The 218,938-nt window shown below is 35.0% G+C and overlaps 24 protein-coding genes and 1 non-coding gene across 32 annotated transcripts; 9 read left to right on the forward strand and 16 right to left on the reverse strand.

Moving 5' to 3' along the window:
* The first annotated feature begins 23,075 nt into the window (after positions 1–23,075).
* Positions 23,076–44,141, forward strand: LOC117903929 (DDT domain-containing protein DDR4). Its single transcript, XM_034816439.1, has 12 exons — positions 23,076–23,777; positions 23,873–23,983; positions 26,467–26,553; positions 26,663–26,700; positions 26,777–26,858; positions 29,509–29,615; positions 29,836–29,992; positions 40,827–40,919; positions 41,034–41,157; positions 42,427–42,469; positions 42,617–42,805; positions 42,884–44,141. The coding sequence occupies exons 1-12, from the start codon at positions 23,391–23,393 to the stop codon at positions 43,620–43,622; spliced, it is 2,157 nt and encodes a 718-aa protein (XP_034672330.1). The 5' UTR covers positions 23,076–23,390; the 3' UTR covers positions 43,623–44,141.
* A 150-nt stretch (positions 44,142–44,291) lies between these two features.
* On the reverse strand, positions 44,292–45,960 carry LOC117903931 (AAA-ATPase ASD, mitochondrial-like). The gene has a single exon (XM_034816440.1). The coding sequence runs from the start codon at positions 45,896–45,898 to the stop codon at positions 44,423–44,425; it is 1,476 nt and encodes a 491-aa protein (XP_034672331.1). The 5' UTR covers positions 45,899–45,960; the 3' UTR covers positions 44,292–44,422.
* A 2,001-nt stretch (positions 45,961–47,961) lies between these two features.
* On the reverse strand, positions 47,962–52,014 carry LOC117905157 (hydroxyproline O-galactosyltransferase GALT6). Its single transcript, XM_034818077.1, has 7 exons — positions 50,962–52,014; positions 50,118–50,350; positions 49,749–50,039; positions 49,513–49,641; positions 49,244–49,417; positions 48,639–48,746; positions 47,962–48,501 (listed from the first exon to the last, which is right to left on the reverse strand). The coding sequence occupies exons 1-7, from the start codon at positions 51,830–51,832 to the stop codon at positions 48,292–48,294; spliced, it is 2,016 nt and encodes a 671-aa protein (XP_034673968.1). The 5' UTR covers positions 51,833–52,014; the 3' UTR covers positions 47,962–48,291.
* A 3,481-nt stretch (positions 52,015–55,495) lies between these two features.
* LOC117904411 (transcription factor MYB35-like) lies at positions 55,496–57,639 on the forward strand. The gene is made up of 3 exons (XM_034816998.1): positions 55,496–55,752; positions 55,912–56,041; positions 56,404–57,639. Exons 1-3 carry the CDS (start codon positions 55,521–55,523, stop codon positions 57,152–57,154), a joined length of 1,113 nt encoding a protein of 370 aa, XP_034672889.1. The 5' UTR covers positions 55,496–55,520; the 3' UTR covers positions 57,155–57,639.
* A 2,831-nt stretch (positions 57,640–60,470) lies between these two features.
* Positions 60,471–68,530, forward strand: LOC117904121. Its single transcript, XM_034816638.1, has 5 exons — positions 60,471–60,488; positions 60,647–61,192; positions 63,416–63,529; positions 63,703–63,987; positions 67,889–68,530. Exons 1-5 carry the CDS (start codon positions 60,471–60,473, stop codon positions 68,075–68,077), a joined length of 1,152 nt encoding a protein of 383 aa, XP_034672529.1. The 3' UTR covers positions 68,078–68,530.
* A 644-nt stretch (positions 68,531–69,174) lies between these two features.
* LOC117904797 lies at positions 69,175–71,243 on the forward strand. The gene is made up of 2 exons (XM_034817559.1): positions 69,175–70,600; positions 70,758–71,243. Exons 1-2 carry the CDS (start codon positions 69,938–69,940, stop codon positions 70,911–70,913), a joined length of 819 nt encoding a protein of 272 aa, XP_034673450.1. The 5' UTR covers positions 69,175–69,937; the 3' UTR covers positions 70,914–71,243.
* A 4,920-nt stretch (positions 71,244–76,163) lies between these two features.
* LOC117904520 (transcription factor bHLH79) lies at positions 76,164–80,618 on the forward strand. Its single transcript, XM_034817157.1, has 6 exons — positions 76,164–76,699; positions 77,123–77,323; positions 77,563–77,628; positions 77,878–77,946; positions 78,048–78,119; positions 80,155–80,618. Exons 1-6 carry the CDS (start codon positions 76,382–76,384, stop codon positions 80,281–80,283), a joined length of 855 nt encoding a protein of 284 aa, XP_034673048.1. The 5' UTR covers positions 76,164–76,381; the 3' UTR covers positions 80,284–80,618.
* Positions 80,619–81,393: 775 nt separating this feature from the next.
* LOC117904521 (germin-like protein subfamily T member 2) lies at positions 81,394–82,903 on the reverse strand. The gene is made up of 2 exons (XM_034817158.1): positions 82,657–82,903; positions 81,394–82,473 (listed from the first exon to the last, which is right to left on the reverse strand). Exon 2 carries the CDS (start codon positions 82,300–82,302, stop codon positions 81,625–81,627), a length of 678 nt encoding a protein of 225 aa, XP_034673049.1. The 5' UTR covers positions 82,303–82,473; positions 82,657–82,903; the 3' UTR covers positions 81,394–81,624.
* An 816-nt stretch (positions 82,904–83,719) lies between these two features.
* Positions 83,720–88,807, reverse strand: LOC117904519 (5-formyltetrahydrofolate cyclo-ligase, mitochondrial). Its single transcript, XM_034817156.1, has 7 exons — positions 88,542–88,807; positions 86,807–86,947; positions 86,134–86,298; positions 84,867–84,908; positions 84,721–84,766; positions 84,254–84,324; positions 83,720–84,142 (listed from the first exon to the last, which is right to left on the reverse strand). Exons 1-7 carry the CDS (start codon positions 88,801–88,803, stop codon positions 84,006–84,008), a joined length of 864 nt encoding a protein of 287 aa, XP_034673047.1. The 5' UTR covers positions 88,804–88,807; the 3' UTR covers positions 83,720–84,005.
* Positions 88,808–97,065: 8,258 nt separating this feature from the next.
* Positions 97,066–100,958, forward strand: LOC117905190 (serine/threonine-protein phosphatase PP2A catalytic subunit-like). Its single transcript, XM_034818130.1, has 6 exons — positions 97,066–97,580; positions 98,217–98,331; positions 98,994–99,102; positions 99,176–99,253; positions 100,035–100,226; positions 100,331–100,958. The coding sequence occupies exons 1-6, from the start codon at positions 97,328–97,330 to the stop codon at positions 100,502–100,504; spliced, it is 921 nt and encodes a 306-aa protein (XP_034674021.1). The 5' UTR covers positions 97,066–97,327; the 3' UTR covers positions 100,505–100,958.
* A 1,462-nt stretch (positions 100,959–102,420) lies between these two features.
* LOC117904362 (probable myosin-binding protein 5) lies at positions 102,421–106,092 on the reverse strand. Of its 4 annotated transcripts, none has more exons than XR_004649578.1 (5): positions 105,086–106,090; positions 103,993–104,898; positions 103,665–103,896; positions 102,705–102,828; positions 102,421–102,622 (listed from the first exon to the last, which is right to left on the reverse strand). XR_004649578.1 is itself a non-coding variant. In XM_034816939.1 (4 exons), exons 1-3 carry the CDS (start codon positions 105,822–105,824, stop codon positions 103,688–103,690), a joined length of 1,866 nt encoding a protein of 621 aa, XP_034672830.1. In that variant the 5' UTR covers positions 105,825–106,092; the 3' UTR covers positions 102,852–102,978; positions 103,665–103,687. The 4 variants fall into 4 exon arrangements, 1 of the variants encoding a protein (XP_034672830.1); XR_004649577.1 differs by having other exon boundaries at positions 102,421–102,611; positions 103,981–104,898; XR_004649576.1 differs by having other exon boundaries at positions 103,981–104,898.
* Positions 106,093–106,803: 711 nt separating this feature from the next.
* On the reverse strand, positions 106,804–112,852 carry LOC117934422 (polynucleotide 5'-hydroxyl-kinase NOL9-like). Its single transcript, XM_034856098.1, has 9 exons — positions 112,480–112,852; positions 111,295–111,392; positions 111,130–111,163; positions 109,943–110,112; positions 109,613–109,796; positions 108,804–108,984; positions 108,478–108,577; positions 108,032–108,159; positions 106,804–107,175 (listed from the first exon to the last, which is right to left on the reverse strand). Exons 1-9 carry the CDS (start codon positions 112,665–112,667, stop codon positions 107,122–107,124), a joined length of 1,137 nt encoding a protein of 378 aa, XP_034711989.1. The 5' UTR covers positions 112,668–112,852; the 3' UTR covers positions 106,804–107,121.
* A 2,051-nt stretch (positions 112,853–114,903) lies between these two features.
* LOC117904122 (probable E3 ubiquitin-protein ligase ZFP1) lies at positions 114,904–115,650 on the reverse strand. Its single transcript, XM_034816639.1, has one exon. It carries the CDS (start codon positions 115,648–115,650, stop codon positions 114,904–114,906), a length of 747 nt encoding a protein of 248 aa, XP_034672530.1.
* A 1,692-nt stretch (positions 115,651–117,342) lies between these two features.
* LOC117904123 (polynucleotide 5'-hydroxyl-kinase NOL9-like) lies at positions 117,343–130,629 on the reverse strand. Its single transcript, XM_034816640.1, has 10 exons — positions 130,430–130,629; positions 129,232–129,329; positions 129,067–129,100; positions 127,907–128,076; positions 127,695–127,762; positions 119,619–119,734; positions 118,881–119,061; positions 118,539–118,638; positions 117,975–118,219; positions 117,343–117,592 (listed from the first exon to the last, which is right to left on the reverse strand). The coding sequence occupies exons 1-10, from the start codon at positions 130,627–130,629 to the stop codon at positions 117,494–117,496; spliced, it is 1,311 nt and encodes a 436-aa protein (XP_034672531.1). The 3' UTR covers positions 117,343–117,493.
* Positions 130,630–131,054: 425 nt separating this feature from the next.
* LOC117904125 (NEP1-interacting protein-like 1) lies at positions 131,055–131,807 on the reverse strand. The gene is made up of 2 exons (XM_034816641.1): positions 131,401–131,807; positions 131,055–131,310 (listed from the first exon to the last, which is right to left on the reverse strand). The coding sequence occupies exons 1-2, from the start codon at positions 131,805–131,807 to the stop codon at positions 131,055–131,057; spliced, it is 663 nt and encodes a 220-aa protein (XP_034672532.1).
* A 2,227-nt stretch (positions 131,808–134,034) lies between these two features.
* Positions 134,035–145,536, reverse strand: LOC117904397. Of its 3 annotated transcripts, XM_034816985.1 has the most exons (4): positions 145,278–145,536; positions 145,078–145,196; positions 136,136–136,191; positions 134,035–135,505 (listed from the first exon to the last, which is right to left on the reverse strand). In XM_034816985.1, the coding sequence occupies exon 4, from the start codon at positions 135,041–135,043 to the stop codon at positions 134,252–134,254; it is 792 nt and encodes a 263-aa protein (XP_034672876.1). In that variant the 5' UTR covers positions 135,044–135,505; positions 136,136–136,191; positions 145,078–145,196; positions 145,278–145,536; the 3' UTR covers positions 134,035–134,251. The 3 variants fall into 3 exon arrangements, with proteins under 3 accessions (XP_034672876.1, XP_034672874.1, XP_034672875.1); XM_034816983.1 differs by having other exon boundaries at positions 136,143–136,191; positions 145,078–145,536; XM_034816984.1 differs by lacking the exon at positions 136,136–136,191 and having other exon boundaries at positions 145,078–145,536.
* A 1,128-nt stretch (positions 145,537–146,664) lies between these two features.
* LOC117904126 (extensin-like) lies at positions 146,665–150,166 on the reverse strand. Its single transcript, XM_034816642.1, has 3 exons — positions 150,096–150,166; positions 148,672–149,675; positions 146,665–146,999 (listed from the first exon to the last, which is right to left on the reverse strand). The coding sequence occupies exons 2-3, from the start codon at positions 149,618–149,620 to the stop codon at positions 146,665–146,667; spliced, it is 1,284 nt and encodes a 427-aa protein (XP_034672533.1). The 5' UTR covers positions 149,621–149,675; positions 150,096–150,166.
* Positions 150,167–152,250: 2,084 nt separating this feature from the next.
* On the reverse strand, positions 152,251–155,925 carry LOC117905171. The gene is made up of 3 exons (XM_034818098.1): positions 155,849–155,925; positions 155,047–155,463; positions 152,251–153,279 (listed from the first exon to the last, which is right to left on the reverse strand). Exons 2-3 carry the CDS (start codon positions 155,390–155,392, stop codon positions 152,327–152,329), a joined length of 1,299 nt encoding a protein of 432 aa, XP_034673989.1. The 5' UTR covers positions 155,393–155,463; positions 155,849–155,925; the 3' UTR covers positions 152,251–152,326.
* Positions 155,926–157,843: 1,918 nt separating this feature from the next.
* Positions 157,844–162,333, reverse strand: LOC117904381 (mitochondrial import receptor subunit TOM5 homolog). Its single transcript, XM_034816965.1, has 2 exons — positions 162,112–162,333; positions 157,844–158,131 (listed from the first exon to the last, which is right to left on the reverse strand). The coding sequence occupies exons 1-2, from the start codon at positions 162,196–162,198 to the stop codon at positions 158,054–158,056; spliced, it is 165 nt and encodes a 54-aa protein (XP_034672856.1). The 5' UTR covers positions 162,199–162,333; the 3' UTR covers positions 157,844–158,053.
* A 212-nt stretch (positions 162,334–162,545) lies between these two features.
* Positions 162,546–163,464, forward strand: LOC117904380. The gene is made up of 2 exons (XM_034816963.1): positions 162,546–162,811; positions 162,965–163,464. Exons 1-2 carry the CDS (start codon positions 162,617–162,619, stop codon positions 163,388–163,390), a joined length of 621 nt encoding a protein of 206 aa, XP_034672854.1. The 5' UTR covers positions 162,546–162,616; the 3' UTR covers positions 163,391–163,464.
* Positions 163,465–163,598: 134 nt separating this feature from the next.
* On the reverse strand, positions 163,599–177,600 carry LOC117904379 (nuclear transport factor 2). Of its 2 annotated transcripts, none has more exons than XM_034816962.1 (9): positions 177,418–177,600; positions 175,437–175,622; positions 172,667–172,970; positions 172,334–172,575; positions 172,071–172,248; positions 171,708–171,823; positions 171,529–171,591; positions 164,158–164,221; positions 163,599–164,049 (listed from the first exon to the last, which is right to left on the reverse strand). In XM_034816962.1, the coding sequence occupies exons 2-9, from the start codon at positions 175,620–175,622 to the stop codon at positions 163,799–163,801; spliced, it is 1,404 nt and encodes a 467-aa protein (XP_034672853.1). In that variant the 5' UTR covers positions 177,418–177,600; the 3' UTR covers positions 163,599–163,798. The 2 variants fall into 2 exon arrangements, with proteins under 2 accessions (XP_034672853.1, XP_034672852.1); XM_034816961.1 differs by having other exon boundaries at positions 171,529–171,594.
* Positions 177,601–185,414: 7,814 nt separating this feature from the next.
* LOC117904782 lies at positions 185,415–196,310 on the forward strand. Its single transcript, XM_034817539.1, has 2 exons — positions 185,415–185,843; positions 195,943–196,310. Exon 1 carries the CDS (start codon positions 185,457–185,459, stop codon positions 185,841–185,843), a length of 387 nt encoding a protein of 128 aa, XP_034673430.1. The 5' UTR covers positions 185,415–185,456; the 3' UTR covers positions 195,943–196,310.
* LOC117904781 (transcription factor TCP5-like) lies at positions 196,283–204,544 on the forward strand. Of its 2 annotated transcripts, XM_034817537.1 has the most exons (4): positions 196,283–196,370; positions 196,492–196,560; positions 202,209–202,342; positions 202,929–204,544. In XM_034817537.1, exon 4 carries the CDS (start codon positions 202,970–202,972, stop codon positions 204,119–204,121), a length of 1,152 nt encoding a protein of 383 aa, XP_034673428.1. In that variant the 5' UTR covers positions 196,283–196,370; positions 196,492–196,560; positions 202,209–202,342; positions 202,929–202,969; the 3' UTR covers positions 204,122–204,544. The 2 variants fall into 2 exon arrangements, with proteins under 2 accessions (XP_034673428.1, XP_034673429.1); XM_034817538.1 differs by lacking the exons at positions 196,283–196,370; positions 196,492–196,560 and adding an exon at positions 200,733–200,947.
* A 4,410-nt stretch (positions 204,545–208,954) lies between these two features.
* On the reverse strand, positions 208,955–209,026 carry TRNAT-CGU. Its single transcript has one exon. It is a non-coding gene; the product is annotated as a tRNA-Thr (tRNA).
* Positions 209,027–209,475: 449 nt separating this feature from the next.
* LOC117904585 (protein LONGIFOLIA 1) lies at positions 209,476–216,786 on the reverse strand. Its single transcript, XM_034817268.1, has 6 exons — positions 216,661–216,786; positions 215,277–216,540; positions 214,283–214,350; positions 211,668–213,761; positions 211,435–211,585; positions 209,476–210,500 (listed from the first exon to the last, which is right to left on the reverse strand). The coding sequence occupies exons 2-6, from the start codon at positions 215,419–215,421 to the stop codon at positions 209,665–209,667; spliced, it is 3,294 nt and encodes a 1,097-aa protein (XP_034673159.1). The 5' UTR covers positions 215,422–216,540; positions 216,661–216,786; the 3' UTR covers positions 209,476–209,664.
* Positions 216,787–218,938: the final 2,152 nt, after the last annotated feature.

The raw sequence follows: 218,938 nt of genomic DNA on the forward strand, positions 1-218,938 counted from the left end.
ATATTAGATATATTTTTTTTGGAGAACCCCAAATCTAGATTAGGGTTAGATTATTTTTTTTAATTTGTTTTAATATCAAATAGTGAAAATTTAAGATTTTGATTTATTATTGGAATTGGGGAGATCTTAAGTTTTTTATTAGAAAAAAAAAAATTCCTGTGAAGATTTCGATTTAGATTAAGGTTAGTTTATTATTATTTTTTTTATTTTTATTTCGTTTTAATATCAAAATAGTGAAAATTTAAGATTTTGATTTATTGTTGGAAATTGGAAATTCTTAAGCTTTTAAAATAAAATAAAATAAAATTGGAAGACGCATGTGCACACTGTGGAATTGGAGAATGGCTTAAGGATAAAAAAAAAAAAAAAAATTAGAGTACGCGTGTGCACACTTGGAGAATGGAAATATATATATATATGGGGTGTGGGTGTGTGTACGGGAGGGATGAATGGTGTTTGGTAGTTAATGTATATATATGTATATATATTATTATATTGACAATAATGGATAAAGTTTATGTTTGAAAAAAAAAAATTATGAATAGATTAAATTGTCTTTCATAATTAAAAAGATTAATTTGAATGCTTAAAATTTTAGGATTGACAAACCTGTAATTTTAGATAAATAGTAATGATTATTTCTCTTATATTTGTTAGGTGAAGAGTAGATTTTCAGGATTATTTTTCTCTAAAGTTTTTGAGGACTTCTTTTGAGGTAAGAGAAGTTAATGCAATATTTATAAAATTAAATTATTTTATATGTTATTTGAATTGTGGAAAAGAAAATGATATTTTGTTACCATGCATGGATCAAACTGTTTTGCACTAAATATTATGTTGGAATATTTTGTTTTATTTATGACACAAAATATGGAGATATTATGTTGTGTAAATTTGAATACTTGAACAAAAACATCACTCTAGTTTATTTGGCCCTTGTCAACGGGATATAATAGTTGACTATTCGGCCCTGTCAACGGGATATAATAGTTGACCTTTACATTTCATGGTGGGAATGTAATTGATTTGGACCCCAACCTCTAGGGGTTTGGTTAGAGGTTACTAGTACTAGTAGTGTTTGGTTCCTTTCACCATGAACAATTTGAGGCTAGCCACCCATTTGAAAAGTCCCACCTAATTGGGCATTTGATATTTGATAACCAGAGTAATGAAAATTGAATGGATTTGATTGAATCTTATGTGAAAGTGTTTGAATTTGATATGAAAATGGTTGGTTGAATTTTGAATATATTGATATTTTTGAAACTCTGATATTTGATGAAAAAAAAGAATGATATCTCCTATTTGAAATGAAAATATTTGATCCATGAACTGCATTAATATTCCTTATTGGGCTGTGAGCTTATTCCCAATTGTTGAAAATTTTTCAGGTACTCTTAGTTCGAGTGAGGAGTGATGGCTAGGCTGAGGAATGGTCATCATTAGGATTTGACTTAGGATTTTATGTTGGATTTTGTTTTAACTATTAGTTATGTTCATTTGGATCATTTAGTATTTGGAAGTTATTTGGAAATTGAATTTTGAGGATTTTAGATTTTGTTCCGCTACTCTGAACAGGTATTTGGTAATTGGTAACATACAGTTACAATATGAAAATTTGGGTCAGATTATACTTTAAGCCTTCGGGTTTGAGGTGTGAAATGACCGTCACGCCCTTGGAGTGGGTCTTAGGGCGTGACAGAGTGGTATCAGAGCACTAGGTTTTGATCTTGATGGGAATTTGAATTGGTTTAGATTGGGGATAGATGAGTGACGCATTTGTTTAAGTTTTAGTTTCATTTAGTATAAATTCCAATTCTTTCTTTATTTGGAAATTTTCTAATTGGTTCTTTAGTGACTAATTTAGTTATGCCTTATTATTTTAGGACATCATGCCACCAAGAAGAGCAGCTTCTTCACAAAATAGTCAGGCTAATGATGATGTACCTCCAGTTGAGGGTTTGCCTCCTGTGAGTGCAGAAGGGATCTATAGGTATCTTGGGACACTAGCTGGTTTAGTTGAACGTCAAGCTCGAGCTGTTGGGACTAATGTTTAGGGACAGTCTTCATCTTCTAGGGGTAGCTCTTTTGATGACTTCAAGAAATTGGGTCCTCCTTACTTTTCTGGTGCTACAGATCCCATAGAGGCAGAGGCTTGGATCCTTAAGATGGAGAAATTCTTTGGTGTGATAGATTGCTCTAAGGAGCAAAAAGCCTCTTATGCAGCTTTTATGTTAGATAAAGAGGCAGATCATTGGTGACGTATGACTAGGAGACTTTTAGAGGATCAGGGACCCATAACATGGAGACAAGTTAGGGAGGCTTTCTACAAGAAGTATTTCCCTGACAGTGTTAGACGGTAGAAGGTGGGAGAGTTTATTCGTTTGGAACAAGAGGATATGACTGTGGCTCAGTATGAGGCCAAATTTACAGAGTTATCACGTTTTTCCCCACAGTTGATTGCTACAGATGAGGAAAAGGCATTAAAGTTTCAGGATGGATTGAAGCCTTATTTGAAGAACAAGATATCTATTCTGAAGCTTGGTGTCTATTTAGAGGTTGTTGACAGAGCCCTTATAGTAAAGAAAGATAATGAGGAGCTTCATCAGTATAGGGAACAGCAAAGGAAGCGAAATAGGAGTGATGGTGCTCATGGTAATCAAGCACAGCGAAATCTACATCAGGAAGGAATCAGAATAAAGGGAAGGCAGCGCAGAATTTAGATAGGGCTTGTTCTACTTGTGGTAAGAAGCATGGGGGTAGACCATGCTATAGAGAGATTGGAGTTTGCTTTGGTTGTAGGAAGCAAGGACATTTGATCAGAGATTGTCCAGAGAATAGGAAGTTCATCACTGGGAAGCCTAAAGAGGAAAATAAGGAGGATAAACAGAAACCCAAAGCCCAAGGACGGGTGTTTGCTATGACTCATCGAGATGCTCAGGCCACTTCTGATGTGGTGACAGGTACTCTCCGAATCCACACCTTAATTGCTAGAGTTTTGATTGATCCTGGATCAACACACTATTTTGTTTCAGTATCTTTTACTGGTTTGTTGGGTATGCCTGTTGCTAGCATGGACTTTGATTTGATTGTTGCTACTCCTGTGGGAGATTCTGTTGTGGCCAGTAGAATGCTTAGAAATTGTATTGTGATGATTGGTTATAGGGAAATGCCAGTTGACTTAGTACTCTTTGACCTTCAGGATTTTGATGTGATTTTGGGGATGGATTGGTTAGCTTCCTACCATGCCTCTGTTGACTGTTTTGAGAAAAGGGTGACGTTTAGTATTCCTGGTCAGACTAAGTTTAGTTTTGAAGGGAAGCATGTGGACAGACCACTACATATGATCTCAGCCTTGCGAGCTAGTAGCTTGCTCAAGAAGGGTTGCCAAGGATTTTTGGCTAGTGTGATGAGTAATGAAAGTGATTTGAAGTTGGAAGACATACCCATAGTAAGGGAGTATCCTGATGTCTTTCCAGAGGATTTGCCTGGCTTGCCACCAGAGCGAGAGGTGGAATTCACCATCGATCTGGTACCAGGAACAGGTCCTATGTCTAAGGCCCCATACAGGATGGCACCTGTGGAGCTTAAGGAGTTGAAAATTCAGCTTCAGGAGTTATTAGACAAGGGTTTTATCAGGCCCAGTGTTTCACCTTGGGGAGCTCCTGTTCTATTTGTGAAAAAGAAAGATGGCTCAATGAGACTTTGCATTGACTATAGGGAGTTGAATAAGGTGACAGTGAGGAACAAGTATCCCCTTCCTCGGATTGATGATTTGTTTGATTAGCTACAAGGTGCTTGTGTGTTCTCTAAGATTGATCTTCGGTCTGGTTATCATCAGTTAAGGGTTAGAAGTGAATATGTACCCAAGACTACTTTTCGAACTAGATACGGGCATTATGAGTTTTTGGTTATGCCTTTTGGTTTGACTAATGCACCTGCTGCTTTTATGGACTTAATGAATAGGGTATTCAAGCCTTATCTAGATCATTTTGTGGTGGTTTTTATAGATGACATCTTGGTATACTCAAGAAGTAGAGAGGAGCATGAGGGCCATTTAAGTATTGTATTATAGACCCTCAGAGATAAGCAGTTGTATGCTAAGCTGAAGAAGTGTGAGTTTTGGTTAGACCGAATTTCTTTCCTTGGGCATGTGGTAAGCAATGATGGCATCTCAGTTGACCCTGGAAAGGTAGATGTTGTAGCTAATTGGAGAAGACCTAGTACTGTGACTGAGATTCGAAGTTTCTTGGGACTTGTTGGTTACTATAGGCGGTTTATAGAAGGGTTCTCTAAGATTGCCCTACCTTTAACTAAGTTGACACAGAAGGGAGTTAAGTTTGAGTGGTCTGATGATTGTGAATGTAGCTTCCAAGAGTTGAAGAATAGATTAGTGTCAGCTCCTATTTTGACTATCCCTTCAGGTTCAGGAGGATTTGTGGTGTATAGTGATGTCTCTCATCAGGGTTTGGGTTGTGTTCTTATGCAGCATGGGAGAGTTGTAGCTTATGCTTCTAGACAGTTGAAGCCTTATGAAAGGAACTACCCTACTCATGATTTGGAGTTAGCTGTTGTGGTTTTTGCACTTAAGATTTGAAGACATTTTCTTTTTGGTGAAACTTGTGAGATATTCACAAATCATAAGAGTTTGAAGTATCTATTTTCCCAAAAGGAGTTGAACATGAGACAGAGAAGATGGATAGAACTACTTAAGGACTATGATTGTATTATTCAGTATCATCCTAGAAAGGCGAATGTTGTAGCTGATGCCTTGAGTAGGAAGTCAGTTGGTTCTCTAGCAGCTATTAGAGGTTGTCAAAAGCAGTTACTTGAAGAGTTGAGGAGTCTACAAGTCCACTTTCGAGTTATGGGCTTAGGAGCACTTGTAGCAAATTTCAGAGTACAACCAGACTTAGTTGGGAGAATTAAGACCCTACAAAAGAATGATTCCCGATTAGTACAAGTTATGAAGGAAGTTAAGAGGGGCAATAAGCCTGATTTTGTTTTGTCAGATGATGAGATCTTGAGATTTGGGACTAGACTTTGTGTCCCAAATGATGAAGACTTAAGGAGGGAGCTTTTAGAGGAAGCTCATTGTTCCAAGTTTGCAATCCACCCAGGAGAGACAAAGATGTACAAGGATTTGAGGCAAAACTATTGGTGGTCAGGTATGAAGCGTGATATTGCACAATTTGTGGCTCAGTGTTTATTGTGTCAACAGGTGAAGGCTAAGCATCAGCGACCAACAGGGTCTTTGCAGCCACTTGCTATTCCTGAGTGGAGTGGGAGCATATTACCATGGATTTTGTGATAGGATTGCCAAGAACCTTAGGGGGTAATAATGCTATTTGGGTGATTGTTGATCAGTTGACAAAGTCTGCTCATTTTTTGCCTATGAAAGTCAACTTTTCTTTAGATCGTTTAGCTTCTCTTTATGTGAAAGAGATTGTGAGAATGCATGGAGTACCGGTTTCTATAGTGTCTGACAGATATCCTCGTTTCACTTCTAGATTCTGGCATAGTCTACAAAAAGCTTTGGGCACTAAGTTGAGTTTTAGTACTGGTTTCCATCCTCAAACTGATGGCCAATCAAAAAGGGTAATTCAGGTTTTGGAAGACTTGTTGAGAGCTTGTATTTTGGACCTGCAAGGTAATTGGGATTATCATTTACCTTTAGTAGAGTTTGCCTATAACAATAATTTTCAAGCTAGCATTGGGATGACACCTTTTGAGGCATTGTATGGTAGAAAATGTCGATCTCCTATTTGTTGGAATGATGTTGGAGAAAGGAAACTTTTGGGGCCTGAACTTGTGTAGTTGACTGTTGAAAAAGTTGCTTTGATTAAAGAAAGATTAAAAACAACTCAAAGTAGACATAAGAGTTATGCTGATCATCGTAGGCGAGATTTGGAGTTTGAGGTGGGTGATCATGTGTTCTTGAAAGTTTCACCTATGAAGTCTGCGATGAGATTTGGGAGAAAAGGAAAACTTAGTCCTCGTTTTGTGGGTCCGTTTGAAATATTAGAAAGAGTAGGCACTTTGGCATATAAAGTAGCCTTGCCCCCAAGCTTGTCTAAGGTTCATAATGTGTTTCATGTTTCGACTCTAAGGAAGTATATTTATGATCCCTCTCATGTTGTGGAGTTGGAGCCTATTCAAATTTTTGAGGACTTGACCTATGAAATGGTACCCATTCAAATTGTGGATGTGATGGATAAGGTACTACGACATGCTGTTGTCAAGTTGGTAAAGGTTCAGTGGAGCAATTATAGTATCCGAGAGGCCACTTGGGAGTTAGAAGAAGAGATGAGAGAAAAGCATCCTCGATTATTTCAAGATTCAGGTATGTCAAGTTTAGAGGACTAAACTTTTGTCAAGGAGGAGAGGATATAACGCCCAAGTTTTCTTTTTAAAAGGTAATTTAGGAAATTCTTAATAATGATATTAAATTAATTAATTAATTAATTTAATAAAATGGAAGAGGGGTGAAAAAGTAATTTTACGAATAATACCCTAGGTATAAATAGAAAATTCTCTTCTTCCTGTTCTTTTTTTTAATCGTATTCCTGTTTGCAGAGAGTTTCCAGAGAACGTGAAGTTGATGTTAGATTTCAAGGTTTGAAGAACAAACCTCTATAGGTAAGTTTCTAACTCCTAGATTATTATTTTAGATTCATTAGTTAATTTCAAGCACATTAAATATATATTTTTTTGGAGAACCCCAAATCTAGATTAGGGTTAGATTATTTTTTTTAATTCGTTTTAATATCAAATAGTGAAAATTTAAGATTCTGATTTATTATTGGAATTGGGGAGATCTTAAGTTTTTTATTAGAAAAAAAGAAATTCCTGTGAAGATTTCGATTTAGATTAGGGTTAGTTTATTATTTTTTTATTTATTTTTATTTCGTTTTAATATCAAAATAGTGAAAATTTAAGATTTTGATTTATTGTTGGAAATTGGAAATTCTTAAGCTTTTCGAAAAAAAAATAAAATAAAATTGGAAGACGCATGTGCACACTGTGGAATTGGAGAATGGCTTAAGGATAAAAAAAAAAAAAAAAATTAGAGGACGCGTGTGCACACTTGGAGAATGGAAAAAAAAAAAATATATATATATATATATATATATATATATATATATATATATGGGGTGTGGGTGTGTGTACGGATGGAGGGATGAATGGTGTTTGGTAGTTAATGTATACATATATGTATATATACTATTATATTGACAATAATGGATAAAGTTTATGTTTGAAAAAAAAAAAATTTATGAATAGATTAAATCATCTTTCATAATTAAAAATATTAATTTGAATACTTAAAATTTTAGGATTGACAAACCTGTAATTTTAGATAAATAGTAATGGTTATTTCTCTTATATTTGTTAGGTGAAGAGTAGATTTTCAGGATTATTTTTCTCCAAAGTTTTTGAGGACTTCTTTTGAGGTAAGAGAAGTTAATGCAATATTTATAAAATTAAATTATTTTATATGTTATTTGAATTGTGGAAAAGAAAATGATATTTTGTTACCATGCATGGATCAAACTGTTTTGCACTAAATATTATGTTGGAATATTTTGTTTTATACACAAAATATGGAGATATTATGTTGTGTAAATTTGAATACTTGAACAAAAACATCACTCTGGTTTATTTGGCCCTTGTCAACGGGATATAATAGTTGACTATTCGGCCCTGTCAACGGGATATAATAGTTGACCTTTACATTTCATGGTGGGAATGTAATTGATTTGAACCCCAGCCTCTAGGGGTTTGGTTAGAGGTTACTAGTACTAGTAGTGTTTGGTTCCTTTCACCAGGAACAATTTGAGGCTAGCCACCCATTTGAAAAGTCCCACCTAATTGGGCATTTGATATTTGATAACCAGAGTAATGAAAATTGAATAAATTTGATTGAATCTTATGTGAAAGTGTTTGAATTTGATATGAAAATGGTTGGTTGAATTTTGAATATATTGATATTTTTGAAACTCTGATATTTGATAAAAAAAAAAAGAATGATATCTCCTATTTGAAATGAAAATATTTGATCCATGAACTGCATTAATATTCCTTATTGGGCTGTGAGCTTATTCCCAATTGTTGAAAATTTTTCAAGTACTCTTAGTTCGGATGAGGAGTGATGGCTAGGCTGAGGAATGGTCATCATTAGGATTTGACTTAGGATTTTATGTTGGATTTTGTTTTAACTGTTAATTATGTTTATTTGTATCATTTAGTATTTGGAAGTTATTTGGAAATTGAATTTTGAGGATTTTAGATTTTGTTCCGCTACTCTGAACAGATATTTGGTACTTGGTAACATCCAGTTACAATATGATTGTTTGGGTCAGATTATACTTTAAGCCTTCGGGTTTGAGGTGTGAAATGACCGTCACGCCCTTGGAGTGGGTCTTGGGGCGTGACATTAGATGTCCGTATTCATTATATTCATTCTCACATATATTTAAAAGAGATATATTAAGAAACATAACAAGAAGATGCACAAAATGGGAATAATAAAAAAGATACCCAAAATCATCATGGACACAATAGGTAGAAATATGCTTGCCAACATGATATCACTCAATTCATGGATGTAATCATGCAATGGTCATATTTCAAGCTCACCAATTAAATGCCGACCATCCATTTATGTCGCTTACATCTTGGTTGTATGTATTTGCAACGACTCCTTAATGTAAAATGGGAAGACAGAATACATTGGTTCACACCTCTGTGTTTACCTTCTTTAATTATGGTATCGGATCCCTCTGTTGATGCTATAATTGAGAATTATTTTTCTCTTGGTTGATTGACTTTCTTTCATGGTAGAAGCCATGTCTGAAAGCACTCAAAGCCCTGTGGTGATAAATAACTTGTTTGTTTAATACCAACAGCCTCGTCTCCTTCAACTCCTCTACCCAACCTCCCCTTAATGTCACAGACCATGTCCACCAGCTGCGTCAAGTGATTACATACCTTCATGTATCTCCCTCTCATTAGAGAAGCCATAGTGAACTTGAAGAAATTATCAAAGTCTTCATATTATATGCATGCTTCAAGGAGTCCATCTTTTTATTATTATTATTGGAAAGTATCCAAAATTCCCAATTAGTAGAAGTTATGAAATGGAGATGGACGAGAGGTGGATGGAGATATCAGGAAGAATAGAACACACCAGTTGAAGTGAATGGTTGGAGGTGTGGAATCTGTGGATACAAGGAATGGTTCGAGGTGTGGATAAAGGAGTTAGGAAATATGGGATTAATGAATTGAAGTTTACATCATCAGGTGAGATGTTAAAAAAAAGATAGAAATGAGTATGTATGTTAAGCTTCCATGGGAAGTCATGATTCCACGTGTATCATATTAAGGTTGAAAGACAAGCCAATTTTTATCAGCTACCAGTTAAGTTTTGGTGGAAGTAGGTTCAAGTGTGCCAACTGCCACTCCTGCTGACCCCTCAAAGAAAATGACTTCCTATTCGATGGTGAAAAAAAAAAAAGACAAGATGTCTCCATACCCCTCAAAGAGGTATAAATTGAGGCTAAGTTGGAAGATTGGCATGGGGATTCCTCTCTGCGGGCGCTACTTTCAAGTCCAATCTTAAATGTGGTCAGGTGATACAACAACTTGGGATACGGAAACAAGATGCAGAAATATTATTAATTTTGTGGATGATTTCAAATGGTTTCAGTATTGGGGTTTGATCAGAAGCTTGGAGCAAGCTTATAGTCTTTACCATACTTTCTAGGGAAAAAAAAATTGTCCTTCATCACCTCTTGACCTGGCCCCTGAGATTACTGCACTACTGTTGGAATGTGCAATATTGGGTTTAGTAATTACTTCTGCCATTGTTTCTTTCACGATATGTACATCAAAGCTACAGTGTCAGTTGCATCAACGCAGCATTGATATACAGGATCCAAAGTGAAAGTGTCTCAAGTCTCAGGCATGGCCGGCTTCATGTAGTACAAATTACAAGACTACTTTATATGCAGGTTACAGGACTTGGGTCTTGCTAAAAGTTTGAATTGCTGATCTGTGGACATACTGTCTCAGGTCCTGCCACACTGAATCATTTCACTAGCATCGAACGTCTTCAAACCATACAAAAGGATCCAGGCACATTGCTTTACAGACATGTACACATGGACGATTTTTTTGAGACTGGGATTTACTCTTCGACTGTCATCCTGGAGCTTTTCATAAGTCATGCCAATGCAGACACAAATTGAGAATAAGGGACTAAAAAGATCCTCATCATATTTGCACCATGCAATGCCAAACAGAAAAAGTGAACAAACTTAGGACAATAATTACAGTTTGATCAGTAGAAAGTTGTGGACGTAAAACAAGCTTGTGATTCCTGAATCACATGGAATCACATGAAACATGAGTAGTCATATCAACGAATGTTGACAAAGATCGTGAGCCGGGAATGATCAGGTGTGCCCACCATGAGGGTGAGCTCCTATTTCTGTACGTTTGTATCTTTTTTATCTTAATGGGACTGGGTGGCTCTGCATGACCGATTATCCAGCCCGAGCAGATGCACTCTAACGCCAGGGTCCGGTTAGTTATTGTGATTGATTCCCCATCATTCGAGACATCCCTGGATGGGGTTGCCATGGTTCACCATCTTCTGTTCAGGCTTGAAAGGTTGGTCATGAAACGCCAACTTCATGGTAACCAGTGAAGTGGCCACAGAAAACTCGTAAAGACGAATCTCATCTAAATACGAACCTTCTTAAAGACGTAAGTTTCAGTGTCTTTTAACAAATCTCGTCTATGGGTAATTAAAAAAATAGATTGAACCGAGGGTCTCTGTGTCCCCATTCCAAGGAACGATAAAAATCTCGTTTGCAACCAAATATGAAACCCTGATAAATATCAATCTATAAGAAAATAGGAAACCTAGTCAAATCTTGTTTACAAGCAAACCTAGTCTATGAAAAACATACAAAATCCTCTGTGAGCAATAGAGCGTGAAACTAGGGTTTTTTCAAAGACACAATAGTCAGTAGGGTTAGGTACGGTTTTGTTGACAGGCCACCCAAAATGTGAAGGACCCATCAGAATTGTATATCATACTCTTTATCACCTTCCTCAGGTCTCACACCCATATGTTGAGAGATAGGTCAATATGCATATGACAGCTTTTTAACACTCACCCTCACGTGCAATCTTAGACCCACACATGAAGAGATATGAATTATAAATTAAGGGGAAAATACTATATTAAACTATTAATTTTCTAAAAACTTGTAGGATTTAAACCCGATATGTTCCTTAACACTAACATATTTTTCATAAATTAAAATTAACAATAATTTTTTTTTTTTAGAAAAAAAAAGAAAAAATAATACCCCCAACATGAAAAAAAATACAACACAATTTTTCTAGGTGGTGTTTGGTAAAATTTAAAAATGAACTACTATCATTATTATTGACTTGTTTAATAAATATAAAAAAATTAAAATATGAAAATTATTTATTTGACAATTTTGAAAGTAATGGATAGAATTCTGAAGAGGAGTGGAGAGGCCGACACCATCTCTTTTTGATCTTTGTCTGGACCTTGAGTGGTAGTCAGTTGACTTGGTAAGATCAAGATTGATGTGAAGGAGGGTATGGATATGTAGGAATGGGGGATGACATCTCCCAAAGGGCCAAAAGGGCTCCAAGAACAGGGAAGCCAGTTGGTTGGGAATATCAAGTTGTCAAACACTCAAAAAGAGTGGGTGACATTGTGGAAAAAACTAGGGAAAAATGTTTTCAAAGGGAAATAAATTGGAAAGGAGCCACATGAAGTTCTAGAAATAATTAAATTGAACATTTATTAGTGCCATATCACTTGTAATTTGTTATAAATTGAATATTTAGTAGTACCACATGACCTATTGTAGTATAAAAGTGAGATGGTGTTGGATTTGTTACTTAAGTAAAAGGATTAATCAATTAAAATGGATGAAATTTTTAAATTTGAAGAATAATTTATTTTTGATATAAATACCCGTTAATATTTAGATTATTTATATTTACATTTAAAAAATTAAGAATATTCTTATCCAAATGATTATTTTTTAGGATAAAAAAAAAAGTGGAGTGTTGGTTTTATAAATTGGGGATGATTTCATCCCTTTTAATCAAATAACACTAAGTAAAAAAGATTAATAACACTAAATAAAAAAGATTAATTGACGATTAAGGACGAAACAAGGAAAGTGATTGAAGGAGGCATTATATGGAACTTATTCCAAGGGGTAGAATAACATCAAACTTTTAATATAACCTACAAATAAGATAGCTAATTACCATAAAAATTAAGATTATGGATTCAATTCCTATTCCTTGCCTTCACCATTTTCTACTATGTAGAGTAAAATTTAGAACATATTCATATGTCTAATTAATTTAATTATATTTTATCTAACATTTTTTATTATACAATTAAATATAAGAAAATTATTTTATTTAATATATATTTTTTTTTATAACACATTTTAAGGAACAAATAGAATGGTAAACTTTCATAAAATTTTGAGAACTTTAAGAATATCGAACATATTTTTCCTCGGAATTTTCAAATTTGGATATCAAATCTATCACTTCAATCCCAAATGAAAATCAAACAAGATCTCTCCTACAAAATAGTAATAAAAAAAATTCCCCAAAAAACTAACAAATATTAGATTTTACCCTATTGTCTGGACCTTGAGTGGTAGTCAGTTGACTTGGTAAGAGCAAGACTGATGTGGAGGGTGTGGATATGTAGGAATGGGGGATGACATATCCCAAAAGGGCTCCAAGAACATGGAAGCCAATTGGTTGGGAATATCAAGTGTTCAAACACTCAAAAAGAGTGGGTGACATTGTGGAAAAAACTAGGGAAAAATGTTTCAAAGGGAAATAAATTGGAAAGGAGCCACATGATGTTCTAGAAATAAATAAATTAAATATTTTATTAGTGCCATTTAACTTGTAATTTGTATATAAATTGAATATTTAGTAGTAATACATGACCTATTGTAGTATAAAAGTGAGATGGTGTTGGATTTGTTAAAAAATATTAATTGATTAAAAAAGGATAAAACAATGCTAAATTTGTAAAATTAACATCTGTCATTTTTAAATTTGAAGAATAATTTATTTTTGACATAAATACCCTTTAATATTTAGATTATTTACATTTGTATTTAAGAAATATTATTTTTACAAGAAAAAAGTGAGAATATTCTTGTCCAAATGAATATTTTTTAGGATAAAAAAAAAATAGTGGAGGGTTGGTTTTATAAATTGAGGATGATTTCATCTCTTTAAGTCAAATAACTCCAAGTAAAAAGATTGATTGACAATTAAGGGTGAAACTAGGAAAGTGGTTGAAAAATGTATTATATAGAACTTATTCCAACAGGTAGAATAACATCAAACTTTTAATATAACCTGAAAATAAAATAGTTCATTACCAGCAAGATTCAATTCTCACTCTTTAAACTTAACCATTTTCTACTATGTAGAGTAAAATTTACAACATATTAATATGTCTAATTAATTTAATTATATTTTATCTTATATTTCTTATGTTATAACTAAATATAAGAAAATCATTTTGTTCAATATTTTTTTTCTCTTTTCATAACACTTTCTAAGAACCAAATATAACGTTAGGCTTTTATAAGATTTTGAAAACTTTAAAAAAACTCAACATTTTTTCTTCTTTTCATAACACTTTCTAATAACCAAATACAATGTTAAGCTTTTATAAGATTTTGAAAACTTTAAGAAAACTCGACATTTTTTCTCCTCGGAATTTTCAAATTCGGATATGAAATCTATCACTCTAATCCCGAATGAAAATTAAACAAGATCTCTCCTATAAAATAATAAAAAAAAATTCCCAAAAAACTAACAAATATTAGATTTTACCTTATTGTCTTTGAATCCGAAAAGAAAATTTGATGTAGCTTGAATCACAATCTTTGCATTCGTCTTGGTTATAATCAATCTTTAATAATATTTCTTGCAATCTTTGTGTCGTTAGAAATGTAGATTCCCCAACAATAAGAACAATCTAAAAAATATAATGAAATTCCTTAAACACTAAGGGGCTAGGGTTTTTATAAGAGACATATAAGGGTTTCTTTTCAAGAAAGCATTCTTTTTCTCTTTCCCCGTACCTCGCTTGTATGGAATAAAAGAGAAAAGGGACAATTACAATAAAGTCTTCATCGTTTCTTAATTTAAAAAATGTTATAATATTAAGGTTTCTTTTAAATACATTTGTTTTCTTTTTAGTAATGATTATTTCTATAACTTAAAAATAAAAATTCTTATATAAAAAATAAAGGCTTGTTTTATATGAATTTATTTTAAAAAATAATAAAATATGAGTTAATACCTCATTTTTTAAAAAATATTTGTTTAAATCATTGCCAAGTCTATGAAAGTTATTATTATTTTTGTTTTTCAAATTAAATATTTTAATTTTTATTTATTTTAAAAATATTTACAAAACAAATTAAAGATAAAAAAAATTAAATTTATCATTTTTTTTCTTTCATTTTTAATTTTATCTTAAAAAATAATAATCCATTTTTGCATTATTGGATTTTTTAAATTTTGAAAACTAATTACAGATGAGATTATTAGTTGAAGGTTGAAGACTACTTGTAGGGTAGATATAATGGAGACTTGGATTTCATAAGATCGAAGTAGAAATCTAGAGATGAGAGAAAAAGGTGAAAAAAAGTAAAGTATTGATTGACTAAGCAAAAGATGAAATGACTAAGCTAAAGATGAAATGACATTTGATAAGGACAATTTTGTCCATCACATTTTATATTTTACAAAATACGTTACTTGCCATTATCAAGTTCATTTATTCTTAAAACATAATTGTCCTAAAAGATAACTTGTTATTAGAGAATTTAAATGTTTCATTTATTCTTTATGTGAAAATAACTTATTAAATTTCCTTCAAGTTAAAACGCTCCACAAATTAAAACCTTATTTTATGCAATAAGTGAACAATTGATCTGACTTTACATAAGTCGTGAATTAATTTCTTAATAAACCTTCTTAAGCATAAAATTATACTTAAAGAAGTTTAGGGGTAACAATTTTGACACAACATAACAACACAACTCTAAAATGGCATGAAAATTTTAGCAAGTTCAAATTAGGTGTAATAGTATATGTATTATAATAATGTCAACCTATATAACGTATTTAATAAACAAGTCATGTTTGAATTTAGTTGTTCAACCGTCTTATCATTTAATCCATTTACTTAATCATGTCAAAATAACTTATTCTTTAGCATTTAATTTGGTTGTTAAATCCAAACATTACATGTTTATTAAACAATTACAATAAATTTTCAAATAATTTTTAACATGTTTAACTATTTAATTAAGTAAATGAATTATATAAGACTAATTTGCCCCTTTAAAATAAAGCTTTGCATCCATCATCACATCAATAGCTTTTTGGTTTTTACTCCAATTGGATGGTGAAGATGAATGCAAAAGCCTAATTTTAAAAGGGAAAATTAATTACGACTTCTCTCTAATAACATCATCCCCCGTCATCAATTCTTGAATGGCCTTTGTCATAATATTTTGGGGAGTAAATGCCCTTTGTTGGGTTGAATATATTTGAATAATTTTTATAAAAGGAAAATGTTAATTATATCTATACTTTTATTATATCTAAATACTCAAATTTCACTTAGATAAAGACCATTTTTGGTGACACATGTCAATATAAAAAAATTCATATGTAACATTTCATATTTAAGTCTTAAAAGCAATTTGTTTTAATACATTTTTGAAATTATTTGTTTTCTAATTTATTACTTTTTGTAACATCTAGAATTCTTTTTTAAAAAAAAAAAAAGAAAAAAGAAAAAAGAAAAAGAAAAATTGCTTTTATCTTAATGAAAAAAGTTTTCTTTTTCTTTTTCTTTTCAATTTGAACTTTTTTACAACACTCAAACTCAATTTCTTACTCAAAACAAACTAAATCTATTTGTAAATAATATGTGATTTTTTACTTAACAATAAATCAAACTACTCAAATCTTATACAATTTGGATGAGAAATAAATCTACCATATACTAGCAAAATTGTCATTAAAAACAAAATGATTGAAACATATTTTGCAATTATCTATTTTCTCTCTTCTTTCTCTATAAAATTTAGATGTAATTTTTTTTTCATAAAATTCTTTCTCGTCAACAAAACTAATAACAATAAAATCACTTAATTTTGATATAAATGAATTCAAAATAAATCAATAAAACTCCAAAATCGACAACTACATGTCATTTTTGTTGGTACATGGCCAACAATGTCTTTTCCGACTAACTTCCTTTCAGTGAATGATGAGTATATCTGTAATAAGATGTGGTCGGATGGTTTTTCCAGGCACACCCCTCGGAAACTTAAGTTAGCTTTTGGAAGAAAAGGGTTATGGCTTTTTTAGGGAACTTTTTTCATACCTAAATTTGAAGTTTGGTGACCTTTTATTTTGATAGAGTTACAACGTTTCATGTGTCTCTTTAATGTTTTAAATGCTAGTAATTGGCCTTGCGAATAATGACCTCTAGGGTTAAAGTTAGACGTTTATGTTCATGATTGTTCTTGTCGTAACGATTTAAAACATTTATTACTTTGCACAATGAATATAGAAGTTGTCTAGATAGCCCATTTTCGTCTGACACTTGGACATGAAATAGATTTATGTCTGGACAGATGTCGGCCCCATAATGTCCCATAATTCTCTCAATCAGATTTGTCTAGAAAGTAAATGAGTGGTTCAAGGGAATTTACTATTGCTTGCTTGTTAGAAAAGTTTTCAAATTTTTGTTTTGACACCAAAGGGACACAAGGTTCGAGGTGATGCATGATTATGGCGATTAACAAGCAACATGTCTTTTCAGAAGCCTCAATCATTGTGCCCATTTTTTAACCTATGTAAATGTCATTCTTGCCATTTTGACTTCGGTCTCTTGTTTTTGGATTGAGCTTCTTTTCGTGGTTGCCTTTGGGGATTGTGTTGCTATTATTTTCACCGTCAACATTATAGCAAGTTCGTTGTCAGTGTCATTGCAACCTCGCCATTAGTGCCGGAATACCTTTACTTTTTTTTGTTAGGTTAGGTTTCTTCCTCTTTCGTTGAATACTTCCTACTTTTATCAGCATTGTGCTAAGGTTTCTACATATTATGCTAGAGTTTTTGTATAGTTTTGCCTAAGTTGTGATTTGTGAGGGTGTTTTGCTTGATTTGTGAGGGCTTTTCAAAGCCAAAGCATGGATTTTGGCCAATTAATAACTTTATAGACGACTTTGAGCTAAGGATACTTTGTAAACAACTTTGAGTTATCCATAAGGTCAAACTTCCTTAGAAACAATAGGATATCAAGTTGATGCCTTCTGTGTCTTGATCTAGAAGACATTTAGTTAATCTGTTTGCATTTTTGGTCTTTATCAAATTTCAAACTCTTTTCTTATTTGTGTCGTTTTGGCCTCACTTTTAAGCTATGGGACCAAGGCTCATGCCATTCAGTTTTGTTCATCCGTTTTTAATGATTTAGTTAAGTGCTTGTAAGCACATAATCAACTTCGATTTTGCTCTTCTACTTTTAGTAGCTTAGTTAGGTGCTTGTAAGCACGTAACTGACTTCGACTTTGTTTTTCCTCTTTTAGAGGTTTAGTTAGGTGTTTGTAAGCACATAGCTGGTTTCGACTTTGTTTTTTCGCTTTTAGTAGTTTAGTTAGGTGTTTGTAAGCACTTAGCCAATTTTGGATTTGTTTTTCCGCTTTTAGTAGATTAGTTAGGTGTTTGTAAGCATGGTACTAGATTTGGCTTTATTCTTCTGCTTTTAACGATTTAGTTAGGTGCTTGTAAGCATGTAGTCGAATTCAACTCAATTCTTATGTGTCTCACCAGTTTTGTTAACTGCTTGTAAGCATGTAGTTGTATTTGGCTTAGTTCTTCCACTCTTAGCAGTTTAGTTAAGTGTTTGTAAGCATGTAGCTATATTCGATTTTGTTTTTCTGCTTTAATGGTTTAGGTGCTTATAAGCACGTAGCTGGATTCGACTTTATTCTCTCGTTTTTAGTGATTTAGGTATTTGTTAGCACGTAGCCAGATTTGACTTTGTTCTTCTGTTTTTAGCAGTTTAGGTGTTTGTAAGGACATAATCGGATTTAGCTTTGTTCTTCCGCTTTTAGTAGTTTGGGTGCTTGTAAGCACATAGCCGAATTTAGCTTTGTTATTCCGTTTTTAATAGTTTAGTTAGGTATTTGTAAGCATGTAGTTGTATTCAACTTTGTTCTTCAATTTTAGCGATTTAGGTGTTTGTAAGCACGTAGCCAACTTCATGTTGGCTTCAAGGTTATTCGGTTGGGTGTGCGATGGCTCCTTCGGCTTGCACAATGTCCAAGGCCATCTACGTTTGTAACTTTTCATTTTCTTGTTTCAGTTGCTCAATAAGGACTACATGCACCGTTCATACTATTTCTGCCTTCTTTTCATTTCAGTTTGCCATGCATGGAATTAATCGTCCACCTCTGTCGAATGAAGATGCATTTTGGAAGGTAAGTTAGTCATCTACACTTGAGGCTTTTAGTTCATTTCCCACCGACAATGTTAATTGTTGGTGCATAGTCAATAATGTCTTTTCTAGTTAACTTCCTTCGAGCAAATGACAAGCATACTTGCAATAAAGATGGTTTTTCCAAGCATGCCCCTCTGAACCTTAAGTTAACTTTTAAAAAAAAACAAGCTATGACTTTGGGAACTTTTGCCATACTTGAATTTGATGTCTAGTGGCCTTTTATTCTAACAAAGTTGCAATATTTCATGTGCCTCTTTAATACTTTAAATATTAGTAATCGACCCTACAAATAACGACTGATGGGCTTAAAGTCAAGCATTTATGTTCATGATTGCTCCTGTTGTAACGGTTTAGAACATTTATTACTTTACATAAATAACCCTTTGTTTGTTTGATACCTAAGGAAAAGGATTTATGCCTAAATGGATGTGGGTCACATAATTTTTTCCTTATTTTTCATTTGATTATCAACAAAATCAAATTCCATAAACTTACGTAGATTTCTTATTAAAAATTAAACAATAATACCATAATCATAAATTTTGGATTAGAAATGAATTTAGTGCCATTGTTTAAATCCTAATTCATTATATATTCAATAATCATTAATTCCATTGAAAGTTCTCCGATCCAATAGAATAAGTAACTCCAATTAATTTTAAAAAGTTAAAAAAAATTAGTATAATTATTGTTCCCCAAATTAAAAATCCAAAAATGAATAAGTAAACTCGATAATTGAACATGCCTCGCAACCATAAATCCATAAATCTAAAAATACATCACATAAAAACCAATTAATGATTATAATCAATGAAGCTTAATATAGAAAATTTCTAACATCTTTTAGTAATCTAACATAATCTCCAATTACTATCTAATTATCAATTTTCTAATACAACGAAATATTTATAAATCTGGTCAATTACTATTTCTTTTCAAATATTTCTTCTTAATTATATAAAATAAGAAGAAAGACAATAATTAAAATACTTTTAGCATATAAATATAAACTATTTAACATTTAACAATATTCAAGAGATTAACAAATACAAATAACTTAACACTTTATAATATCAAACATCAATAACAAAACCAAACAAACAAATATATTAAAAACTTAATCAACTTTATTCAAATTTAATTTAAATTCAAGGCTATTTAGTTTAGAAAACAAACCAACAAACCTCACCTCACCTTGAAGAGTTTTGCTTTGAAAAAACAAAAAATTAAAAACCTTAAGATGAAAAACCAAAACTAAAAACACTAATGAAATATATAGTAGATGAGTAGATCCTATAATTATAAAGCGTTGTTTAAATTTTTGAATTTTATAGTAAAAAAATATATATAAAAGTAGTTACTACCATAATGCGAAAAAAAAAATGTTTGAAATTCATAATTTAAGCATACTCAATCTAATGTTACACTTGATTTTGATGATAATAAAATAAGGTTTAAAACTAATGGTTTATTTTAAGTGTGTTTAAGTAAGAAGATTTTTGAAGTAGCAATCACAATAATACATCAAAGGCAAAAAAAATCAAGAAAAAAAAGATTTTAAAGAGAAGATTGATCAAGATCATTTGTCTAGGATTTTTTTGTATTTGTTGGTGCATTAGGTTTATATTGCATTTCATTTTTATTTAAACACCTAAAATTATCCAAATGCTAAATTGTTTTGTAGTTTTTTTATTTATAAAGTGGATGAAATAATGATTTGAGGAAAAAACTTAAGTTTTAATATGGTTAAAATCTCTCTAAAGGATTTTGAAAGGGTAAGGAGCTATTATTTGAGGTTTTCCAACCTTAATTTGGTCTTAAAAATGTGTTTATAGTGCAACCAATGGAAGTCTAGGATAACCAATTAAGTTGATTAGGCTCAACTAGTTGAGAGAAGTAAAAACACTCAAAACTAGAAAAACCTTGTTTCAATTGATTTAGGTTAAGCCTCGATTGGTCGAGTCAGTTGGGCAATGGTAACCTCAATGACTAATAGCTAGCCAATAAATTGAAACAAAATCATGTCTAATAATTAGTTTGAGCTTTCAACTCCTGTTTAAAGACTTTACACTTCTTATATTGACGTGAGAAGAGTTCTAAATCATTCTTGAATATTATTTGAGCCTTGATGGATGGAGAGGGATTTTTTAAAGTGCACTTGTTTTCAAACTTACATTTCATTTTAGTGTACCCTTCAACCCTAATTTCTTTATATTCCATTGTAATAAATTGTAAAGTAGAAGTTATATTCTTATTAAGTATTTTTTTGTATACCTTGTAAAACGAGCTTAAATGTAGGGTAACACTTAGGGTTTCCAAGTGTGGTGTAGCACTTGAGAGTTTTATAAGTTGATATCTTATAAGGTGATTGTAAAGGGCACTTAGAAGTTAGAACCATAATCCAAGAGAGTGCTTTGAGTTACAAGTTCAAGAGCCTTGATTGAAATCATAATTTAATTGTAAAACTTAAAAGCGCATGTTGGAAGCCATGATTAGTGGAATCCTCACTTGGTTAAGAATTTAAGGAGAATGACTATAAGTTGGGTGTTATCGAACTACTGTAAAATATTGAGTCTACATTTATCTTTTCCTTATTTTCTTTATTTTATATGTGGTTGTTTTTTATTATACTTACCACATTATTACATACGATTGTAGTTTATTTTCTAAGGTTTGTAAAAAGTGACTATCACCTCCCTAGGGTGATTACCTTAAGTTGGTATAATTATGATCTTAACAATGCGCTTATGAAAAATGTGGTGAAAGAAAATAATCACCACACGTGAAGATTAGTAATTGGAAGATGACTTTATAAGCATTTTGTAAGCTTATGAAAAAATATAAGCTTGGACTTGGCCTTATATACATGTAAGCTTAAGTAGATATATACTTAAATAGTCTAACTTATAAAAACTTGCTCCCTTCTTATCGCTTAACCTATAACACCTTTCATAGATATTACACACTTTGGACCCTTACACGCATTTACATGGTTAAGGAATAACTTTTTCTTTCTTTCATTTAAACACGGAATCCTCATCCACTTTGGGTCTAACGATCCCTTTTTAACTTTAAAATACATTTACATAATTAAAAAAAGTTTACTACATATATAGTATCAAAAACTTTTTTCTCTATCTGATGTAAAATATCACAAGACTTATATGAGTTGCACCCTAATTTACACGTTAAAAGTTGTATTTGACATCAAACTTTGCTTTTAGAGTTTAAAAACTCCTCTAAGGTATCAACATATTTCATGGAAGGTCATGAGCTCAAAGAATGTTATGACTTCAAACCTCATCATTTGTTTATTTTCTTCGATGTATTGCAATCTTGAGTTCAAACCTCATTTGTAAGTGTATTAGGCTTATGCATAAGTTTAAAAGCAGATCATTAAGTTGATGCCCAAGTCCAATACAGGACTCGAAGTAAGATGAAATGTTAAGACTATATCTGAAATTAGTTTAGTATATATCATTGGTTTTTTTATAATAGTTTAAAACTTTAAATGAATTTGTCATAACTTAATCAAGATAAACATAATTAACAAATTAACTAAGAATGATATTACTTATTATAGAAACCTTCTTTCAATTTATGTCATGTTGTTTTAATATTTAAATAAAATTTCTTCTTACCAAGCCTCTCTAAAATATGGGCCTATGAATCTCATTACATTATGGGCCTAAGAATCTTATCGCATGATGCTATCATATCTAAATATGATATATTTTATTGAGAGCTATCAAAATTTAACTTTCCTTTTTATTTATTTATTTATTATTATTATTATTATTTTTATTTATTTTATAATATACTTTTAAAAATGTTGAAATCCAATGTCATATATTAATTTGAAAAAAAATTAGAAATAAATAAAAAATAAAAATCTTTTAAAAATAATTTAAGTTTCATGATCAAATGATTAAAGATAGCATATATATTATTAAAACGTAGTATGGTCAAAGGTAATACTTAAAAAAAATAAAAAAATAAAATATTAATTAATTTTAGATAATTGTTTGAAATTTATATTTTATAAATTTAGGTTTTTTTTATAATTTTTTTTTCATATGAGCGTGTAAAAACATATTTTTCCCGTAAAAAAAAAAATCATAGTAACTTCAAATATTCATAATATAATTTCATTTAGAAGTGCCAAAAAGGAAAATCAATTTTAAATTTGAAAATTAAAACCCAAATTTACACATCCCAAAAGGCTCAACAGTAAAGCCCCAGCCTCCAAATTAAAAAAAAAAAAAAAAAAGGGAAAGGAAAAAAAAAAAAAAAGGGAAAGGAAAATTATCCCACAAAAAGAAATTAAAATATTTAAATAATTTTGGATTTAACAGGGAAAATTAAAAACAAGATTTACCCGAGAAAAAGAAAAAAGGGGGAAAAAAAAAAAAAAAAAACCAGACCGAATTCCTGGTGCTGTCCCTCTTCTCTTCTTCCTTCTCTCTCCACCCTCATCTTTCTCTCTCTAGAATTTGGTTGTGTTTGGTTTCATATTTTCTCAGTCATAGAAAATAAAGAAGCAAAGAGAGAAACAGAGAGAAAGGGCAAGAAACTGAAAGAGAGATTAGCCATGCCCTTGTCGTATTGGAACCTCCACTTTGGTTTCTCTCTCTACAATCACCACTCCTCTCTCTGTATAATTCCTCTGCTCCAATGCGAAGCTGCGATCTCCTACATGTAATCCCACCATAATCCGTACAAACCCTCTTTCTCTTCCTCTGATCTCTCCATCATGTCCCAATCCTCTTCCCCTCCGATCCACAACCACCGATCTTCCCCTCAACCCCACTCCCAAAACGACACTCCCACCCCTCAAAACGACACCCAAACCACCACCACAACCGCCGCCGCAATCCCCGCCCCCGCCGTCACAAGGAAGGAGCGTCCGCCTCGCGCGTGCACGACCAGGGCTGCGGCGCGACTCTACGCGGACCCGCCGGTGATCGAGCGCCGGTCGAAGCCGGCCAAGAAGGAGCGGAACGAAGAGTCGCCGCAGCAGCAGCAGCAATGCGCCAGCAAGATCGTGACGCCGCTCGTGAACTCGCCTCCGCCCTCGCAGTTGCCGCGCTGGACCCTCCGTTCCATGTGGGAGTTGGCTTCCATACTCAATTTCTTGCATGTGAGCTTTCCCAAGTTTTGAAATTTGATTTTTTTCTATTTGGGTTTTATTTTTTGGTGTGTTAGGGTTCATGGTTTTTGCTTTCTGTGTTGTAGGTTTTTAGGCCCCTTTTGAATATTGCAGTGGAATTCTCCGCTGAAGAGTTCGAGACAGCTTTGATTACGCCCAACAACACTTTGTCTGATATACATATTCCCTTATTGAAGGTTGGTTTTGTGTTTTTGAAGTTAAAAAAATTGTGTTTTTGCTTTACCTTGTTTTGGGGATTGAGCTTCATGTATACAACTTTAGGTTTTGATAATGTTTATTGTTATTAGTATAGTTCTCATTCATGCTGTGCTTGCTTCTAAAACATGAATGTGCTTATTAGTTTTGTTTTTCATGTTTAAATGCTTGTGAAGAGTTCTGATGGCTTCACGGTATGGTGTGTGTAATTCAATTCTAGTTCTATGGTGTTTGTGTTACATTTTAACCATAGTAGAAGAAATGTTTTGGCATTAAGATAGTTTCTTTATCTTTGTTTCTTGTAGTTCTTACTATTTCTAAGCTCGGAAGTGTTTCCTCGAGGAGTTTAAATTGCCCAACAACCCATAAGCATGAATGTACCATAATTCTAAGTGAAGTGCCTTAAGATATGCACAAGTGCTACAGATTCCACAAAGTGTAGGGCTATGGGGATTCGGTGAAAGGTTTTGTTAGGTAAGGTTATTTTTGGTTCTCGGAAAGTATCAAGGAAAAGAAAATGATAAGGAAAATGATTTTCTCATGTTTGTTTGTCAAATAGAAATTATCAAAGAAAATCAAATATAATTAAAATTAATTAGAAAACTATGCGTTTAAAATTATTTAATTTTTATATTAAAGAGTTAAAATAAGTTAAATGAGTTTGAAGTAGTATATAATAATGATTTATTTTTAAATCTATTTTTTATTTTCCTTCAATTTTTCCTTCTACTTTTCCTCTCAAATTTATTTCCCTCAAATTTTCCCTCAAATTTTCCGGGAACCAAACATAGCTTAAAGAAATTGATGCTAGTTACTTTGAAATTAGCTGGAAGAAAGAAGGGTGGTAAGCTTGCTGTTTGTAGGTACTTTTAGGACCAGACATGTAGTTAGATTAGGCTTGAATACAAGATAATAAGTTTTGAGTTCTGTTGAAGCATATATACATAAATGCATGGCAGAATGGTGGGAACTTAGTGAATGTAATTAATTAAGGGGACGGACAATAGTGATTAGAACAAAAGCACCTGCCAAGTGACCTTCTCATGACAATTGCAATGTTCTTAATATTAACTCCTAAATTTTCCTTCTTGGTAGTGATTTCCATGCTAGCTAAAGAGATAGGATCCTCACAACTCTGAGGCCAATGTTTAAGCTTTTAATTTCCTCTTGAGGCTTCTCATAGGCAATGGTTTGTTTGCACGGGTATTTAATCCCACATGAAAGTGGAATAGCCTATATGAGTAATGTATGTTCTACCAGTTTCTACTACTAAACTGGAATAGTTTGTTACAATAGAAGGTAAAGAGTGAAACAAGGAGCTGTACCTTGGAGGTACTTATCAAAAAAAAAAAAAAGGAGCTGTACCTTGGAGGTGATTTATTTTTAATCTTTAATTTTATCTTTTAGTTATTTACTATTCTACTCGTTGCAATATCCAATGATGCTATGATTTCTATTATGGCCAAACTTTTCTCTGCCAAGGTTTTGTCTCATTCCTTACCTCTTTTCAAATCCCCTTTTCCCATTGCTTGAGACACACACTTTGTATCTTGAGGTCTTGCAGTGTCTGGGTTATCCTGCAGATGTAATTTTTCTGAAGAAAATATATTAACAGATTAGTTTGAGTGGGAGAGAACACCTTTTTTGGTAAGAGATCCCTCTTCCCAATTCCCCAATCTTTATGTGGTACTCTCTCAGAGAGAGTAACTATTAATTATGCGACAGAGAGAACTGTTGAGGGTTTTCCAGGACTTAATGTTTAAAACAATTGTCCAGTATTGAGAAGTCTCTTCTAAAGCTCCTTCATTACTCAGAGTCATGGCTGGGATGCTGGGCTGTGGGTTTCATTAAGTTCTCTCTGGAAAACTTTCCTTTTTCTCAACGCTTGTGATATAATTTTTTGTTTGATCAGAAACATCAGTTTTCATTGCAATGAGATGATAAATACAAAGGACCAACAAACCTTCTAAAAGGTACAAATGCTGATCAAGTATGAGAAAAGCATAATACTCCCTAAAAACCTAAACTATCTTTGCATATTGTTGGCAAAAAACCATGCTCACAAATTAAAACTGCTCTTTATACTCAGAAGGACAATGATGTTTGAAGGGAAATGTTTTTTTTTTCTAAACCCTATATCATCTCAAGACTTCATACCCCTGTAAGATTTCCTTACTCTTCTGAATGGTGCTCTGAAAAAGATATTGATAATTGATGGTTAATAGTCGAAGCTCAGAGTTTTGAATTCTGAAAAGTTACCAGTTTACATCGTTGATATGGAATATAGGCATTCTGAAATTATCCACTTATTGAAAATGATGATTAAAGATGTGATTTTCTCTCGATATAACCCTGTTATGATCTTGTTCTTGTGCTGATATGCAAAGTAATATTTTGTTTAATTATATCACAGATGTACTGCTGCAGCTGACTTTGCTTATAAATTCTGATTTGTTTTGTATAGGCAATCCCTCCTGTTACACGAATGGCACTTACACGTGGTACTTGGGTTACCGTTTTATGCAGAAAATTGAGAGACTGGTGGCATTGGGTAACAGGATCACTGTGCCTTTTCAAATTGATATTAGATATGTTTTGCCATAGGCATATCCCTTTTGTAGCTATTAGTAAGCTAACATGTGCTTGGCATCTGGTTGCAGGTTGCAGAAGGGGAGATACCCATTGTTGCTTCGCAAGGGTGAGTAACCATCTTTGGAGTACTCAATTTTATGAATATTTGTGTGTTAATGAATTTTGTTATGTTAATTTGTTAGGGCTGAGGTTGGAATGTATAATGCTCTTGATCCTGGGGTTCGTGTGGTGATCCTGAAAGCATTATGTGACATTCGGGTTGAGGTATCACTATTTCCAGTAGAGTTCTTTCTTACTTCACTCAGTTTAACTACTTGCTGCCTAACTAGTTTAGCTTTGCAATAGTATATGATAATATTTACTGTAATCTCACTGAACTTCACCTCTAATCAGTTTGGAAGTTTTGGACACAATATCAAGTCTATGCATCCTTTTTGCCACAGCCCCTTGCTCTTGATTCTTTTATGCTGATTTATACGGGTTAAGCTCAAACTTAACAAAGCCAGTATGAATCAGTTTCACCATTCAGCTCTACGTATTGCCTTGATAGACATCCTTTGGCCTTCCTCTTATGGGTGCCCTCAAACTTGAATCAATTACTCATTTGGTGATAAGAGCACCATCAAGAGTGGATCTTACTACACAAAAGTATACATGGACACCCTAAAGCAAAAATAAAGAAGCAAAGAACTTAACCACAAGGCTGGAATGGCAGCCCCCCAGTCAACTCCACCTTTTCAATAAAATAAAAAACAGATAAGCAAACCTCCACTAGAAAATCCTTAGTCCAAGAAAATGAAGACTTGATTAATCGGTTGTCCAAACTAACTCCAACAGCTCCACCTCCTAAAAGATTCCCTAGTTGCCTCCCAAATGCATGAAAATAGGTCCAGAGGAGCACTTTCCCTCAGTTCCTTTCCATCTTATCAAAGACTGACTGACTATGGCAGTGCGCTGACAATGTATTGAAGAGGGAAAACATCAAGGCCCACAGACTTTGAGGCATTGTGCATTTATTAGCTTCATTGCATTTGACTGAACCTTAAATGGTTTTCCTCATTTAATCCTCAATTGTTGTCAGTTTTCATCTCTAACTTTTCATAAAATGCTTTCACCTTGTTATTTATTTTGGCTATCACACAGCTTGTTTGGCTACACATTTGTTGAACATGTTGCCTTTTGATTGCTAAAAACATTTTTCTTGTTAAAAACACAACACTATTGAAGAACTTCTCCACATCACCCATCATGCTATATTCCATAGGGAATGTCCAACTGGAGTCATTTTGTAGTCTTGTGGACTTAAACTATCATTATGCTATCATAAGAAACAAGATATTCCTTCTTAGTGTTGCATGATGTATAGCCATCCCACTATTATTCTAATTAGAGTTAACTTTTGTACATCAGTTTTTTGAGCTAAGTACTTTACTTTTATTAGCAAAGAGCATGCGCTATTGAACATCTTATAAAGTATGGTTAGCAAGTTTATCTATACCCAATGTGAGAAGAAGTTCAATGCTAGGATACTTAAACTCCTCAACTTCATCTGGCATAACTGTGTTGACAGTTACATGATATGGGTGTGGTTATGTTGTCTTTAAGTGCCAGGAGATATAGAACATTATCCAAAAAAAAAAAAAAAATACATGATATGGGTATGGGTATGAGATCCTTCTCAGTGGTATATATGGCTGCTTGATTTTTTATTTTTTTTACTTTTTGATTCAATTTTGTGAAAGAAAAATTAACATTTTTTTTTTCAAAGGTATCTTTGCTTATGATTTATTTTTCTTCTATTGTGTCATATCTAATTACTCATACCTGTTATTGAGATCATTTTCAGCTGAGTCCCTCTGTCCTAAAATTTGGGTGTGTGAAATATCAAACACCTAAACACATACATGCACTCAACACAAAACCTGAACCCATGCAAAGTAGGTTCAATGCAAAACCTTGATGTATGGCTATTGTTTGCAACTTCGTTGATACACTTATCTCTCCCATTGTCATGCAAGTTGCTGTTCCATCTTAAGTGTACTTTATCACATTGATATTATAAGTTGATATTCTTTCTTTCCTCAGCTAACCACATAATCTATTTGAGGACTCTTTTTCTTTGTCATAAGGAACATATTAAGGTCTTTCTTCTTTTCTCTAGAACTTTTCCATGAAACTCATAGCCACTAGATAGAAAATTGCTTAATAGTTGATGTTGCTGGCATAAATCCAAAGTTCAGAACAAATTTTTTTATATGTGAATGTTACATATATGCATGCATAATTGTTGATGGAACTGAATTTTTTTTTCAAAGAAAGAATTAGGAGACAAGGAGAGGATGAATCCATAAATCACCATAAGAACAGCCACCCCCACCCCCCACCAAAAAAAAAAAAAAAAAACCAAAAACAAAATAAAGCAAAAAAAAAAAAGAAGCCCCAAATGAAAGAGCCCAAAACAAATTCTTATAGAAGCAACTTGTGCTAAGAATTAACAAAAAAAAAAGACCTGCACCCAACAGAATCTATTGAAGGAGGAAGTTAGTTTCCCGCAAAGGTTTTGCCAGTCTAGGTCCCCTCTCGCGACATGGTTCTGTTACTTTTTCAAGGCATTCTTTTTTTCACATTACATTAATTGGAAGATCAATTGCATTTCTGATATATATATTTTTTCTTTTTTGATTTTTTTATCATTTAATGATATTATAATGATTTTTTCATAGGTAATTAATGATATTATAATGATACAAAATAATATCTTATATATTCCTTTTAGGCCAAAATTTTCAAACCCAAATTACACGTTCAGATCTTGAAAATTTGTCACACGCTATATGCTTTGAAAATTTTTCTTAATGTTTTTAGTATTATGCTATTAATGAAAGGAATTGAATATGATTTTCTCATTTTGTAGCAAGAAGATATCCGGATCTTTATTGACAACTCAATTAAACATGGTGTTCAACTGTCAGCATTTCGTAAAGAACGAGTAGGGGGTGATTCACATGGAATTTCTTACTGGTAAAATAATAAGCTTGTGCTAATCAATCAGGTTAGCATAGGTTGTATCTTTGTGGTTATTATTATTCTTGTTATAGTTTTTACCAACATAAAAGGTCTGAAAACTTTCATTCTTTCTGATAAGTAGAATGACAATAATTTTCAGTGCATGGTTTTGTATTTCATGCCTTCTTCTGCGGTTTAAGTTTATGTGCTGTTGTTTCTTGTTTGTTGTTGGTAGGTATGAAGATGATCCTATTATTGGTCATCGATTATACCGGGAGATAAGGAAAGTTGAAGTGAAGAAAGCAAAGGTCAAGGGTTCCCAGTGCCTTCCCAATGCATCTTACCAGTGGGAGACGGTTGCAACTAATTTGGATGAATTTCAAGATGTGTCTGTAAGTGAGAAAAATTGTTCATTCATGTTGATGACCTATTATGAATTTTCCATATTAAACACTAGATGATTCATTTATTAGGGAGCTACCAAATTATCTGTTTTTCTTGGAAAACACCTTTTGCAATTTCTGGATCAAATTGAAAGGAGGAAACCCATACCAACAGCTATTGAATCATTTTGCATTCCTCGATTCTGTATGTATTCTGTTAGAATAATGGAAATTTGGACACATTTTTTGTGACTTAAGATGTGGCCTGAGGATTCCTCTTTTGCAGTTTTCAGCTGACATTTTCTTGTGTGATGATCTGCATTTATAACTTTTAGATGCACCATTAGTATTAGATGTTTTGAAATAGTTTCAAGATTATTCATTAAAGCTTCAAATTCTGAGAGTTGGTGTGGTTTTAAATATTGGAGGGCTTCATTTGGATTTGAGTTGTCAGGTGGGTAAATAACTTCTGCTTGTATTGCCCTTCCATTGGGTAGATCTATTTTGGCATTTCTGTTGGGAAGAAGTGAATGAATTCTCTGATTGGGTATTTCAGGTTTTTGTTTAGTGGAGGAAGGATTACTCTCATTAACAAGTTTATACCTTGTATTCCTGCTTTAGTGGTGGAATATTGGAGAAGCTGCAAAGCTTCCCCTCCCCTCCCTCGCCCCCCTTCCTCCTTTTTCTGGAGAGGCATGAGTAACAACCTTAGATATGATGTTGTAGGCTGGAGCTATGTTTCATAAGAGTAAGGACTGGTGGTTTGGACTTTGGGATCCAATGTTTACCAGATATAAATATTAGTTATGAATATAATGCAGCTATGGAAATTAATTAATGCCAACTTCCTGGATATCTGGTGCAAAATTACCATAATCTTTCCAACCAAACACTCTGTAGAGTTGCCTTGTTATGCTTTCTAGAACTCAAATCTCTGCATCTCCAACTAGAAAGCTAATCTTCATAGATGTGGGAATAATTTATGAGACCCCAAATTGCCCCAAGTAGCTTCCTCACAGAGAAGGGGTAAATGAAGAATGGGGGAGATGTTCACTGATTTGCATTGATTCCTTGCCTTGTCTTACCAACTAAATTCACATAACTTGCCAGTAACATACACCATGAAACTAGTGGAAGGACCAATATATTTAAACCATTATGTATCTTTCTTTTCAATTTAGAAGGTCCTTGAAAACAGAACTATAGGCTTTAAATTTTATAGTGCCATTATTGGTTTTATGGCACCGTTATTGGTTTTGCACAGCACCTTATCATGCACTTTCTTGGGTGGTTCGGTGCATGTGTACTTGGATTGTTTAAAAGGATCTTGTGGCATTTGTTATTCTCCCTATTTAGAGTGTAGTGGGTGTTGTCTTCTTCAGTTAGAGACATTCTAAGTTGGCATGGTAGCTTTGTGGGAAAAAGCATAGGAAGGTGTCATGGAAGCATTTCCTTTGTGCCTATTTGGAAAGAGAGCAATGATAGGGTCATTTGAAAATTTGGAATAGGATCAGGCTTTTAAAATATCAATCTTGTGTACCCTTTTGATTTGTGCTAGAAGATCCTTGGATGCGGCTCTAATGTCTATGATAGATCTAGGTGATTCATTGGGTTCTAGATAAAGGGATGATTATTATTATTATTGGTGGTGGTGGTGGTTGTTTCTTTCTCCTTTTACTACATGTCAACCCTCTTTGCATACTTTTTGTGTATTTTGGGGCATCCTCTTTTGATTGGTACTAATAATAATGTTTTAATGTGGATTTAGAGAAGGCGTATGATCATGTGGAGTGGCCTTTCTTGTTTTTGGTGTTGAAAAAAATGGGTTTTGGTGAGAAATGGATCGGGTGGATAAAATGGTGTGTGTCTACTGCTAGATTTTTAGTTTTGGTTAATGGCACACCTTTGGGCTTTTTTCAAAGCTCTAGGGGTCTAAGGCAGGGAGACCCTATTTCGCCTTATTTGTTTGTGGTAGTGATGGAAGCACTCAACTGCCTTATAAAAAGAGCTGTTAATGGAGGTTTTTTGTCACATTGCCAGGTTAGGGGTAGAGGGGGAGAAGGAGTTAAAATCTCTCATTTGCTTTTTGCTAATGATACTCTGATTTTCTGCAAGACCAACGAGGACCAAATCACGTTCTTGAGTTGGTTATTTATGTAGTTTGAGGCTATATTAGGGCTGAAAGTTAACTTGGATAAAAGTAAGTTGTTCCCAGTGGGCAATGTGGAGGAGTTGGCTTCTGATCTTGGTTGTAAGGTGGGAAGTTTACCCTCCACTTACTTGGGGATGCCGTTGGGTGCCCCCTTCAAGTCTGTGGCAATTTGGGATGGAGTGGAGGAGAGATTCCGAAAGAGACTAGCTGTATGGAAACGTCAATATATTTCTAAGGGAGGGAGAATTACCTTGATTAGGAGTACGTTGTCCAACTTGCCTATTTACCTTATGTCTATTCTTCAATTGCGAAGGAGAGTCAGGATAAGGTTGGAGCAGATTCAGAGAGATTTCCTGTGGGGAGGTGGGGCTTTAGTCCGGAGGCCTCACTTAGTAAGATGGGCAACAGTTTGTCTTGATAAGAGAAAAGGGGGTTTGGGGGTTAAGAGTCTTTCTACACTCAATAAGGCCCTCCTTTGCAAATGGAGTTGACGCTTTGCAAATGAGAGAGGGGCTTTATGGAACCAAGTAATTAGGGGGAAATTTGGGGAGGAACGAGGAGGGTGGTGTTCTCGGGATGTAAGAGAGGAGTATGGTGTAGGGTTGTGGAAAGCAATTAGGAAGTTCGAACACTTAGTTAGCAGTAAACTCTCCTTTGTGGTGGGGAATGGCCAAAAGGCGAGTTTTTGGAAGGATACTTGGTGTAGGGATGCCCCTTTGTGTGTTTCCTTCCCTCCCTTGTTCGCTTTAGCTGATCCAAAAGAAGCTTCGGTGAAGGATGTTTGGTCTGGGACAAGGGGGGTTGAGTTGGAGTCCTTGCTTTACTAGGTCCTTTAATGATTGGGAGATGGAAGAGGTGGAGGGCTTTCTGCAAGAAGCTTCAGTGAAGGATGTTTGGTATGGGCAGCGGGGGAGGGGGTTGAATTGGAGTCCTTGCTTTACTAGGTCCTTTAATGATTGGGAGATGGAAGAGGTGGAGGGCTTTCTGCTATGCCCGTGTGGTCAGAAACTGATCATGGAGGAGGAGGATAGGGTGCAATGGATTTTTTTTTTTTTTTTTTTTTTGATAAGTAAATGAATTTCATTAAAGAAAAAAGGGAGAAAGAGATGCTAAAATAGCGACTCTAAGTATACAAAACCTATACACCCGCCATCAAAGGCCAAAAGACAAAACGCCTATTGCCACAAGCCTACTTAGAGCCCAACCAATCAATAAAGTTAGCTATAGTTAGAGGGCTCTATGAACAATTTAGCCTCAGCCCATAGCGTAAGAATAAAAGATTGTTTCAATCTTTGAATTGACACCGACTCATCCTTGAAAGCCAATCGATTCCTCTCCTTCCAAACCGTCCAAAAAATATGAAGAGGAGCAGCTTTCCACACCTTCTTGCGATTTTTGCCCATGAAAAAACCATTCCAACTCAGAAGTGTCTCTTTAACTGAAAAGGGCAAAACCCAAAACACCCCAAATAAGGCAAAGAGAAGATCCCATAATACCCTCGTCCTGGGACAATGAAGAAGGAGATGGTTTATGGTCTCCTCATTCTCAAGACACATAAAACATCTATTCGCCAAGGCCCATCCTCTTTTCTGGACTAGATCCAATGTTAAAGCTTTGCCCCACGTGGCCTCCCATGCGAAGAAACTAATCTTGGGCTGCACATTCGCATTCCAAATAAAGCTTGAAGAAAACAAAGACGAACCACCCGCTTCAAGAGCTATATAAAGAGACTTGACCGAGAATTTACCGCTCTTTGTTTCAGTCCAAGATACCATATCCTCCACATCCTCAATAACTCTTTTACTCTGAATCCTCTCCATAAATCTTTCTGCCTCCTCAACCTCCCAGTCATTGAACGCTCTTAAAAAACAGGGGTTTCAACCCCCCCAACCCCCCTGAGCCAAGGGATCCCATATATCTGCCACCCACGCTTCCTTCTCAACCGTCAAAGCAAAAAGAGAAGGGAAGGTCATACATAGAGGAGACTGCCCACACCATCTATCCCTCTAGAAGCTCACCCTTCTTCCATTACCAACTGTGAAAGCCATCCTATCACTCACCAACTTCCAATCCGCCCTAATTCCTTTCCACAAACCCAAACCATGAGCCTCTCTTACTTCCCGCGAGCACCATCCCCCTCTAGCCTCTCCATACTTCCCTCTAATCACTTGATTCCACAAAGCCTCTCTCTCATTTGCGAAACGCCAGTTCCATTTAGCAAGAAGAGTCTTGTTAAGGAGGGATAGGCTTTTGACCCCCAAGCCTCCTTTCGCCTTGCTTAAACACACCAGCTCCCATCTTACTAAATGGGGCTTATGTTCCAGGTTGCCCCCACCCCAAAGGAAATCCCTTTGGATTTTCTCTAATCTTCGTCTAACTGAGCTTGGTAAGCACAACAATGACATTAGATAGATGGGTAAATTCGATAAAGTACTACGAATGAGAGTCGCCCTTCCTCCCTTAGACAAGTATTGTCTCTTCCACATAGTTAACCTTCTTCGGAAGCGCTCTTCCACTCCATCCCAAACTGTGACTGACTTAAAAGGAGCACCCAGGGGCATCCCCAAATAGGTGGTTGGAAGACTACCCATACTACATCCAAACTCCTCAGTAAGATCATCCATACACTCCACCCTCCCTACTGGAATTAATTCACTTTTTTCCAAATTTATCCTCAATCCTGAAACAGCCTCAAACGACATGAGAAGCCAACTGAGGTAAGTCAACTGATCTTGTGAAGGTTTACAGAACACCAGTGTATCATCAGCAAACAACAAGTGGGAAATTAGGACCCCTTCTTCACTCCGACCTTTAACCCTACAACCAGATAAAAAATCTCCCTCTACTGCCCTTTTAATGAAAATACTGAAGACCTCCATAGCAATGACAAAGAGATAGGGGGAAAGGGGATCGCCCTGCCTCAAACCCCTGGAGCTTTGAAAATAGCCCGTAGGGGTTCCATTGATCATCACTGAGAAACTTGCAGTGGAAATGCACCACCGAATCCACCTAATCCATTTCTCCCCAAAACCCATTTTCTTCATGATTGTGAGAATAAAATTCCAGTCCACTTTATCATACGCCTTCTCTATGTCCAATTTGCACAAGATGCCGCTCTCATTATTCTTCAGGGTCGAATCAATGGCTTCATTGGCTATCAACACTGCATCTAGGATTTGTCTACCTTCCACAAACGCCCCTTGAGCTTTGGAGACCACCTTTCCAACCACTTTTTTTAGCCTATTGGCTAAAACCTTGGCCAGCCACTTATACAAGCTTCCCACCAAACTTATAGGCCTATAATCCCCTAAATCTTCAGCCCCTACTTTTTTTGGAATTAAGACCATAAATGTTGCATTTAGGCTTTTAACGAATTTGCCATTTTCGTGAAACTCCTTAAAGAAGCTCATCACATCAGCCTTCACGAAATCCCACACAAAAAGCCAAAATGCCATAGAGAATCCATCTGGCCCCGGGGCTTTATCCCCATTACATCCCACTAGGGCGTCAAACACCTCCTCTTCCATAAAAGGAGACTCTAATGCACTGACGTCCAAAGGCTCTAACATCTCAAACTGCAGCCCAGAAACAGAAGGTCTCCAATCCCCCGGGTTAGACAACATCTTAAAAGCGTTGGCGACCCCTTCCCTAATATCATTTTCCTCCGTGAGCCACACTCCGTTGATCTTAATTCTGTCCACATTATTCCTCCTCCTATGTGCGTTGGCCATTTTGTGGAAAAAACCGGTATTTCTATCTCCCTCTTTCAGCTACACTTCCCTGGATTTTTGCCTCCACGTGATTTCTTCAAGTAAGACCCATTTTTTATACTCTTCTTTCGCTTCGTTTCTGGCTTCCAGCTCTTCCAATGATAGCCTGCTGGTTTTCTCCTTTGCATCCCAATACTCCATCTGCTCCAGTGTCGTATTCTTTCTATATTCAACCCTTCCAAAACTGTTTCTGTTCCATTCCTTCAGCTTAGCCTTCATAAATTTTAATTTTTCAGCCAAGATAAAACTTGCAGATCCACTGAATCTGCCTTCCTCCCACCATTGCTTCAATAGATCCTTTACACCTTCTGCTTTCAACCACATATTCTCGAATCTAAACGGGATAGGGCCTCTTCTCATACCCCCACCATCCATAAGAATCGGGAAGTGATCTGACACGGGTCTTGGAAGGAGAAACTGCCTCGCATCTCCAAAATGGCTATCCCACTCCTCATTAACCAGAAATCGATCCAACCTTGAACAAGACTGACTACCCGCTCCTCCAGTCCATGTAAAAGGGCCCCCCACCATGGGCAGGTCCTTTAACTCCAGCTCTTCTTTCACTTCTGCGAACCTTCTCATAATTGAGTTCAATCTCCCTCCTCTGTTGCTCTCTTCCGGTCTCAGTATGGCATTAAAGTCCCCGGCAACGCACCACGGCCCATTCCAGAGCCCCTTAATGGCCCCCAGCTCTTCCCAAAAACTCTCCCTCTCCCTCCTTAAAGTTGGCCCATAAACCCCTGTAAACATCCATATAAGACCATCCTCGCAACTCTTAAAAGTGCACGAAATGGAGAACAATCCTTTTTGCATGTCAATCAGCTCCAGCAACCTGTTGTCCCATATCACCACTATTCCTCCGGCTGCTCCCCTTGAATCTATAGCTCCCCATTCAAAGAACCTACCCACTCCTAAGCTCCGAACAATGCCCGTGGACATTTCCTGAATCTTAGTTTCCTGAAGGCAGACCACGTCCACCCTATTTTTCCTAATCAAGGCTTTGATCACCTTCCTTTTGTCACAATTATTAGCCCCTCTTACATTCCAGGTGAGCATTCGGATCTTCATTTAGACCTACTTGTGCTTCCCCCTCCTTCACCTCCTCCTCCACCTCCAATATAGTTCACAGTCCACTCCAATTTTCTCAATTCTCTTTCGAATTTTGACGTCTCTAATTTTCTCCTCTTTGTGCCATCCACCTTACCTTTTTGAATCTTCCTCTCTTTCATTCTCTTGAGCAAGAACAATATTTCCCCTTCAAATCCCTCCGTCGGCATTCCTAGATAGCGGCTAAAATTAGCCAGACTACTAGACTGCCAACACAACTCCCCCTCTTTGCCCCTTTCCTCCTTGTCCTCATGGGAGACTCTTCCCAAAGCCCCTACTGATAACTCCTCGGTATTCCCATCCTCTCTGCCCACCATTTCCGAAACCTCAGCCTCCCTTCCGTCCGCCAAAATCATCCGTAGCGGGTCCATAACTACTCCCCCTTCGTCATCTGAAGCTATTCCCCGGTCGGAATTCCTAGCCATGACTACACCTTTCCCGTCCCACCCAGAAGGAGTAGAAGAGAGAGAGATATCCCGTTTCCCCAGAGATGAGAGAGGAGAAAAGGTTTGAACGGAATACCTGGAGGCCTCCTCCAATAACGCCTCGTCAGTGATTTCTGAGGAATTGACAGCCGGACAAGACGATCCAAGCTTAGACCCAAACAAATCCCCCTCCTGCTCTCCGCCACCACTGCGACGCCCATCGGGAGCCCTAACCCCTTTTGCAATCTCCAAAATGGGTCTTACCTCCCCCACCTGGCCTTTAAAAAGCTTCAAATTGGGCCGGCCCATTATCTCTGATTTTTTAAACCCTTGGCCCTCCTCAACGGGCTCTCTTACCCAGCCCGATTCACCTTGCCGGCCCAGTGGCCTATTTTCTCCAGACCCAGAGATCAAACTCCTCCCCCCAACTGAAGATCGGTCTCCTTTTGACCCGTCAGCCTCTGATACTGCTCTCGGCACAGTACCAGAAGGCTGAACTTTCGTGTTGCAGCTTCCTTCGTCTGCTTTGTACTGCTCAGCCACTTTTGCAGGTTCCCCATACGTCTTTTCTCCCACCCTTTTGAATCCAGCACGTGTATCTCCTTCTCCGTCATCCCTAACCTCCCGCTCCTTGCCCTTTTCTTTTCTAATGGCCGGGACCACTTCCGACAAGCCTGGTTTCACCTCCCACCATAGCTGGAGAGCATAACAAAAAGATCCCACTACTACTTGCATGGTACTCGGCCAATCTACACCTGCATATCTCACTAAAATTCTGGCCCACCTTAGTTCCTTAAGATTTGCAGTATTTACATCCACTTCGGCGAACCCCCCGCAACAGTCCCCTATCTTTCTGAAGGCTTCCTGACTCCAAAGATGCAACGGCAATCCCATGACTCTTACCCAAGCATTCTCGGCTCTTTCGCCATTTTGAGAACACCCCACTTTTGGGTCCCACCTATCCAAATGCAGAGTCGATTCCTTGAACCATCTGTTCCCTCTTAAAAGCACCTTGTCTGCCTCATCTTTATTCTCAAACTCGATCAGCAAGAGAGGGCCCCCTATCCTTGCAAACTTCAGTCCTCCTTTAATATTCCAACGTAGGAAAGCGCTAACCACACCCTCCTGAATCTCATGCTCCTTTGAAAACTAGGTCTTGTTGATGTTGATGTTAGTCATACAATTCCTTCTTTTGTGAGAATTAGCCATCCTATGGAAAAAGCCCATTGTCCATCCCTTAACCATACTTATCTAGATTTTTGTCTCTAGGAAATTTCCTCCATGGGGGCCCATTTCTTGTGTTCCTCCCTTGCCTCCTTTCTAGCCTTCACCTTCTCCACTGATAAACTCTTGATTTCTCTTGTTCATCCCAGAAAGACACTTTATGCAGAGCCAAGCTCTTATTAGCCAGCCCCAACCTTCTCGAACACTTCCTTATTCTAGGTTTTTATGTTGGTCTTTAGAGCCTTCAACTTTGCTGACAAAATAAAGCTAAAGGAACCACTCAAATTAAAACCCTGCCACCAGCTTTTCAGCAACTCTTTGAAATTTGCCTTCCTCTCATTCAAATGCACACATATGCCTGCAGATTGGGTGTTTCAACCGTTTCTTTTCTAACCTGCATCTCCATTAGAATTATGCAGCATTGACATTTCAACAATATGTATAATCCACTCATTTCATTTTTTGATTTTGGCCAAAATCCTGAGCTAAAGCACGTTTTATGTTACATTTTTTCTCCTCTTGTACTGAGGTTAGATTTTTTCCATAGTTTCCAGGAAGTCTCCTACAATGCTTCTTTGTTTTAAGTAGTCCCACCAATGTATTATTATTGATCATTAATTTTCTTATATATTTGTCTTTTAAATTCAACTTGCATATCAAGATAGTTGTGAGATTAAATGCCAGAGAGCTATTAAAAGAATGAGATTACAAACCCTGGAGTCCACTGAGGAATTTAAAACCATAAGTATCTTTTCCAATGGGCCTCATATTGTTTGCAGTTAAGGGGAAGTGACTAGTTCCTGCTTTTTATGATTATTCAGGTTAGTATTCTATGTGAAACTTGTTCAAGGTACAACCCTGAAAATAGTAGTGTTTCCTGCGTTTGTTCTAAGTTGGAGAAGCACTAGGCCTACCACGCTGCAAAATAAGAAACCTTACATTGTCTGCCATGAGTTTTACCGTCGTGTAAGTGTTAAAGTTGCAGGATGTGTAATGATGGCACAACTGGCAAGTTTTATTTCCATATAACAAATAAGTTACACAAGGTGGAGCTAAGGTTATTTACCTGTTTCTCATTTTCCATTGCCTTCATCCTGGAAAGTCTACAAGATCATACCATGTTTCAATTCTAATTACATGTCATTGAGGAATTCTTTTTGGTCGTGTTGGATGTTGTTCTTGTGCGCAAACCAAACACAGTAGGCCCTCTAATCATTTTTCTATGTGTATTTTGAAGCTTGGGCATGTCTATGGGGATAAAAAACCCACTTTAGTGAGGCCTGAAAACACCTTACATTCTTAATAAAATTGATATGTGAAAAGGAAAAGAAGGCAGCATTTTACATTGGTAGACTCAAACAAACCATCTCAATATCTTCAACAGGAACTTAGTTGTAAAGCACACTTTTCAGAAGTGAGTTTTCTGGTTTTTCTTCTCAATTGGAACTAAAGCTTCTTATGCTTGAATATTGTTATGAAAAGAGGAAAGATAATATGTTCATGATGGAGGTTTTTGAATATCCAGTTTGGGTGGTCATTCTTGGTGAGGCTGGCCTTGCATCATTTATTGTAGGAAAGTTTTGTATTTTATCAACCCCCATTTTGAATATGGTGGATATCAAAAGCACACAAAATTAATTATTTATTTTTTCCCTTTGATAAAAATCTATTAAATTTTTTTCTTTTGGTTTGCATTTTAGAAAGGAGAGTGGAAAACTAGATGCTAAAAGTGGTTGCTCTCTTTGGTGAAGGAGGTAAACTTAAGCAGGATAGAATTGGAATGTGAATCTAAATAATTGGATGTGGAGCCTAATTGAGGTGTAGTTTTTTATCAAGGTTATGAAATGCTCTGTTGTTTAGAAGTTGATCTCATATGTTAGTTGGAGTTTCAGATTTGAGTAACTCCGTAGCCTTGTTAATATTCTTTGCAAATAATATTGGGTTCTTTACATTTTGATCAGCTTTTTGTACTTTTGGGGAGGATTCCTGATCTTTTTCTCGTAACTTTTATTCTAGTGTTGATGATGAAAAAATTTGTTGCTTAATGGCCCTTCATTGTGGCACTTGGATGAACTTCCAAGTTCCAAATCTGCTGCCAAACATTAGATGATGTGACGCAGTTCTGCCATTCTTCCCTTTTTAAAAATTGTTCATGCTACTCACAGGAAAAGCTTTTCTCAAGTAAAAATAGAACAGAAGCTTCACTAGGGAAGAAGTTAAAGAATGACATGCTTCCTGAGATTGAGAAGGTCCACAAGGTACTCTGTTGTTTCTTGACTAAAAAGTTTAATATTTGAATCTATATCATTTTCTTGAATTGTGTCTCATGATCAAATGATGAACTCCTTTTTTTCTGATTATTGTTTGAACAGAGGAAAGAGAGGATGCTGAAAAAACAACATAGACAAGCTCTTCTTCTTGATAACTTCTTGAGTGTGGATGGGCTTGCCCCAGGACGTTCACTCCGCGACAGAAAACCTGTCACCTATACATTTGGTAAGACTGCATCAAGTGACCTTGTCTTGTTGGCCTGTGATTCCTTGTAAAATTTTGAATTGAAACAGGTAACAAGAGGACATGAAATCTATGCAGAAATAGGCTAATGCTCATTTTGTTTAAGTTTATGTCAGTTGACTTGCATTCCCTTATCTGTTCTTCTCTCAAAGAACAGCTGCAAATAATACATGAACCACTATTTGAAGGTTGCCTAGGTGATTTGCCCACCATTTACAACCCAGTGATTGTCGACTGTTTCAAGCTCTTCTTTTCTGCCACTCTTTCTTTTTTTGTCCCCCGCATGTTTTTTCTTTTCCCTATTGCTTCTTGAATGATTGGATGGAAGTAATTGACATGTTGACCAGACACCATTCTCCTGTTGCTTACTTGATGGGGACTTATCTTATGTTCCTGGGTTGGTTATCGATGCATCAAGACCATATATTCTTATATTCTTATATTCTTAAGTCTCATAGCCTGTGAGGTGCCTAGTTCTCATGCTTTATGTACCATCACAAATTGCAAGTCTTCACCCATTACAAAAACCCCCAAGTATGCTCTTCATTTGGCTTGTGATATAAAAGTGAATTAGTAAAATGGAAATTATGGGTCTGTTTGGGAACATTTTCAAAAATAAGTCTTGGAAAACAAATTTTGAGAATAATTGTAAAAAACAATTCTTGGATGTTTTTTAAAAACAAAAACCCGTTTGGGAACTTGAAATGTTCTCAAATGATTTCTGAATTTTCAAATATTTCTTAAAAATAACATTTATATGTAGTGTTTTATTTTCAATCACTTTCTATGTTTGTATAATTATTTTTTAAAACAGCCTTAGAAAACAAATGAAAGCAACTTAAACCAATTAAAATGTGTTTAAAAAAAAACACCATGTTTTCATAAAAATTCTCAAAAATCTGACTAGCCAAACATATTTTTATGTTTTTGTATTCTCAAAAACAAAAACAAACAAACAAAAAAAATGTTGTTAAGAGCAGTTCCCAAACATAGCCTATATTGTTTCTTGAATATTAAAAAGGAGTTTATGGCTTTTCTTGGTAAAAGAAAATTCTTTCCAATGGTGACATCAAATATCTCTTTTGGTCTTGTGAGTTTCCCTTTCTAGTCTTCTACCCTGAGCTCTTAAGATGTTGGCCAATGGTGCTGCTAGATGACCCCATCATAGTGGGGAACTGTTTTTTCTCTGCTGATATTATTCACATGAGGATGGTTATTTGGATATCTGATTGTTATGTCATGATTTTGCAGATGATTATGACCGGTCAATCAATGAGGCAATCAAAATTACCAAGTATGAATTTCACCACTAGACACCACTATATGATGTTTCAATATAGGATTTGGATTTCATACCATCTGTTTATCACTTCTCTCTATCTTTTATACCAATTTGATGTACTTTTTTTCTTACTGTTGTCATTCCCTGTTTGTAAAACAGACGGAAACCACCATCCCCAGAACCTACTGTTAGAAGAGAGGGTGTTACAAAACCTGAGCCTTCTACAAATGGTAGATGGAGTGGTCCTTCACAAGCTCCTCAACATGTTAATTTCAATGCACTGTCTCCAAAATCACCTGATTATGATGAGATTGATGATGAACATAAATCTGAACCCTTGGACCGAAGGTATGTTGAACTTCTCTTTTTCTGAATTTCTTTTGGTGTCTTAAATCTCCTGATATGCTAAATCTGAGCTACATGTAGCAATCGGCGAAGACAAAGGCCTCAACGATATTCAGAGAAGGAATTTGTTGAAGCAGTTTCAGATAATGATGCTGACTTTGACAGTGATGATGATATAGTCGGAGAAGCTGTATATGATGAGGAATATTTGAGGAAACGTAAACAGCGGAAGCTGTCCAGCAGCTCTGAAGGGGATGAAGAGTACCGTTGGGATGAAGAAAATCCTGAAGATGAGGAGGAGGAAGAAGAAGAAGAGGAGTCCTTAAGTATCAGTGAGGATAGTGATGGGCCACAAAGGTTTAAGAAGTTGCCAGGCCGTACTAGGAGGGAAACAAAATTAAGGTCAGTTGATGAGCTGCAGTCAGGCCTAAGACGGAGTAAAAGGGCCACCAGAAACCGTATAAATTACCGACAATATGATTTGTCAGAATCAGAAACGGAGTCATTAAAACAGGAGAAATCAAATGCATCAGATGGGCGCTCAGATGAAAGTGATAAGGTTGAGTATTCTATGGGAAGTCAAGATTCTGATGACAATGATGATGATCAGGAACTGAAGGTTGATCAGCCTGTTGAGAATTATCCTCAAACAGTAGAAAAAGAGATAAATCAACCTTCTGAGAAATCAAATAGCCCAGTACAAGATGAAGCTGAAGGTGTACGAAAAAGGCGTTTTCTTGACCTAAATGAGCTTGCCCCTGGTTCTGGTTTTGATGATGGTCCAAACACAATACTGAAAGATGATACAAATGACTTCTAAAGCTTCCATTTCTGCCACAAAGCGAGGGTTGTAGTTTTTCTCAGGGAAGCTAAATGTATGATAGTAAATTTATAAATTTTGTGATAAGCCCATGGAGGAAGTAATGCTTAGAGAGTCCTTCCTTGGCGTAATCAAGCCACTACCTGATGTAACTCTTTCATGATTTGCAGCAGGGAGCAATATGATGCTGAGAATTATGTAGATTGGGTAGTCATTTTTTAGTATGTCTACATTCAAAGAAACCTACGACAGATGAATGGGAATTTGTTGGGAGTTCTTTAGCCTTTTCTTTATCCAGTCGATGTACAATAACCCTTTAACTGATATTGTTACTGAAAGATTTGCTTTTAGATGTTCAGGCTCCCTTGTTTTATCATTCATGATCATGACAATGGTCCGCCTCTGAGCATTTGGGTTGGTTGGGTCAGTAGACGAAATGATCAGATTAGATACTGAATTCCTTGTAACAAAACCATCCTCCCTCAAAAGGTAACCAATTTTCAATTTTTTTTGTCAATCCTTCTACTGCTATGAAGTAACCACATTTTTTGGATTGTCTAGTTTTATTTGTTCATGGACATGACCTTAATGTTCTGATGAAAATGCATGAATGAAACTGCTTGTGCTGCTAATTTGTTTTTAATATGTTGATTTAGATGTTAAACATCCTTTGGTTTTCAAACAGGTTGTTGATACACGACAGTTTTGGCATCCAAGAACATTTTATACATGAATTATTTCAGTTATAAAGTTGCATGACCATTGCATGATACATTTTTCAGTTTATTTGTTCTGCTTGATCAGTTGATCTCTTGTGACTGAATAGTCTCATCTTTTTTTGCCTGTGTGTCATTCAATTCCTCAGCTTTTTTCTTAGCTGCTTCTTCCTTTGCTTCTTCAAGAGCTCGAATTAGGTTTAAAAGACATTTCTCTGCATCTTCTGTTGGGGATTTGGGCATGAGGTTCTCTGCAACATCAGCAGGCGTGATATTGGTCTCCTCCATTGACTGTTGAATCATTTCAAACAGTGGATGTGTCTCAAGACCCAGGTAATTATTTGCTAGCACTTTGAATGCCTTGAAACTGCAGTAGGAGAACTCAATATGCTTGTCCATTCGACCCCTTCTTATTAGTGCGGGGTCCAGCTTCTCCACATAGTTTGTAGTGAAGACGATTAGCCTCTCCCCTCCACAAGCAGACCATAGCCCGTCAATGAAATTCAAAAGCCCTGAGAGGGTGACTTTGCTGCTCTCTTCCCTGTTGTCCTTCCTGGAAATTTCCTTCACCTTCTCATCCTCCTGGCTTTCAGAGGATTTCTCCTCTTTCTTCTTCCTCTGACCTGTAAGATCAAGCGAGCAATCTATATCTTCAATCACTATAATAGATTTATTGGTTGTCTCAATCAAAAGCTTCCTCAGCTCGGTGTTGTCCTTCACTGCTGTAAGCTCAAGATCATAAACATCATAGCTCAATAGATTAGCCATTGCAGCAATCATGGTGGATTTACCAGTTCCTGGTGGGCCATAAAGGAGATAACCCCGCTTCCACACCTTCCCGATCCTTGCATAATAATCCTTGCTCTTGCTAAAAGTCAAGAGATCATCAATGATATCTTGCTTCTTCTCTGGTTCCAAAGCGATTGTCTCAAATGTTGCTGGATGCTCAAATACCACATGGCTCCACATAGGCTGATTGTGGCTTGGCCATCTATGGTTGCTGCAGTTGGTGTAAAGCTTCCTTTGCCTGTTCCTTACTCCGATTTCCTTCCCCTCCTTCACTACATGCTCCAAGTAATTGTCAGTCATGATCTCCCTGTACTTCTTATGGAATGTGAGCTTGTAATATCTCTTTTCTTTTTCTGGATAAAAAGAAACTGACGACCGTGCTGGTGGAACTAATTTGCTGGCAGCCCACCAAACTTTTGCCCCACGATATTCATCAGTCACTCTCTCATGTTCATCCATGCTGAGCGCTAGACTGCTGCAATCCTTTGCTATCTCAGCCTTGAGTCTCTTTGCATTCTTGGATGAATTTGTGCTGAGGTATGCCTCAACAGCAGTGTAGGCTTCACTGCGCTTGAGCCGATCTCCAGTGAACTCATGGAAGGAAATCTGGATGTAAGGATGAAAAAGGCCCATGATTTTATGTGTCAAGTTTTCCAAGTGGAGGCGTAGTTCATACGGAATGAACTGCCTGAAGACTGCCCAGAAGAACATGAAACTGGCAACAGTCGAGCCCAGACTCGCCCATCCTGCAGCTATGTTCCCTGGCATCATCGTGGTTAGGTTAGGTAATTCTTGTTCACGGCCTTTTCTTTCTAGGAATGCAGAGTTTTTCATGGTTTTGTGGTGTCATAGCATTCTCTATTCACTTATATCTTGTGAAGAGAGAGAGTAGGTGGAGGATGAGAAAAAGACTAGTCTCCAATTATCACTACCAAATCCATAATTAATAACAAAATATCAATAAATTATAGTCTTTAACAACAGTTTACTCCATTCTCCACATCTTCAAGTTTCTTTCATTGGCTGGGTCCAGGTCATTAGTTTCGTCTTACATAGACCATCGTTATTGTTATAAATCATTAGAGCCTGGCACCTGGATTATTATAGAACAATATGATGTATAGTATGGACGGTGGGGTGGGGCACTTGATGCCTGAATCTTCTCTCTACTTTTAATCTTGTCCTAAGTTTAATAATTAAGTAATCTTGGCCTGACTCATAAAAGAACGACGGAGTTGGAAAGGGCAGGCCGAGTTACATTATATACAGAGGTAAGGTGCCCAAAATATCAATGTCTGCATCGTCAGGACTCACTTCAAAGTGAAAGTGTCTAATGGGGGGGCCTCAAAAGGCTGGGGTACAGGCCAAAACAACATCAATGGGGTCTTTAAAGAAATTTAAAATGGAAGGTGGAATGCAACAATTGAACAGTGAATTTGTGTTGGTGGTGACTCAACAGACACATAAATTCCTATTCAAATTTTAAAATTAGTACATAAACGTTTTTTAAAAAAAAATAAAAAATAAAAATTAACAAGGACACAGGGATGATATCATAGGGATGACATCATAAAATTTGAAAATAATCTCTTCTGGAATGGAGGAGCCGTGTTTGAATTGTACATGGGGTTGAGGAGGAGAGCTTTATTGGCATGCTACATGGCTTTTAGGAACATGTCAAACGTCAAAATAAGTGGATTGAAGGGAGAGTTCCAAGCAATGGTAGGTTTTTCCCAAAGGGTGGGCGTTAACGACCAAGGAAAAAGGATAATCAATTACTTAGAAAGAGAATTCTTAGAGATTGGGAAGAAAATTCTCCTTTCCATATTAGCCTTTTGAATTCTTCATGGAAGAGCTGAGGGAAATGATTATAGTTTTTTGGGTCAAGCTTTCCGACCATTTTGCCAAACATGGAAAAAGGAAAGACTTTCAAAGCCTAGGTCAAAAGTTCAAAAGCTCAAAACCCAAAACCCACTCTCTCCATGGGGGGTTTTCCTATCAACCTTTACCAATTTCATTTTGCCTGACATGTTCATCATTCATCTATTCATGTAGCAGAGAGTAAAGGATTACCAACTTTTTTTTTGCCCCTGCAGTTAGCATAATTAACCAAATTGAAAATTTTTCCCATTTTCTTTGAGATATTCTCTCTTATCCCTTTTAAATTTTTTTTTTTTTTTTGCATGCATTTAAAAAAAATGATATAATGATAACTCTGAATCAAAATTTATTTTTTATTAAGAAGAAAGAATTAAAGTTGAAGAAGAGAGGAGAAAAAATAAAAATCAGCTTTAACCTTTTTTTTCACTTTGAATTGGCAGATGAGATGAGTTCAATTGAAAAATTATCTTAATAAATTTCCCATTTCCCATTTCCCATTCCAACGTTCTAAATCCACCTTTAATGTCATGGGATGCTCCATGGATATCTACTGTACTTTGTTAATAGTTCAAAACTGAGATGTCACAGGGTTAGGTTGGCAAAAAGAGCCTAGTATATTAGTTAACTCTATTCCATCCACTTGGTGATCTAGCCTCACTTTTTCAAGTCATATCACTTTTAGTCCCTGTCCTTGTCCTTATCCTCTGTTACTGCTCCCTCTAATTTCATCATAATAATCAATGTTGATGCCATTGTCCATCTCATGTCCTCTGTCAAGTGACTCCTCAACGGTTCTCCATGGTTTTGCCTCCAATTTCAGTAAATGAAAGAAATCTTGCCACTGAGAAAAATGAGGGTTTCCCCATAAGCAGACAAAATCACCACCTCTATGCAATCATGACTTTATGAGGACCAATAAAGGGGAGGGGAATTGGGAGAGAAGTAAAAGAAGATAATAAACATGAATGTAATTAGAAAATTTCATATTTGGGTGTGGTTCTATGGTAGATAACAGAAGTAGGATTTGTGTGGAAATGTTTATCCTGCATCATATGAGCCACCCTTCTTCACTATCTTCCCAAAAATAACAAATGAATGGAAAGGTCAAGGAGAAAGAAATAATGAATGAATTTGAAAGGCCCTTGAAAAGTCCCTCTATATATATATATATCACTAGCCCCAACCCTCTGAATGTACAATATATATTTGCTACGACTGCAAAAAGCTTCTTTGTTGTCTTTCGGATTCTTCACCAGATTTTCTACCACCAGACTTCACAATTATCATCTCATGTTGCAGCACTGTGGCCTTCCATTTTGTTGTAATTTTTCCCACAAGCAGATCATCTGCCTTGGAGACTGGTAATGTGCTGTATAATACTCTTCTATGCATCCAAACTGACAGAATTTCAAGCTATGTCGATATTCCACTGATCTTGAGCTGTTGAACTGCCCTACCCACATCCCCATGCTCACATCCTCCATCTTAAACAGCTGTTTAACAAGGAAATTAGTTAGTCATCCCCAAATAACTCCTACTCTTTACCTTATTCAAATGTGTGTGTGCACACATGCATGAGTGAGTGAGTGAGAGAGAGAGAGAGAGCTGAAAATGCAAATTTGCTACTCACCCTTAATTTGTGTTTCTCAAACTCATTTACAATGAAGCGTGCAACATCATACGATAAAATGTAGCCTGGCCCATTTGCATAGGGCGGATAATCTTCTTCAGGCCACTCCTGAAACCACAGCCAAAAAGCAAAGTAAGGTAAACTATATAGGAAATGCTTCACGAGCATCCTAAATTAAGAAAAATGAAACAAAATAATCTATGACATTGGGACTGCTTGATTTCAGGCTGAAGGGAAAAACAAAACAAAATAAGAGTAGCACTTTTATATGTAGCTCAAAAATATATATATATATATATATATATATCACACCCTCCCAGAGTCACCTGTAGCCCAAAATCACAATAGGCAGGAATCTGAAAACCATCAGTACTTATATGATATAAATCAAACTGATGCCAGGGACAATCACTAGAATAAGCAAAATGAGGAAAAGAACTTGGCTAGAATTGGTAAAATCCATTTAAAATCAAAATTATACTAAGTTGAAGATACCTATAAAAAATCATTACGTTGGAGATTCAAAGTTATCATATCTACATGAACAAACAAATAAAGACAATTTGTGAAATCAAAGGTAGCAGGATTAATGAGACCATCCACACCTCATATGTCACCGCCCATTTACCATAGCGCAAGGGCTTATGGTAGTAATTCATGTTTCCGACATACAAGCTACTACCATCAGGTACTTTCCTTGCTTCATCAAGTACCGCATCCACTCTAACAAATGTGTCATCGTCACATTTCATTATATACTTTGCAGATACTGTGCGAACCTGTGAACAGCCAAACCCATCAAACATGATTATGTCTTGGGAGGGAAAAAAATCAATATCAGCATTTCCAACTTTGTAATTATTCCTCTACTTACCCCATATTCACTAATCGCAAGTGTTTTCAGAACAACAAGGTCATAATTATCCATGTAAGGCACCATAACTATATCACCAAAATATTCTGCTTCTTTCTTTAACTCCACATTCACTTCTTTTCTTGCATTCTGCCCAAACATCAATTCAGAAAGAAATTTAGATAATCTCTAACTCGTAGTGTGTACACAAACAAGTCACAGTTGAAACTACATGTGCCTTAAGTACCTTGACTTACCAGTGCTACAAAGAAACGAGTGACAACATTTGAAGATCTAATGAACTTGTGTTGCATCCAAGACTTCCTCACAGCCATCCGTTCGGCAAAATGGTTGCCTGCAGAAAGAATACCAATGAAAAGTTCTACAGGTCCATTAGGAAGTGATGGTGCCTTCCATATACTTGACATCTCAAGATGCCTCTGTGGTGCATAATTTGGATGTGATGTGGGCAAAGAAGCAGCAAATATGGCATGTACATCAATGTCCCCAGTCAAAGATAACCCGGTGGCATCCTCAAGAGCAAAACCCTATAAAAAAAATATCAAACAATCTTAAGAAAAATCCACAATCATCGTGAGATCAGTAGGCTTCAGGATGTTACTCACTGTGCGATAAGGAAAAGAAGTGATATGCCTCCCATCGACACTTATGTGATATCCCTCCAAGCCAGCACTAAGAGTTAGCACAAATAGTTTTTCCTCTTCAAAAGGGAATGACCAGTCAACTGTCACTTTCTTTGTTCGGCCTATCAGCCTGTTCAACCACCATGTAGACTTGGACGACTCTGAGTGATCATCATCATCACGGATCCACTTCTCACATTTCGCCAGACCATCAACTGCAGACAGTCCAAAGAATTCCCACAAATGTTTTATACAAAAGGAGAAACCAACAATAAGTTTTCAAAATGTAGAATTATTCCGTCAGTACTGTTCACTAAAATCGATTGGCATCTTTTGAAAGAATGAAAGAAATAATTCAAATCTAAGCAGTATGACCAACAATAAAAACAAAACAGAAAGATGGAGCGGGGAAAACCACCGCTCCTTATGGTTGACAAGGAGATGAAAGAAAAGAAAATTTGAAATCTTACAACCATGATTCCAACCCCAAATACTTGCAAGATTCCAAATTTCCTTTCCTTTTCCTCATCTCTGTAATCAACAGGGGCAAAAAATTTCAGAGATCATGACATCTTCTCATGTTACAGGTCCTCCACACCTAAAAGTCCTATCTCTTACCAGTCAATCATGCAAGTACAACAAACCAGAAAACCAAGTTGCTTGCTATAAAGAGGATCAATCATCCAAAACTCCCAACTTCATACTAAATTTATGCCTTTTTCCCAAGGTAAAACTCCAATGTGCTAATTCAGATTCAGCAATTAAAATCAAACAAAAGCAACGATTTTTCAGACAAAATCACAAAAGCTCAATTAAATTCACTCACCAGTTTCCTCGTCAGCCTTAGATTTCCACCCTTCGCATCGAAGGGCCGTTCCCCACTGCATCCTATAACAAGTATTTTGCTCTATAACAGGCTTCCCACTCCAATCCCCCTTTATCCTTGGATTCAAATGCAAGATCCTCGGTGGGTCCTCACCGTCCACCGTCTTCAACCCCTGCAACTCCAAGATAAACTGCGAAACCATCACCGATTCATCCCCATCCCTCAGCAGAGATATCTTTGGGTCGTGTTCTGGGTGTGCCGACCTCGGTTTTCCCACAACGGTAAGGTGCGATCCCAACGTTAACCCACACGGCAGCACCATGATATTTCCTCGTTTTAAGAATTCAGGCCCTGAGAGTGCAACCGAGTGCGCACACGACTCCGGTCGAGCATCCCCATTCTTGTTGATGTCGGTTTGAATTTTCCCCGATTGGAGGTCGGCCCAGAGTTTCTTTCCTATGTCCCACGCCACCTTGGCTGTCTTCTCCAGCTCTGAAAATCCATCCTTTCCACTGGCATTCACGTCCAAATGGCGAAATTTCAAGCCCGAGACCCCACTGTACTCGGTGAGTTGCCTTGTGCCCTGTGGGGCTAAACCCTGAGAAACCCTAAACGGGACTTGGAGTGGGCGGGTTGGGGCGGCCCTTTCTTCCATATCCTCTTCGCTCGCAAGCTGAAACGAGCGAGGCAATGCGTCGCCCATCAAGCCATTGAGGCCCTCATGAGAAACAGCGCCGAACCCAGTTCTGAACACGAATGGAATCTCCAAACCTACCAAGATCACGTACAAAAGCCCCACACCCACCAACAGTTGAACCGCCCTCTTCCTGCTGACAGACACGAACACGTCCAATTCGCCTCTCTTCTTCATCCTCAATCTTCCACACAACAACAACAACAACTTCAAAGCATCAACACACCCCAATACAGAGACAGAGAAACTCGAACAGAGAGACAGAGAATTGGAAAGAGAGAGAGAGGTTCCCAAAGCTGAGCGGTTCGGTGAACGCCCCCCTATATCACAGAATTTTCTCTCTCTCTCCCTCTTGTCTCCTTTTGCTTTTTCAAATAAACAAATCACACTTTGAAACGGAATCGGAATATGGGAAATAGTCCTGAACGAGTAAATGGACCTACTCAGCCTCCCACCACCCATCAAGACCCATTCCTTTTCATATTATTTATTTATTTATTTATATATCTTAAAATATAAATTTCACATAAATGGTAAAAAAAACAAGAAATTTAAGAGAGTTCCATCACCAATCTTGGCATTAACAATTTTGTAACAAAATCATTAAATTATACATTGTTATATAAGGAAAATATAATTATTTTTTAATCCATTTTTTGAAAACTTGTTTTAAATAAATGTTTTTTAAGAATATATTTTTCTATTGTAATTTACTTTAAAAAATAATTGTATAAATACCAAGAATAATTAAAATATAGTACCATAAATAAAATCTGTTTTTTAAAAATTATTTAAAATATCTAGAAAATAGGTCTATAATATTTAAATTTTGGAGCATACTTTTATTAATATATATATATATATATATATATATATATATATATATATATATATATATATATATATATATATATATATATGAAAGAATTAGGGCCAAATTGGCCATGTTTTATGAAACTTATTTTCAAAAACTATTTTTAAGTTAAAGAATAAAAAACGGTTTTTAAAAGCAAGTTTAAAAAACATGATGATCCATATTTTCCTTTTGTTTCTAAAAAGCGGTGAAAACAATTCTTATTTGTTCCCTAAAAATTATTTTTTATTTCAATTTATTTTTAGTGTTTGTTAGAAAATGTTAAAAAATAGACAATTATTTTTAAAAATAAAAAATTATTTTTAAATCACACGGCTAAACGAGCTCTTATTTAAAAAAAAAAAATGTTTTCAAATATTTGATTAAAAATGATGAAATAATCCCAAAATCGGAAATCCCACCCATCCCATGTTGTTTTTGGAAAAATAACCAATTTTTGACATAAATGTCATTTTTTATTTTAAGTATTTACATGCAGGTTCTTTTAATAAGATAACCCTTCAATTTAATGTAATTTTATGGTAAATTTGAGATGATTTCTCTTAGTAATTTTTAGCCATTATGAATTTTTGGGACTGATTGTTTATAGATATTATTTTTATTAAAAAAACTATTATAAAAAAATATTAAAAACACTTTTAACCATTTCTCGTCTCTTAAATCTAAGTAAATTAAACAAAAAAAAAAAGACATATGCAAGTGAATTGTTAACCTCATTAATGGTTAAAATTTATTACTATTAAGTCAAAGAATTTTGGTGCAAATATGTTACAAAATCTTGACCCTATTTATTAATTAATATTGGTATGTTTTTTTTCAAAATATTAATAGTATCTTAAATGACATTTAAAATGTTAGATTGTTAATTAAGGCACTTATTTAATTGGTTATCTTAATAGCAAATATGCAACCGCAAAGGTAGAGAAGGTTACCACTTTTACTAAGCATTAACAAATTAAATTAAGATACAATTCAACCTTAAATTAATGAAATTAACATATAAGTTTATGCTGTCATATAGCCCATTTAAAGACTAAGTCCAACTACAATTCCTTCAAATTTAAGGCTTTCATTCTTCATGGGTGGACAGTTACTTCTTCCTATGCATTTATGGATTACTCATAGATTAAAAATTATATAATTTATATACAATATAATAAATAAAAAATAATGGGTTTATTTTTATTTTAAGTATGAGAATTTGTATGTGAATTTATTTATTTGTTATATAAAATAAATAATTTTAACTTTTATTTTTTTTAAACATATATAAAATAAAATACTAATGATGATTAAAAAAAACTTCATTTATTATGTAAATAATTGAAAAAATTTCGAAGGATTTTTTGCAACAAGCATATCGATTATCTGAAATGAAATAAAAAACAATTCTATGAAAAATAAATTCTAAAATATGGTGTTTCAGATTACATTTTTAAAAAATAATTATACAAATATTAAAAATGATTAAAAATAAAGTGATGAATAAAAAAATTTTAAAATATATTTAAAAATATTAAAAATTAGTTAAAAATATTTCAGATTCCAGAACAAATGTTTATTGTACAAAACATAAAACAACAATTTTCAAAAACAGTTTTTAAAAACTAATTTTTAAAACTACTTTTGAAAACAATTATAAAACACGTCAAACATTCTCCTCATTCCAAGCATAACCCTTATTTGTATTATTACTTTAACTAATCACCTTTTCTTCTCTCTTAAGTTCCAACTTTTGATCATGTATCTTTATAACACATCATATTCATTTCTACAATATTAATTCAAAAAAACCTCAAATTTTCTCTTTTTAGTGTCCTCCCCCCCCTCCCCCCCCCCCAATTTTTTTTTCTTTTTTCTCTTTTTTGTATCCATAAATTAATTTAAAAATAAAAGCAACAAAACACCCAACTTTTCTCAACTATTTTAATTTGTAATTCCTAAGTAATGTGCTTAAATGAGAAGTAAAGGTGGCAGAGAGAAAGGAGGCATTGGAAGTGTCATGAGATGAGCCAGTTTGTTGGGCATACCTGTCTGTTCCCTGTGTAAAGTTAAAATTTTAATATGTGAGGATACAAGCTTCCCTGAGCTGTGTGCCACATGTTATAATTATACCATCTTCTCTCCCTTTCATTACTATACAAACAAAAACCCTAAGTAGAAGCTTTGTACATGCTCACAGCTGATATCCTTGTAATAGTTGGCATGTTCACATGCTACTGAGTCTTCACTTGTCTTATGCTGAATTTGGGTTGGAGTGTTTCTTGTTTTTCTTTGTTTTTATATACGACACCATGGAATTATTTATTAACATTTTATTTATGAAAATGTTGAAATATCGTAATAATACTTGTCAAAGTCCAAATCTAGATCATTAAATTATGTATAATGAGATTTAGATCGTTGAATGATGGAATAAATAAATGGAAGTAAACACGAAATTAAAAATACACGTAGAATTGATTGATGATGACTTTTTGGTACTACTAGGAAAAAAGTACCGTTGGGTGCTCCATGGCCCCTTTTATTTATACCTCATGCCTGGGGGCCTACCTGCATTTTTGTTTGTGCAGCTTCCACTTTGCTGCACTTCCATTGCCCATTGGTGGCTTCCTTTTTTCCTGAGGGGAGCTCTCTATTATGTATACCTAGGCCAATCCTTGGTGTGAATCATGTCACTATGATGATTTACAGTATCAGATGAGTTCTAATCCCCATAATGTTTCTGCCACCATTAGTTGAATCTCTAATTTAAAATTGGTACCCACCCTCGTCAAACTTGTGATTACCAGAAACTAATACAAAACTCTTTTTTTCTTTCACACAAGGAGGCAATTCATCTAAACAATCAATAATTTAAGCTATTTTTACTTGGTTTTAATCTACATTTAACCAAATAATTCACCCGAATTGAACCTGACTCCAATGCAAGCTCTTGGAGCCAAAGCATATGAGGCATAGTGGGACTTGAGAGAGATTAATTTCTGCTTCATGTTTCATCTCCTTCCTCCCACCCTTCCCCCCCTTCCCCTTGGTTCATCAACTTCCCCTCCTCTTCCCATTTTTCTACCTTTTTTTTTATCTTCTAAGATGGTGAGACCACCATGTTGTGATAAACTGAATGTGAAGAGGGGTCTTTGGACAGCAGAGGAGGATGCAAAGATACTTGCCCATGTATCAAAACATGGGACGGGCAACTGGACAGCAGTTCCCAAAAAAGCAGGTATGAATAGGTTGTATTATCCTGATTCAGGTTGGATTAAATTTTCAGAGTTCTGCAATTCTAATTCTAACACTAATCTGATTCTTCTTTGTGTCTTTTTTTTTTTTCCCCTGGTTTCTTATGAATATTGATACTTGAATACTTGAGGGTGTTATACAGGACTGAGAAGATGCGGGAAGAGTTGCAGGCTAAGGTGGACTAATTATTTGAGGCCTGATCTGAAGCATGAGAGCTTTACACCCCAAGAAGAGGAGTTGATTGTTAGACTTCATGCAACCATAGGCAGCAGGTTGGTGGGTTTTTGGTTTGTTAACTTCTATATGAGTTTTTTTAGGAGGGCCAAACTGCACATTTTTCTTTTTCCCATGACCCAAACATCTGATTTCCTATTGATTTCCCTGTTTTCATTCTTTCTCTGACACATAAATCTTTTTGTTTTAGATGGGCTGTTTCTCAATTTTCCCCTAGGCACATCTGTAGTCCTATTTGCCAAAGCCATTTGCAGTAAAGTAACAAGAAAATTGGAAAGAAAAGATTCAAAATTCTTCCTGTTACAGCTCGATCTGTTTGTAACAATTTGTCTAGTGACACCCAATTTGGGTTAATGTGCAAAGACGATGAATCCTTCTCTTATGGTTTTATGTGGTTCAGGTGGTCTATAATAGCCCAACAGCTTCCTGGGAGAACAGATAATGACGTAAAGAACTACTGGAACTCCAAGCTGAGAAAGAAGCTCTCTGAAATGGGGATTGATCCCATTACCCATAAACCCTTCTCTCAGATCCTTGCTGATTATGGAAACATTGGAGGCCTCCCAAAGAATGGAACCCGAATTGGGTCTCTCACCAGAGACTTGAAGAATGCTCTCATGTTGAAATCAGACCAATCATCAGCAATCACTTCAGAAGAATTCTCAAAACCAGAAGCAGCTCAAGAAATCTTCTTGACCAACAATCGTAACAGCCACGATAACCCGTCAATGAATCTTCTCACTCAGCTTAAAGCCATAAAACTGGTCACAGAAGCCTCAAGTTGCATCCACCATGGAAACATCTCTTCATTGTCGTCACCAACATCATCTTCTACATGCTTGACCCCAAAAGCAAAGTCACTCCATACATTTAGCTGGAGCGACTTCCTTCTAGAGGATGCATTTTTACCATCTGATCCGCAAGAGCAAGAAAACATGTCAAAGGGTAACTTGGACCTGCAGAGTGAGCCGAATGCAGATGGACAACGGCAAGTTGACCCAATTGAAGAGATGACCGACACAGTCCTTAGCAATGGCGCCTCTGAAGCTTCATCATCCTATGATAGTTCATTTCTGGAAGCCATGCTAGACCGAGAAAACGATATGTTCTTGGAGTTCCCTAGCCTTCTGGAGGAACCTTTCTACTACTGAATTCACACCAATTAAGTTAATTTGATAGAACTATAATGTTAGCCCTTCAAGGAATCACACATTAGAATTTGTCTGCTCAATGGTTTAAGGTAAGTGAACAATCCGAATCATTAATGTTTCTCTAGATCAGATTGTTAAAAATCAACCCACAATGCAATTTGCCTGCATCATTACGTTGCGGCTCCGCCAGTTGCCATGTCTCATGCGATATAGGGGCTGAACTAGCCAAGGGCGCTTTAAGTAAAGTGGTCGGCCGGTTCCAGGAAACGACTAATTGTGCCTAACCATATAGTAAGCTTGGAACGACCCAATTATTTACTCAAAGCGGAATAGAGCATAAAGCTCACTACAGCTGTTTCAATCTTATGATGTAGATGCGTAAGGTTGTGAATCCAACCCCAATCATGGGTTAATTCTCTCAACCATGGTTGTATGAGACTCCAGTCATACTATCAAATATGAATGACAATCCTAATTTTGAACAAGAATGAAATTTCATTATGAATTTTCTGGTTGTCATACAATTTTTGCAAGATGGGAAGAAATTGTGGGACGACTTTATGAAAACTTGGAAATGTAAGGGAAGGGTAACTGGGATTTTATCATGAAAATATAAGTTAGATAATACAAAACTTGATGTATGATAATATGATGTACTAAGAATATACCATGAGAAGATAAATTAGATAGCATATAACTTAAGATACGATAACATGATATAATACGAGAATGAATTGAGAGAGGTAGGCTTGATATTAATGAATGGTTGGTGTTGAAGAGTTTGATAATTTGACGATGAAAATGTTTTTTCTATTACTTATGATGAGTTATATTAAAATTAAGGGAATCAAATATTAATGTTTGATTGTTTTTTATGAAATTGTTGATTAGAGCGGTTTTGTGCCTACTATGGGGCTCATTTTTTGTTTTTGTTTCATTATTTCTCTTTTGTATATCTTCTTGATTATTTTCATTTATATATATATATATATACACTTATTTTTTCCTTTATATGCTCCTTAAATTGGAGTAAGAATGAATATGAATGCACAATAACATGGTGAAATTATCATTTAGCAAATATTTGGTAAAAATATCAATAAACTGAGAATGCATGGTAACATATTTAGCCACAAGAGTGCTCATAGTTGCCTTCTTTTAGACAAAGTAATAATCAAGTTTAATATGATGAGTATAAAACATAGGATTTTGATATCGTTTTGCCCAATATTGTTCTCACAATTTTGAGTTTTAATTTGAGCGTTGTAATATTTGGTAAGGGTGAAGTCTCTTCCTTTTGAGTTGAAATTTCCTTTGTCATCTTTGACCATGATCACATTGTTCTAAGAAAAGTTTGTGTATGCTTCAAGAATATTTTCTTCTTTTTTTGGGTACGATTGATTGCTCATGTTCTTGAAGAGCTTATATGAATTGACTAAAGAAAGAATAAGATGGTTTAATGAGCATAGCAAGTGTAAATTTTTCATACCTTTGTCATAAGTCATTAGTGAATTGAAAAACATTCTTGGCCAAAAACTGGCTTTTTGACTAAGGCAAGATTGTCACATATCCTTAAAGTCTCTATTCTTTAAAAGACCATGACCTCTTTCTTTTAGAGAGAGTCATCAACATATTTTTCAAAATTCTTTTTTTTTCAACTATAAGAGGAGGAATTACTCTTCAAGAGAAGTTCATGCCTCATATACTAATTCAACACTAAAGATCAAGCTTAAAATATATTTTTTCATGTCTTCAAAAAGATGACAAGTGAAAAGTTTGTTGTTATTGGTCTATAGTTGATATTGTGTGATAGAACTTTTCATTTTCTTCATTATCATTAATTTCTTCAACACATTTTCTGCTTAAGATGACGGAAAAACATCAAGGCCATGAATTGAAAGGGTGATTTAGTTTCATCATAGTAGAAAAGTTGTACTATTTATCTTAATTGAGATTAAACTAGAATAGCGATGGAAGACTTAGATATTAAGATTAGGTTTCTTTTGGGTTTGAAGAGGAAGATATGGTTTGTGAACAAACTCAAGCCTTTTTATATCATTCGAATATCATCATTTGGATGATCCATCATTTCGTTTGGTGGTAATCGTACCTTTTGAACAAGACCCAGACTTGATCCTATCCCTTTTTCTCTTATTCGATGTTGCACAATCAAACTTTTAGGAAAATTGATTGTTTAGTATATATTATTTGGATCTCTATAAATTTTGAAAGAAACCATAAATAAGAATCATACCTCAAGTGAGAGAGAAATAATATATTTTCTCAAATTATAGATGTTTGGTTGAAGAGAAGTGAGAGAAAGTGAAGGAAAGATACAGCGTAAAGAAGGCCTTGTTCAAGAGATAAAGATAAGAACTTTTAAGTAAGCGCCTAACCCTTTAATAGTAATCTCATGAAGAAATGTCTCCTTGTCATTCTTATGAATCTTTGCATATAACATATGTATGTTTAATAGATTTAAGCTCATAAATGATTCCCCGCTTTTTGACATTTAATTGTTTGACTTCTTTATTTTAATCTAAAGGCCTTAAAATAATTTCAAAATCTTCATGTTTGACCAAAAAGATGTTTTATGGCATGGTTGAATCATATCAATCTCGATGTTGATTTTGCTAATCAATGGTATGGAGAAAAACATTTAATTGAAGTGGTTAATTTCAAAGTTTTTATGAAACCTTATGTTTACTCTATTCTTGTATGAGTTAACTTTATTTTTAATTTGTCTAAGAATTTTAGGTGTTGGAAAGGAAGAAAAATGATAGGAGGCTTGGGAAGAAGTCAACAAAATTGAACTTTGACAAGTTTCAAATATATATTTAATACCCGTTTGACAATGATTTTTGAAAGTGCTTCTAACATTTTTAATACTTGAAAATTTTTATCATTCAAATGTTAGAAAAACTAGAAATGTTTTTTTGAATCACTGATAAATACACTCTTAATTTAGGGTGTTATGAGCCTTTATGTTGTTAGGATTCCAATTTTAGCATGAAGTAGACTTGATAAAGGATGATTACGGAGATTTCATGTATTTTAGAAGTTGTTTGGTTGATGAGAAAATAAGAGTTGTAGGAAAGGAGACAAAAAAAGATTCTACCTTGGATTTCAATCTATTAAGGATTTCATTGAATAAAAAAATAGTTGTCAATTAATTGAATATAATAGTTTTACTTATATCAAAACTTTGAGTGTTGGATACGTGAGTTATGTTCGGACTTTTAGGACTAAATACAATAGATTTTAATTTTTTGAGATTTCATCGAAGGGCGTTTATATCTTAAAAAATTTCAATAAAATGACGGATATTAAGAAAGTTTAGAGGATGCAATTTTAAAAATATTTATTTATTTATCATGTAATTAGAAAAATAAACCAATTTTTTAAAAGGAAATTTCCAATAATAAAAAAAGAGAAAAAAAAAAAGAAAAAAGAAAAAAAGGTGGGGTTGAGTTTGATTGAAAAAAATGAGAGGCAACTCGAAGAGGAGAATTGGTGTGGGAGGAGCGAAGACAGATAGAAATGGTGGCAATCTCACTCTACCGAGGAAACCTTCACAGAGTGCCCGACGTTACTCGCCGATGGCTAATGCCAACCAATGGTATTTCCCTTAAAGATTTCCGTTCTCTCCTCTCCCGCCGTTCCGCCGCCTTATCTCGCCTCCGCTCTGCCGCCGGAACTTCCTCCAACCCTAACCCCATTCTTCACAAAGTGAAGCTGGAGAAAGAAGAAGAACCCACCAACGCCATTGGCTGTCCCGCTCGGCCTCAAGAGGAGCAGCCACCGAAGGTGATCAATCCTGAAGAGGAGGAGGAAGAGGAGAAGCCTGCTCTGAATGGGAAGGGCAAAGAAGGAAAAGGGTCGGATGGTGATGACTGTGTTGCGAAATCGGTGGGTGTGTCTGGATCTTCGCCTGGTTCTAACCCTATCGTGCCGGAGAATGCTTCTGATCCCGCGGATGGCCATGGCAATTCCCAGGGTGAAAAGGCCGTGGCGGTTTCGCAAAACCCTAATTTGGAGGTATGAAATTTTCGTAGCTTTTATCAGATTTTTTTCTTGTTTAATTTGATGTTGCTCAGGCTTAAATATTGATCTTATGCGTAGCTTTTTACGTGTGAAGAACTTTGAAATAACAGTGAATTATTGTTGAATTTGATAGTTTGCGAATGTTATGGTTAGGTTTTTGTTGGCAATGTGTTGAAAATTGCGTGAAAAATCCGAGTTGGAATGTAGTATTAGGTGTGATAAATCCATGTAATAAACTTGAAAGGATCCAAAGGCTTATCTTTTGGGGAGGGGATTCTTCAAATAGAAAGATTCATCTCGTGAAGTTGGGGACTATGTTGGGAGAAATTAGATGGTTGTGGAGGTTTGCAGAAGAAAGGAACAACTTGTGCTGAAAGGTTATCATGGGAAAGTATTTATGGCAAAAAAAAAAAAGTTATCATGGGAAAGTATGGTGATCGGAAGGAGGATGGTATTTCAATAACATCAAGGAGTCTTATGATTTGAGCTGTTGTTTAGACTTAGAAAGGGATTGGAAGACCTTATAACCAGAATGCGGGCGGTTTTGGGGAATGTTCACTCCACCATATTTTGATGGGAGGTTTTGGTGTTCCAAGAACTCTTTGAAAGACAGATCCCCATCTGCATTTAATCTGGCTACTTAGATTTAAGGATAGTTTCAATTCTTTTGGATTTTTAATTGATAGGCTTTGGTATGCTTTGGTGTATATTTTATGAGTGTTGAGTGTTGTATCCAATTCTTAGGTTAAATTTTCTACAAATAAGGGATTTATTGGCTTCCTTTAATCCTTTTAAAAGATGAGAGAAGGGGAAAAGAAAGAAAGAAAGAAAAAGACTGAGAAGAAGAGATAAGATTTATGTGCCACTATAATGGTTAGGTGTCACATGCACAAAGTTTCCAGCATTTTTTTTTTGTTTTTGATAAGTGCACAAAGTTTCCTGCATTGGGACAACAAAAGTTTCAGCCTTGTAAAATCATCATCCTTGTCTATGGTTTTACCATTGACTGGCTCATTGTGTATAGGTGGTTTTCCTAGGGGTGTAGGTGGCAATCCTTCTTGAGAATCTCTAAGTACTGACTAGGGTTTCATTCTAGTGTAGATTCATATATTGTTTCCTCCTCATGATGCTTTCCAAGATTTTTCAACAAATGACCTAGGTTCATAGCCAGTTTGGTCATGATATCTTTCATCTCTTTTAGATTGGCTTGTAGGGTTTTCACAGTGATTATAAGGTTTTGTATACCCATTTGAAGGGCGAAATGGGATTGTTCTAATTCAGCGACCTTCATGTTTAGTAAGAACAAAGGTCTAGAAAAAAATGGAAATGAGGACAAATTATTAGAAACGAGTTAATGTTGAGATAAAATGGAATTACTTCAATTAATACCAAATTTCTTCTAGAATGGATGCACATGATAGAAATAAAAACTCAAATAATGGACTATGTAATGGCTCTAAAGAAAGGCACAAGAGACGAAATATTTATGAAATAAGTAAGGCTAAATAAAAGGTTTTATTTCTTTTTATAAGAAGGGAATATGAAAATAAAGGCAAGTATCCTAACACATTACTTATTAAACCAAAGAATTAACATAAAAGCACAAATTTTCAAGTAGTAGAAGAATTACCTTTGAGACTTACTAGAGGAATTGAGCCCTAAGATTGGCGCAAGGATTCCAACAATGGAATACATGTCCAAAAACCGTCCTTGGCTGTACTTTAGTACCTGTAGTTTAATGGGAGGAATGCCAAATTGTTCTCATTCAGATCTAGAAGCATTTGTGAAAATACTTTCTGTTGTGTTTATTGTATAGGATTACATATGAAAAAATATATAGAGAGAGAATGATTGTATAAAGATAGCTTAGGAAATAAGGCCTATGATTATGCTATCAAAGATAAATAAAATAAGTGAAGAATGCCAAGAAAGAAAAAAATCCTAGGAGATTCTATGTACAACTATACCATTCTTACATCTCATATGGGTGGGAAAAATCTTCAATAATCTGCCACCCAAGTTGGAAGATTTTTCCAACTGACAGATTTTCCGACACAAATCATTGTAGTATAAATGGTAGGAGTGCCATTTTGTACTGTTCAATTTGAAAGATTTGTGTGATATCTTGAATATGCTTTCAAACCACCTTTTTCTTTTATCCTTCCTTTTCATTTATGACAATATTCTTATTGGTTTGGGTATATTTTTACTTGCTAGGCAAACAAAAATGTGGATGCAGTAAATGATCAGGAGAAAAGGAAAAGGGAGATTGAAGAGAAGTTGCAAATTTTGAATGCAAAGAAGCATAATTTAGTACAAGTGCTGAAGCAGGTCAGCTTTTGTCCTTTTTTTTCCCCAGTCTTTCTCCAAAATCAATGCTGGAGTAGAGATCTCAGGTGCTATGACATCAACTCCTGGCTTTGGAGTTTATTTTTGAATTTTAGGATTACATTTTTTTCAAACCATGATTGATAACTGGGAAACTAATTATTGGTGGTTCACAGATCTTGAATGCAGAAGAGGAATTGAAGAGACGGAATAATATGCAAGGAATGACAATTCGCCCATCTGGTCCACTTCATATTGATACTACAAATGACTCTGGATCATTGACTCGTCAAGTTACTCCCAGGTTGGGTTCAGATGCAAACCTTGGTGGTGAGATGGAAGGTGGTGAACCTGATGATAGTTCAAACCATAATATGCATTCTCGCCATTTGCTTCGAATGAGCAGTACATCACCGTCTTCAGATTCTCCTCTTAGAAGGCCTTACATTCAACATAATGCAGTAAGTTCTTTCAGTATCATATCATTGAGGTTGCAAAACATGCTGCAGTTCATCTTAGACATCTTTACGTCTCTTCTTATATCTATTTCATATTTGCCAAATGCTGATCCTGGCATTAGTTTTATGGTAGGATTTTTTATTTATTTATTTTTTGTTTGGGGGGAGGACAATTCATCTATTTTATGTGATCATGTGAAGAATTTATTATACTTCTGAATTTATATGCTTGTATGTGTGTGTGTGTGTGTATTAAGAGTAATTAAAATATTGTTATGGCTGAATCTTGCAAATATTAGTATATGAAGCAAACAAAGGGATCTTGAATAGTATGACTATAATAACTACTCCAAATACTTTTGTCAATTGTTAGAACTACTTGGAACTTTTTAATTTTTTGATTTGTAAAACATAGTGTAGAATGGTGGTGGAAGATTTCAAAAAGTGAGCAGATTTGGAGGAAATCTCCTGGAGATAGAAATCTAGAGAATTATGGCTAAAAGAGGGGGATAAGAGTACAAAGTTTTTTCACAAAATGGCCAATGCTAGAAGAAGAATTTTTTTTTTTTTGGACAAGTTAAGGATGGATAGGGAACTGTTAACTGAGGAGGAAAGCATTAATGAAGGTGTAGTAAATGATTTTAGTAGAATCCTAGCAAAGCTGAGGGAATGGAGACTGAGCATTAGCGGGTTGTAGTTTGATTCCTTGTCTAGTGTTGAATCTGAAGCATTGGAGACCTCCTTCTTGGAGGAAGAGGTCCTAGCTGCCTTGTCTAGCTTAAGTGGGGATAAAGCCCTTGGACCGGATGGTTTCACCATAGCTTTCTAGCAGTGTTGTTGGGATTTTGTGAAAAGAGAGGTAATGAGTTCCTTCAAAGAATTTGTTTGCTTGGAAAAACAAAATGGGGGTTTAGGCATCAAAAACCTTTCAGTGCTTAATAAAGCTCTCTTGGGAAAGTGGTCTTGGAGATTTGTGTGTGAAAGGAACCCTCTTTGGAAACGAGTAATTGTAGGGAAGTACGGCAACAAGAAGGGGAGTGGTGCTCTAAAGAAGCAAGAGAGGGGTATGAAGTGGGGATGTAGAAGGCAATTAGAAGTGGTTAGGAGGCGCTTAAAGAAAAAATAGGTTTTGAGGTTGGGTCTGGCAACAAGGTGAAGTTCTATATAGATAAGTGGTGTAGAGACACAACCTTGAGGGACTTATTCTCGACCTTTTATTCCATAGCCTCCTCAAAAGATGCTTGGGTGAAGGATGTTTGGGACAATAGTAATTGGAGCCCAAGGATTATTATACAGTTGCATGATTAGGAATTGGAGGAGGTTGTTACTTTTTCTGAGAGATTTTTATGACCATTCCATTAGATTGGGCTCTAAGGATACTATGGTGTGGCTAGGGTCAAAGAATGGTAACTTTTCTGTTAAATTTAATACTCCTTGGTGAATGGGGGAATGAAGCCTTTCCCTCATGACATTGTTTGGCATTCTTGGGTCCCAGTGAAGGTTAGCTTTTTTGCTTAGGAGGCAACCTGGGGCAGGATTTTGACCTTGGATTAGCTTAGGAGGGGTTGGAGGATTCCCAACAAATGCTACATGTGCAAAGAAGAAGAAGAAACGTGTGATCACATTCTTCTTCATTGAACAAAAACAAGTGTTTTGTGGTAGTTGATTTTTGCTCTGTTTAGTGTACAATGGGTAATACACTCTTTTGTTAGAGGGTTTCTTCTTAGTTGGCATGTTCTTCTGTTGGGAAAAAAATAAAAAAGGTTTGGAAGATTGCTCCATTATGCGTGTTCTGGACCTTATGGAGGGAAAGAAATAGGAGAGTTTTTGATAACTATGAATGTGTGGATCAAACAATTATGAGTTCTTTCTTGTATTTGTTTTGGGAGTGGATAAGAATGTATATTCGGGGCGGATCTTTATCATTGTTAGAGTTTGTGGACTGGATAGGCTCTTTGTAGGGCATGACTAATGTTTTTTGTATTCTCGTGCTTTTTTTGGGTTTTTTGGTTCCTTTATATACATCATGTATACTTCTTTTTATTCTAATACATTTACACTTATCAAAAAAAAAAAAACAAAAAAAAAAAAACCAATGACCTCCATTGTCTCCCCTTTCCCATAGGTTTGCCACTATGGCATTCTTATGTGAAGCTAAACTAAGCAGAAGAGGAAAGGCTTCTTTAGACTGATCTCCCCCACCCAATTGTCCCTCCAAAATTTTGTTCTTCTACCATTTTTTACCCAGATGATTGTCCTATGGCTAAAATCCTACTAACCTTTTCTAATGTTGTTCCATAGACTCGTATCAAAAGACTCCCTCACCTCACAAGAGATCCACCTCCCTTCCATCTTCCCGAATTTCCTTTCAATGATTTTCTTTCATAAGCTTTCTCTCTGAAGAGCAAACCACAACAACCATTTGTTAAGTGAGGCCCGATGGAGTATCTCTAATCTTCTAATACCCAAACCTTGAAACTCCTTGCAAACCTTAGACCAACTCACTAAGTGCATCTTGTTGCCTTCCCAAAGATTTCCCCACAAAAAATTTCTTTGAATATTTTCTAATTTGTTTATTATCTTCTTAGGAATAGCAAAGAGGGACATAAAGTGGATTGGTAAGCTTGAGAGGATGCTCTTAATAAGAACTAATCTACTACCATTAGACAATTACTGCTTCTTTCAAGAGGCCAATCTTCTATTAAACCTTTCCTCAACAGAATCCCACACAATAGAAGACTTGTGAGGTGCTCCCAAGGGCAAACCGAAATAAGTAGAGAACCACCCAACCTTGCATCCCAGCAAAGATGCCAAACTGTCCACTTCCTCCACATCCCCCACTGGAAAGAGCTCACTCTTTTGATGATTAATTTTTAAGCCTGACACAACATCAAAGCCAATAACAATACACCTCCAATATCTAAGTTGATCCAAATTTATCTCTCAAAAAAGAGGAGTATCATCTGCAAACAGGAGGTGGGAGATTTGGTAACCTTCTTCCCATCTATCCCTGACTTTGAAGCGATGAACTCAAGATTAGACAACTCAAAGCTTCCATAACTAATACAGAAAAATAAGGTGAGAGAGGGTCAACCTGCTGCAAACCTCCTGGAGTCTGGAAGAATTTTGATAAGGAACCATTTCATTCTGAGCAGGCATGACATGTTTGGGGAGTGTCCAGAGTATTGGCATAAGTTACGGTGGACAGGCGATTTAGTGGACATGATTAATGCGTATGCTTGATTCTATTGACTAAGGAGCGGTACTCTCAGAAAATGAAATGATTGAGGCAAGGGAGAGAGAAATAAGATAGGAATAAAAAAAATCAAGATCAAGCACATGTAGTGCCCTAGTTAGATATATGGAGAACTTCTGGATAACTGATTTCAGGGTTAGCCATGGGCAGCACAAAGGGACCTTCAACAATTGCCAGGTCATTGCAGCTAAGCAAGTTTGATATTTGGGTTGTTAAATGGAGATAGAAAATGTACCACTAGCTGCAGACCATGAACTTCAATTTGCTTAGCAGTGCTTTGAACTGAAATGTGAACTTTTGAGGATCGAAGTTGAACAAATATATCTTAATTAAGCAGAGCTTCAGCTAACTCATTGCAACTTGAATATCTATCACTTTAAAGATGCAAAAAATGGAAAAGCACAAATATGCATGCATGAACACATTCACGCCATGAATAATCTATTATTAGGATGCAGATATGTAATAAGTAACATATTGTGATTCTGATAAAAATATAATAATATATATATATTATTATATTTTAATTTATGATATATTAAATTGATCAGAATCCATAAACTCTTGCTAGGCCACATTTTAGTGTGAAGATTTTGCTTTGATTATCTTATGATGATATTCATTTTCAGTTGTTGCATTTTTATTCAGGTTCCACATCCATCACGGGCAACTGGTAGTCCATCGCGCTTTGCACCCATAGGACACCAAAGTCATCCTGCAAATCTGCCTACTGTATCTGTATCAGGGACAAATTACATTGCCTCCTCTCCTTCCCCTGCAGCATCTGGTGGTACTTCAGTTTTTCGAGATGCTCGGCTGCCAAGTCCATGGAATTAGAAGCTATTCTGCATGCAGTCTGGAGGTTTCATGCAAGCATTATCTTTGGTACCTCTGATTTAGCATGAAATCTTTGTTGAACACTGTTGCTACCTTTTCGTAGTTTTTTATGTAGTGGGACAAGAAAACCTCTTTCTAGTGTCAAGTTCTTGGCTCATTAGGTCTTAAAAGAATTGAAACTGGATGTAATCTGCTAATTGTTTTTTTGTTTTTATTTTATTTATTAAATTTAATTTTGAATAGAAGCAGCTCAAAGGTAAACTAGTTCATGAATCATCAGTTCCAATGTTGTAAAAATCCCCAAATTTGAAGATTCATACAAATTTTAAGCTGTAAATATTGTCCAAAGAAATAATGTCTTGAGTGGGTTGTAGATCTTCTATTCTCTAGAATTTTATGAATTTTGATCACTGTAAATGCTACTTTTTAATGATATCATTCTTTGCTCCCTAACTTCTTCTGCTTCAAGCTTTGTCTGAAAGGTACTTGATGAGACTGTTTCATAGATTACATTGTGTCATACTTTGTTTTCTTAGAAGTTTCTGAACCATGTTCCTTTACTAAAAACATGAAGCAATTTACAAGTAATTCTTCTAAAGTGCAGGTATTCACCAATAATTTGAGGGGGAATTAAGGTTGGTTCCTTTATGATACAGTTGAAAGTAACTCTCATGCATTATATATTGTTTAAAGCAATGTTCCTTGTCTCTTTAGATTGTTTAAAGTAACGTAAAGTAACCTTTGGTTGTGATAGAATGGCATGTGAAGGTGGTAAATCTGACACCACATGTGTTCTGATTTAAATATGAGTAGAAGATGAGTATTGGTTTTGTTTTTGCTGTTGCGTATGCTTTTGGTTGTATTTGCTTCTCAGTTTTGTTTAATGTTCTCTCTGCAACTTCATGAATGGTTGTTACTGGTAAGGCTTCTATTCCAAATTGGTATTGAAGGACACAAAGTGGTAAAATATATGCAAGACCAAGGGAGCTATATTCTTCTCTATGAAACATATAGTTATGGTCATTTGATCCTGCCTTTTCGGCGTGTCAGTGGTGTGCATTGACCCCATTCCTATGCATGTTAGCTCTGTCCTTTATTTATTTATTTAATTATATGTATATAATTCGATGGATCAATTTCTGGTATCAGTATCTTCAACTTTGGATCTTAACGTCAAGCTTTTAAATCCGGATTATTTCGTCATGATTATTGGATTGTTGATTGATTGAAGGCCCCAATTGTCTTGCCTACAATAGAAACTAGCCATGAATTCCCCCAACCCAAGAGGAGTACCTCCCAGGCATACATAATTTTGATGACTTCCCTTTTCTCTGGGCTTCCACAGTCGATCTCCTTAGCTATGATGAGGAAATCCTGCAAAATTTCAATGTACTTGTGCCCCCCATAAATAAAAGCCCCAACTAAGCAAATTTCAAACTTTTTCTCTGTGCTTGAGCCATGTACCCCGTAAGTGTTTTAATTCATAAATCAGGTTACACGTGAATGCGATTGGAGATGGGGCAGGGCTCCTGTGCTGGAAATTTGTATTTGGTCTGGATGTATTAAAAATGAATAAATAAAATCCCAATTCTTGTTGGAGAAAAGGTAAGTAGATAACAGTCAACTGACCGCAAAACAGACCTCTCCTCCTCTTCCGTCGCTGCAGCAGCATATGGTAGACCGTAGACCAAACAAGAAAGCCGTGACTCATCACATAAGTCCAAATCCATTGAACCCCACCACCCCCTAACCACACCTCCCAGGCAGCCAGGCTTCCACCATTTCCCCTCATTTATCCACAAAATCCCACGCCACCCCACCCACAGGTGCATCTTAGAAGCTTCAGATCCCAAGACATCCATGGATCCCACACGCAAAAAGCACCCCAAATCCTCCTCCACCCCCTCCTCCACCTCTGCTCTCTCAGATCCCTCTGCCCACAAAATCTCAAACCACTTCTCCCGGCACAAACTCCACACTACCCTCAATGCCAAGAATCCGCCGCCTCGTGTGGACACCCGTTTGCAGGCTAAGGCCATGACAGTTTCCCTCATAGGTGCTGACTCCTCCAATGCTTTTATCATCAAGCCAAACCGCAAGCACGCAGCGCCTGCAGCAAAAATGGATGCACCACCCCCAGCTGAAAGCAAGGAGAGGCTGAAGAAGTCTCCAGTGAAGAAGGAAAAGGAGAAGAAAGAATCTCAGGACAGGCGCGATATCAAGAAACTGTCCTCTAAAGAAGTCAATGATATCAACAAAGTATTGAAAGTAGCCAAAGAAAAAGAATCTCTACAGGGACATGGACATGATATCATGAGGCGGCCTTCTTTTTCGCTTGGCAGGAGAAGATCTTTCTGCAGCTCACAAGTTGAGTTAGCTGGTTTCTTGGCCAGCACTGGGGTGAAAGTTGTGTCTGTTGACATGCCACCCTTTATGCAGATCCATGCTGTGGATTGTGCAAGGAATGCTTATGACAGCTTGGAGAAGTTCACTTCCAAGACCCTTGCCATGACTCTAAAGAAGGTACCTAATGGCACTTCAAATTGATCATTCTTGGGATTTTGATTACATGGGTGTTTCAAATTTTCAAGTTTTCCATTTCTTGGGTCTAGTTTTTGAATTGTGGGTCAGTGATTGACTAAAGGGTATATGGTATGGTGGGGGTTATGATTTTTTGCAGGAATTTGATGGGGTATATGGACCAGCATGGCATTGTATTGTTGGGACAAGCTTTGGGTCCTTTGTAACACATTCAGTTGGAGGGTTTATGTATTTCGCAATGGATCACAAGTTGTATATCCTCTTGTTTAAGACCGCTGTACAGAGAGCAGATTGAGGTGGACAACTTGGAAGCTAAGATCTCACAGCTTTCTGGTATAGAAAAATTTTGACAACCAAGAGCCAAGCAAGCGCTAGTGCTGTCTCCTCTGCAGCTTGTACATGGTTTTTCTCAGGAATGCATAGGAGACTTCTTTCTTTCCATTGTTCTCTTGTCATCAAAAGAAACCTTTTTGAGTTGTATACTTTCAGGGTTTAGATATATAATATAATAACCCATTTACTACCAGCCCCTATGCATTATGCAATTAGATCATCTTTCAACTTTCTAGTTTTTTTTTCCTCTTTACTTGATTGAAATATATGCACTGTACAACTTGAATGCTCAGTCCATGAAGTGACTTCTTACATTGGTGATGTGGTGGAGTAACGATAAAGCAAACCTAGGGTGGTCCAATGCCTGAGGAATGGTCCTAACAAGAAAAAGGAAGCATGGCTCGTGAATCCATGAATACCAGGGTGGTAAATCCCAAATTTTCAGACTCCATGTCCTCATGAAACCATGTGAGCCATTTTCATTGGAAAGTCCTCTGGTTTGTCTCCTCCATGGAGTAGATAATATGAGTGATCAATATTCTCAGCATTGAATCACAGGTAAGGTTATATGGCAATCCTACAATGGCCACTAAAATAAAAATAAAAATAAAACCTTGGAGGGAAGAGTTTTCAGTTTTTGACAACCGAAAGGATGAGCTTTCATGTGAAAATGCAACTTCTGGTCCAATTTTTCCTGTACTAATCCCAAACTGTTCACTTGCAAATTTTACAAATGTAAAATTTTCACATCGCCTTACCAATTCCATCACTGGTGAGTTTCCTTTTTAATGGGGTGATGATCGATTGCAGTGTCACTCCTTAATAGACATGGCATGCTTGGTGTTATTACTCATTAAAACAGCCCAGGTCTGGTTACCCAGAGAAAGGGCAATGCCCTAATACTCAATAACTTCACAGGCAGCTCAGTCTGAGAATGATAAAGGAGTCATGTCCCTACACATGATTATTGTATACCATATCCAATGGTCAATTAATGTGATACTTGAATGCACATTCTTTCTTTGACTTGTCATAAGAAAATGTTTATTATAGTTGTATTGATCCAAGAAAGCAGTTGCCTGGACTTACTTCAATCTCCAGAAGCCTCCAGCTTCTCTTATAGTTTGTTTCTTCCACAATTTTCAGCTTCGCTTCTGGTGGACTTCTCTGAATGACTAGTCCACCAAAAATCATAGCACCCAGACACGCTAGTGTGATTAGGTTTCCTGTTTCTTTCTTCATTTTTTTTTTCAATTTTACAGTGTTGATCATTGTTGGGTGCCGCAAAGGACATTCATTATCTGACCTTTTGAGGGTTGTATGGGGACCCAATGAGTTTATGCAGCTTGGGCATAGGGGGCCTTTGTACCAGCCAATCAAGAAGTGGGGCATCATGGCTCTGTTAGTGAGGGCCCTCAAGGGGTAGCCAAGGTCTCAAATGTTAGGAAGAGTCTTATCCCTCAAGCTCAACCGATAAAAACTAAGCAACTACTCTCACATCTGCTTCAAAACAAATAGAGGAGGCACTGAACCCATAACTTAAAGCATGCAAGTAATCAAACTTCAAACCCCATTTCCCAGAAGTTTAAGCTTGTGACTTGTGAGAAGTTAGCTAATAGTATCCATTAGCCTTGCTACCACATATAGTCCTGCAGGGGAAAAATTGACTAGCTCAATGGTATGTACAGAGGCGACAATTTTCATGAAAAAGGCATTGGCATACTATTTTTCTTAAATTCTATAGGACAATCCTTGGACACAAATGGGTAAACAGCCTTCCTTGTAACTTGCTTTTACACCACATTTTACCTGGACCCTTTCCACATAAAAACTTGGTTTCTTCCTTGTTTATCTTTCTTGTGGCTAAGACATTGGAAAATAGTACCAATTCCCATAAGAATCCAAACCCAAACCTACCAACCAGACCCCATCATAATCCCAATTGAACTAATGTCTTGGTGAAAGGAACTTGTTGAATTCCGGGTATAGACAAGTTCTGGGTTAGGGTCACTTCATGGGCATCTCCTCCTCTCAGCCATTTGCCATTAAGCACCGCTGGTAACAAACCTTCTCTTATGGTCTTGGAGGTGATGGCATGGTGCCATACTTGATGTAACAGTGGGCATTTTTCCCATTAGTAGCATGACTCTTTGTGGGTATTTTGATTATGTATTTTATGCGATGTGGACAACAGATGACCATGAAAATGATACTCTCACTGCTTTTTACACCAAATTGCTTTTTGGGCATGTGCTGAAAACCCACATTGAGAGAGTTGTGGGAAGGTGTTAGTCATCTCAATAGCCATCACTAACACAAAATATACCAGTCAATGTTTGTAGTGAAAACAAGCAGAGCCACACATTGGTGATGCCACGTTAAGCATGGCTAGAAGACCCTTTCTAGTGACACTATGTGCTTAACTAAATCTTATACTTTTGCTAGCCAAGTTAGGCACTAGTTTTTTACAAAAGCAAATGCAAAGATTTTATCTTCTACGTCTCTGAAATTGTCAATCCTTTGCTTACCGGCAATCTCCCTCCTTAGAATGAGATTGGAAACCAACTCCTCTCGTTTCATGTCCATGATTTCTTATTTTCATTCCTTAATGTGTTTGGATTGTTTCTTAAAACAAGAATAGGAACAAAAAAAAAAAAATTCATTAGTAGGAGAACTAAATCCTAATCCTTTGAGATTTTGATTCCGATTCTATTCATGGTATCATGATTCACTTTCTTACTTCCGTTCTTTTTCTCATAAATCAAATACCATATTCTTATTCTCCTATACCAAGGTTTGGCACAGGAGAATCCGAATAGAGATAAAAGATGTGTTTTGATAAATGAGAATAGGAATAAAAAAAAATTAAGAATAAAAGTATTTACCATGCATAAGAGAAAAATCAAAATCTTAATATGAACGAGATTTGTTTTTCAAAATAATGAAGTTTTTACTTCTATTTTTACTTTAAAAGATAATCTAAATATGTTAATAATTCTTATTTTCTATTCCGATATCATTTACACCATCTTAAGAATCTTGACTATATTTTTCTTGCAAACTCTTTGCTCTCGCTTTACATAAATAAAAAGCACGATTAAGTGTATTTACGAAGTTTGATGAAGTTGACATTTAAAAAAACCCGATTCTTCATTTATTATTATATCAAATTGTCGGTTTCAAAAAATATATATACAAGCTAAAACAAATTCATGAACACACTTTGTTTGTTATGTGTAATTATTTAGACTATGTAAGGTGCAACATATCATGAGGCTTAATCCAAAGGTTCATCACAATCAATTTTAGGACTATCTTAATCATTTAATTCCTAGTCCCATCATAAAACAATACAAATTAATTAGGTACATGTCTAAAGAAAATTTTGCAAACAAGATATTTCATAACTTTGCCCCTCACATTGTGCTTATTTACATAAAATTTGGCATTGGACCCACATTGGTTTGAATATGAAATTAAACCATTTGATTTCATAAAATAAAAAGGAAATTTTCATAAATTTGCCACTCATGTTGTGTTTATTTTACATATTTGGCATTGGACCCATAAATGATTTGAATATGAAATTTAGCTATTTTGAACGACAATTTTTTATTTTTCATAACAAAAACTATAAAAATATGTTTGATAATTAAAAAATATTTTCTGTTTCAATAAAGTATTTTCAGATAACATATTTTAATTATTTTTTATTTATTTTTACTTGATTTTTAAAAACTAATTATAAAAATATATATAATGATTAAAAATAAAATACTAGATATAAAAATTATTTTTAAAATATATTTAAAAATATTAACAACATGTTAAAAATATTTTAGATTTTTAAACAGATTTTTTTTTTTACACTACATCAAAAAACAATTTTTCAAAATTTGTTCTTAAAAATTGTTATTGAGAATTATTTTTAAAAACTGTTTTTGAAAATTATTTTTAAAAATGGTTGCCAAATAGACCCTAAATTTATTAGTTTTTTTTTTAAAAAAAAATTTAGAGAATTTTGTTTCTTTTATTTTTCAAAAAAATTAGAATTTTGCAATCAAACCCAACTTGGCTATATCAAATTAGATTATCTATCATTCAATTTAGGAAGTGATTCTGCCAGGGCATTTTTAAAATCTCGGTAAAAATACCTTAACAATCCTAGCACAAGCGTGCGAGTATGAAACAGAGGATGATACTCGCCACATCCAGTATGATTTTGGTCTTGATATTTTCGTAATTAGGTCAAATACATTGGGCAATTAAAAAGTAGAAAGAAAACATATGAAGCGTGTACATACATATATCTACGGCCGCGACTGGAGCTCTAGGAAAGCCTAACTCTCATCAGACTAGAGAACGCAGCGGGTGCAGTGCGCACTACTCCGAAATCCCAACAAATCTATTACATTTTGAATTTAGTTCCCAAAATTGTCTTTTTGTATGAGTTGTTCATTTATTTATTTATTTATTTTTCAAATTAAGACTTCTTATGAGTTGTTTTAAAAAATTAATTTTATTTATTTATTTTAATAAAAATTAATAAATAAAAAGTATGAAATAATTATAAAAATTTATAATATTTAAAAATTATTTGAATTTTCTTTTAATAAATTGGATATTAAACATGTTTTTAACGTTATTATTATCTTTCATATGCCTAAAGTATTTTAATAATGATATTTTTTGAAAATTATAATTTGAATGTTAGCTTTTATTTAAAGCTGAAAATTAAAAAAAAAAAACAAAGAAAAATTTTCATTCACCCTTCTAATTTTGTTAAACAAATAAAAGATTATTCAAATTTTAAATACATATTTATTAAATTTAGCTTTATCTTATTTTTACAATTTATATGTATTCTTTTTTTTCGGTCTTTTTTATTTAATTTTAATTATTTTTTAATGAAAAAATGTTTTCAAATAATTTATTTTAAGTAAATGTGATATTTATTTATTTATTTTAATTTATTTGATAATAATTTTAGAAAATATTTTTTAAAAAATTAAAAACATTTTTAGAATCAAATTGACATAAAAAAAAAAAATGATTCGGATAAGAATTTCTTTTATTATTCTATATTAACCAACATAAAGGAATTAAAATTATTTTTCTTCGGATGTGGTTAACCCAGTGTATGATGACCCTGTCCTGATCGGAGGCATCACAACCCCTATAACCAAACACCCCATCTGTATCTCCTTATTGTGGGTTCTTCACTCTCTCTACTTTCTCTCTCTAATGTCTGTCTCACTCTCTTTCATTATCATCAATTTTCTCTGGACTCACCCCCAATTCTCTTCTTAAATACAACGACACACCCAGTTATTCACTTCGAAATTCCTAGAATCAAACTCAGTCTTTCACCCAGTTCTCAGACTCGGGTTTGGAATTGGAAGCCCCTTTTATGAATTCTGGGTTGTTCAAATGGATCCTCCACTCATCAATGAGTCTTCCTTCTCTGCGGCCAATCCCTCCGCCTACTCACTAGCTGAGATTTGGCCTTTTCCCGTCAACTCCGCCTCTGCAATTGGGGAACCCACTGCCGGGTTGGGTCTCAGGATCGCTAATTTTGGCCAAATTATGGGTCAATTTGCAGATAGCTCTGCAAATCGTGACGTGTCTGTTGATGAATCGACTGTGACGGAGCAGAGTGGGAGTCGTGGCGGTGGAAGGAAGAGGAGGGATGTGAGTTCGGAGGATGAGTCTTCCAAGATTGTTTCTACTAGTAGTGGCAGTGGCATGGTTGGTATTCACTTCTCTATTTCAATTCTAACGGGAGTCTCCTTTTTCATTTTTCTATGTAGGGAGGGAAAATGAAAAAAACTTTTTAAACTTGTATTTAATTTTTTATTTTCTGGGTTGTAAATAACAAGGATCTTAAGACTAGAAATTTCGATTCCTTATCTTTTCCTACATTTTCTCAGCAACCAAAATTGACATTTTGGTAATTAGTACGTGGGAAATTTTGACGAACCATAACCATTGATCTGGGAATAATTTCTTGCAATTCAATTTTGTATTGTGATTTGCCTTTGACAATGGGAATTTTGATGGTCAATTAATGGTGCGGAATTTATGATTTTCTAGAACTGAGATGTATGATACTGAATGGTTTGTTTTTTTAATTTGGTAGTAATGATTTTCCCCCTTTTCATGTCAAAACAGAATGCATCGAATGGTAAACGTATGAAAATATCAAGAACTCCTGATGAAAATGGTGGTTCAAAAGCAGAATTAGAAGCTAGTTCAGTGGCTGGTGAAAAGCCCGCTGAAGAATCTAAACCTGCTGAGCAGTCTAAGCAAGACTATATCCATGTGAGAGCAAGAAGGGGTCAAGCTACTGATAGCCATAGTCTAGCAGAGCGAGTAATGCAGTTCTATACGCTCTTGATCTTCTGCTTTTTGGTTGTTCCTCAAATGCCTAAATTAAAGCGAATAGGACTTTCATGGAACTCTAGATCCAGGTGCCGATGCATAGGAGTATCGGTTTATATTAATGTTAACATCATATTCCAATTGTATTTGATATGTGTGATGAAGTATAACATAGATTATCAATGGGATCTGGGAAGATGTTGCTTACATAAATAGTTTATACTTGGCAGGCTAGGAGAGAAAAGATCAGTGAGAGGATGAAGATGCTTCAAGATTTGGTTCCTGGATGTAATAAGGTGTTTGTTATTACTTGATTTGTTTTGCTAGTCCTATATCTTAAGAATATTGGCATAGGAAGAGATTTTTTATCAAGGTGGAGACTTGGTTCTGTTCTATTTCCCCCTTTTATAATTTTATGGTTAGGGTTATTTTAAATATGTTTTAGTAAATACTCCAAGGTTTTAATGAGAGTTATAATTTCAATTTCTTTTGAACTAAATACTCTTCTTATCGACTATATGTCGGGGCATTTTTCATTTGATTAGGTTATTGGAAAAGCACTTGTCCTTGATGAGATAATCAACTACATCCAGTCACTACAGCGTCAAGTTGAGGTATCTATCGTTATTTCCTGTGAATACTTAGGCTTGTTTTATGTTGTTGTCCTTCAACTCTTCTGGACCTGAATTTTTGCTTTATAAATTGGTTGCTGTAGTTCCTGTCAATGAAGCTTGAAGCAGTTAATTCAAGGATGAGCCATACTGTTGAAGGATTTCCTATGAAAGATGTAAGTGCTAATATATTGAATGATCACTTATCATATCATTAAATAAAAAGCTACTGATACAAATGGCATGGGACTATTTTCTTGTATTTAACTTTGGGAAATGCTTATAGGCCTTAACTTATTATTGTGAAAACAGTTGCTTCTCATTGAGAAAATAAAAGATTGCACATTGTCTATGAACCCCACAAGATGGGTACGTTGTTTATGAATCCCACACGATGGGTTATAATGGTCATCAACCTGAAAATTCAGTTGGTTGATTTCCTTCCTCCTGCCCCCCTCCTCTCCCCTCTTTCTGGAAATGGGTTATTTCTAATAGAGAAGACCAAGAGGAAATTCTAATTGCTTGATTTGTTAAATATTTTATAAATGCCAACCCGATTCCTATGTATTAATTGTTTGCCTATAATACATAAAAAAAAAAAAAAAAAAAAAAAAGGAAAAAGAAAGAAAAAAACCAACCTAATTCCATTGCAAGATTTGAAAGGAAAAGGCAAACTGCTTTCTACATGTAACATTTTGCAAGATTTAAAGGTTCGGAAAATGAAGTAGATCATTGTTGATTTTCAAATTTCAGAACTTTTGCTGAACTATTTTTGTTGAGCCTCTTATTGAAACAAAAGATTGACATCTTATTTTTGTGATTATGGTTTAAATGCTATTTTGCATTATGCTCAACTTAATAGTCGTATGGAATCATAACTATGAATCCCTTATTCATGTTTTATAATATCATTTTAACTTCCCACAAGCAATTTATGATCTAAGGTTGTCTTATTGCAGATAATTAATGTAATGTTTGTTTAGAGATTATCAATATTTCATCATTGACAGGATTTGAAGCATTTCCTCCAATTTTCCCCCAAATGCAAAGTAAAATTCTTAATCATAATTTCCTATGATATTCAGTTCCATGTTCACCATTCGAAATGATGGTTTTTCCACAAATGTGGTATTTGGATCCTTTTTTGGAAAATGATGGACCACAGCTTTGCCATATTTGTTGTATTGTCTCTTTTTGTAGATTTTTGTCATCAGCAAAGCCGTGTCCATGTCCTTTCATCTTTTTTATTCTAGTTCACTGACTACAATCTTGTCTCCACCGTAGCATGTGATTATGAATGTTTGTGGTCCAGCCACTTGAATCTTTTTCTTGATAAGTAAATTGGTAGATTTTATAAATATAAAAAAACGATGCTATACACTAAGGTACACAAGATGGCATATACAATCGGGTACCAAAAAGCGCTGCCATAAAAGGTAGCCACTTGAATCATGTTTTGCCATTTCTCTCTATGTGGCATCGTATTCTGTTTTAAATAATAGTTCATTCAGATCCTTCTTGCTTCCTCTTAACACTTCATTTTCAGCCTTCCAATTATTTTTCAAGAACTTTGAACCTGAACAGTAAACTACTTACCCATGCAGCATGGCCATGCCATATGATCACATCACCTGTTGGTGCAATCAGTTATTCTCAAGAAAGCATTATTCTATTCTAACCTTGTCATGTGTCATCCCTGAACATCCTGCTTCCAGTTGCCCTCACTCTGCAGCCATGTTAAACATATTGGTTTTTTCAAGTTCAGTATTACCATTTTGATTGTATATTATTCCTAAATGAAACTTAAAATAATGGATTTGGGTAGAGAACATCCTGCTTCCAGTTGCCTTCACTCTTGAATGTGTTGGGGTAAGTTTAGGAAAAGAGCTTATGGTTTAAAAAGGAGCTTAATGCCAAGATACTGTTGTTTCTTGTAGAAGTTCTCTTTTAACTTATATAGGAAGTTATTTCATGTTCATTGAACTCCAATCATACTATGGTTGCCTCTTTAACATTATGGCTTCTATTTCTTATTAAAGCTAAAAGTAAGCTTTCCCAAAGGAGGCATGAACCAAGAGAGAAATATATAGGAAGACAATATTTTGATAGAGGGTTTATATTTGCCATAAACATTGTTGGTATAATGGTTTTAATAGAGGCTGTATACTGCATTATTCTTCAAAGTTCTAACTAGTCAATATGGTGCATCAGCTTGGGGCACAGACATTTGATGCTGCTGCAATGATATATGGATCACAAGCAACCAGGGAATATGCTCAAGGATCGCAACCTGAATGGCTACATATGCAGGTTGGTGGCAGTATTGAAAGAGCATCCTAGTGTTATAGAGAATTGTCATCAATGGGCAATAAGGGAACCGAGCAGCAAAATTAATTCTTCAACATGTTTCCTGAAGTCTAGGACCACTTTGTTATTGGCTTCTACATGTTATCCAGAGTCATGGTTCCTAAATATGTGTCAGTCCTTGCATTTGTAATCAGAACCCTAAATCTTCCATCGAAAAATGCATTCCATCTCAGTATGTGTCATCTAACTCAAATTTACTGTACTTAATATTGTATCAGTCACCAAATGGTGAATGTAGTATCTAAACATTAATATATGTAACCAAGGATGTGCCTTAAAAGAATTTCTGGTTCTCTTTCAGGTGTTAAGTTTCGTTCCAGTTGGTAATAAGAAAATTGAAATGTCATTATTCCTAGAATCATAGCATCATAGAAACGACACAGGCGATGGGCACAAAAATCCTAAAATTGATACTGCACCTACATAATACTAAATTCTGAAGCCACTGAAAACATAGTGAATTTGTACCTTTTGCCCACTTATAGTTTACTTTTGTGTAGACCCTGAAATCTGGTCCTCTGGATCTTACTAGGGTACAAAGGCCTGTGCCATGTCAATAATTCTGGTATGATCCCTAGGCATTTTTACTTTAAAATTCCAGACACTTGGTAGAACTTTCTTGATTATAGTACCAACAAGGGAGTTTTGGACTGTGGTGCTCTCTTCTTTTGGGGTGGTGTGCGTGTTTTCGAACTCAGTGAGAAATTTGCTTCTTGAATGGAAAATTAAGGGTCTAGAAAAGAAGAGGAGTGTAGTTTGGAAAATGGCGCCTATTTGTTTGTTTTGGTGTATTTGGGGAGAGCGGAATAGAAGAGTGTTCCAAGAAAAAGAGAAGTCAGATACGAGCTTGAAGAATCTCTTCCTTTGGTCTCTTTTTGAATAGTCTCAACAGTTCATGGACGTGGACTATTTCTCTTTTATGAATGTGTTGGGTGGTTGATTTGTGGGTTATCTTTGGCATTTCTAGGTTTTTGTTTCTCCTTTGTTGCCTTGGGTGAGGCTTTCTTTGTATACTGCCGGTATACATAGGGAGCGCCCCTGTTTTGGCGTGTTTTAATATGATTTCTTCTCTTGGTTTATTAAAAAAAAAAAAAGACAATCCCTCTAGTGATTATTATTGATAGCCAATGGAGGCCAACATAAAAATGATTACAATACATGGAGCTGTGTGTAGGAGAAGAGCCAACGGAAGCCAACATAAAAATGATTACAATACATGGAGCTGTGTCTGTAACCTATCAAAAAAAAAAAAAAAGATGGAGCTGTGTGTGTAGGAGAAGAGGGGATAGAGAGAGGGAGAGAGGGAGAGACTGCTTAAGAACCAAACTTGGATTTAATGCCATTGACAACATTAGCATCTACCTGGAAGGCCTTGGTCAACACATCATTAGGAATGGAAGGTGTTGATCCGAATAGATTCACAGAGGCAACCACAGATCCAGGATTTTGACTGTTGAAAGCTGTAAAAAGAAGGGCTTTCTCCTCTCCAATGTTCTGCTGAAAGTGCACAAGCCCTCTTGGAATCACAAACATCTGCCCAACAGTCAAATTTTTCGAGTAAAACACATTCCCAGTTGTCACAAATCCTACCAGGACTCTCCCGTGAATGACCACCCCAGACTCGCTTGAGCGAGGATGCGAGTGGGGTGCGTTCATTCCACCTGGAGCAATGTCCACCCGGTTCATTGAGATCCCGAGAGTGTTGACCCCTGGAAACGAGAGAACATTCCCTGTAGTCACACTAGATCCAAAGATATTGGTCGTGCTCCCCTCTTTGCTTAGCCCATCAAAGAAGAAATCATCTGAAGTCACTGCAGATGCAGGTTTGCATGGAAAGCCATTAACAATTACTGTGGCATTCAAATCTGCAATACAAAAGTCCTGCAGTGGATCAGAGTCTGCAGACCTGCAAACCAAGGGGAGAACCACATAAACCAGTAAGCTGAATATTAGAGACGAGGGTGAGGTTGAAGAAGTCATCCTGGAAACCATAAGCCCTCTGAATTCAAGACTCTTGTTATCTTTTTTTTCTTTGATAGATAAAAGTTAAAACACAGAAAGACTCTTGTTATCTTTGACAGACTCTGTTGGGATTCCTCAATTTGGTGGAAGCTCTTCTTTATACACTTCTTCTGCAGTGTAGCCCAAGGATAAAATCAACTCCTGGAAGTAAATTATGGAGGTTAGTTGGTCTTTTGACAAAGATAGCTAGATATTTTTTTTTAAAGTTTATTTTATTAAGACCGCTACATAGGAAACCAGCGTAGACTAAGTCGACGACAACAATATTTCAAAAGCAGACAACTAGTCATTTTTCCTCATTAATGTGAGTGAAGAAAGCCATACCCGACATTAAAGCCGTGATCAGTTGAGCCTTAAGTCTGATCGAAAGACAAGAAGACGGGATCCTGGCAATTTTGGTAGTAGTTGCAAATTGACTTCTGGAACATTATGAACTTTTGATTTGGTCTTTGAGACGGTGGGCAGAGTAGTTAAACATATGGCCATAAGTAAATGCAAGACGCCAGTCTCCTCCAATTATCCATTCCCAAATGATTCAGTAATCAAATGGGTAATCTCTTGGAAAGAGTAAATGTTCTTAGAACAAGACTTCTGGGACAAGGCTGGGGTGGCCTACCATTTGACGGGGTCTCGCCTACTTTCATATCTAATCAAAGTTGGGGTTTTCCCACCTATGCGACTAATGGGTCAGTTTCCGCGTAGTGTCTCAGATTGTGCCAAGGGCAGCTGCTGGGTATTCCTACATCAGATTTTGGAAAAGTCAGCCAGGCCATGTCAAGTAAAGGCCATAACCAGCATCATAGCTAACATCATCAACAGAGTAATAATGTTAGTTTTGTAATAATGTTCTATCTTTCATCATCTTCTGGACAGTGATTTTTGATGGCCTGAAAGTTTCAACTATGCTTTGACTATATCTTCAAGAAGTGAAGCATCCACCTGAAGGTTCCTATGGTGCTTCTTTCTTCACCTCTTTACGCAAACCATTACAGGAGTATATTGCATGTTACTACTTTTCTATACTGTAGTTCTTCTCAAGCAATTTAAAGGTCTAGCCCTAGTTTGGCAGGTCAAGTCCTTCAGAATGCCTTGGTTTATAAGAGTTATGTCAATGAATTTATGGCATGGGTTGAAATGTCTCCTCCTTTGTGTTCACATGGAGGATGACTAGGTCAATCTAAGAATTAGGAACCCTACACTTGGGTGTTCTGAAAAGACAATTGACTTGAAAGAATATTGAAATTTTCCAATATCATATGGGATCTCAACATTATGGCTGATCTCTGCATTTTGCTATTCAAAAAGGGAGAAGGGGGGACATTTGTTTGATTTGTTATCTCAACTAGAAGTTGCTGCTTTACCTGCATTGCCATTAATTTTAACGATATTCAAGTTTGTCAACCCTGCTGGATAGAATGCAATTTGAAAAAGGCATAATGTCAAGTCTAGTTCTTTCTTTATTACACAAAGCAGGGGAATAATCAACCATGACACCTTAACAATCAGAATGGACCAAAACAACTGATTTTTTGGGAATCCTCTTGTAATAAGAATGGCCTTTTTTCTTTTTGCTTTGGTGAAGTTTCATTTGGAAGGTCGTTCTACAAGTCTGTTGGTTAAATGAAAGGAATGGAATCAGCACACTTGGTAGAACAGTTAACAAGGATGTTTGCTCAATGACACCTCTCCTCTGCAGCTGTGGTGATGGGGATCACACCTGCTGGGGATACAAGAGCATCCACAGGAACATCATTTGGAGTGACTGGTATAACTCCCTCATCCATTATCTGCACAGAATACGCCAATGCAACTGCAAAACAAAGGGCTCTACACATAAGACCAGAGAAAACATAAACTTTCTATATTGAGCCTTCAGCATGTATTTCACAATAGCAAGAAGCAACTAGATTTATTTATATACCAAGGAGGGGTTGCTTCCAATTCCGCTCCTTCACAAGCTCTAGGTAGTTCTTCAGGAAGGCATCATAGTAACTTGAGTTTTTCACCAGATATGTCAACAGGTACAACACCATAAACAAATAAAGGTATCTCATCAGAAAAACATAAACAAATAAAGGTGTAAAGTTAAAGACATGACATGTCAAACTTAAAATGTTTATTATTTTTTTCACATTACACATACAAGTTTGTACATGATCACTACTCTTAACAGTTGGGAGATTCATATGAAAAGGTTGTTTTATATCCATGTTAATATCTAAATTCCAAAAGCAGCACAACTGTTCGTTGGTGAAGACATTTTGAAGTTGAGATAGGTTTAGGGAAAATTTCTTACTGAAAACCCAGAAATGGAGCAAACTTGTTTACTTCTTATCCTACTTGAGAAACCAATCCAAATTTTAGCTAGGCCAAGATGCATTAACCTACCCTCCACCACGGCCCAAGCGTCTTCCAGATTTGTCAAAAGCAAGTCCTGAAGATACAAATAAGGAGACAAATGGATTGACTTCATCTTGGTTTCCCATCTTGGAAGCATCCTGCAGATAATCATGAAACTAGGAAGGAAAACATACCAGGTAATAGGAGCAAGTCAACTGGGTCAGTCGCCTGCATAACTGCACAAAGATGAATTTGAGATTCATGAAAATATTGAATTGTAGCATCCTCAAAATTCATATACGTGCAGATATGAAGCATAAAGCCAATCCTAACAAAAAAAAAAATGTGGACAAATGAGAATAAGCAATTATTTTACCTAAATCTTCAGTGCAAAAAGCTAGAGTTGGTTTAGATGAAGGAAGCATTGGAAGTTTGTCTCATGAGGTTTCAGCTACTGAAGGGGGCCAAGGGAAAGACAGAGACAAACAAATTTTTAAGGTTAATGTAGCTTATCAAGAATTTTCCTGGCAAATTATCAAATTGAAAATGCCAAATGTATTTCTCCTTCAGCCACATGTGTTTCCTTTCTTTAATGAATAGAGAACAACCTCTGTTAACATTTTGATGCCAAAAATTTCAACTCTTCAGCATGCTATATTATTCAACTTAGGTATGTAATTTTCCTTTTAAAAAGAGAGAGAGAGAGAGAGAGAGAGAGATTTATGTAGTTTAAACCTATTTTTTTCATTTTCCTTCTATTTTTTACGTTTCTAATTTCCTTCACTTTTTCTTTCCTTTTATTTTTACCTCTATTTTCTTTCCTTTGTACTTTTCCCTGAAACTTTCCAAGATCCAGAGGGGCCTAAGTGTGAGATTGTCAAATGATATCCACCTTCTGCATTACATGTTAAGAAATAAACTTTATATCCTTGACAAAAACTCCTTTTAAATTTTTAACAGGATTCAATTAAACTAGATCTCATGTCAAAGCATGAAATGGAGGTTCTGAAAAGCATAACTCCTCTGGTTATAAACTCGTAACCAGTGAGAGAAAAGTAGAAATCTCCAAAGAAGAAATATAAGCAGAGGGAAACTGTTAAATAAATATAAACAACTCTTAACAGTGCAACCCACCTCAAAACCCACAATAGCAAATTTATCAAGTGCAAGTCATGCCATGTTAACAATAAAAAGCTTCTGAGCTTCTATTAGATGAGTCTTACTTAATAGCCAGGTGTGAAAAACACCTTATTTGAGCAAATTGATGTGAATTGCATGGGTGGATACTAAGACCCATCAGATAGAGTCCTGATTTTTTTTTCCTCTTTTTGTTGCTAGTTTGGCATGACTTCAATGCAAAACTCAAAGGAAAATCAAGGTCATAAGGCCAGCAAGCCACAAACACACACACACACACACAGGGAGAGAGAGATTAAAAATAGAATATAAGAAAATATTTACCATCTTCACGTTCATTGCCATCACCATCTACTGGAGCTGGTTCTAAAATGTTCATTGAATTTGAAATTAGATCATCCATATGTGTAATATTCAGCATCCGCATGTAACTATTTTTGTCCTCCACACGTGGGACATAAAGCCTTTTCCCCATCTGTGTATGACCATCTTGAGTAAACAATGAATTGTATAACCATCCAGAAGTGTAACAAGTACATGGTCAGCAAGTAATTTGGTGGTGAAACATATTACACAAAATGCATAATAGAGTTCCAAATATTCCTACTAAAGGGACATATTTACAAAAATTAAATAGAGGAAGAAATGATGCCCATCTGGAGCAATTTAACAATGGATCTGATTTGTAGTCTTCTTAAAGTGGTCCCCACTAGGATGATGTGAACCATCCTTTCTACATACATCGTTCTTACAACCACCGTCTTTCCATAAATAAATCTAACTATGGAGCATCAAACCCAGAATCATTTTCTCTAAGAAATTTCCTTCAATACCCATGGGGTGGTTAAAGCCACCATCTACATGTTTAAATTTACAACCACTTGTAGGCCTCCATGAGGATCAGTCCATTCCTCACACAAATAGAATTTGCAATTATCTAGTTTCAGATTCATAGATCATGTCAAAAATAAGAGCTGAACTGGGAAACTGAACATACCTTTGGCTGGATTCTGTAGAATTTCTGACAGAACTTTTGATGTATCAACTTCTCGCAAAGAACTGCAACTTATATAAGCGCATAATCTCTGACTAGATCTAAACCATGGAGCTTCCAGGATGATATTCTGAACTGCATTATCTGAAGAGACACAATTTTAAAAATGGTACTGTCCAGGTATGAAATTATGAAAGCAAAGGCATAGGATCAGCAAGGTTTAAACATGGTTATGAAGAAGCTTGATATTTAAAGTCCTAAGGCTGTTATTTCTGAGTATAGGATATATACGAATGGATGGATATCTCTAGCAGTTGACAGATAAAAGAAATTTACAGGTGGGTACACAAATGCTAAAGAGTGAAACAAGCTTTAACAGAAACAATGAGAATATCACCTCAACAATTACAACCAACTATGATTTCCTATCAGAAATATCAGCTATGGAACCCAGTTCCTTTGATTCTTTAAGGATGAGTCACATGTAGACAATCAAAATTCTAATCCAATCTATCACTATTTACTAAAAAGCACTACATATATTTCCAACAACATGATTATTTCCTTCTTTCTAAACCCTCAATGATAATGAAGGAAAAAACCATCAAATAACAATTCCTTAAACACTGAAAAACTTTTAGACTTCCACCCTTGAGCATGTTCAAGAAAGCATACTTGATCAACAAGGGCCAACTAACACAAAGGGAGCAACACATTTTTAGCAATTGGACATAAAAGATAGGATGTATTCCATGATTTACCTCCTAGTAGATAAATGAATTATAAGAAGATATTCTATAACTTCAAAAGAAGAACCCAACATTTGAAAACATCAGGTACCACCAAATAAAAATCATTGCAAATAAGTTCTTGCTTTTAAAAGGAGAAGAAAAGCAAAGAATGCCTAAGTGCACCATTTTCTGCAAACATCGCAAGCATCGACTTAACTAATATAGCCTGATTTCCAAGCATTATACAAGCTCAGCCAAAATTATAAATTCCACTACGTCCAACCTGTTTGACACCCTTCAAAATCTTACACTCCAACTCATTTTCTCCCTGTAAGTCCCAAATCAATTGGGACCAGTACATCCCTCCTGTCTGCTAATGAAACAGAAAGGGAGGCATGACAAAGAATGCTCCTGCACTCATCCCGTAGTTTTTAAATTTGAGCATATTGCCCAACCCAACAATATAAGCAATTTTACAAAGTTGCAACACAGTCACTGAAGTCTCTTATACAAACCCATAACTACAGCTAGCATTGTTTCTTTCCAATCCATCAATTCCAACTCTCAAACTTCAAGTTAGTCATTCTCTTTCTTTGCTCCTTCCATCCCACCTTCTACTCTCCAACCAATCAAAGTGCATATCTTCCATCAAAATCCTAATGTAATGACATATTGCCTCATCAGTCAGCAATAAAAACCCTCATCTCTAACCACAATACCTTGTGCACATTACCCAACCAACTTATTGGAATGTAATCATCTCGTGCATGGTTGTATCAACGTCTCCCATCCCATTATTCCCAATGTTCAATTTCTTCAAATTCACAAACTACCCATCACCCAAAACAAGTTTTCCGATAGGACATCATAATCATTCATTCATTAATATCAGAATCCATCATCAAATTCATCATTATTTCAAAAACACCACAATCACTTGAGACATCGAATTAGAAATTAGAAATTAGAAAGAAAAAGTAAAGGATTGGATAGAAACGAGATGGTACCCTCTTGAGATCTGGAAGAGGGGTCCATGCCCTTGAGTGCTTTGCGGACGCTGGATCGGAGGATCTTCTTCTGCTTGAAGACGGCTTCGAGGTGGGTATTACTGGATTGATGGGTATTGTTGGTCATTGTGACGATGGAGCGAGGAGCTGGTAGTGGGTTGAAGAGGGAGCAGAAGGGTGCCTGAGTAAGTACTGTTGCTATGGAGTCTGGCTGGGTCATCAGCACCAACTTGGCCTTTTGCCTCAACCCAGTTCTACTCATTCTAAGTTTTCCTTTTCCTTTTTCTTTTTTAGTAGGATTTATTTAATATTTATTGTCCACCAAACCCCCACCACCATTTTGTGGATTAAATTTCCCATTTTGTGATGAAATTTTAATTATTGAATTAAGATATAAATAAATACCATCAATGTATGATATGATCAAATTAATATAAACATATTGGGGTGGTTGATAAAACTTAATATTTATTAGTTAATTTTTAAGTTAAATTATACTAGGTTGTGATTTAAAATTTATTATTTAATTTTTATTTTTAAGTATTATAATTATTTGATAAAATTAACTTAAAATTTATTTTAAGTAATCAAATTAACATATTTTTAGTCTTATAAATTATAATTAGGGCAAAGGAAGTCAAGTAACAAAAGATATCATTAAAATAATTATGGTAAATATAGATTAAAAAAAAATGAAAATATGGACTTAAGAATAAATTATTTTTACTTATTGCTAAAGTTATTTTTGACTTTAAGTCAATCATTAAATTATTTTACTAAACATACTTTAGGAGGTGTTTCATAAAACTTAATATTTATTATTTAATGACTTAAGTTGACTTTAAGTTAAATTACACTTAAATTATTGACTTAAAATTTATTACTTAATTCTTACTTTAAGTATTAAGGTTGTTATTAACTTAAAATTTATTACTTAATTCTTACTTTAAGTATTAAGGTTGTTATTGACTTAAAATTTATTATTTAATTTTTTACTTTAAGTATTAAAGTTGCTTGATAAAATTAACTTAAAAATTATTTTAAATCATCAAATTGATATACTTATCATCATAAATTTTAAATAGGACAAATGAAGTCAGCGGTTCCAAAGTAGTTATGGAGATTGTAGAGGTAATTAGGACAAATGAGGATAAAATGATAAAATAAAGATGCGGACTTATTAAAAAATTAACTGTTTTTACTTATTATTTAAGTTTTTTTTACTTTAAATCATATTATTAAGTTATTTTTATCAAATATCCTTAATTTATTTAATAATTTAAATTGAGTTATTAGGTCATTTTAAGTTATTAATTTCGTTTACTAAATACCCACTTAAGATGATGTTTGTTTTTTCGTTAAATAGAAAAAAAAAATCAAAATATTTAACTTTTTCTCTTCAAATAAAAATAATATGTTAATATTAACTAATAAAATTAAAGTGAACTTGTTATCAATAGATTTAATTTAGTTATATTAGTTTATATGAGCAAATTATTTTTTGTTGAATATAAAAATAAAATATTTTGATTTTTTTTTTTTTTGACTTTAAGTTATTAAATTAATTTATCAAACACCCCACATGATATTGTTGGAATTTTTATGTGTAGACTTACATAATCAATGTAATAATGTCATAAATCAATGTTATTTTATTTTTGCATTGTGGTCCATAATGGGACTGGACACATATTATTGCTTGATTTTTTATGGGCTCACCCTAATTCACTTGACTGACCCATTAAGTCAAGTGGTTCAAATAATGTGTATAATGCGTTATATATATATATATATAAGTGAAAAGAGAAAGATCTCTTGCTCCATCTCTCTGCTTCTTTTTCGTTGGGCTGGAGAGGGCACACACAACACATTTGGACTGAATCTTGGGTGTAAGAAAGATAAGAGTTCATTGAACCCGAATTCACATACCATCACGGACTGAGCTTCGTCTTGGAGGCAGTGAAGCACGAAAATGGCTTTTCACGGCATTAATCAAGGTGAGTGTTTCGTTTATTCTCGTTTAATGCATACTTTAATGTCTACATGTGATCTTATGTTGTTTAAATTTTCATCAATTGGTATCAGAGCAAGGTTGCATTAAGTTAGTGGGAGCCATTTTTGGTATTGTAATATTATGCTATTGTTGGAAGGATTACTATTATTGTATATTCCCCTGTGAATCAAGCAATGAAGCATGTATGATTGCTTTTGATTATTTGTTTTAATAAGATTCTATGGGACGTTGATTTATGATTATGTATATGTTGTGATGTTTGATTATGTAGTCCACACATTAAAATTCCAACAATTTTTCCCACTTGGACTACATAATCAAACATCACAACATATACATAATCATAAATCAACGTCCCATAGAATCTTATTAAAACAAATAATCAAAAGCAATCATACATGCTTCATTGCTTGATTCACAGGGGAATATACAATAATAGCAATCCTTCCAACAATAGCATAATATTACAATACCAAAAATGGCTCCCACTAACTTAATGCAACCTAGGCTCCCAACAACCCCATTTGAGATACATGTTCATGAAACACAACTATAGGTAAGCCTTTTGTTAGTGGATCTGCCAACATACCTTTTGTGGACATGTGCTCAATATCAATAAGAGACTCTGCCACTTTCTCCTTAACAAAATAGAACTTTACCTCAATTTGCTTGGAGCGAGAAATACTCATAGTGTTCTTAGAAAAAGCAACAGCTGCGGAATTATCACAAAATAATTTCAGCGGTCTAGAAATAGAGTCAACTACTCCCAAAGTTGAAATAAAATTCCGCATCCATATAGCATGACAACAAGCCTCATAACATGCCACATACTCTGCCTCCATAGTTGAGGATGTTGTAAGTGTCTGCTTGACACTTTTCCAAGATACAACTTCTCCTGCCATCATAAAAATATAGCCCGTAGTGGATTTCTTATCATTTATGCAGCCAGCAAAATCAACATCACAAAACCCAACTACATCAAGTATGTTGGTGGGCTGATATGTCAACATTAAGTCCTTAGTTCCTCGCAAATACTTAAGGACCTTCTTAGCAGCTTTCCAATGTTGACTCCCAAGATTGCTCAAGTACCTTCCCAACATGCCCACAACAAAAGTAATATCAGGGCGTGTGCATACTTGAGCATACATAAGGCTGCCAACCAAAGATGAATAAGGAATGGTTCTCATTTCCTCTCTCTCATCATCATTTTGAGGACATTGAGCCTTTGAAAACTTATCACCATTCACAATTGTCACTCTAGTAGAACTACAGTTCTGCATATTGAACATCTTCAATATCTTATCAATATAGGTTCTCTAAGACAATTTAAGCATCCCATTAGCCCTATCACGAAGAATCTTTATGCCCAAAACATAAGAAGCCTCACCAAGATCCTTCATGTCAAAATAGGTTGACAACATGTGCTTTGTCTCAATCAACAAGTCAGAATCATTTGATGCAAGTAGTATATCATCAACATATAAAACAAGAAATATGTAACTACTCCCACTCACCCTCAAATATATGCATCTGTCAATTGCATTCTTTTTAAACCATTTTGGGTGATAATCCTATTAAACTTCAGATACCACTGTCTCGAAGCCTATTTAAGACCATAAATTGACTTATTGAGCTTGCAAACTAAATCTTCCTTTCCAACTTCTACAAAACCAGTAGGTTGCTCCATATACACATCCTCATCCATATCACCATTTAAGAAAGTTGTCTTGACATCCATCTGATATAGCTCCAAATCAAAATGGGCTACTATAGCCATAATCACTCTAAAAGAGTCCTTGGTCGATATAGGTGAGAATGTTTCTTTAAAATCAATTCTTTCTCTTTGACTATAACCTTTAACCACAAGTCTAGCTTTATATCTCTCTATTTGCCCGCTAGAATCACATTTAGTCTTAAAGACCCACTTGCATCCAACTGGTTTACAACCATGTGGCAATTTGACCAAATCTTAAACACCATTCATACACATAGAGTTCATTTCATCATCCATGGCTTTTTCCAAGAAGTGAATTGAGGACAATGAATTGCTTCTTGATAAGTGACTAGATCAGAAGCATCATAACCATCATACTCAAGCTCCTACAAATAAACCATATAATCATCTGAAATAGCCGGCCTACAAACCCTTTGTGATATTTTCAAAAGAATCCCATCAACAACAGTACCATCAACAGGAATATCAGGTTCCACTTGATCACCATACTCTCCTTGATTAGTGGTCAGTTGTTGGACAATAGGAACATCCACATCTGGAACATAAGATGTAGGAAAAGAGATTATAACATGCTCTTCTCCAAAAGGTATCTCACGAGGCATAAAATTGAGATCAACATTAACTTCATCTTCAAAGTATACAACCTTGTCTGACACAATGATCCTGGTGGTATGAAATGGACAATAAAATCTGGAACCCCTTGATCCAATACAATAACCAACGAATAAACCACTAATGATTTTAGGATCAAGTTTCTTTGACTATGGGTTATATGGCCTAACCTTAGTCTTACATCCCCAAACATGAAAATGGTGATGACTCGGTTTTTTCCCTGACCATAGCTCATAAGGTGTCTTAGGCACGGACTTACTGGGTACTTGATTCAAAATATATGTCGCAGTCTTTAAGGCTTCACCCCATAGAAATTCTGGTAAGGAGGAATTAGACAACATACACCTCGCCATATCCAACAATGTTCGATTCCTCATTTCTGCAACCCCATTCTATTAAGGAGTGTCTGGCATTGTATATCTAGCATCAATGTCGCATTCCAATAGAAACTTAACGAATGTCAAGGATTTCGTCCAATCTCATCATATCTCCCATAATACTCACCACCTCTATCAAACTTCACATCTTTAATGGGTTTTCCCAACTACAACTCCACCTTAGCCTTAAAGGCCTTAAACACATTTAAGGAGTAAGATTTCTCATGGATTAGTTCAATATAACCATATCTAGAGAAATCATCAATAAAAGTTATGAAATATTTATAATCCCCTAAAGCAGTTGGTGTCATGGGACCACATATTTCTGTGTGGATCAAGTCTAAATTACTTCCACACTTATCAATCTTCTCCTTTCTGGTCTTAGTTGTCATCTTCCTCTTTAAGCAAACAACACAAGTCTCGAAGTCCGAGAAATCAAGATTAGAAAGCATACCATCTCTAACCAATCTGTCTAATCTTTGCCTAGAAATATGACCTAGGTGTTTGTGCCACAACATGGAAGAACTTAGATTCATTCTAACACACTTGCAACCAATAACAAAATTGACAGAAGAGGAATCACATAAAGGACCATGATGCAAACTAAAACTATAAAGATTGTCAAACAAAACAACATTACCAATTAGAACTGAGTTGCTAAATATATCCATTTTTCCTCCTCTAAAGTGGAAAGTGTAACCTTGTCTATCCAAAATAGGTACAGAAATCAGATTCCTCCTAAGTGAGGATATGTAAGCAACATTGTGTAACAACAAAAAACTTTATGTGATCAACTTTAGCTTTATCATGCCAAAAAATTTTACTCACTTTGCTTCCATCACCTATATACACACATTCTTCATGCTTTGACGACCTCCGTTTGTTTGTCATCTCCTGCAAAGAATTAGTGGCATGAATAGTGGCACCAATATCTAACCACCAAGAATTGGCATGAACATCAACCATATTAGTCTCAATCATGTTTACATTCAAATTAACCACAACCACAATTTCACATTTTCACATTTCTTCTTCTTCTCCAGCCAATTTTTAAACTTGAAGCAATCAGCCTGCTTGTGCCCAATCTTGTGGCAAAAGTTGCACTTCCCCTTGAATTTCTCACTCTTTGTAGCATTAGAAGAAGCAGATGCATTGGAGGTTCCTTGACTCGAATTCCTTTTCCTCTTGAATTGCTTAGAGTCTCCAAAATTCTTGTGTAGAGGTTTTTTCTTCATATTACTCACTTAGTCAGTAACAAGAGCAAGTGAGTGAGTCTCATTTTTCTTCAATGAGACTTCATGTTGCACCACAATGGACATCAACTCCTCTAGAGTCCATTCTTCCTTCAAGGCATTACGAGTCAACTTCACCGCATCAAAGGAAGTAGGAAGAGACTCAAGTATCAACCATTTCAAGAATTTCTCACTCAACTCCACTTTCGTCTCATTTGCCTTGTTGAAGTAGTGTTTTAGCTTGATGATGTGATCTTTAACCTCACCTACTCCATCATACATAGTGGTTGTGAGAAGCTTCAAATAAGTTTCTATTTCTGCCTTATCAATCTTGGTATAATTGGCCTTCACATATTCCAAAAAGTCTTTGGCCCTTTCCGTTTTTGGGACACATTCTTTAATAGATTTATCCATATTATACTTCATCACCATCAAACAACTCCTATTGGAGTGCTCCTATATCTCATAAAAGGATCTTTCATCAACAGAGCTCACATCAGTGAGCTTACTTGGCTCATCAACTCTCAAAGCCAAGTCTAAATTGTGTAAAGTCATATGCACATTGAAAGACTCATACCATTCCTCAAAATTATTTCCAATAAGGGGCTTAATGGCAAATAATTGCAGAGTAATTCCAGGATTGCTAGTAGCTAAAAAATAGCAAAATTAAACAATATGCATATTACTACAATATCATGCTCTTTGCTAGTTTCCATAATTTTTCAATTTAGCAATAGATTGGAATTTTGAAATTTCACAGCGGTAAGGACAACTAATTAAATATCACAACCAAGATGCACTAATTTTATTACCGAAATGACAAAAGAAAATTAGTACAGTTCATAATATATAATTAATTTCCTTCACCAATCTAAGCATCCTACCAAGTATTATAATCATCGATAGGACAATTACAATTACTCGCATGGACCTTAGTAATCACAATAATAAAGCAACCAAAAATGGGAGATAAAATATCTCAACAAAGACAATTTGACACATATAAGATTACGATAGGCAACCGCATATTTGTTCACTATTGTCATGATAAACTCAAATATTTAATTTGCACAACTTGACACATTTGGAATTGCAATAGGCAATCACACAAGTGTTCTTCATTGCCATAATAAATTTAAATATTTAACAAAAATGGCCTAGGACAACATTATTGGTATAAGATAAAAAATTATACCATAAAGAACAATAATAATAATAATTGTCCCAATAAAACCAAATTTAACAAATACATAATAATTCCAAGAATATGCATAATCATTCCAAGAATACCAAGACAACCAAAACCAAAAAAAAAAAAGTTTTTTTAATGATGTCATGATGACGTCATCTCATTTTCTCCACTAGAACACGACCTGGTTATGGTTCTTCTAAAGATTTTTTTTTAGGCCAAAATTTTGTGCATTTTCCGACGAAAACACTTAGGTTTTCACCCTCAAACATCAATCCTTCAATCTAAACCCAAAAATTGCACAAAAAACACATAAAAGGAAGAACCAAAATAAGCCCTAATTTATGAAATTCCATCAAATAGGCTCCAAAAACCATTAAAAAAAAAAAAAGGGTTTTGCTCCAAACAATATTCTCTACAAGTCTCCAACATCAATTGGGCTTGAAAACCGAGAAACAACACCAAACGAAAGAAAAAAAAAACTAAAAAAAAAATGGCTTCCAAAACCAGAAAACGGGAAACCTAAAATAACCCAAATATGCAGCTCAAATGTCATTCATGTTGTGCTCTGATACCAATTGATGAAAATTTAAACAACATAGCATCACATGTAGACATTAAAACAAGTGGAAGAATTGTTGGAATTTTTTATGTGTGAACTTACATAATCAATGTAATAATGTCATAAATCAATGTTATTTTATTTTTGCATTGTGGTCCATAATGGGACTGGACACATATTGTTACTTGATTTTTTATGGGCTCACCCTAATTCACTTGACTAATCCATTAAGTCAAGTGGTCCAAATAATGTGTATAATGCGTGATATATATATATAAATGAAAAGAGAAAGATCTCTTTCTCCATCTCTCTACTTCTTCTTTTTGGGCTGGAGAGGGCACGCACAACACATTTAGACTGAATCTTGGGTATAGGAAATGGAAGAGCTCATTGAACCCATATTCACATACCATCACGGACTGAGCTTTGTCTTGGAAGCGGTGGAGCACGAAAATGGCTTTCCACGACATTAATCAAGGTGAACGTTTCGTTTATTCTCGTTTAATACATGTTTTAATATCTACATGTGATCTATGTTGTTTAAATTTTCATCAGATATAAGACATAAAAATGTATATATATAATTTGTATATGATTTCATATATTTATTTTCATACATCCAATATATGGTTTCTGAATTTCAAATGACTCATTTTTTTGGGACTTACATATGATATGAATATGATATGCCACGTTTGAAGGAGAAAATCAAAAACCACAAAAACACCGAGGACCAATATATAAATAGATAAAAGAACAGGGACCAGAACTGCAATTAAGCCTAAATTTCAAAACAATCATGGCTCTCTCTAGAGCCTCTTCCCTGCTTTCAAAACCAAATCTCCGTTTCTGTTGTTCTTGATTTGCTCTTCTCCAATTTCCTTCTCAAAACCCTAACTTTAACCCTAACCCTAGCCCTCTTGCTATAACTCCAATATCCCATATCTTATCTTTGTACCTCTCCACCTCCGGTCCTTATGACCGGGATATAATACTTTTCCGGCGAGTACAGCTCTCATTCCGGCGATCCGGGTGTACGGATAAGATTCGTGAGGGAAGCGAAGGATGCCGTCCCAGGCGGATCTGGACCGTCAGATCGAGCACTTGATGGAGTGCAAGCCGTTGCCGGAGGCGGAGGTCAAGGCTTTATGCGAGCAGGCTAAGTCAGTTTTGGTCGAGGAATGGAATGTGCAGCCGGTGAAGTGTCCGGTCACGGTGTGCGGAGATATTCATGGGCAGTTCCACGATCTCATCGAGCTGTTCCGGATCGGAGGGAAAGCTCCCGAAACCAATTATCTCTTTATGGGAGATTATGTGGGTGAGTTTGATAATTGTGTGCTTAATCCGTTGCAGTTTTTTGTTTTGTGCTTTTGTGTTTCAAATTGGTTGTTTTGGGTCTTTGGGTGCAGTCATGGTTCTTTTGGCACACACGATCGGAGCTTAATAGGAATTATTTGATTTAGGTGGTTGAATGTAATGGGATCTACAGGTTGAGTGTAGAATCTCATTCAACGTTTGTGCATGATTTTTGTATTATGAAAACTTTACTATGGTATATGTAGTTAACATAAGGATGGACGAGTGGGTTCTTTGCGTTCTGTCCTGAACGAGTGATGGAACTTAAGCAAGATTGGACACAAATATTTGTGGGAAAGGAATTTAATGAATGGAGATGGAAAGAAAGGAGTTGGGTATCATTTAATTTCATGTTTTACTCTTAGTTTGTCAAAAAGGGTGAATCTAATAGGAAGGAATTCAATCTTGTACTATAAAGCTCTCCAAATCATATTCTAATTCCAATTTTAAGGGATTGGTTTCGTTGCACTGTTGTATCTCATTCAACTATTGGTGTGAACTTTGTCTGCTAATCTTTTATTTTATCTTCTTTATTATTTTTTGGAAATTTTTTCTGAGGTAGATTGGCATTTTTCATAATTCTGTTTGGTTCATGCAGATCGAGGATACTACTCAGTGGAGACTGTTTCGCTTTTAGTATCCCTGAAAGTTCGATATAGAGATAGAATTACAATTCTGAGAGGAAATCATGAGAGCCGGCAAATAACTCAAGTGTAAGAACTTTGTGTTCTTTTCTTATCTCCCCATTGGGCCCAGTCTACAATAGTAGTAGACTATCTTTGACTTATAAAACAATTCCTTTTCTTGCTCATTAAAGTCAACAAATTCCCTGAGTTCCAATCAACATTTTGTCAAGTAACTTTAGAAATTTTGCACAATTTTCTTGACTTTTATGATTCCTGTTATCTTTAAAGTTTTGAGTGGTGGAAATATCCTCAAGGACAATAGTAAGGAATAACTGAGCAGTCAACTAGATTTGCACGAGTGTTTCAACAACTATGATATGCTCCCCTAGCTACTCCCGAGTTTACTTGGTTGTTTCCCTTGTTTTTAATGGTTATATTCTTCTTTTAATATGAAAACTACTGCTCTTACTGAGAAATAAAATTTGTTTGGGCCATGTAGTGAGGAGCTACCTTAATTATATGGTAATACTGGCGCTCTCTTCATTTTATCAAGGGGTGCAAGCCTCATTGTTGTGTGTATCGAAGAAACAAAATGGAGAGGGAGATGCAGGCCAAGCTTGAACTTGCTAAACATTTAAAGAGAAATGTAAACATGTAACATGCTGATCGATTAGTTCTAAAGTTGCTTGTTCATGGATTAATACTGTGTTTTTTATTTATATCAATAACTTTATGATTTCTCTTTTCAGGTATGGTTTTTATGATGAATGCTTGAGAAAATATGGGAATGCAAATGTCTGGAAATATTTCACCGACCTTTTTGATTATCTACCTCTTACAGCTCTTATTGAGAGCCAGGTTTGAATTATATAATGCTTCCTTATTTGGTTTCCTTAATATCTTATTGACAACCTTTATTGTGTCTTTTTAGGTCTTCTGCTTGCATGGTGGACTCTCCCCATCATTGGATACATTAGATAATATACGTGCATTGGACCGGATACAGGAGGTGCACTCATAGTCCTCTTATTATTGTCTCACTTCTGAATGTGATGCCAGCACATCTAAAAATGAAGGTTACTTGTAGTAACAGACAACCAAAAGAATTTATATTGACATAATCTCTTCTGATGTGGTTCAGTCTAAATGTTCAAATTACCTTTTCTTTGTTGTTGGGAAATCAAGTATGAGCCTAAATAACCATCAAGAAAATGAAATAGCACTGAATTGCTTTACTTAAAGATTACTTTCTTCTCGTTGATGCCTTATGTACAGTTCTCTTTCGAGGCCTTTCTTTTTGGTGCCCTGTGTGTATGTCCTATATACTTTGGTGTACTATTTTCGGTTGTTATTAATTTTCACATACCTATCTTTGCCTATAAAAAATAAATAAATAAATCGATGCCTTGTGTCCATATGTAACTGGGAAGGGCATATTGGTTCATTTGTCCTGGTGTTTCTATGTCTTTCAATTTTGAAGTTTCATGTATTGAAATTCAATGGAAACATCTTTACTGGCAAGATATCTTGAAAGATCTAATGACAATATGACATCACTTTATTTTGGGGGTTCTTGCATTTGCCATTAAAGTGATAATTGAATCAGTTGTAGTACTTTTTCTAGGAAATGACTGAAGCCATTTCTGTATGCTGCTGTGGTACTTCTATTTCATGGTGTTATGGCTGACCTGTCTATGTAACCTATCCAATTTAACATCCCCTTATAAATTTAATGCCTTTTTCAAATTATGTTAAATCTCATGTCCTTCCCTTGCTTTGTGGGAAACCAGGTTCCTCATGAGGGCCCAATGTGTGATCTTTTGTGGTCTGATCCTGATGACCGATGTGGGTGGGGAATTTCCCCTAGGGGAGCTGGATACACCTTTGGCCAGGATATAGCTTCACAGTTTAACCACACGAATGGGCTTACTCTTATTTCTAGAGCTCACCAGCTTGTTATGGAAGGTTACAATTGGTGTCAGGTTTGTGACATTGAATGAAAAGCAAAATCAGTTTATCATCAAATCATATTCCAAGTTCAATTTCTTGTACCTTTTTTATAATTTATTATTATTATTATTTGTAGGAGAAGAATGTCGTGACAGTGTTCAGTGCACCGAATTACTGCTATCGATGTGGAAATATGGCAGCAATTCTTGAGATTGGCGAGAATATGGATCAGAATTTCCTTCAATTTGACCCAGCACCTCGACAGATTGAACCTGACACCACACGCAAAACTCCTGACTATTTTTTGTAATCTCCATGAACTTACCACGAATCAATTATTCTTATTTCATGTTGTGTTTTTGTAGATGTGTCTTAGAAAAAGAACAATTTTCGTGTTTTAATTGAGGGAGAGAACGAAGGTTAATATTATCTATTATCATCATTCTTTTGTTTGGAATCAACCTACTGCTGCATCCAAGCAAGTTTCAGGAATCAAATGCAGAAGTTTTTGGCAGGTTTTGATACTGTATTCTAGAGATTGAGGGGAACAGCAACTGGATATTTTTTGTGTTATCCTTGGGCAAACAAACCTGTGGAGGTTGTCTCTTCATCTTTTTCTCACATTTTGTCAAATTAAAGTGGGATCCACTGATTGAGTATTTTTCTCTTGGTCAACTTCTTTTTCTTTGTATATTTAGACTCAGCATTTTGGTTGTTGAACTTAAATTTAATTGACTAGGTCAGCTATTAATGCTGTCTTCAGCTGGTGATAAGTGCTTGAAATGAAAATTACGAATTGTTGATTGCATGCAGTAATTTGATCTGCCATTAGGTTTATACAGTTAAGAGTGTTTTGATTAGGAGAGAGTTTTCATGGTTTTTGACTGCACAAAATCTCGGTGGCCATGCCCTTGATTCAATCTGTTTTGCCCAATGTTGTTGCCAAAGTGGGCTTGAGAAGGCAGTTAGACAATGATCATGATCCCATCTGTTTTATTTGATATATGATATGATACTGAGATACGTAACCGTGTTGGTAAGCAGGCCAAGTTCCTTGTTCTTTGCCCTAACATTTAGAGTGTCTATGACAATGTTTCTCTCTTGGAGTGTTTTCATTGGAAGTGTTTTTCAAGTGATTTGGAAGAATACTCTTTCAAAAGTATTTCTCCAAAAAGCAATATAAGTGATTTTTCAATTTTTTTTCTTAACTTTTGATTGTTCTTTAAAAACATTGTAAAACAAATTCTTATATTATTAGGAGTGATTCTGGAAGTGTTTCTAACATTTGATAAAAAATTTTAAGTATTAGAAATATTAAAAATGTTTTCTAAAATCACTATCGAATGGACTCTAATTTTAAAGTCAAAGGGTTGAGTGAGATGAATCGCATTGAGAGAACGTTTGATGAAACTTAATGTATATTACTTAATGATTTAAATTGATTTTAAATTAAATTGTTTTAAGTTATTGACTTAAAAAAACTTATTATTATTAATTTTTTTTTAAGTCTTAAGATTATTTAGTAAAATTGGGTGAGGAGGTTATTGGTTTTGGAAAATATTAATTAAAGAAAATTAAATATAATTAAAATTAATTAAAATTTTATATATTTTAAAATTATTTAGTATTTATAATAAATGAGTTTGAAAAAATATATAAAAATAATTTATTAGTTTTAAATATATATTTTTATTTTTCTTCATTTGTTTTTTTTTTTTTTTCTTTTCCTCATTTTTTTAAAAAACCAAACATAGTTAAAATTTATTCAATCATCGAATTCACATATTTATAATATAATCTTAAACAATAAATTTATTTGTTAAAGATTCACGTTTAAAGTATTATAGATACATAAGATAACTACGACAATATGAATATAAGATTATAGTTGTAAAATATACTCTCATTAAACATGGATAAATGATGTTAAAAAGATTTGTAATTAAGAATAAGTTAATTATTTTAATTTAATACTAAAAGTTATTTTTTTTTATTTTAAGTTATAATATTAAATTATTTTATTAAACATGCGTAATTTATTTAATAACTTAAGTTGAAGCATTAAGTCATATTAAGTCATTAATCGATCTATCAAAAAGAAAATTGGAATAGGATTTTCATATCCCATGTTAGGTAACAGGCCCACGATATTTATGACCAGTAGATTCAGTGGAACCTGTTGGATTCATGGAAGATTGGGCGCTTGCAAGCATAAAACTGAGCATATAGTCTCAACTTGTGGGAGAAATTTTAATGATTAATATAACTCAAAATTTGGATTCATACAAGAAGCAGCAGTTCCAATAGAAGCAGCAACTAATATTCACTCTCTGAGGTTCTGAGGTTTTACCCCAATCGCTATGAAGTTGTACACTTGTATGTGCCTCCCTTTCTGCCTTCCCCGACCTTGCAACAATCTGCTGGCGCCCTTGTAATAATGTAAAGGAATATCAATCAAGCACAAGGGCATTTTTAACTATCAAACACAAAGCAGGCATATCAAATATTACCTTCAAGCGCTGTCCCCATGTCTATCATCAATCATTTTCTGCTAAACTTAGATGTTTGGATGGTTTGCAGGTGAAAAATGTTTCTGGGGACATACCCGGTTGCTCGATCTTAATGCTACTTTGCCTGCACATCAATTGGCTGTGGTTACATGGACCATATATCATCAACATTTGCCAGCCACAGATAAATTAGCATTGTAATGTTCTGCTCCCAAGTTCTATTTTTTCTTTCTGAAACCATCCTCAATTTGCAGCATTGGATGCTTATGGTCATCTGATAGAAATAGATTGCAGTGTGTATTATGGTGTCAGGATTGTGCTTTCTATAATGACCAATTTTCACCTTAAAACGATATGGAAAACAAAATTAAACCATGGGACAACACATGATACATACAAATGGCTAAATGCAGTTCCCCATTTTAGTATTCTCTACCTTCTGAACACAAGTCAGTTCACCTAAGATCATCATTGTTCTTGTATTTGTCACTGAGCAAGTATGTTTGAATTTCTTGAGGTTGTGAATTGTGATAGCTAATCCTTATATTTGTTACTGAAATAAAGAACATCAAAATAAAAGCATTTGAAGGAACATATCATCTTGAGGGGAAAACAATGTGAGAACCAGGAGCCCCACTAAGCTATAGTTATGCAAACTATATAAAACTAAAAATGATAATTGCAGATATAGTTATGAAGCCAACAAGAGATGAATTTCTAGATGCTAAAGTAAATGGGATTTGTCATAATAAATAAGTTTCAATATAGCAACTACTTAATGTGAAAGAATAAGGCCAGTTTGTCAGGGACCTAGGTTAGTGCCATATCATGTAGATTAGTATTTGGCAGAACTTTCATGAAACTATTTGTTTTTTTCTTTTTGATGCATAATCTCCTAGGTGACCTGCAATGTGATAAAATAAAGACAATCAAAGAGTGACAATTTTAGAAGGCAATTACCATCAAAATGGTTATTGTGAAAATCATTCGCAATCATCCTCCAAGGGAATTTTCACCAGGTCTTGAAGCTTATGCAGATGGTGAGCTATCTGTGTCAAAATGTTTCTTCCTTCACTTCCCTTCTCAAGTGCCCGAGCAGCATGATTCAAGAATCCACCATCTTCTTCAAGAGCTTTTAATTTCTCATGGAGATGAGGCACTTCTCTTGATATTATATCATTGCATGCATCCCCTGCCACCCCAGAAAGTGTATTGAAGTCTTTGATTGTGATTGTGTGTGTACACATATATGCATCTATATATATATATATATTACCTGTGTCGTTACCTGTGCCTTCCTCTGTATCGTTAACCATGTCAAAGCTCAGCTGCAAGGAATGCCTCCCACTGTGTGCAGATGAGTGAAACTTCTTCATATTTTTCAACCGATTTAGAAGATTGGATCTCTCGCCCTCAAAATCCCCTGATGATTTGTCAATGGTCTCCCCTCCATTCTCTTCTTGCAATGACCTCGTTTGATCATATTTATGCTGGTGTTCTCCATTATTCTCCACTTCATTGAAGCAAAAAGCAGGGCTGCTGCATTCAGATTTTTCACTTAAGGACTCAGATTTCAACTGTTGGTCATATTCATCACCCTGTATTTCAATTGAATCACATCCCTCAACAGTGAATTTCTTGCTGCTTTCATTTTTCGGTTGATACATCTCAAGTTCAGCCTCTAAAGCTTTGATTTCGTCCTCTCTCTTGCCAAGCAAATCCCTCATTGCTTGCAAATCTTCTTGGTCATATTCAGCCTGCTCGTCCATCATCCTCTGATACTGTAAGGCTTCCATCTGAACTGATGCTTTCTCTGCTTGCAACCTTGTGATCATGGCCATTGCATTATTTGCTGCAATAGCAGAAGCGCTTCTTTCTTCATCCAGTTCCATGTACAAAGCTATTAATGACTTGCGATCCAGACGTGCTTGCCTCTTCAAACGTTGCATGGTGGAATCAGAATCTGCTTCATTTGCAGCATTTCCCTCAAGAGGCTCCAAGACAAACTCCGCCTTCTCAAGCACCGGTTTCCTTGGCAACCTGGTAGCCCACCTAGGACTGGATGTGGCTGAATCTGTCAGAGAGATTCCAAAAAACCTATTTCCTCTAGAAAACCCCATAGGGGTTCTTTCTTCATTTGAATCCTCAGATTCTGTTAGCAAGGGCACAGTACAAGCTTTAACATCTTCCCTACCTAGTCCACAAGACCATCAACTAATCAGTGAAACAGAGCAAAAGTATTATCAGAAAGTTAGACAGGATATTAAAAAAAAGAATAAATTAGAATGCAAATGAATTAATATGGATTAAAATGAGCATTGAGGAAGGCAAAAACGAGCAAAGCTGTAAAACAACTTACATTATTAACTTGCATTGATTACCTTGAATTGATGCATATGAGCTATACTCATCCTCTAGAAGCTCTGATTCATTATCCGACGAGAATTTGAGATCCATGTGCCGAATTTGGGGTAATTCCAAGTGACGAAAATCCTCATTTCTCGTTGCAAAAAATGGAGCTCGAGGAGAAGGTGTAGGAGCTTGTGAAAGAAGGTTCCCATGGCTTGCAGAGCGGGGAACATGACCCTTGGCCATGGAGGCTCTCATCTTCAAAGGCCCCCCACAGCAAGAACACTGGTGAACACCACTCTTGTCAACTTGTCCCACAGGCAATTTCACTTGCATTTTGTGGTCATTATCAACAAAGGGCTCAACATTGTTATGCAAATTCCCAACCAAAGATCTGTGTGTCTCACAATCATCTCCTCTCTCAGTGGCAAAAGAAATGAGGCATCCCTCACACATCCTCCGGATATCAGATAACTTCCTGTGAGCGTGACAGTAGGCAAGAGAGGAAACATCCTTCTTGTGATCTTCACATATGGAATCGTTGTAGTAAAAGCTGGGATTCCTATGAACGAGAACATGATCAATCCTAGTGCAAAGCAAACATGGTGTCTTCAATTCAAAAAACTTTGCAAACTCATTGGCAACAAATCCAATAAACCCATCAAGAAAAAGCAAAATTATCACCACCCATTCCAGGATTGCATAGATCACAAACTGGGGCAAGTATCCAAGCTCCTGCTCCACAATCCGCTTGAATGATCGCCAGGCCATAATTTTCCCAATAACCCAGAAAATGGAATAGAAAAAAAATTAACCTTATCCGTATATACTCCTATGCTTGTGAAAAATCAAGGGGTGATGAGATAGAAGATCATGACCTTGGTGGGGAAAACCGAACCGAGATCATGACCTCTTTCTCTATCTCTATCTCTCTCTATCTCTGCTTTGTGCCTTTGTTTTGTGCATGGTTGAGTGAGGAGGGAGGGAGAGAGAGCTGAGAAATTGGGTGGTGGTGTGAGTTTGGCTATAAATGGAAAACCTCCATCTTGTGGTGAATATCATGGGGTGGTTTCTGGGATCCTTGACCTGAAATAACGGTCTATCATGCACACCTCAACCAACCCAAGACAATGCAAAACGCTGTCGTTTTATAATCATAGTCTTCCAGGCTTCTTTCCTCCTGTACATGGTTTGGCCATGCTGCTGTGTGTTGCTGGTTTGGCCACACTCAATGGAATGTGCCATTCAATCAAGTACTTGGTTCTAAAGCTCATGAAGAATGTTTTTAAAAAGCACTTTTGGCTAAAAAAGTATTTTTGAAAAATAATAAGAGTGTGTTTCACCATAATTCTAAAAAATGTTTCTACCTTTCTAATACTTAAAATTTTTATTTTTCAAATATTGAAAAGATTACAAACATTCTTTAAAATTACTATCAAATACACTCTAAGACGCATAACAAAATTTAGAAAACACTTTTAAAAAATAAAAATAAAAAATTGTTTACAATACTTCTTGAGATAAAGTTGATAAATGATTCTCTCAAATACGCTTATAGAGAAAATGTTTCTACTAGAAATACTGCGATAAAAAGCATTATCAACTGCACTCTAAATGGTTCCATGAATATAAATGGTCCAAGAAAATTTTTTTGTTCTCTAGAAGTACCCATTGGATATCCAGTTAAACCAAGTCTTACACCTAATCCGGAATGAAATTCAAAACAGAAGAAATGAAAAGAGAAATCATGTAATAATAAATATAGCTAGCTCTCGTATTGCAAGTATTTCCAAATGATTGTCTGAAACCTTTTTCAACCAAGTACATGAAGCCTAATAACAACAGTGTATGTGTATGTTTCTTTGATAAATTAAGGGGAAAAGAGTCCCTCAAATCAACATCCAAGGGGAGGGAGAAATTTACAACGTAGATTTTGACTATGAAAGCCGGCTGTCATTCTGTCTCTATAATGTCGCATCTCTTGCAAGCTGAGGAAACTACTTATTAGCTAAATATCTGTAAATGGATTCTATGGAAAAGTTCTTGGCCATGAACGACAGTATATCTGCTAGCCTGTGGGCAGAACATTTGTCGACATGTAAGGAGAAACGCAGCCCTGGACCTGCAAAGAATTTGACAGTTTCATCAGAGGAGTGTTTTTTTCAATATTTAACCCATGTTTGGGCTGAGAGAGAATAAAATCAGCAACAGAAGTGTTTTCATCCCCATCAATTAGACAAGAATGATAATGAAGACAAGGTCGTGCTTCTATTTCTCCTTCTTCAGATGCATGATGAAATGAACTGAAGTATGTACAGCTTAATTATCTTGCCGAAATGGCCTGTCATAAAAAAACAAAGCCGCATCCTTTCTGTTGGAAAACAAAAAAATTTGCTTTGCAACAATGAACCAATTTTCTTGTTTTCTAAATATAGAAGTAGTTTTCTGGAATCATGTTTAGGATCCACTTTTCTGTTGTACCAACCGCATAATGAAAAGAGTGCAAACCAAGCAGAAGAAGTAAGCTCCTGAGTGAATATCCTCATAAATAATTTGCTAACAGTTATATGAACTCAACATTATAAATATTAAGTACTGACTCCCTTCTGATTTCCACTCCAGCAGATTTCTCAAGGCAAGACATTAAGGGGCAGCTTATTAATGTGTCTTATATAACTCTAAAAACTATGGTTACACATAGAAAATGAGGCTAATTTGGACTGTGCACTTGTGAAATAACAAAACACCTTTTTTACTTGAAGTGCAATATAGGAAAAAAAAGGGGCATATTTTCGTGTCATGTCACGAGTATCTTAATCTCAAGAAATATCTAAAATTTTATTTTATTTTTCCATATGCACACAGATATTAAAGGAGATCGAACAGATACTACAAAAGCATTAATATCATTGGCGGTTATCAGAAAAATAAATAAACTTCATAGAAACAGATGCAGCAGTTGGAAGAGGACCACTTACCTGTAGCAAACAAGTAGGAATTTGTACAAACCCTTGTAATAAAAGATCAACCTTTTCCAGAGTGCTTTGTGGAACAGGTGTAAGCACATAGAGTAAACGTTTGAATGTGTCAATGCCTCTTACAATTCCTGGATCACAAAAGCAGCAGGCAAAAGAAAAATATAAGAACATATCTTTCTGCAAAATTTCTATATGCAATTCATTGTGCTAATGCATCTACATCATTATCTATATTTCTCAAAATACTACCAAGAAATCTCTTATGAGTTATACTATTGTCACCCGATAAGCACTTGGCTTTCAATGGTCAAAATCTCTAAATTTCTTTGAAAGACTCAAAATAACAATCAACAAAATCATTGCTTCTGCAAAATAGTACAAGAATTATATGGCAAAGCAGAAACAATGAATTGAACATAGGTCAGACATTGTAGAAAAAAACTTACCAAGGCCAATGCATGGAGATAAATTTTCAGAATCTTCAGAACTAACTGCCAAGCCAACAATGGTTGCATTCAAACTGTATAGAATTTCAGTACTTGGGACCTAGCATATAATTTTTGCGCCATAAAAGAAAGGTGTTATATCACTGAAAGGGGATGGAAACGTAAAAATAATGCTGCAGAAAAAAAAAATAATAAGCAGAGTATTATACTGATTGACTTCTGCCTCTGAAATGTCAATAGGAATGGAGTAAAATATGCAATATGTGCTGAAAAGATTGCCTTTTAAAAACTATGTTACAAACTTCATGTCAATGTATCATACCAACCTGGCAATGGAGATGCTTAATCTTGATACTTGATATAGGAATTTCATAAGGAGGGTGAGAGGCCAATGCATGTGCAAGTTCTTTGATTGTTGTGATATTCAAGTTACTTGGAAAACACTGCCTGAAATAAGCCATTATTCGTAAATCCCGTAAAAGGCCTGCATCTTTTTGTACTAAGACCCTGGAAAACATAATGGAGAAGAGCTGTAAGAAATAACAATTAAATCTTTCATAAAATTCCATTTCTTCTGGTTCTAGCTAATTAAAATATATGCTGCTTATGAAATTAACTTTCACTCAATACCAAATTCTGAAATGACTTTAATCAGAAAAAAGATTAAAATTGGGATTGAGAAGCAACAATCCCTAGATACAAGCTTCAATAAAATTTTCTGGCTTTATCGCAAAACCAGATTAAACTCATTAAGAATATATTCTTCAAGCAGCTAATAAGTAGCTACAGTTCCTTACCAAAATGTAGGAGATGGTAAATTGATTAATTGCTTGTCTTTTAAATTAATGCCCTCAGTATAAGTTGCTTCTTGATGTAGGTGATCATTTTTCCCAATATTAATAAATTAGAACTCTAGAAATGGACAAATAGAATTTGACATTCAACTAAGAGATTGTCAAGTAAAGAGAAGAAATGCCAAAATATCTGAAGCAGTTCATGTTCACCACCTATAGTGATCTAGAATTCTATGCAGTAAAAATAAAAAGGAAAATCATCAAAGACTATAAAAAGGGAGGAAAACTGCTTTCATAATTATATAGTTTCAGAGCAAAAAAGGAGAAAGATAAGAACTTACGATCTCTTAAAAGAGTCCTGACGAGCTGAACTGACCTCAATTAGATTCACTGACTCTTTATGATCCCCATCCAACCAGAATGCTCCATATGGAAGATTCTTACCCTCAGCAGAAATGTTTATCTTAACTACATGGGTAGGAGCAATATATTTTAACACATCCACCAGTATGTCATAACCAATACCTGGGCAAGAGGAACAATGGAGCATAAAATTGAATCAAATGACACTCACACAAAGACAGTAGTTTCCAGCAAAGAACTAATATAAGTTTGAAGTAAACTAGCCCATATTATATGGTAGAAAAGGGAAATAGAAAAAGTAGGCTCACCTTTTACCCATCCAGGTGTATTAACAACAAGAGGCAACTCTGTTTTAACAGGCTTTTTGCTGCCCTTGAGCATGCAGTACTCCCTTCGATAGTAATCATACAGTGCAAATATATAATTCAAGTACGCTGTTGGGTCCCTTTTCGAAGAAATGTCACCAAAAAAATAGCATCTAAGAGAAGCAAAGATTGAACTGTCAGAGATCACATTAGATACAACTATACAAGAGTCCACCTTTTGTAGACAGAGCATGTAATAGGTCACAAGCAACATTTAGAGATCACAATACACGTATCTATATTTGATGTGGCTGCATCCCATGTCATATTCAGCGGAACACATCTTTCTGAGTTAAGATTCATTACTAAAACTTTGAAGGAAAATTCCATCTGTGCATCTGAAGTTCAGACTAAAACCTAATTTAAAAATAAAAAATAAAAATCATACACATCAAAAGTGGTGATTCTATAATTCCTAAAATCACCTTCAATTAAAAACCACATTCTAAAAAAATTACCATATCCCAGCAAGCTAAAGTAAAATCTTCTTGCCTGGCAAGCTAAAGTAAAATCTTTATGCCTGGCAAGTTCTTCCAATTATTCATCCCATATCATCTTCTTGCACTGGAACCATGGTTTTGCATCCAGCAGTGATGGATTCATTTGATAAAAATCCCCATAGACCAACAGACTATAACAAGCTAGCAATTGTAGGAAATATAAATCACAATCCACTGAATAACCATATTTTATTGCTGTAAATTTGCTATAACATTAGACTACTTCAACCAGAAATTTTCAAACTTATCATCATCCATTCTCTGCTAGAACGGTTCCTTAGTTCACATGAGCCCCTCATCCAGAATGGTTCATTAAACCACGTGATTCCCTTTTTCCCACTCTGAAAAGCCTTGAAATCCATTTTATCCCACTCCTCATCAGTCATCACAGAGTGTCCATTTAGTATTGATAATGTTGAAGCAAACAATGTTTTCCATTTAGATACATTTTTAAGATCAAACTGTAAGTCTTGTAATATAACAAAGTTCATGAAGTCAGTCCCCTAAAGTAATTTCCAATCAAAAAATGCATTTTTCGTTTCTGATAAGAAAAAAAAATACAATTTCACAAATTCTTCAAATATAGAGTAGAATCCATAACTAGCAATATCAGAGTTTAGGATTGCATACCTCTCTGGCGTCTTGAGGCATGGGATTGTCAAATCTAATAATTAAAGAATTATTAGAAAACAGAACAAAGAAAACCAAGCCACTGTAAAGAGAAACTCAGGAAATTTTTTAATTGAAGCAGTATGTTGACCAGATTGTTGAGAAGGTTGAATCATAAATGAGTACCTGGAGTAAGTTGGTCAATTACAGTGAGGGATAGAAATCCAGGAGGAGTAAACTCAGTCTGGCCAACATCTGTATCCAAATAAGCTACTTTTTGATATCTGCAAACCAAAGAGAAAAAGAGATTTTAAAGGGTCTAGTCTATGAAAACATGTTGCTATCACACACAAAATCAGAACCAAACCAGAAACATTATCCATAAAATACATGTAAAAACAAACCAAATCACCCACTGATTTATCCCTTTGATCTATGGACAGGCTCAGATAAAAAAGTGATTTTATATTATTCCAACAGGCCAATAGAGGAAATTAAGGGAATATTAAATGTACAAACATCACTGCATATGCAAAACAAATTCAAGTCCAATTACAGAATAGCCACATGTAAAATTACATATAAAGATCAAATTTTGTGCTGTCACATATATTTTTGCATTAGTTTAAACCCACCACCCACCTAAAAAAAAAAAAATACAAACAAACAAACAAATCAATGCTCCATTTGCTTATCAAGAAAAAGTAGAAACAAAATAAAGCAAAACTTTGAGCATCATTTATCTGAAAAAGGTTCAGGGTTGGATATCTTATAATTTGGGATCCGAGGAAACAAGAATCTCCAATAAACCAAGTTTGGTACAACTATTTGCTCAATTGAGGTGATATTTTCTTTCTCTTTTGGAGGTAAAAAAAATTAAACTTCATTCTGCGATAAAGCGTGTTGCCATACATAAGCACATTTCCATGTAATAGCATAAGCCTAGTTAATCATTCGGGTCCATAAAGACACAACTGATGAATCTTCAAATTCAATACATTCCCATTCAATAATGGCAAATATCTTACATATAAAGACCAAATTTAAGTGTATTTACAGTTTATTCATAAAAATTTACAAAAACCCAACTCTCATTGGACACAAGAAAGAACATTTAGAAAGAAACAATTCGTCAAACATCATCCAGGCATACAAATTTCAGAAGCAAATTCCTATAGTTCATACTAACATACAGAATTTGATACCTACTTGTGTAATTTCTTCATTTGAATATGTACTTACTCAATTTTCATACAACTTTAATTAAAAAAAAAAAACCCATCTTCCCATCAACACTACTGTTAAACACCAAAGAAATACAACGGCGTTTCAGAAAATTTGAGGTATAAAAGAAGAGACTTTGCATCAGACCTCTGAAGGAGAATATTGAGAAGGTGGCGAGAAAAGGTGGTCTTGCCACAGTTCTTGGCGCCGCAGACGAGAGCAACAGGAGGCGGCGAAGTGACTGAATCGTAAGCTATGGTTTCGGCAGCTTCGGACCATTCCTCTGGTATGTATATGTCGGGCGATGGAGCTTCGGCTTCAGAAAAAGCAGCCATCTCTCTTCTCCAACCCTCTACCCTATCACACTATATTTAATAAGCAGGAACAAATGGGATTGCAAGGCACATAGAAAGCGTGAAGGAAAGATTCGAAAAATGCAGTCTTGGCATATGGAAAGAGGGAATCGGACAACGCAAACGTGCCCACACTCTCCTCAGACCTTTCGCTTACGGCAAGAAACGGCGCCGTTTAGGGTTTCATTGCTCCTTTACCCTGAGTGTCCTTAGCTAAGATTCCCACCCAAGAAGGTTTAACTTTTCTAATTAAAAATAATAATAATAATAATAATAAAATTACCATCTACTTATAAGATAATTGTTTAAAATGTGAAAGGATCGTCATGCCTTTTTGGAGTTGGAGTGGATAATGAGATACGACAATAAATTTATAGAAATTTAAGTTATTTAATTTTATAGAGAATTAGATAAATTATGAAGTAAAAATAGTGGTTATATGCTATTGTGAATTTAATTTAAATTGATTTCTTATCTAAATTAAATGATTTTATTTTGTTATTTTTTATTGATTAATAATTTATATAAAAGAAATAGATCAAAATTTTCCCTGAAAACAAAAGGAAAAAAATAGATGAAAATAGAATCTATTTTAACTATATTCAATTTTTTTCTTGTTGACAATTTTATGAATTTATAATAAACTTATTTTGCATTCAAATTGCACAAAATTGAGATAGTATAATTGTTTTTAAAATAAGACTTATAAAAAAATTAAAATAAATTTTATTTTATTTTATATGATAAAGTGAGTTTAAGTATCATAACAAAGTTAAATGTGGAAAAAAGAATAGGAAAAATATGACATCTTTCATTAAAATAGAAGTTAAAAAAGAAAAAATCACTTTTTTTTGTTAAGACAAAATTGACTAAACAAAGCCCTTTACAAAATCATAAAAAGATTGCATACATAAAACTAAACACCATCTTAACTTTTGAAAATATTATTAAAGTATAAAACAATTATTAAATACCTAAATAAAAATTATTATCTAGATAAATTAAATTTATCTTTAACTATATAATATTAAATTTATTATTAATACAGGTGGAAAATAATGTTTTTGGGTTATCTTTTCAAATGTCCAAAAATATTGATTTATTGTTTCACGCATCGATTTTCTCGTGCTAAGTCATGAATGGAATTATGAAATAAGAAACCATTCTTTTTCATATTACAAGAGTCTTCATCTTTGTTTTCACGAATAAAATAGGAAAGATTCAAGAAATGACTTTATTCCATGAAGTATCCTATATATATTATTTTATTTTCTCAAAAATAGAGAAATAAAAAAATATATTCATTCTAATCTTTTCTAAGAAATATGTAATCTAAGAGAGAGTGTGTATTTTATTTATTTATAATAGTGATAATTTTTGGATAGTTTTAAAACTCTCAAAATGTCTCCAAACCAACTCTAATAAATACCAATTAATTGAAGCAAATATATAAGTAATAAAAAAAATATTATTTTAGTTATTAATTTAAATTAAAAAGAATAATGGTCCTTCATAGAATAATTCACACAAGAGCCTATTAGACGTGTTAGTTAAGGATATGAAAACGTAAGAGATAAAAATGCAAAAAGTTATCTAAAAGATCATGAGTCATAACTTCCTTTGATGACTTCTCAGTGGATAAGATTTGTTAAGAAGTACGTAGAAGATAACATCTATACCCATGGATGAAAATATCTATATATATATTGGTAACTCGATTTTACAGATTTATCAGGATATATTGATAAATATTTTGACACAAAATATGGTAAAACAAAAATTAATTAAAACTCATGAAACTATTGAGAAAAACTTTAAAAATAATATAATAAACAATAATAAATGTTTTAAATTATATATATATATATATATATATATATATATATATATATATATGATATCATTTATCATATTTGATAATAATACTATGTGTGGATATAAAATATGAATTTTATAATTATATATTTATTATTAAATTACATAAAATGTTATTCAATAATAATATTGTAACATTTGATTATAATACGTCTAATTTTAAAATATATTTAATATTAAAATTATGATTCATTTAATTTATTGAATAATATAAAATAAATGATGATATAACAAATTGACTCAAAAAAATTCTCATCTCATTATAACAAAATACAAGAAGAAATTGTTCAAAGTATTGTACAAGATATGTGGTGACATATGTTGTTATCTTGCATAAAAATCCTCAACTTGAGATGGCAGGCATCTTGAAGCGGCACAAGGGACACATCTGACTCCTCTCCAACCATTCTATAATGCAATCTTCGTGATAAACATGCGAACATGGCATCCGACTAACTTTCGATTCCGTTGCGAACTCTTCTAGGCATATTATACACTTGTCTGTGGAATGTACATCCTCAAACTTGATCTTCTCAAGTGCCTCAATGGAAGCTCTAGTCGCAGGCACAGACAAGTCGATCACATCATTCAATGAAGACCTCATAACCTCAGCCATAATCTCATCTAATTCATCTTCATCTTCTTCCTCTTCTTCCTCTTCTTCCTCTTCCTCGCCCATAAACCAGAGATCAATGTCCACCACCATAGGAATTATGCGACGACCAATGTTGGTGGTTTCATTCGCCAACAAAACAGCACCTGAGCGTATCTCTTGCACGAATGATGCATGCAAGATTGAAGGGATACCCATAAGAAAAAGCAGGAGAGATACATGTTCGAATGCAAGACTTTGGCTTCTTAATAACTGATCACGCCTAACCACAAACAACCTCCTTCTCATAGGACCGATCGTGTTCACATCACGTAGTCTTATAGGACTATCATCTTCCAGCCAGTAGTTTAAGACCGCATCTCTAACATGAAATTCCATGAAGAACACATCCCACAGCAGCCCTTCATCATCCGCACCATCGGCAACAAGATCAGGCTGCCGCCGAATACTACATCCAGGACCAACCAAGATCGCCATAACTAACTAGGAATCAAGACCAGGTACGGGACACAATTATAACGACTTGAAGTTGAGTCTTGTTTTCCACACTTAAGTCTTATTTATAGGATTTTAGAGTCCAATTAAAATTATTATTGCTATATATTATTATTATATTTTTCATTTTGAAGTTTCTTTTAATAAATTACGTCTCATTTTAGTTTAATTGAAATAATAATTTATTTTATTTAGAATAAAATTAAATTTCTTGAAAAATTGAATCATTAATTAATTTAAATTAATTACTGATTAGGCTTAATGAATTATGTTTTTTCATTAATACGGTTTTATTTTCTTAATACTTTTAAAGGTATATTTAATGACTAATTTCATATGTTAATCTAATTAAAATGACCTGAATTACCTAAATATGTTTTTGAAAGAAAAAAAAATAGTTTTATGAAAATAGATAATTAGAAAATTTGTTTGACTATTTTTATAAAATTAGTTTCAATTGTTTTTCTTGTTATTATTTAAAAAAAATTGATGTATGTATGTAAATTTGATTAAAAGTATGGAAATTATGGAAAAAATAAAAGAAAACTTCAAAATACTTAAAAAATTAAGGAAGGCACGAAAAATATAAAGAATCCTTATATTTTTCGAACCCTTCAAAATTTCCACTTTTTTGAATTTTGAATTTTTTTTTCTTACTTTCAATAGTTATAATATTGTTTCAAATGTATTAACTACACTTAGAATTGATGGAAATTATGCATAAAAAATTAAAACTTGGAAATACTTAAAAATTATGGAGGGTACAAAGAATGTGAGGATCTTTCGTATCCTCCAAATTTTGTATTTTTCGAAATTTATTTTATTTTTTTCATTTCAAATAGTTATAATATTGTTCATGTATACTAAGATTGATGGAATTTATGAAAAATAAATTAAAATACTAAAAAATTCTGGAGGTATGAAGAATATGGGGAATTGTCTTTTAATTTTAATTTCCAATTTTTTTTTAAAAAAATTCTACTTCCATTAGTGTTGATATTACTTAGGCATATTAATCACATTGTTCACAATTTCCACACATTTTTTATATTCTTAAAATTTTATATATTTATCTTATTTTAAATTTTTTTTCAAAAAATACTTTCAAAGTTTCATCTAATATTCTCCATACAAAATGGAAATTATAATAAAATTTAATAATACAATTTTTAGTTATTAGTTGATAGATTATTAATTTAATTTTTAACAATAAATATTTATTTTAATTTATTTATAACGGATTGTTTTCATAAGGTCTTAGTGTTATAACTTTTATAACAACGATATGTTGGTAATTTTGTTTTGTTTTATTTTTTATCTAAAATTATTTTTAGATAGTAACTTAGGTGATGTTTGTTTTTTTTACTCTTAGCTGAAAGCAATTTGTTTTCATAATTTAGGTTGTTTATTTTTTTACTTTTTAATGACTTATTATAAACTTTTTACTAAATGGAAGAAGCCAATATATAGTTTTTTTTCTAAATAGAAAAAATAACATATTGATTTTTCTTTACTTTTTAATACTTAATAGAAATAAAATACTACAAAAACAAACAACTTAATATTTAATACTATTAAGCATTAATGTTTTATTTAGAATTAAGTAAAAAAACAAACACCACCTATTCTTCGTTAAAAATCCAAAATTGTTATTCATGCCACTGCACAAAATCATAAAAAATAAAATAAAAATAAAAATCTAATACAATGAAAGTTAGTTCTGCCAACAGCAATTTCCAAAGTAATTATTCCCTTCGATTTTTTTTAATAAAAAAATAAAAAAAACAGTCCCAGAAGATGCTTTCCTTGATGTTCCAACTTCCAACTAAGGTCGTCCTGGACCAGTTCCAAATCTTAGGCGTTGGTTGTCAAAAGCCCGAGAAACTAGTAAGAGTCTTGCATCATCTTCAGGTATTTCACGTTCCTGGAAAAAAGGAATTGTGAGAAATGCAGATAAGTAGAAAATTAAAAAATCTGAATACAGGCATTTAGTAAGACAAAAAATCCAAGCACATTAAGGAACCACTGGAAAGATCGATCACTTGATGAATGTTTTCTAACTGTGTAAGTCATTTCAGTTTCTAGTATTGTGGTGCTGCTATTCACTATAACATAATCCAGGGCCATTTTTGTAGGATTCATTAGCTTCTATCAGGAATTTTCAATGCACAAAGCCTGAGTCCAGTTCCCTGACTTGAGCTGAATTATTTCAGGGTCACCCTTGATATCAAACTAGAAATGAAAAAGAAAAAATACAAAAGAAGTGAAATTTTTTTTTGATGGATTATCAGGGCAGGAAGACTCACTTTTAGGCCACCGTAGTATGCTTCCACAGCTGGAAACGAAGGGATAATTTTGCGAGCTTGCATCAGGTCCCATATATAATTTGCAGTGGTAAATCCACCAGTCTGCAAAGAAATAATTTTAACCAAAATAAGTAAAGTTATGAGGAGAATTTGATGGAAAATAATTAGCATTTCCAGAGCGCTTTGTGGAACGGGTGTAAGCACATAGAGTAAACGTTTGAATGTGTCGATGCCTCTTACAATTCCTGGATCACAAAAGCAGCAGGCAAAAGAAAAATATAAGAACATATCTTTCTGAAAAAATTTCTATATGCAATTCATTGTGCTAATGCATCTACATCATTATCTATATTTCTCAAATTACTACCAAGAAATCTCTTATGACTTATACTATTGTCACCCGATAAGCACTTGGCTTTCAATGGTCAAAATCTCTCAATTTCTTTGAAAGACTCAAAATAACAATCAACAAAATCATTGCTTCTGCAAAATAGTACAAGAATTATATGGCAAAGCAGAAACAATGAATTGAACATAGGTCAGACATTGTAGCAAAAAACTTACCAAGGTCAATGCATGGAGATAAATTTTCAGAATCTTCAGAACTAACTGCCAAGCCAACAATGGTTGCATTCAAACTGTATAGAATTTCAGTACTTGGGACCTAGCATATAATTTTTGTGCCATAAAAGAAAGGTGTTATATTACTGAAAGGGGATGGAAACGTAAAAATAATGCTGCAGAAAAAAAAAATAATGAGCAGAGTATTATACTGATTCACTTCTGCCTCTGAAATGTCAACAGGAATGGAGTATAATATCAAAAAGGGTATTGATGCAACATGTGCTGAAAAGATTGCCTTTTAAAAACTATGTTACAAACTTCATGTCAATGTATCATACCAACCTGGCAATGGAGATGCTTAATCTTGATACTTGATATGGGAATTTCATAAGGAGGGTGAGAGGCCAATGCATGTGCAAGTTCTTTGATTGTTGTGATATTCAAGTTACTTGGAAAACACTGCCTGAAATAAGCCATTATTCGTAAATCCCGTAAAAGGCCTGCATCTTTTTGTACTAAGACCCTGGAAAACATAATGGAGAAGAGCTGTAAGAAATAACAATTAAATCTTTCAGAAAATTCCATTTCTTCTGGTTCTAGCAAATTAAAATATATGCTGCTTATGAAATTAACTTTCACTCAATACCAAATATTGAAATGACTTTAATCAGAAAAAAGATTAAAATTGGGATTCAGAAGCAACAATTCTTCAAGCAGCTAATACGTAGCTACAGTTCCTTACCAAAATGTAGGAGATGATAAATTGATTAATTGCTTGTCTTTTAAATTAATGCCCTCAGTATAAGTTGCTTCTTGATGTAGGTGATCATTTTTCCCAATATTAATAAATTAGAACTCTAGAAATGGACAAATAGAATTTGACATTCAACTAAGAGATTGTCAAGTAAAGAGAAGAAATGCCAAAATATCTGAAGCAGTTCATGTTCACCACCTATAGTGATCTAGAATTCTATGCAGTAAAAATAAAAAGGAAAATCATGAAAGACTATAAAAAGGGAGGAAAACTGCTTTCGTAGTTCAATAGTTTCAGAGCAAAAAAGGAGAAAGATAAGAACTTATGATCTCTTAAAAGAGTCCTGACGAGCTGAACTGACCTCAATTCGATTCACTGACTCTTTATGATCCTCATCCAACCAGAATGCTCCAGATGGAAGATTCTTACCCTCAGCAGAAATGTTTATCTTAACTACATGGGCAAGAGGAACAGGGGAGCATAAAATTGAATCAAATGACACTCACACAAAGAGAGTAGTATCCAGCAAAGAACTAATATAAGTTTGAAGTAAACTAGCCCATATTATATGGTAGAAAAGGGAAATAGAAAAAGTAAGCTCACCTTTTACCCATCCAGGTGTATTAACAACAAGGGGCAACTCTGTTTTAACTTTTAACAGGCTTTTTGCTGCCCTTGAGCATGCAGTACTCCCTTCGATAGTAATCATACAGTGCAAATATATTATTCAAGTACGCTGTTGGGTCCCTTTTTGAAGAAATGTCACCAAAAAAATAGCATCTAAGAGAAGTAAAGATTGAACTGTCAGAGATCACATTAGATACAACTATACAAGAGTCCACCTTTTGTAGACAGAGCATGTAATAGGTCAAAGGCAACATTTAGAGATCACAATACACGTATCTACATTTGATGTGGCTGCATCCCATGTCATAATCAGCGGAACAAATCTTTCTGGGTTAAGATTCATTACTAAAACTTTGAAGTAAAATTCCATATGTGCATCTTAAGTTCAGACTAAAACCTAATTTAAAAATAAAAAATAAAAATCATCCACATCAAAAGCGGTGATTCTATAATTCCTAAAAACCTTCAATTAAAAACCACATTCTAAAAAAATTACCTTATCCCAGCAAGCTAAAGTAAAATCTTTATGTCTGGCAAGTTCTTGCAATTATTCATCACATATCATCTTCTTGCACTGGAACCATGGTTTTGCATCCAGCAGTGATGGATTCATTTCATAAAAATCCCCATAGACCAACAGACTATAACAAGCTAGCAATTGTAGGCAATATAAATCACAATCCACTGAATAACCATATTTTATTGCTGTAAATTTGCTATAACATTAGACTACTTCAACCAGAAATTTTCAAACTTATCATCATCCATTCTCTGCTAGAATGGTTCATTAGTTCACATGAGCCCCTGATCCAGAACGGTTCATTAAACCACATGATTCCCTTTTTCCCACTCCAAAAAGCCTTGAAATCCATTTTATCCCACTCCTCATCACTCATCACAGTGTCCATGTAGTCTTGATAATGTTGAAACAAACAATATTTTCCATTTAGATACATTTTAAGATCAAATTGTAAGTCTTGTAATATAACAAAGTTCATGAAGTCGGACTCCCTAAAGCAATTTCCAATCAAAAAATGCATTTTTCGTTTCTAATAAAAAAAAAAAAATACATTTTCACGGATTCTTCAAATATAGAGTAGAATCCATAACGAGCAATATCAGAGTTTAGGATTGCATACCTCTCTGGCGTCTTGAGGCATGGGATTGTCAAATCTAATAATTAAAGAATTATTAGAAAACAGAACAAAGAAAACCAAGCCACTGTAAAGAGAAACTCAGGAAATTTTTTAACTAAAGCAGTATGTTGACCAGATTGTTTGAGCATCATTTATCTGAAAAAGGTTCAGGGTTGGATATCTTATAATTTGGGATCCGAGGAAACAAGAATCTCCAATAAACCAAGTTTGGTACAACTATTTGCACAATTGAGGTGATATTTTCTTTCTCTTTTTGAGGTCAAAAAAATTAAATTTCATTCTATTTTCCTACTTCATTCTGCGATAAAAGGATGTTGCCATACAGAACACATATCCATGTAATAGCATAAGCCTAGTTAATCATTCGGGTCCATAAAGACACACAACTGATGAACCTTCAAATTTAATACATTCCCATTCAATAATGGCGAATATTTGACACATAAAGATCAAATTTATGTGTATTTACAGTTTATTCATAAAAATTTACAAAATTCCAACTCCCATTGCACACAAGAAAGAACATTTAGAAACAAACAATTCGTCAAACATTATCCAGGCATACAAACATACAGAATTTGATACCTATTTGTGTTATTTCTTCATTTGAATATGTACTTACTCAATTTTCATACAACTTTGATTAAAAAGAAAAAAAAAAGAAAAAAAAGAAAAAACCCATCTTCCCATCAACACGAAAAGGCAACACTAGTGTCAAACACCAAAGAAACACAACGGCGTTTCAGAAAATTCGAGGTATAAAAGAAGAGACTTTGCATCAGACCTCTGAAGGAGAATATTGAGAAGGTGGCGAGAAAAGGTGGTCTTGCCACAGTTCTTGGCGCCGCAGACGAGAGCAACAGAAGGCGGCGAAGTGACCGAATCGTAAGCTATGGTTTCGGCACCTTCGGACCATTCCTCTGTTATATTTATATAAATATATATATTGTTGGTTAAAAATAAAGTGTAAGAAGAGTTACACTTTTGAAAAATAACCTTTGAAAATAAAGTGTAAGAAGGGTTACACTTTTAAAGTGTAAATTAAACACATGATTAAGTTTTGAAATGTTACAAAACTTGAAAGGTTAATGAAGACAATGAGTCTTCTCATCTTTGTAACTTTACAAAACTTAAGAGGTATTTACACATATGATTAAGTTTTGAAATGTTACAAAACTTGAAAGGTTAAGGAAGACAATGAGTCTTCTCATCTTTGTAACTTTACAAAACTTAAGAGGTTAAGTGTAAGAGAGTTACACATTTGAGATTAAATCATGTTTAATGTGTGAATTAAACATATGATTTAATTTTTGAATGTTACAAAGATGAAGAGATTGAGGAAGACAATGGGTTTTTTCTCATCCTTGTAACCTTTTTTCAACCCTAAGAGTGCTATATATATGACTTTTCTTCTTTTGAAATCTTATGCAGAAAAGTGAAAAGGCTTGATCAATCCCAAAACTATTTCCATTAGTTCCCTAAAGATTTCTAGAAGTGGGAGGAAATAAAGTCTTTGGACAAAGTTCCAAGAACTTGTTTGAGTCTTTCTTGTGTTCTTCTTCTTCTTGTTCTTATTTTGCAACTTTGAGAGTTTTATTGTATCAAAGTGAGTGTTTGAGAGTATTTCTTTTCTCCATTGTATCCAATTTTCGTCAACATCCTCTGGTATGCATATGTCGGGCGATGGAGCTTCAACTTCAGAAAGTGCGTAGAAGATAACATGCATACTCGGATGAAAATATAGGAATACATCGGTAACTCTATTTTACAGATTGATAGATATTTTGATAAAAATACGAGAGAACAAAAATTAATAAAAACTCATAAAATTATTGGGAAAAACTCTAAAAAATAATATAATAAAAATAATTTACATATGATATAATTTATCATATTTGATAATAATATTATGTGTAAATATAAAATATGAATTTTATAAGTACATATTTATTATTAAGTCACATAAAATATTATTCAATAATAATATTGTGACATTTGAATATAATATATCTAATTTTAAAATATATTTAATATTAAAATTATAATTCATTTAATTTATTGAATAACATAAAATAAATGATGATATAACAAATCGACTCAAAAAAATTCTCATTTCATTCTAACAAAATACAAGAAGGAATTGTTCAAAGTATTATATAAGTATCTTGCGTAAAAATCCTCAACTTGAGATGGCAGGCATCTTGAAGCGGCACAAGGGACACATCTGACTCCTCTCCAACCATTCTATAATGCAATCTTCGTGATAAACATGCGAACATGGCATCCGACTAACTTCCGATTCCGTCGCAAACTCTTCTAGGCATATTATACACTTGTCTGTCGAATTTACATCCTCAAACTTGATCTTCTCAAGTGCCTCAATGGAAGCTCTAGTTGCAGGCATAGACAAGTCGATCACATCATTCAATGAAGACGTCATAACCTCAGCCATAATCTCATCTAATTCATCTTCATCTTCTTCCTCTTCCTCTTCCTCTTCCTCGCCCATATACCACATATCAATGTCCACCACCATAGGAATTATGCGACGACCGATGTTGGTGGTTTCATTCGCCAACAAAACAGCACCGGAGCGTATCTCTTGCACGAATGATGCATGCAAGATTGAAGGTATACCCATAAGAAAAAGCAGGAGAGATACCTGTTCGAAGGCAAGACTATGGCTTCTTAATAACTGATCACGCCTAACCACAAACAACCTCCTTCTCATAGGACCGATCGTGTTCACATCACGTAGTCTTATAGGACTATCATCTTCCAGCCAGTAGTTTAAGACCGCATCTCTAACATGAAACTCCATGAAGAACACATCCCACAGCAGCCCTTCATCATCCTCACCATCGGCAACAAGATCAGGCTGCCGCAGAATACTACATCTAGGACCAACCAAGATCGGCATAACTAACTAGGAATCAAGACCAGGTACGGGACACAACTATAATGACTTGAAATTGAGTCTAGTTTTCCACACCTACTCTTATTTATAGGATTTTAGAGTCCTATTAAAATTATTATTATATTTTTCATTTTGAAGTTACTTTTAATAAATTACGTCTCATTTTAGTTTAATTGAAATAATAATTTATTTTATTTAGAATAAAATTTAATTTCTTGAAAATGTGAATCATTAATTAATTTAAATTAATTACTGATTAAGCTTAATGAATAATGTTTTTTCATTAATACGGTTTTATTTTCTTAATACTTTTAAAGGTATATTTAATGGTTAATTTCACATGTTAATCTAATTAAAATGACCTGAATTACCTGAATATGTTTTTGAAAGAAAAAATAAAGAATAGTTTTAGGAAAATAGAAAATTAGAAAATTTGTTTGAGTATTTTTATAAAATTAGTTTCAATTGTTTTTCTTGTTATTATTTTTAAAAAAATTGACGTATGTATGTAAATTTGATTAAAAATATGGAAATTATGGAAAAAATAAAAATAAAATTTCAAAATACTTAAAAATCAGGGAAGATACGAAAAATATAAAGAATCCTTATATTTTTAGCATCCTCCAAAATTTTCACTTTTTTGAAAATTTAATTTTTTTTTTCTTACTTTTAATAATTATGATATTGTTTAAAATGTACTAATTACACTAGAATAGATTGAAATTATGCATAAAAAATTAAAACTTGGAAATACTTAAAAATTATGAAGGGTACGAGTTATTTTATTTTTTTCACTTCAAATAGTTATGATATTGTTTATATACACTAAGATTGATGGAATTTATGAAAAATAAATTAAAATACTTAAATATTCGGGAGGTACGAGGAATGTGGGGAATTGTCTTTTAATTTTAATTTCCAATTTTTTTTTAAAAAAATTTCCACTTCCAATAGTGTTGATATTACTTAGGCATATTAATCCGTTAACAATTTCTTCACATTTTTTATACTCTTAAATTTTATATATTTATCTTCTTTTAATTTTTTTTTCAAAAAATACTTTCAAAGTTTCATCTAATATTCTCCATACAAAATGGAAATTATAATAAAATTTAATAATACAATTTTTAGTTATTATTTGATAGATTATTAATTTAATTTTTAACAATAAATATTTATTTTAATTTATTTATAAATGATTTTTTTTATAAGGTCTTAGTATAACTTTTATAATAACAATGAGTATGTTGGTAATTTTGTTTTGTTCTATTTTTGGTCTAAAATTCTTTTTAGATAGTAACTTATTATTCGATTAAAAATCCAAGATCGTTATTCAAGTCACTACACAAAATCATAAAAAATATATATAAATAAAAAATAAAAAATAAAAAATAAAAATAAAAATCTAATACAATGAAAGTTAGTTCTTCCAACAGCAATTTCCAAAGTAATTATTCCCTTCGAATTTTTTAATAAAAAAATAAAAAACAACATTCCCAGAAGATGCTTTCCTTGATGTTCCAACTTCCAACTAAGGTCGTCCTGGACCAGTTCCAAATCTTAGGCGTTGGTTGTCATAAGCCCGAGAAACTAGTAAGAGTCTTGCATCATCTTCAGGTATTTCACGTTCCTGGAAAAAATGAATTGTGAGAAATGCAGATAATTAGAAAATTAAAAAATCCAAGCACATTAAGGAACCACTGGAAAGATCACTTGATGAATGTTTTCTAACCCTGTCAGTCATTTCAGTTTCTAGCATTGTGATGCTGCTATTCACTATAACACAATCCAGGGCCATTTTTGTAGGATTCATTAGCTTCTATCAGGAAATTTCAATGCACAAAGCCCGAGTCCAGTTCCCTGACTTGAGCTGAATTATTTCAGGGTCACAAGTGAAATTTTTTTTTCATGGATTATCAGGGCAGGAAGACTCGCTTTCAGGCCATTGTAGTATGCTTCCACGGCTGGAAATGAAGGGATAATTTTGCGAGCTTGCATCAGGTCCCACATATAATTTGCAGTGGTACATCCACCAGTCTGCAAAGAAATAATTTTAACCAAAATATGTAAAGTTATGAAGAGAATTTGATGGAAAATAATTAGCATTTCCAGAGCGCTTTTGTGGAACAGGTGTAAGCACATGGAGTAAACGTTTGAATGTGTCGATGCCTCTTACAATTCCTGGATCTCAAAAGCAGCAGGCAAAAGAAAAATATAAGAACATATCTTTCAGAAAAAAATTCTATATGCAATTCATTGTGCTAATGATCCACATCATTATCTATATTTCTCAAATTACTACCAAGAAATCTCTTATGACTTATACTATAGTCACCCGATAAGCACTTGGCTTTCAATGGTCAAAATCTTTAAATTTCTTTGAAAGACTCAAAAAATTTAAAAACTGGAATAATAATCAAAACAATCATTGCTTCTGCAAAATAGTACAAGAATTATATGGCAAAGCAGAAACAATGAATTGAACACAGGTTAGATATTGTAGCAAAAAACTTACCAAGGCCAATGCATGGAGATAAATTTTCAGAATCTTCAGAACTAACTGCCAAGCCAACAATGGTTGCATTCAAACTGTACAGAATTTCAGTACTTGGGACCAAGCATATAATTTTTGAAAAGGTGTTATATTACTAAAAGGGGATGGAAACGTAAAAATAATGCTGCAGAAAAAAAAAATAATGAGCAGAGTATTATACTGATTGACTTCTGCCTCTGAAATGTCAACAGGAATGGAGTATAATATCAAAGAGGGTATTGATGCAATATGTGCTGAAAAGATTGCCTTTTGAAAACTATGTTAGAAACTTCATGTCGATGTATCACACCAACCTGGCAATGGAGATGCTTAATCTTGATACTCGATATGGGAATTTCATAAGGAGGGTGAGAGGCCAATGCATGTGCAAGTTCTTTGATTGTTGTGATATTCAAGTTACTTGGAAAACACTGCCTGAAATAAGCCATTATTCGTAAATCCCGTAAAAGGCCTGCATCTTTTTGTACTAAGACCCTGGAAAACATAATGGAGAAGAGCTGTAAGAAATAACAATTAAATCTTTCAGAAAATTCCATTTCTTCTGGTTCTAGCAAATTAAAATATATGCTGCTTATGAAATTAACTTTCACTCAATACCAAATATTGAAATGACTTTAATCAGAAAAAAGATTAAAATTGGGATTCAGAAGCAACAATTCTTCAAGCAGCTAATACGTAGCTACAGTTCCTTACTAAAATGTAGGAGATGATAAATTGATTAATTGCTTGTCTTTTAAATTAATGCCCTCAGTATAAGTTGCTTCTTGATGTAGGTGATCATTTTTCCCAATATTAATAAATTAGAACTCTAGAAATGGACAAATAGAATTTGACATTGAACTAAGAGATTGTCAAGTAAAGAGAAGAAATGCCAAAATATCTGAAGCAGTTCATGTTCACCACCTATAGTGATCTAGAATTCTATGCAGTAAAAATAAAAAGGAAAATCATGAAAGACTATAAAAAGGGAGGAAAACTGCTTTCGTAGTTCAATAGTTTCAGAGCAAAAAAGGAGAAAGATAAGAACTTATGATCTCTTAAAAGAGTCCTGATGAGCTGAACTGACCTCAATTAGATTCACTGACTCTTTATGATCCTCATCCAACCAGAATGCTCCAGATGGAAGATTCTTACCCTCAGCAGAAATGTTTATCTTAACTACATGGGTAGGAGCAATATATTTTAACACATCCACCAGTATGTCCTGACCAATACCTGGGCAAGAGGAACAGGGGAGCATAAAATTGAATCAAATGACACACACAAAGAGAGTAGTATCCAGCAAAGAACTAATATAAGTTTGAAGTAAACTAGCCCATATTATATGGTAGAAAAGGGATATAGAAAAAGTAAGCTCACCTTTTACCCATCCAGGTGTATTAACAACAAGGGGCAACTCTGTTTTAACAGGCTTTTTGCTGCCCTTGAGCATGCAGTACTCCCTTCGATAGTAATCATACAGTGCAAATATATAATTCAAGTACGCTGTTGGGTCCCTTTTTGAAGAAATGTCACCAAAAAAATAGCATCTAAGAGAAGTAAAGATTGAACTGTCAGAGATCACATTAGATACAACTATACAAGAGTCCACCTTTTGTAGACAGAGCATGTAATAGGTCACAAGTAACATTTAGAGATCAAAATTCACGTATCTATATTTGATGTGGCTGCATCCCATGTCATATTCAGCAGAACAAATCTTTCTGGGTTAAGATTCATTACTAAAACTTTGAAGTAAAATTCCATCTGTGCATCTGAAGTTCAGACTAAAACCTAATTTAAAAATAAAAAATAAAAATCATCCACATCAAAAGTGGCGATTCTATAATTCCTAAAATCACCTTCAATTAAAAACCACATTCTAAAAAAATTACCTTATCCCAGCAAGCTGAAGTAAAATCTTCTTGCCGGGCAAGTTCTTGCAATTATTCATCACATATCATCTTCTTGCACTGGAACCATGGTTTTGCATCCAGCAGTGATGGATTCATTTCATAAAAATCCCCATAGACCAACAGACTATAACAAGCTAGCAACTGTAGGCAATATAAATCACAATCCACTGAATAACCATATTTTATTGCTGTAAATTTGCTATAACATTAGACTACTTCAACCAGAAATTTTCAAACTTATCATCATCCATTCTCATCCAGAATGGTTCATAAGTTCACATGAGCCCCTCATCCAGAATGGTTCATTAAACCACGTGATTCCCTTTTTCCCACTCTGAAAAGCCTTGAAATCCATTTTATCCCACTCCTCATCACTCATCACAGAGTGTCCATTTAGTCTTGATAATGTTGAAGCAAACAATATTTTCCATTTAGATACAGTTTTAAGATCAAACCGTAAGTCTTTTAATATAACAAAGTTCTTGAAATCAGTCCCCTAAAGCAATTTCCAATCAAAAAATGCATTTGTTGTTTCTGATAAAAAAACAAAAATACAATTTCATGAATTCTTCAAATATAGAGTAGAATCCATAACTAGCAAGATCAGAGTTTAGGATTGCATGCCTCTCTGGCGTCTTGAGGCATGGGATTGTCAAATCTAATAGTTAAAGAATTATTAGAAAACAGAACAAAGAAAACCAAGCCACTGTAAAGAGAAACTCAGGAAATTTTTTAACTAAAGCAGTATGTTGACCAGATTGTTGCGAAGGTAGAATCATAAATGAGTACCTGGAGTAAGTTGGTCAATTACAGTGAGGGATAGAAATCCAGGAGGAGTAAACTCAGTCTGGCCAACATCTGTATCCAAATAAGCTACTTTTTGATATCTGCAAACCAAAGAGAAAAAGACATTTTAAAGGGTCTAGTCTATGAAAACATGTTGCTATCACACACAAAATCAGACCCAAACCAGAAACATTATCTATAAAATACATGTAAAAACAAACCAAATCACCCACTGATTTATCCCTTTGATCTATGCACAGGCTCAGATAAAAAAAAGTTATTTTATATTTACCGAGAGACCAATAGAGGAAATTAAGGGAATATTAAATGTACAAGCATCACTGCATATGCAAAACAAATTGAAGTCCAATTACAGAATAGCCACATGTAAAATTACACATAAAGATCAAATTTTGTGCTGTCACATATATTTTGCATTAGTTTAAACCCACCACCCACCAAAAAAAGAAAAGAAAAAACAAACAAACAAACAAATAAATGCTCCATTTGCTTATCAAGAAAAGTAGAAACAAAATAAAGCAAAACTTTGAGCATCATTTATCTGAAAAAGGTTCAGGGTTGGATATCTTATAATTTGGGATCCGAGGAAACAAGAATCTCCAATAAACCAAGTTTGGTACAACCATTTGCACAATTGAGGTGATATTTTCTTTCTCTTTTGGAGGTCAAAAAAATTAAATTTCATTCTATTTTCCTACTTCATTCTGCGATAAAAGGATGTTGCCATACAGAACACATATCCATGTAATAGCATAAGCCTAGTTAATCATTCGGGTCCATAAAGACACACAACTGATGAACCTTCAAATTTAAAACATTCCCATTCAATAATGGCGAATATTTAATACATAAAGATCATATTTAAGTGTATTTACAGTTTATTCATAAAAATTTACAAAATTCCAACTCCCATTGAACACAAGAAAGAACATTTAGAAACAAACAATTCGTCAAACATTATCCAGGCATACAAACATACAGAATTTGATACCTATTTGTGTTATTTCTTCATTTGAATATGTACTTACTCAATTTTCATACAACTTTGATTAAAATGAAAAAAAAAGAAAAAACCCATCTTCCCATCAACACGAAAAGGCAACACTACTGTTAAACACCAAAGAAACACAACGGCGTTTCAGAAAATTCGAGGTATAAAAGAAGAGACTTTGCATCAGACCTCTGAAGGAGAATATTGAGAAGGTGGAGAGAAAAGGTGGTCTTGCCACAGTTCTTGGCGCCGCAGACGAGAGCAACAGAAGGCGGCGAAGTGACCGAATCGTAAGCTATGGTTTCGGCACCTTCGGACCATTCCTCTGGTATGTATATGTCGGGCGATGGAGCTTCAACTTCAGAAAGCGCGTCGAAGATAACATGCATACTCGGATGAAAATATAGGAATACATTGGTAACTCTATTTTACAGATTGATAGATATTTTGATAAAAATACGAGAGAACAAAAATTAAATAAAAACTCTAAAAAATAATATAATAAATAATAATTTACATATAATATTTGATAATAATATTACGTGTGAATATAAAATATGAATTTTATAAATATATATTTATTATTAAGTTACATATTATTCAATAATAATATTGTTACGTTTTATTATAATATATCTAATTTTAAAATATATTTCATATTAAAATTATAATTCATTTAATTTATTGAATAACATAAAATAAATGATGATATAACAAATCGACTCAAAAAAATTCTCATTTCATTCTAACAAAATACAAGAAGGAATTGTTCAAAGTATTATATAAGATATGTTGTTATCTTGCGTAAAAATCCTCAACTTGAGATGGCAGGCATCTTGAAGCGGCACAAGGGACACATCTGACTCCTCTCCAACCATTCTATAATGCAATCTTCGTGATAAACATGCGAACATGGCATCCGACTAACTTCCGATTCCGTCGCAAACTCTTCTAGGCATATTATACACTTGTCTGTCGAATTTACATCCTCAAACTTGATCTTCTCAAGTGCCTCAATGGAAGCTCTAGTTGCAGGCACAGACAAGCCGGTCACATCATTCAATGAAGACCTCATAACCTCGGCCATAATCTCATCTAATTCATCTTCATCTTCTTCCTCTTCTTCCTCTTCTTCCTCTTCCTCTTCCTCGCCCATATACCACATATCAATGTCCACCACCATAGGAATTATGCGACGACCGATGTTGGTGGTTTCATTCGCCAACAAAACAGCACCGGAGCGTATCTCTTGCACGAATGATGCATGCAAGATTGAAGGTATACCCATAAGAAAAAGCAGGAGAGATACATGTTCGAATGCAAGACTATGGCTTCTTAATAACTGATCACGCCTAACCACAAACAACCTCCTTCTCATAGGACCGATCGTGTTCACATCACGTAGTCTTATAGGACTATCATCTTCCAGCCAGTAGTTTAAGACCGCATCTCTAACATGAAACTCCATGAAGAACACATCCCACAGCAGCCCTTCATCATCCTCACCATCGGCAACAAGATCAGGCTGCCGCAGAATACTACATCTAGGACCAACCAAGATCGGCATAACTAACTAGGAATCAAGACCAGGTACGGGACACAACTATAATGACTTGAAATTGAGTCTAGTTTTCCGCACCTACTCTTATTTATAGGATTTTAGAGTCCTATTAAAATTATTATTATATTTTTCATTTTGAAGTTACTTTTAATAAATTACGTCTCATTTTAGTTTAATTGAAATAATAATTTATTTTATTTAGAATAAAATTTAATTTCTTGAAAATGTGAATCATTAATTAATTTAAATTAATTACTGATTAGGCTTAATGAATAATGTTTTTTCATTAATACGGTTTTATTTTCTTAATACTTTTAAAGGTACATTAAATGGCTAATTTCACATGTTAATCTAATTAAAATGACCTGAATTACTTGAATATGTTTTTGAAAGAAAAAATAAAGAATAGTTTTACGAAAATAGATAATTAGAAAATTTGTTGGACTATTTTTATAAAATTAGTTTCAATTTTTTTTCTTGTTATTACTTTTTTAAAAAAAAAAAAATTGATGTATGTATGTAAATTTTATTAAAAATATGGAAATTATGGAAAAAAATAAAAATAAAATTTCAAAATACTTAAAAATTAGGGAAGATACGAAAAATGTAAAGAATCCTTGTACTTTTCGTACCCTTCAAAATTTCCACTTTTTTGAATTTTGAATTTTTTTTTTTTTTTTTTTACTTTGACTTGTTATGATATTGTTTCAAATGTACTAACTACATTTAGGATTGATGAAAATTATGCATAAAAAAATTAAAACTTGGAAATACTTAAAAATTATAGAGGGTACAAAGAATGTGAGGATCCTCATATTCTTCGTACCCTCCGAATTTTGTATTTTTTAAAATTTTATTTTATTTTTTTTACTTCAAATAGCTATGATAATGTTGATATACACTAAGATTGATAGAATTTATGAAAAATAAATTAAAATACTAAAAAATTTGGGAAGTATGAAGAATGTGGGGAATTGTCTTTTAATTATAATTTTCAATTATATTATTTTTTTTTCCACTTCCAATAGTATTGATATTACTTAGGCATATTTAATCACATTGTTCACAATTTCCTCACATTTTTTATACTCTTAAAATTTTATATATTTGTCTTATTTTAATTTTTTTTTTCAAAAAATACTTTCAAAGTTTCATATAATATTCTCCATAAAAAATGGAAATTATAATAAAATTTAATAATACAATTTTTAGTTATTATTTGATAGATTATTAATTTAATTTTTAACAATAAATATTTATTTCAATTTATTTATAAATGAGTTTTTTCATAAGGTCTTAGTGTTATAACTTTATAATAACAATAAGTATATCGGTAATTTTGTTTCATTCTATTTTTGGTCTAAAATTCTTTTAGACAGTGACTTATTCTTCTTTAAAAATCCAAGATTGTTATTTATTCAATTGAAAAGTCATACATATATTTAAAAATGTTTGACTTGTGACAAATTAGGTGGAAATAAATTCATGTAAATTGATCTCATATAGTAGATTTATATTAAATGTATTAAACCTTGTGATTTTTTATCTTTATAGTTAGTATAAGGGTTTTCGACATAATAATTCTTACATCCTTTGTATGCTTATTTACCTTTCTTTTATTTTTTTCAATATTTTGGATGTTTTGTTAATTTATGATATGTTGCAGGTTTAATTAAGTTAAAAACTTTATTCTCTATTTAAATTAAATTATTAATTCTTAATCCTTACATTATAATTTTTAATTACACTCACTCACCTTATTAGATCGTGGTTTTTCAATTTTATATCATAAAATTAATAACAACTTTAATTTTTTTTTTACAAAATTTTAATTATTTTACAACTTTTATAAAACTATTTCTTAAATAATATAATTGGATGTTGTAAACATATCTTAAATGTTAGGTGCATGGGATTCCTACCCCAAGATAACTTTACAGATATCGTTTTAAAAAATGGAGATATGATTTCGAAAAGTACTTTGTGATACCATGAAATGACCCTAAAATTTTAAAATATTCCAACATATGATGTGACATTTCTAGAAAGTAAATTATGAGCTAATCATTTTTCTAAAGCCAATCCTCACGGGCGTACTATTTAATTTTGTCATTTTATGTGGATTTTCAAGTTTGATGCTTCAGCCCAAACCAACTACAAAGTGAGTGTGATTGAAAAATGTGCAACACATCTGAAAGAGAAAGAAAGATGTCATGTTCAAAAGAATCACAGAGAAGAGAAAAATAGGCACCTTCCCCTTGAAAGGAAAAGATAATATTGCTCTAACAATAGAAAGATGAAAAAGTGAAATGAACTTCTTGTACACAAGATTTTCTTTCGGCCATGGCCTAGCTAGAAGACCTCAAATCATTCTAAGAGAAAAATATGAAATTGTTTCAAAATAATTTTATAGATATTAACTTTCATATGAATGCATGGCATTGAGAGCTTCAACTTGGGTCGACAGGCATCTTGAAGCGGCACAAGGGACACATGTGACTCTTCTTCAACCATTGTATGATACAGTCTCCATGATAAACATGCGAGCATGGCATCCTACTAACTTCATCTTCCAATGAAAGCTGCTCCAAGCATATCATACACTTGCCCATTGAATTTAAACCCTCCAGCTTCTCAAGCGCCTCAATGGAAGCTTTGGTTGCAGGTACAACCATGTCCACGTCCACGTCCATCCCATCCTCCAATGAATAGCTCACAACCTCATCCATAGTCTCATTCTCATCGAATTCATCTGCGTCATCTTCATCATCGTCTTCGTCTTCATCTTCATCTTCATCCTCGTTTTCATCATCCTCGTCCTGATTCTGCCGGACCTCCTGTGGGGGACAAAACCACCGGAATGGAATCTCCGCAACCATGGCAATTACGTTATGGCCATTGTCGGTAGTCTCATAGGCCATGGCCACAGCATTAGAGTGTATCACTTGTACGACTGACGCCAGATAAAACGAATGTACCCCCACAAGAGAAAGCAAGCGAGATAGGTCGGCGAATTCAGAATTCTCACTAGGTAACAATTCGTCACCTTCAACTGCAAACGTCTCAATTCTTACGGGAACATATAGTAGTACTGTTACCGGTTGCTTTCCGTCTAGCCAGTGGTTTTGTACTACATTCCGATCTCGAAATCCAATGAAAAATGCATGCGAGGGTGGTGGTTCATCAGGAACAGAATCAGGGGGCTGCCACATGATACATATAGGGCCAAAACAGGTGGCCATAACTAAGAAGAAAGAACAGTAGAAAGACGGGTATGGGGATGTGAACTTGAGTTTCGTTTTCAAACAACTGGTGCTATTTATAGGAAGTGAGGGGTGTCTGATGATTAGGTTTCCATTGGGGTTTATGCTAGAAAGTGTGAGTAATTTTAGATAGAGAGTAGGAAGAAGACGATGCTGCGTGGCACCTGCGGTTTTTGTAGTTGAGTGATAGTACAGTGGCGCCTGATATCTGTTTGGATGAAGTTTCCTCTTCAAGTGGTTTTTGTTTTATAATTCCAGGACACCTCTCCTTTTCCTCCTGCAAATCGACGTCGTCGTGATTCTCATTTCTCCACAAGCTCCAGCCTCCAGCAGTGTGTCTGTTATGATGGGCTGAATCCCACACCCTTTGATCAGTCATGTCCCAGGCAAGCAAATTGTGAGCATAGCCTACACCTACACCTGCTCTTGTCGCTGCTGCACCTGCCCAATTACCAGTTTCACCCAAACAATGAAAATTTGTTGCAAGAGAGATGATACCAACCAATAACCATTACAGAATATTCATATTCTGGAATTAAGTAATCAAAACCCGAAGCAAGAACTTAATGCATCCAGCTAACTATGATGTATAAAAATAGTTAAATGTTTTATCTATAATCCAAGATCATGCCCTAATTACCCGTTAAAGATTAAGAGTGCATTTGACACGAAGTGTTTCTAACATTTTTAATATTTGAAGAATGAAAATTTCTAAGTGTTATAAATATTGAAAACACTTTTTAAAATCAGTATCAAACGCACTCTAAGAATGTATTTAATAATAATTTTAGAAAACGTTTCTAATTCTTCTAACATTTAAATGATAAAACCTTTTAAATATTAAAAATATCATAAGTATTTCCTAAGAGCTCTAAATATGATATAATCAGAACCTCTAGGCAGTCACATCTGCATGCAGCTAGCTAGCCATGCGAACAATGTGAACTGCCTTAACGTCCATAGAAATTATTACAGAAACTGTAGGAATCCTAGGAGGGGTATTTATGTACCAAAGCAAATTATTGGGAACCACTTTTTCATAATTTGATGAAGGTAAACACAAAAGTGTACCCTGTACCAAAATGTGGCCATCTGCACTTTGCAGCATTCAGCTGACACCTCCATGCCTGCAACCAGAGAGTATATATAATCCATGACTGAGAAATTTAAACAAAGATTCTTTTCGAGGAAGAGACACTTAAGTGTAGACATTGCCATCAAAGATGCCTTGCATGAATATTGAGTTTATCATGAACATACAAACCATCCAATTTCCAACTGCTACTAATAGCAAACAAAAAAGTAAGATAAAGATCTATTGAGATATGAGTGTCTCCTGCGATGGCACAAGAAAGTTTGCGTAGAAGTGTCATGATTGCAATGTGTGAAGAGATGGTGCGAGGATGGTGCTCGGAGGAAATGAGAGGCTCGCAGTGCGCAGAGGAAGTGAGGGGTCCGTACTGGAAATGGGTTTGGAAAAGAAGACATGGTGGGAGGATGCTCATGGGAAGCGAGGAGTCCGTACTAGAGAAGTGTTTGGATAAGAATTTGGCGGGTGTGATATAACGACCTATGTACAAGTATCTTCACTCAACAAATAAACTTTAAATTAAACAATTATCGACCATTCTAGTACTTTTTAAAAAATAATTTGAAATTTAAAGAGTAATTAATTAATACAAAAAATTTATGGATAAAAATTGGTATATGATTACACACATAAGAATATTTTTATAAATTTCTTTAATAAAAAAATTAACTTCAAATCAAATCACACTTGTATTAAAAGTATTAATGAATATAATAATTTTTAAAAATAATTTAAAACTCAAAAAGTAAATCTACAACTAGATTTTATTAATTTTCTCATTAGGTAAAATAGATTCTAAATTAAATGAGATAAAATTAATAATTTAACTTATTTACGAATTTTTTAATTTTTAAAATTAATTTGAAAAAAAGAATCGATCCAATTAATTACAAATTAAATTAAAACATTCCAAAATGTTGCATCCATAACTAAGTGCTAAATGTGAGTATGTTATATAAAAAAACTTAACTTATTTATATGTTAAAAAAAGTTCAAAATTATTTAGTTTTAAATAAAATATTATTACAATTTTCTAAAAGTATTATTATTTATTTTTAACAAAAAAAACATCAATTATGCCTTAAAGAAGATATTATTATCCATATATTTCTAACATGTACTGAGGTAATATATTTTCTTATAAAAAATATAATATATAATTTTATTATTACATTATTATTCATTTTTTATTAAAAACTATTTATTTTTAATATATTTATAATTACAAAACTATTTTCATTTCTAATAGCACTTGAATGAAATTAAATTTATTATGATTTTATAAAATCAAAATAGAAAAATTATTTTTAAAATATTTTGTTTTTTGAAAAAAAAATATATATTTTTTTAAAAACAACTAATCAAACATCCTTATTTGTATAAAATATTAAAAATTTATGTTTATATTTTAATTTAAAAATAATTTTAAAAACAACCATAAAAAACATGACCAAACCCAAACTGGCCTTAGCTTTCTTCAATTAGATGGCATCACAGGGGAGGATTTTGACAATCCTCCAACCTAAGAGGAGAGGCTGCATCTTTATCAATTGATGATTTCTTTGCAAATCAGAGGAGATTTCTTCTATACCTCCTCTGTATGAGTTTTGCCCCATTAGACATTCCATATTGCCTAAGAACTAAACAATTGAACATTGCTTGAGAGAAGTAAAGACAATTTCTTTGATTCTCAACAGGTTCCTTGAATTCATAATGTCATCAGAATCTAAAACTTTAGCATGGAAATTTTTGTAAGAAAATCTGGAGGAAGAAAAACATCAAGCACACCTCAAGCACCAACTCAGAACCTCATGCAGAGCTGATGAAATCCTCATTAGGAAACAAGAGAACAATTTTCCAGTTGCATCAAACTCCAAAAGAGGAATAACATTGAATAAACTGATGATACAGCTTCTTCCCAATAAAAGATTCTCAAATAAAATGATGTGCAGCACTTTGCACTTCCTAGCTTGAACTTCTTCCCCATCTATGAGTGTCTTTCCTTTTTTAGGTTTAATTCTTCAGAATGTTTTATTGACTTTATGCCACCAAACAAAAAAAAGGGCAGATGCAATTTGTTTTCCACAGACCTTGCACTGAATGTCCTTGCGAGTAACAAAAACCGACACCCATTGGGAACTGAAACTCGAATATTTTCATTCACTGATTCATCATTATCGACATTGAAATTCTCTCCTTGTTTGTAACAGAAACCAAGTTCATCAAGACCAACTTCGGTGTCTTTGAAAAACTTGTCAAGAACTTACCATTAAGTTCTCAATGATCTTTGATCCTGAATCTTCATTTGGTAAGTCCAATAGACAATGTACTCATAGGGTATCCAAAAACCCTGTCTGGGGTATAATGGGAGGTTGCCAAATCACATGAAAAAAATTCTCATTCAAAAGGTTCAGTGTTGGCTCTATAGGAAATAACAAAATGCTGCTAGTGTTATCTAATTAAGGAATATCTATCACATGAAAGGATACAAGACCAATGATGATGACCCGTGGTCAAGGATGCTTAGAAATCGATAAATAGCATGTCCATGAAATGAGTGCAGCAGAAACAAGAGATTGATGAGTAGCAAGAAAAGAAAGGACTACATACAGAGCACCACAATTTGAAGATAAAAAGAGAAAAAGTTGCCTCAGATTGTCTAGTCATTTGAAATCAAGAGCAATCACAACCCCAACATCGAGTAACTTAATTCAAGTTGAAGCTACTAAATGATAATAGGAAAGAATAGGTATCAGAGGATTGCAAGAGATGAAGATCTTATGGGAACAAGTTTCTTACTTCATATAGTTTGTCATTATTCAAAAAAATGAAGCCACAAAAATTCCTAGAAGTTAAAAAAGACAGGCCATGCATTAATATTTTATACAGGGTTCACCATGTCACCATAACCAGCTCACTCAACAAATTCGGCCTCAGACAAATTTGGCCCATAGTTTCAGTATTACAGTTTTGATAACTTCTTGAGAATTCATATAAAAAGATTACAATCTTTTAAAGCAGTAGGACACATAGTGTAGTGATGATTGTAACCAACCTCAATGCGAAAAAGGAAAATGATTTTTCTACAAGTATTAAAAAAGGCAAATCAGCAATATTACTATTACTTATCCAGCATAAGGTTTCATGATATCATTTACATAAATTCATTATTTATTAAATTAAAAGGAGGCAAGGCGCACAACAATAAGCTTCATGGGATTTGCTATGTAATTTCCACCAGCATGTTTTACAAACTCTGCTGGAGTGAGAAAGCCAACATGGCAAAAACATACAATACTAAACATCCTGTCGAACATAGTACCCATTGGGCCTGGTACATGTAACTGCACATTGTTTTATGATTTTCAAATCATTGTCATGATTACCCTTCTCAAAACTGACTAAACAATGGCTAATGTAATGAAAATCATTGTAGACCCCAGTGGAAAAACGCTAGAAAGATTTTTGTGCAAGTATTTAAAAAGGCAATCAAACATGATGGTGGGGGTGACTTGGGTAAGTCCTATGAGGTATATTACTAATCACACCTCCTCATAGATGGTGAACATGTAAAAAGGATCTCATGAAACTCAAATGTAAATGCTAGTATAATATCAGTGATGGCTGCTTAAGGATGTACCGTGTTTCCTTAAGGATCTCACTAGACTCCATTAATTCAACAGAGGCAAGCTTGGAAGCTTAAATGTACAAGCATTTATTTTTGTTGCGGAGTATGGAAACTCATACACAAGGCTCATAAAAAAAAACATTAAACATAGAAAACAGCACATAGGATACTAGGACATAAGTGATTTAACAAAACCCTAGAATGGTGACTATAAGTGCCAATCCCACTCAAAAAAAGATAGAAGGATATTTTTTATAAATATTCTAAAGCCCATACTTGATATTCATAAAAATATTTTGACACACATATCCAATGGGAGTGAATACATATAATCATGAAAGTACTATGTCACACATGCATGTTTGTTGCAAATAAATATAATTTTCTAGCACAAAAACAAATTTGTTTTTATAATTAATTGCTTCCATGGTCTTTTCAATTAAAATGTTCAACCAAATGTTCTAAAAGGAACATTACCATAGTGTTTACATTTGTCATTGTAACTTTCTCACTCAAACTAAATTTGTCAGACATGATAGAAATGACACAAATGACACACTAAGTCCTAGAAGCATTTTAACATCACCTTTTCATAAATTATGAATGTGTATGGAGCATCTTATTAATAGGTTTTAGTACGATGAGTTTTAATTAAAACTGCATTAATTCTACATAGACAATCTTGGAAGTTCTAATAGATAAGCATCCACTCTGACTTTTGAGGGCCATAGGTAGCAATAGGAAAACTGCTACTTCCTACAGAACTCATCTAGAGGTCTATATAAAAGGATTAAAGTTTAAGAATGTAGCACACATGAAACTAGGATAGAAGTAATAAGAAAAAGGAAAAAGATTTTTTGTATAACAATTCCACAGAAAGAGAACTTCGTTACACATATATAATGTGAGCTTATATTATATGATTGAGAAGTATTGTCACATGTGCATGTTTCATGTAAATGCAAGTGATTTGCTAGCACAAATATGATTGAGAAGTATTGTCACAAGTGCATGTTTCATGTAAATACAAGTGATTTGCTAGCACAAATTTGTATTCTACTTGGTTGCTTCCATGGTCTTTTCTATGAAACTATCTAACCAAATATTCTGAAGGGAAAATCATAGGTTTGTATTTGTCATGATATTTTTTTATTCCAGCTAAATTTAACAAATATGTTGGTAGGGAATTGAGAGTTATAACAAGAAGAAAATCAGTGTTGTCTATGAAAACTAAAGGTTGCATACGAAAAGGTTTAATTTATGAAAGCAGCACATGCACTCATTTTTGTCACCCTTTTTATTACTCGTGTGAGTAAAAAGACCAATGCACACACGTCATCAAATAAAACAACTTTTATAAATGCTCAATGTGTGCATGTACATGTGTTTTTTATAGGCAAAAGAGTAATAAATTAACAAGCGCCAAAAAAGACCACACAAAGTACATAAGAAGTATGTAAGTGTTCTTCAAAGCAAAAAAACAAAAAAAAAGGACAAAAAAATGCTCTCCCCTTATTGGTAGCCTAACCCATTGACAAAATCAAACATGGAAAAGGACCTAACCCCTAATTCTTCTTTAGTCTACTCTAAAAGGTTACACATAAAAGAAGATTTAAGCTCATGATTTGATAACTCAACATTTTTAAATGCCCTTCTATTTCTCTATTTCCAAAGAGTCCAAAACAAACAAAAATGAGCAAAATTCTAGCGTTCTTTCTCTTCTTTACCACAAAACAACAGTGTCAACTTATAAGTGTTGCTTTGACTGAAAAATGCAAAACACATACCACTCCAAACAAGACAACACCAACTGCCATAATAAACTTGCCTTGGAATAGTGAAGGAGGATGTGTTCACTAGATTCCTTATTGCTTTTGCACAAAAAACATTTGTTCACCAACATCCAACCTCTTCTCTTCAAGTTGTCCATAGACTCACTTTTATTGGAGCCCATGAATTCCGTATATATTAGACCCATCAGAAATGACTCTAAACTCAATAGAGAAGGGGGAACAATGTGGTCTACGATCAAGGTATGAAAGGCTTGAAAAGGAGCAGAGAAGGGAGCTGTGCACCTCCACCCCATCTTACTAATAATAATAAAGGGCTTTGATGCCAGCCAGCCAGCAAGCACTCTTGTAGTTGTTGGGAAATAGGGTGTGAAGCACCTTGTTTTTTAGTATTTTAATAATAATAATAAGAAGAAGAAGCTCCCCTTACCTCCTCATCAAACAAGGCTTAATATGTTATCCATTGGCATTGTCTCCCGTGACTCACTCAAGTGAAGAAAGGGAAGATAAAGACCATCCTAGAATAAATAAAAAATTAACTGAAAACTTGCCTCCCTTCGCAACCATCCACATTGCCTTGTCATCTACTTTCCTACTCACTGATGTTCCTTGAAATCTTAAAAAGAAAGCTTCAATACAATTTAACTCCTAGTCATAGAGATTTCTTAACACATTGACAACATTAAGGTAATACAGTGGTTGGGCCATTTGACGGAAATGGAAGGCTTTTCCCCTATTAGAGAAGACCTTATGGAGTAAAGGGAAGTGCATAAATTCTTGGAAAAAAGGGACATGGGTTCCAATGCCCCCTGTCTTCAACTTGTTCCCATGCATAAAAAAACTCAAGCATCCTTTGAGGTAGCTATATAGCAAATAAAGATGGGAAAGAGGTCCTCAAGGGGTGTTACCATACCAAATATCCCTTCAAAATCTGACCCTTCTTCCATTGCCCATAACAAAAGAAATCTTACTTTTGAAAGCACCCCACCTTCTCCTTATAGCTTTCCACAACCCTATGTCATACCCCTCCCTCATCTCCATAAAGCACCAACCCCCACTTATTCCCCAAACTTGCCTATGGCTACCTGCTTCCACAAATGCTCCATTTTTTATGTGAACGTCCAACACCACTTGCCTAGGAAAGCGTCATTTAATACAGAAAGATTTTGAATGCCTATCCCTATTCCCTTCTTTGGCTAACAAGCTTTGACCCAATTCACCAAGTGATGGCTTATTTTCAAGAGATCCACCTCCCCAAAGAAAGTCCCTTTGAATTTTTTCCATTCTACAACACATCTCTCTTGGAATAACCAAAATGGGCATGAAATAAATGAGAAGACTAGACAAGGTACTTTGATTTAATTCAACCACCCTCCCTTTTGATAAGTATTGTCTCTTCCACTATACAAGCCTTCTTTGAAGATTTAAAAACAACACCCAAAGGAAGAGTGAGATACTTGGAAGGTTGCGACCCCACCCTACACCCTAAAATGTCCACCAACTCCTCCACATTAAGAACCCTTCCTATTGGGATCAACCCATTTTTTCTAGGTTGATCTTCAGCCCAAATATTCAAACCATATCAAAATCCAATCAAGATACACCATTGGTCCTTAGAAGCTTAAGGTTATGTTTGGTTCCCGGAAAATACTATGGAAAGAAAAAAAATGCAAAGGAAAATGATTTTTTTATGTTTGGTTGTCCTATGAAAAATATCAAAGAAAATCAAATATAATTAAAACTAATTAAAAATTTATGTATTTTTAAATTATTTAATCTTTGTATTGATGAGTTAAAATAAATAAAATGAGTTTGAAGTAATAAAAAAAATAATTTATCAACTTTTAATCTATTTTTTTATTTTCTTTCACTTTTTCTTTCCCTCTACTTTTCCTCTGTATTTTCTTTCCCTTACATTTTCCTTCAAATTTTCTGGGAACCAAACATAGCCTAAAAGAAAAAATAAATAAATAAAAAATCAATGCATCATCTACAAACAAAAGGTGAGATACCTCTACTCTGTCACCACCTCTACCTCCCACCTCAAAACCTAATATGAATCCTTCTCCCTAGCTCTCTTAAGAAGAAAGCTAAGAGTCTTCATTACCAAAACAAATAAATAAGGAGAAAGAGGGTCTCCTTGCCTTAACCCTCTAGGGCTATGAAAAAAATCAGTTGGAATCCCATTGACAAGTACTGAATATATTTAGCTGCAAAAAATGCACCAATTAATCCACCCAATCCACTTATGGCCGAAACTCATCTTCTCCAAGATCACCAACAATAAGCTCCAATTTACATGATTAAAGGCCTTCTCTATATCAAGCTTACATAGAATAGCATTAGAACCACTCTTTAACCTCAAATCAATGGCCTCAATTGCAATAAGGACGGCTTAAAGAATTTGTCTCCCTTTGACAAAGGCATTTTGAGCAATAGAGGCCACCCTATCCACCACTTTGTCAAGCCTAATTGCTAGATCCTTCACCAATAACTGTACATGCTTCCCACCAAGTTAATGGACCTAATATCCTTCAAGTGTTCTGCTCCACCCTTTTTTGGAATTTAAGACTAAAACAGTAGCATTCAAACTTCTTCAAATAACCCTTGTTCATAGAATTCACCGAAGAAATCCATTAATTCACCCTTAACAAAGTCCTAAAACACATGCCAAAAAGCCATAATAAACCCATAGGACCTGGGGCTTGTCCCTATTCAAAGTCGGAAGTGCTGAAAGGACTTCCTCCTCTGAGAAAGGAATCTCCAAACACCTAGCCTCCTTGAGACTCAAAGGACAACCCATTAATAATAGGTCATCAATCACAGTTTTCAGCAAAGAGATGTTGATGTGCATTAGACACCCCCTCCTTGATCTCCTCCTCACCGGACAAACAGCTCCCATCCACTCTTACTCTGGCCAAAAAGTTTCTCCTACAGTATGCATTCGCCATTCTGTGATAGAATTTTTGTCCTTTAAGATGCTGACAATGGTTAATGGAGATACAGGAACGGTTAGGATCAGTTATCTAGACAAATTGCCATCCATTGGCACACCCAATATCACAACCAAGTACAGGGAATCAATGATGGAGATTTTCCCCTACTGAGAGTCTTTAAGGAGAAGGAAGTCATTAATCTTCAAGGAAGGAACCTGAAAAAAATTATCATCAGCCCACCAGCGGGGGAGTATTAACCAAATGAATGGTATCAGAGCAGAAAAGTGAAGCTCCTAAACTATGTTGTTGTTGCACATCCTATTTCACTACCCAACCAAACTGGTTTCCAGTTTTTCAGTTTTTGCTAATGTCATTTTCTCTATTTGGTTAAAAGAATTTTGGTTTCACCCTTTTCCCCCCTAATCTGTGAGCCGGCAAGAAGAAGCTGTTTTTTCCATCAAAGCATTCCAACACCAGGATTCAAAGACAGAAGTGAAATTAAAAGGCTCACATTTACAAAGAGGATTCAAAAGTCGCATTGTTAATTACTCTGCAAATCGAAAACGCACCTCTAAAAATCATTCTTAGCCATAGCCAAAAGCATCTCACTTTCTCCATTTAGCCGTCTCTCGGTTCGATTCAAACGCAAGAAATTCCGTTGATTAAAGAAACGCCCAGCAGTCAGTCCCTACCCAAACATCAAATTCAAAACCGCCCTTGATTTTACTGGCAAAGAGAGACCCTTTTGTATGCCATGGGCAAAACTCACCTCTTAAACACCATTCTTCTGTGGAGCTAAACCATGCCGTTCCTCTTTCTCCGTTTCTCCTTTTCTCCGTTCTTCGTTTCTCCGTTTCGTCTCACTTTTGCCTCCGTCTCTATCCGCTCCACATAATCTCACTCGATTCGAAGAGACCCAGAAACCCACTACCCCTAACTTGACGACGAAAGATTGAGCGGAACAAGTTCCAAAATCACAAAGAGGATTTTTTTAGGGCTTTGATTTTGAATCTTCCATTCAGCCAAGACTCCAAAACGCACAGCTTCGAATGTTCCGAAACCACAACTCTCACACCATTTACTATCTAGTGGCTACCGAGTCGACGCGACCAGCTTTGAGTCTTTGACCGTCACATGCGAGTTTTTCACGGAATAATATTATTTAAAAAAATTTATTAAATCACATTTAGATTTATTTTCAAAATATCCATTAAATTAATATTTTTCATCTCATCAACATTCACTTTTTTTTTTTTTTTTTTTTTACCAAAAACTAATTTTAATTATAAAGTCCTCGTAGCTAATCGCTATTATTTTAACATTAAAAAAAAGAAAAGTAAATGTTAATGTGATGAAAATTTTGAGAAGGTATCGGATAGCATGGTCTTGTGAACATCAAGACAAGTGGGGATTGTGTATGCTGCATTTCATGATCAAGGTGATGATATCCCCACGAGCATAATGACAGCTAGAGTTTGGATTGCTACCTCAAATCATATTAGTTTACATCTTATTTCAATTAACATACCAAATCGTCACTATTCTACATTCGATCGGAGTGTATTGTCAACTCTCATTTGCTTCTCTCTCAATTAGGCATTGCTTGACTCTCTTTTTAAAGTTTTTTCAACTTTTTCTCGCATTACTTATTTGATACCAACCACTTGAGTTTATTTAATTAGTCTTGGATAAAATTTATTGTCGTCCAATTGGATTCCAAAACAACTTATCAACAACACCTTGTAGTGTGATAGGATCATGGCACAAGTCATGCATTATGGATAGCATGAGTAATGGTGTCAACCATGGCACTGAGTTATGGTACTAACCATGCTGCATGTTATGACGTACATGAGTCGTGACACACATCCTGCATCATGACAAATGTCATAACACATGTCATGTATCACGGTACAAGTAGTGACAAGCATCATTGTATAACTCCATGTAATTGAAGGTAAATGATGGGCATAAAATGGTTTCCAGTTAAAGGAGATTTTCTTATGATTAATCTAAACCTAAGATGCAACAAGATATATAACTAAAATGATGGACATAAAAATGGAAACAGAACTACTTATCAACAAGTCTTGTAACATAAGTTTGAAGAAATTATTTATATTACATTCATCACCATTATGCATGCATGAAATTAATTAAAAGGACGCAGGACAAACGATAATCTGCTTCATGGGATTTTCCACATCATCTCCACCAGCATGCCTCACGAACTCGGCCGGAGTGAAGAACATGCCATGGCAAATACACACGAGACTGATTTGCCCTGTTCCAAATTTATAGAGAAACCCCTCGATCCTCTTTCCATTGGGCCCGGCACCAGTAGTCACCACAGTTGGCATTTGTTTTATGAGCTCTAGACCAGTCTCCCGATCGCTTCTATCAGAAGCCCTAAGCCTTTTGTATTTGTGCTGCAGCAGCCATCTTACTACCAAAGCCCTTAGGATGTCAACTGGGAGACTTTCTGGTTCCACTATATGAAATTCACACAATTTAATTATAAAACTATTAGACTATAATAAAACAATATTAGGATATCAAAGCATAAGCCACCATACACAGAGAGACTAGCTATAAGTTTGAACTCCGGCTAGATGACTCAAGATTTCAAACTCCATGAAATTCAAGACAGCAAATGAATGCTTAAGCAGCAAGCCCATGATCATCTTCTAATGACCATACATATACATAGAAAACCAATGGAAACTTCTTTAGTGCTAGCAGAAAAGACCATCTGACTTACTTCAGATCTTATGTGAAGGCAATTCATTCAATCTCAAAGGAACATCCAGTGGATCATTTCCTTGGTGCTCAAAAGCTAATGGAATAAGAAATGAAAACAAAGCAATCAAAGTGAGCAATTAGGGAACTCATACTTAATTTACATGAATAGAAAATAAAATCCATGTGCTACATGTAGTCATTTTCAATTAAAGATGATTCTAAATAATGAAGGAATAAGTTCTTCAAAGCACAACCATGATATTTTCTTAATTAGTAAAAAGAGTATCAAATATTATAAAACAAACATTTGCATTCAAAATACTATGTATTTTAATTCTTGTTTATGCATACAACTTAGAATATTATTGTTTGTAATAAACTTAACAATTTGGACTATGATGATTAGGTTATCTAATGACATATGAATTATGTGTTATTATTATTGCATGAGTTACCTTATTTTACCTTATTTTTGTCGACGCTTATGCTATCCCTTTTCTTTTACTTTTGTCGTTATGTTAATTAATCATCTATTTTGTCGATAAGCGGTCGGATTGAGATCCTATATTAAGCTTCTACGATCCCCTTTTTTATTTATGTACTTTGTCGCTTCGTTAATCATCTACTTTGTCGCTACATTAATCATCTACTTTGTCGATAAGCGGTCTGATTATGATCCTATATTAACTTTATGCAATCCCTTTTTTCTATTACTTTCGTACCTAAGTTAACAATATACTTTATCACTTAGTGGTCATACTAAGATCCTATTTTAAGCCTTATACAATATTTTTTATTTTATTTTGTCACTAAGTTGATAATCTATCTTGTTGATAAGAAGTTGGATAAAGAGTTTTTCTTTTGTTGCTATGTTAATAATCTATTTTGTTGATAAACGGTTGGATTAAGAATTTTGTTGCTAGGCTAATAATCTAAATTGTCGATGAGCGGTCGGATTAGCATACTATAATAGGCTTAAACTTTCTCGAGGTCTATTCTAATATTGTTAAACTTTCTTTGCCCATTTTCTTTCATTTTTTCATTGTGTTTATCATTCATATTAACACCTTATAACTCATTTTCCCAATATTTCAAAATAAATAATGAAAAAAAATGAAAATACAGTTATACAAAACAACATTATAAAAGAAAATATAAACATACTAAAAGACAGATATATATGTATATATATATATATATATACATATACATACATATATCTATATATGTACAGGTACTATATTCAAATCAAGAGAACAAAATAAATTTCTGATACTAGGTAGAAAAGAATGGGAAGATCACTTCTCCACACTCAGATGCATAAAGACATCTAATTTTGTAAATATTTATTAGCCAGGCTAATTAATAAATTTAAACACAAAAAGGAAAAATATATATATAAAAAGGAAGGATATATGCACCTGGAATAGCCATTTTGTGACCCTCGCCTTTGGCTGGAAAATGGGGATGAGTGGGAACCGGAGGCAGTAGAGTAGGGGGAGCAGGATCAGAAACCAAAGGGGATAATTCGGACGGAGAGTGGGGTGCAGGCAACGGCAGTCGGAATGATAATGGAATTGGAGAGAGAGGGGGAGAAGAAGACTGCCGATGTGGCGGTATGATGGATGATGGCATTCGGTACAAAGGCAGAGAAGAATGCTGCGGAGGAGGTGGCGGTGGTGGTGGTGGCGTTGGCGTTGGCAAGCGGGATGACAGTGGCCTCGGTGACAGAGGCGGAGACGAAGTTGATGGAGTTGGTGGTGGTGGCGGCATGTAAAATGACAACGGAGTCGGAGACAGAGGCGGAGACGACGGTTTTAGAGGAGGTGAGATTGGCGTTGGCAGCCGGAATGACATTGGCGTCGGACACAGAGGCTGAAGAAGAGGTGGCGATGACGGTGGAACTGTCTTGGAAGGCGGAGCTAATTGAAACACTGCGGGCAACAAAACCCGAGTTTGGCTTTGGTTGGGTAGTGGAGGTCTGCCTCTGTTCCTGTTTTTCCCCATCAGCCTTTTCTTCACCTCCTGTCTCCTCATTGTCTGTAGTTCTTTCATCGTCTTCATCTCCAGGACCGGTGGTGGTAATGACATCCCAAGCGAGAGAAATGAGCCCTCCACCGCAAACTCCGCAGGAGGGGGAACATTGGGTTCTCCGGAATCTTCCTCCATAGTGTCGCTTTCGAATACAGAAGATGATAGAGTCAGAACTGGCATTTCGTCGTCAAAGTCGCCGTAGCTTCCTCCCAGAGTCAGTTCAAGATTGCAGCCGGAATCGGAAACGGAATCTCCTGCACCATTCTTCTGGCGTTCGTCGCTTTGCATGAAGTAGTCATGAATTCCATACATGCCATCTTTGCTTGTCCCAGCCATTGATACGCTAGAGTCGTAGGCAAGAACCCTAAAAAGAGCTTTGTTTTGCGTTCTTCTGAAATGGAAACAATCAGAACGCTTGTCAGAAAAAAACTGAGTAGTCAGAAGAAAATCACCATAGCCAAACGAGAAACGAAACCTGAAACAGAGATGCAGACGACACTAAGAAAGCTTTTTAGCGTCACATCACCCCCACAAGAAAATGCAGAACCTTCCAGGAGAAAATCTGTTTTTTGTGTCAGAAACTGACTGATAAAATGAGAAAAGCAAATTAACAAAATCCCATCTTCACACCCCACACCCAAATACAAAATTTAGCACCAGAGAGAAAGACAGAAATCAAAGTAACAAATTTTCATCTTCAAATCCCCATATCCAGAACCAAATTAACTCGGCAGAAATTAAGAAAGCGAATGAAGAAAAAGAACCAAACCCCAGAAAACCTTTAAGAGATTCTCTGAGTGAGACCTCTCACCAGCACAAGCAGAAGAACTTCACAACGGAGAAACTACTCCAGCGGGTGCCTTGCCGCCGGAAGAATCAGAGAGAGGGAGATGGAAGGCAAGGGAAAGCAGATGGGTGAAGAGAAAATGGGAGCTTGGACGTTTATATAGAGAGCTGTCAACTCATTCAACAATGCCACGTACTCTTCACTCAGATATCAGTTTCACGTACCATTTACTCCTCTTCCCACTCTCCCATTGACCGCCACGTATTCACCTCTTTCCTGGGCTATTTCAGTGAACAAAAATTTATTCCATTGGTTCCTGGACAAAACAGCCCGTGTCCTCCGGTTTTGAGAAAACAGCGGTAATTAACTTGTATCTAGGTTTCAGGCTTTCAGCAGCTGTCTTTTCATGGGCTTACAACACGTGGCATCCACAGGGAGAGCCAGGTTCAAAATGTATGTGAAACAGCTCTCTACAAGCTGGTAACTGGTAAGTAATTAAGTTCCAGCACCGCTCCGATCTCGCCGGACGGTGGGGATTTGGGAGTGGTCCATCTAGTGAAGAAGGGGCAATGACTTCATTAGCAACGCCACGGAGGATACGCCTGGAGATGAACTGCTGCTACTTTCTGTGAATCTCTTGTGGCATATATGGAAGATATGTCATAAAAATTTAAAGCCATTAATGTTTAATATCTGGTTTTAAGCAATTGGATCTGAACAGATTGATGGTGCTAGCTGTTTGATCTTCTTCAACAAAACACAAAACCTACTTACAGGTCAATGGAACACCTCACACTGGTGAAGAGCAAAACCCGGGCGAGGAATGGAAGGAGGGTGGCACACGTGTTGGAAAAGGGTGACGGAAGCAACAGGTGTAGGAAAAGGAGATATAAGAGACGTGCCCCACCGCTCAGCTCATGTAGGGCCATTTAGGATTACATCACCTCATGCCACAGTCCTTTTCAGGTGTTTGTTCGTTCCCTGGCCCCCTTTTCATTTTGCCCCTTTTCAATTCAAGAAATTGTTCAAATTTCCTCACCAAGTAAAACAATGAGGATGGTGTCATGTTTGATGAAAGATTCGCTGCTTTATCGAAAAGGACAAGTTGGAGAGAAGTGGAGATATGTATGAAAGTGGGGTTAGGTCTGCATGCATGGTTGGAGACCTCTAGTTTAAAATATGGCCAAAAGAGCATTTCATCATCATTTCTGTTGTCTCTGAGTCAGTTTGGAAGTGAGCTTCGAGTTTGGTTATCAGCACATGGAACCCATGTCTTCATGTGCTATGTCCTCTTCCTCACTTTGGCTGCAAGTATCCCTTTCGAGGGTTCACACTCCCCTTATGAACAACTCTAGGGCTTCATAAACACTTCACTGCCAACCACATAGGGTTTCATACTCTCATCAGAGATTGCTATTTTACTATGAAAAAATGCTATAGCAATGGAGGTTAAGGTTTCTAATTGACAAGGAACAACTAGCAGTTATGATCTCTGGTGGCTCTGATCTAACAAAAGGGTCTTGCCTCAATGATAAAGACCAGCAAGAAGTACTGTATTTAAGATTGACATAAATGCTGAATCAAAACTCTTCCACCATGTTCTTCTGGTGATATCAAGGTGAAACTCACTAAAGAGTAATTTAATCTCACATGCAGTACTGTTCATCAAGAACCGGATTTGACAGAAACATGTGAAAGAGTGGTCATGTACACTTGATCAATAATTAACTTCAGCCACAACCCATTCTTCCCTTGTATGTATATCTTTCATAGCTGAAAGAAAATGATCATCAGTTTACTTCAATGTCAAACCAAACATGCTTACTGCACTTGCTTCATTATTCATGGCAGCTATTCTGGAGAACAGCATATTCCTAGAGAGTAAAGGATCTCTCTAGCAAGAAAGGATGAAGATACCAGCAAAACCCTAACAAAGCTGTGACCCTGCTATGACAGCTGAATCAGAGGTCAGCAAGAGTGTAGCATGATTAACAGCACTTTGTTCATTACTACTCTTAGTGTCAAGAATACACAATTAACATGTATATGTAATAGAAGAGTCTGAAGATAAAAGCAATATGATCACCAAGCCAAATGAGAAGGCAATAGGGTTAAAGCTATCATCAAACAAAATATATAAAGTAATAAAATATAATAGGTATATGCCATTAGGGAAAGGAAAAAGCTTGCAAACAACCAAGTTCAAACAGGGTCATAAAGATAGAGGTTTACAGCAACTTATTACAGCAACTTAATTAAAATATAAAATCCTTTAGCGGAAAAAACCCATCCAAGATTTTGGCCCAATTATCAATTATTGGTTTCTTCTTCGTGCTTCCTCCTGGCTTCTTTAGGTCAGCAGCTTCAACTTGTTCATCATCAGAAGTTTTGGGAAGAGTACCAGCAATTTTCGTTTGAGCTGAAATCAACTCTATCATTGCATTTTTCTTCGACTCGAGTAAATTAGCCAATTCCACACGACGAGTTTGAAGCTGTAAAATTTGATGATCAAGCATCCTAGCAGCATATAGATTGGCACTCACATCAACTTGCAGATCGCTCAATGTTATAATCGAATCTCTGTATTTTGTCCACGAGCAAGCAACTCGTAAGATGTTGGACTCTAGCTCAGAGAACAGTGTTTTTATTTCCATGTTTAAATCCTTGAATTCTACTATGTCATCACTCAGCAAAGGTATCTCCTCGACCATCTTCAGCATTGCAAGTTGAAAAGGATTGAAACCAGCATTTTCCTTCAGTGCAGTTGAAAGATGTAATGTTCGGGCCAAGGTGTCAGGATCAAGCAGTAAATGATCAAAATCCAGTGAGAGGATAGCAGAAAGCCTATTGCGTGCTTCTTCATAATCATCTCCTTGATTGTAAGAGATGGGATCCTCTGCAACAGCACCGTCTGGATTGTAAAAGATGGGAACCTCTGCAACAGTAGCCAATGTCTCAGCACATGCGAACTCAGTAGGGCTAAAGAATTCATTGAATTCTGCAAAGCTTATTTCTGTTGAAACGTCTACAGGAACGTCCAGCACAGGTGTTGGAGCTCCTTGAGTCGTAAGAGAAGAGTGATCATATGTTTCCACTGAAGCTGCAGACTTAAGTTTTCCTCCTTGAGGGATTTCTATAGAACGCTTTCCCTTATTTCTTCTTCCTCGTACTTCAGCCTTATCCTTGGCTTGAAATGGTAGTGGTATTGCTGAAAAGAATAAGAAGGAAGGCTATAAAATAAAGTACAATACAACTTGCTAGTCTACAAGAATAAGAATGTAGCTAGATTCAAATATTCATGTTAACATTAGGAGGTATACAAATGGCAATGCATATAATCAAGATAACCCTAAACATGAATAAGGACCAGGATCTTAGAAGAAAAAGTATAAGATTAGAAGTTATATATCATCATTCATTTGTTCCCTGCATACTTCTGTGTCATTTACTAATGCTTTAACACATTGCATCTTGTGCATTACGTTTTGACGTAACAATAACTAATTTAGCTCTAAGTTATTAGGGAATTAAACAGATTTCATGCTTTTTTTACCAAATCGTTCAAACCAGTACATAAATTTTTTTCCTTCAAAGAAAACAAGAACCTAACTTTAGTTTGGGGAGAATTAGTAAAATTGATGAGTCTTAGTTTCATGGACTAATACATAAGGATGCTTCAAAAACTACTGCAAATGCTATTGATAACAGACCTAGAATATTTTTGGGGTGCCCATGATTGCGAGAGTATGACGACACCAAATTAAGTGACGACATGATTGCGCAGGAATGACAAGAAACTTTCTATACATCATTTCCTGATCGAGTATTTGTTTTCATCAAATCCTTAACTAAAAACCAGAGGAAAACAAGATGCGAAAACAAAAATTAGCTTTTTCATTGGATTCAGATACCATATTAGGATGATTTTAGCTGCAACTTCACCTTTCTTATATTTTGTATACTTTCGACGAAACTCAAGACCGTAGAATACTTGTTCGTTAAGCTATTTCATCGTTACTCTTTAATGAGGACACGTGGCTAGGTTTAGTTTCTATACCTGATTTATGTTTCCTATTTTTCTAGCTCATCGCTTTCTTCTTTTGTCGATACGTGATAGGATTCAGAGCCCTATACGTCATGAATACTAGGTATAATTTTAACTCATGATTTCAGTGACATGCTTTGGATCATCTTTGCATGTGATTCTAATTAATATTTGAGGTATAAGAATGATGAACTCACAAATAAGAAAGGCAGATTTCCCTGTGCTCAAAGTATTAAAGTTAAATCCCCAATGCAGGGTTAATTTAGGGAGAGTCTTGGTTCAGGTGGTTAATATTACTGAGAAGACCAGGTTCAGAAAATTTAGAGGTAGGCCCTCAAGAAATACAAAGAAACCAAGAGGACCAAGAAGGTGTCTTCCTTAATAAACAATATAGAAGTGGTGTTTGTGCACACATGCAAAGTTCTACTGTTATAGATCCACCATATTGAGTTTCATTTATCACCATGGATGGGATATGATTTGGTGATTTTAGTTTTGTTACTGTGAATCTTCTTGTCTTTTTTCCTTTCTTTTTTGTTTTTGACCTTTTTGCCAGTTAAGAAAAAGGCTGAAAGCTTAACAAAGATTATCATTTGTCTTATTCCTTTTGGGAGATAACCCTCTAATTTTGTTTAGTACAATAGGATTTTTTTTCACTTTGTTACTCTTTTTCTTCTATGTTGTGTGAAATCTTAAATCTTCTGATTTTTAACAGCAGTATAACTTGTGGTTATAGAACAACCAAACACAAGACCAGATCCTATATCACAATTTACAGGAAACATCGATATAAGAAATCACAATATTTATGAAAAATCATAATAAGAGTGATAAGTATATATATGTGCATGTGTGTGTGAACCAACATTGGGCAAATCTACCAACAAAGCAAGTTAAACATAGATGTATATGATTAAAGAGAGCCCTTACTCTTGACAAGGTCTTTGATAATGGCGCGAGAGTCAGTGCGTGTCTTTGCACTATCCCAACCAGGCAACCCAAAAGGTGACCACCCAACAGGACGATCTAGCAGTTTTTTCCGGGCCTGCACGACTTTCCTCTTCCTTTTCTCCTCAACACTACAATTCAATCCATAAGCGAGGACTTGAACAGTAGCAGCTGCCTTTCTTTTCCGGGCGGCTGCAAACAACTCTATGTTAGGATTTGTCTCTTTCTCCTCTGCAGATCCGTTTCCAGATAGATTGTCTGCATCTTCTTCTTCAATTTGGTCGGGTATCTCAAACTCAGGAGCAACATTTTTGCCAGGGTCATCCATGGTAAAAGGTATAGAAAGGAACAGAACGATAGTGCAGCTCCTGTGCTGGTCTCCTTCAAGAGTTAGGGTTTCTGACACAAGATCAAGTAAGAGTCAGATTATGAAGTTCAATTCCCTAAGAGATGTACCAACAAGAAATCATAGCCAAACTAGAAGACAAAAAGAAGAAAAAAAAATTCTTTTTGATACAAGATCAAACACATATCTTGAGACGCAGAAGCTTGAGCTTAAAGAGATACACCAGCAAGAACAATAATCAGAATAGAAGAGAAATGTAGATAAGAAAAGAACAAAAATAAAAGAGTTTCTGATACAACACAGAGGAATGATCATAACCCAGATCCAGAAGTTTGATTCTTAAAGAGATAAACCAGAGATGAACCAGCAAGAATCATATAGTGTAAAATGTAAAACTTGGACAGATAGAGATAAATAAATAGCACTGAGCAAGCATACGGCTAATTAATACTGATTTCCTCCAAACATATATAGCCTGGCCGGAATTCAACTCGAAGAAGAATTCCGACCACAACCTCGACCTCAGCCGGAGAAATGAGAGAGAAATTGAGAGTGAGGAAGAAGAGAGAGAGCAGCGAGATGGTTTTAAGTAGAGAAGAACGTAATAGCCACGTAGAAGCGGCGCCCTTGTAGGGAAGCCACGTAGAAGGGTTTGTATCTGCTGCGCCCCGTCCTATCTTAATCCGCTGAGACTCCCTTTTTCATCTCTCCCCCACCTAACCCAAATTAGCGTATGCATTCCACAGGAGTGCGATGCATGCGAGGCGTAGGATGAGTTAACTGCGATGGTCGGGAGGAAGAGGAAGAATACGATGGATGAAAATTCAAAGAGGGCCAAAAGTGGGGGCCCAGGAGAGTGATGAAAAGCGTGGGAGATTTTGTCTTAAATGGAACAAGAAAGGGCCCCACATTGTCTTGTTCTAGTCTTGTCCCCTTCTTGACTCTGTCTACATGCCTCCTAAGTCCTAACCCCGTCCTCAACCACACAAGTTGCTCCGCCACCTCACCATCACGTCACCACCCTAAAATTATTTATTTATTATTAAAAAAAATAATATCAATAAAAAGAATATCGCATGGTCAAACCATAATTTTTAATTTTAAACGAGGTGGTTTTGCTTTGAAACATACATGCATATTTGACATCCACTTACTTAAATAACACAAGTTCTTTAACATATGAATTCACCTATTAAATTTCAATAATCTTATTTTATTATTATTTTTTAAAAACATTTAGAAACCATTTATAAAAATAATTTACAAGAAAGGAGAGTGGAAAGGGCGATTCAATGATTAACCTTTCTTGTGTCCAAATTAAGTTATTTGTGGCTACAAAATAATCAAAATCTAAACTAAATGGTCGTTTTAATAATTTAAAGTGACTAAGTAATTTAATTTAAGTCATTAAATAAATTAAATATATTTGATAAAATAATTTTATGATATGACTTAAAATCAATTTATCCTACTTTTTTATTCTCATTTGCTCTAATTACCTCGCTGTCTCTCATTTACCCTTATAATTTATAAGAATAAATATGTTAATTTAATGAATTATAATAAATTTTAAATTAATTTTATCAAATAATTTTAATACTTACAATAAAAATTAAATAATAAATTTTAAATCAACAATTTAAATATAATTTAACTTAAATAATTAAATAATAAATATTAAATTTTATCAAACCCCTCTAAATATGGGATAAAACTTAATATTTATTCTTTAATAATTTAAATTATCTTTAAACTTAAAATTTACAATTTAATTTTTTTTTAAATAGTAATATTGTTTGATAAATTTAATTTTAAATCTTCAAATTAACATATTTACCTTGTTAATTTTTGTTAACTAAACAAATGGGCGAAAAATTAAAATTAAAATAAATAATAAATTAGCTATTTTAACCTAATAATTAAATTAACTTTTATATTTAAGTTATAATACTAAATTATTTTACTAAACATGCTAAACCTATTTAATGACTTAAATTAAGTTATTAAGTCATTAACTTAATTTAGCAAACACCTTCTAAGGCAATAATCAAGATAAGTAAAGGTACAAGGTAAAAGATTCGGACCATGCCCTGATTATTCAAAAACCTGGTCCAGTATCCCACCATGCACTTCGGCCCAAGGCCCAAACCTTATTGATTACAGACCTTAGTGGATCAGATACTCCTTGTTATGGATAGTAATACTCCATAAAAGTTACATGATAAAAATCATCAAAAAAAAAAAAAAGATCCTAATCTCGATTTACCAACTTTGAGGTCATATTCAGGCCATGCTTCAAGCAAATGGGTTCGCTTCATATCCAAAGTAAAAACCCCGCCCATTGCCAGAATGCTTATAATGGCTTCCTAAAGTGGTACCTATTCAGGTTGGCCCACCAGAATAGAGAATGAAATTGGTAAATAATCAAAGCCATGAACACAACTGAAATCAAAAACTTAGAAACTTCATCATTTAACATTCAAAACTTAGAAAGCAAAAACATGGAAAGCTTATCAATTTAACCGAACCTTAAACATGATCCATGAAAGCAACAAATTTACTCATTTCAGCGGTGGGGAGGAGAGGAATTATTGCTAGTTTAATAGGAAATTATGAACTGACATAAGAAGTCAACATCCATCTTCAAATTGCCATGTATTCACCAAAATTCCGCATCAAAAAGATGGATCCAGCAAAGAGCCCTGCAGCACGAAGCAGTTTCTGCAAGAAAAGATGGGAAAGTAAGAAGAAAGAAAACAAAATGAAAGAGTGGGTAACATTTGGAACGAAATTCAGTGTGCACCATGAAAAATGATGCCACCCTCTTTAAAGAACACACATCATATAAGTTGGAACACAAATGGGGGAAGAAAGAAAACAAAATGAAAGAGTGGGTAACATTTGGAAGGAAATCCAGTGTGCACCATGAAAAATGATGCCATCTTCTTTAAAGAACACACATCATATAAGTTGGAATACAAATGGGGGGAGCACCTAATACTGCCGCTACCACAGACACCCTACAACCCTTCAAGTGTCCAAGCTCCAAACCCAGTCAATATGGATGATTATTCCCACTGACTTCTAAACCATTCACAATTTTTTCTTTAGTCCAAGTATTCGCATGCATAGGCATGTATGCACAATGGAGAAAGCAAAGAACAGTCTTAAGGAGGCTGACTGGATTGTCCCTGCTCTTCAGTCAACTAGTAAGTCCCTACTTACTTTATAGGTCAATTTATTTTTCTTTTATCATTTCCAACAGGTTAATGTATACAATCTGCACATTATTCCTGCATTGTTTCTATGAATTTACTTGGAACACATGTTGCACCCACTAAATGCAAAGACAAAACAAGGAGAGTCCATCAAATTCATGATGTGGAACCCTATTGAATAGGAAGAGACAAAGTTGATAAGATCAGAATCTATCCCCGACAACCAAACACTTAAGCCAAACCACAATCCCAATACTCAATAATGACATCAAAGCCTTAAGTCTTAACCGTTTGGGTTGATTACATCAATATTGCCCACCATTTAGCATTACAATCCGAACACTCATGACATCAAAATTTTCAAATGATACTGTGATCTGGTTCCAAAGTGAAATGCATCAAATTATTTAAATTATGGATTTAGACATCGAACTTTCGCACTATATTAAAAACAGCACAAAAAGGCAAGCTACATGCAAGTAATCATATCAACTTGGGTTAGGTAGCATTAGGGTCTGCCTTCTTCTGTGCCACCACATATTTAGTCAAAGGAGGAGGCATCTTTAGCAAAGAAGCTACGTGTGTCTTCAGAAAAGGAGCAAAGAGAAGTGTGAGTGTCTGCGTGTATGTTTGTTTGCTTGTTGGTGCAGCATTTGTGCATTTGCGTGCATGGTGTGTGGTAAATAAAAAATTTCTAAACAAGAAGGGAAAACCATGAAGACCACCAAATAAATATAAGAGGAAAAACGAGAAAAGAGAAAATAAACATCCTAGGAACAAAGTTAGAAGCCAAAAATACATCCCTAGAATAAACTGTTCACCAACCCCACACCTTTTTTAAAAAAAATAGGTAAAGGAAACGTATATTAAAAAGAGAAACGCCAAAAAAGCGTCCCAAAGTACACAAGGCACCAACCCCACACCCTACCATCCTGCACAACTTAATAAGGAAAAGAGCGAAAGAAGAAAGGCTAAAAAAGGGGAAAATATATTAAAAAGAACATAGAACAAAAGGTCAAAATCCAAGTTTAATAATCTGGATGAACAATATAGAGATCAACAATCAAAACATATGATGAAAACTCCATAACAAAATTAACTGCACATTTGGCAACATCTTGTTTTCATATCCAGATGTAAGCCACAAGTACAAAAAAGACTAGCTGGATGTTTTCAATTCTACACCACCCAAGTTCTACTTCCAATACGAACACAACCATGTCAACTCCATTTTATAGAGCATTTTGCTTTCTGTATAGTGTGTTGACCACAAATCAGGCTAACCAAAAGTGCATTCATTGTGCAGTTGGATGCATTAATTAGCCAGTCCAGATGTTCATTTAAAAGATAACCAATTGAAGTCATGGTTCAAAGTCGTGGTATGACCTTGGAGGGTTCCGAGGCACATCAGTCTCGGTATCTCGGCTCGATATTGGGCAATACACAAAATAAGATAGATTAAAAAAAAAATTAAAATAAAAATATAATGAAATTTTTTTTAAAATAAACATAATTAAATAAACTTTAAAAACTTAAAAACATATTAATATAATAATAAATGTAATGGTTTCAATGTATTATTAAGAACAAATTAGTATATAAAGTAATCACTATATTTTGATATGATTGCCATAAAAATAATACATTAACCAAATTGAAGCAATTCATATCATAACTAACAATACAAAATAATAATCTTCAAATTCCCATTTATGACACACATCAGCTTTTAAAATAATAAATAATTTTTATATAAAACAATACATTTACTCTTTTATCTTCAAATTCCCAATCCCACACCACAAACAAAGTATCCCATTTAGCCTCCTCTACAGCCGCATGCCCACACCACACCAGAGCCAAAGCAAAGAGAAGCAACACCTACATACAGAGATTGCCGTTGATGGAAAAATGAGAAATTTCTCACCGATCAACGACATCGCTGACAGGAAGGGTATTTTCTTTCTTCTCCTTCATCACGGTTAAGGTCATGGGTTTTAAAACTCTTCCTTTTGAAGAAAATCTATGATTTTTAAGAGATGTTTCGATTTTGGTTGCTCCTTCTTGTGATTTGAAAGGGGAAAAAAAAGATTTTTGGGTAAAACTGGGAAATATTTTGGATCTTTAACCAAGTCAACTTGAAATCTCAACCAAGTTAACTGGGTTTAACCGATTCTAGGGCGATATGATATTGGGTATCGAACTCAACACGGAAAGCCCCGAGGAGACTATGACTCAACTGAGTTGAGTACCGAACTCTGCCAATACTTTGAACCCTAATTGAAGCTTAAAAAATGATCAAAAAAGAAAGCAATATAGATTAGTGAATAAAAGGATATAAACAAGTAAATGGTTTTTTTTTTTTCAAAAACAAAAATTTGTTATATAAATTATTAATTACAAAGAAAAATGAGAAATCCTTCCAAAATATGCAAATAGGCATAAACATTGATGAATATTAGTGGTTAATCTCATAATTTAGCCATCCACATGAAAATCATTCCTTACATTGCCTTAACCTGAAAGAAATTCCTCACCACATCCACAAAACCTCCATGAAGGATCTACCCGAAAAAAAAGTCCTGCCAACTATGCATCCAAGAGAAGCCATCAACACCAACTCCCCCCACCCCCAACAAACAAGATGTACCAAAGCCCCTATCATCATAATCATTCAAACTCTCATCAATTCCCCCAACCTGAGGCCAAAAAAATCCAAATTGCCCATTCACCCATCTTTTGGGAAAACAAATACAAGTCACTTGAGAAAGTGAAGATTCAAAAACAAAAAGGTATAACAATGAAGTGAACCTACTTGAGTGCTTGAACCCCCTCTGTGATAGGCTTCCAAAAACCTAGCCTATAAGTCCCCCCATCCTCCCTGCTGCAACAGCCGGATTCCCACTTACCAACTTTGCACTCCACAACTTTCTCCACATTCTATCCTTTCAACCTCCACTCCAAATAAAGTTCAATTCAATATAACTAAAATCCAAAACCCTCCAGACAAAAAATCTTTCACAATTCACTAAATGATTATTTTAAACTCCGCCCCAGCTCAATAACCACAATATCACTCTAGAATGCGCTAACCTTAAACCCAACAACAATGAATATAGCATCCAAACAAAGGATAAATGACATGCAATACTAAAAAAAGACCAAATCACACAAACAGAGGAACTTCAAAGAGAACTGTGACGACCATCAGCAATACAGCACAAAATCGAAGCATCCAATCTCTGAGTCAAGTATTACACAAGACCCTAAATCTTAAACCTTCCGCGTAGAAGTGAATACAAACCCCAAAACTAAAAATCTAAAACAACAATTCAACAGAGCAGCAGATAACCTAAATCTAAAAACCGGAAACTCTTTTTAACAGAAAGAAAATCATAGAATATGTAGACCACGCCGAATCGACGAAAAGAAAAAAAGAAAACAAAAAGTAAAATACCGAAAATAAAGAGCGGAGAGAGATACCATGTTGAGAGCCCATTTCTCCTCATCATGAATCTGGGCATTCCAGAACGCTTTGATATTGTCCAACGAAACCACAGTGTCCGCCATCAATCAACGACAGTGAGAGCTTCTGGTTGGATTTAGGGTTTTAGGGCTGGTCTGAGAGACAAAGAGAGCTTCCAAGTTACAAGCCTTTTTTTTTAATCTTGTTTGAGGGGTTTTTGGGGTTTAAGGGTTTGAAGAGCAGAAAGAAATTGGGCGGGCTCTTATTATCGGGCTGGGCTGGAGAAGTGAGATCCGAGGCCCAAGTGGCCTAAAGCGATCCTGGGAGGGGTGGGGGCGGGCCCTTGTTATGCGAGTAGGCAACGAGGTAATGACACGTGGACAAAAGCAATCCATCCCTCATCCACTCAATGAGGCTGGCTGGGGAGAGATGATACAGAGAAAGAGAAAGGGCAGCCTGATTCCTCCAACAAAAGGCACCAAAACTCACCAGAAGAAAAGGGGAAAAAGAGAAAAAAAAAAAATGGAAGTGAGAACCATTGCATTCGGTGGGAGCAGCAGAGGATTATCATCGGCATCATCGGCATCATTCATCACTTCTACTGTTAAAAGAAGAGAGAAACCCCCTCCACCTACTTTCTCGCCACTTCTCATTCGTTCCATGGCTACCCAGAAGCCTACTCTTCCACCTGCCTCGAAAACCATTTCCTCCAGAAAGGTCAGTCACTCTCCCTCACATCTTCTTCAAATTAGACCATTGGTGGAGTTGATTTTCCTGTTATTCAAAGCCACAACCATCTGTGTTGTATTTTTCAACTGCAAATTTTACAATTTAACTGCGACATATGGGTTGTCTGCAATTGCATTGCAGGCTTCGACTGTCTTCCCTCTGGGGGAGAAAGGTCCTCGCAGCAGTCCTTTGGCAACACCACCGCCAATAAAGCTGCTAACAAGGGTTGAGCAGCTCAAGCTTCTTACTAAAGCAGAAAAGGCTGGCTTGCTGTCGGCAGCTGAGAAGTATGGGTTTTCCCTGTCAAGCATTGAGAAGCTGGGTCTGCTATCAAAAGCAGAAGAATTTGGAATCCTTTCAGCGGCAACAGACCCCGGAACCCCAGGGGCTTTGCTGAGCCTCAGCTTGGTGTTGCTGCTTCTGGGTCCTTCTTGTGCCTTCCTGGTGCCTGAGGACTACCCCTGGGAGGTAGCACTGCAGCTGGTGGTTGCTCTGGTTTGTGTGGTTGGTGGGTCTGCAGCTTTCGCTGCATCAAATCTTGTATCCAACTTGCAAAAATTGAAATGAACTCTCACCAAGTCATCAAAATGGGATTATATGTTGGATTGATAGAAAAATGGGCACTCTTATATGATTCTTCATTCCGATGTGTTGCTAAAAATGACCATACTGACTTTGATTTTGTCTTTTGGGAGAATAATAAGGCAGGTTCAACCATTGTTGCCAGTAAGAGAATTCCCATGTTAGAAAACAACAGCAAGTACAGAAGAATCCATAAATCCGGGGAAACAACTGTCATATCATGTAAGCTTATATAGAAAATCCACAAGAATAAAAATTATTCTCACAAAGAATTCCAATTACAAAAATCAAAAACCTGAATTGCTTTCTAGTGCCCAGAAATAATGACACAAACCACCTCTCATTTTTAGTGTCAAAAAATCTCAACTGTTGGCGAGTTTCACTTGCTAAGCTTCAAGAAGAAGCTGAGTTCCACGCCATCCCACCTTGGCGCCCAGTCTTCCCACTTCCATTCTGATTAACCCGCTGATAAGCCTCTCCATTGCGTCCAGTTGGACCCCTTGCACGTCCTGAATACTCACCCTGATTTCTGGACTCATTCCGCCCATAGCCCCGGCCACCACCAAAGTTTCCACGGCCCCTGAAGTTGTCATTCCGGAACCCACCCCTTCCTGGAGGGTATCTGCCTCTACCACTAGCGCCAACTGCAAAAAACCAGCAGTTTAGTCAGTCTTTTTATCATTAACTTCAAATGTTTCATCATAAAACCTCAGATCTCTTTGAACTGGAATAATAAAATAAACTCCACTTACCACGAGTGGTAGTTCTTTTTTCCTCGACGACAGCTTGACGATCCCCAATTGTGATAGGTGATGCCTGAGATTTTTTAAACAGGCTTTTTTTTAGATGCCCTGATAAGCTAATAATTTAAATTGAAATGCAGCAGTAATTAGCAGCAACATGAAACCTGAACCAAGGTAAAAAGTCCACTAGATGGGAAGAATCAAGTGAAAAATAGACAAATAAAAGCAAGGTGATACAAGCACAGGATAGCATCCATAGATGTACACCAAGCAAAGTAGCCTATTCATCATGCCGGTGACTTCTTGTGGACACACAAGTCCACCAACAAAAGATCTACCAAACACCAAGATTCATAAAAGCCAAAGCAGAAATAATTCATAAAGAGTGAAATTCTTCAAGAGTATCAAACCAGAATCTTGAGCCAACAACTAAATGTAGCAATAAAATATATAATCATTGTTCTATGTTGGTTTTTTTGTTTGACCACTCTAACCACCAGGTAAACTAAAAATGCTCAAACTCATCTTCCAAATTCCACAGACCATATGGTCTTTTTCTATTTCATTAGATATTGATATAAATGGAGACAACCAAAGGAAATTTTTTTGCTAAAGCAACAGATGTTGCATTGTGCCTGCAAGTGAATTGCAAAAAGATTCACCTGAATTAATTTTCCTTAGCAGTAACATAGATCATTGTCATAATACAAGGAAAGAATTGCCAACAAGACAGAATGGTATTTAAATGTTGAATATTTGGGATGCCTCAATGTCCCACAATATAAGGCCCTAAGGTGCTAAGACTAGTTTTTATTTCTTTACAAATTTAGCATTTATTTTATTGCAGTTTCAAATCAGTCCAAGCCATTTAAATATTCTTTAGGCAATTTCCTCTTCATTTTTTTTTTTAAATTGATTCATCCAGCCCCTCTTGTCCGATAGAAAACTGAATCAACTAATAAGGGAGGTGTTAGTAAGAACATGGTATTCTAGATTTCAAAATGAAAAAGGAAGCAGATGGAAGTGAATGGGTCTAGGAAGACTGAATGCATATGAATCAGCCTAAAGAACTTGAGTTTTAGGTGAACTTATTAACTGTTTATCGATGCCTTCATTTTCAGAAAGTGAATCAATTGACAAGGTACAGATGCTTTTCCAGGAGTCGGGAAATACCAGTAGTACATATTTGAAATGAAGTAATGCGGAAATGGGATGAGTTTCTGAGGGGTCAGATTTTGGGCAAATGGCTCAGCTTCGAGCTGGATAGTTTCTGAAACAGTCGGCCAAACCATTTATATTATTTTGAAATATATTAAAATTCTCCAAAATTCTCCTTGTTCACTTGAGTGAAACATATCCCCATCCCTGGATCTTACAAACTCCGTGCTAAGAAAGTATTTCAATACCCTAAGGTCTTTGAGTATGAACTCTCTAGCAAGAAAAGCCTTTAGTTCCTCCAATTCATTCATATCATCTTCAATTAGGATAATGTCATCCATGTACACAATGAGAATGACCATCCTTCTATCATTTGAGTGTTTATAGAACATCATGTGATGAGCATAACTTTGAAGAATCCCATGAACCTTAACAGCCTTAGTAAACTGATCAAACTATGCTTTAGGTAACTATTGAAAACTATAAAGTGATCGTTTTAGTCCACATACTTTCCTAACTTCAAAAACACTTTCTAATCCAAGTGGCAAATCCCATGGTTTTAACAACCAGACCGAACCGGCCGGTCTGACCAGTTCAACTGTCGGCCAATCACTGTGCTGGTTCGGTTCAGTGCTTTGAACCGTTTCAGCTTCGGACCAGCCTTGAACCGCCGGAACCGACGGTCGGATCGGCGAACTAGTTGAACTAAACGATTCTCCTTGAACCGAATGGGTTAAAATCTTCTTTTTTTTTTAAACCATCAAAATGACGTCGTTTTGAAGCATCTGGCATTAAAACGACGTTGTTTAGGTTCAGTCCTCCCTCCCCAGCAGAATCTCCTCTCTGCTGCTGCTGCCCCTTACTGTTGCTGCTATCCATCCAGCCTCCACACTTCAGCCTCCAGTTGCACCACCACCGGAGCTGATGGCTTGCCCCCCCAGCAGCCCTAATCTCCTCTCCTGCCACCGCTGCCCTCTACTGTTGCTACTCTCCATCCAACCTCCACGCTCCAGCCTCCAGTTGCAGCACCACCGAAGCTGACATCGCCGGCCGACTCCGCGGATAGCTTTCCAGTCTCCCACAATGCATTGTTGCAATTTTCAAAATTCCAATTGAATATTAAATTTTTAATATTTATTATTTAATATTAAATTTTTGTTTTTAATATTTAATATTTTATTGCATATTGGCTATGAGTATTCATTATTTATTTAATCAATCAATTGAAACATTTGGGTAGAATTTATCATTTTTATTTTTAAAATTTTTAAAATTTTAATAATATATAAAATATATATTTATGACGTCATCGTTTTGACCGCGGGTTCGACTAATGAACCAATGAACTAATAACTTTTTCGATTCAATGACCAGTCCGATGCTAAAAACATTGGCAAATCCGTAAATACTTCTTCCAACACATCATTCAAGAATACATTCTTCATATCTAATTGTTGCAATGACCAATTCAAATTTGCAGCTAGTGATATGCTATTCATCTCTGCCATTAGGGCAAAGGTCTCTTTGTAATCTATTCTATATGTTTGTGTAAAGCCTTTAGCAATGAGCCTTGCCTTGTAACTCTCAAGATTCCCATGTTTCTTGTACTTGACCAAACACCCATTTACACCCGATTGTCTTCTTCTCCTTCAGCAATTTAATCTATATTTTTTAAGAGCTCATAGCTCTTCTAAAACTGTTGCCTTCCACTCAACATGGTTCAAGGCATCCTAGGAATAGCAACACTAGATGGGTTAGTGGTAAAAGATCTAAAAATGGGAGAAAACTTATGGCACACCTACTTTGCAATGGGATGTATAATACCACAAGTAATAAAACTACTCTTCACAACTTGTGCTTGTCTACTCTCCAAGACACTATCAAAATAATAAAGTCCATCAGCCTCTCTAGCACTGCCAATCATCCTCCCTAAATGTAGTTCCTAAAGTTCACAATGAGAATTAAGAATTTAGCAATGCAAATAAAGTCCTTTGTGATTTTGCTAACAAATAAAAGGTTACATGAGAGATTAGGCACATGAAGAACTGATTTTAAGTTAGATTCTCTGAGATGACTATAAAACCTTTTCCTGCAACAGGTGACAAACTTCCATCCGCAACTACTATTTTTAAATTGCCCACATAAGGAGTATATGACAAGAATAATTGTGATAGGCTAGTCATATGGTCGGACACACCCGAATAAATGATCCAAGGTGTTGAATTCAACAAGACAGTGAGAGCACCTAAAGATTTAGGTTTTTTGCAAAGGAACAGGATGGGATCATGTTCAGAGACGGCAAAGTTTGATTCAGCAGTTCATCGAGATGCTCCAATTTTTCTTTACTAAAAGGGATCACCTCAGATCCTGAAATCTGCGTTCCTATCACAGCCTGCATTCCTCACCCAGTTTTGTCTCCAAATTTGCCTCCTTTTAAAATTTGGTGGAAGCAATTTCCAACAGGTCTCTTATGGGTAGAGGCTTGTTGCAGAAATCACACCAGACTTTCCCTTTGTCCTCCAGCTTCTGCTGGGTTTTTCGGTTAGTTGCAACTGCTGGGTTTTGTCTCCAAATTATTTCGGTTAGTTCCCTTTGTCCTCATCTTCAAAAACTCCAGACATTGCGAATACAGTCAATTATTTCGCCAAAAAAAATAACAAGAAAATCAAAAATGACAATGGAGAGTAGAAGAATAATCTTCTACAATTCTGGTAGAAACATCCTAAACAAACAAATACTGATTTTAATGGAGAATCAGCAAGAAAGCAATTTATCTTCCTAGTAAGGGCGGCTTTGTTACCATGAACGCAGAATTGGAGAGAATATTTTCAGAATTTTCATTCATGATAATAATAATAAAAATATACAATCATATAGACACAAAATATTGTCTATAGAAAAGATACATATGTACATGGGAAAATCAACCTACAAAACAGAAATTAACTATATTTAAAAATAGACATCAGATTGGTAGGAGATAATTATGAATTTCCTCCTAATCTGTCACACTAAATACTCCTAAATCATTTTTTTTTTTTTTTTTGATAGGTAAATAAGCAAGATATAAATTGTAGATTGTGAAGAGGGCTCTCCGACAGAATTGTGGCACCTAAATCAAATTTTTTGAATAGAAGGCCTGTCAAAGTTTCACTGTGTTGCCCTTGTTGAGTACTGAAATTTAGGAACAATAGAAGTGCCTTGTGAAGAACCTTTTCCTAGTTGTGGCAGCAAAAAGTACTATAGAAAAACACAAAAAAATAAAATAAAATAAAATAAAAAGATATGTGTGATGCATGATTAAGACTACCTTAAAACTCAGGTTGGATGCCTAAAAATCCATTGTCTACTCACAGGCTAAGATTGCCTAAAATATTGACAAATTTTCCACAAAGATTTTGATTGGTTAGCAATTACTTGGTAAACAGCAAGGGATATGGAAGAGGCCTGGTTTATAAGGCAAGATTACGGGAAAAACATACTCATGCTAGAGGCCTCTTTATACATTTTGACCTTCTATTGGAAGACAAAAAGGCTAGGTTTAAAATGTTTACAACTATGCAAAAAAGGCACATAGACACATTTCTTGTGCCGGTGTACAATAGTTACTATGAGAAGGTATACCCTTGCTGACAAACACTGCCTACTTGCTAGTTCATGACCTACTTCCCTAGCAACCACATTTATCAAAGCCTTATTAGACACATTATTTTTATTTTTCTATTTTTGATAGGTATCGAGGTTCCTTTAATTGAAGAGGGCTCTTAATACTCTCAATCACAAGATCACATTAGCATAATTTAATTGAAATCTGCAGTCCATAACAACTTCAATGGCATAACAGCCTTTCTTCCTCTATTCCCTTAAACCTTGTACCAGTTATAAGTCTAAACTTCTATCCGTCCCCATATTTTCAAGATATTATTGCAGTGGTCATATGCTACAATATTGTGTTCATATTACCTATCTTAAAAGGACGTAATCTGTTGACGTTGGACCAACTTAAAAGGTGAGGACAGCGAATCTTGAATAGATGCAATTTGTGTAAAGGAGAAGAAGAAATGTTTGATCATATCCCCCTTCACTAATCAAAAGCAGTCATGCTGTGGCAGCTCGTTTCTTCTCTTTTTGGGATTGAACGGGTGATGCATTCCATAGTAAGAGATGCCCTTTTAAGTTGGCATGGATATTTTGTCAGAAAAAAGAGGAAAAAAACATGGAAAGCTACTCCCTTGTGCTTATTTTGGACCAATTGGAAAGAAAAAAATAGGAGAGTTTTTGAAAATCTCGAAAAAGGGGACTAAGCTATCAACCAATCCTTCATGAATATTATTTGGTGATGTGTTAGAATATACATAGGTGATAGCTTTCTATGTACGTTAGACTACATTGAGTGGTTGAGCTCTAAGTGAGGTAGGTAAGTTGTTTTTTGTTTACCCCCTTCACTTTGGTTCTCCTTTTTGTTTACCCCATTTAAGGTTAAGTCATTTGCTTGGTTAGCGGCACTTAAGAAGGTAAATTCAATTGCTTTTGAGGATTGTGAGCTGTCCATTCAAAGGCTGAAAGCATCTTTTGTGTATTTTTTGTGGTCGGAATCCAAAGTGTGGATAAAAGATGGTCCTTCGACCTTAATAGATTTTATAGATTGGGTGTGTATGCGTTAAGGGAGAGGTTTTTTTGTTCTACCTTGTCCTTTGATGTTTTGGCCCTTTTGTAAGGGGGTAAGTCCCTTTATACTGTAATTTGGTGGGTCGCTTCTTTAGCGCCTCTTTGCAATACAATCTTATACTTATTGATCAAAAAAAAAAGAAGGTAAACATCAATGATATGCTACAACTGAGAAGATCCTACAATGCCCTCAATCCTAATGTTTGTTTGTTGTGTATGGAGAGTGGTGAAATGATAGATCCTATCTTCTTACATTGTCCATTGAGTTTGGGGCTTTGGCATAGACTATGCAACTTGGTTCATATGGATTAGGTTCCTCTTAGGAGTATATGTGATATTATGATTATTTCATATAAAGGATTGGGAAGTACCAATAGAGGCAAGGTATTGTGGCAATTTGCTTGTCTTGCTTTGATGTGAGTTGTGTGGCAAGAAAGAAATTATAGGATTTTTTAGGACAAGGTCGGAACTTTGAAGGGTCTTTGGGACATAATTAAATTCTTAGCCTCCTTCTGGGCCTCTTGCACCACAACTTTTAAGGGTGTCCCCTTAATTTGATCTAACTTGACTGGATGTTAGTGTGCAGCTCCAAGGGTGTGGCCTACCAAGGATAGATTATTTTTGTATATTCCCACATGGGACATAGTTTGTGGAACCTCATAGTTATATAGATTCTTGAACTTGGAGGTTTTTGCTTTCTTTTTGTGTACTTTTTGGAGGATCTCTTATCATTCTTGCTTATTTTTACTTACCTTAATATGTTATAGTGTTGTTTCCCATCAAAAAAAAACATTTGCATGTAACGTTTATACTTTTGTACATCCTTTTGTTAGACACTAATAATATATTTTATCTATGTCTATCAAATAAAAAACTATCTTATCGTTTTCAATGTAAAACACTACTTTCTAGAAAATAGAGGAGGCCTTACACATATATCTGGCCACCTCCAGTGCAGCAGGCATGGAACTAAAAAGGGTATATGCAAGCAGAAAAGGCACACCAAGTCAATATTAAGGTGTTGTGCAGATAAAAAAATAATAATAACCCATATGAGCACTGTTCCATAACCATATTCCACATTTTGCAGCTCCAAATATCTACGATGTGCTGAGTTACCAGTATTCTAGAATCTAGCTTACTGACAAAGCAAGGGGAAGCACACCACATTAGTTTTGACATCAGGAACTAAGACATGCATAAGCAGGACTAGCCAATTACACATGCACAAACTATTTCTAAAGGAAAAAAGTTCACAATGAACAAATTGCTCCAATAAACTTCATCACCAAGCAAGAAAAGGGATAATAGAGTTACAGAAACCCCACTTTTCAAGAAATTCCAGCTACAAGGGCTTTAAGCAAAAAATAAAAACTACATTTAGCTGGACGCAAGTTAACTGAAAGGATCTCATCTATTCAGCAAAGCATGTAATAAATAGTCAACTAAGTTCGATGATTGAATCAGATAACAAAAGTAGGAGTTGATGATGATTGTGAAAAAAATCACCACAGCTTATAACAAGTGGAAGGCAACCAAGTGTAGAAGCAGTACCTCAAGTGCACTCTGCATCGAACTCAAAGATTCAAACTCAACAAAGCCGAAACAGAATCCCTGCTGCTAGACACAGGAAAGTAACATGAAATCCACAAATATTATGTTAAAAAAGGTTCAATTTGATGTCAAGAAATGTTGAATAAGAATAGCAACCAAAAATAATATTTGAAATGTACCTTATTACTTCTGACTTGGATGCCATCTTGCTTAATAGGGCCAAATTTTTTGAACTCCTCTTCCAATTGTGGAACTGTTGCACTTAAAGGCAGATGCCGTACATATATGGAGAAACCTTCAATTGCAAAGAGTACAACGTGATATTTTGAAATTAGAGAAATACAGGATGCAAATGTATAGATATGGGATCAAGATAACACAACATCCAGTACACAGCATTCACATTGAAATTTGTTGTCCTTGTATAATTATTTCAAAGAACAGGGAAGGATGACAAAAGCAAGTGCATGTGGCTCACCAAGAGGAAGGTGTTTTGGAAGTCAAGGCAGAAATCCATTAACTTTGAGCAAAAAAATACACACCTTCTTCATTAATATTGCTACTTTCAGGAGCATTGTCACTAGTAGGAGTCAATGCCTCTGGTGCCGGAGCAGATTTTGCAGAACCAGCCAACTGTTGATCAAAGTTTGCAGGTGCTGCCCTTACTGTACTGGTAGCAAAGACTGGAGTGGATGTTGCACTGCCTTTCATTACCTTCACCTGTATTAATTTAGTATACAAAATAAATTTGAATAAAAAGGTGAATACCAAAATTGAGAAAGGAAAAGAATGACTAAGAACCCACAATTGATGCATAAGATTTCTTTGGAGCATCCTCTTGTGCTGCAGGAGCTGAATCGACTACTGTAGAAATTTCATTCTCACTTGAAATAGATGGGGGTTCAACAACAGCCTCTTCTTCAATAACCGATCCTTCTTCATTATCTGATGGGTCACAAACTTCAGCAACATTATTCAGATCGTCCTCCTCCTCAAAGGATGGTGTTGCAGGGTCTACCACAAGATGATCAGGAACATGATTGGCCTCTGGATCTGGAGACAAAATAAAAGCAATTCTAAAAATCAAGTCTGAAATGAATCTCAATCATAGTACCAAAGGAAGAAAAATCACACGAACCTGGATCTGGAGTCAAGGCAGCTGTTGGAGCAGTTTCATTGATACCATCAACTGATGCAGAATTTTCCTGCAATGATTTCTTTTCCTCGATATACGTAAAAATATCATTTAAGACAAAGTAGCCATTGTCCTGTGGAGCTAGAAAGAATGATTGACCAAATTTCCTTTTCACGTTATCTTTCAGAGTTACACTTCCAGTCACTAGAACAGTCACCCCTTTCTTGTAAGAGTCTTGAGCATCTGCAGTCTCTATCTCCATCTTATATTCGCCATAATGGAATGACATGATCTTGTCATTGATTGCCTGCTACAATATGAAGAACAATGAAATTTTGTTCCTCTGCCTATATTAGGACTTTAAATTCGAAGTTACAAAGATTAACAGGAAAAGGTACATAGTTCAAAGGTCTGCAAAACAAGCACTAGAGACAAATCACAGGGCAATCTAATCATTGGACTCCACCAAGATGGACCATGACAAGTAGGTTATTCACTATTGTTAAACTACATTAAAATTCAAACTTATCACCATTAACAGTAAAGGTAATCTATGTTTAATGTTTATAGAGAACATTAATAAATTGTTACTTCAAAACGACTTCTACAAAATTGGCTTTCTTCACAGATTCTAGCAAGTCTTCTTTTAGTTTATAAAACAATGTTTGACTACTTTTTATTAAACCTATAAAACAAAAACTACAATCAACAATATAAAATTTTTAATGATTAAAAAAGCAATATAATATATAATTTAAACAGGAGGTTGAACTGTAAAAGAAAACCCTACTTCACTATAAACAACCATCCAATTCAACTACTGATTCATAAAATAAAAACAGGGAATAATTTACAGAAAGGGGAAACAAGAAAAATCAGAAACCTAAACACGCAGATGACATTACAACATAATAAAAGTTAAAGTAAGAGATAGTATCAAACAAAAAAAAAAAGAAAAAAAAATGTTATACCATGTGTCATCATTTACCCATGAAAAATGATCATTGACACCATCAATCATATCCTTTCACTTTTCAAGGATTTTGAAAACAAGGAATGGTTTTTTTTTTTTTAATCTTTGCAATAATTTTTTGTAAAAAACATTTTTACAATGGAACTATAAACATAAGACTTGGATCCTGATGAAGATTGAAACTCTCCAGTAGGACGGCAGCATGACTTCTTTTTTGTTTTTTTGATAGACAACTGCAGCATGACTTCTTTTTTGTTTTTTTTGATAGCAACTGCAGCATGACTTCTAATAATTTATAGATATTCATCTATGACTGTGGACTGAAGGATTACAGAAGAAAATAATAAGATATTCATCCATGACCGTGTATCAAATGATCATTGAAGAAAATAATAAGTAGAGACAACAAGCAGTAGTATCTCCAGTGGGAGTGCCACCATGATTTATAATAATAAATAGATATTCATCCATGATTATTTATGGAAGGCTCATAGAAGAAAATAATAAGCAGGGACTCTATAAAAAGAGCTGCTTAGTAAAAATGGTTGCAGCATCACAAGCAGTCAAAAAGGTTTGGGACGTCTTTAAAAACTCAGTTGAGTCAATAAGCATCCAACGTACCCGTCATATAGGAAAATTTTTCCTATGTGTAAGAGTTGGATAACAAATAAAAAATAACAATGATCTTGAAATTCAATGAGATGCTAATAATCAGTTTCAGTGGTTTACGGTAACTAGTTTTGTTCATCTCATGCCATCTTATGATGATAAGATGTCAAACACAGCCAAATTAAAAATTTAAAAAAAAAAAAAGGAAAAGCAAGAAAAAAAAAATGCTAAAGTTTTTAAACATAGTAATCAAGGTCAACAAAATTCATTGTATTCATGTGAGTGTTTGTGCATTAACAAAACCGCGGAATTCTCACTTCTTTCACTGTGTCTCACTCCTTGGAGGTAGACATGTGTCTTACATTCAAGCTTTTCACAGTCATCTCATTAACCAAAAGAAAATCATGGTCTATAGAATAATCATGTGGTCTATCACCTCTAGCGAATAAGCCACTGGTTGTATGGGCAACCAGTTAAAATCACAAATATGAAGCCCTTATCAAGATCGACTTCTGAGAAACTAAAAACTTTTTTTTAAGAGCAATAAGAACTTTATCTGTTTGCCTAATTTTGTTCAAAAAGTTTATGGCTTAAAAAAGTTTTTAATAAGGAAGTCAGGAATATATTGTTTCTTGTAAAAGCTTTAGTTTGATTCATGTGAGAAATCCTTTCATGTTTCACGAAACTTTCACACTGCCAATATTGACCTTTAAAAATTGTGACTAGCTTCAGCTTCCAGCTAAAGCCAAAAACAGGAAGCAGTCCCAAACAGGCTCAAAATAATCTTGTTTAGCCTTACAGTGAAATGATTGGCAGAGATCCACCAGTGGGTACTAGCAGAAGTTTCTCAGGCATCCAATAAATAGGCTCCCTCTACTGGGTGGTGTAGATTGATGCAAAAGTTTTCATTTCAGAGGTATGGTACAAAAGATAAAGGTTGCCAACTGTCTAAGACTAGCCAAATAGAATATGGGTAGAGCCTATGGCTATGTCTGGCCTTTCTATTGTTTGCCTGTTCCTCTGCTTTTTAGCACTATTTGAATGCCCTATTGTACTTGGGTTGCATCCTGTTTGCAAGGTGCCTACTGCCTACTAATGCATCTATGTTTTGCCTATCAAATAAGAAACAGATTACCCAAAGGAACCATGATGCAGTTTATGTAAAACAATGTTAAATCCTACTGCACTTGCCTGCAAAGTTGTTACTGTGGTCATACTACCACTCGAATCTGGCCTGCTTAGCACACTTGAATCCTGATAAAATTTATACAGCAATTCCGGGTTTTGGTGAAGAATGGGATAATACTGATCCACAAAGGCATTTCCAACAAATGCAGCAGAATGAAGAGGGGCAGGAGTCGCTTCCTGCATTGCCATCTAGACATAATATTCAACATCAACACACGCTTAATAAAAGTGATTATATAGAGAGAATTTACACTTACAGGAAAGAAAAAAGGCAACAATGATGAACAGGACAAATAAAAGTAAGTAGAAAACTAGGCTCCAGGGATGCAACTAAGAGAATATGCCAAAAGAAATTCAACCCACCCAGTGCAGCCAATCAACTCCCCCCCCCCCCCCCCCCCCCCCCCAAAACCAACTTTTTCTCCCAAAACAACAACCTCAACTACAACAATGCTTTATTCCCAACCCCACAATCACTTTCCTTCAGCTAAATGAATCCTTAATTGTCATTTGGACTAGTTATGACCACAATCTCCGTCCCTTGGAAGCCATATCAAGTTTCAACGCCTCAATTCATGTCATGCATGCTTTCATATGTCCTCCCATTGCCTCCAATTTGAATCAATTCTCTCCATCTTATATTACTAGATGATGATCATAACTTCTCAAAAATGTATTCATCTCTTATTCTATTTCTACCTTTTCTTCTATTGCCACTCATCCATCTTAGCATCCTCATTTCATCTATTATACTCATTCAATAACATGCTATTATCTTAACTGATAAAAGAAAATAAGAACCCTAATAGTAGAAAATAAAAAATATATATACTCAAAAAATTAGATTCTAAAACCTTGATCAGCTCTTCTTTTGAAATGTCCACAACATTGCTCTTGATATTACAGTAGCAATTTGAGGATGGTGTAGATGTTACGGTTAAGAAGCATCTAAGTGTGTGTGTGTGTGCACGCGCATGCATACACATGCAGTCCACAGTGTGTATGCTATATGAAAAAATTATGCATTGGTACATGTAGCGATGCAGAAGAACTTTTAAAAGGGAAATCTGGACCCTCTCACACGCCTCTTTAGAGTGCGTTTGGCAATGTTTCTACTCGTGGTGTTTTTAGTGAAAGTGTTTTCTCTTGAAGTGTTTTTAGAAGAATCACTTATCAAGTGATTCTTCAAAAAACACTACAAGTGATTATTTTTAAAATTGTTTCCTAAATTTTGCTAAAGACCCTTTTTTTTTTTTTCAAAAACACTTTTTAGGCTAAAAGTGTTTTTCAAAAACACTGCCAAACGACGCTTAGTTAGTTCCAAAATAGATTTTCTTGTCGCTTTTTAAGCTTTCTGTACAAATTTATCTGTGAGAGCATCATTTTCCTTCTACAAAACTGAAATGTATTAAACCAAAACATTGCAATCAAACCAGTAACCAAAATTTGAGACCTAGCAGCCACAACCCCAAGAATAAAAGGTGCAAGTAAAAGAATAAATAAGTAACACATACACTGTTTGGAAGGCTATTAACTCAATTCACAGAGAAAAACACCTCTAGCTACATCAACGTTTTCATTTCAACATCCAGAGCAAAACGCCTTTTTTAAGAAAACCAAACCCTAAACAATTAACCCTGCATCGTATAACAAAAAAAACCCTATTCTGAGAACTCTTCTAAATTTCAAAGCTTGTGGGAAAGACCACGAAACGCGTTTTCTGGATAAACGAAACAAACGAGCCCAGATACATCGTGCGCTGTACAACAGCTATGCGAAAGCGCTTGCAACACAAACATGAAAAAAGAAAAGCCCAAATCACAGGAACAAAGAAAAACCCCATAAAACCCTCAAAACAGAAGAACAACCTAAAATCGATGTGGATCAATCATCAAACAACGTTCAAGAACCATCGATCACAGATCAAACAAATCGAAATTAAAATAAACCAAGAGAAATTGAAGAAGAGACATAGAAAAGAAACCTGCTGTGGAGTGATTTGAGCGTGATGGAGGAGAGGTGAATGATAGATCTGTAGAGAGAGAGAGAGAGAGGAGCAGCGAAGGGATGAAAACCAAAGTACAAAGCAGAGATACTGAAAATTTTGTTACGCTTTTATTCTTTGCCTTCGGCTTGCTTTTCTTGTACTCTTTCTAGCAGTTGGGTTTCTCCCCACTTTGCATTCTCGAATCACTCTTATATAATTAAGGAATTAATTAGGTTAGTTGGCCTCTGGTAGTTCACGGCCTTCCTTTTTCCAAACTTTCTTAAAAAATATTTTTTAAGAATAAAAATTTATTTAGAAACCTAATTCCCAAAAATAATTTTCTTAATTTATTCTCCATTAAGGTAATATACACTTATACATTTATTATCTATATAAAATAAATGTTTTCAAAGTATTTTTAAAAAATTACCAAACTTTCAAAACAGATTCTCCAAATACTATTTTTAGAAACATCTTTTTGAGTTATAAAATCATTTTGCTTTCTTTTAAAAAACATGAAACTATTTTTAATGGCAATTACTAGAAGGTGCTTTGAGTTTTTTTTTTTGGAAATAAATTTAATTTAAAATAAAAGTGAAAACTTTGTTAAGAAAATAAATTTTGATAATCTTGTTTGTTTTTGAGTTTTCCATTATAGTTTTTTAAACTTTATCATATATCATAAAATATGGATATAACAATTCAGGAATGTAAAAACATATAATGTAAAACAATAATTCACAAAATATAAATATTTACTTTGTGATTGCTGTTCTCTGAGACTTGCACTCCAAAACTTGTCGCATCTGCATCCATGTTAAAAAAAAATTTTGAAAGTTTTAAGTTAAGTGCAAAAAATACTTGTGAATTATTATGAGAATTCTCCATATAGGTATATATAAAAGAAAGAAGATGTAGTTGATTTAGAATCAATTTAAAAACCAAATTCTAAAAAAGTAATTTAAAAACTTAAGAATTCTATAAAGATTTTATATTTTAAGTTCAAAAATATTTGAAAGTTTTTTTCTTTTAAAATTATTAATTTAAATTCTTTTCCGAATTTCATAAAAATTTTGGAAAAATTCCTTTTTTTATTCTCAGTTTAAATTAATTTTATTATTTGAAAATATTTTCTTTTTAAATTCCTAAATTATTTTATTATTTTAAAATATTTATTTTTAAATTCTCAATTTAAAATTTTATTCCTAAATTTCATAAGCCCCTCATTATTCTCAAAATATCAACCACACTTACCTATTTTATTTTGAATTGATTTTGCAATAACCTTATACTTTCAAATAAATGTAACTCATGAGAAACTACCATAAATCAAAATTGACAAATTAACCTAAATAACGTAATGCACTAACAAAATATTATTAAAATTTTATATAATACACATATCAAGATATATATATATATTCTAATAAAATATCATAATATTTTATAGATAATATTTAATTTCAAATGTATACAAGATAATTTCTAATTCATATTAATATATCTTTAATGTTTTGAAACTTCTTATCACATATCTTATATATATATATATATATATATATATTTATATATTATAAAAAGTGTAATATATATATTTGCATTTTTGAGTATTCTTTTTTCTCAATTTTTATTATATTTTTTATTTTATATATTCTAATAAAATATCATAATATTTTATAGATAATATTTAATTTCAAATGTATACGAGATAATTTCTAATTCATATTGATATATCTTTAATGTTTTGAATCTTCTTATCACATGTCTTATCCTGTATGACTTTATTCCCTTTTTTGTTTTTGATTTTCTATAAAATAGTTTTATATTGTTAAGAAAAATTTGAAAATACCAAATTAATATTTTATGTTTATAATCAAGGTAATAATGTTAATGATTGGTAATTTAATATTATAACAATCATATGAAGAATATAACGGCAAAGAGAATCTCTCCATCTATGTTAGTTTAATAGTATAATTGCATATGAATATCAGTAGTATGAATTTAAGTTAATGGATATTTGATAAAACTTAATAATTATTATCTAATAACTTAAGTTAATATTAAGTTAAATTATTCTAACTTAAAACTTATAATTTTATTTTTACTTTAAATAATTAAATATTAAGGTCGTTTGGTAAAGTTAATTTAGATTTTATTTCACATCATTAAATTGACACATTTATTATCATTAATTTTAATTAATATTTAGGGTTTAATACACTTTACCCCCTTTATAATTGTTGCTCTTAATAAAAAATATTAGAGCTTGTATCCATTGACTATTACACAAAATGGGTAGGGATAAAAGCTTATTGATAGATAAAAAGAGGACGTACAAAGATTTTTATAGGAAAATACAATGTGCTTATTTGGTTTTTCTCAGAGTAATGCCTAATTTAATTGCAAATAATTTAAAAGTTTTTGCTAGGAATTACAAATAATCAACCTCTATGCCATTTCACGACATCTACAAGGCAATGACCAAGTATATGCCACTAATAAAACATTATTAAACTATCTAAAGAAAAGGTTGGATAATGCAAAAATGAACTACGTAGAAGAATTATCGGTTGTCCTATGGGTATCCAAAAAACCAAACAAGAAAGAACAAACCATGTTGGCACTAACCTATAGGACTAAAGTTATAATATCGAAATCAATATATCAATGCTCAAACAAGAAGCAAACCTAGGAACCATAGGATTTGAGTTAGACTTGCTTGAAGAATGACAAAAGGTGGATAATCTAAAAGTTGCAAACTATGGGTAGTGAATAACATCATTCTATAATTGGAAGGTGTGCAAAAGACAATTCCGAGAAATGGAGATCTTGTTAAAAAAAGTTTAAAAAATAATCAATACCTCATAGAAGGAAAATCGAGACTAAACTAGGAAAGGTCATATGACTTATACCAAATCCGAACAATGTAGATAAGAGAATGGTATATTGTACAAAACATATAGATAGGACAAAAGTACCATGATCTTAACATGCATGCAATTTATGAAAATACTATTAACGTAGCTACAATCATGACAAAAAGTATATATATAGAAAAGGTGTTTAATGGAACAAAAGGGCACTTGCTCAAGGGTGTAAAGTTATCAAGCTTGGGCATCTCCCTATAATTCACTAAGACCATAAAGTTGTCCAAGTTAGGCTTTTCCCTAGAATAAGAGGTAATGAACCCTTATTCACCTAAGGGTGTAAAGTCATTTAGGATAAGTTTCTCCCTGGAACAACCTTATCAAAAGGTTTTTAGTGGTCACCCCTTCTAAATAATTTGTTTAAGGGTGTAAAGTTGTTGAGATCAAACATCTCCTAAGAATGAATGATCTTATCAAACAACCTTAAGAGCATTCGCCCAAGGGTGTGAAGCAATTTAAGCCAAACATATCCTTATAATGACCTTAAGTGGCTACACCCTCAAGGGCATTTGCCTAAGGGTATAAAGTTGTTCAAGTCAAGCATGTCCTTAGAATGACCTTATTGAATAGCCCCTAGTGGCCACACCCCTAAAAAATATTTGGTTGAGGGTAGTCAAGTATCTCCCTATTAGACATTACAAAAAGTAAAATGGAACAAAAAAAAAATCCTTTTAGTAAAAATTAGGAGTCATTGTGAAGAAAAGAAAAAACATTGCAAAAAGATTCTTTCATTAAAACTGTAAGGGAACACCTAAACATTTTCCCTTGAATAACTAACCAAAAAAAACCTATTCTCTATCATCACCTTTATCACCAAACGCATCATTGTCATCTACCTCTTAGTCAAGTTTGACTGAAACCTCTCTATAGTCTACGAACTTGGTAGATTTGAACATCACCTTCATTTGAGAAGAATATGCCTCAGTTGAATGAGACTTGATGGTTGCCTTTTCCATGTGAGCTTCACCATGTCCGTAGTAAGAGAATCAATGGTGTATGCATGATATTCTAAAGTTTTGGGCATCTTTTCCTTAACATGAATTGCCTTCTTATCCTATTTATAGTAGAGACAAATCTTATCATCTAGACAGGTCAATTGGGATAAGAATCTACTAGTTCGACCTCAATAGACTTAACTTAGACCAAGAGAGATGATGTCTTATCTTATAATCCAAAGACCTATGTTTATAAGGATTTGTTTCCATTGTGTAATAAGAGAACCAATGTATGAAGAGCCACCTTTTTTTTTTTTTTTTCCTTTAGCACCTAAGACTTCTTAGCTAACTCCATCTTCATCACAAGGAGAAACTCCTTAGCTTTGATCCAGGGCAACAACTTCTTTATTTAAGGATAAATAAAGATGTTTCATTTCCTTCTTACAATAAGATGACCACTCATAGTACTAATTAATATGACCAATGAGATCATTAGTAATCATAAAAACCTAAAAAAAATGGATAAAAAGTTAACACAAAACAAATTAAAAGTAAACAAATATGAGAAAAACACACACACCACTTAAGCAACAAATTCAACAAATAGACTATCCAAAATCTAAATAATCTCAATTGTTGCCTAACAAGCTAAAACTCTCTATGGGAACAAACCGTCCCCCGAGATTTGAATGATTAAACTATCACCTTGGGTGGGAATAACGATCTGTTTTGTAGACCAATGAGGAAAGATGTTAAATAATTGACTTTGATATTTAATACAACTAATTAAGTCATTAGTCACCACTTCTCATCATCATAGATCTTTACAATGTCGTGTTATCTAACTCGTGGACAATCTCAAGAGGCCTTAAAAGGTGTAGAGTCATCTCTTCTTCTAAAAGCATATGCGCTACTAGAGGAAGTTAATGACGTTCTATTGAGCTTTTGATTAGTTAGGACTAAACAAAATATTATAGAGGCTCGATTGTTGTAGTGGGTCCCCAAGTGGTAAAAATATCCATCATTGAAGGCACCACCTTAGAAATTACTTGAGAAAGCTCATTAGGACAAACTAAAAGAGTGTTAGATAAAAATAGTGATCCGTGTATAAAAGGTAAAAGGTTTTAATCCATCCCAACAAAGGGCAACTAAGGAAATCACCTCCTAAAGAGGGATAACATGATCAAATCTTCTCAAGAATGAGGTAGTTTTGGAAAACTTCAACCCATTCTAGATAGGTTTTGGCAATGAAAAAAATGATGGGTTCTCTTTCTTTAACGTATTCTTAGGTTGCAAAAATCTTTCACTCTCAACTACCTTCTTTCATGGAGATGAATGAGAATCCTAAAAGTCTCTTACAGATTTGGAATCAGAGTATCCATTTCCTTTAAAAGGAAAAGGAATCCCATATGGAAACAAGTAATGATTAAATGAGGACATGGTAGCTATATAAGTGTAGTAACTTGATGTAGGAGCCCTACGAATGACCCCTACGAGAACATGTTCCTTGGTATACCGACAAAAGTGTGCATGGTTAGAAATACTTGACTTAAGCACTGAGTAAGAAAAGGGTGCTCTAAAACTAACCACCCACCATAGCCTTTTGAATCGTTCTCAAGTTAGATGGGTGACTTGATAACCCCTTGGTTATGGAAGACCGTAAAGGGAGGTCAAAAGTTGACTTTGATAAAGAAAAATAAAAACAATAGTAATAAGGATAAAACCAAAGGCCATTATACCATGTTCATCATTTGTCAAATGTATAGAAAAAATGCTACTCGACACATTTAGCCTTTTCCAATCTCCTTCAAGTAAAGGAAACCTTTAGTTTTCTCACTTTTTCATATGTCAGAGATCCCAAAAATCAAGCTATGGGACCCATCATAGGGAAAAATGTATTGGGTTCCAGTACCATGACACATAACTTGGTAAAAAAAATAATAATCTCGACAATGATAAAATAATCCAAGGTTAGGTTTATGACCTACCACCACCATTAAGACACTAACACTTTTATGGTTAAAATAATGAAAAAGGTAATTTTTTTTATAAAAAAAAATGTCGTAATAGTGGTGGTAGTAGTGGGTGAAAACATACCTTCAGGTATTTCACCTACACAAAATGTCTACTGTGGGTGTAAGGGTTGTAATTTTTCCTTACGAAAGAAGCCTATAACCTCAATCGATGGGAATATGATATCAACGAGCCAATGAAACAATGTTTGACATACCTTAATAATAGAAGAGAAGTAGAAGGAAAAAAAAAAACAAGAACATAATAATTAAGAATAAAAAATTACATAATAAAAAAAAAGAATGATGGTTAAAATGCCTTAAATAAATAACCACTATAGCCATCATTGAATATTTAGGAATCTACTATTAGAATCATAACTTACCTTGATTTTCACACTCATAACTTAATTACACAAGAAAAAACAAAAAAAAAGGAAGGAGAATGAGGGAACTATAGTGACACACTACCGAATTGACATGTATTGATTCAAGAGACATTGACCAATGAAGGAGTTGTTGGTTCAAAGGTGTCAGCTTGAACATCACTAGCCTTTTTTGGGACACCCATGTTAAGGACTTAGACAAATAAGTGACAAAATTGTCCAATTGATTCCTAAATAGACAACAAACTAAGGATTAATATGGTGAGACAATCATTAACTATGATTAACCCTCACTCTTAGAAAAACCTTAGTGACATCTAACGACGCGATAATGAAATATGGATTAGGTGACCAATCAACCATAACTAGTATCTAATAACACAACAATCAAAGGTAGAACTTGGCTACTTACCACAAAATGGCACAAATTACTCAATACATGGTGTAATTAGGTTTGCCAAATTAGTATGATTTCAACTATATGAAGATGCTCTAAAAACAAGCCAATGTACATGATTCTGGACCATCTAAAGTTCTTCCACTATCTACTCAAACCATTTGGTTGCCTGTGATAGACTTATTCCAATCATTATTTTTGTGTTATAGTTGAAAGTTGGGCTTTAGTAGTGAAAAAATATTATAATTTTAAAATTACTATACCCTTAGATTTCAAATATAACTTGTCTTTTAAAAAGACAGGTTTGATATAAAAGTGAACTTGTCTTTTCAAAAGACAATAAAAAAAATGAAATTTAATATAAAAACTTCAAAAATAAAAAGTGAACTCGTTGTTTTAAAAAATGAATTTATTGAAAAAATCGAACTTATCTTTTTCAAATATGAGCTTATTATAGAAAGTGGTTTTGTCTAAAAAAAAACAAGTTCTAGATAAAAATAAAACTAATGATGAAAGGAAAAAGACATGAAAATCGTACTTACACATCCTCCCCGTATACAAAATATATTATATAAGAATCCAAAACATGAAAGGAGGCTTTTCTTTACCAACATATCATGGACTTTATATATTTTTGTAGTTTTGATCATAAATGTTATTAATCATATTGAAAACAGGGTTATTTGATTAAAAAGGTATTCCAAAACCCAATTTTTGATCATTATTTGGACAAAAATATCCTCACTATTTTCTTATAAAAATAACCCTTTATTTTAAAACTTACATATAAATATTTAAAATAGAAAAGAGCATTTATGCAAAAAAATGGATTACTTTTATAGAAAAAACATGAGAAGGGTTATATTTCCAATTTTGAGGATTATTTCATTCTTTTTAACCAAATATTTCGTTATTTAATTAAAAGGGTCTCCCAAAACCCAATTTTTGAAATTTAACCTCCCACTTTTTTTGGACATCATTTGGACAAAAATATCCTTATTATTTTCTTGTAAAAATAACATTTTATTTTAAAACTTACATATAAATACTTACAATAGAAAAGAACATTTATGTAAAAAATGAATTACTTTTCTAAAAAAAATATTTGAAGGGTTAGATTTTCAATTTTTGGGATTATTTCATCCCTTTTAACCAAGTATTTCTTGAAAAAATTCTTCCACAAATGGTAAAGAACGAAGGTTCAATGAAGCAAAAGCCAAAAAATAAAAAAAATACTATTTTCTTTAATTGAGGGAGAAAATATATGTTTGCCATTCCCATATGGCCATATATATATATATATATATATATATATATAAAACCTCCTTCTATGGTTTCCATCCAAACAAACATATTCCAGTCCGATTTATACAGTCATGGCAGCGTCTTCAACCTTCAAATCCGTATTCCAAAACCTGAAACGTTTCTTCAAGAAACCCTGGGAGATAACAGGGCCGTGTTCCGATCCGGAATTCAGACCGTCGTTGCCCCGTGCCCTAGAGTACCGACCGTTCTGCCCGGCGACGCCGAATCAGAAGGCCTGTATCCCCAGCTCCAACCCCGAGACGGTTTACGACATCAAGTACTTCACCCGGGACCAGCGCCGGAACCGCCCCCCGATTCGCCGGACTATCCTCAAAAAGCCTGATGTCGAGAAGATGATGAAGGAGAAGACCTTTGATGTTTCCGACTTTCCGAGGGTTTACTTGACTGCTAAGGTCGAAGAGGATTACAATGCCCGTGGCGGAGGCTACCAGAAATAGGTCAATCCTCTACCCCTCTCTCCTCTCTCTATTTATATGTTTGTACGTATTTGGGGTTTCGTTATGTGTTGATTGTTGAGGAAGCATGGAAAACCGCGGGAAAGGCAAGGATTTTGGAGCTTAGATTTTAGGTTTGTCATTGTTTGGGATCCGAGAAAACAAGAACATATGTTTAAATGAGATTAATGCTAATGTGTGATGGTATTTCTATTGTATTTTTTGTTATGTTTGGTTGGAGAGAAATTTTGCGGAAAGAAAGGAAATTGATGTTTTGGGTTGTAGACTTTCGATCTCTTAGTTAAAAAAGAGAAGAAAATTAATTTGACTAAGCCAATCGAAACTATTTGGCTTGGTTCATGTGATATGTGATAAACAGAAAGACTCAGGCTGTGCACGTGTCTGTAACTGATCTTGTTGGGTAGTCTCACAGGTAGAAAGATTGTTAGAAAGTTAGGAAATTGTTAAAAGGTTTTCTCAGACCTCTTAACACTTTCATGGTATCAGAGCTGTCTAGAATTTTTTTTTTTCCTCTCCCTATTTTTTGTTTAGCAACACTCAGTTCCAGATTTTTTTTTCTTTTCTGCCAAACACATGACAGCCTTAGTACAATCTTCTAACCTGCAAGCTACTGCAAATTTCACCTCCTCTCAGCCATCTGGAATGATTCAGCCAATGCAGATGCTGAATCAAGCTCTCCTAATCAAACTCGATACAGATAATTACAACCTTTGGCAAACACAAATGGAGAATGTGATCTTTGCCAATGGCTTTGAAGAACACATTGAAGGGTTGAAGGTCTGTCCTTCAAAAGCAACAGATTCTGTTGAATTAAATCCAGAATTTATCTCATGGCGACAATTTGATCGCATGATCTTGAGTTGGATCTATTCTTCTCTTACTCCCGAAATCATGGTGACATATTATTGCGTTGCAAACTTCTCATTCAACGTGGCCTGCCTTAGAGAAGATCTTCTCTGCCTTGTCAAAAGCATGAGTAATGAAACTGTGATCGACATTCCAAACAACACGCAAAAGCTCTCTCTCAATAATGGAACATATTCCCGAGGTAAAAAATCTTGCCGATAATCTTTCTGCTATTGGAGAACCTGTAGCTGAAAGGGATTAGGTCTTGCAACTTCTTGGAGCTCTTGGAGCAGGTTATATCTCCATCATTGCTTCCCTCACAGGTCATGAAGATGATATTCCCCTTCGTTCAGTTCATAGCATACTTCTTACTCATGAACAACGTCTGTGTGTTCAAAACTCCATAACAGAAGGAGATCTCATCTTTTCTAATATAGCGGCCACACAAGGGAGAAATTACAACAACAGAAAGAATCACATCATTAGAGGAAATAATCATTTTAATAACATAAATATTCATTTTGGAAGAAATCAATATGGTGTCCATGGTTCGGGCAATCGAAACAACATCAATACAAATTGACCTCAGTGTCAACTCTATGAGAAATTTGGACATATTATCCTCAATTGCTGTCATCGTTTTGACATAAATTTTCAAGGTCACACTGCTGCCAATACCACCAGTAACATCGCTTCTCCAAGTAACTTCAACAACAATCATACACAAGCTATAGTTGCTTCTCCATCTAATACAACCGACGAGTCTTGGTTCCTTAATACTGGTGCAACACACCATTGCTCTCAAAATACTAGTACACTCTCAGGTGTTGAGTCATACCAGGGGAATGACAAAGTAACAGTTGGTAATGATAAGAAGTTTTCCATTCTTCATGTTGGTTTAAAATCATTTGCTTCTTCCCTCGAAACATTTCACTTAAAGAATGTCTTTCATGTTCCTTGTCTTGCTGCTAATCTGATCGGTGTCTCTAAATTATGCATTGTTAGTAATTCCTTTCTTGAATTCCATTCTCATTATTTTCTTGTCAAGGATCAAGTTACAAAGAAAGCTCTTCTTCAATGCCAACTTAAAAATGGCTTGTACAAGTTCCCCACAAGATTTGTTCAAACAAGTTCTTCATAAAATGCACCCTAAACTTTATTCACTCCCAGTCCTGTTGTGTCTCCTTCTAAGAATTTGAATAGCGTGCCTAATCTTTGGCACTCATGCTTTGGTCATCCTGCTGTTAATGTCTTGAAGCAAATGCTTACGTCTTGTAATGCCCTTTACAGTTGTCCTAAAAACAATGATGTTTGTTGTGCTTGTCAATATGCAAAGAGCCATAGATTACCATTTTCTTTATGTGATTTCAAAGCTACCTGCCCCCTTGCTTTAATTCATACTAACTTGTGGGGTCCAACCCTTGTTGTTTCCACTATTGGTATAAGATATTTTTTTACTATTTGTTGATGATTTTTCTCAGTTTTCTTGACTTTATTCTTTACATACTAAAGATCAGGCTTTGGCTACATTCATTAGGTTCAAAACTTTAGTTGAAAATAAGTTCACTTCTTGTATTCAGTATTTACAATCTAATAATGGAGGTGGATTCAAAGCATTTGCTCCATTTCTTGCTTAACGTGAAATTGACAATAGTTGCTTGTGTCCCATAACTCTTGCGCAAGATGGTAGGGCTAAACAAAAAATGAGACACATTGTAGAAACTAGTTTAGCACTCTTAGCCATTACCTTTTTACCATTGAATTTGCTCTATGCTTTTCCCACTGCTATCTTTCTTATTAATCGCATGCCTACCAAGGTACTCAAGCTTCACTCACCTTTTTATGTTTTCTTTGGCAAACAACCAAATTATCGTCAAGGTTTTTGGTTGTCTTTGCTATCCCTATATTTGTCCATATAATAAACACAAACTTCTTTATTATTCAGTTCAATGTATTTGTCTTGGCTATAGTATATTTCACGAAGGTTACTTGTGCCTAGATCACAACTCTGGTTGAGTTTTATTTAATTCCTCATGTTGTTTTTGATGAAATGGTGTTTCCATTTCAAAATTGTCTTTATCTTCCACATCTTTACCATCTCCTGCTTCCTTCTTGTTTCCACTCTAGCTTTTCTACCTGTATCTCCTTCCATCATTACCAATCAGTCCTAGGCCCCTAACTCACTGGATCTTGTTGCCACACAAAGCGCCAACTCTTCTTCATTGGAACTACTTCATACTCCATGTCAACTCCCTTCCTCAGAAGTTTCTATACCAGCAGAAATTTCAGTTCCTTTTGCCGACCCTACTCCTGGGACTGATAGTTCCAGTACTCGCATTAATCAGCATCCAATGATCACTCCTGGAAAGGCCTGTCAGTTCACGGCTGCACCAACATCAACTCATTGGCTTGCAGTAAAACGCCTCCTTTGTTACCTCAAAGGTACTCCTTATGGTTTCCAATTGCAAATGTCTCCTCCTCTTGACATTTGAGGTTACACGGATGCTAATTAGGCTTCCTGCCTGGATGATTGTTGGAGTACAAGTGGTTATTGCATCTTTCTCGGTACTAACTTAGTCTCTTGGTCATCCACTAAACAATATAGGGTTTCTTGCAGCAGCGTTGAATCCAAGGATTGTGGCTTAGCTTCTATTATAGCAGAGATTGTCTGAATCTAATCTGTTCTCAAGGAACTCTGCATCTCTCAATTTACTCCACCTTTGGCATGGTGTGATAGTCAGAGTGCTGCTCATTTGGATGCAAATCCTGTCTTCCATGCCTGCTCCAAGCATATTGAACTTGATCTTCATTTCATCAGGGATAAAGTCCTCAAGAAAGATCTTACAATCCACTACATTCCTTCTGTTGACGAGGTTGTAGATATGTTCACCAAATATTTTCCAACCTCCGAATTCTTCAGTTTCATACCAAGCTCTTAGTTGTTCCATGACCTTTGAGCTTGAGAGGGGGTGGGGGGGTTGATAAACAGAAAGACTCAGGCTGTGCACATGGTTGTAACCAATCTTTTTAGGTAGTCTTACAGGTAGTAAGATTGTTAGAAAGTTAGGAAGTTGTTAAAAGGTTTGTTGCATTAGTTAGATGGTTGGTATAACTCCTATATAAATACAATGCAACTGTAACTTACAGTGATATATAAAGAATAAAGTTCATTTTCTGGAATAGTTTCTCAGACCTCTTAACTCTTTCAATACGGATCTCTCCTATTGAGGGCCTGATGTCTCTTTTTAGCTTTATTGATTGGCTAGGATCTAAGTGAGCGTGGGTGTTGTTTTTTGCTCTCTCCCTCTCTCTCTTGGTTGTGCCTTTTGGCGGCTGGTGTATACTTTTTGCACCCTTTTTATATATACTTTTTGGCGGATCGACTCATCAAGTTCCCATTGAAATAGGATCCACACAAGGAAAAGCACTTGCCATTCACGTATAAAAAAAAAATGGATCTCTCATTTTCTTATATGTTGTCTTTGGTTGCCTAGAAAAAAGACAATATTCTGCACCTAGTTAAACCTAAATCAAGTACTTGTCTTACTTTAAGTTTAAAATTTGTAGAGGAGGTATGTCTAAGCACAAAGGTTTTTCCGTGTAGGGTTGTTTCCTTTTTGTCAGTGTACCTTGTTTTGCCATCAGGTTTATTATTGGAAGCAAAGGTTGCATGGGACTTGATTAGTGGAAACTTTTTAGAGAGGTGTTAGAAAGTGGAAAAGAATAATTTTTTACAGGAGGAAGACCACTGCTTATTGGGAGCATGTTGTCAAATATCCATACTTTTTATGTCTCTCTTAAGTCTTAACCATTCCTAGTTTGACGAAGTGAAATATATATATATATATATATATATATATATATATTTTCATTTTTATTTTAGGGATGTGGGGAATGGGTGGAGCATGGAGAAGGTTGGTCTGTTTGGATGAGGAGGAGAAATTTCATTTAGTGTCTTGGGAGAATGTTTGCTCTCTATTTCATTTAGGGGAATTAAATTTTTGGATTTTTGGTCTGTTTAACAAGGCAGCTTTTGGTAAGTGATAACAATGATTTGCTAGGTAAATTGGGAGCTTTTGGAGATGGGGTAATGATGGGTAAATTAGGTGATTATCTGGGTTTTTAGTGAAAAAATGTTTTGAATTTTTGGGAAGGTATGAAGTAAGAATGTGGTGGTTCTACAATTTCATGGTTTAAGGAAATAGATCCAAAGTTCTTCTCTTTTGTTGTGTCTGGTGTGAGAGCAAGCTGAAGCTGAGTTAATTGAATTTGTAGAGCATTGTGGGGGATAGAGAAGCTTCAGTGGCTGACTGTCTGGATGGGAGAGAGGGCTGAGATGTTTGTACCCTAGTTTTGAAAGGAATATATATTGGGAGGTGAGGCTGGTGAGTATGTTTTTGAGGAGATTATTGAGGAAAGGGTGGCATGGGAGAATGTAGTTAGAGGGAAGGGGGAACCTTAAGAGGAACTCTCTCAGAATCTCTCTTAAATCTCTGTGGAGGTGCCTATCAAATAGTTTGCACGGGATGTGGAGGAAGAATTGGGGTGTTGCAAGGGGGCAGGTTTCCTCAGGAGGAGATTTGGGTTACTGAGGCATTATTAGAATGACCTTCTCTGTTTTTTGATAAATAAGGAAGGGATTTGGATGTTTGACCAGATGAGGAAAAGAGGTATGGTTTTTCTGATTTGTTAATGCCCAAAGGGGGTCAGAGAAAACACCACAGGGACTCAGATACTTGGATATGATATCGTAAAGAAAAAGAATTCAATTGCAAGTCAATATGAACAAAAAATACCATGTCTCTAATTAATTAAAAAAACTCTCTTTATTTTCTCTTTTATCAATATTTAAATCTAATATCTAAAGAAAAATAGGAGTATCAGATAAGGATCCTATATCCACGCTCTTGTTATGTCTTTTAACACAAGTACATTGAGTGAAGTTGAAGAGTCTAGGTATCACAGGAAAACACTGATAATTTCCCACTCCATGGTCTCATTCCTAGTGAGCCGTGGGCCTTCTTCTTTTTTTTTTTTTGACTTATTTGGACATATTGGCTGATGCCTAGTTCATTTGGATGGAATGGTTTCAAGTTTCCATGGATGTGATGCAGAAGAGGGAGGAAAAAGGCATGGAATATGATTTTTGTGTGCTTGATGTGGGTATAACAACAGGAATAAGTACACATTTTCAAGGGAAATGAGTTATCTATTTGAGTTGACGAGGTAGGTGTTACTAGGGAGCTGCTTTGGTTTTCTCAAATATTTCCTCTGTATCTGTTGTATGGACTTGTGGTGTAATTGAGGAGAAAACCAAGGATCTAGATTCGCAGAGTCAATTCAAAACTAGATGTTACTTGAATTCTGAGTCCGTGAAAATTTTTGTTGGTTGTTCTTTAAGAACCACTGCTCTTACAGCTGCATAAGCCATATCACATTTCCTTCCGCATGTGTTCTTTTTCATGAAAACTCCATTCCAATGAAGTAAACTTCTTTTCTGGTAGCACCAGGTTCTCCTCAACTTTTGGGTGTGGTTAATCAATTGAGTTCTGCCTTTTTGTGAGTTCAACAAATCAACTTCACTTCTTGTATTGCATATATTTCAATAAGAGGTCTGGGTGTTGGATCTGTGAATATTTTGGGTTCATAGCACAATCAGAGATTTGAACACATCACCTGCTGGCAGATGTATGCTCTTTAGGGGTGAGTCATAATCATAACCAATCTGGTTAGCTCAGATTCAGGTGCATTCATTCTTCCTTGCTGCAACTGGTTGGTCTTAGTTCTCACACATTTCTTTTGGTTGTTCTCTAGTTTGTACTGCTTCTATAACAGCATCAGCTGCACAATGTCACCATCCTGTCTCATTTTCTTGCTAAGAAACTTCCATCAGTCATGGTGAGTCATACTCATCTGGAAGAAATAAGTTCAGTTTTGGTATGCTGAGGGTATTGCAGGCTCTCAGGTGTATAGGGTATACTCAAGTGAGTTCTCCCTGTTTGATTATCATGCTTCCCCTCAATCTGATTACTTATATGATGCCTGCAAACCTGCTTTTTGGAGATATAGCCTTTTCTGGTCTGGGTTGACCACGGCCAGAATCCTACTAGCTTGGAAGTTGGGACTTTCTGATAGTCCAGCTGACTGCAGGCAAAAGAGAAAGTGGGAAGCAATTTTAACCGGAAGTTGAGTCACTTGAGTCGGTACCGGTTCCTTTCCCTTTCTTTTCATCCATACTCTGAAAAAAGAGGCTTTTCTACGTTCAGGTTTGTTTGTCTCTTGTTGTCAACCTCTTAACTTCTCTGCTTTGTGCGCAAGGCTCTACCTCTCCTTTCATCATTCTTTCAATCAGAAGGATAAGGTGACCCATGAAGAATGATCTGGTTTCTTATTTTGAGGGGATCAACATCAGATCAGCTTGAAAAGGAAGAGATGTCTCAATTACCTGTAAACCCGTTATTGATATTTTGTTCAATGGCTTGCATGTTCAGATGTTTTCTTGGGAATCTTGGGATGTGGGCCAGAAAGCGAGTGTCCATACTGACTGTGTCTCCTTGATTTCTGTGTCTTCATCCACAACATAATCTGACATCCAGTCTTTTGTTTCTGTGTAATGTTCTTCTGGCCTTTCTGTCAACATTATCAAGTTCTCAAATATAGGCTCCATGGAGCCTGCTGCTTGCTTGTAAACATAGAACCTTGTTGCACCATCCGTGTCCAGAACCCAACTGTTTGGAGTATGAAGATATCGCTTTCACCAAGAAAAGGGAACTCTATGCTACCTTGTAAAACAGATGAACTATGAAGGAATGATTTTTTTATTTTTTCCTGATAGGCAACAAGAAAGATTATAAATATATATAAAGAAATAAGTACGGTGCCTGCATTAGATCTGCAGCAAAGTACACGCAAAGTATAAAAATGACCCCAAAGGACAAGCAAGATGAAGATGGAGGAAAGGAACAAAAAACAAAACTCCCTCTCCCCTCACACCTTTATCAGAACTAATTTAATCTACAAAACCTATCAAGGACATCAACATACAATTTAACCCATTCTGCAAAAGTATTCATAAACGATAATTTAATTGTTTGTTCTTTTTTTCCAATTCTTCAAAAACTCTTCTGTTTCTTCCTATCCAAAGCATCCAGAAAAGGCACACTAGAGCTACCCTCCAAGCTTTTTTCTGCTTCTTGCCCACGAAAGAGCCATGCTAGCTTAACAAAATTCCTCTCATCAAAGAATGCATTACCCAAACCACACCAAACATAGAAAAAAAATAAATTGTTGCCATAGAATACTAGCTATAGGGCAATGGGGGAGCAAATGATTAGCTGACTCCTCATCCTTTTTAAACATTTAGCACCTATTTGAAATACTCCATCTTCTCCTTTTTAAGTTGTTCAATCATCAAAATTCTGCCCCATGATGCTTCCCAAGCGAAAAAACTCTTCTTTGTGGGAACCTAAGAATTCCAAACACAGCTTGCGGGGAAAGGCTGCTATACTTTACAGTTTTGACTTCACCCCCACAATGCAAGATCCTAACTACCTTAATTTTTAAATTGATGTTACTTCCTACAGTAAGGATGATGTCACAACCATTCATTCATATGATAAAAAGCTGCTGTCAACTAGCTTTGTTTTGTTTTTTTGTTTTTTTTTATCAGAGTCAACTAGCATTTTTCAATGAAAATATGATAAGAAGTCATGATAGTTAGCTGAGTTCAGATATCTGATTTTGCTGTATTGCTTTAGAGGCTGCCATCAGAAAATCAAGTTAGAATGTTTATAATTGTTAAGTCATGATTTTTTTTGGTATCAAAGATCAAAGAAAAGAAGGGAGTGGGAGAGAGGAGGGGGTTGGGGGTTGGGCATGAGTGATGAGACTTTGATCAATGCATAAAAGGGATGTTAGCCAATATGTTGATTATCTATCAAATCAGTTACTTTATCTGGTTTAAGTATTACAGCATTGTAAGTGATACTTGCCTCAAATAATGAATCAGATGTCCCGAGTTCGTGCCACCCCAGTATTTAAGCGGTGTAGGATGAATGGGTGGGTCCATATTGCCCAGGGTTTGCTTCTCTAGGAGTTGGGATAAGCCCCTCATTGGGGGTGGATTCCCTTTTATCAAAAATAAAATAATACATGCATCATGCCTTTGACGTGATAATAATTATTCTCAGATATTTAGAAGTAACGTTTTGGCTTTTGGAAGTAAAAATTGCAATTGAACTTTTTTTGATAAGCAACAAGAAATATATATATAAAGAAAATGGAAAAATTGCAATCAAACTTGCTCTTGCAATCAAGAATAGTACTCCAGAAATTCTTACCAGATGGTACTTAATTAATTTGTCGTAGAAATGCAGGATGCAACTTCACTGAAGTGATAGCATTACTGGATCCTGATCCAATTCAAGGCTGGAATACAAAATCTCTGTTGTGAACAAACTATTGACAGGTTTTTTAGCCTTTAGATAGGCACTTTCTTAATTTAAATCAATCAAGAGGGAGGCATTTCGCATTACTGCTATTTTAAACCCAATATGATTTCACATAACATGAACCTTGCCATGTTACTTGGTTGCTCCTGCCTTTTTTGGTAGTTCTATGAGGTCAAACTGATTTTGTCTGCATGTAATATTTGCAAAACATGGTTGGCGTTTGACCATAATGGAAGGTCCTCTAGGGAGCCCTTGTCTCTGATAGTCATGCTCTGCTTGCTTTTCTGTACTTTCTCTGCAGAAGACATGATGATATGATCCTCCAGTAGCAATGCCTGTTTGTATGTGCCATCAAGAATGAACTAGAATTCTATTATATCCTTGGCACATTGGAGGCCACATGGAAGTTGAATTGCTCCATTTTATTTTATTTGTCATCTTTGATACAAGTCCTTCACAATAATTATTGCTATTATTCTTCCTGTTATTATTTTCTCTTGGTGATAAACTGATAGGCACATGATTACGGCCATCACAGAAAAAATAACCATCATTAGACTCATTACAAATTATTGTGAAAAAAATGATATGGTGGCATCTTGTGTAAATTGGTCCTATCGCATTTTATTAGTGATCCATTCTGAATGATGAATTTTCTCCATCAAATATTATGCAAAATGCTATGGGGATGTTCAAGCTTCACTCTTTTATATTTGATTCTTAGTATGGAACCTCCAGGTTCGGTCACTGTCGATTACTGATACTTTTTTGTCTCATTTTTTCAGGCTTGGGGGTTTTGTGGCAAAACATCTGTGCTCCTGTTCCTTCTTATCTTTCTCTAGTTCTGTTACTGAAGAGGTGCTGATCATGTTGAAAATTTGATTTGCTCAACTCTCATGCAATTAACAAGGGGATGGAGTGATTGACATCAATAAATGTAGTTGCCTGCACTCATATGATTTGTTCTGTTTTTTCTCCTTGTTTGTGAATGTTTTAGTTCCATGGTGGTTGGGTTATATAAGATTTGTAAAATCCACCAAACCTTTGATAATTCTACCCTCAATCATGTATGGGCACTTCTCAGTTCATGTTTGCTACTTTCTGGCTGCAACGCAATAATCAGTAATGTTTTAGCTGGGGATTGGGAAAGAAATCACCTGATGCAAGCCTCTTCTTTTGTTTTTGTTCCCGTTTTCCTCTAATGTTGATTAAGGTGATGTGACAAAAACATTTGTCTTGGTTCTTATTCTCTCCATAACCTGTGGTTCCCTCAAAAGGCAGTTTTGATGGAAGAAGTATTGGACCTAATTCAGCTGTATTTGACTGTAATGCAGCTGAAATGAGTTGCAAATGTGATGCAGAAGCATCCTAAGCCAATTGAATCAGGAAGTCTCTCTTACAAGGTAAGGGGGTCATCTACCTAAAAATTGTTGTTAAGCTTTTAAATCTTGTGTATCTTAATTACAGTTTCATACAAGCTTTTGGTGTTTCTAGCTTTTTCATCATATGCATTCTCCTCTTTTGAAAATGAAACCGTCAAAACAGATCTCCAAAAGCCACAAAAGATAGCCCCATCCCACCAACTTCATCTTCACTTACAAGTTACAAGTACAACAATCCTGCCCTTGTTTTGTTTCTTTTATTTCATACCCTTCTCTTATTTCAGCCTAGTGGCTATTTAGGTGTGGGAAGGTTGGCCGGCCTACTCATTCTCATGCTCCATTGCTCTACTGCTGCTCGAGAGATTTCACACTTAGGATTTCCTTGCCTCCTATAAATAGCTTTATGTATTTGCTGTAGGAGCTTTATGAATATACAAAATATTTAATCACATGCCTTCAATATCATAAAAAGCTTATATTTAGTAGATCATTTCAAAAATTAAATAAAAGTATTTTAGGACAACAACAACGCGAGGCAACTGATGCTGGTGCCTGCCAAAATAATCCAAGGAAGAGGATTGGCTCTCAGGAGTCGGCCCAGTGGTCCTGGGCCTTAACTAGGATCGTAGTCCGGAAATGCAGAAATAAAGTTGTTGGACGGCCCAGGGAAGGGAACTAATAAGCCCAAATGATAATAGACTTGGGCTTGTGGGTCGGGGGAAATTTAAATGAGGTGACGTAAAATACATCCAACATATGAGTGGGGCTAGTAATTTAAGTACCTTTTGGCAGTGGGATCATGTGTGTGGGGGGGTAGGTTTGTATTATTGAAAGCGTGCATTTTACTTTAGAGGTTGCTTCAACGAGTGAAGCTTGGTCTCTCTTTCTTTTTCTAGGGTTTGGTACTGTCACTATCGGTTGCATATAAGGGAATTAACTGCATGACCACAGAGACAGAGACAGAGAGAGAGAGAGAGAGAGAGAGAGAGAATACATGTATGGATATATGCTTCTTCGATATTTTTTATAAAATCCTTTCAGATTTTTTGCACTCCAATTTTGGATGCTATGAATCTGATATCCACATATGATTCCTCCTATCCAAAACTAATATTCCCCGCCCAACAGACAATTTGAATCTCTCTCTACCTCTCTCTCTCATATCCCACTGATCATGATTACCATCTATGGGTCATGCTGATGTTAGCTGAAGATTATATTGGTTGGTGATGGTGATAGTAATTTACTAAAGACATTTGCAGTACCCTTAGCCATTTTCAGTTCTCTTTGTTGGGTTCAACTCTATATTATTGTCTCTTACTTTCTAAATCACTATCAGTCTTCCTTACCATAGGAATGAACGGAAAATACTTATTACTCTCAAGATATGCCCGCAGAAAACTTAAAACCACCAGCTCCAGTTCTAAACCTTTTGCCTTTCCTGAGCCTATTAGACTTAAAAAAAAAGTGCCCATTTCTGCACTAAGAAATGGTTTTCCATAGGTCTTATTAACCCTCTGTAAGTAATACAATTAAGAGGCTCCAAATGATCGCCTGAAATGGGATTGTAGGTAAATGAGTCAATGTCCAAATATTTAGGACCCTTGGGCGTTCTAATCCATGAAAGTTCATGAGTTTGAAATCAGTCTACTTGGTTAATTTGATACATATACATACAGATAACACTGAAATGAGTATCAAGTAATTATTTTTTATTTTAGTTCAAACACAATAGAATTCAAAAAACTAAGGTGATGTTTGTTTTTTGGCTGAATAGAAAAAGCCAAAATATTTGGCTTTTTCTATTCAGTTAAAAGTAATATTAATATCATCCGATATAACTAAAGTGAACTTGTTATTGATAGATTTAATTTAATTATATCGGATGATATCAACATGTCACTTTTAGTTGAATAGAAAAAATCAAATATTTTGACTTTTTCTATTCAGCAAAAAAACAAACACCACCTAAGTTCTTTGTTTTTATTTTAGTTTTTTTTACACCATGATGATGTCTCCATATAACTCTACCTGCAGATTTCAATTCTCTTCTGCTGTAATGGCTGTTCAAATTAATGCTGTGTAAGACTAGTATGTCCTAACACCTCTTAAATGACTAAATGTCCTGAACAAGTGACCATTTTGTTTTTGAATCGACGTAATTTTTCCTACCAACCCACCAAAAACAGTGAAATACGGTTAATTTGCATAAGCCATTAGATTTGTCATCTCAAGGATATCTGACTTGTGGGCATGACTGTATGAAGGATCGGGGATAGGAAAGAGTACTGGGTTGGTGAGTGTTACCCTAGACCTGTTATATTTGTTTTCTGATGGCTTTACAATAAAATAAAACTGGTCTAGCATATGTGATTAGGGTTTTATTATGAAGATTGGGATTGTTCAAATATCTAGCATGACAGTATATTCTATGCCATAGGATGATAAAATCCTTGTGTTGAATGCCTCAAGGACTGAGGCATGCCATGGTGTTCCCGCACCATTTTCATTTACATATATGTAGTTCAAGTAGATCATGTAGTGATGTTTAATTAGTAGTGGTTTAAGTGCTGGAGTTTCACATGGATAGACATCCAGCTAGAAATATTTCTGATGAAAATCACATTCATTTCCAACTTTAGGGGAAAACCGTGTTGGTTGAGGAGTAGATAGATAATTCATGAATGAGAACAAAACCAAGAAGGTATTTGATAAATCAACTTATTGACTTAAGATGATGGCTTAATAACTTAATTTGAGTTATTAAGTATATTAACTATATTTGATAAATAACTTAATATTGCAACTTAAAATTAAAAATGATTTTAATAAATCAATTTAATGACTTAACAACTGAAGTATTTAGTATTAAATTTTACTAAATGCTCTCCAAGTCCTGACTCATTCTAGAATATTTCATATTGAGATAGCACTATTCCAGGGTTTTAGTTTAGTTTTGCCACAGTAGTGCCGTACTAACATGCAGACAAAGAATTAAATTCCCTATTTCTCTGATCTAGTTCTTGGGTATGTCTTGGTTTTCCTTGTCCAACAAACAGGTCTATTAGCTGTACTGTAGGGCAGCATTTCAATGCTAAGAAAGCTTGAGAATCAAAAGCCTGGATTGGTTAGGAAATAGTTAAAAACCTATATACACCCTTATAGATAGCAAGTAGCAACTCCAATATTGAATTTGATTTAGTTCTTTAAATGATATGAAAAGTCAGTTTACTGTGAACAATCACGACCCTTTGAGTTCTGGAGCATATTTTCGTTCCCCTTTTTCATAAAGAGACTACAGTTCATCTCACAGTTAGAAATTAAGCGTTGTCGGATGATGAATGGTGATGTCTGGAACCTGGGGACCATTAGTTTTATTGTATTAATAATGGCCCGTACCCAAAAAGAAAATCAGAGCAGTGTGAACCCTTCTTGAGATGCCCACCATTGTTTTTCTGATTGCTTGCTGCAGTGAGAGAAAGAAATGAGTGAAAATTTTCCATAAATAATAGAGCTGAAAACTTGAAAACCCTAGCAACGTGACTACAATATTCTTCCATTGAAATTTTATTTTCTTTCTGTAAGGAGACATTATTGTTGTAGAAAAGCTTTGGAGCAAATTGTTCTAGCTAGATGACAACAAAAAGTGGTGGTTTTATTCTTTTCTAAAGGCTTTAACCTCAAGAGGGGTATTGGGGTATGCTTGCTTCACAACTTTATCTTTCTTTCTTCTTCTTTGTATTTTTTTTTTAAACTTTGCCTCAGAAGATATTATAAACGGCCAGTTTTAAGCTTTACCATTCCTGTTTCCAGAGAATAAGGCAATACAGTAGGGAGATAAGCTTGAGACTGGTGCAAATGCAGATACAGACCCATAACCTCGCAATTATTTTGGTGAATATTCCCATTTTCGCAAGTGTTAACAGAACCTCACGAAGAAAGAACTGGTTAGGGTTTCTGGCTTCCAGACTGTAGAAAAAAGTTTCTATGTGGTACAACTGCACCTAAGTCACATAATCTCTCTCTCTCTCCCTGCCTATATGTAACATAAGTTTTTGGCTTCTCTCATTTTTCAACATTGATTTTTTATTCTTTCAAATAGATGGATTTGAATGACATAATGTTAATATAATATACCCAAAGAAAAATATAATTTTCTTGTACTTTTTAAAACCATTTTCATGCTTCTTTCCCATAGACTGGGTGAAACGGTTGGAGCTAGCTATCTTGTTTTAATATGAAAGGATTTCCTTAAAAATGTCAATGGAGTATCTCTATCCCTTTCTTGTGAGCAGACAATACCTTTGGCAATTGGAGCAAAGCTTATAGAGGCTGGTTTGACCAAAACCCGTGAGTACTGCCCTATTCTTCAGTTGGGGAGAAGGGTTGTTTCATTTGGTTCCAGAAGGTAAGTACCACTTTTAGGGTTTATGTTTTTCATGCTGGCTGCATATGTCAAGAGAGGTGACGATCCTTTTCACTGGTAATGGAGAGAAAATAGAGTGACTATGAAGAATATTTGAAGTTAGAAATTATGTCCCCTTAGCTGAATTTAGTAACATCATCTGTTATATATATTCAAAGATATATATACACAATATAATTAAGAATGGCTTGAAGGAACAAGAAAATTATATTTGATATCATCCTTGAAAAGAATCATTTAATCTTATTAAAAAGAGTAAAAAATAATAGGTATGAACTGATCAAAATTTAAGTCCAACTTGCGGCTTCGTGCAAATCTCACTACCAAATGCATGTGGTCCTCTTTGTACTGAGCAGATGCTTTAAAGAACCTATATATGTTGGTCCCTCCTCTATACTATATGGATAGCCTTCTATATGTCATCTAATCTAGCTGATGAAACTTCAATACCATATCCAACTCAACTTTGGAAGCCAAATGACTAAAAATTCATATCTAATTTTGATTTCTCTTGATTTTCAAATTTCTTGCCTATGAAATAGATCTGCAAAACATAATGCTCTACCATTTTAAGTCAATCATGTCCTTTCCTCATCTACTGAATGCTTGCTTCATCAGAAGCTTTGTAGAGCTGAACATCAATTATTTTGTTATTCTTACAACTTTGTTTTTGATACATCTTCACTATGACTGAGGGTAGAAACCTTAATTTATAATGGAGCAATGGATCTTAATATTGTCCAAAATTACTCAAAGAAAAAATTGTTGTGCAGAATAGGGTTAAACACATATAATCTGTTTCTCTTTATTGAGGCAGCTGGGCATTCATTCTTCAAATGTGGAATTACTGATAAAGCTTGTTGTTGCTGTCAATAAAGCATTAGTACTCTTTTTCTAATGTGATTGGATGGTCCCCCTTGAAGTTAACCATCTACCTTATATACTCTTGCAGACTAACTAAATGTAATTAAACTACTGGGAAGACCAACCAAACTGATTTATTAAGCCTACGATTGTTCAGTATGTGGTATGAAAAAATCGATAAAATTACTACTAGCTCGTTCAATTGACGTGTCGACTTAAAACGAACTCCACATGGTAGCAAATATGCCATACCTTTTTCTTTTTCTTTTCCTTTTCGGTGCAACGCTACACGGTTAAATTCTATCATCTTCTCTTTCCTACTCTCTTTAATAATATTCTCTGCAAAATTAGATTTTAACTTCGACCCCCATCTATACAGCTCAGTTCAATTGAAGAAATTTCTTGAGGCCTTTATGGTGTAGTACTGGGATCACCCTTCTTGTTTTCCTGCACGCTGGACCATCAAGAAGTGAAACTAATCAGCTGCAAGATGCCTAAAAGTTTCTCCAGGATGTAAGTTCACCTTTTACACATGATCGTAATTCTATGAATAGAGATCTGAAAGCTAGTTTTCATTTTATGTTTGTGTGTTAAAAATTTCCAGTGAGTTAGGTCAAGTTCAACTTTCTTTCCACTTTCAATGGAGTTCATGTTGAGGTTTAGATGGTATAAGATCAAATGATTAACTAGTTTTTGGTTAACCCTAGATTTAATGTAAATGATGCTTCAGTTCTTCATCGTGTAATTCTCAATTGAATATAATTTTCTATAACCAAATTTGGTGCAGAATATAATTTTCACATTCAAGAAAACTTGATTCTAGTCATCATTGTTTGGTCTTCTTTCTGTGTCTTATATATATATGCATATGCATATTGCATGTGTTGAGTGCTTAAAATTTTCATCAATTGAGATGATGATTATTGTTTCTTCTATACTTCTATGGGATGAGTTAGATTCTATGTTATGAGTTTTCTTTGTGAGAGGGAACCCGATGAAGGTTGCTTGCATGACTTAACATAATTTAGTACTGAATTGAATTTGAGGAAATAAAGAAGAAATATAGCTTATCTACTAATTGTTTGAGCATTTGGTTTAGTTGATTCTTTGCAGATTAATGATGATCATGAGAGAAGTAAGATGATCCCAAATTCAAGAGAGAGAGATTTTCAAGCAAAGCTAGAGGATGCCACCATCGAAGGGAAATTCTCGAAGGCACCATCTAGTTCAAGACAGTGGTCAGCATTTAGAAATCCACGGATTGTACGCGTCTCACGTTCCTTTGGAGGAAAAGATCGGCATAGCAAGGTTTGCACTGTAAGAGGATTGAGAGACAGGCGAATTAGGCTCTCAGTACCTACTGCTATTCAGTTATATGATCTTCAAGACAGGCTTGGGCTGAGCCAGCCTAGCAAGGTAGTAGATTGGCTGCTTGATGCCACTAAACATGAAATTGATAAACTTCCACCACTCCAGATCCCACAGGGAAATCTTGGTCAGTTCCATCAATCAATGCTTGTTTCTCATGAATTGGGTGCTGGTCAATCTTCTGCTGTTCCCTTCTTTGATGCAACTCCAACATTTTTGAAGGAAGCGGGATCTCATTCTTTGTCAGCTATCAAGGAAGGGATTAAGATCAATAACAATGTTGACGAGGAAGATCAAACTATAATTTCAAGACCAAAGTATTGGGATAATGACGCTTTGAGAGCAAAAAGCAAGGAAGTTGTAAGAGAAGCAATTTCTGACAAAACCAAGTGGTTCAGAATGAATGAACAAGAAAATCAAGATGGAATTGGGGGCTACAGTTCACAAGTTTCAGCTCAAAACCTTTTTCCAATGACCAATCATTCTTCCCTACCAGGCTTACTAAACAACTCCATGCCATACAACTCCTTCGGTCACTGGGAGCCTTCAAGTTTATCATTGTCACAATTCGGAAGCCATGGATTTCCATCCCAATCAGAGGTCTCTCACAACAATGTTGCTGTACCACTGCCATCTCCACTAGCTCTGTCATCCGGGTCTCAGTTATTTTTCTGTCCCAATGCAACTACACCCCCACTTTTTCCTCCATATTCCTCATACATCACAACTCAGGTAGAGAGCAGTCCACGACACTTCAACCATCTTCAGTTATTGAGCTCGAGTTCACAACATATGCAGCCAAATTCTCTGATGCCATCTCTTCATTCAGTCAGTGCGCAGATGAAGTCATTTCCATTGAATGGCAATTCTAGGCTTTTCCATTCACAAAATAATGATGGAAGCCACCCAAATAAGAGCTCTTAAATCTCTTCTCTAAAAATACTGCTCTATGATTAATAGCTTCAGCCAGATAGTATGCTTCGACATGGATCAGACCAAGTATGGTATTGCTGAGACTGAAAGTTGTGCAGGCTGTTGTTATGCTGGTAATTGTTGGTTTGATCTACTTTCATATGCTTCAAAGCATCGAAGCCTATATTGATAAATGGCCAATGACTTTCATTCAACTTCATCTGAATACCTTTTCAAGGACATAGGAATGAAAACGCATGAAATATTGTTCCTGCTCAGATTCTTCAGAAGAAGTAAGACACTCTAGAGCTCTAGAACTCTAGAACACTTTCCTGTATTTAGATACAATTTTCTGCAAAGGTGGTGTGATATGTAGAGAAGTTGTGAATTGGCAATGTTATATGATATGGTAGTCTTGGGTTTTAGTGCTGGTAATAACTATAATACCATGTTTGATTAACATTTACAGTAATTTAAATCAAACCATGCATGTTTGAAAAAACAGTATTGATCATTTCCAAACTTTGTTTTGAGTTATAATTTTGTGACTATATGCTGCATGCAATGTCATGGCAATAGTTCTTATTTGCATTTATGTTCTTGTAATTTTTGAATCCTTGTGGAAAACTTAAATTTGAAACAGCTGGTCTCCATCCCATTTCATACCCGCAACTCCATTTACACAGTATATATGCCATGGATACCATCATAAAAATTGATAATCATCAATCAGAAATCAAAATTGATTGCACAAACAATTAAACAAAAGTTAATGATAGGTATTCAATCTTTACCATCATAAAAAATACTGATATTTTTGGTTTAAGCAAGACGAATAAAAGCTAGTTTCATAAGTCAAGGATTGCCAAACCAAAAACATGCATACTGACAAAGTGGAAGCCAACATCTCCTGTTCTAATGGAAAAAGGTAGCTAGCTAGGTACTGATGGACTTCACCTAGGAGGGATTGAGAGTTTGAAATTTTCTCTTTAGCTTGGCATTCATGTACCTGGTTGTATGATCAGTACCTAGTTAGCTAATGCAAAGCTGACATGGGGTTTAGGATTTGGCAAAACAGGAGAAATGATTAATGATGGCCAGCTATCTATTAACTGTTCAAAATTCAAATTAATGCTGCATGTGTTTGAAATAAATTGATTGAGAAAAATCCATGAGAAAATGAATACTTAAACGGTTCTATACATCTTAATAATTATCCGATTAAGAACATCAGAAAAGAACTTCTAAGATTGGACACTACCTTGTATTCCAGGCCATAAGTACTAAAAGGTATGCCTTTGAAATTAACTAATTAAACTAAAGTAAAATGCCATTGGATGGTGCTCTCTCTTTGGACAAACTGGTTAGCTTCTAGGGTTTTAAATGAGCCGAGCTGATTGTTGGCTTGGTGAATACATATTGAGTGACTTTGTTATTTTAAGTAGATTGCATCAAAAGTGAATGGAAGTAAAATGATTAATGAAGGGCTCATATGGTGTCATATATTGATAAAAGGACTGATCAAATTGCAGTCTTCAGAGGTATATTTGCACTTCCCTTTGCTGAAAAAGGGAGGAAAAGGCTGCAGCTCCCCTACATGACCATGCACAGTTAGGTGATGGTCCATCCAAAACTTGGATTTAGAAGAAAGAGATCTTCCTATCATGATCTCCTACATCGAACCAGTAACAAAACAAAATTCCCAGATGAAAAAGATCGTTATTGATAATTATTATTACTATTTCAATATGTAACTACACAACTTTTATGTTCATTATCAACATTAACAAATGTGGCTTTCTGAAAACCAAATATGAGTTAAAAACATGATCTATTGATCATGATTTTTGGCCAAACTCATCATGAGCCTATAGACAAATGCACTGATATGATCCCTATGTCACAATTATGCTATTGCTAGTTGCTGTACACCTCATTTTGGAGGTCAAAACATACATGCCAAGCACAGCTTAGTTCCAGCTCTGGAGTACTTGAGAGGCATGCTTATAGATCATGTACAGCAACACAATTTCTGAAAAGCCCAAAGAATATACTCGAAAAAATAAAAATAAAAATTTAATTGACGAATCGACCTATTAATCTCCCAACTAGGCGTGAATTAATAATATATTCTTCTGGCATATATGTTGTCAGTAGTATCAACTATATATTCTTCTGGTGAATTCAATTGTTGATCAAAAGCATTGCTAATGAACTTCGATCGGAATTATAACAAGGTATCTTGAAAGCTATATATGTTGGTGCATCAAATTAAGCTCACCAAAACCAACAGGAAAAGATGCACTTAAAAAAGAATGCTGATTAAGAAGTTACTGATCAAGGTGCTAAAATTGAGAGGTTATTCAAGCATAAACAATGACAATAAATACTGGTTTAGTAATGGGGAAAGATTGATGACTCCAAGAACTGACAAAGTCAGGTGGCCTGGCCTTCATATCTCTCTCTGATGTCACATGTACATAAAAGTGCATCTTCCACCACGCCAAACTACTAGACTAAACCACAGCCCACACACCACCTCATACATATACATATATATTCATGCGCCAATCCATACCAACCCTACTATCCAAAAGCATATCACCAATTTGCATCTACATATATAGTGAAGACAATATGCATGAATTAATGCTGTAGCTCCTTGGCACTAATTCTATCCGAATTAAAATACATAACAATTTAAGTAGTAAATTTAAAACCCTAGAGAAACCTAGCTACAGCTGGCGAAAAAGCTTGTAAGTCAGGGCATGAACAACAGATGGAAGAATCCATTCCAAGAAAAGGATTGGAATTATGTGCAGCAGTGGCGATGAGGTGACAAGGTGAAAACCACTAGACGGAGGGTGCAATGCAACAGTATGGACATTTCACAGGATCCAAGAAAATTTAAAGGGGAGAGAGGCAGGAGGCAAGTTGGGTTAAAGGGGTACTCTTCAAAGTGGCATCAAAGAAAAGGTTTGTACAGTGGACCTAGGAAGGAAAAAGAATGACAAGGACAGCCCCAAGCATAGGCCACATATGATAAGGAGAGAACATGCATGTAGTCCAAGAGCTTCTGTAGTTTGCTCTCAAGTCTCACCCTGTAATGTGTAGGACTAGGGGCCCATGAGGCTCCTACAGGCGTGCTGAGGGGAAGTCCTTGTTAGATAAGACCCAGCGGTTTTGATGGGGTATGCTGTGGTCCTCCTCTTCTCTCCTCTCCTCTTCTCTTTTCTTCTTCGTGCTAGCATTAGAGAATGGACCACTTGTGGATGTGGTCCTTTAGCTTAGGTCCATGTTTTCTGATTAGGGCCCCAACTTTGGTTCGGTTATGGTCAAGAAATTATGGAACCTCTCTGAGTTGACCCCCTAGAGTTTTACCATTGTGATTTTGTGGCGCCTCAAATTTGAGTTTAATTAGGTGAGTCATTATTATGAGGACCCTTGTCACAAGTCTAAGCATCATTAGTAACCCTAGAGTTCTCTAAACAAAAATGACACATTTTTTTTCCATTAATTCAGTACTTCTTAAAAGAGCAGAATATTTAAATAGAAAGACTCTTATTTCATTCATAATTTACATGAGTATATATATATATATACACATGCAATGGCTTGGCACATGAAGTGATTATTTCTTAGATCTGATTTTTCTAATATAGTAAGCACAAATATGTTAATGGAATGCCCCTAATTGTCTTGATCATATGAGCTAGTCATATGGTTTGCCTATCACTTGTCAATTAATATAAGCCTCATGCAATTTAAGGTTTTGCTTTCAAGATTAATATAATTTAATTGTTCTCAATTTATTCACAAAAATATTATGAGTTAGGTGAATTGAACATGGGTAACTTTTAAGACCCTACTTATGAGTCGTGTTATACGGTTGAAGGTTTTGCTTTAATGATTAATATAATTTAATTGTACTTAATTTATTCATAGATATAATATGAGTAAGGTGAACTGAACATCGGTAACTATTTCAGGATCCTATTTGCAAGTCAATATAAGAGTGTACTTGACAGTGATTCTAAAAAGTGTTTTAATACTTAAAATATAAAAAAATTCAAGTATTAAATAGATTAAAAATATTTTCTAAAATCATTATCAAATAGACTCTTAAGAGTGTATTGAGTAATGATTTTAGGAAGTATTTTTAACATTTTTAATATTTGAAAGATAAAAATTTATAAGTATTAGAAAAATTAGAAACACTTCATAGAATCACTGTCAAACAAACTCTAAGTGTCATGCAATTGAAGGTTTTGCTTTCAAAATTAACATAATTTAATTGTACTCAATTTATTTGCAGAAGTATTACGAATAAGGTATTGAGTACAGGTAACTATTTCAAGGTCTTACTTATGATTTTTTTTATTTTTATTGTAGTTAAAATTCAAAATCATAATTTTCAAAAAGAAAAAAAAAATTATCAATGTCATACAAATTTTATCATGTCTAAAATACTAAAATGGCTTCATATAAGTTAAAAGAAGGTTTCTCTAAGAAGTACTTTTTCTTACTTCTATCTTAACTTGAGACAATTGATACTTCATACATGCCACTAAGTCAGTTTGGAAGCACATCAAAGAAGTCTTCCACAAAAGCTGTCATTTCCCTACGTGTAGGAGTTTAGGGCGTAGCTCTGGACCAGCTTGGTGAAAATCATTTTTGGGTTGGGTCAATTTAACCCCAAAGTCCATCCAAACCTTAGTGGGTGGTCTTGTGGCCCAACCCAAACTAATGAGATTGGCAATTTGGTAAATACCAATCAAATGTTTGTCTCCTTCAATATAGTGACATCACATCGAAGTTGTATTTTTGAAAAAAAGTAATAAAAGCAGCTCCCGGCGAGGATCGAACTCGCGACCTTTCGCTTACGAAGCGAACGCACTACCACTATGCTACGGAAGCATGATATGTGGTCAGGTTATTTTAGATACTATTATTTACTAAAAATTGCAACAACTTCCTATTCAATACGCTTCCAGCCAGTTCTTTCTGTTGGGTGGGCTTTGTCATCCTCTGATCTTGTAAAGAATGACTTGTGATTCTGATATTCAAGAGCCTATTGAACATTCCGGGATTGACCATCTCTTTGCCAAACATTTTGGCTAAGCTTAAACTCAACATTGAGGAAATGTGGACATGCAGCTTGATTTGTTTCAACACAAAATCAAATGAAGAGCCAGCACTGTACCACTTGTGTTGTGGTTCTAAGGAATGTGGCTGGTTGTGCAGATGACTTTTATTAAGTACCAGGATTTGGCCTATCAATCTACGACCAAAATTTCAAGTTGGTACCATCAATAATTGACAGAAGATAAAGAGTCTCCCTATACAAGTTCAGGGTACAGAGGAAATGAAGCCAAAAACAGTAATTATATTGATTCTTATGTATGTTGTAATACACTGAGAAAGGATTTTCTTTACAACCCAGCATAGAACTGCATTTCTTATCCATGAATGATTATGCTTTTGCACAAAAAATTACAAACAAAAAAGAACAGAACAGGTTGAGATGATTGAAAAGAAGAAAGAGTGGAACAATGCTACTTTGCAAACAGCCGCCTGCAACGCCTACCAGGATTGGCTCGCGCACTAGTCGACTCACCCATGACAATCTCATCAACCAAATCCTTGAAGATCAAACGTTCAACATCCAAAACTACCCCAGAAATCTCACCACAAAAATCTGTCCAACTCTCGGATCCATGCATTACATCCTTCCATAAGATGCTTTTAAAATCATCCTCCTTCTCCTCTATGATGCACTCTGATTTGATGGCTTGAAGCTGCTCTATCTCTGAACACAATTCTTTTAGAAGCTTTTGTGCACTCAATGTCTTCCTTGCCAGTTTGTCAGGCTTTATCCATGGTTCAGGAGAGGGCCCTGCCAGAGCTAACTTTCCCACAAGAATCTCATTAACAGCATCAAATATAAGTTTACGGTGAAATTTTCCCTGGTCAGGCTTCAGATTGGAAACTGTTCCAGAGCAGCCTTCTTTGCAGATCAAAGTGCTACCCTTGGTTTGCTCCAGAACAAAGAATAACTCAGGGTTGATTGGGTGCCCTGACGGGTGGAACTGATAGGTTGTGAGGCTGGAGTCAAGGTCTCTGAGGAGGAGACCTGAAGCTAACAATATCTCAGAAATGTATCTGTGGTCTGGGTTTGTGTTCTCACAGAGTGATGCAATGTAATCTGTGCTGGCTTCATCGTGAGTGGAATTTAGTTGTTTAAGCTTCTGGACCAAATGTTCAATATTTTGTAATTTTTTGCGGTTGATCTCAGAGGTAAGGCCTGATCCTGTGCTGTTAGATAAGATATCATCCTTCAGCTTCCATTGCTCTTCATCATGATTGTTGCTGGAATTCCAACTCCCATTATCTGTTTCATGAATATTCAAGTTAGATTTGGTACATGAAAGAGGCTTTCAGGTATTCTAGTTTAGAAAATAAAGAAAATGAAAGAATAACTGAATGTTTTTCCTTTCCTGTCACTACATGCTACTATACATGACTGATAGAATCAGCTCCAATGAATCTGACACACAAGCCTCTTCATAGGCTGTAATGTCAAAGTATTCTTGCTACTGACAAGTAGGCATGACAACAGAGATGTTGACAGAAAAACAACCTTAATTTTCTAAAAATTTTGTTGTCCTCTACTTTTTCCCATTGTTTCACTCCTAAATTTAGGAAATAACAAGACAAATGGTTCAGCTAAATAACAAACTGCAACTGCAGAAATAGTCAGCACTCCATGTAGCGTTTACATGATTGACCATTTTTAACTACCTGAAACAAAATGACATTAATCCTTCACTAACTTTCCTTTGGTGCCTAACAGATGTATGCATCTTATGTTGTTTGATCAAAGAGACACACTGACCATGAGGAGCAGATATATCTTTGGGCCAGTCTCTGAAAAAAAGAAAATGGAAAATCAAGAAGCCAAATATAAACTTGCTCTGGCAAAGCCACAAGAGTAGCATGCACAGGTTCCAGATTCTCTCAAAATTGCATTGGAAAATGCAGGATTCATTGAACAGGCCAGCTAAACCTACACTAGGACTGAAATAGTAGCACTAAAAGAAAGTTGGGCTCCAACTGTGTTAGAGACCTATAACAAGAATTGTACTAGTATCCTAACACATGTCCTAATTTGTGTAGTGAGATTGGTTTTTAGAAGAAAAACAAACATATTCTGTGATACATCAACATATTGGATGTGGTAGATCCTCCAGTGCTCGAATTCCTATCTGTCCAGATTGTCTTGTGCTATATCTAAGAGGCAAATTCTCAAAAGAGCAAGAACTTACCTTTCAGAGCAGTTGGTGTCTGCTTCACAGGAGATGGTGCATCATCTCTGTACACTGAAGCATCAAGAACAGAGACAGGGCTGGGCTGCTCGGGGGCAATTGTAGCAAGTTCTGCCAATGACACATCTTCGGCCAACCTTGGAGTTGATTTCTGAAACCAGGAAAATAAAACATGATTAACCAAGTGATGATCAGAGTGGTTAAATGAATAGAAAAAGATCAAAAGCACCTACTTTCTTTACTAAGCCAGAAGTTGGACAATTGGCAGCCTTCATGGATGGACTCCGGCAGCCATTGATCTCAGTAGACTGTTCAGTACTGGTGAATTCCATGTTGCTGTCTGAATGCACAGAAATGTCATCTCCCTGGTAACTCAAGTTTCTTGATTCGCTACTTATCTCACTCAGTTGGTCATCACTTTGCTGCAAGTTGGGAGATTTTGGTCTGCGTTTTCCTCCCGGCGAACTTGATTCTGTTGGCAGCTTGTGGGATTGCCTTCTTGATTTGCCCAATTCAGATGAAGTGCTGGGCAGTCGAGATCGCTTCTCTAACTCGAGCTTCTTTTGCTGTAGTCTTGGGCTTACAGATCCTGAGCTCTTTACTGAGCTTGAGGTATTTTCTTTAGGCAACTGTTGAGGCCTTGTTGGAGTTTGTGCTGCTCTTGAGTTTCTGACATTGCTTCTCTTATCAATGGAACTAGTAACATGATCTCTGCTACTAATTTTAGGAGTCAAAACTTTAGCTGTTTGGCTATTAACTGAATCTTTTCTGTTATCTGCAAAGTTGCCACCCTGAGGCTTATGGAAACTGGAAAAACCATCAATTGAAATTACCGAGGAAGCAGGAATACTAGATTTCTCAACTAGTTTGGCTGGTTTCATGATCACAATTGGGGAATCAAAACTCCTTCGAGACTTAGCCCCCCCAGCAGTGGCAGCACAAACAGTATCATGTTGAGGTTTTCGTTGGCTTGCCAGTCTTACCTTCTGATCAAAGCTGGTATATTTTGGCTCATCTCTTTTAGTTCCAAAGTTGGAAGGTTGCTCTTCTCTTCTGGTCTCCAAGAGTCCCTTTGCCTGCATTGCTTCTAATATTTGTTTAAGAGCTCTTAGATCCTTCCCAGATTGTTTAAATTCAAGATCTTTCAATCTTTTCTCAATCTCACTATACACAGATGGGAAGGAATTTGGTGCCCTTGCTGGAGCTTTCCTAGAAGCTGGTTTTAGAGAACCCCAACTTCCATCCTGCTGTCTCCATGGTGCTGGTTCAATGGGAAACCTTGAACTTGAGATAGGTTTCATGACTGAATCTGGATTTCTCCACCTTGGTGAAGTTGGTTCCTTCCATGAGCTTCTAGGGGAGTAGGGCATCTGGATTGGCCTACTACTTGGATCAGGTGTTTTAGGTGACCTTGAGAAGTGATCACAATCCTGGATTGGGCAGGTTCTGATCAACCCCATCTGACTATCATGGGCTGACATGGAATCTGGTAAAGCTTCCAAACCCATCAACTTAGCAACAACGCTAGGAGGCCGTTTCTGAGACTCTGATATTTGCTTTAAATTTGGGGCATTGTCTTTAGAGTTGCCACTGCCCTTCTGCAAATTCCTCAAAACGGAATTTGATCTTGAATCAAAGTTTGAACCCCGCATGGAACCCTCTCTGCTGTCCAATGAAAGTCTTGGTAGTTCTTTCAGCTTTGGGGTGCCTTTGGAGGTATCTCGTGATTCAAAGGATAAGCGGTTTATCTCCCTCCCATCATAAGAAAACCGAGGAGCATCTTTTGGAATTGAAGGCAAAGGTCCATCTTTTGCTTCATATGATGATCGTGGAAGTTCTCTAGCTTCATTGAAATACCAAGGTGCTTCTCGAAGCTTGGCAAGAACTCTAAGAGACTCCTTGAGATCAACAGGCACATTTTGCTTCCCTTTGGTACCAACTCCATAAGATCCATCCATTGATTTGGATGGCCGTGAAGGCCTTGGAGAGTCTTTAGGCTTCACGGCATGGCCCATAGCTTCTTCTCTGGTTGTAGTCTTAACTGACAGCCCTCGGACTTCTCTGTACATAGAATCCTTGACCAAATCACGAAGATCAAGCGATTGCCGCCCTAATTGTGGAGAGGCACTTAACTGGTTCATGGCTGGATCCCTTGAGTGAGTTTCAGGAAAAATGATTTGGTCAAAGGAAGAGGGTTCTGGTTGAGCTGTTTTGTTACATTCGAGAGAGGACATAGAAGATGAACAAGACGAAGATGAGAATGAAACTCTGGATGATTCTGTGGAGAATTTTTGTTTCTCATTCACACTCTTGTTTGAATTTTTTCCCTGCAATCACAAGTTTTACATTCTTGAGTTTAACAGATCATCAGATGACAAACTAAAGTAGGTGAAATTGTATGAACAATTTAAAAACTTGGTAGTAAATTTGAACCAGGACTTTAGGAGATGAGATTTATTGGAAAAGAGATGTAATTAAAAGTTTGGATCTTGGAAGTCATGGCCCATAGATAAAAATCAAATTTAGCAATAATTTAGTGAGTTAGGGACTGAGAAAACTAGATGCCAGGTGAAATGAAACAAATGTCAATATTGTGTAATCATTCAGAAAATTTTCAATGTTTGGGATTTTTTCTCAACATACTCATTAACATTAGTAGAATCATTGATAATTTAACAATATGTGGATAAAAATGGTAATTCCTAGAAGAAATTGTATATTCATGCCTCAACTTAGCTCAACAAATATTTATGCCAACTACTCGTGATTCTAAAGAAATAAAATAAGTTTGGGAACTTTTGTCAAAATGGTGAAGAAATTATGAAATAATAGAACTAAGAGTTCTTACTGCTGCAGTATGTCGGTGGCCTACATTAGTAGAATTCGTTTCCAGGCTGCTGTTGAGGTAGGAATTACCTAAATAAGAAACAAAAGCATTAGACGTTTTATGTATCAACATCAATAATTTCTAAATTCTGATGCATGCACAGAAAATCCCGTACTTGAGAATACAATGTCATAAGATGGAAAATGCAAAAAAACCAATATACTAACATGAAAAAATCTATGTTTGGTTCTAGGAAAGTACTAAGGAAAGGAAAAAAGGAAAAAATGAAAAAAAATGTGTTAAGAAAAATAATTTTCTCATGTTTAATTTACCATGGAAACTACGAAAGAAAATTAAATATTATTAAATTCACTAAAAACTTAAGTATTTTCAAATCATTTAACCTTTTTATGGAAGAGGAAAAATAAGTGAAATGAATTTGAAATGGCATGTAAAAATAATTTATTAACTTTAAATATATTTTTTATTTTTCTTAATTTTTTTCTTTCCTTCCATTTTTCCGCTCTATTTTTTTTCCTTGCATTTTCCCTCAAATTTTCCAAGAACCAAACATAGGTTTAATGCATATGATCATATATAAGTATGTCGTGGGCATTAAACATGATCATAGTAAAAAAAAAAAAAACAATATGAACCTATCCATCATATTTTGAGATTAGCAATTGTGGATATCTTATTTTCATCTGTCAATGTACAGCCAGAAACCAGTTAAAATCTAGATTTTAATTCAAGGAATTGAGGTAAATAAAATTATATCAGAGGGAGATTCCATGATACCCAGAAGTTGGGGAAATCAAGGAGAACAAATAGATGAAGAAAATACTATTTAAAACCTTTCTCAAGCTTCACTACAGAACCAACCAGTGCCTTGGTACAGAGATAACAAGTGATTGAAATGAAGCAACAGATTTATAGCAAACTAAACAGAAAGAACACCCATCTTTAAAATAACCAACAACAATTCAAATTAAGCAATACCCAGTCAGAGGATTACCTGGAAGAAGCCTCTTGTGGCTGACGCGCCTTCCGGTGAGGATATGGTGATGATCAAAGAGTTGAAAGATCCCAGCCATGCACCCAATTTGCTTCTGCAAATCTGGGTTATCATCTGTTAAGGAATGCAGAAGCTTTGCAGCCATCTCCACCGCCTCTCTTCAACTACACAATAATATGGCCTCACTTCCTGTATCTCTATTATCCTGTGTCTAATCTAGTGAACTTCAGGCCCCACTTCCATGAGACAAATCTTGAAGGCTCTCCAAAAATTTTAGAACCAATGATGGAACATCACAATTTATGAGGAATCTAAGAAATTCTCCTGTGACCCAGTTGAAAATCAGGGATTTCTTCCTCTAAGGTCAAACGTCAATTGAAGGGATGCCAAGAAAAATACCTAAACCCTAGCCCTCTTCTCTCTTGCCTTTCCTTCAAATACTTGCAAAATCCAAACCACACAAGTTAAGTTCCTACCAACCCTATGAACCTCAAGAGATTAAAGCATCTTCCAAATTCATGTACTTCCACTTATTGCATTTTCCAAACCAGAATTTAGAAGATAGAAACTTAAATCACTTTATTCTATCATCCAAATTACTCCATGCATCTCAATCCACACCCACTTCTTTCCAGCTAATTACAGCTGAACAACAACAAATTAGCTTTCTCAAAAACAAGGAGTTACAGGTCAAACCTCCCCCTTTTCAATTAAAATTCCAAACCCACAAGATTCCATCTGGCAATTTTGGGATTTCCACAGATTTTCCCAAATCTTTATTTTCTGCAACAATTAAATGAAAAAAAGGAACCACGAGAAAAAAAGAAGTGACCCAGAAAAGAAACCTCATTGGTTTTCATAGAACAAATCAGGCAATGCATTCTGAGAAAACCATAAAAGCACCAAAAGAAAAGGAGGGGACCCTATACCCATTACACACAGTACCCACAGGTAGTTGCAACAGTACCCTTCAGTGTCCTTTAAGGAGTAGCAAAAATCAATGCAAACTGTATAGGAATTTCTGCAGATCCAAGAAGAGATGTTCTAGTGTTTCCTCAGAGAACATAAACAAAGACTAGCCAGAATGGATTGGCTAGCCTGTTATATGAAAGAAGAAATACATGGGTAATTGTGCAGACAAAGAGTCAAAGAATTGGCATTGTTTAGAGAGCTAGATAGAGGAAGGATGGCCGTGTCATATCTCCTCCAGGCATTTTTCTCACCCACGCATGTGGGCTGAGTATGTGGGTGGGTCTGGAGATGCCTGCATGAACATGTGATGTTGTCAGGGGAGAGAGAGAGATAGAGAGAAAGAATATAGGAGGAAGAAGAGTGGATTTATGTACTGGAAATCAGGGGAAAAAAAAGAAAGCATTCTTCTTACCTGCAAATTCCCAACTGCCATTTTCAAACCCTTCTCATTGACTCACTCGTTAATTTACCTGCATAGTCTCTCACTCTATCTCTCTCTGTTAGATTCTCATCCACCCCCAACCTTTAACCTCAAGTTTATGACCCCTCCCCACATTCTTTTTCATTAATGATTAAAATATATAAACATATGTTCTGAAATGACATGGTTAAGATTCCCTAATGACCATATCCAAAGAGCAAACAGAAAAGGCAAAAAAGAAAAAACCTTCTTATGGGGTTGATTCAACCTACCCTGTGTTCAATGTGCCAACTTGCACAGGTGGGGACTTCTTATAATCATATCACATCAAGGCTTTTCCAATTTTCCCCCTAAACATCATACATAAGGATATCTTTTGACCAAATCTTCTGATATATCACCCTGGAAATTATTGTAATGTCAGAAGAAAAAAAGTAGGTAAGGGAAGAAAAAAGAAATGAATAAGAAAAATGAGATTACTAATTAGAGTGTACCCTTATTAGTTTGATAATTAATTTGGATGTGAGACAGGAATGAGATCACCTCATCATCAACTACTCTATTGCACCTTTCCCAAGTCCCACCCTTCTTGATTGTTATTAATTAGGGAGTTGACATTAAAAAACTAAAGGATAATATAATACAAGCGGGAATCAACAAAATGTAGAAAACCAAAGATGGATGTGAAGCCTGAAATGACTCTGTGGTCAATGAAAGCCCTACACCGACAGACATGAACGAGTGGTAATGCAAGAGGGGAAAAAGAGTTTTTGTAAGGCGGGATGGCCAATTTTCCAATTTTTTTAATTTCATATCTTCCCCACTGCAAAATATAGTAGTAAATAAATATACAAGAATGAACCAGGCACTTTCATTGAGAGAAGTGGTAGTGGCCTTCTTCGCATGTTTAAAATTACATGTATACACAAGTTTAGGGAATACTTATATCACATACTTTGACAAATCATTAAACTACTAAAATAATATGAGCACAACAAAATACATGGAGACCACTACCAGTCTACCAGTTTCAATGAAGCTCCTGCAATTTTTTTTTTTAAATTCTGAGACTATGGCTTGATGTTTACTTCAAGACTTACGGTTGAGAATGTTTACTGCAAAATGAAAAAGAAACAAAAAGAAGGTGGGGATGGTTTGGAGATTTGAGAATTCCATGAGAAGTTTATGGCATAGTTTTGATATTTAGTCCATATGGGTTTGTGTCCTTGCATTGAAATAATGATAATAACAAGAATAAAAAAAATTAAAAGTCAGTTTTATTTGTCAGATTCCTTAGGCACATGGCAGCCCACCACTTTTCTGCAGTGTCAAGCACTGCCTCTGTCTCTCCAGTCTCCACTCACTTATTAATACTTTGATCCCTCTTTTCCACAAGCTGTGATCACAAAATTGCTAAATATTTTATAGACAGTTACAAAAATTGAGAATTTTAATGAAAATGTGTTAGAGTAATGCTTTACACCTAATATCCCACAAGAAAAAAAAATTAAAATTAAAAAATTATTTTTATATTCTTTTCATATTTATTTAATTTATTTTTTTATTTTAAAAAATTAAATAATTTTAAATTATATAAAATTTTAATTATATTTAAAAACATTTTTTTTATTTATCATGATAATACTTTTCGAAAATCAAATATATCCCAATAAAAGCTAGATATCCTATCCTTAAAAACCTTTAAAATGTGGTAATTTTTTAAAAACAAATCATTAAATTTACAATATGAGAAAACAAATTAGAAAGGGTTGAAAGGTTGAGGGGCTAAGAGTATTTAATCCTTATTTTTATTTAAAAATTAGGGTTCTTTTTTTTATTATATAAATCACAAGAGTGAACAATACTTTTTTATAAACATGAAAGGTGGGCTTCTTTAAATACTTCAAACTAAAAGCAAACTAGATGTGATTTTTTTAAAAAAAATTCACAATGACATCAAAGGATAGCTCACATTTGTAAAGCCTGGCCCTACCTTAAAGTTAAATTAAGAGTATTTTTATGGGAGATATTGCAAGCCAGAGGTGAAGAAATATATCTTTATGGTATTTAAACCATCTATATTGATGGCATGAACCCTACTCTCCAAATAAGGCCATGTTTTGATACCTGGCAACATTCTTTCAAACTTGGTGTCCCAATGCCTGCATTAGACACTGCAAAATCAAAATCATTTTTAAATAATGTTGACCTATGATAAAATGTGTAACTAGATCTGCATTTGAATAGTATTTTTAAGAGGGAAAGTGTT

Source organism: Vitis riparia, chromosome 17, assembly GCF_004353265.1.
Source record: "Vitis riparia cultivar Riparia Gloire de Montpellier isolate 1030 chromosome 17, EGFV_Vit.rip_1.0, whole genome shotgun sequence".
NCBI classification, from domain to species: Eukaryota; Viridiplantae; Streptophyta; class Magnoliopsida; order Vitales; family Vitaceae; genus Vitis; species Vitis riparia.

Excerpts from the sequence above, each read along its gene's own strand:
- LOC117904126 (XM_034816642.1), bottom strand. The coding sequence starts at position 149,620 with ATGGCTGGGACAAGCAAAGATGGCATGTATGGAATTCATGACTACTTC. Across the intron at positions 147,000-148,671 it reads TCACAAAATGGCTATTCCAG|TGGAACCAGAAAGTCTCCCA; the intron begins GTGCATATATCC and ends AATTTCATATAG.
- LOC117904585 (XM_034817268.1), bottom strand. The coding sequence starts at position 215,421 with ATGGCTGCAAAGCTTCTGCATTCCTTAACAGATGATAACCCAGATTTG. Across the intron at positions 214,351-215,276 it reads CCACAAGAGGCTTCTTCCAG|GTAATTCCTACCTCAACAGC; the intron begins GTAATCCTCTGA and ends TTTCTTATTTAG. Across the intron at positions 210,501-211,434 it reads GACACCAACTGCTCTGAAAG|ATAATGGGAGTTGGAATTCC; the intron begins GTAAGTTCTTGC and ends TTCATGAAACAG.
- LOC117904397 (XM_034816985.1), bottom strand. The coding sequence starts at position 135,043 with ATGGCCACCTGTTTTGGCCCTATATGTATCATGTGGCAGCCCCCTGAT.
- LOC117904411 (XM_034816998.1), top strand. The coding sequence starts at position 55,521 with ATGTTTCATCTCCTTCCTCCCACCCTTCCCCCCCTTCCCCTTGGTTCA. Across the intron at positions 55,753-55,911 it reads AGCAGTTCCCAAAAAAGCAG|GACTGAGAAGATGCGGGAAG; the intron begins GTATGAATAGGT and ends GGTGTTATACAG. Across the intron at positions 56,042-56,403 it reads CATGCAACCATAGGCAGCAG|GTGGTCTATAATAGCCCAAC; the intron begins GTTGGTGGGTTT and ends TATGTGGTTCAG.
- LOC117904122 (XM_034816639.1), bottom strand. The coding sequence starts at position 115,650 with ATGGCGATCTTGGTTGGTCCTGGATGTAGTATTCGGCGGCAGCCTGAT.
- LOC117904782 (XM_034817539.1), top strand. The coding sequence starts at position 185,457 with ATGGCAGCGTCTTCAACCTTCAAATCCGTATTCCAAAACCTGAAACGT.
- LOC117904519 (XM_034817156.1), bottom strand. The coding sequence starts at position 88,803 with ATGAGTAGAACTGGGTTGAGGCAAAAGGCCAAGTTGGTGCTGATGACC. Across the intron at positions 86,948-88,541 it reads CTCTTCCAGATCTCAAGAGG|ATAATGCAGTTCAGAATATC; the intron begins GTACCATCTCGT and ends GTGTCTCTTCAG. Across the intron at positions 86,299-86,806 it reads TCTACAGAATCCAGCCAAAG|ATGGTCATACACAGATGGGG; the intron begins GTATGTTCAGTT and ends TGTTTACTCAAG.
- LOC117904380 (XM_034816963.1), top strand. The coding sequence starts at position 162,617 with ATGGAAGTGAGAACCATTGCATTCGGTGGGAGCAGCAGAGGATTATCA. Across the intron at positions 162,812-162,964 it reads AAACCATTTCCTCCAGAAAG|GCTTCGACTGTCTTCCCTCT; the intron begins GTCAGTCACTCT and ends ATTGCATTGCAG.
- LOC117905157 (XM_034818077.1), bottom strand. The coding sequence starts at position 51,832 with ATGAAGAAGAGAGGCGAATTGGACGTGTTCGTGTCTGTCAGCAGGAAG. Across the intron at positions 49,418-49,512 it reads TTGCGATTAGTGAATATGGG|GTTCGCACAGTATCTGCAAA; the intron begins GTAAGTAGAGGA and ends GGCTGTTCACAG. Across the intron at positions 48,747-49,243 it reads AATGGGCGGTGACATATGAG|GAGTGGCCTGAAGAAGATTA; the intron begins GTGTGGATGGTC and ends CTGTGGTTTCAG.
- LOC117903929 (XM_034816439.1), top strand. The coding sequence starts at position 23,391 with ATGTCCCAATCCTCTTCCCCTCCGATCCACAACCACCGATCTTCCCCT. Across the intron at positions 23,778-23,872 it reads CCATACTCAATTTCTTGCAT|GTTTTTAGGCCCCTTTTGAA; the intron begins GTGAGCTTTCCC and ends TCTGTGTTGTAG. Across the intron at positions 40,920-41,033 it reads AGATTGAGAAGGTCCACAAG|AGGAAAGAGAGGATGCTGAA; the intron begins GTACTCTGTTGT and ends TTGTTTGAACAG.
- LOC117904123 (XM_034816640.1), bottom strand. The coding sequence starts at position 130,629 with ATGCATGTTATCTTCGACGCGCTTTCTGAAGTTGAAGCTCCATCGCCC. Across the intron at positions 127,763-127,906 it reads TACACCTGGATGGGTAAAAG|GTATTGGTCAGGACATACTG; the intron begins GTGAGCTTACTT and ends CCTCTTGCCCAG. Across the intron at positions 118,639-118,880 it reads TTAAGCATCTCCATTGCCAG|GTCCCAAGTACTGAAATTCT; the intron begins GTTGGTATGATA and ends ATTATATGCTAG.
- LOC117904381 (XM_034816965.1), bottom strand. The coding sequence starts at position 162,198 with ATGGCGGACACTGTGGTTTCGTTGGACAATATCAAAGCGTTCTGGAAT. Across the intron at positions 158,132-162,111 it reads AGAAATGGGCTCTCAACATG|AAACTGCTTCGTGCTGCAGG; the intron begins GTATCTCTCTCC and ends CTTTTCTTGCAG.
- LOC117904362 (XM_034816939.1), bottom strand. The coding sequence starts at position 105,824 with ATGGCCTGGCGATCATTCAAGCGGATTGTGGAGCAGGAGCTTGGATAC. Across the intron at positions 104,899-105,085 it reads CTCATATGCATCAATTCAAG|GTAGGGAAGATGTTAAAGCT; the intron begins GTAATCAATGCA and ends CTTGTGGACTAG. Across the intron at positions 103,897-103,980 it reads AGGCACAGGTAACGACACAG|GGGATGCATGCAATGATATA; the intron begins GTAATATATATA and ends CTGGGGTGGCAG.
- LOC117904125 (XM_034816641.1), bottom strand. The coding sequence starts at position 131,807 with ATGCCGATCTTGGTTGGTCCTAGATGTAGTATTCTGCGGCAGCCTGAT. Across the intron at positions 131,311-131,400 it reads GTGGTGGACATTGATATGTG|GTCTTCATTGAATGATGTGA; the intron begins GTATATGGGCGA and ends CGAGGTTATGAG.
- LOC117904379 (XM_034816961.1), bottom strand. The coding sequence starts at position 175,622 with ATGGCAATGCAGGAAGCGACTCCTGCCCCTCTTCATTCTGCTGCATTT. Across the intron at positions 164,222-171,528 it reads CGATGCAGAGTGCACTTGAG|GCATCACCTATCACAATTGG; the intron begins GTACTGCTTCTA and ends AAAAAATCTCAG. Across the intron at positions 164,050-164,157 it reads AAAAAGAACTACCACTCGTG|TTGGCGCTAGTGGTAGAGGC; the intron begins GTAAGTGGAGTT and ends GGTTTTTTGCAG.
- LOC117934422 (XM_034856098.1), bottom strand. The coding sequence starts at position 112,667 with ATGGCTGCTTTTTCTGAAGCCGAAGCTCCATCGCCCGACATATACATA. Across the intron at positions 111,164-111,294 it reads AATTGACCAACTTACTCCAG|ATTTGACAATCCCATGCCTC; the intron begins GTACTCATTTAT and ends TTTAATTATTAG. Across the intron at positions 107,176-108,031 it reads TTCCTACTTGTTTGCTACAG|GTCCAGGGCTGCGTTTCTCC; the intron begins GTAAGTGGTCCT and ends AATTCTTTGCAG.
- LOC117904520 (XM_034817157.1), top strand. The coding sequence starts at position 76,382 with ATGGATCCTCCACTCATCAATGAGTCTTCCTTCTCTGCGGCCAATCCC. Across the intron at positions 77,629-77,877 it reads TGGTTCCTGGATGTAATAAG|GTTATTGGAAAAGCACTTGT; the intron begins GTGTTTGTTATT and ends TCATTTGATTAG. Across the intron at positions 78,120-80,154 it reads AAGGATTTCCTATGAAAGAT|CTTGGGGCACAGACATTTGA; the intron begins GTAAGTGCTAAT and ends ATGGTGCATCAG.
- LOC117904121 (XM_034816638.1), top strand. Across the intron at positions 61,193-63,415 it reads CGCAAAACCCTAATTTGGAG|GCAAACAAAAATGTGGATGC; the intron begins GTATGAAATTTT and ends TTTACTTGCTAG. Across the intron at positions 63,530-63,702 it reads TAGTACAAGTGCTGAAGCAG|ATCTTGAATGCAGAAGAGGA; the intron begins GTCAGCTTTTGT and ends GGTGGTTCACAG.
- LOC117903931 (XM_034816440.1), bottom strand. The coding sequence starts at position 45,898 with ATGATGCCAGGGAACATAGCTGCAGGATGGGCGAGTCTGGGCTCGACT.
- LOC117904781 (XM_034817537.1), top strand. The coding sequence starts at position 202,970 with ATGATCCCAAATTCAAGAGAGAGAGATTTTCAAGCAAAGCTAGAGGAT.
- LOC117904521 (XM_034817158.1), bottom strand. The coding sequence starts at position 82,302 with ATGGTTTCCAGGATGACTTCTTCAACCTCACCCTCGTCTCTAATATTC.
- LOC117905190 (XM_034818130.1), top strand. The coding sequence starts at position 97,328 with ATGCCGTCCCAGGCGGATCTGGACCGTCAGATCGAGCACTTGATGGAG. Across the intron at positions 98,332-98,993 it reads AGCCGGCAAATAACTCAAGT|GTATGGTTTTTATGATGAAT; the intron begins GTAAGAACTTTG and ends TTCTCTTTTCAG. Across the intron at positions 99,254-100,034 it reads CATTGGACCGGATACAGGAG|GTTCCTCATGAGGGCCCAAT; the intron begins GTGCACTCATAG and ends GTGGGAAACCAG.
- LOC117904797 (XM_034817559.1), top strand. The coding sequence starts at position 69,938 with ATGGATCCCACACGCAAAAAGCACCCCAAATCCTCCTCCACCCCCTCC. Across the intron at positions 70,601-70,757 it reads TTGCCATGACTCTAAAGAAG|GAATTTGATGGGGTATATGG; the intron begins GTACCTAATGGC and ends GATTTTTTGCAG.
- LOC117905171 (XM_034818098.1), bottom strand. The coding sequence starts at position 155,392 with ATGGATGACCCTGGCAAAAATGTTGCTCCTGAGTTTGAGATACCCGAC. Across the intron at positions 153,280-155,046 it reads TATCAAAGACCTTGTCAAGA|CAATACCACTACCATTTCAA; the intron begins GTAAGGGCTCTC and ends TATTCTTTTCAG.